Source organism: Amia ocellicauda, chromosome 1 (genome assembly GCF_036373705.1).
Source record: "Amia ocellicauda isolate fAmiCal2 chromosome 1, fAmiCal2.hap1, whole genome shotgun sequence".
Lineage (NCBI taxonomy): Eukaryota > Metazoa > Chordata > Actinopteri > Amiiformes > Amiidae > Amia > Amia ocellicauda.
The window spans coordinates 29,586,287-29,791,269 of record NC_089850.1 but is presented as its reverse complement, the minus strand read 5'-3'; the positions used below and the strand labels follow the sequence as shown (position 1 = coordinate 29,791,269).

Genomic DNA, 204,983 nt, shown 5'->3' with positions numbered 1-204,983 from the left:
GCCAACATTTCTAAAGAATGCTTTCAGCACCTTGTTGAATCAATGCCACATAGAATTAAGGCAGTTCTGAAGGTGAAAGGGGGTCAAACACAGTATTAGTATGGTGTTCTTAATAATCCTTTAGGTGAGTGTATTTTTTCTCAGTCTGCCCGTTAGCACATCCTGGATGGAGCTATACTGACCGATGTTTTTCTCTTCCTACCGGACTATGCCTTCCAGTCGAGCACCCATACAAGCTGCTCCTGGACTTGCTGACAGCCCTGCCGACGTGTTCCCAGGGTCTGTCATGTGACCTCCAGGTACGTTGCCTTACAAGACTGCCCTGTATACAGTTGGTTTGTTATTGCATTATGTTGTGGTGGTGCATGCGTCTGGCCTGTACCCCACTATGTGTATATATATGTGTAAACGGCAGGACTGTGTCTCTGTCCTAGCTTAGCTAGTAGACTGGAGCGCCACTGCCACTGTTCCAAGCTGATGGCACTGGAGCTGTGCTTGCTGCCTCGCTGTGCATATAGTTCCCTGGCCCGTTCTGGCTGTGCGCCATGGAGCAGGGGGCTGCTGCTGCTGTCCTCAGTGGAGGGCACTTGAACTGGCTCCCGTGCCCCGCTGTGTACATAGTTAATTTTTTAGCATGGTAGCATGGTAGAGCTGCCTTTGCCTTGCGTTAGCTGTGCTAATCAGCAGGTGTCAACTGCTCCTGTGTTAAGCAAGAGGTGCATGAGTTGGCTCCTGCACCCCACAAAGTATATAGTTCCTTTGTTATGACATTGTAGAACTGGTGTGACCGTGCTCCAAGCAGCCGCCGTTCCCATGTTATGCGGAGGGTGTCATGGTAGAGCCTGTTGTTGTCCTGCATTAGCTGCGCTAATAGGTGACAACTGCTCCCATGTTACGCGGAGGGGGCATGATCTGCTTCCTGCACCCCACGATCTGTATAGTTGTTATTGACAGCACAATGGAGCTTGCCGCTCTGTACTGTTCAGTTGAGCGAGAGTGCTCCTGTGTTGGGTGGAGCAGCATGAATATTCCTGCTGCCCAGGTTGTATATACTGTTGTGTCCAGCTGTGGCTATTCTCGTTGAATATGTGATATTTTAGTGGGTCTGTGGCACCGCTCCTGCTCCTGCTCTGCAGCTCGTCTGGTATTCTCTCTACTCCGATTCGCACACGCTACTCCACTGCTCCGCTCCCTCCACTGGATCCTGATACCGGCATGCATTCAGTTCAAGACATTGAACCTCACCTACCGCTGTCTCGACCACACTGCACAGAGTTACCTGCAGACCCTCGTCTCTCCATACATGTGCTTGAAAGATAACGATAGGTTGCGAATGCAACCCTGGTTATCTGGAAAAAGAAGCACTGCCCAAGGGTTGCAAGGTCGCGCAGGAGTTCAGGTCTCCCGGCAGAAGATGAAATTCCTGTGCAGATGTCGCCTTTTATACAAACAGGAAGTAGGAAGGGACCTGTTTGAGTGATGGGCACAGGGGCCAATGGCAGCTTTGGTTTCCACAGGAAGTGCGCAGAAACCACTCCCCTTTAGGCAGTGCTTCCTTTTTCAGATAACCGGGTATGCATTTGCAACCTATCTTTATAGTTAAATCTACATTATTATGCAGAAATCCCCAACTTAATTGGTGCCGTGGACTACAGTCAGACCCAGGGGTCCGTTCTTCATACGTGGTTTAACAAAGCCTGTCTAACAAAGTTAACTGTCTGAAGGCCCCCCCTGCCTTTCCCTCTATCTGTGTCTTTCTCAGAGTATAGCCTAGTTCTACATGTTCTTGTAAGAGCAAGTTGAGCAGACATGAGTGGTTTGGTTCCTCAGTCAGCGTTCTTTGGCTTTGAACCTGTTGTGCACAATAAGTGCTACAATATGCATAATTGTTTTCACTCATCATTTTGACTGAATTTCATTCATGAAAATCAAATATTTATGAAAACAATAGACTATAGGTCATCCTTAAAATGGGTACAACACAATACCGACTTTCCATATGCTGTTGTATGTCCTTTATATGGCACCTTTGTGTATTTCTCCATTTCCATTTTACAGTCACTCACTTCAGTAGTTGCTATGAGTTAAAGCTTCTACTGTTGTATTATACAACAATAACAAAAGTTATTAAAAGTGGGATAAAATTAAACATTTCTTTTATAATTCCATACATGAAAAGGGTTTTTTACAGTGTCATGCATCGTGGGGCACAGGAACAGGGGAACCCAGTTGGTCAGACAGGTGTACCAGCAGGACATGGCAATCAAGGCAAGGCAAAGACATGGTCATAAGCAAGGGTCAGGCGATCAGACAAACAGAGTAATGAGGAAAGTCCAAAGTCATGGTTGGAGGGTCAGGCAAGGAATCCAGGGAACAAGGCACAGGGTGCACCACTCAGAGATGTAGTGGAAAAACTGACAAAACTTCACAATTACAGCTACTGAGTGAGGGGTTTATATGGGGACCAGAGGGAAGCAAGGAACCAGGTTTGGAAGGTGCATGGTGAATTGGGACAGAGGGTGATTGAACAAATGCACATGGTATTCAAGAATGTTGATTGATTGATTAAAAGGGAGCTGGGAGAAGTGACTGGGAAGGAAAGGCGAAGGCAACATCTAGTGGGGATAAGTGGAGCTATAGTTAGACGGGGACTGAGTGCTGGGCAGTAGCTGTGACAGATAGCACCATACATGATTCCATTTCAAACCATTGGGTTCTGTGCTGTGGAACCTCTAGGCTTCAGAAAATGGATCTGCATGGAACCCTTTTGAGGGCCATATATGAAGTGAGCCGCGTAACCCTTTTTGGTTCTATACTGTACCATGTATTGCAAGAGTGTAAGGCAGAGAACAACATAAACCAATGCATTAAATTGTTTTGAAAGGAATTTAGTGTTTTTAAACTCTAAATGTATGTATCTACTGAATTACACTTATCAATATGTGTAATAAACCATGTGGTATATTCAACTGCGAATTTTGCTATGAATATTTTACAAAGATAAACTATTTCAAGAACATTTATGCAAGACCTTAATTGTTTAATGAAATGATTCAACAGATATGTGACAAGAAGACTAGTTGTTGCCAATATTGTAAAATATCAGGATCATGCATTCTAAATCTTATTTTTACTTTTGTGAAATAAAAACGCAAACTGCTGGAGTAGGAAATGAAGTGGCATCACACTGGACTCCCAGCCCGTGTAATGGCCGGTGAGCAGCTGCGCACACATTGGTCTGCGGGGCGTCGTGTCTCCATAGTGACTTTACCAGGGAGATCCACGCCTGCCTGCGCCGGGAAGTAAAACCCCGCAGCTGCCCTTCCGAACAGCGGCTTACTGCGGACACAGCCCGGCGCAACGCACAGGTACGCTTTCTGCTCATGGATTGATCGTGAAATACAATTGTTTCTTCTGAACATTAAGGAGGATGTCAAAGTAATGACAGAAACGTGGTGTAAGTGTATCCCGTTCGGTTGAGGGGATGAATGCAGCTTTAAAAAACGTGCGGGAGGTTATACATGTATGGTTTTATAAATACAGAATTTCCAACCTCGGGTTTGCCTGGACATTAGCATTTTAAATAGGTTTGTAATTTCAGTTTCATTGTTTCAGAGTGGGTGCGTTTCCCTCCACAATAGACACGCCTTTCGAATGAAGTGCACGTTCTGATCATTGTTATAATGTAGCCTATGTAACGTTCCCAAGAACTGACTTTCTACCTTCAAGAAATACTTTGTAATGCCCCCCATATGTGCGCTATTTGGTTTTGGTTTTCTTCCGATGTAACGAATATATACTGTTGTATAGTAGTTTTGAAAGCACAAGTCATATTTTTAGTAAATGTAGCGTACTTCCAAATGTCGTGCATCTTGATGACATTGATAATTTAACGTTATTACAAAAAAGTGTATTGCACCATACCTTCCCATTTCATCTTTAGATTATCACAATTTTCAGTTTACAAATAAACAATACAATATTCTATAGTCCTACTATTATTTAAATGGTATGATTTCTAGCTTTAACATTCCCACTTGGGAGTTTGGATAAACTAATGGTACAAATAGTGTAACTTCTGAAAAATATTTTATTGTAATTTGTTGGAAAGTAACATTGGTTGTTCTGAGCTACAATAAAATCAAAACGGATACACATTTTATACCCTAACTGTGCAATGTAAAGCAATGCAATTTAAACAAGTCTATGAATATTCATATATGTTAATACAGGGTTATTTAAAGATTCATAGAGATTTGAACTGAATATTTATTTCTAGTCCTCTATGGCCAGAGACACTGAAATGACCTTGCCATGGTCTTGTTTTCAGTGTCTGCTTTATTGACAGCCATGGCAGGGGTTTACAGCATCTCCTGTACAGAGAAGCTGCAGCTGATGGAGAAGGAACTGGCCTCACAACTCTCAGCCCTGAAGACGGAGATCGAGGAAAATGGGGTTTTGCAGGGAACACCTTCTAAGGCGTACAGGTAACCACAAGAGGGCTTGGGATCAGAGTAGTTTCAAAGTAATAATGTCTTGCGTTATTTACAAAGGTGTTTCCTTCATGTACTTTATCCCTCATAATATGCAGAACAGCACAGAATAGTATTTCACTGTACCTTCGTATCTACTTTCTTTGGAATATGGGATGTATTTTACAGGATGGATACTTTATACTACATTCTTTTTGTACGTTGTGTGCTCACCTACTTTATATGACAGCACAGTGTAAAGTGTCTTTTTTGGAGGTTGTGTACTTTGGTGATGACACACTGTTGACACTTTTTTTTCAGCATTCTGGTGAAGTGCTCCAACTTATACAACTTAAATCTAGTTGGCAAAGATGTGCGCTTAACTGCGTTAAGCGATGTTGATAGTAAGAAGTACATCTTGCTTGTTTTCATGAAATATTGACTTGGGGTTGGATGAGTCAGACTCATTCTCGCAGCATTTTTAGAATTTCGACACCATCCTTCTCTCCCGTAGCTCTGTGCCTGTTCCTAAGGACATTTCTTACTTCAGGAGCGAGAGGGAGCTGGTGCTCAAGCAAGAATTGCAGGTACAGTGCGAGGTTATGAGTGGAGAACAGAGGCGTTTTGTGAATAAAGGGCCGTACTGGGCCGACACAAGCTGGGAGCGGGCGCTTCTCCTTGCACGGTTACTACGATGCTGGAATGTAATACAATGTAAATGTGTTACAAACTGAAAGACTCTGTGTATCAGAGCCTCTGCTCTCAAAACGTTTCTGATTTGACTGCATGTCTTTGTCAGCGTGGTGCGATATTTGTGAGAAGTGGTGTGCTGGGCGTTGCAGGTGGCAGCAGCCAGGCCTGTGCTGGTCCAGGCAGATGTGATGCAGAGAGAGCTGGAGAGCTGCCTGACCCGGGAGTACAGTCCTGAGAGCCTGCCCCTGCTGCTGCACCAGGTGACCTACAGAACCGCATTGCTGATCAGGAGCCCAACCACCATTTTTTTGTGATTTGTGTGAGGGGTTCCCAAAGTGCGGCTCTCGAGGAAGATTGGTGCGGCCCCCCAAAGCCAACCTTCAACCACCCCTTTTCTGAACTTTGTCTGTATTTCTACGCTTTCTGAAATAATTCTGTTACAAATTGCACATGTAATTTGGGGGAAAATGATAAAACAACAACAACATTTTTTTTTTTAATGATTTCTCAAAGTGGAAACATTATTACAAGCATCTTTTAGAAATAATGTTTGCCCTTAGTCCAGTAGATGGCACTGTTTAGTAACTCTACTACTTTGCTGCTTCTCCAAGAAGAGAAGTGATTTAAGTTATAAGTATTGTCACAGTCTGTTCTACACCAGCATAATAATACAAGCAGGGAGGACAAACTATAATTCCCCCAATAAAACCACTTCACCAGTGAGATCGCAGCAAAACACATAGACAAACAAGAAAACAAATATCTTTGTTAAACTTTTTTTGTTGTTTTTTTCTGTAGTTGTTTGTTCTGTTGTAGTTATCTCTGGTAACCGAAACTGAACTTGGATATTATTACTTCTCTATCGCTATCAGTGTGTGTGGCTGAGAGGCTGTTGACTTTCCTGTTGTTTGTACGAATGATGATCTTTTCAGTTCTATGCAGAGCGGAGCTGCCAGCTGGCACAGTGCAAATACCAATACATGCTCCGATGGAGAAGGTTTTGTCGACACTCCAGTGTCATTGAGCAGCTATATCCTCAATACAAGGTGGGCTAGAAAAGGTTCATCATTTACAACTAACCTATGTCATACGAAGTGATGTTTACTCTTCTAACAGTATAACTGGACAGTAGTGACTGAATACCTAAATGGTGAACCGGAGTTGAATTACAATAACCCTAATCCTAACACCCTCAGTGAATGCTAAAAATATACTCAATGGACTGTTTTGTGGTGATATGATCCCAGAAACAGGTTGGCCTGCTGATGGGAGAGTATGAGGACTCAGTGCAGAGGGCAGGCAGGCTGGCCGTGTCCAGGGAGAAGGTGCTGACGGGCAAGGGCAATCCCATGAATGCGGTGAACCAGGAAGACATGGTCATCTATCTGCAGTGGCTGGTGTGTCACCTCCACTCTGTTAAGACCATTCACCACTATCTCCGGGTAAGGAGGGGCTGCCTGCTGCCTTTGGCAAGGGGACCATTTGATCTCAGTGAGCGCTCTGATCCTGCTCTTTGTTTTTGCGGCTCTCAGTCCTAGCCTCTGAACACACCACGACACAGGCTGAAATGTGTTGAAGCATTGAGCTGTTCTTGTTGTTTGTCTGAAGAAGTTCATTGTCACCCCTGGCAAAGACTTGAACACCTTCGAAAGTGTGTTTCACTGCTTTGAAAACAGCCCACTTAACTCCTTCGGTCATTCTTCCATATCTGTGTATACATCTATACAAATCTTACTCCATCCTCAGTGGGATTCCCTGGAATCCTGGAATTGAATTATATACATTTCCATGTTTTATGCATATAAGTCTGTAATGTTGTAACTGAAATTCAGGACGAACTACATGGTCTCAAGGTATTCAACCCACCCACCCACCTATTTTTATTATTTTGTTGTGCTGTACCATGTGCTCTAACAGTGCTGCAGTGTGTGGGTTCAGAAGCAGTGTAGCGTTCATGTTGGGAAAATTTGAGAACCTATGTGATGATAAAGGAAAAGAAACACACACACAAAATGGCGTGCAGGTTGTCGTTCTTCTGTCTGCCTTCACAGTTCATCCAGTGATGGGTGCCAGAACTTCTCATCACTCATTTACCTTGTCTGACACAAGTGTGAAGTACGCCAATATTATGTGCCCGTGAAATCCTAGGCGCTGCAGTACCTGCCTGTGTTTGAGAGGATGAAAGGGGGCACACAGAGAGATGACGTTGCAGGAGACGGAAATGGCCTGAGTGACTCCACCTCCTCTTTCTCGCGGCTCTCAGTGCGGCCTGCCACGGTTCTGTCCAGACACTCCAGCTCTGCAGGTACGGAGGTTACATCGGTTCCCAGGTCTTCATATAATCCTCTGTATGCTCTGTGATGTCCTGACCAGATTACGTTTATTGAGCGGTGTATACCGTCTATCCATCCTATATCCAATACTTACTTTATCCAGTACAGGGCCATCGTAAGCCCGAGAATAACTCGGTGGACACAGGGTACAAGGCAGGGTATACTATTATTATATTATAGTATTCTCACTGTCACAAGTTGTCTAGGATGCTGAAACAGTCAGTTAATCAGTGCCATCCAATCGATCTCAGAGGTGAGCAGTCTATTAGGGTTTGTAGGTGTCTTTAAGCAGTGGCTAAAGATCCTGTTCATTTTGACTAATTATGCCTGTAATTGATGCAATTCTTTGATTAAGAGTGTGCATGGAATGAAAGTGCAAGGCCCTGTAAATCTCCTGGACCAGGGTTGGAAACCACTTGTCTTAACACTCTTTCATTAAGTCTTTATCAAAATAATACAATCAAGAAAACCACAGTGCCACTGCTGAATGAGAAAAACAAAATTGTCATACACATAGACTGTAGCCAGATATTTATTTCACTGTACAGGGTCTGTATTGTGTTGTAAGTTGTATAGATTTGATACCTTTCCATATACAGCAGTAGATAAACTTCCAAAAAACACATGGCACATATATGCAGGACACTTGGTTACACCCTCTTGTTCCAGGTTAGACAAGGATCAATTTATTGTTTTGTAATCTTGGCCACCAAATTGCTATCTTATATATATATATTGCTGTCCAGTTTTCCATATAAGTTTCTGGCACATTTCCTGTGAGAGCGATCACTTATTTTGTCAGGAAAGTCTGCCTCAGGGTCCTCTCTTCAAGGTGGATCTCCCTTCATCTCCTCCATTGGTAGTCCCACTATTGGAACAAATGCAGAAGGTAGGATTCTTAACCAGATGCCATTTTGTTATTAATACATTTTTTCCAGCTCATAGGAAAAGGTTTTTATATTATTTTTTGTTCTGGACATTTTGGTTAGTATATGGTTAGTATAGTTAAAATATTGTATTACATTCAGCAACACAGCTGACCTATGATTTGATGGAAACTGTAAAACACATGAATTGTTTTCATTTCTCTAGCCTCTGCATCCATGGGCATGTTTATTTTGCACTCAAATCTGTTAATATCAGAAAAAATGAATCCTTTAAATCGATTGTTCAGCCACTATGTACAGCAGAAGAAGTTTTTGGTTTTACGGCACTTGAGCCAAGGTAATTTTTTTCTCTAGGGCTTCTCAGCAGGACCATGGACATCCCTAAGCACAGCATGAGACTGGAGGAGTTTGACTCCCAGCTTCAGCAGCTACTCTCCCATTTCAACATCGACTACAACACCAAGGATATTAAAAACACAGCGAATGAGTTGGAGCTATTCAGACTGGTAATTCCTTGGCTGGCATTGCTTTGCGATTGTTCTGCATACATCTGGATGCACATATTTATGTTCTTGCAGATCAAACAAGTGAGAGGATAATCTTCTTGTACAGCATGTCTGATCTGTAATGGAAATTATAACTTTCATACCATTTACTGTGAGGAAAAGCAGGTGTACACCTACAGACGATATGACAAATCTCGCTGTCTCTTAAGGTGTCTCGTGAATTCAGGACGGTCTTCAACAAGCAAGAGACGATGAAGACCTTTCCTACATATGACGCCACGGAGTCTGCTGCGGGGCACTGGGGAAAGAAGACCCCGAGCATGGCTCTAAAGACGGAGGCCAACTGGATTCCCTTCATACGGGTAAAAAGTCAGCACAACAGCAGGCTCTGCTGCTATTCAGGATGGGTATCTGGTATCTGAAATCCATTTGTATTGTATTAGTTTCATTAAGTTATGTAAAGGTAGATCAAATTTAAGACATTATTTACTTTGCCATTCAGGTATAAAAATGCAATCTAATGTGCCTGATCTTCTGTGTGTTTGCAGAAGTGAAATCACCCCTGCATGCAAGCACTGACTCACCTCAAATCTGCTGTTTTGAAGTCCTGTGTATTTTACCCACTTAATGTATATGAATTGGTCCTTGTTAACAATACTTAAGTAAGCGATTTGTATATAAGGCCTGGGCCAAATTAAAACTTGGACCTACTGCAAATGTTAGTAGATAATGGCTCCTGGCAATAAAATGCACTGCCATAGGGCTACAGGTTTGTACTTTGCTGTTTGGGTAGGTCAAAATTTTGGATTGGTCTAACCCTAAGTTTGTGGAGGTTTGGTCACGGCCTCATTCATGTATTTGATGTTCCGACACAGGTAAAGCCCAAACGTGACCCTTGGCAACAAAAGCAAGCAACAAAACTAGAGCAACACAAATTTACTGATGAACTTTTAAGATTGCATTCAAAGTTTTTACAGGTAAGATAGCTTTGCTTAAACTGGTATCAAAACTCTCCCTGTATTCACTGTATCACCCTACTGTGGTAGTACATTTTTTATAGTTATCACCATAAAAACTATTCAACATGTGGGAAAGATTTTACTGTACATTTTGCCAGTGGTGTGTATTCCATTACTGCAACCTGATTTACAGTTCATTAGTTGTAGTGGAATATATTAGTGACTCAAATCCAAGTGTATATGGTTCTCTTTCTTAGACTCATTTCAAGAATTTATATACTAATTACCAATATGTGTATTCAAGAAATCTAAACATGGCAGTAGGTTTCTGTTTCTTGTTGTATGTTATAGAACAGAAAAGCATTGCATTTTTTTTTATTTGATCAAAGAAGTCAATACAAATTTAATATACAATATACAAATTGAAATCACCAGATATAAAACAGAGCAAGAAAGAACAAAAGTTTATTTTTGAAGGAAATAACCTGAATTTAACTTATTTATTTGTTTTTAAACAAGGTGTCTGATCCAAATCGAGTCATGGAATCCCTCAAGGAACATGCAGCCAATATTTCTGACCCCCAGCCCATACGGCCCATATCTGTGACATCACATCCCGAGGGACAAAACACCAATCAAATATGGATGAGGATATACAGTGCCTCCAATCTGTTTCAGGTAGAACCAGCTCATTCTTCCCTTATGAGGAATAAAACATGATTATCTGCTTTCGAACACTTCATATGGGAAGCAATAATAACTATTTAGTTGTATTGGACAGCAGACATAGAGGGGAGCTGAAATAAAGTTTCTAAATTTTCCAGACCCAATGTTTTCTGTTCACTATGAATATCAATCTTGCACAGGAGCCAAACCCAGAGGAAAGCTCATCTGCAGAGGGTGACGCCTGGGACGTGGAAAAAGCCAATCTGACCAAAAGGCTGGGCTCTTCAAAGAAGAACAAAGACGGGTATGATACATGTTAGAAAGTTTGTGGGGGTGGGGGGGAAACGGCACATCAAAACAAAATAAAGTTGCCTGGACCATTTGCTTAGATCTTCATCTGTACCAAAGCTGAATTGTAACAAACGACATATTAAGAGCTATTGTAACTGTGTGGAGAATGGCAGCTATAATCATAGCTTTCCGCCTGCTGAGGCTGGCATGATGTTTCAGCGGGGTTGGAGGGGAGGGGTTGCAAGAGGTACGAAATTGGATGAGTCCATATGCAGAACAGTATCATTCAGGTACTTAACTAAATGGCTTAAGGATGTCTCTCAATTTCCTTCCATAGTTATAGTTACATGGATACCATGCAGCTGCTAGGACTGGATGATGGCCAAGAGGAAAACAATAAAGACCCGGTCATGACGATGGGAGCCTACCTGTCCCTCCTCTACCTGCGTCACCTAAGAATCCGAGACCTGCAAGTGAGACGGCTCTGCAGCTCCACACTGAGACTAAAAATGATCTCAAAATCAGTCTCTAGAATCCCTCTCGTCTTTCTGAAGCTGACCACTCATGTGTCTCCAGTCTTTGGGCTTTAACAACTTCTTCCCATGCATTAAGCATGACACAGTGGGAGGGGACACAAAGAGGGCATCGTGACCCGTTGAATGCTGACACGTCACTCTTCACTAACTGATCAACAAGTACAATGACCAAACCACTTATTGGAGATTCAGTTGATTCGCAGTTAGAGAACTGATAACAAATGTATACATTTATAAATGATAAATATACATAATTTCTGCTTTTAGACAGAAATGCTCCAAAAATGTTTTGTCTAAGATGTAGCATCCTTTGAACAGTAACCATGAATTTACAAAAAAACATAAAATAGCTTTAAATATTGCTCAAAATGTAAGACATGGACATCCAGATGTGTTTTCTCAGGCCTTCTGGGTAGGTCTTTTGGCAGAGCGTATCAGCTGCTGATTGGTCCCGTTTCAGCGCACATGTCTGGGGATTCTGAACTACATGCGCTCCGTGGAGAGGACCCTGACCATCGACACAGCGGGTCTGAGCCTACACGGGGGGGAACTGGGCAGCCTGGCGGAGGAGTCATGCTGGATGAGCGCAGCCAGAGGGGGCACTGGTACCCCCGGGGGCCTGGGGTCTCGTCACTATCTCCACAACACTCCTGTAGACTACAAGGTGACCGATCACATCTCACTGCTAGAGAAAACTGGGCCTTGTATTGCTGCACATGTGACAGGGGAACACCAGAAGGATTATGCGCTGGTTCATAGAGGACGCTTTTGACTGCTTGCTTTACATATGAGGGAATTGCAGTGTGGTTGGAACAGCAACTGACATTTCTGAGAAGAGAAACCACACGGAGAGACTTTTAAAGTATAAACCAAAAATATTACAAACTAAAAATACATTATATTCTGGGGGGTGGGGAAATGCTGGACTTCACATCTCTTTGTAGAATACAGTTTAAAAAAAATACAAGTTAGATGTCATAGCAGAATTTGGAACACAATCGACATCAGATATTAATGTAATTCAAATAATTTGAGCGAAGAACACCCAGAAGAGTATAAAACAAAGATATAAAAGTTAGAAATTGTGTGGTCTGTGCTCTGTTTGTTTAGTTGTTTTCGTGGTTATGAATTAGATGAGGAAAAATGTCCCATGTTGTAGAATTTCACAAGATGTAGTAGATATCTTTAAGGAAAATAATATGAAGGAGATTTTAACATTTAATGGGGGGGTGACTGCAATTTCTTTTAACTAATAATAGCTTATTAACATCTAATCAAATTAACTACAAAATGCCCGACTGACCCTCACAGAACTGTTATTCTGTGTTTGACTCAGGTACACTGTTCCCAATTTATGGAGTTCCCGGACATTGAGAACCACAATGATTTCTACACTATTGAAGAGGACTCCATCCACACCCAGGACCAGCGGGGGCTGTATATTGTCTACGATGTGGCTCTGAAGGACCTCGGGGAGCTGGAGAAAGCTCTTCTCCTCATGGCTTCTCACTTCATTGGGAGAGACAGAGGTAAGGCACAGACCCTGCTGCTGTACCATTTCAATGGTGTGCTTTAGCTGATTGTGTTGTTTGTTGTGTGGCATGTATTTTATATTTCTAGGACATTGGAATTGTCTTGATATAAAGAGCTAATCCAGTGTGAGGGATTTGTTTAGGTTATGTATTGCTTATTCATCCCCTATCATGTCCATGTGAACTTGGATTGTCCGGAACTGTTCATGAAACAAGATTCCAAAAAGCAATAAAATTCGTGAAAAATAATTACACAATACCTGAATAAGTACAATTTCCACAGGGTTGCCTCAGTCTTTGGGGACAGACCTCCACGGCTGTGCAAAGCTGGATGTGGACCGTTTCGCAGTCTTGCTTGACCTGTGGACGTGCGAAGCTACTTTTCTGAAAAGCAAACAACAGGTGCCAAGCCAATAAACAAGCATCCACACAAAACCCCTTGCGTGGACGTATTATGAGTGCACCTGCCTTTTATCGTTACCATTTGACTAATTTGCTTTACTTCCCACAGCTCATTGACTGCTATTTTGAGGCTTACCAGCACGTGATAGATGCTGAGGAGAGGTTGGCCCTGGCGCAGGTTATTACAGATATCGCACACCAGCGGCCCAGGCTGGATCTGTCCGCTCGATACTTCGTCTCCTCCTACAAGCAGGAGCTTGTGTGTCTCCAGGGCCGCCAGCAGCTCCTCAGACTCATCCTGAATGCTCAGGTACAGGGCATGGTTTAGGAGGGGGAAATGTAACACAGGTTACCAGAATCTCTCACTTGTGTTCACATTCGTGAAATCTGTGGTAGTTTCGGTTTCCAGACAGCATTGTTATACTGTGTAAATTACTCTCTGCCTTGCTTTCTGCATTTTTAAATATCAGATAGATGAACAACGTCAATATCTCGAGAAGATTTGGAGAGACGGCCAGAAAGGAACGGTGCGAGAATACGGACTGCCTCCGAACTACATCCCCAAGCAACTAGTGTCCATCAATAACAGCTGGCAAGTAAAGGATCTTACACGTGTAGAAAGCCTCTTTTTACAAGGCATCTTGACATCATGACTCTTTCAGATCCTTAAAATGTAACAGCATAACATGTACAATAAAGTTTCACACATTGCATCACAATATGCCATGCAGAGTAAATTACTCCTGTGAATAAAGTAAAACAAAGATTACTATTGTTGTTGTTCTGCGTTCTTTAAAGCTATTGATGTCAAATTCACTGGACCTAAAAGCAGAGTGTTTCATTTTGCAGCCCTGCTCTGAAGAATGTGTTCCTTTTGGAGCTGCACCCATCACTCAGCTTGGCCTCTCGGGTTCACTGGGCCCTGAGCCAGGCCTACGATGAGCTCTGCCAGCAGCACCGGCCCAGCACCGTCAGTCAGAGAGTGGCCTTGGAACAGAGACTCCTGCAGCAGGCCCTGGACAAGTGGCAAACTCTGGACTCTCCTGGGGCGTCCTACAGCTCCCAGGTCCAGAAGGATGTGGGTTCCCCCTCTATAAACACTCAGTTTATAATGTAGTAGGAAAACCACAAGCTGTTTTAAAACTGTGGTTGAAGCTGTAAACTTTTTTGTCCTAGTTATTTGATGTTGTTTGCGGGGGAAGGGAATGTGTAGTAGATTTGGCAGTGCATTGTGAATCCCAGAATCTGATTTTAACTTTTCATTGTCAAATGTATGTGTGTGTGTCTGTGCATGTATGTATACATCTCCTTAAACTAATCTTTTCTGAATATAGCTAATGTGTGGAATAAAGCCAATTTTCCCAATCTGTTATAGACTTCAAGATAACTTTAAATAGTGCTTTTCAAGGTCTATAAAAATACATATGCTGCATTTTTTACTCTATTATTGGTATTTCCTGTAAAGGAAGCGATAGCATTAATTTTGTTTCTGATATCTTCTATGACTGAATAGAATGAGAAACCTTACATAAAAATTTTTTACAGTTATTTTCAGATGTTATTTCTGAAGACCCATTCTTTGTCAGAGACATTGGCTTTTCTGTGCTGGAGTCTGCTGATGAGGAAGAAAAGAAACAAGGCAAAGAGAGACAGGCCTTCATTGTAGATACTTTTTCAAGACTATTGGAGCTGGTCACAATCCGACATCGCTTGATGGAGTCTGCCTCAGAGACCACACAGCTGTCACAGTTGAGATGCCTTTCTTGTACTATGCCCTTTGCCAAACAAACACAAATAGATAAGACTTTGGTCTCTGTATTAACCAACAGACATTTCCAATCATCATAAATGTACTAAATTAATTGTCAGAATATTTCACAAAATTAAACAGTAAAGTAAGTTAAGATTGTAAGGAATATTTTGATATCTTAAAATTGTTTTAATCTGATATACTACAGAACAAAATGGTTCTAAATGTGTTGGGCGTTTGAATACCTCAACCTGTAAAAGCTTGGTTGGGTCCTGTTGTCCAGACATGGCGAGTTTGAATCTCATAGCCAGTTGTGGCAGTGAGTCTCCAAGTGGCAGTTGACAACTGGCCGATAACTGGCTGAGCTGGAAGTCAGACAGTTCAGAAAGCTTATTCTGCCCCTCTTTCCTAACGCCCCCCCCCTTGCTCTCTAGGCTGTACAGGATGTTCGCAGGGGAGATGGGCTTTGACGAGTTCCACCTATACCTGCGGCCAGTGCAGTTTGAGTTTGCGGTCCCCAAGGAGAAGGCAGAGCCGCTGCCTCCGGTCTTCATCACGGCTCTGCTGCAGGATGACAGCAGAGTGGACAGGTATGAAGTCGGGAGAGGGAGGGGAAGTAATCAAACTGCTCTGGAATACAACTGGGAATCAAATCGTGTTCTTTGCTTCAGAGGAGAGGCAGATTTACATGCATGTTTTTTTCCCCTCCCAGTACAATTGAGTCTAAGCCTGACAAAAATGTGGGCTATACCGCACATAACCCTGTAGTCTTAAGATGACATGATTAGCAACTCATTGAAATTCACTTCTGGATGGTTTGATATTATCAACCCAAAAATATATAACTATACCGTGCATCAAGACGACTGCAAAAATTGAATGGTTACTGGCATGATTTTGAGAAGGGGTGACATGGAAAGCCAGTGGAAAATTATTTTTGTGTCTGAAGCAAAAAGGTGTTAGATTAATCCTTTTCTATAAACCCCCTGGAATGACTTAATTCTGTACCGCAAATGAGGTTTTAGAACCCCAGAACACCCAACTTCTTATTTTGCCTGTTTTCAAAATCGTGCTGTAGTTGTTTATATTCATGTTAGGCTGTGTAATGCTCACTACAAACATTTGCAGCTCACCAGTAATTTGGGGGCTTCTTAAAGTTTTGTTTGCCATCTTCTCTAAAAATGAAGTCTGCCTTATTGTTGCCCACATCTTCAGACTCTGGTGTGTTTTTACTGCAAAGTCAGTCAGTAATAAAGATGTATAGTCTTCTGATTATATTATATTGCTACAGAGTATAGATGAGGTATCTTATTAAATCTTATTATTGAGAGCGTTATTTTGTATTGTACAAATCCTTTGGGTCTATTTTTACTTACTGTAGAGATTTCAACATTTAGATAAAAATAAATCAGGTCAAACATTCTTTCACAACACTGTTTCTTTTATTAAACTATTTGCAAGGTTTTATTGTACAGCCATTGAACAAGGAGGACAGTGCCAATGGGAGAAAGTCCTCCTTAACAGAATTCCACCTTCCGTCATCTCTCTCAATGTATTATTACCCATCCCTAACTGAGTGCATTATTACCATGCTGTCACCTGTCCCTGCCTAAGCCTCAAGCACAAAAAATACACCCAACACTAACATTAACAAATATAGGTAGTTATTTAGCAAGGGAGCCTTCCACTAGACACTAAAGCACTAGACAGGAGGTAGTTACAATTAAAATCAATATAATGAATTAATTCCTGAACTATTCCAGGTACACTCCCACCAGTCTTCTCTTGGGAATCCAGGAGGTTGATCACAAACAAATTGGGAGGTTCAGTTTTCGAACAGAAGAATCCATTGCTCAGGTAAACTGGCAACACACCACTGTATGTGGTTAGTTCTACTATTTTGACTTATTTTTAATTAAATATATCCGTATTTCTGGGAATATATCTGTTTTGTGTGGAATAAAGTCTCCCTTCTGCATTGAGATAATCAGCCTATTTTCCTACAGCCAGAATTTGCATTTTAAGTTCTCTTCTCTGTTTTGCTTAAATCGACACGGCCTAATGATTGTGACAAAAAGCAGGAGAGTGACTCCTGATGGCATGTGATGTAAAGACGCGTCACTCTCGGTCTGATGTGGATTCTTCATTAACACATTGTGAATGATTCGCCCTTCACATGCTCATGGGCTGGGCTCTTTTTTCCAAAGCACATTGTCTGTATGAATGACCCTCCTTCCTCAACAGTGTTGTGGTGGAAAACAAATCGGCTTTAAATTAGTTCTGTGCTCCCCAGACTGTCACTGTAGCTAGTGTGGTCAGAGTGACTGCAGAATCTTCTGGATTTCATTTCAAGACAACTGTAAACTACATCAGCAGTAGATTCAGCTTTAATGAAAAGATCACTCTAACAAATGTTGAGCCCAATTCCTTTGATGAACTTGACTGATATCTTGTTATTCTACCTTACTCACTTACAAACTTGTATACATGGCAATTGCCTTTATTTATTACGCACCCCTTTCAGTCCAGCAGTTCTCATTTGCCTGGTCTTTGCCCCCAGCTGATGAGCCGGTCTGGGATAGAAAACCTACAGGTTGTCCTGACTTGTCAGGTGACTCAGAAGAATGCCTTGATTGGAGCCGTGAAGCAGGCCTCTCTCTGCTATTGGGCGCAGACCACTGTGGCCCCACAAGATAAGGTGCAGTGCTGATAGAAGAACAGCAGTAAAATAAAATTTACTTCATAAGAAAAATTTAATGGAAGGTACGGTTTAATTTCTGGTCTATTGACTTTCCCTGTCCCTGCCATGATATAAAGTCTGCGTTCTGTCCTAGGAGCTCCAAATGGGTCGTCCTGGCTCCAGGACAGATGGGGGCTCTACAAGTGGGCGAGACTCCAGAGTGGGTAAAGATCTGGAGAGCAAGAACTTCCCACAGAGCCTCTCCCCCAGCAGAGCAGGGCACAGACCAGGGGCTGGGACCTGGACAAGGTGGGCCACAGGCTGGAACCAGCATTTAGGGCCTGTAATTGGCATAGTGAGAGAGACACTCTTGTCTGAGTATCGTGTGAACCAGACATTCTCCGCTGTGCCATATTCTTTCACATTTGTGTTCTGATTTTCAAGATGTCTTTTCAAACAACGCAATCATGTATGGTGTCTTCTAGGCACTCTAATTTAGTGTAACCCTTTTCCCCTTCTTCCAGGCCTGCTGAAGCTTTTGTATCTCTTCAGTTAGAGAAGCTGGGTCCTCGCGATGAGATGTTAAACATGTTTATAAAGAAGAAGCAAGCCATGGGAACAGTCATGCAGAATCCTGTAGGTGGTTTTATCAAATAGCAGGCTCCTATCACGCAGTGTTACTATACACATGAATAGATCGTTACACAAAGAACTGCGTAATTTTAGAATGTAATTGCTCAAGTTGAATGTGTTTGACTAGTCTAAGGTGCTATGTTTTCTGTGCATACAGGAAGAAGTTGAGAAAATCAAGAGGGGGCTGATTCTGGAATACTGTCAAAAGTAAGTCAAGCAGCAATGGATTAAAGGATTGTAATTTTGATATACAGAATATGTGGTTTGGATCAGTTTGAACTGGAGTGCATTGAACTGCATTTTTACTGAAAAGTGTGAAGATATTGCTTATAAGGATACAAGTTTTTGTTTGTTGATTTTATTAGATTTTTGTATTATATTATTGAAAGTTTATAAATAAGTGATGGACCATAGTTCATCTTAAATTTTAGGTTCTTGTGCAATATCTGCTCTGCATGAAGCTCAACACACATTCTGGAGCCTGAACTGTCTCATGAGGTTGTAATACACACTAATGGTACATTAATATTGCCCCTGTCTCCGCTGACACATTTCAGGGTTACTCTGTGCATGTCCCAGTACTCCCTGCGCGGTCAGATCGTTGAGTACTACAGCAGCCTCATAGCGCTACTGGACGATATTCCCGCCATTCGCGACACTTACTTCATGATTGGAAAGCCACACGAGAGAAAGGGGGAGCGTGACTCCGAGCGTGGCCTCCTCACAGATCCCAGGTGTGTCCATCTATTGACTTGGAATCTCCTCTCCTTACACAGCAGTGTATAATGAAGCTCAGTGCCCATCAGTCACTGTTGCTTTACTGTTGCTTCAATACCTAGGAGTTTCCAATCACGGCCCCGATGTTTACTCTCTGCGGATGGAAAGACGTTTCTCAACCTGTGGTTCCTCCCCCACTTCTCCGAGGTGTTAATTATGTTCAAATCCCTTGACAGAAAGGTGAGCAGCTTTTCTGTGTTTCTTACTTCCCTTTTTGTCTGTAACTTGAGCCATGGTAAGCTTACAAATCAAGGTCAAGTCTGAGCTACTTCAGTTAGGTTGAGCAACTCAATCAACAATTTGAGCATTAATAAAACTACACATTACCCACACAATCCCGAAAAGAAGAATGCAAATGCAAGGCAGGTCAGTATCTCTTTGTAAAGGTTTGAGAGAGATTAAATGTGAAAATAAATGCATTATTTTAGCTTTGAAATGCATATTACCCAGAACTGCTCATTTGCTAATTATGGCAACTCTCATTTTCGACAAAGTTCCTCTTTTAGACATATTTTTAAGGGTAAGACTTAGTGATGTTAGTCATACTTGGTTTGTTTAGCTTTTTCAGTTATGGGTATTGTTGTTCTTGTCCTTGTGGTGTTTGAATCCACACGTTGTACTGAAGCAAATTGATTTAGCAAGTGTCATGTTGTGCAAGTGTCATGAGGCTTGCCTTCTGTTTTTCTTTGTTTTTGTGTTTGTTTCATGGTTCAACTCCTCTTTCTAAATAGTTCAGACAATAGCAAATAATCTGACTTGCTTAAAGAGTTTCTCCGATTCCTCAGCTGAACTATTGATTTTGGTGGGAGGGACTCAGTGGTGAACATTTTTACTCAGTCATGAAGTGATCAATATATATATTGATATACTTCCTGTGGGATTGTTTCCTCACTAGCATATTAAAAGTGGTCTGCATTCTCTGTCTTATGTACTTGTTAAATATACAGTTTCTGTGTGATTTTCTCATGCTTTTGTTTGCTGCTTAGCTGTGTTGTTTTCTGCTCAAGCTAACTATTCTAATGTATATTGTTTCTGAAAAGACTACAGAAATACAAAGCTGAAATAGAGGATTTTGTGAAACTTTTGTATACCATTTTTACAATAGCCCATCACCAGTCTTCTCAGAAGTTAATTTGGTTTGACAAATGAAGTAGTAATACACAAACCATAATTATATAAGTAAGAAATTAAGTTATACTTCTACAGATGATCAAAGTCAATCTAGCTTGAGGCGATTCATTTTCCATCATAACATCTGCCTGCATCGTTCCTGGTGCAGTTGTTGATGAGCCCGATTCATTCATTGAACTGTAGCGCAAATGTGAAATAGTGCAAAGTCAATCAGGAGGTTTGTCTTCTATTTGTGTGGGGAGTTGTTTTTCGTGACTTGGCTCATCTTTCTTTCTCGGCTTTGTGCTTTGTTTCCTGTTATCCTACCAGGGAAGTATATTTGAATCAATGGCAGGCAGAATTGTAAATCATCTCTCTATTAAGTCCCACAGTGAAGCTCTTAGCCGAGTTTGTTTAACGCTTTGTTTCATTTGCAACACCAGGCCTGCAGACAAGCCCTTCACCAGACCCTGCGGATCGTGGCAGCGTTCCACGACATTGTCTGTTACCTGGTCAGCTTTGCTCGCCTTGGAAACGACTCCACCTTCTACAGCTCCAGGCAACACACGCCGCTCGTAGCCCACTGGGGGGGGACTGAAGGCATCGGTAAGAAAAGGAAAACATGAAAACCCGTTGCCACCTAATTATACAGACCATTTGTTTTCACTAGCTCTAACAATGTTTTACAGAATACTGTCTATCATTTATTTTCATTGTGCTGGATATATTTACTTGGTGAAAGTGCATGAAGTAATTCAGGCCTTTAGCAAAGATCCAATGTTTGTTTGTAGCGATACTGCAACTGGTCCTGCCTTGATACCAAGCAATCAATCAATCTTCATTTAATAAGGCCCCTTCACATAGCAATTGTTTCCACAGAGTGCTTTACAGAGAATGTAAGCAATAGAGTTAAATAAAATTATCCAGAAAGTTTTAACATTGCTGTGTAGAATCCCCTACATGTGCATTACATCATAAAATGCAATGGTTCTGTAGGAAATAATTGGCAAACTTAATAATGGCTGGAAATTCCTAATGAATCAATGTATGTGTACCACAGCACCACCAAACATCTCAAGCACTTCCTCTAAAGATTTGCTAACATGAGACTTCGTGTCAGGGTTAGGGATCGGGATGCAGATTAGATGGTGGATTTAAAGCTTATACATGTGGAAGTGCATAAGACATTCAGGTGTTGTTCCTGTGGTATTCATACATGAATGAATCTGGAATTTGCAGCCTCTTTTTGGAAAGTGTTACCAAAGAATCAATACTAAAATGGAGTCATGTGGTATTTATGTGTGTGTTGGACTCAAGCATTTTCTGCATGTGTTTGAAGCTGCTGAGCTGCACGAGATCCAGAAACAGATCGACAGCCTCTGTGATCCCACCAGTCCTCTGGAGGTCGGCCGCCTGCTGCATCTGCGCCGGGATGTCATGTTCCTGCAGTTCGATGCCGCTGTCCGCCACTTGATCAGGTGAGAGTGCAGGAGGCGGAGGAACCCTGTGGGCAGTTGCACTGTCTGAGTGCAGGGGGCGCTGTCTGCAATAGGAGGCACTGTTGTCTGTGGGTCATGAACTGCTTACAAAACTTACATTTCATAGTACCTGCGTAGCACTACAAAAGTGTTTTAATGGAGGAGAGGCTATTCCAATTGTTGTTCTGTTTGTCTGCTGTTGTTTTTACCTCTGTAGAGAAGCATTCCTCTCAGCAGGCAACACGGCAGCCTATCAGACAGTGACGGACAAAATGAGCCATGCCTTGCCAGTGCTGAGTGACTGTGTGACCGGCAGCTTGTACAGCACCCACCTCACCCTGCCTCTTCCACTGCAGCCGGATAGCATCCGAGTCAGTAACGCTGCCATTTACACCAGTCAAATTAACCTCAGCCTCACTGTGGTTCAGCGCCGTGAGCCCATGACTAGTTACTGAAGTGTACAGTCTGATCGGTGTTGCTGTTTTCCTGGAAAGCTGCCAAAATAGTCTCCTTTAGAAATATGCAGTTAATTTGAAATCTTAAAACAAATGTGACACATAAACATAAACGGTGAAATACATGGGATTTTAACAGTTTGGTTTTGGTCATAGTATTTTTTAGCTGAGGGGCCAGATTTCATTTTATTAAAATACATCATATTTATATAAAAAGGGTAATACTTGTGTATTTTCTGGTGACAGGCAGAAAGGATGTATCCATGGAGAAGTTTTCTGTCCCAATATGGGCCATTCCCATTCGCCATCTGCAGCATTCCAGCCATAGAGCACAGCATGCAGGTAAATGGCGTCTTTAGCGTCTTTTCTGAGGGCATGACTTTGTATGATTAAATTCTCCCCAGCTGTTGACATATGTAACTTTGTTAATCGCTTTACTGGGCATTCCAGTAGTTTGTCTGGCAGTGTTGATTGTCCACTGAGCAGTCCTCTGTTTCAACACTTGTCTCTCCAGATGTGCCTCAGTGGGCTAGACGAGCACAGTCAGAACGTGGCCAACGGAGAGATCCTGGGAGTGTCTTTGCTGATGGAGGATGTCCTGCAGGGCAGCCACAACAGGATAGCTTTCAGTCTTCAGAGTTGGGAGGGTGACAAAACCTCCCAGCCAGCTGATAAAGAGGTAGACTGTGCACTTTATTCCAGTGCCATGTTATGTTTTGAGGCAGACCTTCAACAGTGCTTAGTTTCCCTGTGTCTGGAGATGAAAGGTAGTGAAGTCACTGTTTATTGTGCTGTATTTGAGACTTCCATGTTCATTCTAAAAGGAAACCCAGCACAAATATACCTTGAAAGAGAAGAGCTGAAAAACAACAGCATGCTTAAATGGTTTGCCTCCCATTGCTCTCCAGGATGTCCAGGAATCTCACATGATTGTAATGTTCCTGCTGATTAAGAATAATAGAACATTTGTAAGCACTGTTTGTTTGGATTGGAACGTCAGTTCTGCTGTCCCGGGTCACATGACATTCCTGCAAACAAGAGTGAAGTTATAGCTGGGCTCAACTGAAGACTGCCAATCTCTCATAACATCCTTGAAACCACTGCACATGTCTGGCTTTGCAGCGGATTGTCAATGGGGATGAAGAACCAGGCAGAGGAGAGGCTGGGCCCGCAGCACAGGAGTCCTGGGTGGGCCCTCTGCAGGAGCCAGTGGAGATGTACACAGTGCTGCAGTCCTTCCTGGTGCTGTGGAAACAGTTGGAGAGGTTGAAGGAGGTGTGGGGACGGCAGCGACTGGGCGTCCAGCAGATCAACACCCTCTCTCTGTATAAACAGTTCTCCAGGATGTACAGGTCTCACCTCTTTACTAGCAAGATAAGTTTTTAGATGTCCTGCAGCAGGTCCTTTAAATTGTAGATCCAAATATATTTCATCCTAGTAGAGCAGAGGGAGTGATTTGATGATACCGCACCTAAATATATCACAAACGCTAACATTTCATCCTGGCTTTCTGTAAATATTCATCTGCGGCTGTGTATTGATTTTGTCCTGGCACGACTAATGCTTGTGTGATGATTAATGTTGTGCAGATAGTGTAGTTGTAACTGCTTATTCCACTGCAGCCCCTCAATACACAACAAAGAGTGTGATATAAGAGCCCAGTTATCGATTATGTGGAATAATTAATATCAAAATTAAGATATACTCTAGTTGCAGTATCAACATCTTAAGTGCAGTCCGCTCTATATTGTGTAAATGGAAAGACAATAAATCTGAAATGAAGGGAAGTGCTTTTTAAATTCATTTTATCAATCCAAATTCTATACATTCACAAAAATTAGCATTCATAACAGTATTGTACTTGCATCTACTTGGTCGGTTATGTCTAAGGTAGGGAATAAACTCTGCAAATATCACAGAGGACTGGCTTGTTTTTGTACGTATGCACAAAAAATCGAATGCAACGAAGGAATACAATAATTAAATGTAATATATATGCACTTACCTAATCCCCTCCTTTGAACTCTTCCTAATTTTAATCTGGACACATTCAGTGGTCTTGCTGTAACTGCTACTCTACTACTCTGACCCCACTGCACATAGCGCCAATGTAACAATGACCACATTGCCATCGAGCTGCCTGAACCCTGCGTTGCTCTGCCCTTCTCAGCTGTATTCATTATGGAAGTCTTGCCATCTCTTACAGTGTGGAGATCCTGTACCCAGTCATGAGAGCCATTGCCCGACAGCTGGGCAAGGAGGAGGAGTACGAGGTCCTGCAGACAGACACCCAGCCTATCCTTCCACCCTCAGGGGCTTCAGAAGTGGACATTAAAACACGACAGGTCTGCAGCTTGCACTCAATGTAATGGCCTACATGTGTCATAAGTCTAGTCTGTACATGAGTTGGTAAATGGTCTCAGTGCTCAGATCCACTAAAGGTGAAGAACAAGCCTGGGGTCCTTCACTTCACCAATCCACAATCTCCACAGATGATGTTCAGCAGGCGAGAACAGGATCAGGCCAAGGCAAAAGGACAGCCAGAGCGTTACTGTTATTCCACTGTCTGTCTGTGCGTGGGTTACGGTGCTCAAGTGAAAGTTTGACTCGGTCATGGTTCATAAGAAGTGAAAAACGCAAGTGAAACTGAATCTGAAGCTACCATAGCACCCGCTGGCTTTATGCCCAGTTGCTAGGATTTTCATTGTTAAGCTTCTTTTATGAGGCCTGAATTAATCATCTTGGCATTTGACAAACAAAGAAAGGGACAGAAATGTGAGCTGAGGAACTGAAAGGGCTGTGTTGCAGATCTGTGTTGCTCAGGACTGGGCAGTCGCTGTTTAAGCCACAGGATTGTTTTGGCCACTGGTCAGGACACATGCTCACGGTGGTTCAGAGGCTGCAGCTGACATCCTCCAGCGTCATTAAAAACTCAAAAAACTATTATGCAAAATGAAATGTAATTGGGATTGTTTTCTACTGAAAATACATTAAAAAAAAAATACCTCCCTTCCCAGTTACAAATCACAAACCCAGTCTTTAAGAACAAGACTCCATCAGGTGAAGCAAAGTCATGTTAAGTGAATCCACAACCTGCCATCAAGTGTTTGTAATTTATAATTGGAAAGTAGTTTCAAGTTTTGATTTAATCCTAAAGCTACTCATGCTAAATTGGCTCTAGGTGAATTAATGTTTTAATGCCTGTCAACAAGTTTAGTAAGTCTTAGGAGGGCAGTGGTCATGATTGCATTGCTTTGGATATCATATTGCCTGCGTTTACGGATTTGTGCGTTTGATTGTTTTTCACTAGCTTCATAAACTGCTGGAGAGCCTTGAGAGTGAGATGATCAGTGAAGTGCAGAAGAAGATAACCAAGGAGCTGACCATGGTGATATCTGAGCGAGCACGACAGGACACCAGGCTGCCCACGGGTACTCTCTCGTGAGGTTCACTGAGACAGTGAAAAGAAGGAGCTGTTTCGTGAACGACATCGCCAAGCTTTCAAAAGCTGTGACTATTGAATATTTAAATGCCTTTATCGAATTGCTTCAAATCGACAGCTGTCAATCGTCCAATTCCAGTATTTAAACTGTATTTTAAAGTATTTAAAAACTCTGAATTGGATATAAATGTGTTCAATACTGTAAGTTCACATGTAAAATAGATGGAAATAACATGAAGCATCTGATTGAGCAGAAGAATGTGTTCTGTGTTGCTGTGAGCTGTGAGATATTGCAAAAATTGTTTTTGCGGTGTTGCGGTTTTTCCTGCAACAATGTACCCTGGACCTAACTCGAATCCTTACTTTAACCATCTCTGCAATGTTGTTCCAGGAATAACAGCCACACAGCAAAATCAGTTGATATGTGAGCTGTTAGTGAAGCAAATAGGCCTTTACTTTCTCATTGTTCATCATGTCAGTTCCTCTCATGAGATTCCTATACTTTTACAGCACAGAATCCTTCAGAAATCAGAAGGATTTATCTTCAGAAATGTAGCCCCAAATAAGGCTAAAAGATGGATGTTGTTAATCTCCTTTAAAAATCAAGTAAATACTTTTTACAGATAACCCTATTTTTCACCAGAACTATGGAAACACCCAGGAATGAAGCAGAGCTTTGCACCAGAACGACCAGAAATAGTAGAGAATTTTGTGCAGCAGCTAATGTGGAACTGCGAGGAGACTCCTGATGAGAAGGTATGATCTGATTTCCTTATCATCTGTTTTTATGGCATACGTGGCTGCTGTTGAAGTAATATTTATGAAGAGAGCAGCAGTAATTTAGTAATCATTAAACTACATATGTACTTTTCTTTGGTATTAAATTAATTTTACTTATTTATTAAAGGATCATTTTATGCAGGTTATGCAGGTTAAACACAAAGCTCTTGCACACGCACACACACACACACACACACACACACACACACACACACACACACTGTGGGTTTTTTAAAGTGTGTCTAAACATTGTCTGCTGCCGATCGTTTGTTTTCAGGTGACGTTCTCCAAAGCCCACCTGCACTCCTGTGTGACTGCTCTGGCGTGTGCAGTGATGCAGAGGGAGCGCAGTAATTTTGACACCTACTCCATGTTCTATGAGAACATCCTGCAGCAGGAGACACAGCTGCTCTATCAGAGAGAGCAGGTACCAATGTCTCAGTTCACCTCAAAGTCCTGTCTGTTACTTGTGACAGTGACTGCATATAGCCTTTATCCTTGAACTAAACTGCAGTATGATTCTCAATTTTAACAAAGAATCATTGTGATTTGTATTATCTATGTTGCCTTTCGCTTGTCAGAATGATAAATGTTGTTGTGTTTGACCTGCTAGGGGACAGGTCATATTGAGATGAGGCTGTTTTTTTTTTAGGATCTTAAGGCCCTGGAGGAATCCCGAACACAGAGAGATGGGCCGGATGCCCAGGTATATATTTGCGCTTGAAAATAACTCTGTGATGTAAACATTGAAACTGCTCTGTGCATCATTTACTTTCTCATTAGTACCAACAGGATATCTCTCCTGCATGTAAATTAACATAGTTACACACAGTGGCATAACTGTCGTTTCAGAAGTGTGATGGGGTATTCATTGTGATGGTTGGGGTGGGAATGCTGCTGAGTTGTTGTGGTGGGGTATGGAGGATGACTTGACACATTTCAAGTAAATAATGCTGAGGGGGATTAAGGGGGACAAACTGACGGTCTCTAAATAGTGGGGGGACCAGTCTTCCTCTAAACCTGTGTCTATGGTTATACAAACCCTGAACATTCTCCAGTCAAACTCCAGTCTTCATCTATTCTGAACTGATCTAATTGGCTGCCTGATTTAGGAGCCAGTAGTACAGGTGGCAGGATTCTAGACAATGTCACATGATTTAACCTTCAAGCTAACTCACACACCTGACAGAAGCATAGCCAGGCTGCTCTTATTTAATATTTAAAGAAGGTCTACACCAATGAGTAACAAATCACAAATCAATGTTTGTTCTGTTTTCACTGACCAGATCTCTTTTGTATCTTTCCGGATAAAATAAAAAAATGTCCTGCAAATCTGACCCATAGTGGATAACAGTGTTAGTAACATTGAATTAAATGTGAATTCCAGTTTAATGAGTGTGTCTGACAGGTGGCAGATCTCAGCCAGGAGATCATAGTGGAAATCACAGCCCTGCGAAGCCACCTGGCCCAGCTGGAGGAGGAGAGAGGCGGTGTGCAGGAGCAGGTCTGCGCTCGGCTGCAGCAGGAGTACGAGGCCCTGGTCCGCAGCCTCTTCAACGCCTGTTTCAGCTCAAAGGTTTGGCAGCTTAGTAAACAGCACTTAATCAAACATGAGCCTGTAAAATACACTACTGGTCAAAAGTTTTAGAACACCCCCTTTTTTCTAGTTTATATTGAAATGTAAGCAGTTCAAGTCCAGTGAATTACCTGAAATGGTACAAAGGTAAGCAGGAAACTGCCAGAGGTTAAAAAAAGTTTAGGTTACCAAAAACTGAAAAATATTGTACATTTCACAGTTATATACTGTTACTACACCCTCTTAAGCATTATTTGGTAGTGTTACGCGCAGCTCCTGTGCATAGAAGTTACATGTCTTTCTTACCTGCTGGAAACCCAGGCCAAGCTGGACGAATACCGTGTGAGAATGGAGCAGGATGTGAGCCAGCTTGTCAGCCAGGTGAGGAGCGAGGGTGTGGAGAACATGATGAAGTTGAAGAAGAAATTTGGCTCCACCAAAGATGATGAGGCGCTACTGGCAACACTGTCAGCGGTGAGATGGACCCCCTGACATAAATACATTTATAGAAGTTGGTAAGAGTTTGCTTGCCATCGGGCATTTGACATAGGTGTGATGATGCTCTTTTACCAGCAAGAAAAACTGCAGGAGCTGCGATGGGAGAACAACCAGCTGGATGCCCTGCTTTGTAAGCTGAAGGCCCTGGGCTTCTGGAAACACAGTGTGACCCAGGGCAAGCTGGGCCATCAGCTTCGCTCCCAGAAGCAGGTATGGCTCAGCAGGCTGGGAGACCTGGGGTCAGAGCAGGCCAAGGAAAACAGGGGAGCAAAATGAGGTTAAATCTAGTAAAATCTGAAAATCACAAACCCTTTTTATCTTTGTATGAGCTTTCATTAAAGGAGAGACAAACCAGTTCAGTCACAAGTGCATATTTTGTTATTTTGCTGAATGTGAGCCACAATGGGTGAGCTGAATAGCTGCCTCCTCCTCTGAGAACCTTTAAAGACAGGTGGCAGATCTTTTGAAAGGTTTTGACTGCAGCTGTGTGTGGGTGGGGGGTGTTTGCTGGATATCTCTTGCTCCTCTCCCGGTCCCTGTGTTGACGCTCTGTGTGCCCCCAGGCTGCGGAGAGGCAACAGAAGGAGAGTCTGGTGCAGAGGATGGTGGCCGAGGAGGAGGGCGTTCTGCTCCGGCAGCAACTGGAGGCCGCGAGGACGGCCCTGTCCCAGTGCCAGGCTGAGTACAAGAACACCAAGAGACAGCTAGAGAAACAGGTACCTCCCCACTCGGCACCGGCCCAGCAAACAGAGTCTGTGCACCTCACGTGTCCCTGGGCGTTGTATGGCTGCCTTGACTGATGTGTGGCCATGGCGACTGTGTTTGCACAGAGGCAGCTATTGAAGGAGGTGGAGCATCGCTCGGCCCAGGAGGCACGCAGCCGGCAGCACCTGGACAGCATGAGGTCCGCCAGCCTGGAGCAGCTGCAGATGGACGCAGAGCACAGGGAGCTGCAGTTGCGCTCACTCACCGACCAATTGGAGAGGAGCGCCAGGGTCAGCCAGCTCCAGCACCTCCGGACCGACAAGGAGATAAGACAGGTGGACAGATGTCTTTCTATATTTCCCCGCCTCCTTCACACTGTGCTGTTGCTCTGCATATAGTATGAGTATGATCTTCAGCTCTACATACACGATATCTTCCTTCAGCTTTGCGAAGAAAATGCTGTCATTGAGGTCTTTTTAGGGCTAAGATTGAAGGTGCACTTTGCTTACTATGCAAGAACACAATCAATGCATGCGTATAGTGAAAGTACAACTTGGAACCATAGGTTATGCTGTAAGTTGTGCAGTTGTGCAACCTGGCGTTGTGCAATACTGGCCTCAACGTTCCCAAACATATACCGGCAGAGAATGATCTGGACTGAGCTCTCTTTCAGATGGATCCCTTATCGAATAGGTGGTGATGTCAGACTTGGATCAATCAAGCTGAGCTCTGTTCTCCTACGTAAAACCACTGGGAACAAAAATCCAGATATTACTGAGGTGCTTTTGATGGTAAACAAACAACACCTTGAAGCACTATAACCAAATAATAAAAATAATTCGCTATTTCAATAACTCTGGTCTGCTGTGGGTCGACTAACAGTTAAAATGGTCTGCAGCTGCATCATGTTTTGCTGGGATTTTCCACTGAACGATTAGACGGAGTAATGCTCATTTTTCATGGCGGTGTTATGCAAAAGAAAAGCGATTGTTTATCTGGTTCCCAGTCAGGGGAGGGGAGCTGCAGGGGTGTAGATGAAAGGTCCATTAAAGATTGATGCACAGTTCAGGATGGAAAATCCCCCTGCTAGTGCTGCTGAAATCCCTGTCTCCCACCACAGTCATAAGACTTTTTGACTGGGACTTTTAGAATTTGTTGCACTTGTATTTAAATATGAAGGGATAAAATCAACCTAATTCACATAATGCTTTAAATTAATTGTGCTTGGTTTGGTACAAAATTAAATAAACACATATACAAAAATGGGGTATATTATAAGTAACAGTCAACACATTGTACTGTAGCCACCATATGAGGTGCTCTGCTTTCTATCTGAAGAGCTACTACACACTATTACTTTATTTCTGGCATGTCTCTGCAGTCTGCACCATAGACACAGCAGATCAAACAGACATCACAGAGGACTGACACATACTGTGATTGGATATAAAGATGGCAAAAGTTTGATGCCTCCAAATCTACTTTGCTCTGGGGTATTGCTCTATTGATTCAGACATGGAATACCTGTGACCTAGTTTGCAGGTGATCTCTAAACACACTCTCTCTAGTTCTGGAGTTGCATCCATATTGTATTTTGAAGACACACATCTGCTAAATTCGATCCTGTCTGTACAGGACATAAACATGTAGTTGTAAGGTCATCTTTGGTGGTCCCCTTCTATTGGATAGCAACAACAATCATTTTTTGACTCACTGTTAAAATACACCTACCATTAAAATTATAGACTGATCATTTCTTTGTCAGTGGGCAAACGTACAAAATCAGCAAGGGATCAAATACTTTTTTCCCCCACTGTAGACTTTATGATACAACACTATATCCAGTTAGTTATTTGCAGTAATACAGTTGGTGCGATGAACTGTAAGTGCTGTGCTGTGTCTGCTGCTGTAAGGTGAGAAGCCAGCTTTCCCAAGAACGCAGCCTGAAACTTGACGCCTTCCAGCGCGTCGATGAGCTGCAGAGCCTGGTGTATGACACTGAAGCCAGCCTGTCCCAGCGGAGTTCCCCCACAGGTACTGAGCCCTGCCCCCCGCGGAGGACAGCGGTCACCTTGTGAGCCAGGGCACAGTCTCGCCCCCTCGCTCTGCAGTGTCATGTGATACAATGATGTGTCTCAGAGGCCCAGTGAACAGTCTGCTCACTTCCACTCTTCATGAGCCACTCAGAGCACTGCTAAGCCTTTTTTTATCAGTGATCAGCGTGAGTGGACCCAGATGGACAGTTGTTTGTTCAGCACTGCGTGTTGCTGGTACAACACACCTGGTAAGGGCTGCTGAGTGAAAATATTGTCTATGGTTTCCATTCCTCATTTAAGGGATTCAGTAATCATGAAATCCTTATCTGAGAACATTTCATCAACTAAAAGCCCTGAAATATCAAAAAGCAAAGCATTATTCAGCCCCGTTTTTACAGTTGCTTAATTCTCGAATGTAGCAGAGCGTTCAGTCACTTAAATTGAGCTTGGTGTGCTTCCTGAGCAGTCTAATTCAGAGACACTTGGTTACTTAACGCCCCCATAACTACGATGCGAGATGACTCTGCTGTCATGAAAGCAGTTTCTTAAACCAGAAACACCTCATTATGGCTGAAGTATCATTATCAAACATCTTCAGGGTTTGATAGCTTTGTCTACTTTCTACAATTAAGCAAGGTCAGAAGCCGTCCTTAAGGAGGTTATAGGTTTGTATCTTGGCCCTTTGATTATGAATATATATATATATATATATATATATATATATATATATATATATATATATATATATAATACACACACACACATAATGGTCAGAGGATACTTTCATGTTTTTCCCCCTCCCACAGGCCAGAACAAGAAGTCCACTTCTCTTTTGTCCCGCAGCACAAGCAGCATAAAGAGTACAGTGCCAGGTATGCTATACATGTTTGTTTGTCCAAGGAAATTGAAGGTTATTGCAATTCATAGACAAAAAGGCATTTCGTTAGCAATAAATATAACATTTGTTTTAATATACTGTAAAATATATCTGGCCGTTGTAATGTTCTCCAGTCCTGCAGGGAAAAATATGTTTTAACAGCAAATGTAAAAAGCTCAAGCTTGTTTTATGGTATTTGTGAAGAGGAAAGACCTTTTATAACATCTAGGTGTTGTCATGCTTTAGTACACACCCAGACTTGCACAGGTGTCTGCGTGTATATAAAGACACTGTAGAACTGTACACCATGTCTGTAATCCATGCGACAGTTAGATGTCAAACCAGACAAACAGGTCACAGCAGTAAAATCAGTCAAAGCCTAAGTATTACCTAATTACAGTATGTAATTGGAACATCTGCATCCAGTTAGCAGCATATTTATTCAATTTGTGAAACAACAATTCACTTTTAATTTCTTCTATAAAAGTTCAACGCTGATCAGTAGGTGCTCCATATGTAAAGGAGTTGATCACTGCTTTATTTAAGGAAAAGCAATTCACAAAATGACTCAAAAATAAGAAAAGAAAAATCTGTTTACTGTACACTGTAGAAAAACCCATTAAGCGCTAAGGAAATCCTTTTACACCTGAAGCAATAAATACAACAGTATGCCCAAGAGAACATACATTTACATTAGGACTGAGGTGTGGAATTCATTGTACATTTCCTTAGGCCCTAGAACTATTTATTTATATATCTAAATAGATGATGCTATACATCCAAATAACTGTTGTAATCACTATATACAGTAGTTTACACATTTAGTCAAAGACTTCAGATTCAATTGAACTGTCAATATTCTCAAGAAGTGAATTGCATTGGTGTGTTTTTTTCTTATCTTACATGAAACTGGTTCAAAGCTAAAAGCATCGTTTGAATTTTCTCTAAGTGTTTGGAGTGTTCTTGAGATGTGAAATTTTGCCCAATCGGCTTCTTTGGCAAACAGAACAGCAGGGCTTAATAAAACACTGTTATACTTCTGCTGAAGCGGTAATTGCATCAATTTTGTGAAGATGATAACATCAGACTTCTAAAAATAAATACTACAGCATTTCAAATGAATTGCATGTGTGGCATATTACAGACATTCAATTGGACTATGAATACTTGGCCTATTTTCACAGGTTTTACAGGATTTTCGGTCAGAATGTTTTGATTACAAATGCTCAGCCAAGCAGAAATGCAATGGGGCATTCATACTTCCAAACCGATTTATGTCCAGTGAAAAATTGTAAAACTGTTTAAAGTTGTAATGCTTTAAATACTTTCAGTCAACTGTAAAGTACAGAGACTGGAATCTAAAATGGTGTATGTTTTGATTTGTAATGCTTTTATTGGGGGGGGGGGGCTCTCCTATTTAACTGAAAGACTGTGCTAAGACAACTGTTTGCAGTAATATTACAGTGGAAGTGTTCAGGTTTTTGCATCTCAGGGAATAAGTTCCATTATTTTGGTGACAGAAAAGAAAGACTTGGTACAATATGATTAATATTAGTATTTCCATGACTGTCAGGCTCTGCGAAGTGTAATAAGCTGGCGATTCACTCGGCCTCTGCCCTGCCGAGGGAACCTGTTCAAGAATCCCCCACAGTCCAGGGCAACAGCCCTGACCCCCGTCTGCAGAGGCCCAAAACTGTGAGTCTCATTCATTGATCTTGGAAATGCTCTGGTACTGGATATGGCGATTGAGTGTTGCTGCTCTGCATTACGATCCATACAGGTCCAGTACTGCCGACAGTTTCTCTGAGGGAAATGACACCTACGCAGGATTGGGAGTTCAGTGTCACAGGACTGACAGTTGTGCTCCACTTCTCCGGCTCATTTTCCATAACTAAGTTTTTAAGTGGGAAAACAAAGGTGATCATATGTAACTACGTTTGCGGCTTCACATTCATGGTCCCATGCAAAGCCAACGAACGTATTCTTTGAGAAGGGGTGTGTGATGAAAACCCGTGCAACAGGTTACATCACACGGCTACATTTTTGCTTATAACATGAATGCATTTGTGACAAAAAGGAAAACAAAAAGCAGGAAAGCTTTCAGTTCATTAAGTGCTGCTGTGCTCTCTCTCCACTGCAGGGCCCCAGTCGGCTGAGGAGCCAGGCTGTAGACGCTCTGTTACCTGATCTTGAAGAAGGGGGCCCTCACAGCCTGCTCACAAAGCTGCAGGAGCTCCGGCTGGGCCAGAAATAATCTCAAAGAGCGGTCTGTGTGACGCACTGTTGTAGAGCACTAGAGCCCTACTCCCTCTGGACATGATTCAGTCATTCCTCCTGTGAGCCCTTCTCTGCGAGTTTGGGGGGACTGACTACATGAGTGAAGAGGCCAAGATGCTGAAGTCCGAGTACAAGGCTACAGCTGCTGCAGTCATGTGGATGCCAGAGATTGGAGCGGTCCTACATCTGATCAAATGTTAAGATAAGCTCTGGGAGATTGCACTTTGGCTGGGGAATGTTTAGAGTCGTCAACTGCATTTGTCATTTTCAGTTTGGTGCAGGATCCCAATTGTGCTGTGTGTTTTTGTGTGTGAAATTTTTTAAGCTAAAAAAATCTGAGTGTTGTACCTCTTCAAACATTATCCTATTAAAACAAATTTCTCTTGTGTGAAGGGTTTTGTTTATTCTTATGCCATTACAACGCAGTAGAAATTTTATCGGTGAACAACATTAAGGAATATGTCGAGTGCATGTACTGAAGCTATGGCCAGGCTGTGGTTGTCGCAAGATCGATATCACAGATTGTTCATGTTGCCCTTACATAAAATGCAGACCTCACTGATTTTGTTCAAATTCCCAAATTTTATTAATTTTTCACAACTTAAACTTTGCACGTGAGAAAAACAAGACACCTAAAAAAAGTATACTTAAAAAGCATCAAACTTTATTAAGGCAGGCTTTGTGGCTACATATGCAACAGCAAGTGTCTACATCTGGACAAGTGTGGGGTTCAGGGCACAGCAGGCAATTCAACCAATGAATACCCTTTAGCTTGATATGACCACCAAAAAAAAAAAAAAAAAAGGCAAGAAACACACGCACAACAATTTTAGAAATTAAGTTTCAACACTTTGACCTATGGGAATAACCCATCCAACTACCATGCTTGCTGGGCTCCTTCAGACACTGAAAGAACAGGTGCAGTGCATTGCAAGCCAAACATTTTATACAAACTTGAGATTATTGATTTAAAAAAAAAAGATGGATGTCTTTTTTTAGCCACTAAAAGCAGAGCTAATTAAGGCACTTTACAATAAGGGCTTTGTTCCATGCAGTGTGACATTCTACCTTAAGCTTACAGGTATAGAGAATACATTGGCACCACCCAGTACATGAATTCTGCAGAAATTAATACTTTCTTTTGGCCTGCTACTATGGAAGTCTTAACTAATAACAGCCATGGGGCACATATGTTCTGGAGTGCCCGCCAGTGAAGGCAAATACATTTTCCACACCGATTACAAAACTTGCAGGATTCCTCCAAAGAAAATGGTACTAGGGCTACACCGATAATTGTGTAATGTTGGTGGACAAGACTGGTCCTGATTACTCAGAAATCACAAGATACACTTTCTCCAGAGCTGGCGTTTCTAAAACCTTATCAAGGACAAATGGAAACAAGGCAATATCTGGTATGTACTTGGCATAATTACAAGAGCATTTTGACACACTTGTGAAGCATCTGCAATATCTATGATGGAACTACTTCTACAACCATGAGCCAAACCATTCTCAACAGGAATCTACAAAACACAGAGGGCAACAGACACACACGGGAGCAGCTAAGCCAGCATTTTCCTAGATCACGTTTTGTGCTATAGTATCTTGCCATGAAGATTCAAACTCTTTGGACTTAGCCTAATGCTGCTCTCATATTGCTCGAGTCATTTTAAAGGTCTTTAGACAAGGGTCTACAATGAACAAACATTTGGTCAATATTGGCAGACACGGGCCATGCATTCAGTTTTCATAATTTTTAAAACATTTTTAACATTTTTATTATCTGGCAAATAAATCTGCATTACAAGTAAAGCGATTAAAAAAAAAAAAAAAAAAGGCCTACATAATACATTTTTGGGAGAAAAAAGCAAAGCTTGGTCAGTTCAATGCATCAAATCTCATGCTTAGCCATAACCAGTTTATTTTTTTTGTATTTTAATGTACATCATAATTTTTTGTAAAACAAACTGGTTTACTAAATGTATAGGTAGGAGTCCAGAGAACATCTGCAACTGAATACTCACATAATTACAATTCAAAAACATTAACGTGCTCATTTGCAGAAAACCTGAGCAGATTGTCTCAATACTATAAGGAGTGCATAGGTGCAAACTATTGACAACCTATTCAACATATCCTAAATTTATCTAATTAACGATTAAATTTGTCAAATTTCCATTCTGAGACGGTTTGAAACACAACATAAAAAAGGATCGAAAATCAGCAATATCTAGTGAACAGAAAGCATTCGACTTAACAAAACTCAGGCTTCAAACCACTATTCTAAATGTATGTGCTGCGTACCTAACATTCATTTCAGCAAGTGATTCTTCAAATTAAAAAGGGATCCCCCTACATTCATTTCTAGAAGTCCAATTTTAAAGGTTACATAAAAATCAAGAACGTTTTGAGGAAGAAAAAGGCTGCTTTCTGTATTTGTCAACATAGGAACCATGTTCAGTTGTATAACTGAAGAATAACTGTCAACATGATGGGGAAAAGCTGGAATATCAAATATAGACACTCCATTAGTGACGCTTCATTTTTCAAACAAGGAACTTACAAAAGAAAAGTTGCAGATTATTATTAATTGGGGAGGGGATATTAATACGTCTGGGTAAAATCCCCTTTCTGTGCAGAGTACTTGGGCACTACTGAAATAAATATGTTATTGTATGTTTAAAAAAAAAAAAAGTCAAGCTGGCAGCACCACTGCATTTGATAAGAATAATAAGAATAGTATTGACAATGATAACCTGCCCTCCCACCCCTAAACACAGAATCACAGGGATACAGTTTAAATCAGGGGTCAGGGGGTCTTCCATGTATTACTCGCCTGATTGGCACATTCATAAGGCACTTTTCTCCACTCCACTGCCATCAATGTTGAAAAGGTGTATGACTTTTTCTTTTTTAATTGTTTCAGACATACTCCTCTAAAGCTAAAATTTAGTTCTCGGCACACATTCACAGAAAACCCCCAAATATTCTCCTCAAAAAGATAATTAACAACTACCAACAATTAATCCGTGCATTTGAGAATTCAGTTACTTAATTTGTACTGTAAAGCGGATCGATCTTCACGGTGCGGCACAGAGATCACGATTGCAGGCCAGTACCATTCTACGATAAAACAAATGAGAAAAAAAAAAATGCAGCCATGCTTCATTGCAAAACTGAGTTTTTCCATGGATTGTTCTTCACCATTACCACAATATCTCCTTCTCTGGCAGATAAACAGCATGCGCAAACACACCCCAAAAAAACTCAGCCCTGCACACCTTAGATTTACTTTACTTACGTTGGAATGCATCCACTTCCAAGACCGCAAGAGATGACCTCAACTGTCTTTGTCTGGTCTTTTTCAGTTAGCATACATAAAGGCCTATTCATCTTGTAATGATGTTGCTTTTAATTGGAATAGTTCTCTCTTTTAGCGAGAGTGAAAGTAAAGTATTGCTTTTCACCTTCGAATTTCAAATTTGTCAGTTAGCTCCCCCCCAAAAGTTGCATATTAATTTTCTTTACTGTAGCAGAAGCCTGAAAAGCAATGCTGTATCTTCCATACTTTTAAAGGGGGGCTTAATCATTATTAATAAAAGAATAATAAAAAAAAAAATCCAGTTTCAAACAGTGTTCCTAAAGCAACAGAAAAGTAAGCAGCCTGTAACACCATAACTCTAGCATTACCTTTGTTGGTACAGATGTCTAAAAGCCTCACTAAGAACAGTGCTAGCTAGTAATCAATGGTGTCAACATGGTTGCATTATGAGCTACTTCAGAGGTAATGCAGGACTCACAGGCTGCTCGTGCTGAGCTGGAAAACACAGACACTGCCTGGAAACACTGTTTGAAAGGACTGGGGTCTCTGGGAAGGGCAATGTCAGCCCATGGCCTGGAGTGACCGCTGTTCTATTGTCTAGGGAGGATAATCTTAGAGGGTGTGGTAGTTCCTATCCTTGGATTTGCAGAACTTGTACAGGAAGAAGATGACGGCCTGCAGTCCCAACACCAGTACGATGCCCCCGATGAAACTGGCCGCGTCGAAAGAGGACTTCTTGTGAGGGACTGCAGTGGGAGAAACTGCTGTAGTAGTTGTAGTAGAATCTATGAGGAAACAGTCAATCAGTCAATCCCTGCCCACTTTCTTTGACCCTTGTATCAATTTTTACTTCACGACGACATACATAGATTAAATGGCCTCTTCTAAATGCAACACAAATCATAGAAAGCAAATTATATGATGACTGACTCAATACAATGTCCCCTCCATGGTCTAAAAAGCAGTTCTAAAATCCCATACAGTCGGACAAGGTCTGTAATTCAGTGCCGTTCAAAGTAGGAAAGTTTTAGCAACAGTCGAGAGCCCACAAGAGAGATGCGAGTATATGGTTCATGCAGGCCTGTAATCAGTGTACTTACTTGTAGGAGTGATGGTGGCATTGTGTGACGTGGTGGGGGTGACTGGTGTACTTGTATTCGCTGGAGCTTAAAGAAAGAGAAATAGAAAAACCTATAAAGCCTGATAAACTACTTTACAGATTCAAATATTTTACAAAACATAATAAACATTAAGATGTAACATAAGTGCACGGAATTAAAGGTTGTACTATTTATAGCTGCACACTTCTAAATGATCGTATATTAAGAGAAAACCTGAATACGTTACCTGTAGTACCTGCTGTGGTGTTATAGACTGTAGTTGGAAGTATAGTGGGGGCGATAGTGGTGGCATTGCCTGGAAAAAGATTTTTTTTAAATCAGCATACATTTCCAAATTAAAAAGTGTCAGCAAAAATGCAAGAGGTTAATTTACAACTTGTATGTTTTTTTTGTAATAAGACATAACAGAGGTTGGTGATCCTGGTATTTCGATTCAATTTGATCTAACTCTGTTGAAGATCTCTCGGACACATTCAAACAGTGGTTGAAAAGTGCCCTTTCACTGTATATGGTATTTCAGTCCATTTGGATGGAGACTTTTGGTGAACAGCAATGTTCAACTCTTTCCACGTATTCTCAATTGGATTGGGGTCCAGGCTTTGACTGAGCCACTCCAGGACATTGACCTCTTTGTTTTTAGGCCACTCCAGTGTGGCTTTGGCTGTACGTTTGGGGTCATTGTCCTGCTGGAAGATAAATCTTCTCTCAAGTCCCAGGTCTCTTGCAGACTTCAGCAGGTTTTCTTCCAGGATTACTCTGTACTTTGCTGCATCCATTTTGCCCTCTATCTTTACAAGGTTTCCAGGCCCTGACGCAGAGAAGCATCCCCATAGCATGATGCTGCCACCACCATGCTTCACAGTAGGGATAGTGTTCTCTGGATGATGTGCGGTGTTAGGGTTGCACCAAATGTAGCACTTAGTATTGAGGCCAAAAAGATCTATTTTGGTCTCATCAGACCATAGAATCTTCCTCCAGTTGGTCTCAGTCTCCCACATGCCTTCTGGAAAACTCTAGCCGAGATTTGATGCAAGCCTTTCTTTTTTTTTTTTTCAAAAATGACTTTCGTTTTGCCACTCTCCAAATAAAGAACACTTTTGTGAAGCACCAGGGCGATTGTTGCAGTATGCACAGTGTCTCCCAGCTCAGCCGTGGAAGACTGTAACTCCATTAGAGTTGCCAGAGGCCTCTTGGTGGCCTCCCTGACTAGTGCCCTTCTTGCTCGGATCCTTAGATCCTTTAGAGGGCGGCCTGATTTAGGCAGATTCACAGTTGTGCCATATTCTCTCCATTTCTTAATAATGCACTTTACTGTGCTCTAAGGGATATTCAATGCCTTGGAAGTTCTTATATCCTACCCCTGATTGGTGCTTTTGAAGAACCTTATTCCGGATTTGCTTTGAATGTTCTTTCGTCATCACAAGGTTGTTAGGAATTGTACTAACCAACTGTGGGACCTCCCAGAGATGGGTGTATTTAACCTGAAAGTATGTGACACACCTTAATTCAGAGGTGGACTCCATTCAACTAATTACATGACTTCTAAAGACAATTGTTTTCAACACAGCTCAAATCAGGTGCGTCACAGCAAAGGGGTTGATTACTTATTAATTAAATTATTTTCTGTTTTGTATTTGTAATTAAATTTAGAACAATTTGCAGATTATATTTTCCACTTTGACATTATGGACATTTTCTGTGTTGATCAGTGGGAAAAACTCCTGATTAAATCCATTCTGATTTCATGTTTTAACAATGAAATATGGAAAAGTCCTAGGGGGGTGAATACTTTTGAGAGCCACTTGTATATTATATACTAAAACCAAACAAAACTTTAATACAATGAATGAATACAGTAACTGAGAAATAATCAAGAAGCAGAAGTGCGTGTGTGTGGGGGGGGGGGGCGGTGGGTGGGAAATAAACGTAATTATCTTCTTAAATCCTTTTCACTAACTTTTCAATACTGTCACTGTAATCAGAACACAGGGTCATATATTCTAAGACACTGTAAATCTGCAAAAGATTGTATTTGGCAATGGTGTGTTTGGCAATTTGTTTGTCATGTAAATAATAAAAAAAACATGAGAAAATAAGTGCCACCAAGAACATGCTTCCCCAACTGGAGATTTTGGCATACAACACCTCAGCAAGCTCAATGATTCAAAGCATAACCTCACTTTGTGTCTGCACCTCTTCCAAAATAACAATGTAATCCCCTTGTAATAGACAGATTTTGTACATATACGTTTTAAATGGCAAAGTATCACTTACCCGCACAAGCCGATTCATTCGTAAGCAGGCACTCTTTTGTAGGGATAAAAGTGTCGTTGACACAGGAGGCATTTAAGAAAGTGCCATTACCGTCTGCAGAAAAAGAGAGAAAACACTTTTGCTGATATATGCATTAGCTGAAGAAAAAAAATAAGTGGGTTATTCCATGCCAGCTCAACTACAGCCACTCCCTGACCATCTTATACAGTAGCTGCCCCTGCATTTACACTATCAATCTGCAATGAAGAGCACAGTTCTTTTTTCCAGGTGTCCGGCACATCTGCTCCACTACCGTACTTTCCATGAACTAACATCTACATTTTCCTACTCTGTGGGTGACTGGAACTCCCCCACAATGTCACTCGACACATTTAAAGCCCATCTTCTCAGCATGCCAACCGACTTTGTTGCTTTGATAATAACTACTGCTATGGAGCATTTTCTTTACTGTTAATTAAAAGAACAGAAAAAAAGGCCAAATTATTTTGAATTTCCAGAGGCCTTAGAAATAAAAGTGTGCATTGCAGGCAGAGAAAGCAATTTAGGAGTAACAGAGCTTGAGCTTCGGGTGCAGACTATGTCAGCGGCTCATTAGGAGCCGAGAGGAGCAGGGCTGCCCCAGGCGCACAAGCCCCCAAGACTCATTACAGCTCCTACAGACTGGGTTCTGCTTATTATTTATTACCATGTTTTTTGTTTTTTTTTGTTAGTTTTTTTTTTAACCGTGATGCGGGGTATCTTGATCATATGCTCAAACCACTATAATACTACAGATACACACCAACTAGAACCAGACAAGCTGCAGTACCTGGACAGAATATGTCATACATCGCAAATCATAGCCATGCATGCTTAAAGGTGCTTTATTTGGTTTACATATAGCTGTAGAAGGCTCTTCTAAAACGCCAGTAAATGTAATGGAAGTACTATATAATAGTAATGCGTGTCATTATCTTTGTTGTTTTGACCTACTTAAATTTGTTTTGCTATATGGTCACAATATTATACTTGAAATTATAGCCCTTTTTTGAATTAAAAGACTGAATTACAGGAAACATTAAAGCCCACAATGTGGTTTTGTCACAGTCTTACCTCTCTGCTTTTGGTTAATGTAGCACAGCACACAAGGTATATATTTTCAATCTAATTTCTCCATTTATTGAGAGAGCAACACCAAAACCCTTTGGTGAAATGAGCTCAAACGTTACGATTATAGTTTTTGTGTAGCCAGTTTGTATTTGTATTTAGTTGCAAAGGAAAAAACTCGGCCAAAACCTTAATTTCCACATCATCCAAAATGACCATCTTTGAGGTTGAAAAAACATGGTCTCTTTTGCTGGACACAAAGCAGAAATCACATCTCATCCCTTACAACAGTTACAGTTTCTACTCTGGCAAATATACCATACTCCATTCCTCTAATACAGCCTTGACCAATGATTAGGCTGGACATTTTTAAGATTAAAAAGTGGCTGAACTGCCAGAAAGTAATGATATCTTACTGGTAATTGCAAAGGAATGCTTAAGCAATTAGTCATCTTCCAAATGAATAAAACTGCCTTCTTCATTGGAAGGGAGACCCACACATCAGTGATGGGGTCATGCGTGTGTCCTTTCCTGCAGGCAAGCCTTTGTGAAGTCTTTTGGAGCTAAAGATTAGATCTGTGGAGCCGTTCCCATGCACATCTTCATGTGGGAAATGGTCAAAATCACTCGGGTCTATTTTGTCTTGGCAGCAGTTGGCTCAGCTCCACAGGACGCGAGGGTAAAAAGCCCCGCAATTCCTCTGAGAGAATACTGTAAATCCAATTACAGCTTAAAGCCAAGTGTCAAGATTTTTTTTAATACATGCAGCCCACGTGATAATACGTAAACAGCTGCGTCAACACCTAGGCTTGATGTAGAATAGACTCTTACAGGAACTTATCTTTTGGCTCAGGAATATTGCTTACTGATGGGCTTAAAATAACCACTTAGACTTTCAAAGCCTCATATGAACATGTGGTATTCATTTTCTTTTTCAGAAATTGCAAAATGTTCTTATCACAAATAAAATTCACAACTAAAAGTACAGAACTGAAAATACTTCTATTGTTATAGTGATTTGCACAGCGCTTTAAAAGTAAAAGTTTGTCAGTAAAAGCTTGATTCAGCTGATGCAGGAAATGCAGAATTTCAGTCATCCTAAAAAAGAATTGGTAGAGAATGTCATTTACCCTTGCCAATCCTCCAAAGACTTTTAACCGAATTGCTGATGCAAGCCATCCCCTTGCGTTTTTCCATGTCATTTCAAAGGACTTGACATCATCAGTATGCTGCGGAAGATTTCCACAACGATAATTTGCAAAACTAACCACAGAGCACAGCTGCCCACGTAGAACAGCCCAGGACTGAACGGGCACATCAGCCACCACCATAACCAGACCCTGGCTTCTACATTCATGCATTGACAGTAAAACTGGGCAGATTTGTTTTAAACTGGAATACATTTTGATACAGGAGGAAAAATGCAACCAAGCAGAGTTTCTCTTTTCCACAGTAGAGTGGCCTGGAGAAGACCATTTTATTTCAATATAAAACTGCTAACCGATACTAGGCTTTCAACACAATGATAGCCCTTTACTCGAGTGGTAAGCAAACCGATTGAATCCACTTTCAGTTTTTACAAACTGAATGAAGGCCCAAAAAGAAGTGGTTAGTGTATGGAAGAAAAGAAAACGATGTCAAGTTGAAAAAGTATGCTATAAACCTTAATATTTCTTAACCTGATATTGAAAATTCAAATGAATACATATTGTGTAAGGGTGCTCCGATTGATCGGCTGCCAATCATTATCGGCTGATAATCGTTTTAAATAGTTTGATCGGTGGTCTCTATAAAGGCCGATCAGATCATGCAAAACTCACGAGATTTTTCTATGCGCAGCTAAAATGGCTTCAGTATATTCAGTGGTCTGGCAGTTCTACCAGGTGTCTGAAAAAGACAATACAATACATTTGCAACGTGTGTCAAGGAAATCCCACGAGGCGGAAAAACCATTTAAATACCACCAACCTCATCAGACATTTGAAAATTAGTCATGCTATGGTTTAAGTTGTGTCTCTAAGAGAGTGTCTCTAAGAGAGGGAGTGGAATATATTGCACATATTTCCTGTCAATAAACAGTTGTCAATTCATGATACTTCATCATTTCTTCATTTTAATACTTAATATACATTGTTGTTAAGAATAGTTAAATAAATAAATAAATAATACATGATAAATAGAAGGTTTCAAATAGACCCCGTGATCGGTATCGGCCGATACTGCTTCCAGTGATCAGTAATTGGTGATCGGCCCCAAAAATGTACAGAACAGTGAAGTACATTACAAATTTAACAATAAAATACAGGGCAGCACTGACTTTTTAAAATGCTTGAATCAAGTTTTAAAATGTGGTATTAATCTACTTCTCTATTGAATCAAAATGTCCTTGCTGTACTTATTTTTTCCCCATGAGTCCTTAATTTGAACTGTGATCCAACATCTCATTTACAGCCTTTTCACTGGAAAGCTACTTAAAGAGATTTATAGTATTAATTAATGTGCTGCACAGCATGGTGCAACCCAAACACCTATCAATACTTCTGACTTTAAAAACTATTTTCATGGAGGACCATTTTTATAAATCAAAACCTGTAACATAAAAAGGTACCAGAACAGGACACATTCACACAAAACATCTATGTTACAAAAATACAGTTATTAAGTAGATAAATTGCCAATTGAAAACTCCCACCACATTCTGTTCTTTGTAACAACTATCCCTTATCTGGGCTTTAAAACGCCCAGAAACCAATGGCAAACAATGAATGGCAATAACTTCCGAACAGCTCTTCTTGTTTCCCGTACCAGACAAATAAATTGTATGGATATATAATGGTACTAAATGTAAGCATTTTGCACCTACAGTGAGTTAATCATTTCACTGCTATACCACTTGGGAGCCTGAAAGTCACGATACTGTTTAACTTGAGAAATATTAATTGGTTCAATTTACACACACCCAGTGGATAATGCACTTTGACAGTGTGAAACATGTTCAAGTAGGGCATACATTACACAAATCGTTATTTTTACAGATTACCTAGATCAATTATATTTCTCCTTGGCCTCCAGTACAATTCTCTAGCCCATCAAATACAATCACACGGACGATAAACTGAAGTACAAAGAGAGGTCTTAACAAGGCGATGTTGGCAGTGGACACACCTACAGTTCTCACATTCCCAGCATACAGCATGTTGGTCGTGAGAAATACTTTCCTATCACCACCTCGATACTACTGCCCTTGACTCTTCTGACCACAGCCCTCCATAACCCACATTTTGGAACCGTTGCACAGTCACACGTACGGCAATAACATGTGCTCATGTCGGGGTTTATTTGCATTATCAGAAACTGTAATGTTTACATACAGGAATACGAGGTGAACTGTGTCAAAAATTCTAGGAGGAGCTGAATATTCCCCCAGGGTTGAGTACTGGAGCATTGCCAACTTCAGCAGAGGTGAAGTTTGTCAACTGGAAAGATGGCATTGCAGGTCCAAGCTCAAGCTTAGGCCATGTACTTGTCTAAGGAAGAATTAGATTACATACAGAGGTGTAATCTCTTCCTTTTAGACTCTTTTCCATCTATGCGCCTTCCACTGAACTTTGAGGCCAGATGTTTAACAACAGCTTCACTAACAAAACAGCTGCATAGAAACACTCGACCCTACACTGTGAATGGTGGTTAGTTTGAATAGCAATAAGCCCAATGCAAAACAATAATGCAAAACACTGTGTGTGCAATACTTGTGACCTCTAGCTTCTGAAAACACCAGAGGAAAAGATATAAAACATGGTATGTAGAGAGGTCTGGTAAAAAAAAAAAAAAAAAAGTCTATTGCCATGTGCACTGTAGTTCAATCAGCAAATACCTTCCAGTGCCTTGCTACTCAGAACATTATTTCACAAGCTGCTGTGAAAACTAGAGCAATAACACAATTTGCAATTTAATTTTCTCAACAGCAGGCAGATGTTTGCTGTAGCGTCTTGATGGTCTTGTTTTTTTATTTTTTTTTAAAGCAGGATTCTTTTCTATTTTATTCCTGAGGGCTTCAAAGACATTCAACAGTGGAAGCAGTGGCTTTCTAAACTGAAAACCGACATTGCTGAAACAGTAAGTATTATTTCCCCCATCAAACGCTTTCACAGATTTATCCATTTGCCTATTCAATAACCGAGCAGATTTGCATTTTCCTGCAAAAATGTAACTTTGTGTTACTGCCTGCAGTGCACTGAATTCCTGAGGCTGTGAAATGATTTATTTTGCCCTGAAGATCTGTTTGTCTGCTTGTTCAACCTTTGTAACACATTTGTTATTACCCTGTTGTCTCCACCTTCCTTTGTTTATTGTGATGCAATAATCCAGCCATGTTTAAAGAGGCCATTCAGGCTTGATTTTAATCTATAAATATCTAAAGAACAGGCGACAATCACTGGAATGTGGTTCTCTCTTCTAAGTCTATAACATAGTGGACAGCGCAATATGGATGAAACTAGTGTAATAGTTTTTTGTGGTTTTGAAGAGGTCTCACTTCTCACTTTTGATTTGCTTCTCGTGGTGTCCTAAAGAGGAACTAGAAAACTATACCATTGCCCTGGGTCGCTGTGGCACAAATGCAGCGTCTCTGGCTGTACACAGAACACTAACAGAACCCGGCTTGTGTGGCACAATTCAAGTTTGGGTAAGATATGCTAGTACTGCATACAAAAAAATACAGTAGTCGCATACTACACACCTGACTTATACTAGCTGTAGCACCGGCCTAATTGCTTTTGTGCTTTTACTACACACACTGGTATGAGGGTGTTACAGGTAAAAGGTGGTGGTGGTTTCTCCAAATATAGACATAATGGTTTAAACACACACTGCAGGCCACACAGAGAGAAGCTGAACAAGGTTATGAGCCATTGAACACTGCACAACATGTAGGAGTGAAGGCAGAAAATGCTCTTGCCTAGATGATATGAACAGATATCAGGTAATGGCATTCCAGCTGTTCGTGGAAGCCAAACAGAGATAGAGCCCTTTCTAATTCCTAGGCAATGCTCATCACAAGCTGAGGTTTAGGGGGCTGTACATCTGTATTACTCATAACCAACACTACAACAACCTCAGCACAAGAGGAGGGGTTAGCATTGTGTTAGCATTTTCCAATACAAAAAGGCTAAATGCTATTAATTTTATTTAAGCAAGAAATATTAAGACTAAAGTTCTTCCTGTGCATTGCCAGTTGTCAATTGCTTACTCCAGATTCCCACCTCCTACTCCCATTATTCCTCCTAATTTGGTTGTCAAAAGATTTACAGTAGTACATTGAGGAAACCGACATTCCTTTCCTAATTGGAGTCGACCCAACAGGATGAGCACTGAAGCAAACTTCAGATCTGCACTTCTTGCTTCGTTTCCGCAGCGGTGATGTGTTTTTCCTGTAATTTCTCCTTCTGCTTCCTTTTTATGGACTCACGTCTTTTATTTACTGCAAACCTTCAGTTGACCCCCGCCACCCCCACTCTCCTCATGCTTTCATATTATGAAATGTCTTGTTCTCATTGCTATTCAAGGTCTGCCATACTGTCACAATCCAGAGTGCAGAAGCCTCAGAACTGGACCTCTGCTGGCTCTGACATCACCCTTGCTCAGCACTGGAAATCTCTTGTATGAAGTAAGAAAACATCACAAGCTGATCATGTTAAACTAGGTCTCCTTTGGGTTTGTCCACTGTTCATACACTTCTCTCGTGAACAGTAAATGTATCACAAAGTTTGAATACGAAATCATGTATTGAATTCAACTCGCTGTGTCAACAATAGCTGCACTTCTTTAGAAAGCACATTCTTTGACTCTCTCTATTGCAAATTGCTCTTCCTTTCTCAGTATCATTCAATCATGGTCCATGACTCTTACCCCACACCCCCACTGACTCTCCTCCACCTTCTACCTCCTCAGCCACTTCCAACCCATTACTCACTCCACAAATCCCATACTGCTCTCTGCCTCTTCGGTTGCACTACCCATGGCTGTCTTCCACATCACTCTCTCTCCTCCCCCCTCCTCCCCTTCTTTCAGTAGTCTGACACCTACCTCTACTCCGGAATCAGAAACTTAACACACACTTTCATTTCCACCCTCTTGAACAGCACTGTTCTCTGAACTCATTCAGAGCTCAAAGACTTGCATTAACCCTGTTCCCCAGAAACCCAAGAGCAAGATTTTTGTGAATAAAAGGATACGAGTTGACAAAAATAAACACATGCTTAAAATCTTGCCAAGCAAACACAAAAACGTTTTCTCTTTCTTTACTCCCAATGTAACTTTAACCTGTTGTGCCCAATTGAGTGTTTCCAAGTTTAAAACACCAAAAACACACAAGTGGGTGTGTGAATAACAAGAAGTGGAAGAAAGGAAAGAGAGGGTACTGTTCAATCAACCCAGGTAATGTAGCACACAGTCCACAAATGCCAAGCATTGCAAAGTAACATTTCTTTGTATATCTTTCCCTTTCAATTTTTTTAAAGAAACATAAGACAACTAAACTAAAGAGCTGCTACAGTAAAATGTATTTTAATAGCCTAGGATAAAAATCCCACTGTTTTAGTCCCAAGAGAACAGACCCACCCACCTGTTCCACCAACACAGTTTTTGGCAGAATGGCTAATGGCATTGTGATTCACTTCTTAAGCAACTTTAAAAGGCCACAAAATTTCATAATAAAATAACAAAAAACATGCAGAGGTATACATTTATCCCAAATCAAAACTAAATTAATAAAAGATATTTAAAGTGCTTTATGGCCACATGCTTTCATTTTAAGCTTCTGCACCCACAAATAATTAGAAAACAACGAACGAAGGTTTGGGCTACGCTGATCTGCTGTGTGAAATACAACACTGAAAGGTACTAAACAAACCCGATACGTTTTCAACTAGCATGAAACAAAAAGCGTTACTTACTGAAGACCTATACATAAGAATACATTTAATCAAACACATTAACTGGGCATAATGCTGAACAGGCATTACAATTATTTCAAGCATATAAATGAGTGGAGAAGCTCAAATGCTGAGATATTCAAAAGTTGTCCCTGTGGCCGGTCCACTTGGATTGTTTCACTTTGCCTTGTGACCTACTCTGTGCCAGCACCTAAATTCAGATGCTAGATGGACAAACCACATCATGTGTAGGGATACATCAGCCAAGAATGGTCAACAATATTTAAGCCAGGAATCAAAATCTGCATAGATTGAATTCCTGGGTAATAAACAGCTCTGAGGAATCCATCTGATTAGGTGATACAGCAGTTACTGTTCATGGGTCAGTGCAACAGCAAGTTGTGGGATTCCCAAAGACTGTACAAAAAACTGGATTAAATTAAAGATCCCCGAAACCTTAAACCACACCGTAAAACTGGTGTAAAATATCATGCAGGTAAAAATTCACAGAGCAGAAGCAGCTAACCAGACAAACTGACATATGGCAGGATTTGTACTGAAATCAGAGTATGCGGCAACGGTTTTCAGGTCAGGTGACAATTCTTTACTTATAAGGGTTTGTTTTAGATAATGTTAAGCTTTTGTTAAGAGCTAGCCTACCAATAAGAAGGAATTTCTGAGAACAAACAACACCTCCACTCATTCGACTGCATCTGTTATAAACACACCTGTCCAAAAAACGTCAGTTGCAAACATTAGCTCTCCTGTTGAGACTTGCTTTTGTCACTTACAATTACACAATAGCCAGCATTTGTAATAAATCCACAGTTCTTTGTGGACTACATTCTTGAGAAAAAATTGCAGGTATGAAATTGTTAATTTAAAACAGTATGCTGTGATTTATTGAGTATTACACAACCCAAACAAATTCCTATGGATTTTTTTTTTTTTTTTTTTTTAACTTGGAAATTAATGTAATACCTTTAATGCATTATATTATCTCTCTCTCAAGTAATTTAAATGCTTAAAATCTAAGACTCCTTACTTTTGCATTCCATCCAATAACACAGAGTTATATTTCCATCCTTCTGATTTTGGCATTCAGCACAGCTTGTGTGATTTGAACAGGAACCTGAAAATAAACAAATTTAAAAAAAAGTTATTTTTTTATCCCAGCAACAAGACCTTTTAATTCATTTCTGATACTCTTAATTAAATTATGTATGTGTCCCAGCAGTTAAGCACCAGCTAGGTCAAGCCCAGTAGAATAAAAGTATCATGCCCCCAATGTAGTTTCTGAGGTGTGGGTTAACAGCATTTACACTGCATATTTAACCTCATTTTGATTGTAGAACATATGCATTTTCTGCATAATCATTAAGCTGATTAACATTTCTTTCACAATGAAAATGTTTCACACAGTCAATGATTTGTGATCATGTATAGGTCAGAAATGACACCGATGCCCAAACATGAATGATACATGAACTGTGAAAATAAAATCATAAACCTTTAAAAACCCACAAAATGGCAATTGCTTCATATTAGGAATTCAAATATATATGCCAATATAGAAGTAGTAAGTAGTAAGAAAAGATACTGCATCCGATTTCACTGTTGCAATAATTCCAGGACACAGTGTTCAAGACATTGTAACACTGAAAGATCTGACCAAATAAAATCAAGGTCAAAGACAAAGAAATCATTGTTTTATTCTGTCAACATACAAATAATTATAAAACTATGCAATGTAGAGAAAGGTCATAATTCTGATATTGATAATAATTAATGTATTTAACGACAAAACATTACTCAGGACTAAGAAAGCAATATTGCAGAAACAAAGGCTCTGGTCACAGAACAAGATGATAGCAGGGAGTCCCTAATTCACTGAACCCAGGTGACATGTTGGGCAATTTGAAACAAACACATTAAGGATCTTTTTAATTTAAGCGCGGATTTTGGAAGATGAGCTATTTGACAGACAGCTTTTTACCACAGATAACCCTAAAACTAATTATCTGCTCTCCTCATGGATAGGAAAGCCCAACATTATAATAGTTTTAACATACTAAAACAAAATGCAGAAAGTGTGTCAATGAAAACCTTTAATACTGTCAATGGGTCATGCTGCTAGGTTGTAGCATTTAAATATATTATATTAAAATATATTATAAATATATAATATATTCTAGAATAATTAATAAAATGACAATAAAACCTTCGACAAAGATTATGCCAGCTATAATAAAAGTGAAAAGGCTAGTCTAACATTTAATTCTGAATTGATTTATAAACTATTCGAATTGTAACGTGTTAATAGTTTCAATATTAGACAGGAGAGGCGTCCGATCAATTGATTGATCAGTGTCAAAGTCCTAGCCCAGCAGCACCATGATAGCAAGGATAGGAAGCTACTGGTATAATGTAATATGTGCCAACCCCTCCCTGGAAGTTTCTATAATGTACCCGACCAATCTGCGCCCCCCCCCCCCCGTTTCACCATATGCAATCATTGCAACTCAGCCAGCCAGCTGGTGTGCAAACAGTGCGTCCGATTGCGTCACTTCGTGTCACCCGGGCTGCAGAATGGTAGCGTTCGTGTAGCCGAGCTGCGCAGATCTGCACAATCCCAGCGCTCTCATTGGTGCAGCCGCGCACATCCGCTCACAACTGCGCAAATCTACACGAACGCGACCGAAGACTTATCGCCTGTCTGTGTAGGATGTTAATTTGTAACCGTGTGCGCCGGATCATCGGAAGGGAAACGCAAAGGAGCGGTGCAGAGCGCAAGAAGTCGACATTTGAAACACGACTGAATAGGATACAAAACGAAGAGCAGACCAGTTACAAAATCAAGTGATCAAACTTGATTCAGACCAAGCAAGGACAGATGCAACCTACTTCTATAAAAGTAGATTTGCACTGCAATGGATTGCTAGCGATTGGGTCGCTTTTTAAGCCAACGATTTAAAACAGTCGAAAATAAAACGACGATTCGCGAAACGTGTTAGTATTGATAATAATACAGAGGTACTTCTACTTCACTTTACCATGCAGTTAACTTCACAGCCCCTACGTGCGTGTAACAATGCAATTCACTTACCTATCTTCCCTTGTGCTGTTGTACTGCGCAGGACAGCCAGGATGAATGTTACACACAGCAGTCTCCAGTACATTCTGCAATGTCTTAAACTTACCCGACAAACACAAATACTTGAATTGAACGATATAGTGGTGGGAAAGAAGAGTGTGCGTGAGAGAGAAAGCAGCTACAATCTGCCTGTGCTGTATACGGGTTTTCTGTGGCTGTACTTCCTGCTATACAGGTCATGTGGCACTTCCCTGACTCATTGCAGAGGGAGGAGAGATAGGTGCCGGAGTTGCCTGCCTGCCTGCCTGCAGGCCTGCCTGCACTATTTAACCTATTGCATGCCTGAGATAACGCGTCACAACCCCCCGACAGACAGCTATCTCAGGCATGCAATAGGCTAAATAGTGCAGGCTAGGCAACTCAGCATCTCTCCTCCCTTCAGGGAGAAATTGAGAAATCAGTCACACACATTGAGCAATGTGACAAATACGGTTTTCAGAAATGTGACTCTTTCTAAAAAGCTCTGAAAGGTAGCTCTTTATTGAGGAAGAGGTGAGAAAACGTGCTCCCCATCATCTTTTACAGAGGTGCCAGAAAGAGCTGTGTATGTGGTCTGATCTACATCACTCAATCTGATACATACATGAAACAAATATCATGCTTATTCATAGTGGGCTTTCATCTCCCTGTCCTGTGCTTTGAAATTAAAGTGTTTTATTTCTGGTTCACAGAAAGGTGTCTGGATGACTAGAATACACCTCCTAGACGCTTCATATGTGAAAGTAGATACTACAGATTAGGATATGTATTAACACATCATAGACTGTCTGATATGGAGGTCGTGGAAGATATCGGAGAACTGTTAAAGGGAACTGTAACCCAAGAACTGGAACAACAGGATTTTTCTTTTCTCTTTTTTGAATTGATGAATTGGTTGGTCATTTCCCTTTGTATATTGTTACACTTCAATTAATTAAACAGGATCTGATGTGCACTGGCTGTCCAGTTTTAGATGTTTGTGTTGGGAACTGCGCTAACGTACGTGCAGCAACCTGATGAGGACTGCTGGAAACGGCTAAATAAAACTAGCTATTGTTTTTGCAGCTGTGTTATTCAGGATGCTGTGGAGTTTGTGATGCCTTGTGTGTCTGCTTGTGACCCTTTCCTTCACCAAGACAAAGTATATAAAAAGCAAAAACAGAATTTGAATGAAAACAAAGGGAAATCTCTCTTTCTATCTCTTTCCCTCCCTCTCTCGTGTGGGTGTCTTCTAGGGCTGTTTTCATCTCTTGGGATCCATTCTATAGCTTCTTTTGTCCACCATTGGTCTGTTCTTCTTTCAATATGCTCAGCCCATTGCCATTTTAAAATATAGTCTTTCAATTATGTCACATACTTTTGTTTGTTCTCTGGTCCATTTATTTGTTTTTCAGTCTCTCCCTGTAATTCCAAGCATACACCTTTCTATGATTCATTGTTTCGTTTCTGTATCACTTCTGGTTTAGTGACCAGGTTTCAGAACCATAAGTAAGCACTGATAGGATGCACTGATTAAATATATATTTTAAATAACCTATATAGTAGTAATGACACAGTGAACATCTAGAAGAAGTGTCAATTAATACATGGGAAATACCAGATGTGATTCCAGAAGTATCGTATGCCATAAAGGATATTATGGAATCACAATGGAGATCCTGAGAAAAGCTGGAGAAGAAATTGAGAAAAGTCTTGCAAAATATTGAAATTGACTTAAATTGAAATTGAAGTAAACACATTCCAGATAAATGGAACAACTCAACTGTCATTCTCCTTCACAAGAAGGGAGAGAAAGAGGACCCGAAGAACTATAGGCCAATTAGTCTACTTCCCAAAGTACACAAGGTATTGAAAAGGTAAAAACACACCTCCTTCAAGACACCCTAGACTTCACCCACACAAGACAACAAGCAGGATTCAGAAGTGGAAATAACTCAATGGATCATCTTCAAGTCATCTGAGAAGTATTAGAAAGATTTAGACAATATGATTTTACTGTTGAGTTGAAAATGGTTGTCTCCAATAAACATACATTGCTGCAATACATGTCATTAGAATGAAGAACAGTGTTGAGGTGATGTTAGGATCTAAAAACTGTTAGCCAGAAGTGGCATAAGCCTTTCCAGACATTTGTTCTACAGTTCAAGGTGATGTTTCCTGGTTTCTTTCCTGCACACATTTGTTTGTTGATAAGAAAAAAGCTCCCATCCCCCAACTTTCCACTTACCAGTTTCAAAGCATTGTCTGCTCAGCAAATGCAACAAATAGTGATTCTGCAATTCTTGTTGATAACAGATGCTTTCCCTATTGTTTAAAATACAAAGAAAATTAATGTTTCCTGGTTTGGTTAGCTGAAAGCTCCAATACATATACATTTGTACTGCAAAATGTAACAAATTGTATTAAAACAGATGGCCGTGGGTCTTTATTTCTCAATAGTCTCTGCTCTTTAAGTCAACAGGCACTAAAATACTAATTAGCAGAAACAAACAAAAACAAACCTCCACTTCCAAGATCATTGTATTAGCAAGTCTTTAGCTTTTGGTGTTTGAAACTTTTTTATTACACATCTGGTCACTCTTACTGTGACAACCACGCAACAGCAAAGTTATCTATGAAGAAAGGTGAAAAGCTTTTGTAATGTGTCAGAGTAGAGCAACCTAAAGATACACAATGATTCACAACAACACATTTTAATGTCTCAGCCACCAACTGCTTGTGGTATCAAGTCTACCACACAGGCATTGATTTAACCTGCAGTGGAGAGGATTCCTGACACGGACGATCTTGAATGACTGAAGAATTCCATGTCTCTACAAAATATCAAAGAAATCACCTTTACACGAATCTACTACTAGAAAAACCCTAGTTATTGTGTCAGCTTTAAAGGTCTGGTGGGTATAATAAGCACCCAATGAAACAAAAAAGCTATTGATTCTCCCAGCTGAATTTAAGCTATTGTGTTATATAGACTGTAGCTGTAACAGATGTTGCTGAATAATTCAACTTGTTAACTCAGCCAAAACCATGAAGTGTTTCTCACAAACATACTGTCTACGCCCGTTTCTGAATCTGATATTCTATGAACTGTACACCGAACAGCAGAACCACTGTAGTTGAATATGGTGTGAATATTAGATGTCTAAGAGAACAACAACATATCAATGGATTTCAAGAGATTATTCATTAATGAGGACCATGAACCTATTCAGCTACATTGCAGGTACTTTGCTGATGTAAGCCAGTAGCAGGAGTCTCATAACCTTTATCCCACATTCATAACATAAATTGTTCAGTATTAACATAATCGTCTTCAGCTCCCACAATATGTGCTTTGTGTCAACAAATCTGAACCTTTAAGTTAGTGCTGTTTCTGCAAACAAACTTATTTAAATCACTATCTTACAGCATTGAGATGAAAAACATGAATAAAAAACGCTTGTATTTTTCCTGGCATTTGAAAGGCAGGATTATAAAAAAAAGTGCATCTGAAGTGTCTGATTATGGACAGTTGGACTTGTTGGCTAATTGATTTGATATTGCATTCCAGTGTTTTCTGTAAAGGTAAATGAGTTAGGAAGCTTTTAACCCTATTACAGAGAAACCCCTATGTATATGGGTTGAGTACTCTCTCTGCTTAATAACCATGTAAACTTATACTTCAGTAAACTGTTTAGGTAAAACTACAGCCATCAGCCCAATAACCAACATGAGAGCCTGTTTTAGTGTAAGACAAACAAAACGATTGCTGTAATGCTACGTTAACATTTGTTTTGCCAAATGAGAGAAAAAACACACACAAAGAACAGGAAGTGTCACATATATCTTGTAGGGTGCTTATCTAAGAGGCTTGTTTTGTACCATTATACCATTAAAAAAGGGGTGGTAAACTTAACATGACATTATCTTTTTTATGAATATGAGCAACTGATTGAGCATCTTTATTAAAGGGTTGCACAGGCATGTTTTTCAGACAAAGACAGATTTATGTAACAACTCTGGGAAACACCATGAAAAAAATTAAACAAGAAAAACATAGTTAGGACATTTAATAAACATGGCAAGATATTGATCATGTTCAAATTGTTTTTATAAGACATACCGAGATAGGGATCAAGGCACAAATACTCCACAGTCGATAACTTTACACTCTTGCTTTGGTCTCTCATTGTACGTGGGGACAGCTTCTAGTTTCTCCAGGACCTCTGTGCCCTCGATCACCTGGCTTAAAAAAGAAGAACAGGTGTAATGTTTTAGAGCTACTTCTGGCCTAATGTAATCATAAACATTTTAATAGTTTTTTGTAGGAAGTAAATACTATAATATACACACCCAAAAGCTACGTATTTTCTGTCCATCCAGGCAGCTGGCTGCAGTGTGATATAAAACTGGGATCCGTTGGTGTGTGGTCCTTTGTTGGCCATCCCAAGTATCCCTCTTTTATTGTGAGAGACTGCGAAGCTTTCATCTTTGAATACAGAGAACAGCAGACATATTTGATTCAGGCTAACCTAGAGATATTAATTTATGCAATACTTAAATTTGTTAAAGACTGTACTAAATGTAAAGTAAATCATGAAAAAGTAGTGTGGATTAGATACTAGGTTTTATAATTTAAATAGAAAACAATACATTACGTTTTATAAAATGAAATCGATTACATTTACATTTTGCATGAAAGCATGACGATCAAGCTAGTAACTAGAAAATTGTCTGTTGCCAGTTCTAGAAGAAGCAAAGTGATGGGAAAACTGTATGAAAAACATGTGGATTACAAAATACGACCATGTAACCCTGCTGATTGTTGTTCTTTCGCAATAAATGAAGGTAAAACTAAGGAGACGTTTCGTTGTTTTCTGAGGGGAGCTGGTTTTGGGTTATTTGCTTCAGCATTGACTAAATTGCCTGTCCATTATCAGAAGCATAGGTGGAAAAGGAAACATCCCATTGAAAACAATGTAAATAGCATGGCACCCTCTGTTGGTAAGAACTCAATATTGACAGATCTCTTTTACCTTCAAATGTCGGCCCGTAAATTGACTCTCCTCCATTTCCCTTCCCTCCTGGTGAAATATCTATAACAGATCAAGGTTGTACAGGTTACAAATCTTTCAGTAGGGGACAATATACTAAAGCAGAATTTGGTGGAAACATTCAATTCTTTCTAGCTAGTGGTGCAGTGGATAGCATTGCAGCCTCAGCTCCTGGGACCCAGGTTTGATTTCAGCTTGTGAGTTAGCATGGTCTCCCCATGTCCATGTGGGGTTTGTCTTTTGATTTGATCTAAGCCTAAATCTAATATAAATATAAGTCTTGAAATGAGAGCCATATTTATTTTAATTATTATTACATGGGTCAGTATTAATTAACAATATGTGCAAATATCAATGTTTAAAGTTACTTGTGAATGTATAATATTTAATCACTGTAATACTAATATAAAAAATATATAATAATTGTTAGAATGGAAAAACAAACAAATAAATAAACAAATCAAGTTAGAAAATCCCCAAAGACCTGATTTCTGTCAATACAGTACTGCAATACTGTATAGTCTAGTGTCTTCTATCCTCCTTAGGTTTAGTGGTTAATAAAACTTATCTTAAAACTGCTTAAGTCAGTTTTCTTAAATTGTATTAGAATATGCCAAAGATTTTCTAATAAGGAAGGATACACTTCATGGAGTTGAGACCTTTACAAGCCCACCTCCGCCCTGAATCCAGCCGTTTGAAACAATGCGATGAAATATGGACCCCTTGTAGCTCAAATGGAGATTCCCCAGAGATTCGCCCGCCTCCCCTGTACAGAGAGTCTGGAAATTCGTGCTCGTCTTTGGACAGAGATCTGTAAAAAGCTAAAGACGATAACTGTCAGCAGCTGTTGTAATTTTCCAAACCATGCATTTGTTTCTGTACAATTTGAATTCCCTTACCTCAAATAATAATCTCCCAGCTGTTTTCTCACCAATTGTTACATCCATGTATACAAATGTGTGCTGCAAATGAAGCCACACAAACCAAACAATTAGCCATCAAAACAGAAGTGCACCTTCAATGCTTTTATACTTGGGAAGGTACTACCTATATTGTTGGTGCTCTACATTTAAACTAATTGTAATTCTCATTCCAAAACACTAAATTCAGTCCCAAAATAAGAAGACACTTGCTTTGGTGCTCTGCAGGTGTTTGCAGTAGAAATCTTCAGCCAGAGCCAGGTACAGAGCCTGCGGTCTGAAGAAAGAAAACTTCCACTGGTTTTCAGCCCAGATCTTCAGATCCTTCTCATTCCCCAGAAGCTCTCCGTTCAGAAAACACATGACACTGGATGAGTACTGCCACACCTCTCCCTTCAGCTGCTGCTCGTTCATAAAAGCAGAGATTTAGCCTACATCATCATGATAACAACACATACAGTGTGTGGAGGTGCATTCCCTGTGTCTTAAGCGTGTACTGGCCATGCATCATCAGTGTATCCCTGATATTGTAGGGAAGTGAAAGGAAAACTCACCCTTTTCTGCCTGTTTAAATAGTGGTGCCAGGCGCACTCCAGCAGCGCGCACACCGCGGGCTCGGAGAACGATGCGGGAAACCTCTGCTTCAGGGCCTGTTCACAAGGGAGCCATTGCATTACTGAGCACAGTCCTTCAAGGATCTGACGTACGCCAAGTACATTATTATTTTACTGCTTTTTGAGAACTCATGCAGTTGCGAGATGCGTTACTCAGGTACATATGTTTTATTGAACTAAAAAAATACGTTTCAATACCCCCTTCATCCACGCACAGCGCACTTGCAGTGTGCCGGTGAATGTCGCTTTACTGGATTCTTCATTGTTAAACATGGCGCACCAGTTTCATAGAGCATCATTATATTCAGGTCGGTTACCTCTGCTGTGCATTTTGCGATGTGAAAGTTGGGCTTTTTCATGAGCCCGACGACCTCCAGCCGCAGCGCCGCGTCCATCTCTGTGTACACAAAGCGCGGCGGCTATGGCAACAGCGCGGCTTGGCCTGGCCGCCAGTCTCTCCTGATGCCGAAGCACCCAGTCAAACCCGCAATGAACAATGTCCTCTAAAAGTACACAACTACATATGAAAAACTTTCCAACAGTACTTAAAGAAATGAGGCACATTATTTATAGGCCGCTAACTCAAATATTACAAATGACACTTAGAACAGGGGATGTGCCCACTGACTGGAAGACAGCAAATGTCATCCAATCCACAAGAAAGGGGACAAAACTGAGCCAGGAAATTACAGGCCAATCAGTCTCACCTGCATCACGTGTAAAATGTTGGAAAAAATTATTAGACAGAAAATAGAGGAGCATCTTAATGAAAACCATATTCTTGGAGATAGTCAACATGGGTTTAGACGAGGCAGATCATGTCTTACTAATTTATTAGAATTTTTTGAACATGCAACTGCAGCTGTAGATCACGTGAAAGCATATGATATGATATACTTAGATTTACAATAAGCTTTTGATAAGGTTCCACACCAAAGACTGATCCTCAGATTGGAAGCTGTAGCATTCAGGGTATTGTAAGTAGATGGATTATGAACTGGTTGATGTATAGGAAACAGAGGGTGTCGATTAGAGGAGTCGCTTCTAACTGGAGTGAGGGTGTTAGTGGAGTTCCACAGGGATCAGTACTAGGGCCTGTGCTTTTGCTAATCTATATTAATGATCTGGACTCTGGTATAGTTAGCAAACTTGTCAAATTTGCAGATGATACTAAAATAGGTGGCTCAGCAGATACAATCTCGACAACACAGGCTATTCAAAGGGACTTAGATAATATTCAGTTGTGGGCCGACACCTGGCAGATGAAATTCAATGTGGACGAGTGCAAGGTATTACATGCAGGTAACAAAAATGTCCACTATAATTACACTATGGGAGGAATAGAACTAGATAAAGTAACGCATGAGAAAGACCTAGGAGTCTATGTGGACTAAAAAATGCAAACAGGATGTTAGGGTATATTGTCAAAAGTGTAGAATTGAGAACAAGGGCAGTAATGTTCAGACTGTACAATGCACTAGTTAGAGCTCATCTGGATACTGTGTACAGTTCTGGGCTCCACACTTCAAGAAAGATATCGCTGCTCTAGAGGCAGTTCAGAGGAGAGCAACCAGACTTATTCCAGGTCTGAAGGGAATGTCCTACTGAGAGACTGAGGAACTGAACCTTTTCACCCTGGAACAGAGGAGACTACGTGGGGACTTGATCCAAGTCTTCAAAATCATGAAAGGCATCGACCACATCAAACCAGAGGAGCTTTTCCAGATCAGCAGGGACACACGCACCCGGGGACACAAATGGAAATTGGGCTTCAAGGCATTCAAGACAGAAAACAGGAGACACTTCTTCACACAGAGTCATCACAATCTGGAACAAACTCCCCAGCGATGTGGAACATTTAAAAATAGACTGGATAGGATCCTTGGATCACTTAGTTATTAATGGACACCAAACGAGCACGATGGGTCGAATGGCCTCCTCTCGTTTGTAAACTTTGTTATGTTCTTAAGATCTAAAGATAGGTACACAATAACATTTTCTTTACACTGCAACACTACAACCATGACAACATCTCATCCAGTCCAATTCTAGGCAGGTACTGGACAGCACTTGGTGAACGGCAGTGTGGCTCTGAGCATGCAGCCTGCACTGAAAGACCCACCTAATGCTATGTAAGCGTATGCCATTTTCCCATTAGATATACATTTTATGATATTTTGATCAATACAAATACTACAGTTATGGTTTGGAAGAAAATGTTTTATGAAATAGGTTATCTGAGAAAAGAAATCCTCATTCTTTCATATTCTCCATGTGTAACTCAGTACTGTTGGCCTTTTTCAAAAAAGATTCAGGGAAGAGATATGTAGTAATGGAAGTTCATTATGATATTACAGTTCATAAAAACATTTTCAAGATCACTTCAATTAAAAGGAAAAGAAAAATCAGAGCTGCGAGTTTTTAATAGAAATCAGACATTGCTTACAAGACAATCCAGTACTAAAACTGCAGAATGATGAACTGACAAGTCCACTTTTGTAAGCAGTATCAAAGACACATCCCACCCCAGTTCAGTTCTGCGGGGCTAAGCTGGTGGTATAGAGATAGGACACAGTGCCAGCTTGGATCTGGAACGTCTGCCCTTGAATCTGGTGACTGGGGATCTGCTGAGTCGTCTGGCTGATGGAGATGGGCTGGGCAGTCTGGCCACTGATGTGTATGGCCTGGCCCTGCTGGTCTCTGCCCATCTGCAGCTGCTGAGGCTGAGGTGCCTGGGCGATGGGGAGCTGATGGGTGGACTCCTGCATCAGGTGGAGAGACTGGCCGGCCCGCTGGTTGATCTGTAGCTGCTGGGGCGGCCCGTGGTGGGCCTGCAGGTGCTCCATGGCCTCCTTCGTCAGGGTGATCACATGCATCTGCTCAGGCTGCCCTGTAGACACTTGACCCTCCATGACACTGATGGTCTGGATCTGCTCGGCCGTCTCTCCCTGAGTGACCAGGGCCAGGTTCTGCACGTGCTGAGAGGGCTGCGTCAGCAAGGTCAGCCCTGACGTTTGCTCTGGAGTCAGACTCTCCGAGGCCTGGGCGGTGATGATGCTTATGCCTTGCTCCTCTCCGGGCACGAAGTTAATGTTGTCCACCTCGCCGGTGACCACCAGCTGGATCTCCTGCTCCCCTGAGGTGGGGAGCTGGTACTGCTGGAGCTGCAGAATGCTGCGCACCTCCTCCACCCCTGCATTTCCCTCAACGGTCGCCACCTCTCGAGGGACCTCTGTGGGCCGCTCCTTGTTGTGCGTTTTGGTGTGAGCTTTGAGGTTGTCGAGTCGGGCAAAGGTCAGGCTGCAGAGGGAGCAGGTGAAAGGCTTCTTCCCAGTGTGAGAAGTAACATGGCGTCTCTTGGCGCTCGGGTCTGAGAAAGACTTGTTGCAGAGGCTACAAATGTATGGTTTCTCTCCTCTAAAGAATTAAATATAAAAAAGAGGAATACATAAGTCACAGTAGTGAACAGGACATTCTTGAGAATGGAGTGTAAAAAAAAGGAATGAAAACACTTTCAGCATCACATACCTCACATTTATTATTTCAAACCCTATTGAATACAGGCAAGAATTCACCTCAGTCCAAAAACTCCAATCATACAAAATTAAAAAGCTAAAGTAGAGGAGTTTGATCACTATATAGAAAACCGAGTTATATTATAGAGAATATAGAAATTAATGATCCATGACCCATGGACTTGTGGCTTCAGAGTTTGGTATGTACTGCAGTGAGAGAAGGATGTCACACTATAATAAAACTGAAGCTTTTTATTCAATAACACAGTGATTTATGCAGACTTTAACAGCTGCTCGAAGCCAAAGGGAATGAGGTATTAAATGAAGAGATTAAAAAACAGAACAGCATCAGCAATATCATAAAAGATAGCTAATGAATGCCTCCTAAACTACGTGATACAATAAAGATGAGAGGCTATGTAATTATTCAAAACACAACTGAGAAAACAGAAATTGATATGATTTTGTATTTCACATGCTTTATTAAAATGCCCCAAAAGAAAAAAAAATGAATAAAAGAAAAAGGTGCTCACACTCGCATTATATATATATATATATATATATATATATATATATATATATATATACTACAAAATCCACACACACGCATATTATATATATATATATATATATATATATATATATATATATATATATATATATATATATATATGTGTGTGCTTTTGTATTAACGCTTTTATTTAATTTTAATGTTTGCATTTTAATAAAGCATGTGGTGTAAAAAATCATATAATTTTCTGCACTACTCAGAAGTGTTTTGAATAATTACATTGCCTCATATACTTGTATAAGAAAGTTGAGGAGGCATTCATTAGCTATCTTTTATGATATTGGAAAAGAGAACCTGTAGATCAAAACAAGTGGAAACATCTTAACATTTTGGAGAGGCCTTCATCCAGCAGTGGATCGATATAGGCTGCTGCTGTGGATATATACAGTAAACACATTCACAGTGTATGTATAAAATATATATATTTTATATGAGAGAGAGAGAGAGAGAGGCACACTTTAGGCTCTTTTACCTGTGGATTCTGATATGGGTCTGCAGTGTGCTCTTAGCTGTGAAACACTTCCCACAGATCTCACATGTGAATGGTTTCTCACCTGATATGAAGACAAAAGCACAGCTCAGTGTCAAAGAGTTACAAACCGTACCTTAGAAACATTGCAAAATAATATCTTGTCAATGAATTAATAATAACAAACTGTTAATTCACCAAATTCCAATATAACTCATTGAATGCTTGTGGCAAAATACATATGTAACCATGATAATCATCATACATGACGACATACAAATCAAGCACTGAAAAACAATCAGTTTCATCTCTGAAGGCACAGTGAAGCGATTTGTACTTTGCACCAGTAATGTTCAATTAATTCCCCAGTAACCAGCTGATTACCTTGAGGACAGTATGAGAAACAGTGTTAAGTGTTGGAAACATTGGTTAACAAAGAATCAAACTTAGAGAGAAAAAAATGGTTACAGAATCGAACGTCTTTCTGAAACACAAATGAAAACATTGGCATCACCTGTATGTGTTCTCAGATGCTTCTTAAGCTGAGCAGCATCCATGAACCTTCGATGGCACTGTGCACACTCTGGTAAGGGCTTACCTGTATATAGGTAAAGAAATGCAATAAGCTTGTAAGACTTTTAAAAAGATGTATGTTCTGATCATACATTTCATATTATAACATTGATTACACATCTAACCTCATTGTATTTTTGGCTTTGTAGATTTTCATCTGATAAAAACCTTTTCATATAATACTTTAATGATGCAGTCTTCCTTGGACACTACCTGACTTTTTATTAATCGTTTACAGGTATTCTACAGTGCTGTGGCGGTTTTACCTGTGTGAACTCGGTAATGACTCTTCAGTTGCCTTCTCTGACTGAAAGTCTTCCCACACTGATCACAGCTGAAAGATTTCTGATCTGAAAAGCACAGATGGTCATATACAACAAAACCATTACACATAATACATTTCAGTATTATTCTGGGGTGAAATTTAGATTAATAAACAACCAGGGACAAAGCATAATACTTTTGGGGATTGTTGAATATTAACATTAATTTATTTATCAACAGACTGCTGATTAGTCCCAGGTCTAAAGAGAATGAAGTCTGACTGAAGTACCTTCTGTTAACAGACATAGTGTAATCCCAATAGCAGGTACTTTCTGCAGACTGCATTTCTATATTTTCAAGGAATGGTTAATTCTAATTCTAAACCATAACTATTTAACCCAGGTCTGTTGGTTTCCTTGGCTAATGACTTGCAGGTCCAAACTAAACATTGTCAGTATAAGAGGGAGTATCGTGCCTGTGTGCAGGTTCATGTGTTCGAGCAGCGAGTGCTTAGTGGACAAGGCCTTGGAGCACACGGTGCAGATGTAGGGCCTCTCTCCAGTGTGCATGCGCTGGTGCACCAGCAAGGTATGCTTCTGAGTAAACCCTTTTCCACACTCAAAGCATTTGTAAGGCTTTTCCCCTGCAGGAAAAGGATAACAAGAAACCGGTTGTATTCTATACAAGTATCCCCATATTTAATATTTGAAAGAAAGTAATTCTGCCCTTGACATGTTGTTTTTGATCAATGATTCATTTACTAAGTCACACCATGGGTTAACAAGCCTATTTCATACAGGACAGCTCTCTAAAACAATCCATACCTTTTTCACTATATCAATTGATTTAAATCTTGGTTTATGTGATCACTCAATACATATCAGAAACAGCTACATAATTCCTAACAATAAATAAATAATTTAGCAAGCAGTCTGGTCAAACATTGTACAGTTCTCTCTTAGCTGTCGTATTTTCATTAAATAGACCTATTATTCCTGTACAGGGCAATTTTCATTTTAGTTTTCAGTATCAGACTACCTTACTTCTGTGTGGCTGTAGCATCTTAATGCTTACAGACAGTAGAAAATAATTTCATTAGAAATAACCAATTAAGACACAGAATATTTGTAACAGCTGGTACAATTTTGAAGTACTTGAGAGAAAAATAATACGTCTTTGCTCTAAAGCTCACCAGTATGTGTTCTTTGGTGGATTGTTAAAAACAAATGGTTTTTGAAGACTTTCCCACAATCCTCACAGCGGGCCTCAGTTTTGGGATATTTCCTCTTCCTCCCTCTTTTCCCAGGCTCTCCCTGCTCAGCAACATCTTCTCCCAGCCGAAAGCCAATCAATTTCACCGGGGGCTTTATCCTGCGCTTGCTGTAGCGGCTACGGGGACACAGCTTCCCCTCCAATTTGGGGTCATAGTCCACATCTTTGTCATTGGAAGGATCCATGTGGGCATCAGAATCTGCTACGTCTTCACTCTCTCTGTTCTCTTCTATAGGTTCTTCTATAACCGGTTGCACTGTTGCCTCCTGAACACAAGTCACTAGATTATTGATCCCTGGGGCTTCTTTTATTTTACTTGAACCAGGAGCTGCAGCATTTGATGCCCCTGTCAAAACCTCATCCTTCCTTGGCCGACCTCTTTTGCGTTTGGGTTTAACAGCCTCCTCATTATTTTCTCCTCTCTGGTGTGAATCCGATTTCCCATCCTGACTGGGCCTGTGCATACTCTGAAACTCGGTGTAAGCCTTCACAAGGTCAACGACTTTCAGGTAGTGGGCCATCGCCAGGAGCTGCTCTGCGGTGCTCCTCTCCACAGACACATGCCCAGTGTAGATAAACTCCAGCACTGCTCTGAAAGTGTCTGCAGCCATCCCATCCAGCATGTAGATAGACTGGCACACTTGTCCCTCACCAGTAAACATCACAGAGAAATACTCACTGCTGGCAGCCAGCAAGGCCTTGTGGGCCTTAAACTGGGCATCTTCAACAATCAGAGTGATGTCACACAACAAATCCTTTTTCCTAAGTTCCTCAAATTTGCTTAAAATTGTGTCCTTGTGGGCACTGGAATAAAGGGCGAAATGAGAGGTTGTTGGGGTTTGTGGAGATTGTGCCATCCTGTAATGCAGAAATGGTTGATTCCTTATTTTCCAACAAGTACAAGATATACAATTTAAAGGGCTGAAGAACATGGGACAATCATCCTAGACTAACCCATCTTACCAGCTGTACTGAAGATAACGTACACTTAGGCTATACTGAGAAGCACAGCGCTTATTTCTACCGGATTGCAAATGGCAGAAGCGGCAGACGTTTTAGCATCACAATTAAACATTTCTGAAATGCGTTATCCAGATCTTACACATCAAAACACCATTAACTGCAACATATCAGACTCCCAATCCTGCATTAGCGTGGTACAATATTATTCTCCGAGGATCTTAGCCATTACTGTAAGGTTACTTGTAAACATGACATTTTTATTGTCCCTCTTGCACTTTTTACAGCACTCAGTAAGATAGCCTTTGTAACTTATATAGCCTACTGGGATATTGTCAGTGTATATTTATTTGGTTATAGTACATATCACTACCCTTTTCTGACATGTTATTCCGTGGCATGTTTGAACCCAAGTCAAAAACAACGCAAAGCACATTTTACAAAAGTTAACTACGGTTCTGTTATGTAGAGTATTTGCGTTAAAACATTAATTATAAGCGGTCCAGCCAGCACTGCCACTAGCAAACCACCACATGAACCCAGCCAGCAGACCTGCCTCCGGCACTCAAGGCTGCTGCTGCTGCGCTGGTTCAAACCGAGCGCCATGCCAATCTTGTCTGGCAACATGTAGTTGTCGTCCATTTTTTTTTATTATTGCTTTAAACGGTTTCGTAATAACCTATTGAATTTCAAATTCCACATTTTTGATCACTTTCTCAAATCATCCAAGCTCTGTAAAGTCACAATCCTTAAAACAGTCATGTCAAACAAAAATATATAAAGCTGCCAGGACCTTACCTTCAGTAAAAAAGGAAATAATACACTGGAAACATCGCGAGACTTCTGAGAGGGAGGCGACGCATGACGTCACACGTGTTTGTTGTCTTCTGCGCAGGGCTGGCAGTCGGGCTTGTACAGCTGCGTAGTGTCTGTGATTTAGCTTTGCCAGTTGTTGATGTGTTTTGGGATTTACAAATATTCTAATTAAAATGCATGATTCTGATTGGACAACATATAGGCTACATCAGTTGCTTTAATTTCAGTAAATCTGCAGTGTGCATTGCTGATTGCAAATTTTAATATTGTATTATTTGTAAGTACTGTGTATATAATACACTAGTTTGATTAATTGCATTCATTACATTTATTGAGCTCCCCCTCCTCTTTTATTCACAAAATTGAGTTGAATTATATCCCCTTTGAGTTTTTGATGATAAGTGTTGTGGGAATGGGGGGTCATTTTGGAGTGTTTTTGTTACAACATTGCCAGGGGGATATTTTCCTTTCAAATATAAGTTTAATGCATCAGGAATCAGCCTGTGAATAGAAATAAATAATCAGATCCAGTTTAAAACTTTATGCTTGAAACCTTGATATTCATAGACATGACAACTAAATATCCCAGATGTGCCCAGATGGTTTGCTTGATGTGGTCAAATGTAGTAACACATGTGAAAGGGCTGATATAGGGGTAGGCCTACATCAGATTTGACCACGCTGGTCGTGGAAAAGTGCTTTTTGAGCTGCGCTTGTTACACGTACCAATTGACTGGATATGTGTTTTTAATATTGTTATAAACAAAAATATTCCTCTTAGGGTCTTTAGGTTGTTTTGTTCAAGTTGCCTCCGCTGGGCGGCCACTGAGGACATCAGCAGACACTGGAGCGGTTCTGTGCGCACTGACCACTGCACACTTCCGCTGCTCATTTACTTCCAGTCTCTCCACATCAGTGATAGATATTGGAAATAGTGAAATTGTTTACTAGCACTGTTAGGTTTAAGACAGATGTTCGATTTTACAACCCCAGTTCCGAAAAAGTTGGGACAGTATGGAAAATGCAAAAAAACAAACAAAAAGTGTCATTTGACAGTTCAATTCACCCTGTAATATATATTGAAAACACATTATTAACACATTATTTGATGTTTTACTTTGTGAATTTAATTTATTTTTGAAAATATACACTCATTTCAAATCTGATGACTGCAACACACTCCAAAAAGGTTGGGACAGTCGACTGCTTACCACTGTGTAACATCACCTTTTCTTTTAATAACACTTATTAAGCGTTTGGGCACTGAAAACACCAGTTGGTTAAGTTTAGCAAGTGGAATTTTCCCCCTTTCATCCATGATGCATTTCTTCAGCTGCGCAACTGTACATGACCTTCATTGCCTTATTTTGCGCTTCATAATGCACCACACATTCTCAATCGGAGACAGGTCAGGACTGCAGGCAGGCCACGCTAGCACCCGCACTCTCTGCTTACGCAACCGTGCGCTTGTAATCCAGGCAGAATGTGGTTTGGCGTTGTCCTGCTGGAAAATGCAGGGACGTCCCTGGAAAAGACGATGTCTGGGTGGCAGCATATGTTGCTCCAACATGTGTACAAATCTTTCTGCATTAATGGTGCCCTCACAGATGTGAAAGTTACCCATGCCATGGGCACTGACACACCCCCATACCATGACAGATGCTGGCTTTTGGACCTGACGCTGATCACATTACATTACATTACATTAATCGTCACTTAGCTGACACCCTTATCCAGGGCGACTTACATTTGTACCCATTTATACAACTGGGTACTTTACTGGAGGAATCTAAATGAACTACTAAGCTTGGATGATCCTTTTCCTCGTTGGCCCAGAGAACTCGACAGCTGTTTTGTCCTAAAACTGTTTGAAATGTTGACTCGTCGGACCACAAAACACGATTCCAGTGCTACTGTCCATCTTAGATGAGACCGAGCCCAGAGAAGTCGGTGGTGCTTCTGGACAGTGTTCATGTATGGCTTCTGCTTTGCATAGTAAAGCCTTAACTTGCATCTCTGGATGCAGCGGCAAATGGTGTTGACTGACAAAGGTTTACCAAAGTATTCCCGAGCCCATGTCAGGATATCCATTACAGACTCATGCCGGTTTTTAAGACCGTGACGTCTGAGGGATCGGAGATCACGTGCATTCAGAAGTGGTTTTCATCCTTGCCCTTTACGCACCGAGATTTGACCGGATTCCTTGAATCTTTAGTCATATTGTGCACTGTAGAAGGTGAAATGCCCAAAATCCTACTGATTTGTTTTTGGGGAATGTTGTTCTCAAAGTGTTGGATTATTCGCTGACGCATCTGTTGCCAGGTTGGTGAGCCTCACCCATGCTTGCTGTTGAAGGACCAGGCCATTTTTGGAGGCTCCTTATATACTATGATTGCACGATTGCCTCACCTGTTTCACATCACCTTCTTATTTCAACTTGTCACATCGCTATTAGTCCTAAATTGCCCCAGTCCCAACTTTTTGGGAACGTGTTGCATGCATCAATTTCAAAATAAACATTTACCTTCAAAAAACTATGCAGTTGATTAGGTAAAACATCAAATACCTTGTCTTTATACGTTTTTTGTTTAAATACAAGTCAAAGTACATTTATAAATCACTCCTCTTTGTTTTTATTAGCATTTTCCATACTGTCCCAACTTTTTCGAAATTGGGGTTGTAATAGATAATGTATTTATATTATTAATCTTTCAAATGACCCTAATTCCAGAATATTACATTATCTACCACGGGAGGGCAGTAGTAAGGCTGAACACGCCTGTGGCCGCTTTGTGAGTCTTCCTGTACATCAACGCCGTGGTCAGCTTTCATACTTTCCCTTCCGACAGAGAAGGACGGATCATTTTCATCAAGCAACAATAAACAACTAGAAATTGTTTAACTTGGATAGATAGGTTGGCATATGTGGCATGTTTACCTGCTGTTTTGCCAATGAAAATCACATTTGGCCAGGCTAAATACAATTGAACCTGGTAGAGAAAATGCCCCTGGTCAAGTTGCGTGTTAACAGGGTTTGAGTTTGTGTGTAGTTTGAGCACGATTATAATTATAAAGGTTCTACTTTGATGTCCGCTTTATTCTTATGCTGACCTGCTTGCTTTCATTTTGCACTGGTTATTCTATGTATGTTTGCGTTATAATTGCGTTATGATAATGTGGCAGCTGGTCTGTGTGTCCCTGCTGATCTGGAAAAGCTCCTCTGGTTTGATGTGGTCGATGCCCTTCATGATTTTGAAGACTTGGATCAAGTCCCCACGTAGTCTCCTCTGTTCCAGGGTGAAAAGGTTCAGTCCCTCAGTCTCTCAGTAGGACATTCCCTTCAGACCTGGAATAAGTCTGGTTGCTCTCCTCTGAACTGCCTCTAGACCAGCAATATCTTTCTTGAAATGTCGAGCCCAGAACTGTCCACAGTATCCAGATGAGCTCTAACTAGTGCATTGTACAGTCTTAACATCACTGCCCTTGTTCTCAATTCTACACTTTTGACAATATACCCTAACACTCTGTTTGCCTTTTTTATTGCTTCCCCATATTGTTTGGATGGAGAAAGGGAGGAGAAATAGATATTGTGTGCATTTGTATTATATTGTATGTACTGACTGTGCCTGGGATAGTTCCCAATGATAAATAAAGGAATTAAACTGTACCTCTCCTAGACTTCAATTGAACTCTGTTTGTGGGGAGATTTACACCGATCAGCCATAACATTATGACCACTGACAGGTGAAGTGAATAACACTGATAATCTCGTTATCATGGCACCTGTCAGTGGGTGTCAGAAAACACAGTGCATCGCAGTTTGTTGCGTATGGGGCTGCGTAGCCGCAGACCAGTCAGGGTGCCCATGTTGATCCCTGTCCACTGCCAAAAACGCCTACAATGGGCACGTGAGCATCAGAACTGGACCACGGAGCAATGGAAGAAGGTGGCCTGGTCTGATGAATCACGAGTTCAAGGTGTTGACTTGGCCTCCAAATTCCCCAGATCTCAATCCAATCGAGCGTCTGTGGGATGTGCTGGACAAACAAGTCCGATCCATGGAGGCCCCACCTTGCAACTTACAGGACTAAAGGATCTGCTGCTAACGTCTTGGTGCCAGATACCACAGCACACCTTCAGAGGTCTAGTGGAGTCCATGCCTCGACAGGTCAGGGCTGTTTTGGTGACAAAAGGGGGACCAACACAATATTAGGCAGGTGGTCATAATGTTATGGCTGATCGGTGTATATATGACTTGGAAAGCAGGACCCCCCTCTCCTACTGATGTAAAGGGGTGGTGTAATTATCTATATCCACTAGGTGGCACCACACTATATGAGGGGTTATGTTGAACTCCTCACGCCCAATATTTCATATCCACTTTTTGCAAGTGTCTTCCATGGTAAGGAAAGTATGAAAGCTCAACAGGGAGTTGAATTAAGCTGGTCAGACACCAGTGCTGGGGGGCCGCAGTGTCTGTTGGTTTTTGTTCCAACAGGAACTCCTAATTACTTAATAAATGTCATTATTTACTCAGGAAGCCTTATCTAAAACTATTATATTGTATTTTTATAGCCAATACCTGACAATGTTGTAAGTCGCTCTGGATTAGGACGTCTGCCAAGAAATAAAAATAATTATGTGTTGACTCAAAACACTGAACCCACAGAACATTCCAGAGTCTGGAGAGAAGGATTCAATTAATCCAGTTAATTGATTAATTAGGCCAATTAAGCAGCAGAGAGCTGGGCTGGAACAAAACTCAGCAGACACTGCGCCCCTCCAGGGCTGTGACACCCCTGAACTAAAGGAAGGCTCACAAACCGGACACAGGCGTGTTCAGCCTTACTACTGCCCTCCCGTGGTAGATAATGGAATTAGGGTCATTTGAAAGATAAATAATATAAATACGTTATCTATTAAAATCGAACATCTGTCTTAAACCTAACAGTGCTAGTAAACAATTTCACTATTTCCAATATCTATCACTGATGTGGAGAGACTGGAAGTAAATGAGCAGCGGAAGTGTGCAGTGGTCAGTGCGCACAGAACCGCTCCAGTGTCTGCTGATGTCCTCAGTGGCCGCCCAGCGGAAGGCGACTTGAACAAAACAACCTAAAGACCCTACGAAGAATATTTTTGTTTATAACAATATTAAAAACACATATCCAGTCAATTGGTACGTGTAACAAGCGCAGCTCAAAAAGCACTTTTCCACGACCAGCGTGGTCAAATCTGATGTAGGCCTACCCCTATATCAGCCCTTTCACATGTGTTACTACATTTGACCACATCAAGCAAACCATCTGGGCACATCTGGGATATTTAGTTGTCATGTCTATGAATATCAAGGTTTCAAGCATAAAGTTTTAAACTGGATCTGATTATTTATTTCTATTCACAGGCTGATTCCTGATGCATTAAACTTATATTTGAAAGGAAAAAATCCCCCTGGCAATGTTGTAACAAAAACACTCCAAAATGACCCCCCATTCCCACAACACTTATCATCAAAAACTCAAAGGGGATATAATTCAACTCAATTTTGTGAATAAAAGAGGAGGGGGAGCTCAATAAGTGTGACAAGGCTGGCATTAGTGATTTTCGGTCTTAATTAAAACAAGAATTATCATCCCTTGATGACCAAACCTGCAACGCTAAAAAAAATAATCATCTGTATGATTTAAAGCATCTTTAATCTGTAAGAATTGTTTCTTGATGAAGAGCTTGCCTTATTAACATTGCTCCACATCTGTCTGCTAGAAAGACGTGTCATCGTTGGGGTCAGCTGTCATGTCATTGGGCAGAATTAAACCCATTCAGACTGTTATCCAGCTGACCTCAAGTGAACCTGCCAGGGAGCAGGTGAGATGCTGGACATGTTGCCCTGGTACCAGAGCTGGCTGAACTTCAAACTCGCTTCGGAGAACGGAAAATCCAGAGTTTATTCCAGGTTATCCTGAAATGTAGCCGCATAACTTGCTTATACACGTACGAAGAATGGACCCCTGGTGGTATATTTTCCTATTTTCCTATTCCAATTGCAGATGTTTTAAGTTACTATGATTTCATCATGATTGAAAGCAACATAAAATATTGAAGGAAGATATTTATTGAACAGTAGATTTAAACATTGAAATAAATCAGTGTAAAGTAACAAAGTAATCTAACTAAATCATTTAAATAGATATAAAGGTATAATATAAGTATGAACATTCATTCTGGTATGACATGTATGAGAAATACATTCAATTAAATCAATAAACCAAGCCATATAAAATCATTGTTATGTTGAACACATTTTCATTTTGTACCAGACAATCATAAAGATGTGTCTTTTTAGTTGTGAAATAGTGGATGAACTGTGATTTGCTTGGGCTTTATAACGCAAATTTACATTTGAATAGTGTACATTAAAAAAAGCTGCTGCTGATAAAAGAAACCTGTGCAAAGGAAGATCTGTTTCAAACTACCCAGGTGGAAGTAGGCTCAGTGCCTTTAAGGGCCAGGAAGGTTTGAAGTTTGTGATCAAAGTCAATGGGACGCTCCCGAGGTTCTTTGTATTTTTGAGTCATTTTTGATCCCAGGTATGAGATGAGCTCACAGCTTTCCTCAAATCTCTCCATCTTCTTCTTGTATTTCTTGCGAATGTATTCTGAATTTCTGGAATTGTAAGCTAAATAAAAAAATAAAAAATTAGCACCAGTTTACACATTATTATTTTCAAAACTAATTAGCATCCACTGTTAACTATGAAATAAAATCAGTATTTCTAAGATTTCTAACCATTTAGAGGCTTTTTGTTACTGGTTCAGCATTGTAAAGAGGAAGTTAGCCCTTCACCACTTCACCAGTGACACAACATTTACTCAGGGCTTTTGGGTACTTTTTCTCACATGCTTGAATCAACAAGCAGCTGTGGTTCAGGTGTCGCAGGTGTTTGAATACAATGCGAACCTTACATTAGTGAACCAGTTATCTGTTTATACAACTCTGGTCTCGCATTCTCTCTAAACAAATACAAGATAAAGACACACAGAAATACACATCTACTTTGTTTTCTAAGAAATGGCATGTTAATATGCACACCATCTACTTACAATTAAAATCTAAAGTAATTACATTGTTACATCTTTGTCAAATGTAGTTGCACTGAAGTAATTCAATGAATAGCACCAATGCCTACTGGTTTATCTGTCTCCTGGACAGTAGTATACAAACCTTTCAGATGATATGCAACATACAGAAGGGCAGATTTCTTCACACTGAGGAATGGATATTTTGGCTTCAAGCATCCAACAGCTGTAAGAGCTTTTGTTACTGCTGTTGCTGTGCCCTGATAAAATCACAGAACAGTTTGTATTTAAATTATAATTCATCTTTACCATTCTTTGCACACTATTATCCATCTTACTATTGTCCCATAAATATCTAAGATAGTTTACAAGAACCAAACAGTTCAACAAAATTGTCCTCAGTATAACAAGAAAAGCATTAGACCAACAAACACGTTCTAATTTTATTTTCCAGTTCATGAACAAATATGCACAATTTAAGTCCATATATATAACAAACTGATATAACAAACATGTAAATTATAATGTACAAGTAGTATTTATTCTTTAGGTTCAAATTAAACATCTCATACTTTTGTTACATAAAGTAGATGACAATCTTTATTTGTGTGAACTTTATTGGCACCGAACAGATTACAGAAAACAGGTTTTGAAAAATGTTATGTTTGTGTCAGAGAGAAAACATCAGTCTTCTTATAAAGTTATTCATATAATAGCTACCAGAATATTCTTTAGAATACAATGGCTACATAATGGCTACATAATAAATTACTTAGTGTTGGACTGAATCAAAACTTGAAAATGACATTCATATTATTGATTTAATCTAAGAACCTTAAAGGATCCAAACAGTTCAAACGAACATTGAGTTTCACCACCTCAGTCTAAAGGGCTCAATTGGAGAGTTTTCTTAAATTAATTAAATTATCTTACTTGTTCAAGGTAGCCAAGCATTGGAAGAGATGTGAGCAACACAGGTTCCTTTTTTGGGGGAAGTTTGTGTGGAAGCTTTTGGTTCCAGTAGGTTTCAGGTAACCTAGAAATATATGTGCAGAGGGGATGTTAAAGTGGTCCTGAAACTGTATGCCGACTGAAACCCAGAGAGGAAGCAGATTGTTACCTCATGAACTTCTGTAGCTTCTGCTCATCATCAAAAGTAAAGATTTTCTCCCTGTACTCAACAGCGTGCTCAATGTTTCCAGACACAAGAGCTTCATACCTGCAAGAACAATAGCAACATTTAAAACACTTGACAGCGCATCCCCACACTTAAACAGAACCAGTTAAAATAATTAATGCAATTCATGCCTAATTTAAAAAGAAGTAACTCCAGGCAAAGGTTCTGGGCAGAATTATAGAACCAACAGATGCTAAAAGGATGATATAGTAATAATGCACTAATGTAACAAAACCTATAAAAATAAATGAAATAAAAATATGAAGTATTAAAATTAAGATATGAAGTCGGGAGTATAAATGAAGGATATTGATGGCTACATTTTTACCTTTGCTTTCCATCCATGTAAGTCACTGGGCAGTATCCCTGCATTTCCACCTGTTTAGGGAACTTAGCCTTTACCTCTGCAGCTGTCAGCCTCTTTGGCAACATGTGAGTCGGAGGAAGAGGATGTGGGGCCAACGGGATAACAAACTGCTCTGGTGTTTCAAGGAATCTCTTAAGTGAAGAACACAGAACCAAATGTGTTAGATTTGGGAGAATAAGCAGTACCTAAACTTGACTAATTAAATTCTCTCATCAAGTCTGTCTGATACAAGTGCTATGTATCCTATCTGACTGCTTTTCTTTAATACTGCATAGTATATACCTCCAAATTCTCCTTGGAAGCCATTTTGTAATAATGTCCACGGAACTCTGCTGCGAATTCCAAGGAAGCGGAGACAGCGCAGTCCTGCAGCTCCCGGTGCAGCGCCAGGCTCACGGGGCAGTACTGGCCGAATTCACCGAGCCGAGACTTCAGTTCCTGGGGCGTGATGCACAGCCGATCAATGCAGGCTGCTCTCCCTACTCGCACAACAGAGAAGTGGATATAGGTCAGAGTGCATAACATGTAACCAAACTACAATAATATTCAGTGGCACCTGTAGGTGACGTGTTTAACACCTAAGAACCAATAAAGCTACGCTGGCTGGGAACTACTGTGATGGTTGCTTTGTCATTCAAGTCAGCATGCTTAGTGAGCTCATTTATAATGTAGCACATTTGTTCTGTTTGTGTGTTGCAGTCATGTTGGCCAAATAGCTTTTTAAACAACAGAGCAGATACAATTCACACATAGTGAAACCCTTGTTAAGCAGTTGCGATTTAATGTAGTTTTGGAGAAACAATAGAGGCCTATACAAAATTAAGAGACCACTTAACATTGATTTCTGAACTTGGAGTGGTCTCTTAATTTTTTCCAGAGCTGTATATTGTTTTGTGTGTTCATTCAACACAATACAACACTTAAAGGCTTTAAAGTAAAAAACACCAAAAATGTATTTGTCTATACTACAATAATCTTTAGAGACTCATTAATAAAGTGTAAACAGGTTGTGCTCTTTGCTATATTCAATCTTTGGTTCATAAATTAAACTCCTAATACGTTCATTATGAACAAAATCAAGGGCAAGCCTTCAACTTCCCCAGCCCCCAAGTACTTGTTGTGAACAAAAAGGCATGATTAAAAACAAATAGGAGAGATTACAGCACACTGGAAGACCCAAATAAAAAAGACCACATTGTGACACAATTTAGGATTGAGTGTGTTCCTCTGAATGTTTTCATACTGTACCTTGTCTAATCCTCTCCAGGTAGCTCTGGATATGTTTCACACTTATCCTGGACTCTTCAAGCACCTTATTCCACACCCACCACTTGCTCCGGTGACCATCGATTACCACCCAGTTCTGGAAATGCTGTTGATAGTACTCTCTCACAGCCTCAACATCACGCTTGTAGCAGGCATTGCGGATAGTGAGAATTTGGGGACTGTCATGAACTGGATAGGATCTGAAAGGGAATACAAATTACTTATATAAGTCAATATGTGCTTCAGTGTCATTTTTAAGGTTTGTGTTTGACTCACTGTGTAACAGAAGCAGTCTCTAATGATCCTTATTAGGCCTTCTTTGTTAAGTGCACACAGTAGCGAGGCATTGACTGACTCAATGGGAAATGGTGTGTCTTATTGTAAATGCTCTTATGTATTATTAATTCCCTCCTGTAGCTGATCATTTTGTTCATGTTTGTGATCCCTGACCCATTCTGAGGGATAATCTTTCATGGTAGGACACTATATATATTCCAGCCTTTCATAAGCGAGGTAGACAACAGTGGAGGAAGACGCACAGTCTTTTTGTTGTTAGGTATATACTTGCATTCCCTATCAATGAATATTGCTTACTATTTGGCCTGAATTATTTTTGTGGGTAACTACCTTGTATACATATGTAGATTATTACAAAACATATTAATCATGAAGTAATGGGCGAGAAAAAAAAAGGCTTGGATATTAATGGGGAAATGTTTATAGAAAATTCATTCAATTGGGTTTCCCCATGAAGGAAAATCTGACTGGCCTGAATGACTATTCCATTGAACTCAATTCCCATATTATTGAATCACTTTAAATGGGTGGCTCATGGTATGAAAAGGAGTAGACTGCTTGACAGCCTACACAGTGGAGGAACCTTTCCTGTGTTCATTCAGGGTGAGAGGAAGGTGAAGAGTTTACCTGACAGCATTCATTTTATCCATTAAGCCTCTCTTTAAAACCTCCTTAGTGTCCACCTGCAGTTCCAGCACCCTGATGGGGATAATACTTCGGGCTGCCATGAGGTCAACCTGCCTCTTTGTCATAGGGTACCCATCAAGAACAAACCTGCCAACACAGGCAGACACACGTCACACAAAGACAGGGTTAAGGCTGTTGACTGTCAAGCAGCTTTACTGGTATTTTAAGGATTTCAAGGTTGAATACCATTGATTCCACCCTGGGGGCTGATCTTGCGTCGTATCATGAAAATATGTATTATTAGAGGGGTCACACAGGAGGGCTGTGGTTTCAGAAAAACATCCTGTTTAGGTTATGTGGGCATGATGGTTGCATTTAAAGAATCACTACTCTAAGGAGAAAACACAATATTAATTTGTGGTTTGACCTACCCAAGTATGAGTTAATGTATTTAAGTAATCAGTTTTATGTTCAATTGACTAAGCTATCAATATTTATGAGTGACGGTCAGTTAGACAATAAAAAGGCTGCAACAGTACTTTAGACGGTGCCCTTAAGTAACCTTAATCATTTATTGAAGTGTGTGGCCACATCAAGGGTGGAAGAGAGAGGAACATCTGCCAGCAACATACACTACTAGACCAGCGAACACTAGAGTCAATGGCAGAGGGAAGAGATGTATACGTTTTACAAAATACAACCACAAAGGCATACCCTCTGGTACTGCACACAAGGTCCATTAGTGCTGCTTCCAGACACTGAATAGCAAGTTCATCAGGAACAGTCAAGCCTTTGGTGAGATGCTTGCTCATCTGACAGGCCAGTTCTGTTTGTTTCTGATTGGACAACACCAGCCGCATAGCCTCCCCTATGGACAGCCGCTGCAGGCCATACTCCCCGGCAAACATCCTCGCAACTGACATTTGTAACGAAGCAGGAAGTGAAAGATTTTAAAAGTTTGTTTTAATTCCTTTAAAAATATACTTGTTATAACTCAATCTATATTCAACTTCCACAGTGCGTCAAAATATTAATGAACCCTCTTTTTTTTTAATTATTAAAAACAATTAAGATTATAAATAAAATTTGCTCATACTTTCTAATAATGATTTTGAAATAAAAATAACAGAAAGGCTTATATATATACAGTCAGAAGCTTAAGTATGTGTCCTAGAAAATACTGTAGCTCATTCATCACAAAATAATTGGACACTAAAATTCAGATGACAACACTATCCCAGGTTGATCAAAATAAATCTCAATAAATGTGTGGTAATACTCTGTCCATACACTTCTAGGTACACCTCTAGTTAAAAAAATGTTATCCTACCAGTGCTTTTTCCAGATTTGGGTGGGCCAACAACAGCGATTTTGATTGGCAACGAAGGTTTAGGCTTGTCTTGCTGAAGATATTTAATGGGGTTCACGATGAATCTGCTGCGGGTGTCTTTGGATGCAAAAAAATAAATGAACTGGCGGTAGAGCACAGGATAAGTAGGGTTCTTGGGACCTTGAATGGGCTGAATCACATCCCCTTCACTGAGCTGTCAAATAAAGAGATCAATAACCAACAAAGAAGGCAAACAGCCGACTATGATGAATCACTGCATTATCCAAATTGAATTTGTCTGAATCATAAAAGCGGTAAGAATTGTGAAGACTGAAATATGACCTTCCAAATGGCTACTGTTTTAATTTAAGGGTAGCACAAATGCTACTGACTCATTTATTAAAGGATACACAGATCTTACCCTGACAGGGTCCCAGCACCCAAAAGCACTGTAGTATTTAAATGAATGGCGCAGCAATTTGCGAGCAAGGCCGATGCTCAGTGGGTAGCACTTCTCAAAGACTGCTTCCCTGTTCTCCACCAGGGACTTCAGTCTCTCACAGAGCTGGAACCTTACAATATGAGACTTGCGCCCAGCACTGATGGATATCTGGGGTATGTGTAGATCAGCTAAGGCATCCTAAAACATAAAAACAAAATACTGTTTCATAATTTTCTTAGTTATGCATTTTGTTCAGTTTGTTGCGGTTTTAGATGTTTGAAAAAGGCTCAACGAGAAGGTGAATGTGTTCACGTTCTTAGTATTCTGTATCTGACGTACCTGCAAGATTTGAAGGTTGGTGATATCGGTTTCAAACCTGTCTCCTATTTCCATTTCCAATCGTTCTGTGGCATTGACCTCCTGTTCTTCCTCCTCTCCCTCTCCCTCTTCGTCTGGAGGGAACTCCTCCAGAATCAAGGCCTCAATCTCCTCCTCCATCTCCTCCTCCTGCTCTTCATCACTGCCCTCCACTTCATCCTCTTTCGCCTGCGCATTCAGCAAAGCACCAATGGCATTTGACTGTCTGTATTGTATGCATTATTTCCACTGGTGTACAGCAAATGCCATTTTGTAGCAATCGTGCTCTATACTATTTTATTAAGACCATACAACTTACAGTGAGGGAAAAAAGTATTTGATCACCTGCTGATTTTGTACGTTTGCCCACTGACAAAGAAATGATCAGTCTATCATTTTAATGGTAGGTGTATTTTAACTGTGAGAGACAGAATAACAGCAAAAAAAATCCAGAAAAACGCATTTCAAAAAAGTTATAAATTGATTTGCATGTTAATGAGTGAAATAAGTATTTGATCCCCTATCAATCAGCAAGATTTCTGGCTCCCAGGTGTCTTTTATACAGGTAACGAGCTGAGATTAGGAGCACTCTCTTAAAGGGAGTGCTCCTAATCTCAGCTCGTTACCTGTATAAAAGACACCTGTCCACAGAAGCAATTAATCAATCAGATTCCAAACTCTCCACCATGGCCAAGACCAAAGAGCTGTCCAAGGATGTCAGGGACAAGATTGTAGACCTACACAAGGCTGGAATGGGCTACAAGACCATGTCAGTCTCCCTCGGTCTGAGGCTCCATGCAAGATCTCACCTTGTGGAGTTTCAATGATCATGAGAACGGTGAGGAATCAGCCCAGAACTACACGGGAGGATCTTGTTAATGATCTCAAGGCAGCTGGGACCATAGTCACCAGGAAAACAATTGGTAACACTACGCTGTGAAGGACTGAAATCCTGCAGCGCCCGCAAGGCCCCCCTGCTCAAGAAAGCACATGTACAGGCCCGTCTGAAGTTTGCCAATGAACATCTGAATGATTCAGAGGAGAACTGGGTGAAAGTGTTGTGGTCAGATGAGACCAAAATCGAGTTCTTTGGCATCAACTCAACTCGCCGTGTTTGGAGGAGGAGGAATGACCCCAAGAACACCATCCCCACCGTCAAACATGGAGGTGGAAACATTATGCTTTGGGGGTGTTTTTCTGCTAAGGGGACAGGACAACTGCACCGCATCAAAGGGACGATTGATGGGGCCATGTACCGTCAAATCTTGGGTGAGAACCTCCTTCCTTCAGCCAGGGCATTGAAAATGGGTCGTGGATGGGTATTCCAGCATGACAATGACCCAAAACACACAGCCAAGGCAACAAAGGAGTGGCTCAAGAAGAAGCACATTAAGGTCCTGGAGTGGCCTAGCCAGTCTCCAGACCTTAATCCCATAGAAAATCTGTGGAGGGAGCTGAAGGTTCGAGTTGCCAAACGTCAGCCTCGAAACCTTAATGACTTGGAGAGGATCTGCAAAGAGGAGTGGGACAAAATCCCTCCTGAGATGTGTGCAAACCTGGTGGCCAACTACAAGAAACGTCTGACCTCTGTGATTGCCAACAAGGGTTTTGCCACCAAGTACTAAGTCGAAGGGGTCAAATACTTATTTCCCTCATTAACATGCAAATCAATGTATAACTTTTTTGAAATGCGTTTTTCAGGATTTTGTTGTTGTTATTCTGTCTCTCACTGTTAAAATACACCTACCATTCAAATTATAGACTGATCATTTCTTTGTCAGTGGGCAAATGTACAAAATCAGCAGGGGATCAAATACTTTTTTCCCTCGCTGTAAGTGTAGTATTTGATGTGGCTCCTACATTATAAATGGCCTTGCTTTATTTACTTTTGATTCTCAAACACTCTAAAAGCCACAAATAATATTTTCTATTAAAATAATAATATATATGAATTGAAAGCTATTTTAGGACTTATGCCTTTTGAAGAAAAACTGACAAAGCTTTATATATTAGAGTACAGTAAATGTCAAAACTATAATCTAATTGAGTACATGAATTAGTACTTGACAAACGCAGCTAAAAGTGTTTCAGGTGGTTATGCTACAAATGTATTTCAAGAGCTATAACATTTTAAGAGCATAAAACCCAATAGATAAATCAATGTCCTTTTTACCTTTCCAGCTGCCAGTTTTTCTGCTTGTTCTGCTAAAAGTTCAGCTCTTCTTTTAGCAATTTTGTCCTCCTAAATTGTACACAAGGGAGCATTAAAAAAAAAAAAAAAATCTAGTAACCTCTCAGTTATGACACTTACCCTAGCAACTGGTTCTAGTTTGGAAATAGAAATAAACATGCTAAAAGCAGACAGTATAAATGTTTTCTAAACAAAAGGCCCTATCAAATGCATTGTGATGCTTAGCAAAGTAGTTGCACCCTCACCCTGATTCTGTTCTTGATTTCTCTGACTCTCCTCTGCAGCTCCATCTTCCTGTCTCGCCTCTCCCTCCACCGGGCTAAGCGAGGGGGCAGAAGCCGTTCCACCACATCAGTGGCCTCCAGAGACATGATCACAGCGATGTCAGGGAACAGGCTCTGCTCGGCCAGGTACTGAACTTCCTCCGAGTTCTGTGGGAAGCCTTCCAGTATAAAACCTGTGGACCTGCAGGGAAACGATCATTGGTTTGATCATATTACAATTGCATCTATAAGACTGTAAAATAGACCACAAGCTCCTTAGATAAGAGGATTAGTTTTATCTGCAGGGACATTTCTAAACATACCTGAATGGCTCCTCGTCCCACCACTGTGGCAAGACCATGTCCAGGATCTCTGTGGGTAAGGGTTCTCCATCAGACAGGTAGGCTTTGATTGCTTCCTCTTCATCTGTGAGGGCCAGCTGCTTTTAAAGGTTCCCCCACACAGGCAACACAGAAAACAGCCAAGACAGGTTCAGTCATGTTACTCTCTTCTTTGAGAAAGTTATGTGGGGTTCTTTGTCTTTGGACATGATTTCTTATTCTTATTTGTACAATTAAAATAAATCTAAGCTTTTGTCTAAGTTATGCAAATGCTTTCTGCATCAATTCAGAGACAATGTAGAAACAAGTTTTCATGAAAATCCTTTAAAGGTCAGAGCTATTAAGTATGTTTCTTTATATTCCCCATTGTGAGTTATCATAATTGTTCACCATAACAGAAAATGCAATAGCTTGAACTGTACATTTAATTGATATAAATGGACACTGAATCTGGTCTTCCAGTGTTGCTGCCCCTCTGAATTACCGTCATTACTTTTCATTTTTGCAACCTGTAGCTCTTACGCCTCTGGGAAAGTTTTACAATGCCATCACAATGCAGCACACTTTACAGTTACAGTGCTGGACACATGGGTGAATGCTACAGCAGGAAATGAGAGCCAGGCCGAGAACTCCCTACCTCTGCATCTGGGTGCTCGGGGCCATCCACAGCAGTGGCCGCAGCCTTGGCGTCTGTCGGCTCCTCGGGGGCCTCAGAGGCCAGCAGAGCCTCCAGGTCCTCAGGGGCCTCCTCCTCTGGCTCTGCTTCGTCAGCGAATGGGATTTTGCCCTTGGTTTTGCGGATGATCATCTCCTGCAGTCGCTCTCTGAATTGGATGTGGAAGATGCCCAGTTTGTTGGCCAGAGATCTGCCATGGGTGGTTTTGCCAGAGCCACGAGCCCCCAGCAGAAACACTCTCAGTGGGGGAGCCTGAGAGAATGAAGGAGGTAAGAAGAAGGAAACATTCTGACCAGATATATGTAGTTTAACTAGTTTGAGTGTATTTGTGACTCTAAATAGGCATCATATTTTTAAAAATCTTACTTTCAGCAGCTTGGTATGGGACACATACACCTCTGGGCATTGCAAAAATTTCTCCCGGGCTTCTGGACTGGAGAAGTAGTAGACTTTTTCACGGTATTTAGCTGCATACTCATCAGCGCAGGGAAACAGTACATTTTTTTCCTTGAGAGTGACCGGGCAGAAGTGAGCAGTATCTCCAAGCTGCCTTTTACGAGTGCCGCCTTCTTCCTTCAAGTAGGAGAATGATACTTAAAACTTAAAGCACAATAATTAAATTATACAAATGTAAACAATGGAGTTACAGCCATATCATGTTACCTAGCAGATCTTCAAAACGTTATGCTGATCATAACTCTCTGGGCTCACCTCTGCCTCCTCCTCTTCCTCCTCTTCTCCCTCCTCCTCTGCCTGCTCCATGTCTGCCAGTGCGTGAGCATCCTCCTCCTCCTCATCGAGGTCCACCCCAGACAGCTCCCAGGCTGCGTACTTGAAAGGTCCTATCAAAGTAAGCGTGATTTCACAGTGCCAGTTAATTTCACGCCAAAGTAGCAGGATATAAATGCCTGACTGAACCTGCCTCCTGCACTCCACAAAAGGCTACTTACTCTCCATGTGGGACACAGCCTCGCTCAGCAGGCTCTCGGGGGTTTTCCCATTCATCTCCACAAGACAGAGAGAAGCTCCTGGGATGGAGGCTTCCATGGCCTCCCAATCCTGCACAAAGACTTTCACCTGCTGTCTGAAGGGCTCCATCTCAGGACCCTCTGGGAATCCATTCTCCCAAACCGGAGGTAATGCTATGTCTAAATACACCACAAGCAAAACACAATAGCTGTTCAATAGTCATACATTAGCTGACCTAAACAACAGTTAAACCTAGTCATGTAGAGCATTCAAAGGCTCATAATGTTCACCCCAAGTCTTCAAATAATTCAATCTATGACCGAGTTTCTTAGTTTTAATTATGGGGAAGTATGGGGGATTCCTTGGTTGGGTCTCACCTTTTACTTCAGGGATGGTCTTTGGCTTATGTTCAGGGTCTGTCTGAATGGCATCTTTATCTGCATGTGGCTGTTGGTCTACTGTGTCGGGCAGTGTTCCAGGGTGGGACTTGTCTGATGTCTCTGTTGCTGTGAAAAGAGATAGCTGGGTTAGAAAGGAAGCAGCAGCTTTCTGGTTGTGGGGCGAGCAGGAGCCGGCTGGAGTGGTGAGTTTATTTGTGTATTGGCTTTTTGTGTTTAGTATTTTGTCTGTCTAGGGTTTGTGTTTATAGAGAGGGGCCCTGAAAGAAGTGAAGGTCGGGTCCAGAGGAGCTAGACTTTTGTCTTGATTCATCTTCCATTTGGCACTGTATATAACAAATTAACTTCCTTTGCACTATATCCCCACCTGAGTGTGTCTGTTTCCCTAAGATCCTGCCGATTCAAACAGACTTGCACCATCGCAACTCCTCACGGTGTTACAATGCTTATACATATAATAAGAACAACATTTTGGTAGGCAAGTATACATTGTTTCTCTTCCCATTAATATACTTCAAACAAACGCAAAGGGTCTCATTTAAAACCAAAAGATAGAAAGTCAGTACAGGTAAAATGTTATTGGCCATCTTAATCTAGTTTACAGTGGCAGGCACAGTTTGAGTAACCATTGGGTTTTCTGTACAAGTATAACAGTGTAGATAACAGAAGCTTAAACTGTCTTTTTGGTCTTGACTTGGAGTCGTGTTCAGCGAGTGTTAGGAATCCCTGTGTGTAGCCTACCTTCAGGCTCCTCCTGCACGGCCTCCAGTTTGGGCTGACTGTCCTCCTGCTCGGGCTCGGGCTCGGGCTCCAACTCCAACTCCTGCATCTGTGTCCTGCCAGGGACACCACACCCACCATCACGTCAGTACAGAGCCAGACAGCACAGGAGACCAGTGTAGCGTGTGTGGTCAGAGCCCCTGCTCGGATCTGAACCACCATTTCTCAGACGCGGCACTGAGTGTCCCTCTTTACACAGCCACCCCAGGAGAGCAAAAAACGCTACGCCAAAAGACCCTGCCACGGGGGATCTGTACACTCTTTTACTAAGACAGGGATTATGTCACCGTAAGGACCATATCATACTGACCATATCAACAAATATTAATAAATAAAAACCGCATTACACACATTTATCAATATATATTGCAGTTTTCAGACAAGCTTAATGGTTTTTAGTATGTGTTATTTATTTCTCAATATCCAGAATGTGGGTTAGACCATTACACGCACAATGCCTCCTGTGCTTCAAGGGCTTTAAGTCGTTCCTCTTCTTCCAGTCTTTCCATTATGGCAGAGTTAATTTCATCTTTGTGGAGTTCATAAATTCTAGTCAAGAGGTATTTTCCTGGAAAGAGATAATGGGATCAAAAGGCTTTAATTCAATATATATTAAATACTTTAATAACACTGAGCTTTTATTGAAATAACAAATGTCTTATAATCACTAGTGGACTTTTGAAATAAGCCTATGATACCAGTTGTAATAAAATTAGAATTACACTGAAGGAAAGTTGTTTGACCCATGAAACAAAACATGATCATAATCATGAAATTAAGATCACGGGTACAAAACAAGGTTATTTATATAGGGAAGCTGAAGTAGACAGCTTAAAGATGGTGTTTTCTAACACACAGTACATACAGTTAGACAAAGGAAACTGTCAATCCTTTTAGATTTTATGCTCGAGTTAAAGACAAAATAAGGATTTTGATTTATGGTTTTAATTTAAAATGCACATTATATGCCATTATTTAAAGTACAAGAACCAGATTACCATATATAGCACTCAAATTGACATTATCTTGGTTTGTCATTTCAGTGTTACAGTATACAAGTGATATTTCCTTAAGCTCTTTATGTGTTTAAATGACATGTTAATGGACCTTACTCTCCAATGCTGTGATATGAGCAGTGAAGCATTTTTTCAAATATAATCAGTTTTCTTTATAGTTTCCAACATAATAACACGTATGCACTTGTCACTGCTTTCCAAACCAGTTTAAAGGCTCAAACACCCCAGGCATACATTCAGACACTCAGACTCTTATCTCCCTGTCTGTGAGATCTACGAGGTTGTGATATTGCCTACCATCCTCTTCATTGTCTCTCAAGCAGATGAATGTATCTGGCATGATTTCCCTTTCCTGCATGGATGTCAGCTGATCTCTGTTTCTTGGGAAGTTATCCAGCACCCACCCCTTTCCAGCTAGATCCTCTGTATCGGTACCTATCTGCAAGGAAAAATGCACTGGTTGTGTCTGGAAAGCTCATATATGGAATTAAGAGCTGCTCATGGTCTCTTTCATTAACACTTTAAAATTAGTGTCAGTGATTAAACTTGCTCTATGAACTTACTAGTATTATTCATTTCTTAGCAGATGCTTACCCTTACCCAAGTAATTTAATAAGCGTACATCCTAGTTCAATTAGGTAACGAGTGGAAATAATACAGTTAAGTCCTAGGTATGTGCTAAAGGGAGTGGGGGGTCAAAGGAGAAGTTGCAGTAAAACAATAGAAGTGCTAACAATACATAAGCAAGCATTGGAGCATAAGGAAGCATAGTTAAATAAAGTGCATGATAGCAAGAGTGCTGAGCAGCCCAGGAGATTAGGCTACTGTATTACAGCATGTATATCAAGAAAACCACCTTAAGCACTGTTGCCTTTATGCATTTTACTTTCAAGATATACATAACAAAGGACATTTTGCAAGGTAGTCTTGTTTATCTCTAATTACAACATGTTCTTTAATCGTTGAGAAACAGCATCTGCCATTGTTTAAGCTGGTGCCAATAAGATATTGTTGTTTAAAAATATGAGGCACTGCTTCCTTCATTGATCTTACCTGACTGATATGCTTCTCCAGTGTATCGGCATACACATCTGGGGAGAGTGTGATGGGGAGCTGCTCTGCTTTCTTAACAGCCTCCAAAAGGAGAGCTTGGACCTCGGGGTGGTCAGCTGTCACTTCCGGCACTGCAATGACAGGAAGGCCCCAATCTTTGTGTACGGAACCGTAAGCTTCACCTTATACTAATACATTGATTTGTATTTCTCCACACCTCCTCCTTGTAGAATCATACTTCAACATTTTCCAGGTAACATAAGCTGTAGTTTTCTCAATCAGAATTTCATTTCAGCTACAACTTAGCTGTATTAAAAGCTGACCGTCAGATTTATTCTAATGCCAAATTAAGCATAAAGTCTTGCTTCACACTTTAGCATTTGCAGACTGTCGTTAATACCTTTCCTTTAAACTTTTTTGAAAGTTGAAAGTTTTTAAATCAGCTGATTGAATCCCTGGACACATTCGTGTGACTCAACGAAATTAACAAGGAAATCTAATGCAGCACGGGTCTCAAGGCATACAAATTACACACTTGCATAACTGAAAAGGTCAAAAGTCCTATCAGAAAACAGTAATGGTAACTTCAGTGCACTGAAATTCACTGAGGTTAGTATAATCATGAAACTAAGGTTAAACTAAAGTCCTCTAACTTTCCTAACTAATTCTGTGGCTCTGGTTTACAATTAAACTGTGCTCAATTAAAGTGGAAGCTCACCTTCATCTGTACTCTTTTCGCTCAAAGAAGATGCAGCTGTTTCTGCCTGTTCCTCAGACTTGTGATCAGCAGACTCTTCCACTTCTTCATCTGGAAATGATACACTGTCTATCTTGGCTGCAGGAAAACACAGAAGACAAGACTTTGTATTAGGGAAATCCATGCTGAAAACTCACCCAAACGAGACTTCAATAACAGAAACAAATAAGCCCATTTCTCTCTTTGTGGTCTCTCAACACTTCACAAATAGAGAGATATCTACTTGGAAGCAATAGTCAAGCCAGGGTAAAGATTATTTTTAGACCGGTATTTTTTTTGTATAGAATATAGGCCTAACACAGCAATATGATTTATTTAAATGGAGTTGACAGATTAATGTTAAAGTAATGTCTACATATGCCACTGATTATCAGCTGGACATAGAGCAATTGATTGTTGACAATCGTATCACTGTTGGATGTGTTTCCTTAAGAGTAAAATACAGCAAACTTTGTATCTAGTATCATTCATTTCTGTGTCAACTCACTCCAGAATGTTATGATTTCAGTTAGAAAAACCTGCAGGGGTTTTCTTCATTGCAATAAGAATTAGCAGTCCTGCTAAATATATATTGACAAGCCTTTAGCACAAGAATATGGAGTGTTATGACAGTGGTTTAAAAAATACAATTCCCATAAATGTTTAAGCAGCAAGAATAACATATCAGCATACAAGTATTTAGTTTGCTGCCACCTCTTTAATAATCTTACCTGGTTCCTGGCTCTCGTCTGTAGGGGACGCTGCCAGGTCGTGCTCAGACTCAGACTCCTGCTCCTTGTCCAAGGCTGCCTTAGCACAGCTTTCTATCGCATTGCACAAACAGAGGCATTGTCACATGCTGCAGCTCCTACAGCTTCCCTACTCTGCTGAAGTCTTAGCCATCTAACTGTCCAAATATATGGATTTCTTCTTGCGCCCTGTCCAGAAACTTTCCAGAAGCAACATAAGCATTAAGTATAACACACTTAATGACACAGTGAAGCACAGTGCAGTACCAGATACATCTGAAGTGGATGAAGGATTACAATATAACATGGGCTGAAGAAGCAGGCAAGTGGAATAATCAAAAGCTGAATGAATAGTGTCAAGATCAGATCTCCTGTAGTGGGTAGTGTGGTCATGCAGTACTGGACAAAACAGTTTATTGGCTGCACAGCAGAGACATAGACTTCAGGTTCTGCAGGTGCAGTCTAAATAGGTATTGCAGGTTACCTTTCTTATTTTTCTTGGAACAGAGAATGCTTATTTGGTTTATCTCACCACTTGCAGCTGCTTTTTTAAGGTGTTCTTGTTGTAGCTTCATCTGAACTTCGGTTATCGCAGACGCCAGGGCCTCTTCCCGTGCTTTATGCAGCAGACTCTGTCGCTCTTCAGCAATCACAGGCTGGATAGCTACCTCCATGTCCACCACCTTGAAGGTACAGCAATGACAAAAGCCAACGGCAATTTCTCTGTTACTGGAAGACATTGTCTCTGTCATGATTGGTCTTTGTCATTATAGCATCTCTCCATTATATACCAGCAGTAATTAATAGCAAATATAAACAAATGTACAATTTATTGACAAAGGCACACACTATAAGTGCATTCATGTATGCCCTATGAAACCGTTCTTCACTGAAAATAATTCAATTGTATTACTTAACTAAAAAGGCAGCAACAATTATAAGATCAGGAGAAATTATTTGAAAAGTCTGATGTTAAACCATACCTTTGCGTTGTACTTTTCTGCAAGCAATCTGCAGAGAGTTGTTTTTCCTGATGATGGGGGTCCGATCAGTGCTACTTTGCAGGGGGGTCTGGGCATTGGGGGGAGGAGGTATGGCCGTGGGTTCAGCATGAATTTCTGTAAAGCTTCCTGGCTTGAAAGGATGTACATTTTATCCAGGAACCTGGATGTAAGAAAGAAAGTGAGCAGCATAAGCAGTATAAGTATTAAATGTCCTTTTATAAATTAGGGGCTTCAAATATCTAATGGCTTGATCACCACTCAATCAAGTCTGACTTTAACAAATGCATTCAGGTGCAGTGATTGTCTTAGTTTCACAGTGTAGGACAGCACAGACGTACTCATTTTGTACAGACAATGTTCCTCACCCGATGGAGAACTCATGCTTTCCCTGGATGATGTCACCTTGTTTCAGAGCTACAGGACAGGTGCGGCCCCAGCGACTCCTCCTCCACCTGTACCCAGGAGTCACCATCTTATACCCTGACAAGGTCCGCAGCAGTTCTTCCTGCACCAAGAAACACACACACAGACACAGTGGGCTACTTTTCCTTAACAGTAAACTGTCCTGAGACGTTGTGTTGAGTTCAGTAGTGGCAAACCACTCAAAAACTGTTTCATCTGAACACTTGCCAAGCACTGAGCTACTCCATGCTTTAACACTTTACCAGGCTCTAGCTGATCACATACTGGGCTGATTAACTACAAAACTGTACCAACTTGTCTGTTACTGCCAAGTGCACAAACAGGCAGGGGCTTGATTTTGTGGTCAAAAGGAAAACAGTGTTTTGGGTTACCCATACTTTAATACAGGTGGTAAGTGGAGGAAATAAGTATCTAAGTTAATTCAAATAATAAAGATTAACAATCATAAATATGTATAAAACAGATTTTTGCTTGGTATTGTTCTAAACTGCCAATTCTTTGGGGATTGACTTTAAGGGTTTATGTCACAATAGTTTGCACTTACATCTAGACAGAAAAACAGCTGCCTGTACTCACATTGTCAATCTCCTCTGGCACGTCCTCGTCGTCAGGTGGCAGCAGTCTGATTGGTACCGCGGCGCTCCTCACCGCCATGGACTCCAAACGGGACATCACCGACTGGACAGCACCGCCACAGGGCCAGCAGCAGCGTTGGTGAGGAAAAGGCATTATTCCAGAACAATACCTCAGGAAGCTGCCTGTGTAAATCACAGGCTGGACCTCTGGCCTTCCCAATATGGCATTTCCATGGCCATTCAACCATTATTTACTGGGCTAGATTACATTAGGGACCCTTTGCTAACACACATTTGTATGTTTTTCCCCCCTCACATAAGCAAAGGTAAGATTAACTGGCAAAACATTTTTAAATATAACTGAATACAATATACATACATATGATAAATTCTTACAAGTTTTACAACAAAGCAAAAAGCAAACCGTCATCTGAAAAACCATACGAAACAAGATAAGTTCCATGTGCCAAGAGCCAAGGAAATACGTTAAGCAAAATTCACCAAATTCAAAACTCACCAAATACAGGTCAGTAGAGCTCTTGTTTCCATCAAGCTCAAACAGATAGAGTGGATCATGGTCAGCCATGTAATCCTGAGAAGAGTCACAACGTTGTTAGCATAGATCTTATTTTCTTATCCACAAATAACATATTTGTTTCATCAACATTAATTTAGAAGGGCTCAGACAGACATTAGCAGACACGGTACTGTGCATAAATTTTAGGCAGGTGTGAAAAAATGCTGTAAAGTAAGAATGCTTTCAAATAGACATCTTAATAGATTACATTAATCAATTAACTAAATGCAAAGTAAGTGAACAGAAGAAAAATCTACATCAAATCCATATTTGGTGTGACCACCCTTTGCCTTCAAAACAGAATGAATTCTTCTAGGTACACTTGCACAAAGTCAGGGATTTTGTAGGCATATAGTCAGGTGATTAAATAATTATACCAAACAGGTGCCAATGATCATCAATTCAATATGTAGGTTGAAATACAATCATTAACTGAAACAGAAACAGCTGTGTAGGAGGAATAAAACTGGGTGAGGAACAGCCAAACTCAGATAACAAGGTGCGGTTGCTGAAGACAGTTTACTGTCAAACGTCATACACCATGGTAAGACTGAGCACAGCAACAAGACACAAGGTAGTTATACTGCATCAGCAAGGTCTCTCCCAGGCAGACATTTCAAGGCAGACGGGTTTCCAGATGTGCTGTCCAAGCTCTTTTGAAGAAGCGCAAAGAAACGGGCAACGTTGAGGACCGTAGACACCGTGGTCAGCCAAGGAAACTTACTGCAGCAGATGAAAGACACATCATGCTTACTTCCCTTCACAATCGGAAGATGTCCAGCAGTGCCATCAGCTCAGAACTGGCAGAAAACAGTGGGACCCTGGTACACCCATCTACTGTCTGGAGAAGTCTGGTCAGAAGTGGCCTTCGTGGAAGACTTGTGGCCAAAAGGCCATACCTCCGATGTGGCAACAAGGTCAAGTGACTCAACTATGCATGAAAACACAGGCACTGGGGTGCAGAAAAATGGCAGCAGGTGCTCTGGACTGATGAGTCAAAATGTGAAATGTTTGGCTGTAGCAGAAGGCAGTTTGTTTGCCAAAGGGCTGGAGAGCGGTACACGAATGAGTGTCTGCAGACAACAGTGAAGCACAGTGGAGGTTCCTTGCAAGTTTGGGGCTGCATTTCTGCAAATGGACTTGAGGATTTGGTCAGAATTAATGGTCTCCTCAATGCTGAGAAGTACAGGCAGATACTTATCCATCATGCAATACCATCAGGGGGGCATCTGATTGGCCCCACATTTATTCTGCAGCATGACAATGACCCCAAACATACAGAGAAACTCATTAACTATCTTCAGCGTAAAAAAGAACAAGGAGTCCTGGAAGTGATGGTATGGCCCCCACAGAGCCCTGATCTCAACATCGAGTCTGTCTGGGATTACATGAAGAGAGAGAAGCAACTGAGGCTGCCTAAATCCACAGAACTGTGGTTAGTTGTCCAAGATGTTTGGGCCAACCTACCTGCAGAGTTCCTTCAAAAACTGTGTGCAAGTGTACCTAGAAGAATTGATGCTGTTTTGAAGGCAAAGGGTGGTCACACCAAATATGGGTTTGATGTAGATTTTTCTTCTGTTCACTCACTTTGCATTTACTTAATTGATTAAATATAATCTATTAACACGTCTATTTTTGAAAGCATTCTTACTTTACAGCATTTTTTCACACCTGCCTAAAACTTTTGCACAGTACTGTATTTTAATTGCACAGATGTTGGCTGCACTAACTCCAATATTTAGTACTTTGATTATGGGGACATGTAAGGCAGTCCAGGGCATAAAGTGTATTCTCCATGTTCATTTGTATTTTAGTCTGAGTGCATTCATTAGGAGAAAAAAGATTCTAAAACAATTATTTAATAAAGATGCACAAACTGCACTTGATCAAACTACTCATTTTATCTTAGTAAAGTCTGAATTACTTCTGTCTCAGCTCTGGTGTCAGGTCACAGTTCTGTTTTCTTCTTATGAAGCTGTCTGACTGTTTTCAAATTTCATTGGGAAAATATGAGACCCTTGTTTTCCGTGGCTTGATGTGGTACAGGCCCTTTCTGTAGCAGTATGTAGACAATTTAAATATAGAACTTCAATGGAAAGATAACGCTGCAGAGTGCAGAGTCCCATGTGCCATTCTCGGCACTCCAGAGTAGTGCCTGTACCTACCTCTAAAGATCGAAGCATTGTGTCTTTGTAAAGCACGATTCTTTCTATGGCTCTTTCTGGGAAGTCTTCAGGCTGCCTCACCAGTTGTGAATACATGTCCTTCTCAAGCTCTTCTTCCTCTTCCTAATGAAAAAGTGACATTTTACATCTCTCCAGGTTCTTCATGAAATTAAAGTCAAAGGGGTTTTCTATTACACCATCATCAGTCCTACCACTGATGGAGTTCTGAACTGGAGTTAAAATGTAATATGAATAATAAATCAGCTCAATTATTTGCTCATAAATAATACAAAACACAGTGTACCTGTTAGATAGGACCCATTGGGTGCTTAAACATCACATTTCGGAAAGGAACGGAAGAGTATAAGAGTATGACAGATGGCTGCCATAACATTTTCTATAACATTTCAAGCATTAATCCAATGAATGCTGAAAGGGTCTTGAGGGCAGTGTTTACAGAAATGAAACATGCAGACAAAGAAAGTCCTACTTCTTCATCAGCTTCCTCCAAGTGTTCTTCTTCCTCCTCCTCCTCCTCCTCCTCCCCCTGATAATCTCTTTTTCTTTTCTTTACTTCTTTTCTCACAGGGTCCCACTGTTCCTTTTGATATACTTTCCCTGTCTCTGGATTTTGCCTTTGTCCAGAAAGCCGATGACTCAGGTCGTAGTCTGCACACTAGTACATGGGGGTAACAAACAGCTGCAATTAATTATGTTACTCACTGTCTTTGTACTGTGAAGTAAATTATAAAATTGCCCTGATCTTCAATTAATGCATTCACGCCGAGCACAATTAAAATCAATTTTGAACTTAAGCTTCAAGGCAAGAGTTATCTTATTAAAGAAATCCAACATGAAACGATTCTGTTGTGAAAAATACAATTCTGGACCACTAACAAATTATATTTTCATTTTAATGACAGTCACTGTCCCCATCACACTTAAAACAATTATTAATGTTAAGATCATAGTATAAGATTTTCCTGAGAACGTACAAAAAAGGCTGAAAAACACTGTATGCTTATTGTGAGAGGAATTCAGCTGAAGCAGCTTTTTCATAGGACAAAAAGTGTTAAAGAGAGACATTTCACCTTGATGTTAATGATAAAATCTGGGGAAAGTTTAAGATTTCTTATCATTTCTATCTGTTCTGGAATCTTCAGGTAGTCTTCTGACATCGAGGGGAGGCTGCTTAGAACATAACCTGTTAAACGAAGTTCCCATGAAGTTCAAATAAACTTTATTTGGCAAAAATGACATAAAAAAGATTTTTGTCTGGTCTGATGTGCCGAATTGCATTATCAAGCATTATCATGGTTAGTCAACAGAACTTGTTATTTTTATACAAGAAATACATATTTTTATAACACATTAGTCTTTACTAGGTATATACCAAGTTTTGTTCGGGATACTAAGATAAATACTGGGGCATTTATGTATTGACTAATAGCTGCTTTCATATAGAATGACCCAAAGCAAAATATGCCAATGTTGAAGAATGTCAATAATTTCTCATTCATTCATGCATTAATTTATGTTTTTAATAATCTTACTTAAAATCTCCTATAATTCTTCTGAAGCAGATGTGAACAGAATAATGAAATTAATGGAAATAACAATGCTCCAAGTACATCAAAGAAAATTAACATCAAAGCATTCTTTAGTTAATTACCATAATGTTCCACCTCAGGTGAGTTGAGCTTTTCTAGAATAAGCTTGGTCATCATCTCTTCAGGAATGCTTTTCCCTTCATTAAGAATCTCCAGGAACTTATATAATAAAACAATTTAAAAAAAAATTAAACAATTATTATTCTACACATTAGCACTACAATTATATAACTAAATCATTGCATAAGTATGGCACATTGTTTAAATCTTGAAGGTTCTATGATGTTAAATATAAGAGAGGACAGTGCAGGTTTGCAAACATATATTGTACATATATATTGTTTTGAAAAAAAATAAAATCATATTTTTTGATATTGTTAATTTTTATATTTGTGCAGACAGATGAAAGACCAATCTCTGACAGCTACATCTCCTCTCTTCACTTTTTCTTTTCTTTATACTTGTTTTCTAATGTTTATTTTTAGAAATGCTTATGAGAAGCATATGATCAGCTAAGTAAATGATGTTATTTAAACTTACTTTCAGTCCATGTTCTGTCTGTGTTGTAATATGGTGATTGATCAATTCAGTATCTAAAAGCAATATAAAAGATGTAAAATCACACTGCACAATCCTTACATAATTGTGATTCAAATTCACACAATGAAAGATGTTCTGGAGTAACTTGCCATCAATCAGGATGCATTTCCAGGCCTGTGACAATCTTTTGGCAAGTGTCGTTTTTCCTGCACCCTGACAAAAAATAAATAGTAGCCTTACAGGACAAACATGAGTTTACACAGACTCAGGCTTATATAATTTATTCACTTCCCTGAAAAATGATATATACAACTAATAAATAAATAAACCAACACACAAACAACCAGACAGGAAAGACTGAAGATGAACAAACAAACACTTGCCACCAAACTTGCTGAGAAAGTACAGATCTATAACAAAATCAATATCTGATAAAAGGGTATCTTTCTGGGTTGACAACACTTGAGTAAATACGTAATTTCCATATATTAGTGCAAGGCTGTTGAACAAGTGAGAGCAGCACAGAAGTTGTTGTCCACTCACAGGTTTTCCAATAATTAAAAAACAAGTGGGTTTAGACAGTAGAAAATCTCTTTCGGAGTCGTCTTCAATAAGGCTGTCGACAAAGACGGGCATTTCTGGGGCTCCTGCAAGCTCTGTGGTACCCATGTCTCTAAACAAAGTAAAACATAACTTTGATTAGATGTGTAGTACTGTGCACAAATTTTAGGCAGGTGTGAAAAAATGCTGTAAAGTAAAAATGCTTTCAAAAATAGACATGTTAATAGATTATATTTATCAGTTAACTAAATGCAAAGTGAGTGAACAGAAGAAAAATCTACATCAAATTTGGTGTGACCACCCTTAGTCATCAAAACAGCATCATCTAGGTACACTTGCACACAGTCAGGGATTCTGTAGGCATATAGTCAGGTGTCTGATTAAACAATTATACCAAACAGGTGCTAATGATCATTACATTACATTATTTAGGGCGACTTACATTTGTACCCATTTATACAGCTGGGCATTTTACTAGAGCAATCTAAATTAAGTACCTTGCTCAAGGGTACAACAACAATGCCCCACCCGGGATTTGAACCCACAACTTTCCAGTTATGAGTCCAGAGCCCCAACCACTACTCCACAGTGCTGCCTTAAAATATGAAATATGTAGGTTGAAACACAATCATTAACTGAAACAGAAACAGCTGCGTAGGAGGAATAAAACTGGGTGAGGAACAGCCAACTCAGCTAACAAGGTGCGGTTGCTGAAGACAGTTTACTGTCAAAAGTCAGACACCATGGCAAGACTGAGACACAAGGTAGTTATACTGCATCAGCAAGGTCTCTTCCAGGCAGACATTTCAAGGCATACAGGGGTTTCCAGATGTGCTGTCCAAGCTCTTTTGAAGAAGCACAACGAAATGGGCAACGTTGAGGACCGTAGACGCAGTGGTCGGCCAAGGAAACTTACTGCAGCAGATGAAAGACACATCATGCTGACTTCCCTTCGCAATCGGAAGATGTCCAGCAGTGCCATCAGCTCAGAATTGGCAGAAAACAGTGGGACACCTGACTATATGCCTACAAATTCCCTGACTGTGTGCAAGTGTACCTAGAAGAATTGATGCTATTTTGAAGGCAAAGGGTGGTCACACCAAACATGGATTTGATGTAGATTTTTCTTCTGTTCACTCACTTTGCATTTACTTAATTGATAAATATAATATATTAACATGTCTATTTTAGAAAGCATTCTTACTTTACAGCATTTTTTCACACCTGCCAAAAACTTTTGCACAGTACTGTGTGTGTGTATATATGTGTGTATATATATATATATATGTGTATATATGTGTGTATATATATATGTGTATACACTCACCTAAAGGATTATTAGGAACACCTGTTCAATTTCTCATTAATGCAACTATCTAACCAACCAATCACATGGCAGTTGCTTCAATGCATTTAGGGGTGTGGTCCTGGTCAAGACAATCTCCTGAACTCCAAACTGAATGTCTGAATGGGAAAGAAAGGTGATTTAAGCCATTTTGAGCGTGGCATGGTTGTTGGTGCCAGACGGGCCGGTCTGAGTATTTCACAATCTGCTCAGTTACTGGGATTTTCACGCACAACCATTTCTAGGGTTTACAAAGAATGGTGTGAAAAGGGAAAAACATCCAGTATGCGGCAGTCCTGTGGGCGAAAATGCCTTGTTGATGCTAGAGGTCAGAGGAGAATGGGCCGACTGATTCAAGCTGATAGAAGAGCAACTTTGACTGAAATAACCACTCGTTACAACCGAGGTATGCAGCAAAGCATTTGTGAAGCCACAACACGTACAACCTTGAGGCGGATGGGCTACAACAGCAGAAGACCCCACCGGGTACCACTCATCTCCACTACAAATAGGAAAAAGAGGCTACAATTTGCACAAGCTCACCAAAATTGGACAGTTGAAGACTGGAAAAATGTTGCCTGGTCTGATGAGTCTCGATTTCTCTTGAGACATTCAGATGGTAGAGTCAGAATTTGGCGTAAACAGAATGAGAACATGGATCCATCATGCCTTGTTACCACTGTGCAGGCTGGTGGTGGTGGTGTAATGGTGTGGGGGATGTTTTCTTGGCACACTTTAGGCCCCTTAGTGCCAATTGGGCATCGTTTAAATGCCACGGCCTACCTGAGCATTGTTTCTGACCATGTCCATCCCTTTATGACCACCATGTACCCATCCTCTGATGGCTACTTCCAGCAGGATAATGCACCATGTCACAAAGGTCGAATCATTTCAAATTGGTTTCTTGAACATGACAATGAGTTCACTGTACTAAACTGGCCCCCACAGTCACCAGATCTCAACCCAATAGAGCATCTTTGGGATGTGGTGGAACGGGAGCTTCGTGCCCTGGATGTGCATCCCACAAATCTCCATCAACTGCAAGATGCTATACTATCAATATGGGCCAACATTTCTAAAGAATGCTTTCAGCACCTTGTTGAATCAATGCCACGTAGAATTAAGGCAGTTCTGAAGGCGAAAGGGGGTCAAACACAGTATTAGTATGGTGTTCCTAATAATCCTTTAGGTGAGTGTATATGTGTGTGTGTATATATATATATACACACACACAGTGAGGGAAAAAACGTATTTGATCCCCTGCTGATTTTGTACGTTTGCCCACTGACAAAGAAATTATCTAAAATCTTGTCCCTGACATCCTTGGACAGCTCTTTGGTCTTGGCCATGGTGGAGAGTTTGGAATCTGATTGATTGATTGCTTCTGTGGACAGGTGTCTTTTATACAGGTAACGAGCTGAGATTAGGAGCTCTCCCTTTAAGAGAGTTACCTGTATAAAAGACACCTGGGAGCCAGAAATCTTGCAGATTGATAGGGGATCAAATACTTATTTCCCTCATTAACATGCAAATCAATGTATAACTTTTTTGAAATGCGTTTTTCTGGATTTTTTTGTTGTTATTCTGTCTCTCACTGTTAAAATACACCTACCATTAAAATTATAGACTGATCATTTCTTTGTCAGTGGGCAAACGTACAAAATCAGCAGGGGATCAAATACTTTTTTCCCTCACTGTAAATATATACACACACACATATATAAGCTACTCCTGTGATCAGGCTGTTGACCACATAGGTACATAATGTTAATGTTTTCATGGCGATGTTGTTTTGTGTGGGATATTCAAGAAAGACCGATGCTAAGAGCCGAATATTACCACAAAACAATCGAAGAATGAATAAGTAACTTCGCACCCCCTCCACCCCGGCTCTGACAGCGGAAACACAACCCCTGGGTGAAGGTCTTGTTGGTTAAAACTTAAAATCATTGAATAAATTAAGTGTCTGCGACAGAGGGATTAAAATCTACCATACTAGAATAGATAAAAACACGCATGGTTTAAATCAAAACCCAATCTGTGTGTCTGCTGCAGTTTGATAAAGTCCATTGTAATTGCTAGTTTCTTAACATGTATTGATGTCGTGTCTTTCAACAGCACTCACATATGAATTAACTTGATTTAAGAAAGAAAAAAGAATGCCTTAGCCATTCCCCATCCACTTCCACACATTAATTACAACAGTATGAGAGTTATTTAATTATATAAGGACAGAAAGCGCAAATGTCGTGCAAACTTCGCTGTACTTGCCGTGTTTATGAGTGAACTCCGCCGCTGTGCTGCGGTTAGTGTACCTCTGTGGCCATGGTGACACCGCAAACACTGCTGGGAATTGTAGTCTCGGTCTTTGAGTTTAATTCCAAAACATCATAAACATATTACTCATATATGATATCGCATATTAATTATATATATGTATATCATTTAAATGTTGTTCTAATGCTTAAAAACCAACAGACACTAGACTAACCGTCAGAAATAATATAGTTTAAGTTAGTTATAAGAGGATCTCCTATACTATATTGGAAACCATATTTCTAAAATAAATTGTGTTACATTTACCATTGTGAAAACTTTGCTAACACTCTTTACCTTTTTGTAATATAAATCAAAATCATTATTCTGGTAGCTGCAATCATTGTGCTAGTATATATTTCATAATAAATGAAGTGATATTCATTAATTCGACATTCTTTCAACTCGGTGTTTTAAATATTTTAAGTGTACCACTACTACTACTACTAACAATAAAAAAAAATGCAACCATGCAACTTATTCCCCTTCTCTATTAGATTGAAATCGCTTTTTTCCAACGTCCTTTTTGGCCGAGCGGCACTCCGTCTCAGCTGAAGTTCAGCATGACTATCACCTGATCGCAACACATCTATGAGGTACCAACCAAGCTCGTATATCTTAGAAAATACTTCAATGCTTTATTCTGTGGCTTATATATTACCGTTTGATAATGATACATTTTAAGTGTGTAGATCTAATCGGAATGCATTCAGTTCTTACCACTGTAATTCAAAATTGGTTCCTTTTACAGGACAATTAGCTTCATGCAGAAATGGTTCCTTCCATTTGAAAGTCACGTTTGTATACTGTTTGAGGGCACATTCATATAATATTACAGCTGTGTTTTGTATTCGTATGTATCGGTGTTTGTTACAACAAATACACATCTTTATGAATATAGTTATCTGCAAAACAAAGCCAAGAGCGTGTGTAATGATGACACCTTCATTTTTGTACTTCAGAAGACAATGTGTTATCAGATGATATTAATAAAAACAAAGAGTGAACAAATCGAAACCACAAGCCTATTTAAATATGCAATGTGCCAGTATGGGTTTAACAAAGCTTGCATTGTTCGCATAAATACGCTATACGGCTGTCCGATCCAGCAGTTGAAAGTGTTTTCAGGAAGTGTTTATGTTCACTCGTCAGGTCATCCTGTCAGACGAAGTGCCTTGATGAACACACGGATTTATCCTGTACTGTTGTCTTCCTGATACCATCTCTCCACCATGCCCATGTCGGCTCCAGTCATCAGCTGTGTGCAGAAGCTGGTTCTGTACGAAACGAGAGCTGTAAGTATTTGAAGTTGACTAAGCCGAGCTTTAAACAATAAGGTGAAGCAGGTGATGTATGGCGGCCATTCTAAAGCCTTTCATTTTAAGAGGCATAGGCTACACCAATACGTCAATCATTTCTTAACAAACCGTTACATTCTAAAACAATACATTGAATTGTTGTGTGTGTGTGTGTAGAAAAATGTATTATGTCACTTTAATTGAGAAGATGAATGCATCTTTCTCTTAAGTAGGCTGGCCTTAAGAGAGTAATGATATACACCACACCATGTATTGATATATTATTAAGCCAGACTCCTGTACAAAGTTACAAGAAGCTCGGGTGTATTATATACCATCTTTAAAACTTCATAGAGAGCTGTTATTAGAGACTGGGTCTTTCCTCTGAAATAGAACTGTATATATTCTATGGACTTGCCTCTTGCTTTAGTATGTTTTGTTACATATGCTCAGGACAAATTACATGTTATTTTTATAATTAGGATATAAATATATTTCAAAGAGAATCATGAACTGATCTGGGTTGTAATGGTGGGAAGCACTGTCTAGCCCAAATCCTGAAAAGATCCCTATGGGTACAGGAGGAGAGAATAACTGAGGGACTGTTGTGACTGCAAACAAGCGGAGCGCCTGCAAGGCATCAGTGATTGGTCACTCCTCTGTGTGGTGTGTAAGCTTGTCCTGTAGTGGGTTGATAGAGAAGTTTAACATATGTTAGGGAGTACTGGAGTGCCTTGCTTAAGGTGCTGCTTTAGATAAAGGGCTAATTTGGGATGATGCTGAAATATAATGATAAAACACTAGATGGCAGCAACTAAAAAGGTGTATAGGAAAATCTGCAATTTGTCAGAGTCTAACATAAGACATTATGTGTGAATTTACACTATAGGGCACATAATTCAGTCCTTTAATTATTATTATTATTATTATTATATCATACTAATCATGTATGTTTTATTTTAATGTCTAAGCTACATTCAAAGTTGGCAAAGAATAATCTGAAAAATAATGAGATATTCTCTGAGACAGACGTGTAGCCCCAGTTATTGTCAGATTTACTTGCATAAATTCCTTAAGTTGTAATGCATTAAACCTTAATTGAAGTATGTGTTATACTGAGGGACTACAATAAAATTGACATGTCTTAAAGATATTTGGACCTGCAATGAAAACTACATGCAGCCTAGAACTACCACTGATTTATCTAAAATAATGAACATATTGTACAGCAGTGCATTAACAAACTAGCTTATTAAATCCTCAAATTAAGGAATTTCTTTTGTAAATATAAAAGTTAATTTTTAAATATAGAAAAATATTCCCAACATCTTTTGAGCACTAAGAAGCATGAGGTGCTATCAAAAACATTTACCACTATTAGGTGAATGTAGCCTTTTGTGCTAAGGAGAAATACAGAAACTTCACTAAGTACTACCATGAATGTGTTCCAGGGTTTACTGACACCTCTCTTTAGTATATATTCATTATTCCAGGAAGACTAATTTGACAATGTTCTCTCTTTACCGATCTGTTCAACTTCCCACATTTTCAGCAAAACATGCCTACCTTCCTCCTGTCTCATTAGTATGTTGTCCAGAATGTTTTGCTCCAAAGCACATCTTTGAATAATTCAAGATAATGTGATCTAACAGATTTATTTATTTTTTAGAGATATTTTCTTGTTGGAAGTAATCATGCACAAAGCAAACACCGTGTTTTGAAAATCGATCGCACGGAGCCCAAGGACTTGGTTATTATTGATGATAAGGTAGGTACACAGTGGTTGTAACACATTTGTTGGCAATACTTCCCAGAATAATTGGCAGTATTTCAGAATTGCTTGAAAATTAACTGTTGACAGTTGTCTTCATAAGCACAGTAAACAGTTTTTTCAAGATCTCACATTACTTCAGATTATATAATCATCCCATTGGAGCGCCAGTTCCCCAAGTCTTTTTTTCAGAGACTAGCTGTGTGTTTTCTTTTGGCATAAGAGCCAAGTCCAAACAGTGAAATGTATATTTTACTTCAACAAAACAGTTTCTTGTAGGTTTATATGTGTGTGGCTCTATGTGTATGGGTTTGCCTGTGTTAGTGGTGTTATTCGTTTATTTGCAAATTTACTTTGTGCTCTTAAATCCTTTCCATCTAGGATTTTCATAATACTTTTATAGTCTAAACTGACCAAGAGGAACATTAGCTGCTTCATATTTTAATTAGTATTGATTGCTTAACAATGAATACATTTTTTTCTCATATTGTGACATATTTAAAGAAATGTGTATATTAACTTAATACATATTTGTGTTAATATGACCTACATGTTTTTCAGTGTGATTGACATTTTAAGTGCTTAAAATCACCATCACAGTATCTAATAATGTTGTTTAAAAATTGGGCAAGTTGCTTTCTCACTTCTGAAGAAGCATCCTTCCTGGGATTCTTCTTTTTTCGTTTATCTCTTTAATGTTATCTCATTTGGCTTCTTCTTTAATTGGCTGGAAAGTGCCAGATGAGGTAACAGAGTTTTAAGCTGGAGTCTTTCAAGTACTCTTCAATTACAGCACAGTCTGTACGGGGATGGAGCTGTGAGGGCACTCTTCTTGAAGAACAGCATTTGAATACAAAGTGAAAAAGCAATGTATGTCTGAATGGGAGGAAATTGTTTAGCTAGCCAGGTTTTGTGAACAGGGAGTCACAGCTATTGAACAATGTGTAATAAGAGGATTGTCCATGGTACTCACTGATGGTCTTTACCTGTGTACGCTACCTACTCAGCATGTGTACAACCAGCAAGAAGTCCGGGAGCTTCTGGGACGCCTGGATCTGGGGAACAGAACTAAGATTGGACAGAAGGGTTCTTCAGGGTTATCAAGAGCAGTATCGGCTTATGGCATCGTTGGTAAGAACCTCTCTTTATTTTCTTTTGATATTTTGCCACCCCTTGCTTGTGTGCTGACCCAAAAATATTTGCTAAGGCTGTAGTTTTATTGGCAAAATGAGTTATCAGATTTGATGTGCTGTGAGTACAATAACCGCTACTTCAGACAGGCCAGTCATGGTTAAAAGTTATAATTAGGTACAGATGTAAAATAATGATTAATTGTATTTAATCTTTTACATTTTTCCTTTGGTCTCAACTAAAGCTTCTCCACACACATGCTGTTATCCGCTCAGTTTTAACCCCTGTGCTGGTGTACTGACACGTGCTGATGTATGATTGAAAGTAAACAATTGTCTTTCTAAGTTTCCTTTCCCCTGATCCTAAACCACATTTTGAAAGTGTGATTCTGAGCAAATATCATCTTATCAGCTCTTAAAAGATTTTGATTGTTGTTCCATTTTCTAATTTCTTATTTATAGTTTTGATAGGTGTGGTAAACTACGGTGGCTCATTGAGAAAAAAAAAAAAAAAAAAAAAAAAATCCCCTCTGGTTATCTCGTGATCACGACATAATGAGTTGTATTGTCGTGATCACGAGATAAATTACCTCGTGTTAACTCATGATCATGACATAATGGGCCGTTATGTCGTGATCACGAGTTAACGTTATCTCTCGCTATCAGAGAAAGCGGAAGTGTTGTCATTTTCTTGAGACACTGCTGAGCCTGGGGCAGTGCTCTCAACACATTCGGGTTTATTGAAGGACTACACATCAAAGGAGTGGCCACCCCTTAACTGGCAACACAGGGGCTTTAAATACTGTAATTAATTAAACATCGAACTGCACGGGGACTGGAGGGGGAGAACACAAAACGTGCAAATGTGATATAGGTGTATTTAATCGAAGTAATCAAAGTGAAAATGTACAGTGGACTGAGACCGCTACACATGTAACAGTTAAAACTGTATAAAACCATACACAAACAATGTCATGCTTATAAAAGGGACCACTGTGCGGTGATTCAGACCACTCAGTAAATGTAGTCCGGACCACAGCAAGTGTACACAGATAATTTCAATTTCATTTGAAAGGTGCTAAACTCTTTTGATAAATAATGCAAAATAAACATTCAATTCAGTGTTTAAAGGGTTTTCTACACCAAATAGCTTCCACGACAGTTCAGTACTGGAGTATGAAAATGAGACAATATGAGTATGCATAGTAGCATAATATTTACATTTACATGCACACTGGATGATGCATACGATCATAACGTGCATGAAAAAAGAAAAACATGAGTGTGTTCTTATTTACTTTCCCACCTTGTACACTCACTGTGAAACAAATTCGATTTGATCTGATTTTATTTGCGTTAAAAATTACATCGACCAATGAAACACCAGAGGAAGACATGGATTGTTGGAAAATCATATGATCTGCGTGTCTAACCACGAATAACTATAGAACTATAGTAAATAAATATAAACTGACAATATATGGGAAGCTATCGCAGAGGAGCTGGGCAGGAATGATACCTACTGTCTGATGTAGCTAGAATTTTAGAAGTTGGTTAAACACAGATAAACACCAACAATGTGACTTACATTATTTACAAAGATTTGCACTTTGAAATAAATAGTTTAACGTTGAAACATGCACTCTGCTTTTGTGTTTATGCTGAGGTGTAGTTTATATGTGATATACAGTACTGTGCAAAAGTTTTAGGCAGGTGTGAAAAAATGCTGTAAAGTAAGTGCTTTTAAAAATAGACATGTTAATAGATTATATTTATCAATTAACAAAATGCAAAGTGAGTGAACAAAAGAAAAATCTAAATCAAATCCATATTTGGTGTGACCACCCTTTGCCTTCAAAACAGCATCAATTCTTCTAGGTACACTTGCACACAGTTTTTGAAGGAACTCGGCAGGTAGGTTGGCCCAAACATCTTGGAGAACTAACCACAGTTCTTCTGTGGATTTAGGCAGCCTCAGTTGCTTCTCTCTCTCCATGTAATCCCAGACAGACTCGATGATGTTGAGATCAGGGCTCTGTGGGGGCCACACCATCACTTCCAGGACTCCTTGTGCGATGTGTGTCTGTGTGTAGCGCTGCCGCAGAGAAACCATGTGATGACATACGAAAGTATTTAAAATGCCACATAATGAGTATTTTGTCCCTCGAACTTGCTTGGCAATTTTGGACGAAAGGTCAAATGTACTTTGCTTTCTGTGGATGGAATGAACAATTAGCATCAGGATCAAACAGTGACTGATCAAGACATTGATCCAGGGACCCGGGTTTGCAATGTACGGAAGCGTATTGCTGCCACACGAATATATATATATATATATATATATATATCACGTAATTACGTGATAACTATCATGTTTTTACGTGATAGGGAATTATTACGTTATTACGTGTTAAGGAATTGTCACATAATAACAGACTGGACTAGAATACCGGAGACAAAGCAATGATGTCAGACGTTGAGGATTTTGTACGAACTTACTTTAGGTTGCTATTAACGCAATACTTATCCAATGACATTTTAAATCACAAACTCAAATCAATCTTAACAATATCTGTGAAAATAGCAACGCACCATTTCGCTTTAATCAAAGTCCATGCGTCCAGATATTATTTACACATTTTTTTTCAAAACAAAAGTACAGGTAGTTGAAATCCGGTCTGTGACCCAACAATACATCTATCCCCCAAATCTATCCCCCGCCCCATCCAATTTCCTGAACTATTTCACTCCTTCCCCTTTCTCACCCAATTATCAATTACATTAATGATCAAGTTATCAAATGAAAAATAATTGAATTATGTATACTCAATGCAACATACAGAAATACAAGTTAAACAAAACCTATATTATAAATGTTTATTAATACATAAATGGGCTCCTACAAACATTACTATTTGAAGATCAGGAATACGTATGTGATCATGGACAAACAGAGCATGTCGATCAAATTGAATCTGGGACATCTCAATCTAATAACTTAAAAATAGAAACTACTCAAAATGAATTATCCTGAACAAATGCACAGTATTTATATCTTCAGACTATCGTTTTAGCCTGGGTGGAAACATACATACACGCAGTATATATGACTCCCCAAGCTTATTTGTAACCTTCACACATTATTATCTTGAGTAAAACAAACATACATGGACACGCGCACAAAACATGCCTATGCACATGCTGAACTTAATATGTGTATTTTCTGAATATATGACCTCTATTCCTTGAAATGTCTAGTATAATCAGTATTTTACCATAGTGAAATTGCAGTATTATGGGATTTAGTTTATAAAACAGCTTTGTTGAAAAACATAAATTAAAATGTCAACCTTTGCACAATAAGTACGTGTTGCTTAATTTAAGATAAACATTTAGCAAAATAATCGTTGTTTCGGATACACCGGAGTGTCCTAATGTTTATTATGACATGGTGTACATGAGCCAAATACTGTAACATTTCCCTGGGGCTGAATCCCAACCTAAAGTAAGTTCGTACAAAATCCTCAACGTCTGACATCATTGCTTTGTCTCCGGTATTCTAGTCCAGTCTGTTATTATGTGACAATTCCTTAACACGTAATAACGTGATATATATATATTTTTTTTTCGTGTGGCAGCAATACGCTTCCGTAACAACGAGAAAGTTAGAAACTCGCTGAGCTGATTGGACGAGAGCTTTATCAGGTGCAAATCAAATACAATAAATAATGATAATAATGAAAATATAGTGTGTTTCACCAATTAACATGATTATAAATCTTTCACAATTGCTAATTTGATTACAAAGCCCATATTGTCGGCTATATTTATGGTATTATTCAGTGGGCTGTAGTTTCTCACAGGAACCGCGGGTCTGGCGGTGGGAGAAGAAGGTGTTTACAGCTCATTCATCGTGAGGAGTTTAGCAGCAGAAACGCCAATGCAGGAGAAATTCACGCAGACGTGTGTGTGCATGTTCTGGTGTTAAGTCTCTAGCCAACTATAGCAAGACAATAGAGATCTGCACATACAGGATGCGGTTTGTATTTTTGTGTGCGTGTAGTTTCTGTAACACGTCATTAACAGTACGTGTTAATTTACATCCATCCAATCGTAGGTGCCCCATAGAAAGCGGGTTTTCTCTGTAATGGCGCTGTGTCAGTGCGACACTGCCCCCTATGGACGCGTCTCTGTCAGTGCGAGTGTGCTGGCAGCAGCTGTGACCGTCTGCGCACGACGCCCGCGCATGTACGCATGTACGCATGTACGCATGTACGCAGACGCAGACGCAGAAGTGTAAACCAGCCTTTACTTCACAGCATTTTTTCACACCTGCCTAAAACTTTTGCAGAGTACTGTATATTTTTTTAATATCTTTGTAAAAATGATATAGAGGGTCCTTATTTCTTCAGCAGCCCCGTTTGCAAACTCATAACTTTTTCCATTTGTTTTTTAGTTTACGATACACATTTATATTTTGAATAAAATTTATGTCACTAATTTGATCATATAGTCCTAGCCTTCTGCAGCACTTCGCCGCGGCTGTGCAACACACTTCCAGAGGCTGTGAGAAGCGCCCCTACACCTGAAAGTTTGAAGAAATGTCTTAAAAAGTACCTTTTAAAATACGTTTTTAAGGATCTCTGTTAGTTTCAAGTTTAAAAATCATCTTAGCCTTTTTTATTGCTTGCTCCCATTTATTGGCTATCCTGCTTGTTTTCTTGCTTACTTTTTACTTTTAACTGTGTCTGATCCAGTGCCACTGCCTGTACCAGCTGAGCGTCTTCATCCTCTGTCATCACGGCTCTGTGTTTTCTGTTCAGATGCTCATGCATCATTGTTGCACTCCCACGCTATGTGAATTCAGCATTGCACATGTTTCTGTCTTCTTTGCAGTGTTTAGTGCTTTTATTTTTTTTTATTTTTTGTAGCTGTGCCCCGGTAGACCCAACCAATCGATAATGAAATTTGTTGCCAACGATTTTTTAATAATCGGCGTAATCGATTTAATCGATTAGGTTGCAGCAGCCCTAATTACATGTTTGACAAACACACATGTAAGTGCCAAATCAATACTGCTACCACTATTACACTTTTTGCTAAATGCTTATTGCACTGTACAGCACTGTTCCTGCCCTACACATTCCAGTACGTTGCCAGAACTGCTGTAAAGATGGGTTAGCATAAATGATCACAGCATTTCATTTCATTTCTCTCAATCTGCAGCTTCATTCCAATTCTAAACCAGAGGAATATGGAAATATACTGCTGTGTGTGGCATGTGTTCGAAATTTGATTCCCATGCAGCCTGTCCTATAAGTGACAACATACTGTGTATGGTTAGATAGCAAAAACCCCTGTCAGTAACAAGTAAAGTTTGATTCACAATGCTGTTAAGGTTGTGCTGTGGTCAGAGGTATTTGTGATGTGGGGGCCCCAGGCAGAGATGATTCTAGGGTATGTGGCCGGAGTTTTCTCCCGTGAGAGTGGGGAGAGTCCCCCCCTTAGCCCGGGGACCCAGGCAATTGCCTAGGATGCCTACCCCCTTGCGACGCCCCTGGCTGTGGTCTGTATAGCGTGATGTTAAACCTGGGAGATGCTGGTTGAGAATTTGGAAGAACAGAGAGGGTTTTTATTGTAGTTTGTAAAGGGGCCACTGGATAACTAACCACTTGGTCATGCATTTTGAGAAATTATACAAATATGAATCACATGGTGGTTAAAGGGATGATGAAGCTAACATCATCAAAAGGAATCAATGGGCTTATTTCATTGAAGACTTGTTTTTTGACTGAGAAAAACATATTCAGTAGTGGTGGGTTGATAACTGTCACTCTAAAATGGTACCTTTGGGTTGAACGAGAGACATGGTGATCTGACATTTTTTGGTCTTGGCTCTACTATTACCTAATTCTATTACCTAAGATTTTGAATGCTTTCCAGATGTAAAGTTTGGAGGGAGGTATTGCAGACTGTCTCCGAAATGTAGGTCATTTCCTTTGTGTATCAAGGAGGAAAATTGAGACAGTTTTCCTGTTTAATTTTTACATTAACTTGTGTCAGAAAGCTTAATAGCCACATAGAAATGTCAGGCTATATAGGTCAGAATGAATAGTAAAGAGAAGATTAATCATTGGAAAAACTGCTTCTTTTGCTTAATAGAGCTGGATTGGGAGGGTACTTTGTCTTTAGCACGTCTTGTTGGGCTCAAGATGATTTACCTGAAATTTATATTTTGCTGATAGTTAGATGGTAAATGGGGCTGTTTTCTGTTTATTTTGAAGATGGGCACTGCCTGAATTTTTTTATTAAGCACATATTTAACTCCAACCAAGTGATGTAATATCAAACCTGGCCTTTATACGTTAACTTTTTGTAATTGCTTTTGTTTACCTGTGATTTAATTTATGACCCATTGTGTGTTCTGTGATTCCCAGTTGATGTTGTTGTTTGGGTTATGATTTATCTGCAATGCTGATAGTGTTGCAACAAAGACTAAAGGAGAGGAAATGGACAGGGGATGTACATCTGTCTGGGAGGCATCACGGGCATCACAGATGGGCTGGTGTGATGCTAATTTAGATCCCCTTAAAATAAAATAAAATAAAAAAGATTCCAAAAAGCCTTCTTCAAAGAACTTGCCTTGCCAGATACACCGATCAGCCATAACATTATGACCACTGACAGGTGAAGTGAATAACACTAATAATCTCATTGTCATGGCACCTGTCAATGTGTGGGATATATTAGGCAGCAAGTGAACATTTTGTCCTCAAAGTTGATGTGTTAGAAGCAGGAAAAATGGGCAAGCGTAAGGATCTGAGTGACTTTGACAAGGGCCAAATTGTGATGGCTAGATGACCTATCAAAAGTGGTCCAAGGAAGGAAAAGTAGTGAACCGGCGACAGGGTCATGGGCGGCCAAGGCTCATTGATGCACGTGGGGAGCGAAGGCTGGCCCGTGTGGTCCAATCCAACAGACGAGCTACTGTAGCTGAAATTTCTGAAAAAGTTAATTTTGGTTCTGATAGAAAAGTGTCGGAACACACAGTGCATCGCAGTTTGTTGCGTATGGGGCTGCTTAGCCACAGACCAGTCAGGGTGCCATGCTGATCCCTGTCCACTGCCGAAAGCGCCTACAATGGGCACGTGAGCATCAGAACTGGACCACGGAGCAATGGAAGAAGGTGGCCTGGTCTGATGAGTCACGTGGATGGCCGGGTCCATGTGTGTCGCTTACCTGGAGAACACATGGCACCAGGATGCACTATGGGAAGAAGGCAAGCCAGCGGAAGCAGTGTGATGCTTTGGGCAATGTTCTGCTGGGAAACCTCGGGCACTGCCATTCATGTGGATGTTACTTTGACACATACCACCTACCTAAGCATTGTTGCAGACCATATACACCCTTTCATGGAAACGGTATTTCCTGATGGCATAGGCCTCTTTCAGCAGGATAATGCGTCCTGCCCCGAAGCAAAAATGGTTCAGGAATGGTTTGAGGAACACAACAATGAGTTCAAGGTGCATCAGATGCACATGAGCATCAGAACTGCACCACGAAGCAATGGAAGAAGGTGGCCTGCTCTGATGAATCACGAGTTCAAGGTGTTGACTTGGCCTCCAAATTCCCCAGATCTCAATCCAATTGAGCATCTGTGGGATGTGCTGGACAAACAAGTCTGATCCATGGATGCCTCACCTCGCAACTTACAGGACTTAAGGATCTGCTGCTAACGTCTTGGTGCCAGATACCACAGCACACCTTCAGAGGTCTAGTGGAGTCCATGCATCGACGGGTCAGGGCTGTTTTGGTGGCAAAAGGAGGACCAACACAATATTAGGCAGGTGGTCATAATGTTATGGCTGATCAGTGTATGTAGTCAAGAAGGCTTTTTGGAAACTTTACTTTTTCAGGGTGACATAAACTAGTGTATAACAACAATGGAGAAATCTACTAAACAAAAATAATACCCACTATTAATTGAATTTGCTTGTAGGGAAATTACTTAATATTATTATTATTATTTCTTGGCAAACGCCCTTATTCAGGGCGAATTACAGTGGGGGAAAAAAGTATTTGATCCCCTGCTGATTTTGTACATTTGCCCACTGACAAAGAAATGATCAGTCTATAATTTTAATGGTAGGTGTATTTTAACAGTGAGAAACAGAATAACAACAAACAAATCCAGAAAAATGCATTTATAAAAACTTATAAATTGATTTGCATGTTAATGAGGGAAATAAGTATTTGACCCCTTCGACTTAGTACTTGGTGGCAAAACCCTTGTTGGCAATCACAGAGGTCAGACGTTTCTTGTAGTTGGCCACCAGGTTTGCACACATCTCAGGAGGGATTTTGTCCCACTCCTCTTTGCAGATCCTCTCCAAGTCATTAAGGTTTCGAGGCTGACGTTTGGCAACTCGAACCTTCAGCTCCCTCCACAGATTTTCTATGGGATTAAGGTCTGGAGACTGGCTAGGCCACTCCAGGACCTTAATGTGCTTCTTCTTGAGCCACTCCTTTGTTGCCTTGGCTGTTTGTTTTGGGTCATTGTCATGCTGGAAACCCATGCACGACCCATTTTCAATGCCCTGGCTGAGGGAAGGAGGTTCTCACCCAAGATTTGACGGTACATGGCCCCGTCCATCGTCCCTTTGATGCGGTGCAGTTGTCCTGTCCCCTTAGCAGAAAAACACCCCCAAAGCATAATGTTTCCACCTCCATGTTTGACGGTGGGGATGGTGTTCTTGGGGTCATTCCTCCTCCTCCAAACACGGCGAGTTGAGTTGATGCCAAAGAGCTTGATTTTGGTCTCATCTGACCACACCACTTTCACCCAGTTCTCCTCTGAATCATTCAGATGTTCATTGCCAAACTTCAGACGGGCCTGTACATGTGCTTTCTTGAGCAGGGGGACCTTGCGGGCGCTGCAGGATTTCAGTCCTTCACGGCGTAGTGTGTTACCAATTGTTTTCTTGGTGACTATGGTCCCAGCTGCCTTGAGATCATTAACAAGATCCTCCCGTGTAGTTCTGGGCTGATTCCTCACCGTTCTCATGATCATTGAAACTCCACGAGGTGAGATCTTGCATGGAACCCCAGACCGAGGGAGACTGACAGTTATTTTGTGTTTCTTCCATTTGTGAATAATCGCACCAACTGTTGTCACCTTCTCACCAAGCTGCTTGGTGATGGTCTTGTAGCCCATTCCAGCCTTGTGTAGGTCTACAATCTTGTCCCTGACATCCTTGGACAGCTCTTTGGTCTTGGCCATGGTGGAGAGTTTGGAATCTGATTGATTGATTGCTTCTGTGGACAGGTGTCTTTTATACAGGTAACGAGCTGAGATTAGGAGCACTCCCTTTAAGAGAGTGCTCCTAATCTCAGCTCATTACCTGTATAAAAGACACCTGGAAGCCAGAAATCTTGCTGATTGATAGGGGATCAAATACTTATTTCCCTCATTAACATGCAAATCAATTTATAACTTTTTTGAAATGCGTTTTTCTGGATTTTGTTGTTGTTATTCTGTCTCTCACTGTTAAAATACACCTACCATTAAAATTATAGACTGATCATTTCTTTGTCAGTGGGCAAACGTACAAAATCAGCAGGGGATCAAATACTTTTTTCCCTCACTGTACAACATAAGTGCAATAGAAAGTGTAATGTATTGTAGATTCACATAAAACTTAGTTTCCTGTGTATTATTTTTAATTTATTGACAAACTACTACTACTTATAAAAATAATAATCCTAAAAAGAAGAAAATAACTACAAACTTGCAGCAACAGGTAGATTGGCTTCTTCTTAAACAATGTGAAATCTCCAACAGTGCAATCTTACTTAGTTTTTAAATTTTATTTTCAGAAGCATATAGAGAATTAGTAACATTCCCAGAACCTTTTAATTTCTGCTGCAAATCTGTATTGTTTTCCTAGTCTTGAGTGATGGACATTTCTCCATATCAAGCCTAAAGAGGCAGTACTGTAAGGCTATCTGTCCCCCATTTAATTTCCTATGTAGCATCTAATTGGACAGTCTGAGGGGTCTTTTTAAATCTATTTGTTTCGGTTATGACACTGGCTTTGGTATCATGCTTTATGTAGCCTACTGATACCAATCCATGGTTTAGTAAACTGTCTATCACCAGTTCATCAAAGAATTAATGTATCAATTCCAAAACTCTGATTACTTAATTGAAATTGTGCATAATGAAAGTGGCAGCCTGGGTTTTATCAATACAATTGTGCTGTGGTAATACATAGTTTTTCATAAATCTTTTTAATAATACTTTTTAAATAATCTGGAATGCAGTGCTATCAATTTATCTAGAACCTTCACAAAGCCAGAACATAGACACTTCAATCCTTCAGCTGATTTATATTTGTGTAGTGATTTATCTGGGGCATCACTGCAGCCCAATTTTTTTTTTTTTTTTGTATCCATATCACTGATCTGCAAGCATGAAAAATACAATATCCAGGTTTGAAAACCTAGCATCTTTCAAAATGATGGAGGTGAGAGCATTGAGGTAATGGTAAAAGACTTGGATCTTTGGTGCTCTCTACCTTCTCCTTTATGAGTGTTCCATAGAAACACATTGCATTCTAAGTACACTAGTTCAGTTCCATGCTCACTACTTCTACTGCTCCTTATAATGTTAAAGTTTAACACAAGAAACATGCCATGTTGTACAATTGGTGATTTTAGAAATGTTTAAAATTATTGTGACTGGTCTCTCTCTCTCTCTCTCTGTCTCAAACACACTATAAAGGTTTTGTACGTTTCTTAGAAGGGTATTATATTGTTCTGATCACAAAACGAAGAAAGATGGCCGACATCGGAGGACATTCCATATATAAAATAGAAGACACAAATATGATCTACATTCCAAACGACTCAGTCCGCGTAACCCATCCTGATGAAGCCAGGTAACTCATTGTTTTACCCTGTATGAAACCCCATATGGGCTCCACCCATTTTCTCATTTGGATGCAAATACACAGGATATTGGCATTAGAGTTGCACTCTACTTGCAGGTCACTCTGACCTGTTTTCTTTTTGCCACTGACATCTCTAATATGTAAATTCTGCCCTTTTGAGGGTCATGTGGATGAACAACACACGTTTTACATCGATATGCAATGTAATACATATCTTCATTGTTATGGATAACAAGGGCTTTACAAGAGGAATGAGGATTATGTAGTATCAATTAATATAGTGGGTTTTCAGTACCCCGGTTTCCACATTTGTCCCTCCTAAATCTTGGATGAATGTCAGTTGTTGGTTAAGTCTCTTATTTTTTACCAGTAATGTTTGAGAGAAATTGTGACTTCTCTTTTGTGCTACAGTCTCTGTGATTACTATTGTTTGATGTTATCCCAGACCATAGTGAAAGCAAAGCTCACAACACCTCTCTTTGGCTCTGCATTTTTATCATACATGTGATTCAGCTACTTACTCTGAAAGAAGGTGCCCTGTTTCTGTAATGTTTCCAATGATGGACCCCATATTACATTTGCCTTATCGGTATCTCTGCTCTCCCAGACCTTGCACTTGGCAACATCTAGTAAATACAAAACTTAAACCTCTCACTGTCACTGCAAATTGGGCAGGACTGGCTTAAAGGTCAAAGATGTTTTTTAGCACATATTCTTAAGCTACATAAATTACAACAATTTAGTCCAGTGCAGAAAATGTTTAAAAGGAGGCTTAATTATACAGTAAAAAGTCATTCAATATTTAAAAAATGTTTTATATGAAATTTAACCCCTTTCTCTCGCTCTCTCTTTCTCTATCGAAGATATGTGAGAATTTTCCAAAACGTTGATCTTTCCAGCAATTTTTACTTTAGGTAAGGTTTAAACCTGATTTTTGATGCTTAAACAAACAAAGATGTTACAAAAATGTTTGTGTGTGTATGTATGTATGTATACACTCACCTAAAGGATTATTAGGAACACCTGTTCAATTTCTCATTAATGCAATTATCTAACCAACCAATCACATGGCAGTTGCTTCAATGCATTTAGGGGTGTGGTCCTGGTCAAGACAATCTCCTGAACTCCAAACTGAATGTCTGAATGGGAAAGAAAGGTGATTTAAGCAATTTTGAGCGTGGCATGGTTGTTGGTGCCAGACGGGCCGGTCTGAGTATTTCACAATCTGCTCAGTTACTGGGATTTTCATGCACAACCATTTCTAGGGTTTACAAAGAATGGTGTGAAAAGGGAAAAACATCCAGTATGCGGCAGTCCTGTGGGCGAAAATGCCTTGTTGATGCTAGAGGTCAGAGGAGAATGGGCCGACTGATTCAAGCTGATAGAAGAGCAACTTTGACTGAAATAACCACTCGTTACAACCGAGGTATGCAGCAAAGCATTTGTGAAGCCACAACACGTACAACCTTGAGGCGGATGGGCTACAACAGCAGAAGACCCCACCGGGTACCACTCATCTCCACTACAAATAGGAAAAAGAGGCTACAATTTGCACAAGCTCACCAAAATTGGACAGTTGAAGACTGGAAAAATGTTGCCTGGTCTGATGAGTCTCGATTTCTCTTGAGACATTCAGATGGTAGAGTCAGAATTTGGCGTAAACAGAATGAGAACATGGATCCATCATGCCTTGTTACCACTGTGCAGGCTGGTGGTGGTGGTGTAATGGTGTGGGGGATGTTTTCTTGGCACACTTTAGGCCCCTTAGTGCCAATTGGGCATCGTTTAAATGCCACGGCCTACCTGAGCATTGTTTCTGACCATGTCCATCCCTTTATGACCACCATGTACCCATCCTCTGATGGCTACTTCCAGCAGGATAATGCACCATGTCACAAAGGTCGAATCATTTCAAATTGGTTTCTTGAACATGACAATGAGTTCACTGTACTAAACTGGCCCCCACAGTCACCAGATCTCAACCCAATAGAGCATCTTTGGGATGTGGTGGAACGGGAGCTTCGTGCCCTGGATGTGCATCCCACAAATCTCCATCAACTGCAAGATGCTAGCCTATCAATATGGGCCAACATTTCTAAAGAATGCTTTCAGCACCTTGTTGAATCAATGCCACGTAGAATTAAGGCAGTTCTGAAGGCGAAAGGGGGTCAAACACAGTATTAGTATGGTGTTCCTAATAATCCTTTAGGTGAGTGTATATATATATACACTCACCTAAAGGATTATTAGGAACACCTGTTCAATTTCTCATTAATGCAATTATCTAATCAACCAATCACATGGCAGTTGCTTCAATGCATTTAGGGGTGTGGTCCTGGTCAAGACAATCTCCTGAACTCCAAACTGAATGTCTGAATGGGAAAGAAAGGTGATTTAAGCAATTTTGAGCGTGGCATGGTTGTTGGTGCCAGACGGGCCGGTCTGAGTATTTCACAATCTGCTCAGTTACTGGGATTTTCACGCACAACCATTTCTAGGGTTTACAAAGAATGGTGTGAAAAGGGAAAAACATCCAGTATGCGGCAGTCCTGTGGGCGAAAATGCCTTGTTGATGCTAGAGGTCAGAGGAGAATGGGCCGACTGATTCAAGCTGATAGAAGAGCAACTTTGACTGAAATAACCACGCGTTACAAACGAGGTATGCAGCAAAGCATTTGTGAAGCCACAACACGTACAACCTTGAGGCGGATGGGCTACAACAGCAGAAGACCCCACCGGGTACCACTCATCTCCACTACAAATAGGAAAAAGAGGCTACAATTTGCACAAGCTCACCAAAATTGGACAGTTGAAGACTGGAAAAATGTTGCCTGGTCTGATGAGTCTCGATTTCTGTTGAGACATTCAGATGGTAGAGTCAGAATTTGGCGTAAACAGAATGAGAACATGGATCCATCATGCCTTGTTACCACTGTGCAGGCTGGTGGTGGTGGTGTAATGGTGTGGGGGATGTTTTCTTGGCACACTTTAGGCCCCTTAGTGCCAATTGGGCATCGTTTAAATGCCACGGCCTACCTGAGCATTGTTTCTGACCATGTCCATCCCTTTATGACCACCATGTACCCATCCTCTGATGGCTACTTCCAGCAGGATAATGCACCATGTCACAAAGGTCGAATCATTTCAAATTGGTTTCTTGAACATGACAATGAGTTAACTGTACTAAACTGGCCCCCACAGTCACCAGATCTCAACCCAATAGAGCATCTTTGGGATGTGGTGGAACGGGAGCTTCTTGTCCTGGATGTGCATCCCACAAATCTCCATCAACTGCAAGATGCTATCCTATCAATATGGGCCAACATTTCTAAAGAATGCTTTCAGCACCTTGTTGAATCAATGCCACGTAGAATTAAGGCAGTTCTGAAGGCGAAAGGGGGTCAAACACAGTATTAGTATGGTGTTCCTAATAATCCTTTAGGTGAGTGTGTATATATATATATAAATGTATATGTATATCACACACATACATACACCGATATAACTATTGGTACCCTTCATTTGGAACAATGTTATTCAGTCATTCACATTCAGTATAATCATTTTTTACATTGTTTATTGAACCGTTCTGTTGTAATTTTTATTTTTTTATTTTTTTAATCCTACTCGCATTAAGGTTGTGTTTTTGGGTTTATGGCTGCATATTAATAAGGTGTTATTTTTTCCCTTAGGGAACATGGCAGATTTTAGACAATTTATTTCTCTGCTTATTACAAACCACTCTCATTTTCATGATCATTTTTTATGTTTTAAATGTGTGTTGATGAGCATGTCAAGGTCATAGTGACATAAATGTAATATGCCTTTATAACACAGCCTGCTGTTCCATAACCTATTAACGGTCTAATTTAATTTATACTTCTTGTTTACATATCTGTTCCACATAAAGGGAAATGAAAGCATTTCTAACACAAATTATTTCCAATCATGGTTTCCTAATTAACACATCATGCTCTTCCAGCTATAATTCCTACTCAATTCATTATTGTTGGGATTGTGCTTTAATAAAAACATTGCTAAAAATAATCTCTGTACATCACGCTGTGCATGCTTTTCATGCCTTGCCCTTAATTTTGTCTGAATATCCCCTCTGTTTTCATACAGGTCAAAATGTCCCATACCAATCCAGTAGCTTTTCTGAAAAAAGCAACATAGTTTGTATATATGGTGTGTGCGTGTGAGTTTATATACATTCACATTTTTATAAAAAATATTTTTGATATGTATATATACATTATATGCACATACAGAATCCATACTTTAACATGTACAATGTTGATCCTGTTTGAAAGTATGACATTCTCAATTGCACAATGTATTCTGATTGTAGCTACAGCTATGACTTGAGCCGCTCTCTGCAGTACAACCTGACTCTTCTGAAGATGACTTGTGATATGGTGAAGACTGAGGAGGTCTCCACCCAGAGTCGACAGGACAGCTTTGACATCTTTGAGGATGAAGGCTTGCCTACACAAGGTGGGAATGTTGAAACTGTCTCAGTTATTTATCTGTTTTTTAACCATCTCTTTTAACAGCAGTCGTATAAACAATCCTGACTTTTTGTTTGCTTTCTTAGTTGTTTTTGGGGTCAGGAATGAACCATATGCAAAATATGTGTGGAACGGACAGCTTCTGGAGAAGATCAAAGACACTGTGCATCCAGACTGGTTAATGTACATCATCCATGGCTTCTGTGGCCAGTCAAGTATCCTTTTTTCACCAACATTATTTCAAAAATAGAAAGAAGGAAAAAAATAATAATCTGTTACTGATTCCCTTGTCCAGTGTTCTTAAGTCTAGTCAAGTTGTTTTTTGTTTAATAGCACTGAGGGCAGGGAATAATGTGTGATGATTTCTGAAAGTGTATAGAGGACCAGTACGTTGGGAAGGTGTGCATCTGAGAGACGTCTGTTAAAGGACAGTGCCTGTTGTGAGTGTGATTTTTGCACCTTTACCTACAGTATGGTAAATCAAATCATTGGAGAGTTAAAGAATACACAGATTTTGTTGACTGTGTTTTCTGAAGCAGCTCAGCCTATGATTGTTAAAGTCTAGCCATGTATGTTTCTGTGTTCTTAAAAGGATCATAATATGTCAGAATTTGATTTGAAAAGATTTGGTTTAATTTATTAATGTCAAAGTGCAAACTATGACAACTGAAATTATATGTGTTTAATATATTAAAATCAGTTAAGCCATCTCCTCTACTTGTCTTTTTACTCAGATGCTTCTGGTATTTGTGTGGTTTTAGGGAAATACATTTTAAGAAAGCATCTGTGTTTTACACAACCAACTTCAGTGCAATCAGTGCTGTGTGTTTTACTCTTCTGTTGACAACTTTTGTGTTCCTACTAGTAAATGGAAACATTTACATTATTTACACATTCATTGATCAGACTTATTAGTAATAAAGGGATGCATGACTAAGTAAATGTTTGAGCTGCTGCCTAATCAATGCACATTAAAAGAATGACAAATTGAGATGATTAATGGGCTAGGAGGAATGGAGTGCAGCCTAAGAAAGTTGGTCACGTGAAACACAGAGCCCTAATTATACATAGTGGAATGGAGTAAGTTTGACCTTGGTTAAAAAATGCAGAAGTCCCCCTCTTTCGGAAAACACACTGTATACTGTCAATGCTTTATAATCTTTTTAGTATTCTTCTTTTTCAAACTCTTATACACAGCAATTAAGACTCTGGTGTAGAAACACTGAGTCATATGTAAAACATTTGCATAATATCACCATCTGTTACTGGGAGATAAATTATCTTGTCTTTGAGTTTAAAGAGAACTAACTAATAATTCCACCTGGTAAGCATTAGTGCTGTTATAGTAGCTATTAATTGTTATATTACCAGTGTATTAAATCAACTAAAAGCACTTTAAATCTTGCTTTTAAGTCTTATTTAATCTGTACATATGCTGTTTGCCTTCTCAGGTTTTCTGAAACTGAAATGCAATACTTTGCATATTTCTAACAGTATTTCCTAGCAAGGAACTAATAGATATTTATTTGTAGGAAGTAGAATTTTCTGTGAGCTTTTTATAAATAGAATGCATGTGTTGCCAAAAACAATAGGAAAACATTAGATCAAGAGCCAACCAAATGTACAACTATGTATGGTTATGGTGGGCTATTAATGTAGTTTATTTTTAAATGTTGCCCTATAAAACAACTATATGTTATTCTGCATTTGAACTTTCAGGCTCTTCAATGTGACATTTTTAGTTATTGGACACCAGTAACCATGCCAACAGCAGATTTTCAGTTACATATTATCTTGTTTATTTCTTAATAATCTCTTTATATTTATCCATCTGTATTGAATCTGTCCTGTCCTGTATTGAATCTTTTCCTGCTGTGGCCCTTTTTCAGCAAAATAAGAAATTAATCAGGAAAAATCACATTGTTTACTAGAAATGATACCTTCACACTAGGGTACCTATTAGATGTTTGCAGTGAAATTCTTGGAAATGGCTTTTCCCTTGTTTACCGGGAGAATGCCCAGCGGTGATTCATCATCACCAGATTCTGATTATTTCCTGTCCTTAACCTTACTGCTTCAGAGCTGCTGATCTATGGGCGACCAGTGTATGTCACCCTGATTGCCAGGAGGTCGAGTAAATTTGCAGGAACACGTTTCCTGAAGAGAGGAGCCAACTGTGAGGTATTAGCCAATTCATTATGGTCGGTTTAACAACACTTCAGGTGGTTCATTGAAAGGTTGTTGTGTATTTAGTATCTGCAGATTTATTTTGTATATTTACCTGTATTTATTGAGAGTTGAGTATGAGGAACTGTGTTATGAAATCAAGAACTTTTACAGTAAGTGGAATACAATCTCAAAGTAAATAAAACAATCTGATGAGATTTTGCTCTTCTGAAATATTTTAATGGAGTCCCTGATCATTAGCTTTGTTGATTTACAATTATTTTATAGCTGTATAGTATAATACTGTAATATCTAGAGCACAACTACTTTTCTTTATTATATGGCCGGTGCACAGTTTATTTCCTCTGCTTGGCTTCCTCATGAATTAAAAGACTAATAATTGTATACTGTAACATCATGATTCACTATTGCAAATAATTTAAACTCGTGAAAGATGCAGAGTTTGTTTTATCGATCAGTGAATCCTTCCTGCATTGGAAAAGAAGTCTTTCGTGTCACAAAAATGTTTTCCCTAATCCTACTATTCAGTGCAACAGCTATGAGTTTCCACATTATTTTCTGTTTTAACAGGGGGATGTAGCTAATGAGGTGGAAACCGAGCAAATAATCCACGATGCCTCGGTTATGTCCTTTACAGCTGGGAGTTACTCCTCCTATGTACAAGTTAGGGGGAGTGTCCCTCTATATTGGTCTCAGGATATCTCCACCATGTTGCCCAAACCACCCATTCGATGTGAGTATCTTTTTGTGTCCAATGTCCAATATACCTGATTTGAAAAATACATTTTATTTGACCACACCTGTTATGAATCATGTTGCTTTTGTCTTATTTCACTCTATCTGAGAGGAAACTATCCTTTGCAAGGAGCAATATTTTCATTGTGTTTACTGAGGTAGAATGGCAGGAGATGGTTGTGAAAAATATCTTGATCATCCCCAATCATTTTCCCCTCCACTGCATCAAAAAATAATCACTTTGTTAGATTAGAAAAAACTCCTAATGAAATTGTATGAATATTACAAAAGGAGAAATTTGACAGCTGATGAATTTCAATAGGAATAAGTGGGTCAGTGTTTCATTAAGAAACAGCAGGACTTAGCATAAGGTCATCTTCTGTGCATGATTGATATATTCCTTACTGGTAGAATAGCGGATGTTATGCAAGATTTGGAGGTTGTATCTGTAAGAAGTAGGTGAGCTCTTTGTTGTGTGTCAGAACAGTAGTAAAACTGATTATCCTACGTGGAGGACAATGGGTTTCTTACAAAACAGTAATAAGGTGATTCTTTAAATATCGTTAGCAATAATGGAGAACATAATTATTCAATTGAAAAGGCAAATCAATGGACTATTGAAATTCCACACCATTCATACATATGTTTGAACATAAGCCTTTAAACTTATGATGAACAATGACCTAGATTTCGGAGGGCTTTTAGTCTGAGATGGGAAAATATACCATCATCCATGAACATCTTCTCCTACATTTTCTGTAGTCTGGGTAACCAATTAACATTCTTCAGTGTTCAGGATAAAGGCTCTGTAAAATTAAAATCACTATTAAAATAACTATTTTGTCATGGACATTACAGCTATAAATTAAATACTTTATCTACTTTCTACATTAGTGGGAAGTAGATAACTATAGGATGAGAAAAAAAAAAGTCAAGATCGGTTTATTGGTTTGATGTGCATGTTTTATAGTTTAAAACCTTTAGCCAGGTTTTTATTTTCTTAAAAATGCTGGGTAACAATCCCCCCTCTCCTAATCCTATTTTGCACGTTGTCTTTCAGTGGACCAGGCAGACCCCTATGCCCATGTTGCTGCTCTTCACTTTGACCAGATGTTCCAGAGATTTGGCTCCCCTATTATCATTCTCAATCTAGTGAAGGTAATGTTCTCTGCAGTGCTCTCTCCATTCAGAAGCCATCTGTGGGTTGTGTCACACATGTGTATGTTAGGATAAGGTTGTGCACTCTCTTCATTGGGCATAAATGTCCTGTATTACATTGTACTATATTACATTTTTCAAGACGCCGTGAATATTTAAATCTTGATCTTTCAACTCAAGCCTGCCCGACCTCAGCATCTCTGCATTTTCATGTGGGCACAGCACTACATTCTGATGATCTTTCCTTTTTAGTTTTTTAGTTCTTGCTATTGTAACAGAATACCAGACAAACATTTATCTATGTTTTCTATCTTTTGAGCCTTTTTTGTACTGTTTCTCTCACAGAATAAGGTCCTCATGAAAATTAACTTTACATTGTTTTATCTATTTTCTGCGCCAAACATTTAAATTCTGAAAGACATTATGGTCTCAGCTGTGGTGATATACTAATGAAACATAGCTATCGTTATATTTTTTATAAGTGTCATTAATGTTTGCCTCATTCATATAGTTTTCTTAATAGGATTTCACTAAGATTTCCAGGTGACTGAACCTGAATGTCGCCATTCTGATTGTAAGCGAGTCTGTAGGTAGCTATGTGCAGTCTCGCTATTATTATTATTATTATTATTATTATTATTATTATTATTTTATTTTTATTTGGCAGATGCCCTTATCCAGGGCGACTTAAAACATAAGTGCAAACTTACAACATAAGTGCAAAACTTACATTGTTGAGACAATGGTAGGCAAGAACTTGAACTGGATACGAGTGGAGATTGGGAACCGGTGGATGGAGTGCAGGAGTGGAGCAGCATGTGTGAATCAAGGCAGAGAGAACACCAGATGAGCAGCTAAGTTCTGGATGAGCTGGGGTAGTAACGGGTAACAGATGTAGGCAGGCCAGGTGGGAGGAAGCTGCAGTAGTCCAGGTGGGAAAGGACCAGCGTTGAGTAGTTGGTGGGAAAGGAGCAGATTAGGCGTATGTTTCTCAGGAAGAGTTGGAAAGTGTGTATGTGCTGGGAGTATGACAGAGGGGGGTCTAAGGTGACTCCAAGATATTCAGAGGAAGTAGAGGGGGAGGGTGTGGCAGATTCCAGTGCAATTGAAATGGAGAGATCGGAGGAGGAGGAGAGGGAGAACAGAAGATCAAAATCATATATTAAATTACAACAGTATTGTTTATCATATATATATATATATATATATATATATATATATAATGTCATACACTGATGCAGTGTAATAGAGGCAGAAGCAGCATTTCAGCACAGACTCTGCATGAAACCAAGTTTTCCTCTTTCATCAGGTGGGGATGTGCCCAGCCTACTATAGGTTTCATCGTTCAGAACTGCAGGCACATTCTTCAGAGGTGTCTGTAATTTAACAGAATAAACAGGGCTGTGCTAATTGTCTCAAGGATCATACTTTTATTAGAGGTTTTATTGAATTGTATTTAAAATGGTTACTCACATGGGCCATCATATGGATTCATCTGTAAACTGTGATTTATATTGCATTAATGCTTAAATTACATAACATTTTGTTGAAAGCAGTATTCCTTTACTTTTCTTCTATTTAAACCCAAAGAGTTTTTTCCCCAAAGATTAGTTAGTGAAAGGCTAGTTCATAATAAGAAACTCTTTCTCTAATCTGTTATTAGTAATGTAAATAAACATTGAACCATGATGTTACCTTTAGATTTGTTCCTTTGTTTTGTAGATAGATATGTATTGTAGCTTATTGTCATGGGAAAAAATATTTTCCATACTCTGTTTTTTTTCCAGTCTCTTGTGAACAGCGGGTGTCCTTGGCTGTGAAGAGAAATGCTTTCAAATATAACCTTTTTAGAACATGTTTCATTACTTAGCATATAAAACCTGTAGGGAAAAAACACATCTAAAATGAATATAAATTCTGATGCATGTGACTGATGCCTACATGAATAGAAGCTTTTTTTGTAAGCGATGGTAGTGGTAGCCATGTTGAAGCAGATAATAATACTAATAATGGACAATTTAGATTCCAAAGGTGATAACAGCCTGTTGAAAAAGATCCAAGGCATAACATACACAGCTTTCACCTATCAATATTCACATGGTGCTGCGAAAGGTGAATTTCACACGGTGCGGAACTTAAAGGTCGATAACTGGGATCTGCTGATTCACAAGGTCTGGGCATGTGACTCATTAGGAGGGTGGGGGATTTGGGTGAAGGTGGTGTGAGTAGGAGGGAAAAAAATTATAATAAAAAAAAAGTATATATATATATATATATATATATATATATGTATATGCTTAAACCTTTTTGTCAGTTTTTTTTTTCCTTTTTAAACAACTCCCTGTTTCCTAAGTGATGTATGCCGGGTAGGTCATTTATAACAAAGGAACAGGCAAGGCTGCACATGGCTCGGCATGCACGCGTGTCATTCATGCAGGGCTTTTATTATGTGTAAATTGCCTTGTTAATATGTAGATTAGCCTTCCAATTTCCCCCTAGCCTTGTCATTTGCATGCAGTGATTTTTTTTCTGCCTTGTTTGTTTGAAACATTTAAAGCATGTTTGCTTCATCGTGGTCACGGCATTTCGCAGAGTCCTAACAGCTGTGGAGGGCAGGCAGCAGAAATACGTTTCTCGGGCTCGGTTGAGCATGAGGGAAGGTTTGTCTCCCGCCCTCTAAAGCTCCAGCCTTTTGTACACTTCATGGTTACAGGTGCACTTAGGGTAGCTCTGTGGCAGCTGTACAATGTGTGGAGATCGATTGATGTTAAATGAGAATACGTAATAAGTTGCTTTGCTATGAGTGCCTTGGAAAGCTATTTATTTTCTTTATGGATAATAAGCAGGAGTTTTGGGTCTGGGGAAAGCTTGAGTGGAGCCTGCAGAAAACTGTGGAGAGGCTATACTTTTGCTTGATAGGAACACATCTTGAGGTCGCAGTTTATTCATTAAGCACACTAGGTCTTTTTCCCACGTAATCAAAACATGCAGGGTGGGACACAGTTTGCTTCTTCCTTGATTAAAGCAGACCTGTCCTGGCTCCTCTGCTTTTCCCCTGTTTTCAAATCCACAGGCATCAAAACCTTTTCATTTACAAAAGCAAAAGCAGACAGTGCCTGCTGGTCAGAAAATGGTCTGGGAAAGATACTAGTATCCCCATGTCGGCTGCATGTCCTTCAGTTATCTTTGCTCTTCCTTAGTCTGTCAAATTTCAAATGATTTATATTTTCTTGAGTTAAAAGGGGGACATTGAAAGGCTGCAATGTGTGTAGTTTTTGTACTAAGTGTATTTTATTATTTTTTTAATTTTGAATGCAGAAGCGGGAGAAGAGGAAGCATGAAAAGATCTTGAGTGAGGAGCTCTTTCCAGCTGTCCTAAACCTCAACCAGTTCCTGCCCCCAGAGCACTGCATTGATTACATTGCCTGGGACATGGCTAGATACACAAAGAGGTACAGACTTACTGTTGCACTTCTGCATTGTAAATATTATAAAATACTGATATAAAACTTTACTCAGTGTTTACTCTTGGTGGAACTACCGATCTCTGAGCCTTAACGGAATATAATTGAGACATTTATAGACTACAAGCTGTGTTCAATTAGCCTGTGGATGGAATCGCAGTGCTTCATACAGGGTGGTGACAGGATAATGTTATGATGTACATATTTTCAATTTCCCAGTGTAGTTTATTTGCCTTTAAACTCAATCCTTGTTTGAAATTTAATTCCTTGAAAAATTAAACTTGCAAGATAATTAGTTTTGGTCACGTTCTGCACTTCCCATTGAGATAATGTATTGCTTACATTTCCCATTTACACGGCACCAACTGTGTACAAGGGAGTGAAATTGTATTTTTGGTGAGTTAGATCTGCATGGGAAATACTTACCCTGTAGATTACAATATCTTTGTTACGGTAACCAGAATCAGCTATGACATCACCTCAACATAAATGTATTCAAGTTAGGATTTAAATATATTTCTGAAAATGTGTAGGTGTGCAGACAACCATTTCATTAGCCCCAGCATTTGAGTACAGGTTTGCTAAGTGTATTGTATGTATTGAGCTAAAACTGTGAGAATTAGTAGATAACTTCCAAGTGGATACTGGACACTATATTTTCTGAGATGATAACACTGTTTGTACATCTCAGTATTAATTTTTATTCTTAAACCTCACTGTGCTGAAATACATTGTTGTTTCCACCAGCAAACTGTGTAATGTATTGGACCGACTCAACTTAATCGCAGAGAACGTTGTCAAGAGAACGGGATTCTTTGTAAATCGCCCAGATTTCTACTGCCATACCTTACGGCCTGATGAAAGGCGAGTTTTTCTTTTCTTTTAATTGATTTTCTTATAATTTCTAGCCATTGTGATTAGAAGGTTTGCGTCATGTTTTTTTATGTACTTTTTACCTGATTGTTCCCTGGTGGTTTATGTTTTCACTTATTTCCTTGATTGTTATACATTTTAAAACAAAAAAATATTAGTAAAATCATCTCTTCTATGAAACCGCTTTTTGTTGTGTTGATCAAAGAATTTCTCAAATAAATCTTCTCTACTAGGTGGGGGGATCTTGGAGGATATGTCACTGCAAGTGGGCGCATGCAGGTACAGCATGACACTAATGCTTTAATGTTATTTAAACCGTTATTCAAGACAACTTGTATTTTTATGAAACCAGTGATTTCAAGATAGATTTATTAATTCTGAATAAAAGTGCATTCTATTTTATTTTCAATTTTAACCAATTCTTAATGAGAAATAAAGACTGTAATAACACATTCTAGCAAGTTATCTTTTGTGCCAATAATAAAATGTTCCTAATTAACACACTACATTGTTGTGCATGACACTGTATCTCTGATTACTTCAGATATCCATGTACAACAGTGAACCTTTCCTTTCTGATCTTTTGGAACAGACTGGTGTGCTCCGGACAAACTGTGTGGACTGTTTGGATCGCACCAACACAGCCCAGTTTATGGTTGGAAAATGTGCTTTAGCCTATCAGCTATATGCTTTGGGCATGATTGACAAGCCAAAATTACAGTTTGATACGGACTGCGTCAGGTAATTCACTAAGAAAAAGGGGGCAGTTATCCACTGCCATTTAAGTTGAGCTGCAGTATTTAAAGAGAAGTTACAAGAATTACAAAAACAAGTCTGCATGAACACGGTGCACAGAATTAAGACCCACACAGACCAATACAATCTCAAAGTATTCAATTCCATACATGTAAAAATTCAAACATACTTTCATTGCTCTTATGTTTGCAGTGGGAAGTGAGCTGTGCATGCTTACTTAATAGCAGAAACATATCGTATTCTTCTTGCCGTTTACACACAAGAATTCCAATGCATGTAAACAGAACATCCTGAACATACATTCCAACTGGAATACATACAATTTCTGAATACTTGTGCAATGTAAATTTCTGTATCTTAATCTTCACAAAATCACAGCTGACACCTTTTCTAGATTAGGGAGTGGAGGCAGGGGCCATCAAGTTAGATGTACTTAAAAAATGATTTTGTGTATCATAATGCCTAAATCTAAAACTGCTAAAGCTGTTGGGATGTGTGCTTGTTTAGGCTGTTTGAGGAACTCTATGAAGACCATGGGGACACACTGTCTCTGCAGTATGGAGGCTCTCAACTTGTCCACCGGGTGAAGACCTACAGAAAGATTGCTCCCTGGACACAGCACTCCAAGGACATCATGCAGACTCTCTCCAGATATTACAGCAATGCCTTCTCAGGTATGGCTTCTCTTTACTGCATCCCAACCATCAGCGGAATCCTCGTTGCCTAAACATGTCTAAGAGACATTTTAATAAGTGGTAAAATGTACATATTTGTTTCCTCTTCTCAGGGTAAATCAAGTTGAACATATCAGTGTGTGTGCATATCTATCCTGAAGATAAAAGTGGGGGGAGAAAAATATCATTTGTTCATAGAACTCCTTTAAACCTTCCACTATTGTGTTGCTAGAAAAATAGCCTTTTTATATAGATGCTTATGAAATTATTGACATCTCTTAATGACTTCAGCACTGAATGAAAGATAATTTAATTTTTCTATAATACATACAATTTCAAAAAATGTATTTGGCTAGATGGCTGTGGTGTTTTCAGTAATAAAACTAGGCCTATAGATAATACATAATTTGTATGTATTATACTGTTCTCCTAATACAGCTTTTGCAGATCTGGAGCCTCTGATAGTTTAGTTTTATGCTTTTTGGCTTCATTGCTTTTTTGTAAATGTGAGAACTTTTTCTCCTTGTTTAATTAACTGTCAATGTAAGGAGTAGAAATCATGTTTTGGTTACAGAAGCCTCAGATGTCAAGATATGAGTCTTGGAAGTGATAGCGGATGTCAAATTGTTTAATCTCATAAGTAAATTATGTTGATATGGTGCCTTTTTCCTCACCAGAGAGCAATCAAAGGCGGTAATAGGGATTATGTGACATTTGCTACCATCTCCAGAAACTCTCACTTATTTAACAACATGAATAGCATGTGGGAGCAGTTACCTTCGCTCACTTACGCAGGATCATTTCACAGAAGACAATTACTTGGAGTTCTAAATATGGCCTATATTGTTTTTATAGCTATGAGACCTTTTTACATTTGCTACGATATTCAAAGACATTATGTTGAGACACATTGGTGTATTCTGATTTAAATGTGAAGTTGTATTCTCGGATATGACTGTATGGCACATGATGTCATCAGTATCGTCAAACATTATTTTCACTGCATTTCTCTACCTGTGATAAATAAGGTGATTAGAAGCATTCTGGTGTTGATGAGGCAGAAGCACTGTATGAAGTTAGGTAAGAAACTGACACCAATCCTCTTGATTCTACATGCATCGAAGCGGCTAGTAGAAGAACATTTTATGCAATCGAGGCGAGTGGGGGCCGCCCCTGTAGCTCCCGGAGACAAAGGCATATGCATTGAATCTTCACGATATAGCCCCCCCATTGTAGTCTATGGAACAACTACCGCAGGTCCCCGCTAGAGGCATACAAACTCTGGCTCGGCGCCTCCAGAAGCTTTAGCCTTACTGGTATGTCTTAAATCTTACAGACTCCATTTCTCAATTTTTTTGTGATCCTATCGAGGGGAAAAATGTATAGTCTACATTTTGAACCTGGTGTGTTTTGATGGTGCCTTTATGTAGCCTATGTGTGTATATATTTATTTTAATAACCAAGACCTTGTAATAACAGGGCCGTGCAGAGACTCAAACTACAGGGGGCAGGTTAGACTATAGTGCGGGGCTGTGGATGAATTGTCGGGCGAATCAGCATTGGCTAGTAACGGCCCCTGTCCTTCCCCCCCTCCGCCCTGCATGTCCGTGTTTTCCATCCAAATTCTACCATTGATGCCCTAGTGTCTTTCAAGAGTATATCAATAAGACTATAATCATGCAAGTCAATGAATGACTGTTTTAACCCTCCGGCTCGGCGCCTCCAGAAACCTCCTCTCAGATTCGTCTCTTACAGCCTCCATTTCACACATTTTATGTGATCCTATCGAGGGGAAAAATGTATAGTCTACATAATGAGTATTGACAGGTGAAGTGAATAACACTGATAATCTCATTATCATGGCACCTGTCAGTGGGTGGGATATATTAGGCAGCAAGTGAACATTTTGTCCTCACAGTTGATGTGTTAGAAGCGGGAAAAATGGGCAAGCGTAAGGATCTGAGCGACTTTGACAAGGGCCAAATTGTGATGGCTAGACGACTGGGTCAGAGCATCTCCAAAACTGCAGCTCTTGTGGGGTGTTCCCGGTCTGCAGTGGTGCACGTGGGGAGTGAAGGCTGGCCCGTGTGGTCCGATCCAACAGACGAGCTACTGTAGCTCAAATTGCTGAAAATAGCAGCAGACCAGTCAGGGTGCTCATGCTGACCCCTGTCCACTGCCGAAAGCACCTACAATGGGCACGTGAGCATCAGAACTGGACCACGGAGCAATGGAAGAAGGTGGCCTGGTCTGATGAATCACGAGTTCAAGGTGTTGACTTGGCCTCCAAATTCCCCAGATCTCAATCCAATTGAGCGTCTGTGGGATGTGCTGGACAAACAAGTCCGATCCATGCAGGCCCCACCTCGCAACTTACAGGATCTGCTGCTAACATCTTGGTGCCAGATACCACAGCACACGTTCAGAGGTCTAGTGGAGTCCATGTTTCGACGGGTCAGGGCTGTTTTGGCGGCAAAAGGAGGACCTACACAATATTAGGCAGGTGGTCATAATGTTATGGCTGATTGGTATATACACATATAGGCTAAATAAAGGCACCTTCAAAACACAACAGGTTTACAATGTAGACTATACATTTTTCCCCTCGATAGGATCACATAAAATGTGTGAAATGGAGGCTGTAAGAGACTAATCTGAGACCAGTAAGGCTAAAGCAATATGGGTTTCTGGAGGTGCCGAGCCGGAGGGTTAAAACATTCATTATGCGGCCCCTGGGAGCTGAGAGAAATAAGGCTAAAGCCGGTGTATTGCGGCTTCTGGAGGTGGCGCCTAGATTCCATACAGAGTGCAATACAGGCTACATGAACCTGTCCTCATTAAATTATGTTGTCTTAAATACAGTGAGGGGAAAAAAGTATTTGATCCCCTGCTGATTTTGTACGTTTGCCCACTGACAAAGAAATGATCAGTCTATAATTTTAAAGGTAGGTGTATTTTAACAGTGAGAGACAGAATAACAACCAAAACATCCAGAAAAACGCATTTCAAAAACGTTATAAATTGATTTGCATGTTAATGAGGGAAATAAGTATTTGATCCCCTATCAATCTGCAAGATTTCTGGCTCCCAGGTGTCTTTTATACAGGTAACGAGCTGAGATTAGGGGCACTCTCTTAAAGCGAGTGCTCCTAATCTCAGCTCGTTACCTGTATAAAAGACACCTGTCCACAGAAGCAATCAATCAATCAGATTCCAAACTCTCCACCATGGCCAAGACCAAAGAGCTGTCCAAGGATGTCAGGGACAAGATTGTAGACCTACACAAGGCTGGAATGGGCTACAAGACCATCGCCAAGCAGCTTGGTGAGAAGGTGACAACAGTTGGTACAATTATTCGCAAATGGAAGAAACACAAAATAATTGTCAGTCTCCCTCGGTCTGGGGCTCCATGCAAGATCTCACCTCGTGGAGTTTCAATGATCATGAGAACGGTGAGGAATCAGCCCAGAACTACACGAGAGGATCTTGTTAATGATCTCAAGGCACCTGGGACCATGGTCACCAAGAAAACAATTGGTAACACACTACGCCGTGAAGGACTGAAATCCTGCAGCGCCCGCAAGGCCCCCCTGCTCAAGAAAGCACATGTACAGGCCCATCTGAAGTTTGTCAATGAACATCTGAATGATTCAGAGGAGAACTGGGTGAAAGTGTTGTGGTCAGATGAGACCAAAATCGAGCTCTTTGGCATCAACTCAACTCGCTGTGTTTGGAGGAGGAATGACCCCAAGAACACCATCCCCACCGACAAACATGGAGGTGGAAACATTATGCTTTGGGGGTGTTTTTCTGCTAAGGGGACAGGACAACTGCACCGCATCAAAGGGACGATGGACGGGGCCATGTACCGTCAAATCTTGGGTGAGAACCTCCTTCCCTCAGCCAGGGCATTGAAAATGGGTCGTGGATGGGTATTCCAGCATGACAATGACCCAAAACACACAGCCAAGGCAACAAAGGAGTGGCTCAAGAAGAAGCACATTAAGGTCCTGGAGTGGCCTAGCCAGTCTCCAGACCTTAATCCCAAAGAAAATCGGTGGAGGGAGCTGAAGGTTCGAGTTGCCAAACGTCAGCCTCGAAACCTTAATGACTTGGAGAGGATCTGCAAAGAGGAGTGGGACAAAATCCCTCCTGAGATGTGTGCAAACCTGGTGGCCAACTACAAGAAACGTCTGACCTCTGTGATTGCCAACAAGGGTTTTGCCACCAAGTACTAAGTCGAAGGGGTCAAATACTTATTTCCCTCATTAACATGCAAATCAATGTATAACTTTTTTGAACTGCGTTTTTCTGGATTTTGTTGTTGTTATTCTGTCTCTCACTGTTAAAATACACCTACCATTAAAATTATAGACTGATCATTTCTTTGTCAGTGGGCAAATGTACAAAATCAGCAGGGGATCAAATACTTTTTTCCCTCACTGTACACAAATGTATAAATAAAGGCTCCTTCAAGATGTCACGTTTAAAATGCAGCCTATCCATTTGCTTCTCCATGGGATCAAATGAAAGGCGACAAATGCAGCGCTGTATACGGAACTGAGAGAATAAGGCTAAAGCAATTGAATAGCGGCTTCTGGAAGCGCAGAGCCTGTGTGCTAAAGCAGGCCATTTGCGCACCTGGAAGCTGCGAGATCTAAGGCTTAAACAAGGGCATATCGGCTTCTGGAGATGCAGAACAATTGGGCTAAAGCATGCCTTGTGTGGCACCTTGAAGCTGCGAGATGTAAGGCTGAAGCAAGTGTATGCCACTAGCGGGGACCTGCGATAGTTGTTCCATAGACAATGATGAGGGCTATATCGTGAAGGCTCAATGCATATGCCTTTGTTTCTGGGAGCTACAGGGGCAGCGCCCACTCAGCTCGATTGCATAAAATATTCTTCTACTAGGCGCTTCGATGCATGTAGAATCGCGAGGATTGGGTAAAACTGAGATCTGCAAAGCTGTTTCATATGAGAGCATGGACATGAAAACAGGAAGACATTCTTTCCAGGCGTTTCTTTAGTCTTCCCAGAGACTTATTACATGTTAGGCCATGGCTGCCTATCTCTCCACTTTTAACAGCCCTTGACCTGCCAACTTTCCTGACAAATCTCTTGACTAATCCCTTTTTTTAGCATTGAAGGACATTTTTAGTAATTTCTAACAAAGATTAGATCAGGTGCAAGACAGGGTGATGTGGGAGAGCTGAGCCTGGCCACATTCAGTCATAGTGTAACACAGGAATAGAAAACAAAGGAGTGGGGACTGGCAAGGCATTTCAGGTCATAACGTTTTTTTTTTATTTGATGTCCACCCGCTCTGATGGTTAGTATAAGGTAGAAAACGCCATAAACTGAACCGGGTCACTTTCATGCTCTGCAATTCATTAGTAGTAGTATTTAGCTTAGAGTTTGATCTGTTCCTCCAGCATTGCACAGCCATCCAGGGCACTTCACTGTGAGTTCCCGGCAACTCCAGTTATTGAGAATGAAATGATGAAAGAGTGAGTTATGTTTTAAAAAGAGAAGAGGTATGGGAAGGAGCCAAGATTTATTTTTATACCAGAAGAAAATAAATCTATGTATAAGAAAAACTAAGAAAATGTGTATACCTGCCATCATAAATTGTGGAGAATGTGAACCAGTGAGAAACTTTGTTAATCTTGTTAAATGCCTTCCCTTTATTATGTGTCCTTAACCAATTATGAAGCATACTGTTTTGTGAGTAGCTGTAGTTAGCCGTTTTGCTTTTGTTTCTTTAAAAACAATTACTTTCCATTCGGTTTCATCTGGTCTGTTTCTAGCTCAGTCATCTGCTCTACCTTTTCATTGAAAAGGAGAGGGGTGATGAAAAGATCAGGGAAAAATACCACTCAAAATAAATCGGTTTTGAAATTCTCATATGGAAAGTCCAGGATTAAATAAATAATGCGGAGATCGGTTTTGTGTAGTCAGAAAATTGCTTTAGGTAAAAATAATTATAAAGAGAGAAATGAGTCACTGGAAACCAGGACAGAAATAATTTGTCCCAACTCTAAGGATCTATAGTTTGTTTCAGAAGAATTTTTGACATGTCTTGAGTAATTTGAAAAATGGATTGTAAAATGTATAATGTATGATTACTAAGGCAACAGCAAATTAGTTCACTACACTAATGTTTACAAATAAAATCTCTTGAATGTGTCTTCACTGCATTTCCCAAAGCTATGTTGCTAGTACTTGGTCAAATATAGTTGTTAAGGACTTGTCAGAGTGGCAGCAGCTCTCTCAGGTCTTGTTTATTTCATTTTCTCCACAGACTGCTCCATCTGTGGGGGCTATATGATCCTGGCAGTTGCAGGAGATATATTCACATGCTATCTGCAATAGATAGTATTGCACAGAATCACATACATATTTTAGTACAGAATTGATGTTAGTAGAACTAAAGAACCATTGTGATTTCATATAATGCTGTAATGTAAGGCTGTTTCCATTCTGTTGGTGCAGATTGAATATGCCAATGTGCAAAGATGCTGAGTGAATTAAATTGGGCTTTGGATATGGTAGTGACCAATGGTAATTAGCATTACCGTAAAATTAACTCCCTTGACATAATTGTGTATTGCTAATTGCAAAACTAGGCCACTGATTTTCATATCCAAACTGAGTCTCTTATGAATATATTTAGAATTCAGACAGAGTTGACAAATAACTCTAATTGCTCATCCATTAACTACTTTAACTTGCATTTCGTTCTTAAGATGGCCCAATCTAGCCTCCTGTGGGATAGTTTCTCACTGTGCAGTAATTTTCCATACTAGTTTCCCAGCATATGAGACATTTTGTAAAACCCTCCTTCAGACCTGTGCAATCAAAAACAACATAAATCTTAAGCACAGAGGAAAAATGAATGCTTCACCTTAATTAGGATATTTTACAATTACATAACAATGACTGATTAAAGTTTAAAAGGAGGGTAGGGATATGGAAAACCAGAACCAATCCTGAATTCTACTTTTGAAACAATATTTAGTGTTTATGAAATCGCTGTGCTTGCTCTGGAAGGGGAGGAGACCCCTACTTGGTAATTGTGTTGTGTTTCCTCACTGACAGCCTTCAGAATTGGACAGATCTGTATGGCCACTCATAATTACAGTCTAATTGAAACCTTTATACAAACGGTAGTTGTATTCAGACATAAACAGCAAACAATAAAAAAGCTAAGAAATAAATGCTACCACAGCATCGATTTTCCAATTGCATCTACCTTAGTTATAGTTTTTACTTAGTGACAGTACTCCACTTTAATTGATGCATTCTTATAAAAATATATATTTTATTAGTTTTAGATTTTTTATACATTTCCTTGGCAGGTGAAACCTGGATTTTCCTTTTAATCAATATTAACTGGTTAAAGCGCCCTGAATTTTAGAATAATTTTGATATAAAAACCAAAAAAAAACGTAGTAACTTTTTACACAGTACTGGACAAACTTTGTTAATGTAGAAGACTGTACTTAGGAAGAGAAAAAGTATAAATGCTTTGGAGAGAACTGTCTGTGCTCAAAAAGCATCAATCATAGATGCTGCACCATAGTAATAATTTAGCTGCAAGAAATATACTGTGATCCATAATAGTTCATGAAGGAAATTTAAATGTACATACTGTAGTACCATGAAAACAATGTCTGCATGTCCAATGGAAACCGAATCAATTGGTGTCGGCAATTTACTTTACGTTTTCAGTATTATCAAACATCACCACTTTTATCACAGCTTGTACCAGAATTTCTTCACACTGCAATGTAATCAAACACAAAAAAAATAATAGATCATTAGGTAAATCATTGTACAGACTTATTAACAGTGAGAAGGAGGTATATTGAAATAGAGATGGGGCTAGTTCTCATGAGAGTTAATTAGATTTAATTTTATACATGTGCTTCATTTGTTTATGGGTTTCTAACAGCAGGCAGGTGCTAGACAGGGTGATGTGGGAGAGCCGGGCCAGGCCACATTCAGTCATAGTGTAACACAGGAATAGAAAACAAGGAGGGGGGACTGGCAAAGCATTTCAGGTCATAAATTTTTTTTTTTATTTGATGCCCACCCGCTCTGATGGTTAGTATAAGGTAGAAAACGCCATAAACTGAAGTGGGTCACTTTCATGCTCTGCAATTCATTAGTAGTAGTATTTAGCTTAGAGTTTGATCTGTTCCTCCAGCATTGCACAGCCATCCAGGGCACTTCACTGTGAGTTCCCGGCAACTCCAGTTATGGAGAATGAAATGATGAAAGAGTGAGTTATGTTTTAAAAAGAGAAAAGGTATCGGAAGGAGCCTGACCCGGAAAACATGTGTTCCTTCAGAAAGGATGATTTGACACTTCAGAACTCGCCCCTACAATCAGAAGATGACAATAATGGAGGGGAGAAATGCATTGTCTCTTGGTCTACTGTCAGCATGCCCTCTGAAAAGAGACTATTTTCAGAAATTTGTAGGCAGTTTTGTTGTACCTGAAGTGTTAATGAAATCTTCAGCTTAGCAATAATTTGAGTTTTAAATTGGCGAGCGAAAAGTATAATTTATGATTTGAGAACATTTTGTTTCAATTTTTCTTCTTCCTCCCAGGTCTTTTTCCCTGTCTTTTTTGTGTGCCCTGGTTATCTTGTAAAGGTGTATGATACTCTCTGAATTGAATTTGAGGTGCAAGGAAATTATCTAGGGGAAGATGTGGTGTCAATTTGGTAAGTTAAGCTGTAAAGTCCAATACGGAGGGCATTATCATTAGGATATAATGTTATGGTTGTTAGAATTAAAGGCCGAAGACAAGAGCCTATTAACCTTTTACTACTCTGTAAACTGGATCAAAGTTAAGGGAAGTTACATGACAAAACTCTGATTATTGTAGTCAATCATATTTCACATATTCCTTAGAATGAGTGTGTGTGTATTTGTACATATAGATAGTAAAAGGTAATGCATACAAATTATTTAATGAATGTGATATTTTTCTGTAGATTTTCATATTTAATTAAAACAATGAAGTCAAGCAAACACTGAAGTATGTTTTTAGTTTTGCAGTAAAATATGAAAAAAAATATGAAAACTAAAATATGTTTTTGATATGTAAAGCCCATGTAATGTTAAATATGACATGCTACCAGATTTACCAAAATGCTTTGGAATAAAAACATGTTGATTCAGTAAAGGTAGTAGAGAGATTTAAAGTAATGTATCTGCAACACTGTTAATAGACACTGGATGGGTTATGTTAACAATAAGGCATGCTTAAAAAAAATGCATGCTTGGAAAGCAAACATCGTGTTGGGAAAGCTGATGTAATATTTGTACAATTCACTGTATGAATTCAAACATGTATGCATTCATTTAGAAGGGGAAAAATAGCTTTGCAATGTTTTACAATTAGAAAAAATAGGTGATGGGAGAAAAAATAAAGCCGTAATGTGAGCTGGTGTTAGTGTTTTGTTTTGTTTTGTCCGTGGGCTTAGATCTTGCTCACCCACATGTCGCCATGACTACATTACCAGTGCATTAGCAGCTCCGGCCTGTGCCTCAGCCCCGAGCCCTGGAATAAAGCCTGTGACAGCGGGGCCTGCTGTAATCAGCCTGACGCGGCCGCACTGCCACATCCGAGTAGCACCACCATGGAATAGGTTAGCCATTATGGCTATGTTGCAAGGAGTTCTGCTCAATAAATGGGCAATTAAAACTGCACAGCATGAAAACACCTGCTAAATTAGAGTGTCAGTAATAGCCCAGGAAGCTAGTCTGTTGAATGGTAGCCAAACATGAAGCAATAACATGTTATTGGAACTCTGCAGAAGATTTTAGAATACTTATCATTTTCCATTTGAAGACCCTTGGAGAGAGCATGTTTTATATAAATACAGTATTTTACATGTTTAAATTTTACTTTAGAACCTGAGATGCATTTACAGCTTCTGTATCCTTTAGCAAGAACCTCCCATTGTTGTACATACAAGGTTTAACTTGTTTTATTTTTATGTTTATATAATAATATACCTCTCCTCTCTACTCCGTTAAAAAGAAAATAAATTAAATCGGAAAATATGTTTGCCCTAGATTGCTGATTTTCCTTTTAACAGTGAAACTAGATGGTAGAATTGCATGCCATCTCCTAGCAATAACATAAGCCAGTGTGCACTACTTCGGTGCAGTCCAGTCCAGACGAGGTTAAGTGGTGTTAAGTTCATAAAAAGCTTATATGATGTTTTCCGTGCTAATGATCTAGTGCTTAGTGTTGACTTAAAATGCCTTTCTTTGTGAAAGATGTTTTCAACATGTTTGTTTTTGGCAATGTGTGTTTTTTGTTTTTGCATCAGTTTGATCTGAGGGGAATGTGCTGTGCTGGCAGCATTAATACTGATCAAACAAACCATTAAGGTTTTCAGTATCATGAGAGAAAATCATGTTAATTGACAGATTTCATACTTTGATGGGTTTTTTCATGAAACACCGAGGCAGAGTACACTGAGAGAATGGAGGATACCGTTTCCTTTTGGCATTTTTATGAAGGCAGTATTGCCTCAGTAAACTGCGCTATTAATACAACACTTTGTATTATTTATATATAATTACAATAGCTTTTATGAGAAGATATTATATGAGATTTCTGCTATAAAAAGCATTTTCCCACCTTGCCTTATATAGTATAGTAGAATATAGTAAATGAACACAAAAGACTGCACAATTGAAGAGACATCCCAGGTAGTGTCGGATATTTAGTGGTGTCTTGTATTTAAACATTGTGGATGGGTTATGAAGATATGGATCAAGAAAAAAGAACAGTCTTTGAGCTGTTGACTGAAAATCCCAGGGAGATATCTCCTGCTTAAAGGCCTTTCCTTGTCGCTTTGAACAGTAAATAAAAAAGGAGGCCATTCAGTGGAAATATCACATTTGACCTTTTTCCCTTTACATTGGCGGCTTTCCTTTCTTTTCTGTTTAAGATAATGGATCTTCTTCATCTTGAGAGAAGCAGAGACTTAACATTTCTGTACACAAAGGAAATCCAAAGTGTTGTTAGACTTCAAAGCTGTTATGAGGAACATTTGTTGAAACAATCTGGTAGAAGGCTTAAAGAAAGAAATATGAACACTGGTAGGTTAAAGTATTCACACCCTTCATTTTCAGTTTATACACCCCCCAGTCTTAACTCAGTTCAGCCAACTGTAATCTTTATTGTTTTCTTTGTGCTGGATCAGAATTCCACAAACTTATTTTCAACGATTAATAAGTGTAGTGTAATGAACAATGTTTAGCCATATAAATGCTTCTGTACAAGTAACCAGGTAGGGTTTCTCCAGAATTACCTGCAAAATATATAATGCTATTATGGTTGTTTCTCTTATTATTGTGATTTTTCATTATTGTGTTTGTTTCTTGGAATCTGTGTTATGTATGCAGCTCTGCAACTCTGCCTATGTTATCTGATTTAATAACGCCTCAGAATGGCTTGTGGTACATTAGCCGTATAAATGAGAGTCTGAAGGGCGTGTGGTAAAGAAATGGATTTGGTAATATGTATCCCTCCATTTTATAAGTGTACCAAAAGGAAAAACACATATTGGTGCTGTTTTTCAATACATTGTATGGCATTGTATACAGTATATGTCAAATAGTTTAAACCAAGAGCAACCATAAACATTTACAGTTGGTGTTGATTACACTGCATGACTCTTGAAACAGGTGTGATATAGAGAGACCATTTTGATGAACACATTAATTTAACCCTTTGCATGTAAATACAAATGCAAATACTTGATGTTCAGAATATTCAAATGTCACATGCAAACACATTTCAAGGCAAATGCACTTTCATTGTTGAGCACAATGCTAATTAAATAGTTGATTTCCATGACTCCACGGAAGAAGATCAAATATAATAAATGAGGAATATGAAGGCTACTGTAAAAAGTCAGTGTTTAACATAATGGATTGCAGAGCACATTCCTCCCATACAGAAAAACAAAAAGCTTTCCTAATTCCTAGCACTCAAAATTAAATCCACCTTGCAATGTAGACAACTTGCACTGCCAGTCCTTTCTTCAGATTTCTGGTTAAATAGATCCAAACCTTTTTTTTCTGCATTGACAATGCCCATATATTCAGAACATGGTTACTCTCTGCAATACTTAATTTTCCTATCAGTGGATACCTGCTACTGCATAATTCTCAAAACAAACCCTAACAGAGGTAAGAGTGTATGAATCAACAGACTGCATGAGTAACCTTCATACTTTAAGGTCCTTCAATTATATTGCTCTCTTTATCTTGCTTCTCAAAGCATTTTTTATCCACTAATGCTGCTGACCTTCAGGGCATTTTGTGCAATTTTAAAAAGATCAAAACCAATTGAGAATGCACAATATTTGCTTCCTGCACATGCACAGTGAAACATCTGAGTGTACTGCCCACACGGAGACCTTATATTGGGAAGTTCAGTGCAGTATCGGTCAGATGTGTGCCAAGCAAGGTCTTTGGATGATACATGTGCACAGTGATAAACAATGATTTGGTTGTGTGAGGGTTTAAGGCCTTGAGAGCCACTTGCTTGTCAGCTCAGGAACAACTCTGAAGGGGGTTGGATGAGAGGGTTGAGATAGTGTTTCCTTTCAGTCTGTGGTTGACTGACACAATTTAATGCTTAACTTGCCGTTAGATCTATTTAAAACCGGCCAAGATCATACTACTAGAACAGCCTCATATTTCCTGTGCTAGTCATCCTAAGAAAAGCTTAGTTGTTTTTCCCCCCATACCACTTAACACCATCTTGATATTATCAGTTTATATCTGCCATTGATTTTTTAACTGAATAGTTCATCCAAGTGGTTTTGGTCCAAGTGGTTATTTTCTTCATGCATTAAAGCAGAAGAAGTTTGTCACACAATGCATATAAATATCAATATCATATGAGGCCATGTTACCCCAAGTTCTAAACTGGGTGGCATTTAGATCTATTTATACACCTGCAGTGTTTATTTAATTTTTTTATGATGAGGTCTTGAGCACATTCACAAGTATTTCCACATGCCTCCTACCTGATCCCTCAAGACAATTAAGTAACCCCCACTATTCTAATACAGGAAGAAGAGCCGTAAATGGTTTGCTATTTCTTCAAGGCTGACGTGACATAAAAACGTGTGCTTTTGTTTTCTCTGATTTCGGTACTTTAATGCTTTTATTATTCTTTTAAAGGTGTCTACAGAGTTTGCTTGCTTTTTTCCCTTCTGGTTTGAAACAAAAGACCCATGTCTCTGGTGACTAAATTATTTTGTCAGACTACATTAGTACGCCAATTGTATTCAATAAACCAAAGCTGAAATTACTAGGAGAAATTACTCAATGTTCGTCAAGAAGATAATTATGGTCTCTATTTATCCTTTAATTAGGGTGTCTGCTGTTTATTGGGTGTTCAAAGATGCATGATACTGACAGAAACATGTGACCAAAAACAATTCTTAGTAATAAAAATAAGTGCTCAGGGAGAGAGTAAAAATTGAATGATCCTTATGAAATGTTCTGTAAGCAAATGTCACGTTTCCAAATTATTATTTTCACCTTGTTAATATAAGCAACAGTTAATAATATGACTCCTTGTTATATTCACAAGCTTTCTTCATTATTATTTCATTTCTGTTAGTAGAAGAGATTTCCCTGCCCTTTTCCATGTCCCTTGTGTGGGCAGTCTGTGTGTGAATCCACAATTGGGAATTGTGGAAAGATACAATACCTATAGAAAGTCAGTGCCCCCTAGTCAGTGCCTCAGAGTTTCATGCATTTAAAAGTGGAATGTTTCCAATTATCTACACACCATACTCCACTCTGTTAAGGGGAATAAAATTTGTATTGTGGGGAAAAAAATATATATTAAAAATACAAAACTGAAATATCATAATTGGATAAGTCTTCACTGCCCTGAGTTAACACTTGGTGGAAGCACCATTGGCAGCAATTACAGCTGTGAGTATATTGGAATAAGTCTCTACCAACTTTGCACACCTACATTTAGCAATATTTGACCAATATCTTCTTTACAAAACTGTTCAAGCTCTGTCAGTTTCCTTGGGGAGCATTGATGGACAGGAATCTTCAAGTCAGAAAATTTCAGTTTGATTTAGGTCAGAGGCTCTGCTGGGCCACTCAAGGACATTTATACTTTTGTTCCTTTGCCACTCCAGTGTAGCTTTACCTGAGTGATTTTGGTTGTTGTCATGTTTCTTGCAAAGGGCAGCAGGTTTTCCTACTTTTCTCCATTGATTTTCTCTTCTGTCCTGATACTTGCCCCAGTTGCTGCTGATGAGAAACATCCCCATAACAAGATGATGCTGCCACTACCATGCTTTACAGTAGGGATGGTGTTCCTTGTGTCATGTGCTGTGTTGGGTTTGTGCCAAACATAACACTTTGCGTTTAGGCCAAAAGGTTACATTTTAGTTTCATCAGACCATAGACATTTGTGCCACATGGCTACAGTATCTGTCTTGCATACTTTAAAAAGGATTCAAAGTGGATTTCTTGAGTATCATACAGGCCACATTTGTGGAGTGCTTGGGATATTGTTGTGACCTGCACACTTTGACCAGTCTTGACCTTAAAAGCCCATAGCTCTTGCAAAGTTGCCATTGGCCTTTTGGTACCCTCTCTGACCAGTCTGCTTCTTGCTCGGTCATCCAGTTTGGAGGGACAGCCTGATCGAGGCAGGGTCTTGTTGGTACTCTTGCACATGATCATCGTCTTGACTGTAGTATGAGGGTTATTCAAGGCCTTTTCATATTTTTCTATATCCATCCCTTGATCTGTGCCGTTCAAAAACTTTGTCATGGAGTCCTTTTGAAAGCTCCTTGGAGCTCATGGTTTAGTCTTTGCTTTTTAAATGCACTACCCAGCAGAGGGAACCTACAGGACATGTTGAATTTATCCTGAACTCATCTGAATCTCTACAATTTAACATAGGTGGAGGCCACTTAACTTGGTGTTTGATTTTGAAGACAGTTGCTATGCCTGAGCTTATTTAGGATTTAGGGGGGTGGACAATTATCCAACAAAGCTATTTCAGCTTTTATTTTTAATACATTTTTAAAAAATGTATATATATTTTTTTTCACTTAGAAGTCGTGCGTTAGGATGTGTAGATTTATAAATAAATAAATAATCCCTGACAACACTGGTGGACATTAAGCTCTAAGCTCTCTCAAGGAAATTTGAAATTAAATCCGAAGTCCTTAAGAAATTAATATTGAGCTGTTTTTGAGAAGCTTATTGCTAATACACATTCTGAGCTTAAGATGAATTATATATATAGTTTTTAAAATCTTTTTTTATTTTTCTCTTGTTTTAGATTCTTTCCCTTTTTCTTTCTTTAATGGAAAAAACTTAAACGAATGTAAACCATATAAAACAGATTCAAGGTTGCCCACACCCAAGGTGTCCTTAAACTCATGGCACACAAATTGTGAACATTCCAGTTGTCACTTGACCTTGTGACTCATCCAGCAATTATTCACCATCATTTTCATCAGTCATCTACTACTTGTGTGTTTTCAAAGGTCACCACCTCGGGTGACAGGGCATAGTGTGCATCACCACTTAGGCCAGAGAAAGCCCTGAATAGCAATTTAATCGATGTCACCTTAACTTGTCAATGATGGTGAATTTCACAGCAGCAGGGATTTGATTTGACATTTTTGTGTACATTCTGTTTACGGAGATTTGCTGATTTGTCCCTTTTTCGGAAACAGATGCAGACAGGCAAGACGCCATCAATCTGTTCCTGCAAGTCTACCAGCCTTCTGAATCAAAGCCGCACCTCTGGGAGCTGCCCACTGATTTCTACCTGCATCAGAGGAACACCATGGGGCTCCTTCATGACAGGCGCAGGTACGACCATCTGCTCGAGATGATGAGTAAATTGTCTCCATAGACTAACCAAGATATTCTTACACATACTCTAAATAAGTTAAGCCTTTCTTGCTGTTGTTACATTTTAATTTAATTTAACATTTTACCCAAATTAATATAGCTGTGTTTTTTGGAGGCATGAAACCATTTACCTCGTTGACTCTTTACCACACATCTGAATCTTACCCTTTTCAAAACCTATAAAATTGATTTAAGTCACTGTGGCCCCTTTGTTCAAGTGTCACATTTCTCTGAGGTAGTTTTTAATATTATAAATAAAAAACAATTTATTGTGCCAGGATAAACTCTATATATCACCATAGGATGTATTTCATTGTTCGCTTTTTGCTTTACTGCAAAGCCATTTGATACCATGTTTCTATTCATTAATCTTCAACACATGCAGTGCTCTGTGCATCAGCTACCATTGTGTGAATGATGGTTTCCAGGAAAAAGGGTAACATGCTTCCTGCTGAATTCACCCAATTTCTTAACTTCCTGTTGGGGTTGGTCATGTCTGGCACGTGTATTTTACACAAGCACTTTTCTATCTCTATGGGAAGCTGTGACCTATTTCTTTAACTTCCTTTGTTTGAGTTGACCTGTCTGCTTTTCACTTTGTTTTGCTTCCTTTTACTCAATATGAATCAACTGTATAATAACAACTTGACACACAGCACAACAAAAATGTTTTATGAGAGTTAGTCTTCTAAAAGATTTTTACAGAAGTTGTATTTTCTTAAGGAAATATAGCATTATTATAATAGCAATATGAGATATGGTCAGTACACTCATGTAAAATCAAATCAAAATGTCACAGCACACATGTACTAGGCAAATGTTGTGACTTGTTTTTATTTTTCAGATTTTTCTTTTTCTTTGGTTTGAGGTAAAATAGAAAGTGTTCTATACATGTGAGCTTGGATGAATCAGGAGATTTTCGCACCTGACTTTTCAATTCTATAGCCTTAGGAAAACGTGTCTAAATCCACAGTACATCACTCTAAAATGTTTTTTATTTTTATAAAGTTAACCATGACTAATCTGCAATGTTTCTTGTGTTCTTATAGTTAATAAAAATGTTGTATATGTAACAATAGAGACTGAGTTTTTTTTGTTGCTATTTTGGGGTGGGGGGGATGAATATAATGTGGAATCAAATAATGTAATTATATGCATACCTAAATGCTTAAAACATAGATACATAGTTAAATACTGTGTATATATCATGTATACCTGTTGTATCTGCCACATTACTATCTTAATTTCTTCCTCAGCTACACATACTGGTGGACAGAAGGGATACTCGCCTATCTGCCCTTGCCCTATGATGAAGGTATGCATTTTCTTTTGATTTCATTGTGTGCTAAGTGGGTAACATCAGTGTCTTTTTTTGTTATTCGTAGGGCTGGGTGATATGATTTAAAAATAATATCTTGATGTTTTTAGAAGTTTTGGCGATACACAATATATATATCCATATTTCTTGTTTTTCTCCAATCAAGCTACAAAATAAGGCCAAAGACATTCAAACTACAAGTATTTCTTTAATCATTAAATATGCAAAACTTTACAAATACCACGTGCACGCTGTCATGGTAAATAGAGTGAGGGAAAAAAGTATTTGATCCCCTGCTGATTTTGTACGTTTGCCCACTGACAAAGAAATGATCAGTCTATCATTTTAATGGTAGGTGTATTTTAACAGTGAATAACAACAACAAAATCCAGAAAAACGCATTTCAAAAAAGTTATAAATTGATTTGCATGTTAATGAGGGAAATAAGTATTTGATCCCCTATCAATCAGCAAGATTTCTGGCTCCCAGGTGTCTTTTATACAGGTAACGAGCTGAGATTAGGAGCACTCTCTTAAAGGGAGAGCTCCTAATCTCAGCTCGTTACCTGTATAAAAGACACCTGTCCACAGAAGCAATCAATCAATCAGATTCCAAACTCTCCACCATGGCCAAGACCAAAGAGCTGTCCAAGGATGTCAGGGACAAGATTGTAGACCTACACAAGGCTGGAATGGGCTACAAGACCATCACCAAGCAGCTTGGTGAGAAGGTGACAACAGTTGGTGCGATTATTCGCAAATGGAAGAAACACAAAATAACTGTCAGTCTCCCTCGGTCTGGGGCTCCATGCAAGATCTCACCTCGTGGAGTTTCAATGATCATGAGAATGGTGAGGAATCAGCCCAGAACTACACGGGAGGATCTTGTTAATGATCTCAAGGCAGCTGGGACCATAGTCACCAAGAAAACAATTGGTAACACACTACGCCGTGAAGGACTGAAATCCTGCAGCGCCCGCAAGGTCCCCCTGCTCAAGAAAGCACATGTACAGGCCCGTCTGAAGTTTCCCAATGAACATCTGAATGATTCAGAGGAGAACTGGGTGAAAGTGTTGTGGTCAGATGAAACCAAAATCAAGCTATTTGGCATCAACTCAACTCGCCCTGTTTGGAGGAGGAGGAATGACCCCAAGAACACCATCCCCACCGTCAAACATGGAGGTGGAAACATTATGCTTTGGGGGTGTTTTTCTGCTAAGGGGACAGGACAACTGCACTGCATCAAAGGGACGATGGACGGGGCCATGTACTGTCAAATCTTGGGTGAGAACCTCCTTCCCTCAGCCAGGGCATTGAAAATGGGTCGTGGATGGGTATTCCAGCATGACAATGACCCAAAACACACAGCCAAGGCAACAAAGGAGTGGCTCAAGAAGAAGCACATTAAGGTCCTGGAGTGGCCTAGCCAGTCTCCAGACCTTAATCCCATAGAAAATCTGTGGAGGGAGCTGAAGGTTCGAGTTGCCAAACGTCAGCCTCGAAACCTTAATGACTTGGAGAGGATCTGCAAAGAGGAGTGGGACAAAATCCCTCCTGAGATGTGTGCAAACCTGGTGGCCAACTACAAGAAACGTCTGACCTCTGTGATTGCCAACAAGGGTTTTGCCACCAAGTACTAAGTCGAAGGGGTCAAATACTTATTTCCCTCATTAACATGCAAATCAATTTATAACTTTTTTGAAATGTGTTTTTCTGGATTTTTTTGTTGTTATTCTGTCTCTCACTGTTAAAATACACCTACCATTCAAATTATAGACTGATCATTTCTTTGTCAGTGGGCAAATGTACAAAATCAGCAGGGGATCAAATACTTTTTTCCCTCACTGTATATGCAGAATGCAACACATTACAATACAAGTGTTGCGTGATTACGATTACTTGTTATGTTGTTATGGGATATATATATATATATATATAATACACAATATGATTTACTGTCACATAACAACAATAACACAAGTAATCGTAATATAAAATGGTACAGATGCAGGTAGATTTACCACAGGCGGGGTTTATAGTGGTGCATTTAACATCTGCTAGACGGGTACATTTTTTCTCTTCTCCCAGGTTTTGATTCTGCTTACCGGTACAGCATGTGTTAATACAAAATAGTTGTTATTATAATAATTAAAAAAACTGTTGTACCACTTCAACATCTTAATGAAAAGAAAACATTCTGCATTTGTTGCATTTGCTTTCCAATTTATTAAAATACAAAGAAACTTAATTATTCTTTAATTTTATACAAATTATATACAGCTAAATTAGCTGGGTGGGGGGTGCGATGGTGTACTGTCGGGGGTGCTTGCAGATCGAGTTTAGCCTGGCGACACATATGTTTGGCCAGGTGTGCCGCTTCCCAGCTAACATACATGCTACAATGTTGCGGCAACTTTGTGTGTTAGCAGGGTTAGCTTGAATAGCACTGCAGAAAACAGTGTGTGTGTGTGTATATATATATATATATATCTATATCCACATTCGCTTCTGTTATTAGTGTGTAATTAAAACATTTAATAACTATTATTTCCTTTATTCACTTCCATTGCTTTAAATAAAATCTTAATAGTATAACATTGATCATACCTGTCTGTTTGTAAAATAAACATGCAACTTTATAAGCATTTGCATCTCCTGATTAAGGACCTAAAAACTACAAATTTACTAACATCAACACAAATGATTAGATTTTAACACACTCTTCATTCCTTCTCCCACCTTACTTTGATAAATGAGGAAGGCGATTGGCCAAAAAAAAAAAAAAGACAGATAAGTGTCTTCTGCAAGTGACTGGCCACAAAGATTGGCAAGCATTTCAAGCAAAGTGATTGATTGAATAAAAAAATATTTACGCCTCCCACATTCCATGGTTTCCGGGTCTGCAGCTATACATACATTTGCATAAAAATGTCAAAAACGCAATATAAAAATGCATTTTGAATTTCGCCCAAAATAATACATCGAGTATATGGCAAAAACTTGATGTATCGCCCAGCCCTAGTAATTCGTTTGGGGTTTAATTGAACATTTTAGTATGTTGTTTTCCTTGAATTGTAAAATTGTTGCATTACAGTGTCATTTCTGGTTGTCTTTTTCTCTCCCACAATATTTAGTCCCATGTGATGATAACAAAAAGAAGGTCACAGGAAAGCGGCTCAACAAATACGATGAAAGTATTGACATCTATACGGAATTCTTTAGGCCATATGAGCTGAGCTGTTTTGATGAGACCTTCTGTCTGGCAATGACTAACTCGGCACGGTATGCTTTTTTTTTTCTCACGATACAAATAACCCATCAAACTTCATCCCTTGTCTTTTTCAGCTTCCCCTGCCACTTATTTTGTTTGTGGTTACCCCTTATCACTATAGTTTCCATTTTTAGGCATGACTCTTTATTCAATTAAATTTTCTGTCAGGGTGCTGGTTAGTGGTTAGGAATGATTTGAAATGCCCTGAGATATGAAGCCACACAAACATTTTACTTACTACTGCACTTTGGAAAAGGAACAGTATTTTTTGAGCACTGTGCATTTCTGTTTTTAAGAATAATACCAATTCATCATTAAGTGTATTATTTATAATTGTATAGAAAACCCAAAACACACAGAATTATAGTAATGTTTTTTTAATGTAGCTGAGTTGTTTGGGATGGAAAGAAGGAATAAAGTGGCACCAAGTCAAAAGAGCAGTGAATGTCAAAAAAACACTCATTATGCATTTGCAGTTTCTAAATTTAGCTACATAGAAAGATCACTGTAGGATTATCAAAAAATATACACTTGCAATATAGCATTATGTTACACTATCCACCTGTAATAATGTTAAAACATAATGGCTTTGCTTGTGCTTTTGCATTAAACGTATCCCCAGCTGGTCTTGAATTTCTCAGTATATGTGAAATAAGATCAGAGTGCATTCTCCGCTGCGGTCTGTCTGGAGGGCTGGCCGTCTAAGAAAGTCTGAGCAACCTGTAGGATTTGCATAAGCATTTGCCACAAAGCTGTGGTGTGGCTTGCTTGTGATTTTTTTTCTTATTGTTGAAACAGATTTTATTTGGAGAAGGGGGGGGTGGTTTTAGGGAACAGGCACTTAAGTCATACCGTTTGACATTGTCTCCAAGGTTCTCATCATAAATAACAAACAGAAATCAAACTATCTTCTGGCCTGACCTTCTAGCTTGACCTTATCTTTCTTAAGTACACAAGAGAGAAAAACAGGTATGAGAAAATCATTTCTAACTTTCCTTCCACAAGTTGAATATTTGATCTGATCTGTTATTAGTTATATGATATTATTGTTATTCTGTTTTTCTGACTACAGAGAGTTTATGCCAAAGACCGTTGGAATTGATCCGAGCCCCTTCACTGTTCGCAAACCAGAGGAGACTGGGAAATCAGTGTTAAGGTAATACCGCTTGACTCTTAATTTTGAATTTTTAAGCAGTTGCCATCTGTATTAATCAGAGAGCCTTCAGCAGTCACCCAGGGGGTGGTTTACCAAGGTAACCTTCAATACATTGTGCTCACTAACCACATATACACTTAATTAACCCTGCCTACTTGGAATGGCACATAGATAGACTTACAAATGGTAAAGTTGTGACTATGGGTTAATATGATTTCCCCCACCCCAATTTCATATACTCATGCTGTCTGCAAGATTAATATTTATGAAAAAAATAAACAAAAAAACACATTACCATTGACAAACAAATGTATTTTTCCCCAGCAGATGTGACTAGTTGATCATGAAACATTCAGTGTCATGTGTCAGTTTCATTTGCTTTGAATATGTGAATCTTTAAAGCCATGTGTCCTTTCAGATCTGAATGCAGATGCTACATTTATTTTTTGCCACTCCATGCAATCTATGGAGCTTTCTTATTCTATTGCTTGTCTGTACCTCTTTAGGGACTTTATTGTCTGAATGCATTACATTTTTTCAACTATAATATTGTTTCAAAACACATTTTTAAAGCTTCTCCCCAGTCTTTGACTCACAGTTCAATACTTGCCCTGCCCTGCTGTTTAGTATGTAAAATGTATGTATTGCAGCAAGATATAAGGACTTTGAAGTATATAAAACTTTTTTTTTTCCTCATGAGGTTTTAAATATTTGAAATAGGGAAAATAAAGATAACCTGGAAAAAAAAATCATAACAGATGTTTCTTAATTAATCCCAAGGGGAATCATTACAATTGTAACTTAACTTACTTCTGATTGGCTTTCTGTTTACATTTGGTAGGTTTAAGAAAGGGAGCTAACAGAAGTGTTGTCAGGGGGTTTGGGTACTATACTCAGCAAAAAAAGAAACGTCCCTTTTTCAGGACACTGTATTTTAAAGATAATTTTGTAAAAATCCAAATAACTTTACAGATCTTTATTGTAAAGGGTTTAAACGATGTTTTCCATGCTTGTTCAATGAACCATAAACAATTAATTAACATGCACCTGTGGAACGGTCGTTAAGACACTAATAGCTTACAAATGGTAGGCAATTATTAAGGTCACGGTTATAAAAACTTAGGACACTAAAGAGACCTTTCTACTGGCTCTGAAAAACACCAAAAGAAAGATGCCCAGGGTCTCTGCTCATCTGCGTGAACGTGCCTTAGGCATGCTGCAAGGAGGCATGAGGACTGCAGATGTGGCCAGGGCAATACATTGCAATGTCCGTATTGTGAGACGCCTACAGCGCTACAGGGAGACAGGAAGGACAGCTGAACGTCCTCGCAGTGGCAGACCACGTGTAACAACACCTGCACAGGATCGGTACATCCGAATATCACACCTGCGGGACAGGTACAGGATGGCAACAACTGCCCAAGTTACACCAGGAACGCACAATCCCTCCATCAGTGACTGTCTGCAATAGGCTGAGAGAGGCTGGACTGAGGGCTTGTAGGCCTGTTGTAAGGCAGGTCCTTACCAGACATCACCGGCAACAACGTCGTCTATGGACACAATCCCACTTTCGCTGGACGTGATTTCCTGCAAGACGGTAATGTCAGTGTTCTGCCAGGGCCAGCGAAGAGCCCAGATCTCAATCCCATTGCGCACGTCTGGGACCCGTTGGATCGGAGGGTGAGGGCTAAGGCCATTCCCCCCAGAAATGTCCTGGAACTTGCAAGTGCCTTGGTGGAAGAGTGGTGTAACATTTCACAGCAAGAGCTGGCAAATCTGGTGCAGTCCATGAGCAGGAGATGCACTGCAGGACTTAATGCAGCTGGTGGTCACACCAGATACTGTTACTTTTGATTTTGACCCCCACTTTGTATAGGGACACATTATTCAATTTCTGTTAGTCACATGTCTTTGAAACTTGTTCAGTTTATGTCTTAGTTGTTGAATCTTTTTATGTTCATACAAATATTTACACGTCAAGTTTGCTGAAAATAAAAGCAGTTGAAAGTCGCTTTTCAAAGCTATTAAAAATGCCATACCACAAAAACACAATTTTGTCTTCTGCCTGACTACAACAAGTTGAGAAAGGTAAGGAACGTAGATTGAGGGACCGCTTATTTTCTCCAACATTGAAAAGGATTTAGGTCACAGAAGTGACTAGCAAAATGTGCATGGTCATTTCACCAGCGCCTGCCTGCCTTTTCTAGTGCTTTGAAGCAATCCCTGTCTCAAGTGGCAGCTCCAGTGAAAAATGTGATAACATGAGTGAATGAGCTGCTATTTTGTTAAATCACTCTGAATTACCTCCTGCTGCAGAGCTTGGCCAAGAATCATTTCTCGATTCTTCACTTAAACTCTGCAAAGTCTAAGGGTCTCATGCTGGACAGAGTCAACAACAATTGCAAATCTTGTTTCCCAAGAGCTAATTGCAAGGGAAGTCAATATATAATAAATGTCATCCGGTAAGATTGTTTTGTGTTGGTGGCACAGAAAATGTATGTCACTGCAATAATGATTTGATAATTTTATTGATCAATGCCGTTACTGTGTGATGTAAATAAAGAATCATTATGAAAACAGTAAATTCTCTGCTTTTCACCTAGGGCAGCGAATCTGTAATGCTGTTGTAATAGCATATTGACTGCATACTGTTTACACTGCATCTTTTCAGATTCAGTAACATAGAAAAAAAGAAAAGGATTACACACTTGGTGTCCTGAAGAAAAGTCAGGTGTCAATGCACACCACCTGGTCCCATTGTACACAGGCAATGCATGTGACATTATACACAGAATAGGTCTCTTGAAATCATCACATGCTTACCACCTGGGAGAGGGAGTTCAGTTCAGGTCAATGTATGTGACACCATATATGCAAGGTGTCTTTTTGCTATTGATTCAAAACAAAAAGACGACAGGTGAATTGACGTTGACTATTGTGCCATCTCCTTCCCCAGCAACAAGAGCAACAAAGAGGAGACTGTTCTACAGAGGAAGACTGCGGCCAGTGCACCCCCCCCGCCCAGCGAAGAAGCCATCTCCAGTAGCTCGGAGGATGACTCTGGGACTGATAAGGAGGAAGAAGGGGCTGTCTCTCAACGCTCCACGCCCATCAAGTTTGCTGACTCAGGAGAAGGCAATCGGACCCAAGAGGTGAGAAGCTGACTTCCAGTAGGGTGTTTTTGCACCTCCGAGGTATTATGTTAACCGTGTCAGATTTTGAAGGTGACTGGGTCACAGCACAGGCAGTCCTTAGGATGTACAAATCATGAATATCCTTTGAATCCCTTTCTTACAACGGGTTACATGTAGATAGAGATGTAGTTGAAAGCATCCACACTTAATTTGAGACAATGTTATTCACGTATTCATCATGTTTAAAAATACGCTGAATTTAATACAAATTCAGGCTAGAGAAAACAGAAAAGATTCCAGTTGTTTAAACTGAATTAAACGTTTGATTGCCCCTCCATTGATTTCTATGAAGTGGAAACCAAAGGTTTACATGTTAATACATGAAAATGAATGTAATCCACGTAGCTAATTAGGTGGCCCTAGTCCTAGCTCACTAACACACATAAGATTAATATATATGCTATTAAACTCATACTGCATACATGGCATTTAGATCACTGCAGTAAAGGATACACTTTTCAGTCCTTCTATCCCAGCCCTTTAGATAATGTGTAATAAATCTGCCTTAGCTAATTCATCCTATACACATTGGTGAGATCCCTTTTATTTAATCTTAAATTACTAAATACTCCATGAATAACTCTCACTGTGATAACTGACCGCAGGGGAACACACACATCACTGTATATATTGCTCTAATTTCCTCTTACACATTGACTTTGTTGATTTAATCATTGTTTAATGATTCTTCTGTGGAGACAATTTAATGGTCTCTCTCTCTCTGTCGTCAGTATTGGCTTAATGTTTTAGCAATTAAAAAGTTTGAAAACGCAAACATGCAGCATTTTACCTAGACTGACTAACAATTTCAAAGGTTCTAATTTGGAAAATAATTAAGTACTTTGAAATGGAGCACAGGAAGCTCTGGATATTGGGGCAAATATCTGCTGGCAATGCAAGAAAAAGAGGAAAGTGCCACTAAACCAAACATTTTTTAGTTTCACTGCAGTTCTGTGGCATCACCAGCCTTTACAGCACTAATGTATGCTAATACTGTGCTTAGATAGATTTACAAGGGCTAGTTGTGGTATTATTGGAAATTAGGCAAAGTACAGCACAGTGAACATTAAAGGAAAACAAGTATCAAAACTACAGTACAAGTGATAAATTGCAGATTCAACCAGGTGAACTTGATACTAAAAGTATAGTTTCTGAATAGTATGGTTGTGTATACAGATACAGGTGTTCTGAGTATTTTACTTTCTCTGAATCAACACGTCTCACCAGAAAATGGTTACACTTTGAATGCTTGCAATTTGTTTCTGCTGTGTCTGTAGCTTTCCCCAGTGCTTTCTTGACAAACATAATTTATGGCCCTTTTACTAGGCAATTATTGTCAGGTGTTTCATTTCACATAAAGCTTTTATAGCCCAAAATAAATAGATCAGTTGTTATACCCACAAACGGGCAGGAGGTATTTATGGATATATGTATGCATGCATTTATAATGTATAGATAAGAAGCCAGAACTTCTGAACTGAAGCATTTGGTAGACCACTAGTATAAATGGACCACATTGTATATTATTTAACCAGCTGTCACTTCAGAGACTGATATACTGTACTGTCCTAGATGTACATTATATGTAGTATATGTAGTATATGTATCTCCAGAAGTTTCCTATTAAACATCATGTGGGGTGGTGGGGTCATGCCATTTCTATCTGTTGTAAAGGCACCTGTACTAGGAGAAATAACACGTAATTAGGCTGCATTCAAATCTAAGCTAATCATCTTTGCTCTCTCAGTTTGGCAACAGCCACCAAGTAAACGTGAAACCTCTTAGCACTGTATTATACTGAGGCAGAATCCTGTGAAGTGAAGGTATTTTTAAACACTGCTGTTGACAAGCCTATATGCTCAAGGCCTGAACTATATATAGCTTGTTTTTGTAGTCAAAGGAACGTAAATAAAGCGTATTAAAGGTGGAGTCTAGTTTTCTCTAGGCTGAATTGTTTTCAGTAGAGTAAGTGGAGAACGTATTCTCCCTAAGAGGAATCTAAGATTTAATGTTAAGTCACGTGAAAATGAAAATTAATCATGTAATGCAGAGCTTTTTCCAATTAAATAATTTGTTGTATTCATCTAATTATACTTCTTTCCAGTAAATATAACATTGGGTTTCCAAATTAAATTGCAAAACAAATTATATTAAAAGGATGCTAAGCAAATTTTCCTTACTGGAAGTTTTGATGAGCATACTGTAGATTAGAAAGCAGTTTGTCCCTTTTGTTTTTCTGAGGACTTCTTTTTATCAACAGGCTAATTATTTCAACGTGGATTGTCACTTCCACAATATTGCATTTGACTTAAAAAGATAGGATTAACCAAAGACAACTGCATTTATTTATCTAGTGTTTACACAACAGATGATGACAGGTAGTTTTGTAAAGCAGCAATTACAGTCTGTAGCATCTAGCTTTGTATTTCTCTTGTGTCTTCTGCTGATCTTGGTGGCATCAGCTCAGACGTAATAATTTCCTTTGCCTGACACTTTCACGTACCACACTCGGAGCTTTCAGTAAATCTAAAGGTTTTCTCATTTCCTCTGAGGACAGAAACTGAAATGAATGCAAATCATATAAACCAGGGGTGTGAAACTCATTTCCTGAAGGGTCGCAGTTTCTTCTGACTTTTTCTCAACCTAGCTCGCAGTTACTTAATTGTCCCGAGTAGCTGATTACCTGGATGATTTTAATCCTGCTATAGAGACTGCACATTAAGTTATAAGTAGTGCACCTTTACTAAAGAATATATTAAGCCATATATATATATATATAAAATAACTGCATTCATTTAATAACAGCTGGAATGAAAAGCAGAGGATACTGCAGCCCTCGGGGGTTTGTTACACTGCTCTGACCCCCTTTCAGCCTTCCAGGCAGTCCGTTTTTGGATGATCCTGATTTTTGTATGATTCTCTTGTCTCAATTAATTCAGGTTCTGAAATCCATCTGCATCTCATAACCAAGGACAAAATGTAATAGATACATTTTGATCTTGCAGCTTGTCCCGTTACATTGTATAGGTGCTGATGTTCCTGCAGAACACTGGTATATAACATTGAGTGAACAATTACACTTGTTTTAAGAGGCGTTCCCTCTCTCTTTGAGTGTGTTTATATGCACAGTATATGTATAAATGTGTGTATAGCTGTGGATCAGCAGGTATTTTTTCCTGGAAGGTTTTTAGCAGCTCTTGGTAACGCATGCTTCATTGTCATTATTAATATAACATAATATTGTTTATGTATTTCATTTAATTAATCAGTTAAATTATTTGTTTATTATTTACTGATGCAAGAACCTGAATCTGACCAAAAATCATGTGTTGTGCATTATATTTCACTCTTATAACGCACAGGGCATAAGCACATACGCTACCATGGGGAATAATTTGTTGTTTCATGAAGAGGAAGGAAAAACAATTCTGATTACTTACTTACTTACTTACTTACTTACTTACTTTGTTCACGTTCATTTTGTTTGACGTACAGTAGTGACAGATACATGGGCTCTCTTGATTAATATTCCCTCAGAAACATTTAGCACCTTCAATAACAGTAGTTAGTAATTATCTCTGCCAGGAGGATACAACAGCATCATATAAGTTAAAAGTTAAAAGACGTATAAACAAAATAATGAAATTGTATTCCAAAACCGGAAACCCCTTATTAATGATGGCCTAACTGTAAATGGTTTGCAGGAAACAATGCCGAAACATTTAGGCCATTTCACAGGTTAGTGCTCTAATGGAGGAAGGTGGAAAAGACAAACAAACTTGTCAACACGTGTTAGTAAAAACATGTGGCAGGGTCTGAATGAAAACAGCCAGGCATTATAAAGTTGAGGTGCTTAGCAACAAAGGAGTCTTTTGTCCTTGGATGGTCTCTGATCTCCCAGAAGAAGCAACAAAGCCAGTGCTAGCAAATGTTTATTATTATATAAATATAACGATAAAGGAAATAGCTAAGGGCAGCTGTGGGGAGAGGTGTACTCTCTCAAAAGATAGGCGGACAAGGAACACTCAGGGCCTGATTTAATTAGAATAATCCCAAAGTAGTTTATTCAGCCATGCGTTTGATCCACCAGCAGAAATGCATAGTTAACACAAGCAGTGTAAAGTCACACCTTGGGTACGGGGTATGTGTGCACAGCCTTCTTAAACCCTGTTTGGTCAATACATCTACTCTCTTGCAGGACTTCTTCCAGCAGCCCATGAGGGAGACATATGGTCTGAATCTCTCTGAATTTCCTGCCGAAGATGATCTGTTGATCTACCACAGGTAAGAGTATATGTAAAGAATTGAAGTGTCTGCTTTTCCAGGTTAGGACATGGAAGGGGGTTTATCTCATTGGCTTTACCATAAGGAAATAAAGATGGTTATTTACATAGGTTCATTACATAGGGGGGGAGACAATAACTTATATACTTTTTTGAAAAAGAACAAAGATGTTCTTAAGTATATTTTAGATCAATATAGTCCATGGGTTTGCAGTCAAGGCTTTAATGATCAGAAACCTTTAATTTCTTTAAATATAACTTGATTCCTTCATCTCTGTCTTGAATACAACTTTTTGTTGTATTGAAGAGATTTTGATTAATTTCCCTGATGTAACAGTGAAAGGCTGAACCGTAGTAGTAGTAATAATAATAATAATAATAATAATAATAATAATAATAATAATAATAAGGTATCACACCCAGCACAGGGCATTTTGTCATTAAGATTTTGGCCTATCAAATGCCATATCCTCACTGTGCGTCTCCGTGTTCATTTCTCATTTCTCATGTCTGTAGCTGGCACACATTGTAAACTTTCAACAAGGGATACTCCACTATTCTACAGAAATGTCATACATTTGGCAATTAAACTTTTTTTTTTCCCAACAAATGGAATCTCCCCCTCCCCCAAACAGAGCCTACACATTTTATAAAAAGCAACAATGACAGCTGGTGTCAGAGCGATTTCCCCGCTGACTGCCATGACACTCCTGTCTTAAAATAAACACAAAAATATTATGTTGCTGTTACTTCTGCTCTTTCTATTCCCATTAAAACTCTCAAATTAAACCATGTTTATTTTAACATCATAAACGTGTTATTTCTAAGAGTTCCTCATCAAAAAGGCAATAATAAATGTATTTTTATTTCAAAAACATATTATAAATAATGACATAACTGCCAATCTCAATTCAATTACTCCAGACAGTTTGTATTTACATTTATCACAATGAGGTTATATATCAACACTTCAAACTGGTGTTAAACTGTTAAATGCAATGCATACGTTTACCTCAGGTGCCCAGTTCTTATGCTTTAAATTGCAGCAGATAATGGATTCATTTTTTGGAGTTAAACTAATACTGTTGATTTGTACAATACCCACGAGAAACAGCTGAATCAGATGGACAAAAGGAGTTTCATACTTTTTTTTGTTTTTTAATTCATTCATTCAATCATGTCTTGATTTGATGCATTACATCTGACAAACAAGGAGGAAGTAATTTTCTCTGGGTTTCTAGAAGGCCACTCTTTCCAGCAACATGTACAGGGAGCTCACTGAATTAAGGGGCGCATGTCTATACATGTGCTCACAACCAATTATTGCCACCGCTGACAGATTGTATAATTTTATATCTGCATATGCTGCACATAAATTAAGCTCTTGTATGCAGAGGGTTATCTTCTAAACTAAAATCTAATACACGTGGATGGAGCTTGTGATTTTCTGGCATATTTTTTTATTATGGCAACAGCATGCCGTGCAACAACTGAAGGAATTGCTAAATTCATATAAATAGCATTTAGTGTTCCTTGAAACAACTCCACGCTCTTCCTGATACATGTCTGATATTAAATGATATAGTCTCAAGAAGAAACCGTATAGCTTATGACCTGTTTCTTTTTTCTAATTTTAGCATCTTAAAAAGAACACGCAGAACACTTTATGCATCTAAAAAAAACTCATCCTTTTTCATAAAATCATCTACCACTGTTTCACTCCCAGTACATGTGGTGAGAGTTTGCATAAACTCTACCTGCAGGAAAAGAGAGAAGAGACTAAAACAATTTGCAGGCTGGCATGCTACTTTTAAAGTGGTGTGGATGCATAGATATAAATATATGAAGATAGATAGAGGCAGAAGATAGCTCAGCAAGTAGAAAACATGCAGATAAATATAATCACAGGGGCCCAATTGACCCACACTGAACTCTTATTATTTTCTAAGAACATGCAGATTCAGAAGAGAACCCTAATTAGAGTGTTTTTATTGAAGCATTGTTGTTCTTCATGCATTACTGCATATATTCCTGTGATATGTTTTATATTATCAGACCTATTTCAATCTGAATATAGCTAGTAACCTTTAATTGCCTCATAACAAGTTTCCTTGCTCTGAATGAGCAGAATGGAGGAGCATACGTTAGGGGTCAGGGGTAATTTAAGTGATTACATTACAATTACTTGAGGATGTTTTTTTTTGGGTGAACCATTATCACACCAATATTTGTATGCCTGACTACATCACAAAATGACTACATGTTCACCTTTCACTTAACTTGTGGTATCGAACATTGCTTTTCTGTGCCAGATTAAAGAATTACAGATGCTGTGTCAGTGGCCAAATTATCATAGTCTCTGAAACTGATAGTGTGGCCTTCAATTCCCTTTTGATTAGGAGTGTCTTGGCAGTCAGAGAAATAGACGGAAAGAAACAATCTTAAATTGTTTGCTTTTTTAAATGTGATGGCCCTCTTAAAAAAAAAAAACACAATTAAATTTATTTTCCGGGACAAATTTTAAACTGAACAGTGTTTCTCTAAAAAAAATATCAGACAATGCTATATGTCCTTACTGTTAAGATTATATAGCATCAGTTTCCCATTTCTCAAACTGGATCTTTAATTTTAAAACACAAATAATTGTGTAGTGAACTATCAATATACGTGTCTGTTTAAAACATTTTAATTTCTGTAATGTTATTTTTTTTTCTTCTGAAATTAAAAACATTTTGTACAAATGTTGTTTAAGCACTGTTATGAATTGGTATTAATTTAGGTCCCCTTTACAAGTGAACTCCATGTGTGTATACCTTCCTACTGCATTATTCCTCTTTGATTTTCCAAATGCTATCCATGAAGGATTTAGTTGGAATAAGATTGCTTTTAGACCCTTTTATTGAAGATACATGTACATTTTATACATTTCTTTATGATTTGTATATGACTTTTTTTGCTTTTGTTTGCAAAGGGTTCTGATGTTGAATATTGTAAAGGACTAGTTCCTCTGATCTCATATTTCTCAGAAAACCTAGCAAAATGAATGTTGTAAACCCCAAAATAGCTTGAGCTTAATCAGATACATGTTTTTCCCCATTGTACTTTGTTAGTTGCCCTGCAGCTGAACTGTGTATATTCGTCTATTTGACTGGTTTGATTTTTTTTTCCTTTATGTATTTTCTGTCTGCTACAAAAGGTTTGTTCATCTTGGTCAAAACCAGCATAAAGTGGAGAGAAGCAGCCAGCCAACGGATGCTAGACACTATGAAAACGTGATCAATATGTGAGTGTGGTTTCCTTGGGTTTTTGTGTTGTTTTTTTGTTTACTATTAAATTGCAATGTAGAAGGTATTAATAATATCCTTAAGTTATGTAATCAGCCAAATTACATAGTTTAACAATTACTAACATACAGTGTTCTACATGCATACAATATAATAATGTTATCAACGTCACAATGACTATTGTCTATGCAATACAGTGAATTAAATATAGGTATAAGAGAGGAAAACACATAGCTGCATTTAAGCACCAACATAAATTGAGATTAATTAGCAGTGATAGACCACACAGGTGGAATCACACCAAGGACATTTTAATGAGACATTTTGTAGTAGCCAGAGGGGAAATTAAAAAGGAAATGAATCCGGGTATAATGGGTCTCTGTTTTGTTTGTGCATTCATTCAGTAGTGTATAAGCATAAGTAAAACAAAGTATAATTGGACCAGAAGGCAATAATGCACTTGCTGACTAAATAAATGTTATCTCTTGGACAAACAAAAACACTGATTGTGCACTCATGGGTCGAGTAGTTCTCTTTCAGGTATTTGGCTGAAAACCATTACTGATGGGAAATGTTCAAAGTTCACCAGTCTGTGTCACTATGGAAGTTGCTTTGGAACATCTTTAATATCTTAATGAGCCATTAGGCTTCACGTACGCAATGCAGGGCTTCGAGGGATCGCTCTCTGGTACTTTTCTTCCTCTGAATAGCTAAGATGTGATGAGGATCGGGCATAATTTCCTATGTTTAATTCCTGCTGACTGTCATTTTGTCATAATATAGAAAATACAATAAGTTCTGTGCCTGAATATAATCTACAACGGGAATTTTGTGACATTTTCTGAACAGAGCTATAATTTATCACACATTCTGTCTTTATCTGCTTTTCAATGAACTTATCTTCTGGTATCTATTACTCTTTGATCATTTCTTACCAGATACATTATCTCTTGTCGTTTTTTCAACACTTTGGGTCTACTATACTTTATGCTTTGCATCTGTTCTGCCTGTTACCATCATTGGGAAATTCAAGAACACACCAGATAGACTGTCTGATTCTCCCCACAAAGCTTTATGTACTTTAAGTGCTCGTGTTGCGCTGTGCCTTTGATCAGAGAAGAACAGCTCCTGCTGGATATCAGAAGACCACTCATGATAGTTGTAGCTGTCCTTGGAAGTAAATGAGAAAACATGTTACTTTTATCTCTTATTCAATTATTAAAGCAGACAAAAAATGGTGTTCACACACATATTCTATCTCTCTGTAGCTGATATACAGGTCTGGAAACCACTGCATATTTTTCTTAAATCAGCATCTCTACATGTATGGCAGTCATTCCGTTCCAGTGTCTGTTGAATTCCAACACAGGCACACCTCATTCTACTGAATGAGGTATTGATTAGGTGATCACCTGAACCAAATCTTATTTAACGAAGAAAAGTATAAAAACCACTGCTGTGGTCATCACTATCCTCTTGCAATAGGACCAGCTGGATGGCAAAAACAGATTAGTAGACTAGTAGTACCTCAAAAGTAATTGGAATCAAAAAATAACTATTGACCATGCCAAAAGAGTAGAAAAGGAAAGTTTTGATTGAGGAAAAGAAGGGTTCAGTTCTGGCTTTACTGGCAGAGGGATCCATCCTTAACATTTCAAAGACAGCGGTTCATAAGAACAAGGTCAAGCAGCAGACATTGGGGACAACAAAGCTACAGACTGGCAGAGGGCGAAAACGACTCTCCACTGACTGGGATGACCGCCAACTAATTCGAATGTCATCCTACGGTTGTTGAGTGACATCGAGTGACCTACAAAAAGAATGGCAATGGCAGTTGTGCAAAGCTAGAAAAGCCCTTCATCAATGAGAAGCAAAGAAGAGCCAGGCTGAGGTTTGCAAAAGACCACAAGGATTGGACCGTAGAGGACTGGAGTAAGGTCATCTTCTCTGATGAGTCCAATTTTCAGCTTTGCCCAACACCTGGTCGTCTAATGGTTAGACGGAGACCTGGAGAGGCCTACAAGCCACAGTGAACCCACTGTGAAATTTGGTGGAGGATCGGTGATGATCTGGGGGTGCTTCAGCAAGGCTGCAATCGGGCAGATTTGTCTTTGTGAAGGACACATGAATCAAGCCATGTACAAAGTTGTCCTGGAAGAAAACTTGCTTCCTTCTGCTTGGATAATGTTCTCCAACTCTGAGGATTGGTTTTTCCAGGAGGTCAGTGCTCCATGCCACACAGCCAGGCCAATCAAGGTGTGGATGGAGGACCACCAGATCAAGACCCTGTCATGGCCAGCCCAATCCCCAGACCTGAACTCCATTGAAAACCTCTGGAATGTGATCAAGAGGAAGATGGATGGTCACAAGCCATCAAACAAAGCCAAGCTGCTTGAATGTTTGTGCCGGGAGTGGTATAAAGTCACCCAACATCAATGTGAAAGACTGGTGGAGATCATGCCAAGATGCATGAAAGCTGTGATTGAAAATCAGGGTTATTAAACCAAATATTGATTTCTGAACCCTTCCTAAGTCAAAACATTAGTATTGTGTTGTTTAAAAGTGAATATGCACTTATTTTCTTTGCATTATTCGAGGTCCTACAACAGACCAGTTGTCTTTTTCTGCAAATATTTTTCTACAATATTTTTATTTGGAATGTGGGAGAAATGTTGTCAGTAGTTTATAGAATAAAACAAAAATGTTCATTTTACCCAAACACATACCTATAAATAGTAAAACCAGAGAAACTGATAATTTTGCTGTATATAGCTGTTCCAATACATTTTTCCATAAAATAACATAAAATACTTATTCCCATTTCATAGAAACAAGGATCAGTCTATTTCCATTGGGATCCGAAAGTAATTAACATCTTCATGTGTAAAGACAGGGCGTATGTGCACTTCCATGCTGCACACCTCACCCAACTGTCTGAGAGCTGTGTTTTTTGTTATGGGAAACCTGTCCAATATGATTACTCTCTTCTGTGTAATACATGCAATTGGGCCAAGTAAAGATTACTTTTTAAAATAATAAGACTTTTTAAATGACACAGACACCGCAGCACAATGTTAAAATGTATTCCCAAAAATACTTCTCACCTCAATTGAATAACCCCATGCAGACTCTCACACCAAGTTGCCAAGACAACTTTGTTTTGTCTCAATGTAATGGAAATGGATTAGGTGAATATCAGCTGGGTTTAGAATCTGTGCCTCGTTGTAACAGTGTAAGACTGTAAGAGTAAACTGAATGCACACTTAATGCAAATGTAAACATCAGGTGTTCTATTAATACAAATTGAACTGACCGAGTTCACTCGATCATTGCAATAGGAACACAAGTGAACTGAGTCCTCGGAAAACATGGAAATGAACCACAAAAACTAAACTGTGTGAACAACTAGTACATTGATACATAGTTTCAAAGCAAAACGAAGCATCCTGAGAATATTTCAAACAAACCCAGTGTGAATACTGCCTTTCTTAAAATGTTCTGTTTGTGTGTTAGTACGTTATTCATGGCAGTGATTTTTTATTTGTATTTCTTCTGGTTTCCTTGTCAAATTTGTTCTTTAGAAACTCTTAAATGGAAGTAAAATTAAATCTGGTATGCTTTCTTTTCCTCTGTCCCTCTCCCCTTATTAGACTCCCACGCACTGATTCCAGACATTTGGATTCGTGCACCTTATGGTTCTGGGCAGTAAACACAGCTGATGCTGTAAAATGCCTTACATTTATACTATATTGAGAATCTGCCTTGAGTAGATTAACACATACGAACCTTCTATCTTTGTTAGTCAGTTTGTGAGTGGAGCTACCTCTTAATTCCCTAACTAGTGCAATCTCTAGGTGAAAGCTGTTGATATCATCATTTAATTACAACAAAACAATGGAATAAGTAATCTGTTACATTCCTAGCAAGAGTTACATAACTGCCTCATTATCACTTATTTAACAACAGTACTTTCATATACCGGAGAAAAGAAAAAAAACTTAAATTTGTTAAAGCTGCATATTTCTGTTGTATTCCAAAAGTAGCCAGATTGCACCCAGCAGCAAACCTGGGGAAAGCAGGCTGGCACAGTAATAGGCTCTGGTAGCCTGCCTTAATTTAAGTTTGTTTATTGTAGCATTAGGACAACAATTACCTCAGTGATTCAACCCACTGATGTTGGTTTTACTAGAGTTTTGTAGTAGAAAATAAAGAGGTGTCCCATTTGGGCTTTGCACTAACAGCTGTGCTCATTACTGTGAATGATTACATAATGATACGATTGGCCAGATGGTAACATATTGTAATAAAAGTGCCTTTTCCTTTTTTTTTTTTTTTTTTTCCTACAAAATATCACCCATGTGCTAGATATCTGACAAGTCTGGTTTGCACTGGTCTTGGAGGTATCGCTTGGGCTTAGTAAATGGTGAAGGGGAAAAACGTGTCATTCATTTATGGCTCCAATACCAAAGTGAATGGAAAAAAAATTAACTGACAGGTTAACATGAAATAATCAGACCAGTCTCATGTTGCACCCTTTTGTATGTGTTGAACAGTTATGTCCCGTTGAATCCTGGCTAGGACTGCCACCTCACTGCAGGGATATAAGATTCTCCGTGAGTGATGTTGAGCTCTCTTTGCATTTCTAATAACACCTTTTTAGAAAGATTTTAGATTGTTTTTTCAAACGGTATCTTCAGCTCGCTTTTGTTTCTTATCATTGGTGTGTATGTCCCTCTAGAGGAGGATATGTTTGATGTAGTTAACTGTACTGTAGTGTATTATATCAGCAATGATGTATCTCTTGGCCTAAGAGTAAAGAGAGTATGCTTTAAAATAAATACACTACAGCTAGCAGCAGGGATGAAGCCTGAGACATCATATGAAATATATTCTGCAATAAATGACAAATGTACAGTGAGGGAAAAAAGTATTTGATCACCTGCTGATTTTGTACGTTTGCCCACTGACAAAGAAATGACCAGTCTATAATTTTAATGGTAGGTGTATTTTAACAGTGAGAGACAGAATAACAACAACAAAATCCAGAATAACGCATTTCAAAAAAGTTATAAATTGATTTGCATGTTAATGAGGGAAATAAGTATTTGATCCCCTATCAATCGGCAAGATTTCTGGCTCCCACGTGTCTTTTATACAGGTAACGAGCTGAGATTAGGAGCACTCTCTTAAAGGGAGTGCTCCTAATCTCAGCTCGTTACCTGTATAAAAGACACCTGTCCACAGAAGCAATCAATCAATCAGATTCCAAACTCTCCAACACGGCCAAGACCAAAGAGCTGTCCAAGGATGTCAGGGACAAGATTGTAGACCTACACAAGGCTGGAATGGGCTACAAGACCATCGCCAAGCAGCTTGGTGAGAAGGTGACAACAGTTGGTGCGATTATTCGCAAATGGAAGAAACGCAAAATAACTGTCAGTCTCCCTCGGTCTGGGGCTCCATGCAAGATCTCACCTTGTGGAGTTTCAATGATCATGAGAACAGTGAGGAATCAGCCCAGAACTACACAGGAGGATCTTTTTAATGATCTCGAGGCAGCTGGGACCATAGTCACCAAGAAAACAATTGGTAACACATTACGCCGTGAAGGACTGAAATCCTGCAGCGCCCGCAAGGTCCCCCTGCTCAAGAAAGCACATGTACAGGCCCGTCTGAAGTTTGCCAGTGAACATCTGAATGATTCAGAGGAGAACTGGGTGAAAGTGTTGTGGTCAGATGAGACCAAAATCAAGCTCTTTGGCATCAACTCAACTCGCCGTGTTTGGAGGAGGAGGAATGACCCCAAGAACACCATCCCCACCGTCAAACATGGAGGTGGAAACATTATGCTTTGGGGGTGTTTTTCTGCTAAGGGGACAGGACAACTGCACCGCATCAAAGGGATGATGGACGGGGCCATGTACCGTCAAATCTTGGGTGAGAACCTCCTTCCCTCAGCCAGGGCATTGAAAATGGGTCGTGGATGGGTATTCCAGCATGACAATGACCCAAAACACACAGCCAAGGCAACAAAGGAGTGGCTCAAGAAGAAGCACATTAAGGTCCTGGAGTGGCCTAGCCAGTCTCCAGACCTTAATCCCATAGAAAATCTGTGGAGGGAGCTGAAGGTTCGAGTTGCCAAACGTCAGCCTCGAAACCTTAATGACTTGGAGAGGATCTGCAAAGAGGAGTGGGACAAAATCCCTCCTGAGATGTGTGCAAACCTGGTGGCCAACTACAAGAAACGTCTGACCTCTGTGATTGCCAACAAGGGTTTTGCCACGAAGTACTAAGTCGAAGGGGTCAAATACTTATTTCCCTCATTAACATGCAAATCAATTTATAAGTTTTTATAAATGCATTTTTCTGGATTTGTTTGTTGTTATTCTGTCTCTCACTGTTAAAATACACCTACCATTAAAATTATAGACTGATCATTCCTTTGTCAGTGGGCAAACGTACAAAATCAGCAGAGGATCAAATACTTTTTTCCCTCACTGTAAATGATCTCCACACTTGTCCAGCCATACATCAGTCAGAGTTACAAGATGGGAGAATACATTGTCATAAAAGTACTGTTCGAGTTATATCTCCATACTAGTGTCAGCTTTTGACAGAAAGGTGTGCTATATCAGTAGGGAATTTGCCTTGTTTTTGTTCAGTTCCTTACTAATGCTGGGTCTTTCATGTTGTTCATCACAGTCAAAATTTCAATAAAGTGACATTAGACAGGCATGCAACATGGTTTTAGTTTTAGTTCTTATCTTAAGACATGAGAACAATCTTCTCTTCTTATTCTCATCTGGTGATGGAAAATTACTAGCCCCTGACTCCTTTCCACAGCATATATTCCCATTCTGACACCAAAAAGATCCCCTGTGAGTTGATCTGAAATCTGAGTTGAGGCTGGCTTTTTTCTGATTAAAGTAACAGCAGGTTCCAGACGTCAGGCAGTGAGTGTGTTAACTGACTAGAAGAGGCAAGAAATGGTCAAGTAGTTCCAGTCAAAGGGGTAACAGCAGGAAATTGTTACCTCAAACTGTCTCTGTTCACACGAGATTACAAGTGGCACGTCACTGGGTTACATCTAGTATGAACTGCTAGTTGGGGAACTGTTATTCCAGATTATTCCAAAGAAGGTACATAGACACAATGGTACCTTACACCTAAAACTAGAATATCATTAATTTGTGTCACAAGACTCTCAAGATAAGGGGTAGACATTTATTTTAAAGACTTTATAGAGAGTTTTCATATTTGGTTTTATATCCAGTATTTATACAGTGTTCATCAAATTCCAATGAATTCCACTTTTTGCATAATCTTTTGTGCACTCACTGTGGTTTCACACTTCCAGCATTTTTAATCCATTTAAATGTATTTTCACAGCCAAATCTCAGTATACTTTTTTTTTTTTTTTGAGAAGGTATCAGTTTTATATTTTCTTTGTATTTTTGTATACTATGTGTCCACAGTGACAGATGGTCATGGTCTTGTTATTGGAAGATTTTTTTTATAGTCAGCCAAAGTGTGTTGATTTAAAATAATTTTCAATAGATTATTAATTTATTTATTAATGTATTTATTAGCACACGCCCTTGTCCAGGGTGACTTACAAAATATCAGAGCAATACAAAGTGCAATATTACAGTGCAGTTCAGGCATAAATACATTTTACAAATTTAGAATTTACACAAGTGATTATTCAGTAAACAATATATAAGGTCTTACATCCTAGATTGTAAAAGTTGATAAGTGCACTTTAATCTGGTCATGTGTAATATATTGATTGACAAATCCAGATTTCAAACTGCAAATCATGTGGTTTTCACATGGTTCAACTTCAATCACTGAATGCCTAGGTCATGTGCAAAGCCTGGTGACAGTCACAGGTGACTCTAAAAACGTGTCAATCAGACAGATTGAAAGAATAGTTAAAGTAATCAACATTTTCATTCTAAATTACTTGTCTATGTATGCATAACATACTGTGTTATTTGTGACCAGGGATACTTTATTTTTGTATTTGTTATCTTGGCATACTGGTTAAAATTAATCGTGTTTCCCATTCAGCCAGGAAATGGGCTGCTTCTCTGCAAACAACCCCTTCGCACGTCCTGCTGACAGTAGCAGTTAAAGAAATGTATGTCTTTCTCCCTTGTGCCTAAGGCCAAGGCTACACTATTTTTTATTTCTATTCACAACACCGAAATTCAGGTGCACAACTGAACTGCTGTTGCTATGTGTGGCATGTGTTGCATGCACCTTGAAAACAAATGGGCAATTGTATTTAGTAATTTGAAAACGGTTCCTGCATGCAGAATAATTTTCTGCAGCTCCTCTAGACATTGTAATATTATTTTTTTTAATGTTGTTCTGTGTATCAGAGTGTAGCTCTGATGGTTTCATGATTCCATATTTTTGTCTTCAGTAAAATGTAAAATGCAAAGGTTTGGGCTGCTTGTGCTGAAGCTTTAACAGCAGTGGATACAAAATGTGCATTTTGATAAGGGAGTATTGTTGCATTATGGAATGTAGTGCACTACTCTTTCCGGAAGGCAATCTGTGCTTATGTGTTTGGGAGGGTTGTCTTTCAACATGGTACTTATCCTTAATGCAAAGCCTGTGTCAACGTAATATAATAAAATCAGAATCTTAAAGATCAAGTTTTGAATACGAAGCATCAGTAGTTCCGCACCCAGTGTAAATGTGAGATGGTGAACTTGACCTGGAATGATAAGGAGTATTGCCAGCTGACATATGCTTTAGAAAACTATAACCAAATGTACAAAAATGTCTACTGCTAATGGGTGTATTTGCAACTGTTATTGCGTAAAAGTAGGGGAGAAACCCATGTATAAAAAGTCAGTAAAATATACCCTCTGTTGTATGTGCTTTTAACAAAGTTGATAATGGCACCACAAATAAAGAACGGCTCATTCTACCAGTGAGTGAGGGGGACCACTGAGATCAGTTTGTCATGTTTGGGTTGAGGTCTCCAAAATGGTCTACACTTAGGATTAATGAAGAGGAAAAGTACACTTTCATTTTCTTTGTTACGTGTAAGTTGTAGGCTGTGAACTAAACATTGTTCTTGTTTCTCTTTCTGAAGACATTGGTTTCAACCAACTGAGTCTCTATAGTGATTGTTATGGCAACATTAAATTGCTTTGTTTAGCTCTCAAAAAGGAGACTCAGCAGTAACCAAAGTGTTTTCCCTGTCAAACACTATTTCAGCTATGTACTTACAGAGACAATGTTCGTTTCAAGTTTTAACATTTCGTCACATTTGCTGTGGCCTAACATTTTCTTGACCAGAGTTTAAGCGTACATATTACATGCAACACAATATGTTTCCAAGTGGTTATTTTAATATTTTCTCATTTGAAAGGTACATATCTGATTTCATTTATTAAAGTTTTGAAGGATTTAAGGTAAAACAATGTTATATTGAAGGATTTCCATTGTAGTTGTCAAGTCATCACTAATTAAGTAATAATTGTCCACATCATAATCAGGTTTGAAAAAAATATATAGAAATATTGGAATACTCAGTAGCCCACAATACAATTTCCATTTATTAAAAAAATCTTCTTCTTTTGCTAGTTGTGCAAAGGGAAATAATCAAATGGAGATTAACATCCACTGTTGTAACCTTCAGTCATATAAAAGTTCAGTCATATTTTGCCAATAAATGTAAGGCAGAGTTTTAATTCTACTTTGTAGAATTCTAATGAATAACTGAAATAAAAATTTAAAATGAATGTCAATTCCCTAATTGAGTACCATGTGCTTTTAAATACATAAAATTCCTATATTCTATAGTTGTATGTGTAGTAATTCTTTAATAAAAAATGTAGTTTTTTTATTTTTCTTATGGCCCCTCAATTATGAAAATACCTCATTAAACTGATCCAGTCGGCTTCCATTTGTAACTCTTGCTAATGTTTCTGTTTACAGATGTAATTCATGGAAATTATTGCCTGGCGTGTACAATTTTGCTGCCTTCCAAGCCCAAGGCTCACTGAAAGACTGCACCTGTTGACAATGGAGTTTGTTTAATATGTGCCTTTCTCTCTGAAGAAAAGAGCCCTTTTCTTGTCTTTACTGAAGGAAGGCCTGACCCTAGAACTCCAGTAAAACCATGTTATTTTGATAACACTGCAACATACACTCACCTAAAGGATTATTAGGAACACCTGTTCAATTTCTCATTAATGCAATTATCTAACCAACCAATCACATGGCAGTTGCTTTAATGCATTTAGGGGTGTGGTCCTGGTCAAGACAATCTCCTGAACTCCAAACTGAATGTCTGAATGGGAAAGAAAGGTGATTTAAGCAATTTTGAGCGTGGCATGGTTGTTGGTGCCAGACGGGCCGGTCTGAGTATTTCACAATCTGCTCAGTTACTGGGATTTTCATGCACAACCATTTCTAGGGTTTACAAAGAATGGTGTGAAAAGGGAAAAACATCCAGTATGCGGCAGTCCTGTGGGCGAAAATGCCTTGTTGATGCTAGAGGTCAGAGGAGAATGGGCCGACTGATTCACGCTGATAGAAGAGCAACTTTGACTGAAATAACCACTCGTTACAACCGAGGTATGCAGCAAAGCATTTGTGAAGCCACAACACGTACAACCTTGAGGCGGATGGGCTACAACAGCAGAAGACCCCACCGGGTACCACTCATCTCCACTACAAATAGGAAAAAGAGGCTACAATTTGCACAAGCTCACCAAAATTGGACAGTTGAAGACTGGAAAAATGTTGCCTGGTCTGATGAGTCTCGATTTCTGTTGAGACATTCAGATGGTAGAGTCAGAATTTGGCGTAAACAGAATGAGAACATGGATCCATCATGCCTTGTTACCACTGTGCAGGCTGGTGGTGGTGGTGTAATGGTGTGGGGGATGTTTTCTTGGCACACTTTAGGCCCCTTAGTGCCAATTGGGCATCGTTTAAATGCCACGGCCTACCTGAGCATTGTTTCTGACCATGTCCATCCCTTTATGACCACCATGTACCCATCCTCTGATGGCTACTTCCAGCAGGATAATGCACCATGTCACAAAGGTCGAATCATTTCAAATTGGTTTCTTGAACATGACAATGAGTTCACTGTACTAAACTGGCCCCCACAGTCACCAGATCTCAACCCAATAGAGCATCTTTGGGATGTGGTGGAACGGGAGCTTCGTGCCCTGGATGTGCATCCCACAAATCTCCATCAACTGCAAGATGCTATCCTATCAATATGGGCCAACATTTCTAAAGAATGCTTTCAGCACCTTGTTGAATCAATGCCACGTAGAATTAAGGCAGTTCTGAAGGCGAAAGGGGGTCAAACACAGTATTAGTATGGTGTTCCTAATAATCCTTTAGGTGAGTGTAGATCTGCAGTGTGTGTCATTCAGTAAATCATGCTTTAATACACTTGTTTTTAATGGGCATTTAATTGGTTTGAATTCTGCTAGTTCTGCTTGAAACTAGCCCTACAAGTTTTCTAATACAAGGCTGAATAATGGGTACAGTAGTATATGTTTAATGTGTAATGTGATCACATAATGAGTGGCAGCTCAGTGACCACACACATTCATTCCTGGTTTGCTACTTTTGTGTCTGATTCTCCCCCAATTGTTCCCTGTACTGAGGACTTTAATGGCCATTGAATTATGAGCAGAACTACAGATTTTAATGGAGGTTTACAAAGCTGAAAGTCGTTAAGCACTTGCTAATCACAGCAAAGCATACTAATTATCTAGATATGAAATAAGAAACTTCAATTTCAACTTCTGACACAGAAGAATCAGGAGAGAGATGATGCTCTCAAGGAGCTCCTATGACAGAGTTGCTTGGCTTTAACAGGAGGGAAAGAAACAGTTATGCAAGAAGATCGTAGAACCTCACAGATGTATTATATGCCGTCATGTGACACAATTCAAATACTCAGTCCTGAATGAAAGGAGAGAGCGACGTAATGAGATCAATAACCCCTTCAGACTGTGTTCTGCTGGAGAGGAGAAACTCACCTTATTTATTTAACAAATGAAAGGGCACAACATCAATCTGTTGTAACCCAGATTCCAGAGCCTCCTGGCTGCAGGTAATTAAACAAGACGACAAATGACTGGGGAAGGTTAGCTACGTGCTCCACAGTTACTCCTCCCTTTTATTGTCCGAGTCCAGCCTGTTCTCGGGTCTTCTGGAGTATTCTCTCCAGTCACCATCATACAGAGGACTCTATTGAACTGGCATGGTTTAGCTACAAATGCGTTCACCGTATTTGTTTTTTAATGTTATTTAACTTTTGAGATCTGGGTTCTGTGAATATATTCCCCTTATTATTTCTGCTGTTAAGCCACTTTTATTCCCCTGTTAAGCTAAACAGATATGTTTGTAAAGAGTGTACCTTTTTAGTTATGGGTTAAATCCAGTAAAGTTATTGGGGTCTGTTTTACTGATACATCAGTAGTACCCCCAGTAACACTTGTCAGTCAGTAGTGTGGATACATTTGACCTATAACCCAATATTTTGCAAAGGCCTCACAGTGTATTAATATAAACTAGGACACTGAGACTTGCATGTACTTTCTTATTGTCACGTGTTGTTTGGGATGGTTTTTTTTTTTAGAGAGGGAAGCTTGTGGCAGATAAAAATAAGGACTTTCAAAGTACAGGATGCCCACTGAACAGTATGGCTTTGCAATGCATCTTTCATAGGGCACATTGGTATTTTAAGCATGTACTCATTTTAACATTCTGTAAATAAACTCATAATTACTATTTTGCACTCTCGGCTACACAATGGCTAGGTGAAACAGTCTGGCTCTCACACACTTTCCAGTTCAAGCTTCGTATGTGCTTGATATTGAAATATTAACCTTACATAGACCAGCATGGTGACTGAATTCAGGGTAGTTTGGGAATGCAGCGAATCCCACACAAGTGATACAATTAAATAGTGCTGTCAAATATCATCCAAAGTAACATACCTGGTCTGTCAGTTAAGCAATCGTACGTTTGAAATACATACAGATGCCTTTATCTGTGGTGACTTATGGTTTTAACAAGCGCTAACCTATATTGTTCTACAGAGTATTACAAGGGTCTCGGCATCTGCACATTCCAGTCACTAGAGTGAAGGTCTAAGAGAAGATCTGACCCCAACACCGAGGCAAGAGGGCAGAAAGAGCGAGCCAGGGCAGTTGGACACCTTAGGATGACATGATTAAACGTTATGTAGAGGATGAACAGAATGGATATAGGGAGGGATAAAAGGCAGGAGACAGTAGCAAGCTGGCACAGAGAGCAGTGTGTGAGGACCAGCATCTAGAATTGAATACGGACAACAACATGGAGACAGCAATTGCTTTGTTTGTCCATATTAGTATTTTGTGGAATTAGGAAATGGTATGAGAGACTATAAGCATGAAGAGCCCATTTTGTCTGATATGCCTTGAGCTGCAGTACTAAGCCGGCCTCCCTGCTGAATTAAATGCTGGTTTCTAAAAGGGAATCGTTTCATCTTTGGCTCTGACTCTCAGCAGTGGCACTCCCTGGTTACAACAATAATAATGATTATCATAATAATACATCAGTGATACTCTTACTAGAATGTTGTCAAATTAATTGTTAATTCCTCAAGGTCTTTGCTTTTCATACCAAATAAGGCCTAATTGCCAACAAAAATATGTTCTGATTCATTACTTTTTCACAGCAGTGATTGATTTGGATAACCTTTTACTCCTAAAATGAAGAAAGATTTCACTTATACAAGCAATGGGACAATTAGCATGTTTTGTGAATAATAGTAATGATTATAATTGTTTTTTGTGGCAAAATATCTTTCCTGTATCGTGGCCTATCTAGTTAGGCCAGAGTTTGTTTTTTTTTTAATTGATCTTTCTTACTCTAAAGCCATGAGAGAAGATCTGCAAGTGAAAGGAGGGGGGAACATACAATTACAATTATTATAATTACAAATATAGTATTTAATCATTATGCAACCAATGTACAATTAACATAACATTACTGTGTACAGTGTAGATGGACAGGTTTAGTGTAGAATCATTTTTAATTTGGTTTGGCCTGGTCTTGTATTAAATAATGTCAGCTCAGTCTGTTTGATGTAACTAATGGGGTTGCTATGTTGACGTAGGAGATTAATGTCTGTCGCAGCTATGCGAGATCTTCAGTTCAAACAGGTTTACTGCTGAGAATCCAAAGTTCATATTACAGCTGAAAAACAGGCAGAGGCTGCCGACAGCGCAGTAAAACATGCCCTGCATAATCACGCCATGATAATAGAGCTCCCTGAACAAGGACATCTCTGCATGTATGGGACCATTCTTGTGAACAACTAAATACAATAGAGAATAATGTTGTGGGCCCAGTATTTGCTTCCATTTGATTTTGAGTCTTTCTTAACATTTCTAGTGCAGCAAGAGAAGTTAACCTCTGTGATCTCTCCCTGATTCACTCCTACAGTGCATCTCTGAGGCACTCTGGGATTGAGGGCATGGCTATGTGTGGGCCAGGGAATGTTATCACTGCTGTTTTGTGTGATCCACGCCATGATATAATGCATTACTGTGCTGGTATATGTTTGCCTTTTTGGAGGGAATTAGTATTTCACAGGATCCTAGAGAAGAGAACTGCTGGAACTTACTGTCAGTTGAATCAGCATGTCATAATAACACTCTCCCACCCCCACCCCTACTTCTCTGTTACAGGAATCCTGTGTCATATTTTACAGAAGACAGTATTTATGAGGTTCAGCCCCCGAGAGTGCACAAGACAACGAGGGAGATCTTTGAGAGCCACATCCAGACAGGGGCGGGCCTGGTGCAGACGCTCTGCAGGGAGGATGTGCTGATGTACCGGGAGTATGTCAAGAACAGGTGTATGTAGCAGCAGATAGGACAGGGGACAGAGATCACCTGCAATAATCCAGCAATGTGCGTGGAATAAGGATCTGCTGTGTCAGAGAGCCCTGTTAGTGGCAAAGACTGTTTCCTTTATATCTGTCGCAGCTCCCATCCTTCAGTCTTCAGGCCTGATTCACCACATTAATGGGTATTTTGTACTTAAAGGTTAATTCTGGTGTTGCTACTTTTGTTCTAAAATTATATTATTTGTATTTATTTTTTCTGACTGTACATTTTCCAACACAAATAAATGGAATTATCTGAAAATTGTACAGGAAGATTGATTTTTGTTTGGTATCTTTCTTTAAGAGTGGAATGTTAAATAATTTTCTGTCTGTGAAACCACAGTGTGCATACAGTATACAGTGGGGGAGAAAAGTATTTGATCCGCTGCTGATTTTGTACGTTTGCCCACTGACAAAGAAATTATCAGTCTATAATTTTAATGGTAGGTGTATTTTTGAGGTTTCGAGGCTGACGTTTGGCAACTCGAACCTTCAGCTCCCTCCACAGATTTTCTATGGAATTAAGGTCTGGAGACTGGCTAGGTCACTCCAGGACCTTAATGTGCTTCTTCTTGAGCCACTCCTTTGTTGCCTTGGCTGTGTGTTTTGGGTCATTGTCATGCTGGAATACCCATCCACGACCCATTTTCAATGCCCTGGCTGAGGGAAGGAGGTTCTCACCCAAGATTTGAAGGTACATGGCCCCGTCCATTGTCCCTTTGATGCGGTGCAGTTGTCCTGTCCCCTTAGCAGAAAAACACCCCCAAAGCATAATGTTTCCACCTCCATGTTTGACTTCAGACGGGCCTGTACATGTGCTTTCTTGAGCAGGGGGGCCTTGCGGGCGCTGCAGGATTTCAGTCCTTCACGGCGTAGTGTGTTACCAGTAGTTTTTTTGGTGACTATGGTCCCAGCTGCCTTGAGATCATTAACAAGATCCTCCTGTGTAGTTCTGGGCTGATTCCTCACCGTTCTCATGATCATTGAAACTCCACGAGGTGAGATCTTGCATGGAGCCCCAGACCGAGGGAGACTGACAGTTATTTTGCGTTTCTTCCATTTGCGAATAATCGCACCAACTGTTGTCACCTTCTCACCAAGCTGCTTGGCGATGGTCTTGTAGCCCATTCCAGCCTTGTGTAGGTCTACAATCTTGTCCCTGACATCCTTGGACAGCTCTTTGGTCTTGGCCATGGTGGAGAGTTTGGAATCTGATTGATTGATTGCTTCTGTGGACAGGTGTCTTTTATACAGGTAACGAGCTGAGATTAGGAGCACTCCCTTTAAGAGAGTTACCTGTATAAAAGACACCTGGGAGCCAGAAATCTTGCTGATTGATAGGGGATCAAATACTTATTTCCCTCATTAACATGCAAATCAATTTATAACTTTTTTGAAATGCGTTTTTCTGGATTTTTTTGTTGTTATTCTGTCTCTCACTGTTAAAATACACCTACCATTAAAATTATAGACTGATCATTTCTTTGTCAGTGGGCAAACGTACAAAATCAGCAGGGGATCAAATACTTTTTTCCCTCACTGTATTGCCTTCATATATAGCACTGCATATTTACATGTATGCACTTGTATAACTCCCTCCTCATCAATAGCATGACCTCTCAGAAGATATCCAGCCTTGGTCCTTCTTGTAAAGGAATATAATTCTTCATTAATGTGAAACTTTGTGCTACATGTTCAGGCATTTTAGATGGTATTTCTCATGCTTTCCATTATTAAAATCTTGCATATTTACAAGACATATATTCCAGCTTGAACTTAAAGCTCTCCTTTTTGCTCTTTCTCTGTGCACTATTTTAAAACCAGCCTATTCAGCACTGAAGACCAACTGGGCATTGTATTAGAAAACATCTTTTAAAATCAAAACCATTTGAGTTGGGAATCCTTGTTTTGGAGTTTGGAAAAATATTTCTCAGTTGCGGCTTTTGCTCAGCCCAGCTCAGGGTTTGTTTTGGGGCATTTTCGAAATCGCTGCTTCAGAGAAATAAAATAAACCCGAGCCCACTTCCCTGCATTGAGACTGCTTAATAATTTAATTAATCTTCCTTAAAGAATCACTTAAAGAATAAAGAAAATAAAAGCATAACGCTAATGAGAGAGCACAATTTGAAAGCTGATCCCCGTTTTGTCATCTAAATGACTTTCAAAGGGTTTGCACAGCAACATGAAGCAGGCAGCCAAGGGGGCAGGTGGACTCAAATGTAGGGCAGCGACCTTTCCTCGCTTACAGTAAATCATTAATTCCTCACTTGCAGGACCATTAAAGTTGGCCTTGTGAGCGTAGAGCTTCACACAAGCTCCTGCAGATCTGCAAATTATTGTCTGAAAGCCTGCGCAGTCTTTATTTTTTATATTTCCTATGAATAGCTTGCTGCAGCACGTCCAGTGTAAAAGCAGGTGATGTTCTGGCAGCTTTTAGTTTAAGTGTTGGAGACCCAATAGCTCCTGCCAGAGACGGATTTCATGTTATCAGTGTCTGTGGATTGCCATGTAAGGACAGTGCCACAAGAGTTCCTTGACAATTAAATGTTTGTGTGGCCTGTGGTTTTTAATTATGATTCAGAATAGGGACAATAGCCATCCAGTCTAAGATGATTTGTTAGCAGACACTCTACCTTTTGTTTCATAGGGAAAGGACTGGACTCTGCAGGGCTTGAATTAATTTGATAGGTACATCATTAGATCAATAGGAAATAGATTTTTTTTTAAGCAGGGGGCATCAGTGCTGTTAATCACTTGTTTACCACATTATTTACAAAGAATTTGCCTTTTTCTCTCAAGCACTTTACAAATGAAGCATTTTGATCTATGATTTTAAGGATTCAATGATTGTTTATATACCATTACATGGCTCTTTCCGGTTTTATTTCTCCCTGAAGTGGAGAACTCGAACCAGAATGGCAACAGGGGCTTTTATAGGAAACAAAGTAGATTTGATCAAACCCAGATTGGCTTAACCCAGAGAGTATGTCATTACTAGAGATGACTTTCTTGTTTACCACCATGATCACACTGAGGCAACTAGGAGCATGGGCAAGTGCTGCACATTTCAATCTCACCCTAACAAGCTTACCCAATTCTCCCCCCTCTCTCGCTTTTCCCCTCGTTTCCTGCCGATTCTGAAATCAGGGGCAGTATCCGAGTGAGCACGGACAGTGGGAGGAGTGCAGTATAAACCAGGCAAAAGGAAAATGCTGGAGTGGCCACAGCAATTTGCAGTTTTAGCTAGGGGAAGTACAACTTTTTAGAACAGAACATGACCAAAAATGACATAAGCTGTTGTGCTTTGGATTGGGATGTGCTTAGTGAGTATGCTTATAAATACTGTTCTACATTTAAAATATGTCATTGGAATATATACAGCTCTGGAAATAAATACAAGAGCACTGCAAATTTTTCTTAAATCAGCATCTCTGCATGTACGGCAGCCATTCCATTCCATTCATATTTTATTTGGAATTTGGGAGAAATGTTGTCAGTAGTTTATAGTATAAAACAAAAATGTTCATTTTAGCCAAACACATACCTAAAATAGTAAAACCAGAGAAATTTATAATTTTGCAGTGGTCTCTTAATTTGTCCTTATTCTACACGTATCCTGGTTTGGTGATCCACATTTGATCAGATAGGTGATGGAGGGCCAATTTCCCGAGGTCGCATGGGACAGGGGGGCAGCAGTACAAAATGAACCACCGATTTTATTTAATATACATTTCTGTTAGGGAACATTTATTAACTTTAATTGTTGTTTTATTATCTTCCCGCAAGTTACATGTGCAATTTGTAACAGAAAATGTTAATGAAGTGTAAAAATATAGTAAATCTTCAGAAAAGGGGTGGTTGTAGGTTGGCTTTGGGGGGCCGCACCAAACATCCTCGAGGGCCGCATTTGGCCACCGGGCCGCACTTTGGGAACCCCTGGTCTAATGAGTGATAGAATTAGGGTGTAACTATTTTCATTTTAATTACTATTTTCTGCATAATGACTCATTTCGGAGCAGTGCGATTGAGCACACCTGATCTGGATCGCAACTGTGAGTGGTAAATGCATCTGACCTACCGCTGTTCAAATGTGCGTCTCTGTCCACATCAACCGGGAGATGCACAGATTATCCTTGGGAAATACACATTTTCCGTGGCGCCGGTAAATGTATACATTTACGGTTTCCACACATTTACCGTAACATACATATATAATTGTTTTTATTTTTTTTAATTGTAAGATCTTCCTGTAATATTTTCTGATCTTTAAAAATGAAAAATAAATGCTACTCAATTCACAGTAACTTACTGGATTGATAGAATATTACTTTATCTTGAAATAAACAAACTAAAATATAATACAGCATCACAGTCAGCCACACACAGTATTTAGTACATGTTACTTGTCAGCTCCTGATCAATGAAAATGGTTCATCCATTTGCTGTGGATCTCATATTGGAGATTCCTGTCTCCAGAGGACGTGCGAGGAGCAGCCAGCGTTGCTAGGATACTAGGAGGCTCGCTGAGATAGTGACTCAAATATTACAGCACTGAGGCATCGCACTAAAAAATATATTTTTTTAAAGGTCTAAATTATCATTTTTTGTTGTAATTCTTCTAGATTCAACACTGTAATTTTTAAATTAACCAAGAAAAGAAAAAATAATTAAGTCATTCCCTTCCTGCGTGTTCAAGGTGTGGATCATAGTTTTTACTTGTTGATGCCCCTCAGCGTGTTTGACCTGACATGCCCAGCAGTGTACTACTGACCTGTGCTGATATTCATTGTCATTACATTGGTATTCAACACTGCTGGCTTCTATGCTCCTTTATTACTTCAAGGGAATCTGTGGGCTTCCTCCCAGATTAACATATCAAGTCTGTTGCCCATCTTCATCAGCCCTGGGACTCCTGGCCACAATTAGAAAATAGTCTTGATTGAAATGTTCTAGTGATTAGGCTAATTTACTTATCTACACCTAGTTATCTGATGAGCCACTCAGGGCCCATTTCATGCCCCATCCTGCAAAGACACACAGTGTTTTTGTATTGTTTATATTATATATATATATATATATATATATATATATATGTAGATACATTTGTTATTATTACATACACTTTACTCCTTAAAACATAACTGGCAAAACTCTATTATTTCCTTTTGAAAAACGTAGTAGTCAGTGTTTTAGCAGGCCAGTAGTAAAACAGATCATGGTTCTGTTCTCTGGGTAACATCCTGTTCATACTAGCAGGAGCTACCGGAGCAAGGGCAGGAGCCCGAAGAAAACAGGGCGAGAGGAGAGCAGAAACATTTACAGCAGGAAAGATCACTAGAGATCTGAAGAGACAAAATGAGTCCAGAAAACAATACAGCAATTATAGCATGGTATATGATTACTCTTTTTGCCAAGGTGTTTGTGTGTGCGTGTGTGTATATTTATTTATTTATTTATTTATTTATTTATTCTGATTATCAGAAAACCTACCTTTATATTTAAAAACCCAACTGTCTCTCTCATAGCAGAGTATTGGGAACAGTACACAAGATACCTCCTATACCTTTCGATGTTCATACCCAGAAATGTCATGTCTATATGTTCCTATTATAGGACAGCAATATGGAGTAAAGGTCAGGGCTCTGGACTCTTGAGTGGAAGGTTGTGAGATCAATCCCAGGTGAGGAACACTGCTTGAGCAAGGTACTTAATCTAAATTGCTCCAGTAAAAACCCTGATGTTTAAATGTCTAATTGTATGTAAAAAAATAATAATGTGATTTGTGGAAATTGCTCTGGATAAGAGTGTCTGCTAAATAATAGTAATAATTTAATTGCCCTCCTTCATCCTTCATAAAAGATTAATGATCCAGCAAATGGATTTATTTTTTGGAAACACTAAAATACCATAAGAGCATAAAATATTTATCATCTTAATTGACTGGACTTTTACTCCCACCTGATGATTGACACTATCCTGATTTCCACCAAACACACAGACATGCTGCTTTAGCCTAATCCTGCAGGTAGGTCTTATTGTAAATTCTCTGCTTGGTGGTATTATACTTCAATTATCCAGCAATTCACCCATCTCAGAATCTATTAACAGAATCCCATGTTTCTTGCCTTTATGCACTTAGGTTGAAATTGGAATTGCATATATATATATATATATATAATGCAATGGTATGCAATGATGTGTTCCACAAATATAACAAGCAAAGACGATACAAAAAGTATGTATTGTTTCGGAGTTCCTTCTTAGTATTTAATGAAAACAGAAATAAGAAGATGTGTTCCTGCATGAAAATACACCCACAGAGAATGAGTGTTCAATTTGGTCAGTTTGTTACGGGTATTTGTTTTTAACAGCCACGTGATAGCAGGGTGCATCCAGACCTTTTCTGTGTCTTTCACTTGACGTCATGAGGGTTTATTAGCAGTCTGGTCACAGGCACCAACAGCAGTTTCCCTCCACTCAGTCAATGCTCTGTAGTGCCACACTCCACACTACCCTTCTCTCATGCAAGGGAACAGTACTCTACCGATGGGATGTCTCAGTTTCTAGGGTGCATAAGAAAACCTTGTTCCTCATAACATCAAAGAGCGTCGCTTATGAACTGGTGCATTTTCACGCGTAAAGCCAGGTAAGAATAGACACTACAATCCTCTCGCTTGCGAAGAACCTAGACACAAAATCATGTTATCCATGCATTGTTGTTTTAACAGTGGCTAAACTATTTATGCATTTATTTTTGCATTTTTCATTATGTCACAAATGCTTGGTTTGCAGTGAAAATACTGAAGGTTGCTGAAACGAAATGTTTGAGTTCGTGAGCAGTTTCAGCACCAAGGCTAGCTCCAGTGGAGTTAGTCCATTTCAGATCTACTTTAACAAATACTCTCTCACACACACACACACACACACACACACACACACACACACACACACACACACACACTCTTCATGTTTTCTTTCTTTTCCCTTTTAATCTGACATTCCCACGTAGATAACTCTTCAGAAAAACGCAGCTTTAGTGTTTAGTAGACAGGCAATGAAACTCTGTTACAAGTGCCGGGTAAAACGCAGTATTGACCAAACCGTCAATTCCTTACTTATTTTAAGGAATGTGTTAATGGTAATAAACATTTTTGGAAGACCTGCACGCTTGTTTCGTTCTTCCCTTTTCAACTTACCGCCTCTTGAAAAACAAATATATCGCTTTTACTCGTGTTTTTAAGATGGAAAATACAACATTTTCCCTTTTTCTATCTTTTTAGCAGCAGCTAATTTCGGAGAAATGAATGGGAGCCTGGTGGCAAATGAGACGGCAGCTCCATCCCCGTGGGTCGGCGCCGTGGATGACAACAGCACCCTGCAGCTTTCCTCTGAGCCGCCGGACTTCGCCATTAACCCGTGGGACATCATGCTGTGCATCTCCGGGACTGTGATCGCCTGCGAGAATGCCATTGTTGTGGCCATTATTTTCTACACGCCGTCCTTAAGGACACCCATGTTCGTCCTCATCGGGAGCCTTGCAACTGCCGATCTCTTGGCCGGAATGGGATTAATATTGAACTTTGTATTCCAATATTTAATTCCCTCTGAGACTATCAGCCTCATCACAGTAGGCTTTCTAGTTGCCTCTTTCACCGCCTCTATAAGCAGCCTTCTAGCCATCACAGTTGACCGCTATTTGTCTCTATACAATGCCCTGACTTACTTTTCAGAAAGGACGGTGCTATACATCCACATGATGCTGGTGGTAACGTGGGGTGTCTCACTTTGCTTGGGACTCTTGCCTATCCTGGGGTGGAACTGCCTCGACGAGCCATCATCCTGCAGCATTGTCAGACCTTTGACCAAAAGCAACGTGACTTTGTTAGCAGTCTCATTCTTCGTGATATTCACGATCATGTTAAACCTCTACTTCAAGATCTGCAAGATAGTATGCAGGCACGCCCACCAGATCGCTCTCCAGCAGCACTTCTTCCCCCAGTCGCATTATGTGGCCACCAAGAAAGGCGTCTCGACTCTCGCCATCATCTTGGGCACATTTGGGGCGAGCTGGCTGCCCTTTGCCATCTACTGCCTAGTGGGCGAGCATGACTATCCTCCTGTGTACACTTACGCGACACTTTTACCTGCGACATACAACTCCATGATCAATCCCATCATTTATGCCTACAGGAACCAGGAGATCCAAAGATCTCTCTTCGTCCTCTTCTGTGGCTGTTGTCAAACGAATGTGTCTTATCGTTCAAGATCGCCAAGTGAAGTCTAAGCGATAACAAAGACAATCTGCTTCTCGATTAATCGTGCCTGCTAATTTCATTTTTTCATGTTGTGTATGTTAAAGAGATGTAGCGCATTAGCACTTTATTGCAGTGTAATTCCGAGGAAAGCAAAGGGTCCAACACTTAACTGTGAACAAGGTAGTTCTGGAATCGTATGTTTACAGTGTGAATGCATTCTAAACACTCCTTAAAGACGAAGCACTTTATTTATTGTACTGCCAAAGCAGTGTGGCGTAAATGTCAAACTTTGTACTTTGTACTCGTCAGGTCTGATGGTCTGGGTTGTATTTTGTAAAGTTCCATATGGTGTATATTTTATACGACACAAAAATGATAAATTAAATCAAGATATTTACATTGCCTCACACGTGTGATTCCTTTCCATTTCACCGTCAATATTAAAATCTGGATTTCGTGGATAACTGGACTATTCAAGCAGACGCAATTGAACACTGGGAAGTGCGCGGACAACAATAATAATCTGTGTAAAGAAGTGCATCATCTTTTCAGTTGTAAAAGCACCTAATTTCTACATGTTATCTATCGCCCATATTTTACTGTACATCTTGAGTTAGCCTTCGAGGTTTATTTTGCACATCCCAACATTGCCGTTGCCTGTTTCATAATATCAGGTACTCAAGACCAAATATCCAGTTTCTTTATGTCTGGTTATGACTCCACTGAGGCCAGGGATTACTCGACTTGCATTTGACATGAAGCATTACCAGTGAGCTGTACAGATAATACACCCCTTTGTTTAATTTCTATAATTCCCACTAGGCTATATATCAAACCATTATATTACTTTCTTGGATAATGTCCCCACAGATCAACAAACTACACAAAATTGTTCTTGAAGTTCAGAGGCATGTGTCATGATTTAAAATCTTAATTCTTTCTTTACAATTTTAGCATTTCATTGTATTTCCCTGGTGTCTGCTCATTCCAGACAATTTGCAATACTTTATTTATTTATTTTATTTTTGGCCCAAATATAAACAAGCTAATATCTAGTATTTTGAGGTAGCAAAGTATTAACCTAATTATTGTGGGAAAGTTATCTGAAGTAGACAGAAGGCTTAACCTCCTTTCCTCACACATTTCTGATGCTTCAGCACTTGAAGTACATACATATCCCTGTATTTATCCCATATATACCTGCCAGCAGCAGAGTGGGGGGAGTGGGAGTAGAAGGAGCCTCTCATTTAATATGTTATATCCACTAGAAAGAGGTGCACTGGAGCAAGTTAGAAGCTGATACAAGCCAAAGTTGCTGGATGAGAATGTATTCAAAATACCTGCAGTTTTATTCTGATTACTGCAGTGTGCTTACAGTACAGACTCCTAAGGGGTTTCTTGGAAATTATTCTGTTCTAGTGAGATGTTTTCAAATATTCAATACTAGCCAAAAACCACAACACACAAGCCACTCATACAATCACTCTCAATAGTAATATTATTATTATTATTAATAGGATATGTTTGGTTCTACTTTCATTACTCACTTGATTTAATTGAAATTGTAGGAGGACAATTTGCTTCAAAGTTACATATTTAATAGCATAGATGCAGAAATAAACACTTTCACAGTTAGAACAGTAACATGAGAATGAAAAGTGCAGAAACAGGCTTTCCCTCCATTTATACCACAGTTAAAAAAATATTGACCTGAACATGAATTTATTTTCTTGTTTCTCGGGAGCAATGCAGTCATTTTTGTATTGTTTGTTTTGACTGTTGTTTAGTGAAGAATATGTTCATGACCCCGACACACAACTGTCATTTGTCATCTGATGCACAATTATATTTAAAAAGTGACATTATTAATGCTTTTTGGACAAACATCCAATGCAATGTCTTGTTTTATTTGCTGGAAATACACAAGAAAACATAACCAATATGATAATATTAATGTTCTCTTACCTTTAAAATCTGCATGAACTGGCACATCTTAACAAATACAATTTAGGTGAAATATGCAGTTGCAGTATTCACACTCTTCATTTGAAAGTATGTTATTCTGTAATACATTTATTTCATAAAGTTTCACGTCCTTTCTAGTGGTAATCAAAAGTTTACCCACAACCCTATTTTAATAAAAATGCAGATATTAATGTAACTTAGTTTTAGGGTACACAATAACAAGACAGATTGAAAAACAACATTAATTTGCATTGGGTCTACATCACAAAGGCCAATAATATGACTTAGCAAGTGCAATGATGTGTTCCTTTATTTCACATAACATATTTATCTGGTGGGTGAGTATTTAAAACTCTCTGCTTTTGTTTATTTTTGAGGAAAAAAAAACCCATCTATTTAATATGAAAGGTACAAGTGTGCTGCTCACAGAGTCACATGGCATTTATTCATAGACTTGTCCAAACAGCTTGTTCATTTGTATCATTCCCTTGTGTTCAATATATTTATTATGATAAGAGGATTAGATGCTCATATCACACTAATTAAGAAGAATGACTTCCCTCCTAGGATTGCTGTTGATCTGCAGTGTTGAGCAATATCCCTTCCTCTTGGCAGTGGCCGATAATAACCTGTTCAGTTTCATCTATTTGGATAACAGTTTCTGACTGGCAATCGTATGACAGGTGCAGCCCAGTTTATTTAGTCTAAGGTGGGGTTAAAAGTCATCACATTGCACCGAGCCACTCCCATTCACTGGGCTTATATCGCAAGCAGCCAATAGGACCCTTGAGGTGACAGTGACGGCTTCTGATCTGGTCAAAGTACAAATGAAAAACACAACAGAATGGCTTTGATTTGCAAAACACTTTGATTGTATTTACTTTTTTCAACAGATTTTAGTTTTGGTCAGTGGTCCATTGAAGAAATGGTCCATACAAATTAAAATTAGTAAATTAGTAATATGTAGGTAAATAAACCCCCGTCAGATCAATCTCATTTATTGACAAATAGGGATTGATAAGACATTGGTGGACTGTTTTGTAAAAAGAAGGTGATAATATTCAAAACTACTCAGATTACAGACGTAGACTCATTTTATGTGCATGTGCTAAAATTACTTCTGGACCTGAAATTATATATATATATAAAATTTAATATGTCTGCATAGGCTGTTAAGTGTTAGTTAAAATTAAGTGATGCTGTATTGAGTGGTACACATAAGATGTTTTACAAGGCCAGGCAAATCTTGGTTCCATTTGAAAATGCTGGCAGCAAAAGGGGGAAAACACATATAAATATCTGATCTGCTATCCAAACCATTTTAAAATATTAAAATCCTTTCTTTAATCTGTATCTTCAGCAATATGTTAGTGTTGATTTTTTTTTTAAGGTGTGTTGTAGGTTGTCATAGTATGATAAAAATACAATTACAGTGTAAATGAAGCCCTTATCCCCACAGGCACTCTATTATAATAAAGAGAATATTTTGTCTGTGTTTAAAAATGAATATGTTGTGGCTCATTTATTACTGCCCTAGTGCTACAGTTGGGATGTTTAATTAAGGGAGCTGTGGTTCTCTCTTTAACTTTTAGATAAATTGGCTCCCAAATTAGCTGTACTGTACTTGCTGCCAGTTCTATCTGACTTCTTTGTTCCTGGAACTCTGCACAGCAATACAAGCCATGCTTTAAGTCCATTGCATTTGTAATGAATACACTGTTCTGACAAATGTGGTGTAGGGGTACAAGAAAACACCAGAAACTCCCCTGCCCATAAACACCATACATGTAGTACATGTTTCTATCAAGACTCAAACTACCGTGACATTATTACTCTTATTTCAGAGGAAATGAAATAGCACAAATGTCATCCTTTTAGGACATTGAATTCCTCTCCAGCTGTGTGAGGCCATACCCATTTTCTTTAAGAGCCACTTAAGTGTACAACAAGCACAGCATTTCGCTTCAAACCAACAGTAAACAGGTATTTCAGCTGTGTTTTATACAAGTACAAGACAGACTGTAGCAAACAGAATGCAGGGCTTCCCCAAGCAGGCTCTGAAGGCCAGGATGTTGATATGTAAATACTGACCAGCTGGCAAACTAGGTTTTCTGTATAGTCGTGACAATCTTGAAATTAGATGCCCACCTCTTTAATAGTATGCCATTACTGGGTCAACTCTAGAAACGCATCACGACACACTTAACTGTAAACTGTTACAGAATATAATTTTCCATATGCAATAATCCCATTGTATAACAATTCATATTTGTCAAAGATTCCTGCAACACCCTTTCCTCTCTTTGGGGACGACCTGCAGCTTAATTAAGAGCCATCATTAATTAGTTTAAAGCCGTCATACCAAATCTATCTCTTACATCCTAATAAATCTAAATACCAAACAATTAACAATTTTATAAAATGGTTTAATATCTTAGTCATCGCTGTCATAGGGATTTTTGTTTGCTTGTTTAAAAATAAACATTTACAGTTATGTTCTTTATCAGTGATGATGCTCATTGTAGTGAACACAGGACTGATATCATATAGGCTGCACACAGTTTCCAAGTGATATTTTGCCTATTTTTTCACCACTGATGTAAAGAGTGTGCATCTATTACAGTAACTAGGCTTCAACCATTTCCATGTAGCAGGTGCTTTTCATATGGTAATCACATCATAGCAACATGGAAAGCTGACACAACTAACCACTTTTTCACATTCAAACAACATTTATTTGTGGTATTTTGATTCTCCACCTGATATTTTACTGCAATATATGTTTGCAGAAAAGTATGCTAAATTCAAACAAGGAGGCAAGACAGGATAACAGCACCAAAAAGGTTATTTCTAGATTTCTGTTTTCGATTGGAGAGTTACAGGGCCCCGATTACAAGCAAGAGAGCAATATTTCATTGACATTGACTTTGTTACTTTGATTTAGTTAATTTCTCAGTAACTTTTCTTTTTACATAACTGCAGTGTCTGGAGATCTGGTCCATCATTAACCAGAATTTCTTACAGTCATTAAAAGTAAAGCAAATCCTCACAAACATGAAAGCAGACACATTTTCGGTATAATTTTTGGATCACTATAGAACAAAAATAGAGTGGTTACAATAAAAAGGTGTCACTTAGATGATTAGGTTAATACATATAGATTTGCTTTTCTAACTTAATTCCTAAAAATATATATTGTTGTTGTTTTCAATTAAAACTGCACGGCACATTTTCAGCTTTCTCTCTAAACCATGAATCATTATTATCATTCACTAATCGTTTATTTTCCATTCACAGGGAATACAAACCTTTTTCTGAAGTTTTGGTTGTGAAATTCTGAACAGGGAATTGGGTTGAATGCAGATTGGTTCATGGGGTTCCGTTATAAAATTAAAATATTTGAAAGTCAGGACATTTTAATGTGTTTTAAAATGGTCAGAATAGTGATTGAGATGTTTACCTTTCACCTATGCTTCATTTCATAGCTTGTGAATGAGGATCAGTTTAATTTTGAATTCTTCTTTAACTGGAAGACTTCAAAGAAATGGTCAAATATACTTGTCTCTATCCAAGCCCAAGGAGGAGAAACATCCAGCAGGTTCTTCACACTACAGGGCAGGTGTTAATTCTGTACACCTGGCTGGTTCTGAGCCAAGACTGTTGAGACTAGCCTTCTAAATTAATTGTGCCTTTGAAATGAGGCAGGGTTAATAAGACACATATGGATTGGATTCCTTTGGCTTAAAAGATTATAAGAACCCTTCCCTTCCTTATGATAAAGACAGAGGTACAACTGACATCCTTAGGAGGATGGTTAAAAGGCATCCTCCTCCTGCACATTTGTGGTAGAAAGCCTAATAACAAGATAGGACAGACCTTCTATATGAAAAACAAGTTATGTAATAAATATTGGAAATAAATGCTAATAATTTAGACCAAAAGGCTTTCAGTAGCTTACAACCCCAATTTAGGCTTGGCTGCCATGAGCAATTGGTAATAAGAAGCTTTGGCTTTACTTGCTTGGCTGAGGGGAACGAAGGGGAATGAGCCAAGGAGCTGCGCAGGCAGTGACTGGGGAGGAGGTGGGGTGCAAAATGACGAATGCTTGGGGTGTGTGTTAGCAAGCGGGTATTTATAGTTTATTGAGCAGCAGTGGATGCGTGGATTTGGGGTTGTTCACTCCGGAAATTCAATTTGAAATTCCAGTTCAGTACTTTACAACCCCACTTTCGGCTTGGCGAGTGAAGCTTTGGCTTTCCTCACTTGGCTGAGGGGAATGACTGCCAGAAGGGGCTGGACCATTGGACCACCCACAAAAAGAATTAGATAACTCCCGTACCACCAACGCAGCATCTAGTCACTTCATTATAATGCGCTTGTTTTAGGTCACTGTATTTTGAATGAGAGAGTCTGAATTTTCTAGCCAGAATTGGTAATAGGATAGTGTTTGGAAAGAAGATGAGGCATTTTGACAGTTGAATAATGTGTGGAGACCAGCGGTTAACGGTTGGGCCGACCTGCGGAATTGAGTGAGGTGGCGTTGGAAGCTGTCTGGTCTGTAGCTGACCTGTGAGGAGGCAGGAGAAGGAATTGTGAGCGAGGTGGTGCTGATGGACTGTGGAAGAGCAAGTGCCAACCAGCAGGAGAGAGAGGTGACCCTGGATGCTGTCTGGTCTGTGGTCGACCTGTGGAAGCAACAGAGAGGGGAGCTACAGGGCGATGGGTCTAGCCACTGATTGGAGGATCCACTGATGGGCTATTCTTTGGTTTGAATCGCTGGAAAAGTCAGTAGCTGAGCATGCAGGTTCAATTTGTTCATGAAGGAATAGTTAATCTCCTTTTTCGGGAGAGATTTCCATGACTGCAGCTTGGACTGGTTGGAAGCAGAGGGCTTGAAGTGGATGTGAGGAACTGGGGTTGTTGACTCCCAAAATGTTATTACAAATCCCACTGATCAGAAATATTCTCATTAGTATTTCAATAAGGTTACATGAATGTACAGATCTCCATTTCATGGCAGATATGAAATCTGTTCAGCTTCTTAAGATCTGGCAGGTCACTGAAACCTTCTTAGAGTAGGCAATACTACTATAATAATAATAATAATCACAGGATTGTGAGTTGTGTGTGTTGTTACACTGCATTAAATATTGTTAGGTTGTTTACCAAAATACTTAACTGTAGCACAGTCTACTTTATTGTCCATATGCATATCCATATGTCTCCACAAAAACATCACAGAAGCATGCATATTATTATTATTATTATTATTATTATTACTACTACTTATTTCGTAGCAGACACCCTTATCCAGGCTGACAGTTTACAGAGGTTCATGAGTTTATATTTTGTGATGTACAGAACTGTGCATACGTTTTAGGCAGGTGTGAAAAAATGCTGCAAAGTAAGAATACTTTTCAAAAATAGACGTGTTAATAGATTATATTTATCAATTAACTAAATGCAAAGTGAGTGAACAGAAGAAAAATCTACATCAAATCAATATTTGCCTTCAAAGCAACATCAATTCTTCTAGGTACTCTTGCACACAGTTTTTGAAGGAACTCAGCAGGTAGGTTGGCCCAAACATCTTGGAGAACTAACCACAGTTCTTCTGTGGATTTAGGCAGCCTCAGTTGCTTCTCTCTCTTCATGTGATCCCAGACAGACTGGATGATTTTGAGATCAGGGCTCTGTGGGGGCCACACCATCACTTCCAGGACTCCTTGTTCTTCTTTACGCTGAAGATAGTTCTTAATGATGTTCGCTGTATGTTTGGAGTCGTTGTCATGCTGCAGAATAAATTTGGGGCCAATCAGATGCCTCCCTGATGGTATTGCATGATGGATAAGTATCTGCCTGTACTTCTCAGCAAACTGCCTTCTGCTACAGCCAAGTTTTTCACATTTTGACTCATCAGACCAGAGCACCTGCTGCCATTTTTCTGCACCCCAGTGCCTGTGTTTTCGTGCTTAGCTGAGTCGCTTGGCCTTGTTGCCACGTCGGAGGTATGGCTTTTTGGCCGCAAGTCATCCATGAAGGCCACTTCTGACCAGACTTCTCCAGACAGTAGATGGGTGTACCAGGGTCCCACTGTTTTCTGCCAGTTCTGAGCTGATGGCACTGCTGGACATCTTCCGATTGCGAAGGGAAGTAAGCATGATGTGTCTTTCATCTGCTGCAGTGAGTTTCCTTGGCCGACCACTGCGTCTACGGTCCTCAATGTTGCCCATTTCTTTGTGCTTCTTCAAAAGATCTTGGACAGCTTATCTGGAAATCCCTGTCTGCCTTGAAATGTGTGCCTGGGAGAGACCTTGCTGATGCAGTATAACCACCTTGTGTCTTGTTGCTGTGCTCAGTCTTGCCATGGTGTATGACTTTTGACAGTAAACTGTCTTCAGCAGCCTCACCTTGTTAGCTGAGTTTGGCTGTTCCTCACCCAGTTTTATTCTTCCTACAGAGCTGTTTCTGTTTCAGTTAATGATTGTGTTTCAACCTACATATTGAATTGATGATCATTAGCACCTGTTTGGTATAATTATTTAATTATACACCTGACTATATGCCTACACAATCCCTGACTGTGTGCAAGTGTACCTAGAAGAATTGATGCTGTTTTGAAGACAAAGGGTGGTCACACCAAATATGGATTTGATGTAGATTTTTCTTCTGTTCACTCACATTTTGTTAATTGATAAATATAATCTATTAACATGTCTATTTTTGAAAGCATTATTAGTTTACAGCATTTTTTCACACCTGCCTAAAACCTTTGCACAGTACTGTATATACGAAACAGAAATAACAATGTGCTTTTTTGAGAGCAGCCTGTCATTTCTGTTACGAAGGAGCTGTGTGAAATTGAGGAAATTACTTTCAAACTTATAATAATCATTTGAGTTGTGAACAGCATTTCCAAAACTTTGTAGCTCTACCAGTGTCATCACTAATTTGATCATGTTACAGTTGCTAAGTAACCCACAATATGTTTCAGTTTGGTTACTCAGTTGGCTGCTAATAAAATGTTCAATATTTTCAAGCTTAAAATTAGGATTTGACTTGTTTGAAATATTTAACGAAATTACTTAGATCTAATTGTTCTATATCTATTGTTTTCACATTTTCTGACAGATTATTTTGAGATGTGTAACTCTATCCCCCAACAAGTATTAGCCACAAAAATAAATACATATAAAAACATGGGTGAATTAGATATACTGGATTAACCTGTGTGTCATGCAAAAAGCTCAAATTGCCAATTAAGCCATTCCAATGAAAGAATAATAAACAAATGACATTTTATAATACTAATTATAAAATATCCCCGAGTTACCTAGTAACAAGGGACAATTATGATGTGTTGAAAGATGGAGCTTACAACATTAGACTGACATTCCCTCTTTTAAAACCATAACAGTACAAAACTGAGTGGATTATGTGGGCATTGTTGAACACTGAAAGGCATTTCAGTTGGGTTTTAATAATGTCACTCGGTTCATGTTTTAATACGTGCATTACATAAAAAGTGCTTTCAATTAAATCCTTTGAGGTTTGTCAGATTCATTACATTATTTTTTTTGTAATAACCACATATTAGTCCTTGATAGCCCTTGTCATTTGGTGACATTTAAGCAGTTTAAATCCAGCTTTGCTTGTTTTTAAAGCATCATGGGAACATTATTCATCTGATGAAGTTCAACACCCCTGCCATACAACCCTGGATCATATAATTCACCCCATGTAGTCTACTGAAACGTATACAGTACTGTACATGGAAAACCACATACTATTATTTTTAAACACACACACACTGCATACTGAATGATGAAGCGCAGAATACAATAAAAATACATTTTCAAGATAAAAGAATTGCTGCAATAAGGGTAAGAAATGTGGGAATGTCAAACGCATACATACATTACAGTTAAAATGTGTACCTTTAAGTAGAGCCTGGGTCACTTTAAGAGGGGTGAGTTGCTTGAGTCCAGTTTGAAGTCCGCTGTCAGGTGCACTTATTTCTGGCAGAGACTTTGAGCAGTTTGTTTGTTTGTTTGTTTGTTTGTTTTGAACAGACTGTTTTATTTTGTTGATTCGTGTTATTTTGTTGGGATCTCTTTGCTGCTAGTGTGACAGAGTACCGCTAGGGGGCACACAGTCTTAGTGTGTGTGTGTGGTGGGGATTTTAAACTGTTGATTACTTTGAATGGCTGGGGGTTACAGCCATGTTCATGTACATTACTCACATATATCTTTTGAGGTTTATGTTACTTTGTTATGTAATTGAAACAAGTTATGGACAGAAGCATTATTGTTATAAATGTAATGTCATGCATTTCAATACCCCTTCTTGCAGTGGAGTTTGGTCTGGACGTGGTGCCAGTTACTAGGGGACTATACACTCACCTAAAGGATTATTAGGAACACCATACTAATACTGTGTTTGACCCCCTTTCGCCTTCAGAACTGCCTTAATTCTACGTGGCATTGATTCAACAAGGTGCTGAAAGCATTCTTTAGAAATGTTGGCCCATATTGATAGGATAGCATCTTGCAGTTGATGGAGATTTGTGGGATGCACATCCAGGGCACGAAGCTCCCGTTCCACCACATCCCAAAGATGCTCTATTGGGTTGAGATCTGGTGACTGTGGGGGCCAGTTTAGTACAGTGAACTCATTGTCATGTTCAAGAAACCAATTTGAAATGATTCGACCTTTGTGACATGGTGCATTATCCTGCTGGAAGTAGCCATCAGAGGATGGGTACATGGTGGTCATAAAGGGATGGACATGGTCAGAAACAATGCTCAGGTAGGCCGTGGCATTTAAACGATGCCCAATTGGCACTAAGGGGCCTAAAGTGTGCCAAGAAAACATCCCCCACACCATTACACCACCACCACCAGCCAGCACAGTGGTAACAAGGCATGATGGATCCATGTTCTCATTCTGTTTACGCCAAATTCTGACTCTACCATCTGAATGTCTCAACAGAAATCGAGACTCATCAGACCAGGCAACATTTTTCCAGTCTTCAACTGTCCAATTTTGGTGAGCTTGTGAAAATTGTAGCCTCTTTTTCCTATTTGTAGTGGAGATGAGTGGTACCCGGTGGGGTCTTCTGCTGTTGTAGCCCATCCGCCTCAAGGTTGTACGTGTTGTGGCTTCACAAATGCTTTGCTGCATACCTCGGTTGTAACGAGTGGTTATTTCAGTCAAAGTTGCTCTTCTATCAGCTTGAATCAGTCGGCCCATTCTCCTCTGACCTCTAGCATCAACAAGGCATTTTCGCCCACAGGACTGCCGCATACTGGATGTTTTTCCCTTTTCACACCATTCTTTGTAAACCCTAGAAATGGTTGTGCGTGAAAATCCCAGTAACTGAGCAGATTGTGAAATACTCAGACCGGCCCGTCTGGCACCAACAACCATGCCACGCTCAAAATTGCTTAAATCACCTTTCTTTCCCATTCAGACATTCAGTTTGGAGTTCAGGAGATTGTCTTGACCAGGACCACACCCCTAAATGCTTTGAAGCAACTGCCATGTGATTGGTTGGTTAGATAATTGCATTAATGAGAAATTGAATCCTTTAGGTGAGTGTATAAAGGCTAATGTCGCAAAGCCAGAGAAGGCAGTTATGATGAGCTGGGTCAGCACGCCTGTTATACAATCAACAATTTCTTTACTGTTCCTACAAAACCAGAAATTACAAAACAAAACCTAAAATTAAAACAACAAACAAATTATAAATGACAAATGACCTTCTCAAAACCACTCACCCTGCTTCTTTAAGCTGGACTTCATACATTTCAGAGCACACAAAAAGGATTCTGTTTTCACTATCTCTGCATACATTTTCTTCCTAAATTACTGCTAGAAGGTAATGAAAACAAAATCCTTTCTTGTGTGCTCTGCCAAACTTGTATTTGGTAGATAGCGGACTAGTGGAGACTCAGGGTAATTATGATACAAAGCAACAAAGTTTTTGCAAGCGCCCTCAAATGAACATTTACTTTAATTTAATTTCTGTATCCACTGTAGGTGGTACTCTGTAGATACTTACATATTGTCATGTACCAGTGGCCAAGGAAAGGAACCCAGGTGCAGAGCGTCGGAGGAGTCCAGGAACGGGTGAGGGTCGTGGGCCGGTAAACAGGGCAACAGGGACAGTCAAGTACTCAGAGTCGATAAGGCAGGCGATAGGTCAATCACGGGGCGAACAAGACAATCCAGAAAATCCAGGAGACGGTGGTCGTAGAAGACGAAGAAGAGATCAGGAAGACAAAAGAAGTAGAGCTTTGAAATGAAACCAAGGGAATAGAAGATGCAGTGTAGAAGGAATTGACCAGGGGGTTTAAATAGTCAAGCAGGTAATTGTGGCTGTGGTGAGTGACAGATGAGAGCAGAGAGTGAAGAGCGGGGGCACGAAGTGTAAAGGAATGAGCGACTGATTAAAACTCAGGTGATGATGAAGATGGTGGCGGACAGGGGTAGTGTGGGCAGATAGTGTCACACATAGGGGGGGAATCAATTTATTTATTTTTCTGTAAGAATAGCATTCACAGACTCAAGAAAGGGCCTTGGAGGGATAAAAACTGTGCTGGCACTGTCTTCAAAGGGATCCACATACAAATGGTCACAGTGGGAGACAGCAGAGATCATTAGTGTTTGAGACCTTTGATCAGACTACAAAATAATATACAATATTGTTAATTTCATACCTAGATTTTAAGAAACCTTGGAGGTGCTTTTATCAGGCGGAACAGGTTTGCAAAATAAACAAATACAAATAATAATAGAAATGTTACTGTGCCATAGTGGGTTGTGTAATTGGCTTGCAAGAGCTCATGTTTACATTTTTGAAGGCAGAAGTGTATGGAAATGTTAGTGAATTGTGACACACTTTATCTGTCATTGAGAGGAATCCCTAGGACAGTTTTTTTCCTTTTGGCTAGCCCACTGCCACAGCATTCAGCTGACAGCCAAGCTCAAAATAACAACTTTAAAAGCATATAAAAGGAATTTCTTATCCCAAGACTCAGCTACAGAAACTGTCAAAAGGAAGCCTCCCTGATTTATTTCTGATCTGTCCACACATGCTGTGCATCCAGATATAGGCTGCAGGAAGGAAATTATGTTGCAAGAAATGTTTTTCAATAGATACAATAATATATTTTAAATTAACTGAAGCACATTATTTTAGTCTCGTATATTACCAACAGATTGCCATGCAATCTTAATATTCATATGTTTTGTACTACTATAACTAATTACAATGTATGCAATATTTCTTTAAAATCAAACTCTTAATTCTAAACATTAATGATTATGCAGCTTTCCCAATGGTAAACCTAGATGTATTACTGGGGTTTTGTCTTCCAGAGATGTGCCTTCCAGTCAATTGAAGGTTTGCCTGTGTCTTTGTCTTGGCTCATTCACACCAGAGACGTGTCAGACACAACAAGGAGCTGGACCTTTCATATTATTTTGTCTTTTCATATTATTTCAACTGACGCCTTCACCTGAGTTGACTTTATAAGAGTAATACTGTAATCTGTACAACATCACACAATATATCAAATGTGCATGTGTAAGGATACAAAGAAGAATAGTGAGCAAAAAAAATTAATAGACATAATAAAGAGCAGAATGAGAACACTGTTCATTAATAGGAGTGCTTCAGGAGGCATGCAAGTAAAAGATCAGTCTGTGTGGGCAGAGAGGGCAGTGCATGTATGCAGGCAGAGAGAGGCTGAGGAAAATATCTGCAGGGTCTACAAGGACAAGCTTTACTATACTCCTCTCACAGTCAAAGTCAAGTTGATGCAACACCTTGAAGTAACAACAACAAGAAGTATAGCAGAGCTTTGCAGACCAACAATAGGCAACTGTGGACCGTTTATTCTGTTCCATGTCAGTAATTCAACCTAATATGAACTTACATTTGGAAATACCATGCATTGCAGATCCAAGGCAAATATGTTGGAAAGGTCTATGATTTGGACAGGCTTATAAGTGCTTGTCCATATTCATAACCTCATCAAGTTTATACTTTAAAGTTTATACATTCTGCTCAGTTATCTTCATCCAAACATATTAGGCAGATCCCCACAATTATGTATAAATAGATTCATATTAAAAAAACATGCATAGGCATACTATCTATAAACCACACCAAAAAACACCAAAAAACTCTTGTCCTAAATGTATTTGTAACCAATGTTTGTCTCATAACTGTAAGGTTCTGCAGATTTTTGTTGGTTTATTTAAATTCCCCCCCCCCCACCTGGAAAAAAGGTTAAATTTGTTCAGCTGAAAACCCAGACAACACTGCAGGACCACGGTTACCCACAAGTGCTCTTGTCAACACTGCACCACACTAATTATTTGCACATAAATGTTCTTAAATATCTAAACCGTTTCTAGGTGGCTATATCAAAATAACCATGTTTCTGGTTGGCAACAATATTATTAACATATACTGTGCTCAACATATTTGTTATGTATTATTACCTAGAAAATCCTAAGTGTTTTGAAGACCTCTTAGAAAGGGATTAATTTGTACGTGCTGCTTACCATTCAGCATAGTTTTCCTTGGTTGGGGGTCATATCTGAGTTATTATAACATTATATTGGCTATTGCAAAGTGCTTTTGAGCAGGGAAGGAGGTGATAACTCTGTTGAGGAACCTGGGTGGTTTTCATGTGAAAGTACAGGAACACTTTTTAACTGATTAACTATATATCGATTATGTATAATAACTATATAATAACTATATATCAATATGTGTCAATTATTCCAAATGACACTTAGAACAGGGGATGTGCCCACTGACTGGAAGACAGCAAATGTCATCCAATCCACAAGAAAGGGGACAAAACTGAGCCAGGAAATTAGAGACCAATCAGTCTCACCTGCATCACGTGTAAAATGTTGGAAAAAATGATTAGACAGAAAATAGAGGAGCATCTCAATGAAAACCATATTCTTGGAGATAGTCAACATGGGTTTAGACGAGGCAGATCATGTTTTACTAATTTATTAGAGTTCTTTGAACATGCAACTGCAGCTGTAGATCACGTGAAAGCATATGATATGAAATACTTAGATTTCCAAAAAGTTCAGTTGTGGGCCGACACCTGGCAAATGAAATTCAATGTGGACAAGTGCAAGGTATTACATGCAGGTAACAAAAATGTCCAATATAATTACACTATGGGAGGAACAGAACTAGATGAAGTATCGCATGAGAAAGACCTAGGAGTCTATGTGGACTCCTCACTTTCTCCATCCAAACAATGTGGGGAAGCAATAAAAAAGGCAAACAGGATGTTAGGGTATATTGTCAAAAGTGTAGAATTGAGAACAAGGGCAGTAATGTTCAGACTGTACAATGCGCTAGTTAGAGCTCATCTGGATACTGTGTACAGTTCTGGGCTCCGCACTTCAAGAAAGATATCGCTGCTCTAGAGGCAGTTCAGAGGAGAGCAACCAGACTTATTCCAGGTCTGAAGGGAATGTCCTACTGAGAGACTGAGGAACTGAGCCTTTTCTCCCTGGTACAGAGGAGACTACGTGGGGACTTGATCCAAGTCTTCAAAATCATGAAGGACATCGACCACATCAAACTAAAGGAGCTTTTCCAGATCAGCAGGGACACACAGACCTGGGGACACAAATGGAAATTGGGCTTCAAGGCATTCAAGATGGAAAACAGGAGACACTTCTTTACACAGAGAGTTGTCACAACCTGGAATAAACTACCCAGTGATGTGGTTGAAGCTGAAAGTTTGGGAACATTTAAAAATAGACTGGATAGGATCCTTGGATCACTTCGATATTAATGGACACCAAACAAGAACGATGGGTCGAATGGCCTCCTCTCGTTTGTAAACTTTCTTATGTTCTTATATAAACATTTTCTAAGACACACACTCAAAGGTCAGTCTCGGTGAGAAGATGATGCACTGACCAAAGACTAAAGCTTGCATAGCTTTTTCAAATATCATAAGTATATCCATATATATATATTATTAACTCATCTTGTCTCTTTAACCAACATTTCAGTTAAGTCTTACTTGACTGTTTCTAATTTCTTAATTTCTCACCCAGTTAACCTGGTGAGGGATGTGGCTTGACCTCTTGCAATATGTCTGTTTGAATTTAACATTTTCACTCTTTCAATGATGCCACACATTTTTCTTTGTTTTCAGATCCATCAATTTCTTTTTTTGTCTCTTGGTATTCCAGGCATACATCTTTCAATTCTTCTGTGTGTTGTCCACAGTTTCTGTAACATTAGTAGTAAAACCCCCATATATGAAATATGTTCAGCTCCTATTTATAGACTTAGGGTCAGATTTACAAAATGTGTACAATTTGAAGACCAGCAGCTTTGATTCAATTAATAACATTTTTCAGTTTTATAAATTAAGACTATTTGTGGGTACTTTTTGCAACTGTTGGAAGTTAAAATCTAAGTATGTTACAGGAACGCTAATAAATGTATGTATTTACTCATTAGTAAATCCCTTACAGACTTTGTAAAATGAGGCCATTAATGTGTTAGTCTCTTTATTCAGTGAGAGCTGAATTGTTGCGGTTCAGGAGCTTTGTGTGGGTATATGCTACCATCTTCTGGTGATGCTTTTCTTGAGCAAAATGTATATCTGAAAGGCTTTCAAGTGTGTAAAACTCCAATGTGATAGACTTTTCCAATGTTTTCCAAAATATAAGCTTTCTCCCTGCTTCCAATAATGTTTGTAAACAATACTTCATTGTATCAATCTCTTTCTATATTTGAGATAAATCCCTCCCCATTCTAAGGTAAACAGGAATAAATCTCCTGTTAAAACAATACCCTACAGAACAACACAAAGTGTTTTCCCCTGGACTGTTTCTCGGTCAGGAACATAACTCAGAGGATGGTATTTAAGCAGTGCATTGTGTAAAAAAGTGTATGCCAAAAATAGCCAATGATTTTTACTTAATTCTAAAATCACTTTCCTTATTATATCCTATATTGGAGACTCCTGTAGCTGTGGATAAAATGGCTGCCCTGAGATTATGTAATTTTGCCTATAACTGTGTGGTTTTGTAGAGCTCTAACACTTTGTCTTAACTAGACAGAAGCCAGTTATGCAGTTGCACAAAGAAAAAATAATAATTGTGTCAATAATATCAATCTCTAATACTAATCATATGCAAGGAGGTTTCAAGTTGTCAATAACAGAAATAAAAACACTACATTTAAACTAAATGATCCCCCCCATAACTGTCCTACACTTTTTGTGGCATCTGCTTTTTTACTCAGGGAAAGGAAGCACCGTGTCGAAGCAAATACAGTTAGGTCCATAAATATCTGGACAGTGACACAATTGTCATCATTTTGGCTCTGTATGCCACCATAATGGATGTGAAAGGAAACAATCAATATGTGCTTTAAGTGTAGACTTTCATCTTTAAATTGAGGGTACTTACATCCAAATTGGGTGAATGGTGTAGGAATTACACCCATTTTTATATGTGGTCCCCCAAGTTTTAGGGGTTCAAAAGTAAACTAACAACAAACTAACATAATCATGAATTAAATTGCGAGTTTCAATACTTGGTTGCAAATCCTTTGCAGTCAATGACTGCCTGAAGTCTGGAACCCATAGACATCACCAGATGCTGGGTTTCTTCCCTGGTGATGCTCTGCCAGGCCTGTACTGCAGCTGCCTTTAGTTCCTGCTTGTTCTTGGGGTGGTTTGCCTTCAGCAAGTGCAACCAAGTATTGAAATTTAATTCATGATTATGATAGTTTGTCCAAATACTTTTGAGCCCCTAAAATTGGGCAGACCACATCTAAAAATGGGTGTAATTCCTACACTGTTCACCCAATTTGGATGTAACTACCCTCAAATTAAAGAGGATACTCTACACTTAAAGCCTTTCAAATGCATTATGGTGGCGTACACAGCCAAAATGATGACAACTGTGTCACTGTCCAAGTATTTATGGACCATAACTGTAAGTGAGGATATTAAGATTTAATAGCATATCTCATTATTAGTATTAGTATTAATAAATCACTGGAGTGACACCTGTTATCATTATCTCAGTGCGCAGCTCTTCCAGCTGCTCTTCCACACGACGGTGTTGGTAAACAGGAGACAATCAGACAGCTTTATCATTTGTAACAAACACACGGTAATCAATAGGACCAATTATCACGAGAGAGAACAGCTGGCAAAATCAAGATCCGGAGGTAATCAACACACAACAAATTTCATCACAGCTTCAACCAGTTCATTTTTTTGCATTTCCTTTTGTGAGTTTGGATGAGAGACATAAAAGTGCTGAAAACTGGTGTATTGGGACTGAAGCACTAAAACCCAAACTGTTACCAGCAACCATGTCAAACAGTGCCATCTGGTTACCTGCTGTACATTGTATAGTTTTTTAAATCTTAAAACTTTTTGAATTTCTCATAATGTAACCCTTCAAGACTCAGACTTTCTGCAGTAGTGGTTTTTAACTTTAACCATAGAATTTCTACACAATCCACACACTGAACACTGGGGGCACCAACAAGCCGTATCCCCTAATAACGTGCAGGTGAGCAGAATAGGCAGCAGCGCATAAGATACAGGACCCGAGTACAGACATGCAGGCAGCCCGCGTTACTGTCAAAGCACGGCTGCAAAAACAGATGCACCAGGTAAATTAAAGCATCTAATTAAAATGGCATTAAAAGGGCGTTGATGCCATGTTGGAGGGGTGTCAAGACAAGCGCTTGCATGCACAGATCCAGCTACTCAGTCACCTGCGCTGCAGCGGGTTTGCCATTAAGGATGTGCTGCTGTGGGACTGGCTCAGAGGAACAAACACCGACTTCTGTCGACTTATCCTGGAAGTTATCTGGCTAACTCAGTTATCAGCGGTCAAATGTACTAGTAATCCATGTGACAGGGCTGATATAGAGGTAGGCCTACATCAGATGACAACGTGGCCGTGGAATATGTTTGTAATTAACAATATGAAACACACATCAGGTTATCACACAGGATGGACGATAATCGATGAGTGCATGCACGTCTGTCTTTTCACACGAATACAGGCTACCGTACCACTTTACAACATGGACCATTATTAACCGGCTCACAAAAGAAGTTATGAAAAACACTACACAGCTACATGCACAATATCTATGCAAGGCAAAACAGTTTTTAATCAAAATGACACTTCCCCCCGCCAATACAATGCATTTCCAATCCGATGCGCTAGCACGACTGACCGGTGCAAACCCGCTCACACGATTCAAATCAATACTCACTTCTGAGGCTGCGCGGCCGGGTCCTCTAATCCCCCATAACGCGCAGGGGTTTCACGCAGTTGTGAGCACTGCTAAACTATTCACTTTGCCTAC

General features: G+C 39.4%; 7 protein-coding genes across 9 annotated transcripts; 3 read left to right on the top strand and 4 right to left on the bottom strand.

Annotated features, from left to right (window-relative positions):
* Positions 1-3,263: 3,263 nt before the first annotated feature.
* Positions 3,264-34,739, top strand: ccdc162 (coiled-coil domain containing 162). Its single transcript, XM_066713741.1, has 50 exons — positions 3,264-3,368; positions 4,331-4,487; positions 4,987-5,059; positions 5,315-5,425; positions 6,098-6,211; positions 6,413-6,607; positions 7,314-7,470; positions 8,301-8,387; positions 8,740-8,891; positions 9,101-9,253; positions 9,767-9,868; positions 10,370-10,528; positions 10,717-10,820; positions 11,145-11,280; positions 11,804-12,007; positions 12,680-12,872; positions 13,159-13,277; positions 13,387-13,587; positions 13,748-13,913; positions 13,977-14,022; positions 14,127-14,355; positions 14,823-15,025; positions 15,462-15,617; positions 16,791-16,884; positions 17,588-17,725; positions 17,862-18,016; positions 18,232-18,343; positions 18,498-18,547; positions 18,898-19,074; positions 19,180-19,297; positions 20,671-20,833; positions 21,567-21,705; positions 21,923-22,076; positions 22,407-22,502; positions 22,675-22,839; positions 23,283-23,512; positions 24,367-24,505; positions 25,471-25,591; positions 26,246-26,358; positions 26,660-26,809; positions 27,035-27,088; positions 27,791-27,958; positions 28,280-28,432; positions 28,532-28,666; positions 29,020-29,172; positions 29,287-29,496; positions 31,075-31,195; positions 32,004-32,069; positions 33,648-33,769; positions 34,215-34,739. The coding sequence occupies exons 2-50, from the start codon at positions 4,351-4,353 to the stop codon at positions 34,326-34,328; spliced, it is 6,807 nt and encodes a 2,268-aa protein (XP_066569838.1). The 5' UTR covers positions 3,264-3,368; positions 4,331-4,350; the 3' UTR covers positions 34,329-34,739.
* Positions 34,740-34,993: 254 nt separating this feature from the next.
* Positions 34,994-52,480, bottom strand: cd164 (CD164 molecule, sialomucin). Its single transcript, XM_066701275.1, has 6 exons — positions 52,193-52,480; positions 50,132-50,218; positions 41,069-41,161; positions 39,021-39,089; positions 38,774-38,839; positions 34,994-38,458 (listed from the first exon to the last, which is right to left on the bottom strand). Exons 1-6 carry the CDS (start codon positions 52,263-52,265, stop codon positions 38,286-38,288), a joined length of 561 nt encoding a protein of 186 aa, XP_066557372.1. The 5' UTR covers positions 52,266-52,480; the 3' UTR covers positions 34,994-38,285.
* A 3,657-nt stretch (positions 52,481-56,137) lies between these two features.
* Positions 56,138-59,281, bottom strand: ppil6 (peptidylprolyl isomerase (cyclophilin)-like 6). 2 transcript variants are annotated; one of them, XM_066701262.1, is made up of 8 exons: positions 59,104-59,281; positions 58,727-58,822; positions 58,386-58,574; positions 58,152-58,214; positions 57,926-58,073; positions 57,235-57,294; positions 56,552-56,687; positions 56,138-56,440 (listed from the first exon to the last, which is right to left on the bottom strand). In XM_066701262.1, exons 1-8 carry the CDS (start codon positions 59,179-59,181, stop codon positions 56,437-56,439), a joined length of 774 nt encoding a protein of 257 aa, XP_066557359.1. In that variant the 5' UTR covers positions 59,182-59,281; the 3' UTR covers positions 56,138-56,436. The 2 variants fall into 2 exon arrangements, with proteins under 2 accessions (XP_066557359.1, XP_066557350.1); XM_066701253.1 differs by having other exon boundaries at positions 56,138-56,444; positions 59,104-59,275.
* A 1,830-nt stretch (positions 59,282-61,111) lies between these two features.
* zbtb24 (zinc finger and BTB domain containing 24) lies at positions 61,112-67,305 on the bottom strand. Its single transcript, XM_066701241.1, has 7 exons — positions 67,209-67,305; positions 65,371-66,308; positions 64,654-64,821; positions 64,181-64,264; positions 63,856-63,939; positions 63,345-63,426; positions 61,112-62,203 (listed from the first exon to the last, which is right to left on the bottom strand). Exons 2-7 carry the CDS (start codon positions 66,305-66,307, stop codon positions 61,318-61,320), a joined length of 2,241 nt encoding a protein of 746 aa, XP_066557338.1. The 5' UTR covers position 66,308; positions 67,209-67,305; the 3' UTR covers positions 61,112-61,317.
* Positions 67,306-73,345: 6,040 nt separating this feature from the next.
* Positions 73,346-96,279, bottom strand: ak9 (adenylate kinase 9). Its single transcript, XM_066701230.1, has 36 exons — positions 96,232-96,279; positions 95,754-95,850; positions 95,173-95,285; positions 94,572-94,757; positions 94,082-94,204; positions 91,857-91,931; positions 91,341-91,442; positions 90,707-90,846; positions 90,321-90,501; positions 89,870-90,020; positions 89,320-89,412; positions 88,571-88,687; positions 87,853-87,983; positions 87,097-87,238; positions 86,237-86,351; positions 85,745-85,839; positions 84,983-85,111; positions 84,587-84,784; positions 84,348-84,478; positions 84,003-84,209; positions 83,598-83,888; positions 82,943-83,061; positions 82,602-82,821; positions 82,339-82,407; positions 80,148-80,354; positions 79,788-80,006; positions 79,367-79,580; positions 78,751-78,952; positions 78,037-78,183; positions 77,095-77,312; positions 76,129-76,325; positions 75,808-75,977; positions 75,423-75,521; positions 75,236-75,338; positions 74,448-74,562; positions 73,346-73,902 (listed from the first exon to the last, which is right to left on the bottom strand). The coding sequence occupies exons 2-36, from the start codon at positions 95,806-95,808 to the stop codon at positions 73,691-73,693; spliced, it is 5,286 nt and encodes a 1,761-aa protein (XP_066557327.1). The 5' UTR covers positions 95,809-95,850; positions 96,232-96,279; the 3' UTR covers positions 73,346-73,690.
* A 4,697-nt stretch (positions 96,280-100,976) lies between these two features.
* On the top strand, positions 100,977-177,625 carry fig4a (FIG4 phosphoinositide 5-phosphatase a). Of its 2 annotated transcripts, XM_066701209.1 has the most exons (24): positions 100,977-101,049; positions 101,606-101,748; positions 103,421-103,519; positions 104,530-104,653; positions 115,436-115,592; positions 116,468-116,518; positions 119,956-120,101; positions 120,202-120,330; positions 122,196-122,296; positions 122,873-123,035; positions 124,098-124,195; positions 127,514-127,647; positions 128,407-128,523; positions 128,766-128,811; positions 129,125-129,273; positions 129,796-129,962; positions 145,732-145,870; positions 147,169-147,227; positions 150,364-150,511; positions 151,573-151,656; positions 154,613-154,808; positions 159,049-159,134; positions 162,330-162,416; positions 177,153-177,625. In XM_066701209.1, the coding sequence occupies exons 2-24, from the start codon at positions 101,686-101,688 to the stop codon at positions 177,328-177,330; spliced, it is 2,721 nt and encodes a 906-aa protein (XP_066557306.1). In that variant the 5' UTR covers positions 100,977-101,049; positions 101,606-101,685; the 3' UTR covers positions 177,331-177,625. The 2 variants fall into 2 exon arrangements, with proteins under 2 accessions (XP_066557306.1, XP_066557315.1); XM_066701218.1 differs by lacking the exon at positions 116,468-116,518.
* Positions 177,626-184,640: 7,015 nt separating this feature from the next.
* Positions 184,641-185,962, top strand: gpr6 (G protein-coupled receptor 6). Its single transcript, XM_066715184.1, has one exon. It carries the CDS (start codon positions 184,653-184,655, stop codon positions 185,634-185,636), a length of 984 nt encoding a protein of 327 aa, XP_066571281.1. The 5' UTR covers positions 184,641-184,652; the 3' UTR covers positions 185,637-185,962.
* The last annotated feature ends 19,021 nt before the right edge of the window (positions 185,963-204,983 follow it).

What these genes read in the sequence shown, in the direction of transcription:
- ccdc162 (XM_066713741.1), top strand. Translation starts at nt 4,351, where the DNA reads ATGGCAGGGGTTTACAGCATCTCCTGTACAGAGAAGCTGCAGCTGATG. An exon ending in GCTCCCAGGTCCAGAAGGAT is followed by an intron (nt 14,356 to 14,822) that starts GTGGGTTCCCCC and finishes AATTTTTTACAG; the next exon opens with TTATTTTCAGATGTTATTTC. An exon ending in GCTGTCCGCCACTTGATCAG is followed by an intron (nt 21,706 to 21,922) that starts GTGAGAGTGCAG and finishes TTACCTCTGTAG; the next exon opens with AGAAGCATTCCTCTCAGCAG.
- gpr6 (XM_066715184.1), top strand. Translation starts at nt 184,653, where the DNA reads ATGAATGGGAGCCTGGTGGCAAATGAGACGGCAGCTCCATCCCCGTGG.
- ak9 (XM_066701230.1), bottom strand. Translation starts at nt 95,808, where the DNA reads ATGATGACCAAGCTTATTCTAGAAAAGCTCAACTCACCTGAGGTGGAA. An exon ending in GGCTGTGTCCCACATGGAGA is followed by an intron (nt 84,479 to 84,586) that starts GTAAGTAGCCTT and finishes TTACTTTGATAG; the next exon opens with GACCTTTCAAGTACGCAGCC. An exon ending in CTTCCAAGGAGAATTTGGAG is followed by an intron (nt 75,978 to 76,128) that starts GTATATACTATG and finishes TCTTCACTTAAG; the next exon opens with AGATTCCTTGAAACACCAGA.
- cd164 (XM_066701275.1), bottom strand. Translation starts at nt 52,265, where the DNA reads ATGTACTGGAGACTGCTGTGTGTAACATTCATCCTGGCTGTCCTGCGC. An exon ending in AACAGCACAAGGGAAGATAG is followed by an intron (nt 50,219 to 52,192) that starts GTAAGTGAATTG and finishes GTTTATTTTCAG; the next exon opens with GTTCCTGTTCAAATCACACA. An exon ending in CACCACAGCAGGTACTACAG is followed by an intron (nt 38,840 to 39,020) that starts GTAACGTATTCA and finishes TCTTTCTTTAAG; the next exon opens with CTCCAGCGAATACAAGTACA.
- ppil6 (XM_066701253.1), bottom strand. Translation starts at nt 59,181, where the DNA reads ATGGACGCGGCGCTGCGGCTGGAGGTCGTCGGGCTCATGAAAAAGCCC. An exon ending in ATTTAAACAGGCAGAAAAGG is followed by an intron (nt 58,575 to 58,726) that starts GTGAGTTTTCCT and finishes ATGAACGAGCAG; the next exon opens with CAGCTGAAGGGAGAGGTGTG. An exon ending in CTGGGAGATTATTATTTGAG is followed by an intron (nt 58,074 to 58,151) that starts GTAAGGGAATTC and finishes TATCGTCTTTAG; the next exon opens with CTTTTTACAGATCTCTGTCC.
- zbtb24 (XM_066701241.1), bottom strand. Translation starts at nt 66,307, where the DNA reads ATGGCACAATCTCCACAAACCCCAACAACCTCTCATTTCGCCCTTTAT. An exon ending in ACACATGAACCTGCACACAG is followed by an intron (nt 64,265 to 64,653) that starts GCACGATACTCC and finishes TGTGCTTTTCAG; the next exon opens with ATCAGAAATCTTTCAGCTGT. An exon ending in TCATTACCGAGTTCACACAG is followed by an intron (nt 63,940 to 64,180) that starts GTAAAACCGCCA and finishes ACCTATATACAG; the next exon opens with GTAAGCCCTTACCAGAGTGT.
- fig4a (XM_066701209.1), top strand. Translation starts at nt 101,686, where the DNA reads ATGCCCATGTCGGCTCCAGTCATCAGCTGTGTGCAGAAGCTGGTTCTG. An exon ending in TCATTCTCAATCTAGTGAAG is followed by an intron (nt 124,196 to 127,513) that starts GTAATGTTCTCT and finishes TTTTGAATGCAG; the next exon opens with AAGCGGGAGAAGAGGAAGCA. An exon ending in GCAATGACTAACTCGGCACG is followed by an intron (nt 150,512 to 151,572) that starts GTATGCTTTTTT and finishes TTCTGACTACAG; the next exon opens with AGAGTTTATGCCAAAGACCG.